The 279737-nt window shown below is 45.2% G+C and overlaps 4 protein-coding genes and 1 long non-coding RNA gene across 6 annotated transcripts; 3 read left to right on the top strand and 2 right to left on the bottom strand.

Annotated features, from left to right (window-relative positions):
• Window positions 1-51782: 51782 nt before the first annotated feature.
• Window positions 51783-57467, top strand: LOC135379056 (uncharacterized). The gene is made up of 5 exons (XM_064612311.1): window positions 51783-53615; window positions 55569-55730; window positions 56277-56380; window positions 56605-56786; window positions 57394-57467. The coding sequence occupies exons 1-5, from the start codon at window positions 51783-51785 to the stop codon at window positions 57465-57467; spliced, it is 2355 nt and encodes a 784-aa protein (XP_064468381.1).
• A 7240-nt stretch (window positions 57468-64707) lies between these two features.
• LOC135378480 (solute carrier family 22 member 13-like) lies at window positions 64708-105882 on the bottom strand. Its single transcript, XM_064611533.1, has 9 exons — window positions 105372-105882; window positions 103681-103784; window positions 103245-103399; window positions 100205-100373; window positions 96856-96988; window positions 85689-85810; window positions 73833-74047; window positions 65736-65917; window positions 64708-65158 (listed from the first exon to the last, which is right to left on the bottom strand). Exons 1-9 carry the CDS (start codon window positions 105699-105701, stop codon window positions 64895-64897), a joined length of 1674 nt encoding a protein of 557 aa, XP_064467603.1. The 5' UTR covers window positions 105702-105882; the 3' UTR covers window positions 64708-64894.
• On the top strand, window positions 81754-83304 carry LOC135378666 (putative nuclease HARBI1). The gene is made up of 2 exons (XM_064611747.1): window positions 81754-82347; window positions 82954-83304. The coding sequence occupies exons 1-2, from the start codon at window positions 81754-81756 to the stop codon at window positions 82957-82959; spliced, it is 600 nt and encodes a 199-aa protein (XP_064467817.1). The 3' UTR covers window positions 82960-83304.
• Window positions 88284-88768, top strand: LOC135366618 (uncharacterized). Its single transcript, XR_010414231.1, has 3 exons — window positions 88284-88391; window positions 88533-88627; window positions 88692-88768. It is a non-coding gene; the product is annotated as an uncharacterized LOC135366618 (long non-coding RNA).
• Window positions 105883-117691: 11809 nt separating the features above from the next.
• LOC135366605 (N-acetylated-alpha-linked acidic dipeptidase 2-like) lies at window positions 117692-262481 on the bottom strand. Of its 2 annotated transcripts, XM_064599397.1 has the most exons (19): window positions 262306-262481; window positions 259080-259167; window positions 257493-258968; window positions 250482-250848; window positions 242049-242205; window positions 229631-229753; window positions 228206-228521; window positions 198485-198584; window positions 184402-184485; window positions 181309-181391; window positions 175021-175226; window positions 167876-167939; window positions 167626-167690; window positions 133347-133435; window positions 133161-133242; window positions 129494-129752; window positions 119963-120044; window positions 119792-119881; window positions 117692-117964 (listed from the first exon to the last, which is right to left on the bottom strand). In XM_064599397.1, the coding sequence occupies exons 1-19, from the start codon at window positions 262345-262347 to the stop codon at window positions 117775-117777; spliced, it is 3963 nt and encodes a 1320-aa protein (XP_064455467.1). In that variant the 5' UTR covers window positions 262348-262481; the 3' UTR covers window positions 117692-117774. The 2 variants fall into 2 exon arrangements, with proteins under 2 accessions (XP_064455467.1, XP_064455459.1); XM_064599389.1 differs by having other exon boundaries at window positions 257493-259167.
• Between the last annotated feature and the right edge of the window lie 17256 nt (window positions 262482-279737).

The raw sequence follows: 279737 nt of genomic DNA, 5'->3' as shown, positions 1-279737 counted from the left end.
AGTTCGTTCATCTAGAGATGGCAGCACTTCCAGCAAATTTACCGCCGTTCAACAGATGGCGCTACCTGCGCCCCCAAATTTTAAATTTCGCGCCCATTTGACTTCGCTCTTGGTTTAAAAGAACTCCTCACGATCATGTTGTTTTCATTTTAGAAAAAGAAAAACAATGGCGAGCCAGTTCTATGTCAACTTACTGTCAAACGCCTCGAGTGATGTATTTCCTAGTAACACAATGAGCAAGTTCAGAGTTAAACTAGCTCAGCCAGTGCAATTAGATGGAAAGTGGGAGGTTGCTCTGGCAGAGGTGAATATCCCATTTGCAATTAATAATGTCACAGATATCGTTAATGGTATATCGGAGACTAGCCTCTTCGGTGGCGTAACCACGACAGAGCAAGTTAAGTTTCTTGCGGGAGAAACCATTATTGTACCTTTTCGTCAACTTCTAACGAAACACTTCAAAAACCAAGCCAAAATAATACGAGTCAGTGGTCATTATGAAATACAACTTCCACTAAATACTGGTCTGGAATTAAGTTCAACTCTCTCTGCTAAGCTTGGCCTTCCTGAAAAGATTATCGGTTCTTCGGAATTGGATGAAGGCCAGCCAGTAAAAGTATTGAAATATCAGGTGGACACTGAAGAGAAAGTCACCCTAATCACGTATCGTTCACGTACAACCAAATACGAAGTTCCGGAAGGGTATTATGAGTCAGGGAAGGACCTCGCCGATGCGATAAATCACGCATATCGAGCAAACTTACACCTACCAGAAGATGCTCGTCTCATATTTTACAATCCCTATAATGGAGTTTGTCAACTGGAACGTCGCAATGAGGGTTACGTTACATTTCACCCATATTTAGCTCTGATGCTTGGATTTGGAAAACGAACAACCTTCTCCAGTTTCACAGTTGCTCAGCGTGATGTCTGCCTCTTCCCAGCGCAAAATTACATTTTCGTTTACAGCGATATCATCGAAAGTGAAGCTGTAGGTGATATAACCGCACCCCTTCTTCGACTTCTCCCATTTAGACTGCAGAGTCGGAATGAGGTTATGTCCTACTCTTTCACAAATCTTTATTATAAATATGTGACTGTCAAGGAGCTGACTAGCATTCAAATCGAACTGGCAAACGAGATAGGTGATTTCATTCCCTTCATTGCTGGTTCTGGTCGTGTGGGAGTAACATTACATTTTCGAAAATGCATATAACTCAGACACCCTGTTGTATATCGCATTTCGGCAGCGGTAAACGAGATCAACCATTGCCACATTACTCAGCTCCTCTTTATCAAGTTGGATCTGGCTTTTTTTCTGAGTTGGTGCAGCGGTTTATACCTATACTGACTAAACAAGTAGCGCCCTATGTAGGTCGGAAACTTCTTGACACAGGACGTCACATAGCGGAGGAAGTGAAACAGGGAACAATGTTTGGAGAGGCACTAAGGAAAGGGGTTGGTCACACCATCCATTCAACTTGTGACGAGTTGCTGCATAGACTCAGAGGGAAGGGTAGGAAACGTAATAAAAGCAAGGGCAACAGAATTGATCGATCAGTAAAACCAACGAAGAAACGAAGAAAGGTTGACTTTTTCACCTGAGGAAAAAAGATGTCTACCATCGCCTTAGTACATAAAAATTCTTGCTTCTGCACAACGAATCAGTTGGACCTGTTTTCTGTTCCACCGACAAACTTTTCTCTGGAGAAGTCAGAATATGTGGAGTTTTTCCCCATTTCTGCACCTACTTCGAGCGGTGTGATTGAATATAATGTTCCAGGCCTCGGTGGCGGCTTCTTTGATCTCCAGTCGAGTTTCTTACACATTCAATGTAGAGTTGTGCGTAAAAATGGAGACGCAGCATTGACTACAACTGGCAGTACAGTGACAAATGACAACGTTATTCCTGTACAAGCATTTGCATCTTCTCTCTTTCATCATGTCCACATTTATCTTAATTCGACTCTGGTATCTAATTTCGAACATTATGCCTATCGTTCTTACTTGGACATTGTTACAAATGCAAACAATGTTACTCAAACTCACACCTTGTCTGCAATGCTTTACGAACCAGATCCAGTGGGAGAATCTGAAAATTTTGCTATCCCCAACGAAGCAAAAGGACTTTTCGCACGCTATAAACGCACCAAAGGATCTACTCTCTGTGATCTTTATTCTCCTATCTTTAGCGACATCTGTCAGCAAGAAAAATTTGTCCTTAATAACACCGATATTCGAGTGGTGTTGAGACAATGTACTGACGAATTTAGACTCCTCTCTGGTCCCAGCGAGACTGAAAAGCATACAATAGAGTTTTCTCGAATTGTGCTCTACCTCCGACGTGTGCAGGTTTCTCCAAGCGTACTCGTTGGCATTGAAAGAAGACTTCAAACGACACCCGCCACATACCTTCTTCGAGGTTTAGAGATTAAGTATAGGACAATCGCTCCAAACCAATCTCAGGTGATATTTGATGATCTCTATAGTGAACGAGTTCCTTCTAAGTTGACCGTATTGATGGTCAAGAGTGAAGCATATCAGGGTCATAGAGAACGGAACCCTTTTAAGCTTGAAAATTTTAAACTCAAAAGAGCAGTGCTCGACGTTGGCGGTCAACACTACACCGACGACTTCGACTTTCAACGAGACATCTATGCAAAGGGATACATGAATTTGCTTCACAAACTTAAGAGCAAGGATATACCTCTAGCTCCGGCTACATATGCAAAAGAGACATTTATGCTTTATTATCACCTCACACCGGATGTGGAACTGCAGTCACTAAGTCCAGTGCTTCAAGCTAATGTTCGTCTCACATTGACATTTGCTGCTAACCTTACAGAAGCTGTCACGGTGCTCTTTGTTTCCGAGACACCTCGTGTTCTGGAAATAAACAAAGACAGACGCGTTAAATTCGTATAAACGAATCAAAATGGAAGAATGGGAATTTTATGCAGCTTTTGCTCGGAACCATTGCACAAGGACATGCTTTCGTGGAACTTTCGCTCGCGATGAAATTGCATTGCAAAAAGCTTGACCGGGTCTTTATTTGGTGAATACAGCTCCATGATCTTCCCCGGGAGAACACTGGACTCTATTCCATATCTCTAACGATAGGAGCATTTCTTATTTCGATAGCTACGGAATGCGACCACTATACAAGGAGTTCTACAAATTCATACACCCAGCACCTTCATTTCACTACAACAGGAAACGACTTCAGGGATACGGCTCAGCCACATGTGGACTTTATTGTCTCTATGTAGGTAGTCTTCTCTGCTGTGGGTTTCTACTTGAAGAGTGTACTCGGAGGTTCTCACACACCAACTTTAAACTCAATGATAGGTTGATAGCAATACTTGTGCGTAAACAGATACCACGAAAAACAGATAACATGTCATGTTGTAGTGTACTCTAAAAGTGAATAAATTTGTTTTTGAAAAGAAAATATCCTTTATTTAGTCATCTTAGCAAGAGAAGTAGGATACATTACATCAGACAGCTCACAAAAATGGCGAAAGTATTATACAGTCACAATTTCATCATCACTTTGAAAACAAGAGAACTGAAACAAGCTGTTTTGCAAAGTACATACTCCACATTTTTTTTTGCAAACACTTTGAAAAAGTTTCATTATTTAAGGAAGTGACAACTCTCTCATTCACATAAAAAACTTAGGAAAAAAGGGGCACTGAATAAGTCAAATGAAGATATGTACAATCAACACTCCTTTAGTGTTAAACACTTGTTAGAAAAAAACACAAGAATAAAGAAAGGGTAACATCTATATTGATGGTAATTGGCTTTTCCATCATTTACCATCCTGTTGCTTCCATCTTTGTTTACACCTGTCCGATGCATACATATGATTAGGTGTGAAAACCAAAAGGGAACGTTTCAATTCCATCTGCACAAATGTAACGCTTTGTATCCAAAGGGTTGAGAGCAATCTTTGTCACTGAGACACTTTTGTTTACATTGTCTTTGCGCACGATCAGGTTCTGTTTAATAGAGTGTATTCTGCCATACTCAAGAGCGTCGGTGTACAGGGAATAAAGAAGCTTCTGTGCTTCAGAATGTTTCACACCTTTCGCACGGTTGTACTGCTTTTTGCTACTCAGTTCGAGAGCGTACAGTTTTCGTTTTAGACAACAGAAACCGAGAATGTGATCACAAGGCATCTCGTTTTTAAACATTCCCAGTACCATCTTATTTTTCGCGGAATATAACGGATGATCGGGGTCATAGCTAGAGTTATCCAGATGCTTGTCAGCTACTTCGAGAAGCGCTTTCTCTTCACTCAACTTTATGATGAAGGAATCTGTGTCCATATACAACAGTCTAGTATCTGGAGCTACACGAAGAAGGTGGTTGTGGTAAAAATCAAACATCTTCAGCTTGGACAGTTCCAGTATCGCGAATCCTAGGTACAGTGGCTGTCTCATGCGGAGCACAGATTGAGAGAATTGGAAGAGGATAACATGAGAGCTCAGCGGTCGGAACTCCTTTAGGTTTGGTTTGCGTAGGAGTCTGAGCACTTGTTCGTCGGTTACTGTGAGACGACAGTTTACAAACTTTCTAACCTGCATACACGAACGTCCGTACACGCTATTAATTGCAATCTTAGCTTGGGAGCTTTCGAAGGCATTCGTAGCTCGTTTTCGAAGATCGTGATTGAAGTCCACATAGGATCGGAGAAAGGGCTTTTGATTGAACTTTAGAACCCTGTGAACTTTGGTGAGACGCAAGCCCAAATGCATATACAACTGCAGATTGCGATAGTGTAGAAAATATCTCTCTTTGTCGAATAATGTCAACAGTAATTTTGCATCGGTAGCTTTCTCAGGAAGGTGAAACTTCTTCATCAATTCCTTTTGATACTCTGACAGCAGATCATAGGGAACTGACATTTTCTCGGGGGCAACTGGCAGATCTCTGTGACGTTGGTGGATTTCTTTGTCATATGCTAGATCTACCTCGAGGAAGTAACCCATAGGTGCGTCATCTGGGAGGTGTGTTATATCCAAGTTCGTGATTTCATCCTCTGTGAGCCACTCGAAACCTCCGTAAGGTAGTGGTTCTCTCATTACTGAACCGTAAAGCCCATTAACGTCTATGTAGTGGATCAAGCTACTTGGGCTTTTGGGGTCAAACTGCTCTGTTCCTGGTACATTTGCAGTCGCTTTCCTCAGCGAACACTGTGTAATACCTCCTCGTATGCCATTTTCAATCAGCAGGTACGCGTCAGGGTCGTGAATCAACTCTAGCTCTACCTTACTCATTTTTAGAGCGCAAGACATGCTTAATCCGGGCAGAGACACAAAGTGAAAAGGTTCGATCTTGTGAAAGTCAAGTGTCCACTTACGAAAGCCCTGAAACACGTCTGCTAAAAGCAGTGCATCTGTGAGTAAATATAGGTCTGAATACTCTCCCAGATTACGGAGTTGAAATTTTTCAAAGACCCTCTGTGCATGACAATAATCTTCTTCACTTACTTCTGTCCCATTCAAGTGTTGAAGAATAGATCCCGAGGAGGTAGAGAAAGCTCATTGTAGGCTTCGAAAGTGGTGACAAAATTGTAACAAAACACTCCTTTGCGAACAACTAGTTGAAAGTGTTCTTCGTTTGGAAAAAATTGACGAAGACAACGAAAGTTGTCTTCACCTTTCTCACGTAGATTTTTCACTAATGTTTCGAGACTTGCATTCAAGAAGTTTAAACTATCTAGGAATCGATAAGAGCCAACGTCTATAGCCTTGAATTTTTGGGAGCTACTGGCAATCACCTTTATGTCTACTTTCTTAAGCAAATGCAAGTGAGACAAAAGAAAACTCAAGTCATAGTTGGCATTGTGTGCAATGATTGGAATCTTAGGAGGCACTCTCAGTTTCAAGTTACAGGTGTTACACAAAGTTTGTCGAAATTTTCCACCTACATGGTCATGGTCACGAACTTTTTGCTTCTTTGCAAAAGATTCCTGGCAAACGTTGCAGTGACTTGCTGTGGCATGCTGCTGCTCGTTTTCTGCGGTCATTTCTAGAGGGGCAATTGTACGTATCCATTCCAAAATGTCGTCATGGAGTCCGTGCAGTAGCTCCATAAAGACAGTGACACAATTAGGTCCACGATACAGATGCTTTTGGAGGACATATGAGTCGGATGCGCGTATCACTAACAGACAAAATGAAGAGGGGATGTGATCTTCATACACATTTCCTGAATCCAGACACGGTCACAGCACACTTTCAAAGTCATACACACAGTAGAAGGGAACTTCTGACATGAGATGTTCCCCTGCAAATGCTAATGTCTCTCCCTTCTTTGGGTAAATGGTCTTGGCTACTTTCTGTTGCTTACACATACTTAAATGACACTTCAGACTTCCCTCTGAGCAGAAGCCCATTGTACATCTTTTACAATGAAATTGTCCACGTGGAACAAACAATCCATTAAAATTTGCGATGAGCACAAAATGAGAGTCAACTAGTAACAAGTCCACATGTTTCTGACGCTCCTCATCAACAACTTTGATGGGGTAAATGTAGTTTTCTTCCTTTTCGTACGCGTGCACATTAATGCTAATTTCATTACGTTTCTCAAATATCTCTACATCTTTTGGGAAAGCTACGGGAAATGTATCAGGAAATACATACTGTGTTATGTATGGTCTGTAGGAAGATGCCCTCCGCCTGTGATGCGAGGCAGGATGTAGTCCAGCAATCACGGAGAAGACAAAACACATGTTCTCTTCATCTTCATGTAGTCCGTAATCCACATTCAACAGGGAACGATACTTTCGTTTCAATTCACTCGGTAACTCAAATTGGGAACATCCAATTAGTTGAGGAGCCAAACGTCCAATGTTTAGAATACAAGCAAGAATGCGAAAGAGAAAAAAACCGGAGCCTTGAATTTCTAAGTTTTCTAATGTTTGTGCTATCTCACTACTCGTCTGTGCAATCGAAGGCAGTACATCTCCCTCTGACCAAACAGTTCTCACTTTAGAAGGTACAAAATGAATCTCAAGTCGTAACTCCTCATCGGGCGTATGTCGCCCAAGTTCTACTTTAAGAAATGTGAAGTAGCGCAGTGGGAATCCAAAGTGTCGCAATACATTAGCAAGATAGTGTTCATACTCATGAAAAAACGTTGTCACTTCATGCCCCGCCTCGTCTCTGTCATGTAGATGCAACTCGAAGCGTTTCGTGTAGTTCCGTAGTGTGCAGAGAGTCTCACAAAATGGTATGCAGGGTGTCTGGAGTTCGTGAACGTTTGCCAGATGAATTTGGAGTCCCTCTATTGATGCATAGTACTGACGTTCGTGTTGAGGACATAAGTGACAGGTCACCATGATGTGGAGAGAAGTGTCTCAGGATGGGAGCTGCCGATATGCCGATGTATCATCACTTTTTCTTCCCATGAGTGAATAGAATGTCGGGCGAAGCAACTCTCTTGCCATCTTTGAATCTCTCCTTTTTCTCAATTTTAAGATTTGGCAGTTGTCTCATCTCCTCTAGATCATCCTCTGTCAAACGCTTAAAGCGACTAGGAAGGTAGAACTTTACACGTTTGTCATTCTCCATCAACACTTCTACATAGACCGCTTCGCCGTACACCGTGTCAATCTTTCGCAAATCCAAGACCTCCAGCTTTTCATTCTTCGGTAGGGTACTCATTTTCTGAATATCTCCATCTCCAGGTTTCTTGAGTTTATCGAGCTTATCCAAAATAGATGTCATACCTTTCTCTTGTGGTGACTTCTCACTCTGGCTCACTTATTCTTTTCTACACACAGAGTGAAGCTGAAAATAAGAATAAATATAAGCACACTTTCCCACTGTAAAGATGGAACTTGCTGCGCGACAGAAATGCCGGGTTTCTTTTATATTTTTACCTCTATGTGCCCCCGCGGTTTCGGAGAACACGGCCGGACACTTTGAAGATGCCACCCTCGTTCCTAGCATGTACGGTGTCTAGATAGTGCTCCTAGAGTCTGGAGCGAAGACACGGGGGATCGGGTTACCGTGAGGGGTTCTTCCAATGGTTGTGTGTAGCAAACAGGAAGCTATAAATCTCAGAGCTCGGGGATGGTTTGGATAGGCGAGTTAACGTTTGGACGAGGTGTATTGTTTTTGTATTATTTTCGTCAAGCGTGTAACTTAAGTCGTGCAAAGGGAAGGGCAGCATTGGGGACTGGAAAACAACGCCATGAGCAGCAGGGTTGAAAGAAAGAGGGGGACTTGGCGAACGGGACTCCGAGGCGAACGGACGTCTCAGGACGAACGTCTTGACTGTGTCTTGTAAATATCATCGTATTAATCGTATTAATAAACCCGTCGTAAAGTGACTGAGACGTTGCCCGATTTCATCATCGAACGCAACAACTGGCTACGGCAAGCAGTGGGATCAGAAGAAAACATCGAACCAACAACTTCGCTCTCTCCTACGAAGTTTTACTGGCGCAGTCGGCAAGGATCCCCTGCTTGATCACAACGACCACCGATGATGCACATGGAACAAGGTACAGGCAAGTCATTCGTGAACACTGCCAAGGACAGCCGTAGGGGCGGCTGTGTGAGCAACGACTGCGAAGGACAGCGGCGTTGAAACCTCAACTGCGACGGACTGCAGCATTCTACACTGCCAAAGGCCAGCAACGACTGCGACGGACAGCGGCGTTGGAATCGTATCTGCGACGGACAGCGGCGTTGGAATCGTATCTGCGACGGACTGCAGTGAACACGACTGGACCGGCAACGCGCAGCATCGACGGCGACGGACAGCCGACGCGAAGAGGACCAAAAAGGGTGAAGCACCGTTGGAGCGGCGGCATCACCAGGGTCAACAGTGTGTATGCCACGGCGTAGACATTGAACTTTGAACTGGCGACTGGACGACGGTGTTGGGAGCGACGTTGGCACGACCATACACCAGGTAGGAGAGCGTTTACATACTCCAGAGTCCAGTGTAGTTAGGAGTACCTATAGGAGGAGGGATCTACGCATGCACACGCGCAGCGGTGTAGACTATTCGCTCTATAGCGGTGCGTTGGTAGCGGCTAGCATGGCGTCAAGTCAGGGAAATCAGCCGATGGACAGGCAGGAAACATATACTAGCAGTGTGCTGGCTGCGGATAGCGTGGCGTCGCGTGAGGGTATTCAGCCTGAGGAGAGGCAGGAGAGCATCGCTGTCGGCCGACCTGGGGTTGGCGACCTCTCACTTGAGCGACTGAGGCTAGAGATCGAACTAGAAAGGGAGCGTGCTAAAGTAGAAAAGGAGCGCGCTCAAGCAGAAAGAGAACGTGCCCGGCGCATAGAGCTGGAATTCTCACGGGCAAGCAGCGACGGGTCGTTCAGGAGCTCATCGCCTCCGGCGGTATCACGAGAAGATACCCTAGAGCGATACGCAAAAAAGCTACGGAGCGTTCTTTTGCCTTTGCCTCCCGACTTAGAGGTACCAGTGTGGTTTGACGGAATCGAGGGTGTTTTCCGATCGTACAACGTACCGGCAAATATAAAAAGCCACCTAATTCTTCCTTTGGTGACAAAGCGAGTGAAACACCTGTATTTCAAGCTGTCTACTGATGAGTTAGATAGCTATGAGGCAGTGAAGGAGGCCATACTGAAAGAACTCAGGCTAGCGCCCGGAGAGTACCGCAAACAGTTCTTAGCAGCAGTGAAGTTTAAAGAAGAAGGGTGGTCACACTTTGCCTCGCGTCTTAAGAGCTATCTTTTGTATTATGCGAAGTCGCGGGACGTAGACACCTTTGATGACCTTATAGAGTTGGTTGTAGCGGATCAGCTAAAAACCGTTATCAGTCCCGCGGCGTACGATTACGTTAAGATACAAGAAGGAAGCGGATGGGGAAAGGCGGCAGAAATTGCCGAGATGGTAAATGCTTTTGAGGAAGCGAGAGGAATTGGTGCTGCAACTAGAGCTCGAGCTCCACAGTCGCCGAACGCTGGACGACCGCAGCCACAAACGGAAGGAACCGCAAACGCGAGCGCAAGGGACGCGGCTAGAGAACCTCACAGAAGAGGACAAATCGGTCGGAGCCCAAACGACTTAAGATGTTTTATATGTGAAGGGCCGCATTACGCACGAAATTGCCCGCAGGGACAGACAGAGGGCAGGTGCGTTCAAGCTGCAGTAAACGTAGCCACCGTATCAGCAGCAACGGATCAGGCCGGGACTGCCACGGTCTGCGACACGTTGGACAATGGAACGCGGGAATACAGGGCCAACTGCACGACCGCGAACGGAGCAAAACACATATCCGCCTTGCAGATTGTGGAACTGCGCAGCGGAAGCACCCCCGTACAAGCTGTTGTAGATTCAGGAACTGAACTAACAGTGATGAGATCTAGCTTATTCCCAAATGAAAGTGCGGAAGCCATGGAAACTGTAACGCTGGTATCGGCATTCGGCCAAAAAGTCCAAGCAAAATCGGGGACGGTGCCGCTTAGTATGAGTGGGAAAGAAAATAACCACAAAGGCGCCGAAGGGTCATGTTGCGTACACTGCGCTTTTACGGAGGAGCTAGCTGAGGGTACAGATTGCCTTCTTGCGGGAGGAGCATGGGAACTCCTGACCTCGGGTGCGCTGACTAGCGTAGGAGGTAGACCAGCAAGAGAAGTCAATATGTCTAATGTCCCAGTGGCGGTGAAGGCCGCTGAGTCAGACGAGGCCGCCCAGAGAGCGACAGAGGCAAAACCGCGAACAACCACAGCCAGGGGGACGCACGCGAAACGTATGGGTCATAACTCAGAGGTGACAGACAGCGCGTCGTGCCGCGGGGAGAGAATACGGGGGCTCGTACTTCCGCAGGCCGCCTCCAAAAGACGGCCGGAGAAACTGACCACTGATAGTGGTACCGTGGTATCATGTCCTAAGACCATACTCGGACAGTCCAGTAAAAATATGTACGGAATGCCGCGGGGTCGACACGGTAGTATCGAAGTACTGCCGCGGTTCCCATACCGCCGTAGGAAGCGATGGAAAGCAAAACATGACACAACACCACCGTAGAGCACATATAGGGCAGGACCGCAGCGCAGACACACTATATGTACAGAGTAGTGTGATGCAGTGACTTTATCTAGGATTGTGGACCCTGGAGTGATGCTGACGGTCTCCTATGATCTGCCGCATTTTGTGTGTTTGTGTGTGATATATTTTTGAGTAGTTGTAAGGTCGGTCGCACCGCAAGTTGGTTTGACTGTGACAGCGCAAAACGCCCTGTCACATTCTTGTGGCGGGAGGTGTAAAGATGGAACTTGCTGCGCGACAGAAATGCCTCTTTGTATGCCTCTTTTATATTTTTACCTCTATGTGCCCCCGCGGTTTCGGAGAACACGGCCGGACACTTTGAAGATGCCACCCTCGTTCCTAGCATGTATGGTGTCTAGATAGTGCTCCTAGAGTATGGAGCGAAGACACGGGGGATCGGGTTACCGTGAGGGGTTCTTCCAATGGTTGTGTGTAGCAAACAGGAAGCTATAAATCTCAGAGCTCGGGGATGGTTTGGATAGGCGAGTTAACGTTTGGACGAGGTGTATTGTTTTTGTATTATTTTAGTCAAGCGTGTAACTTAAGTCGTGCAAAGGGAAGGGCAGCATTGGGGACTGGAAAACAACGCCATGAGCAGCAGGGTTGAAAGAAAGAGGGGGACTTGGCGAACGGGACTCCGAGGCGAACGGACGTCTCAGGACGAACGTCTTGACTGTGTCTTGTAAATATCATCGTATTAATCGTATTAATAAACCCGTCGTAAAGTGACTGAGACGTTGCCCGATTTCATCATCGAACGCAACAACTGGCTACGGCAAGCAGTGGGATCAGAAGAAAACATCGAACCAACAACTTCGCTCTCTCCTACGAAGTTTTACTCCCACATATCGGAGCGAAAGGAAAAAAGTGTAACGTACCCTTCCTCCTGTGAGGATCTGTGCGAAGAATCGTCATGGAGGGCAGTCTTATATAGCGCTTTGCGAACAGTGCATGCATAGACATGTTTGACTTTGTTGGTTACCTTCTCTGACGTAACCAATCACGTGCTCATCACATGTCTAGACAAGTTTGAACAGGAAAAAGTAAGAAAAAAAAACGTCTAGAACAGACTTGTTCCGAAAAAAAGATACAGTCACAGACTCATATTGCATGTTTGCACAAACTGAAAGTGCTAGAACTTGAGAATTCTACACTGACTTGCTGCACAAGATATACAGATATGAGTTTCTCAGCTCCCATATCCAACATTGACAAACTAAAGGAGTGCATAAAGGTTAAGTGTTGTTTGCCATTTATCATTTTCATAAAAAAACACACATGCTTGAAGAAAAAAGAGTAAAAGTCTTATGTAATGTGCTATTTATACCAGTCTTCATTTACTTGGAAGAGATGACTGAGGTTAGACCTTATACGTTTATCACTCCTGTCTCAATGACTATACCTGGACAAAGTCAAAGTGGAAAGACGACACTCGTTACACGTTTGATCAAGCATAGAGCCACTGTCTTCGATAAACCTTTCGATCGTATACTATACATATACTTGTACAAGCAACCTATTTTTGACGATTTTCCCGAGGTAACTTTCAGTCAAGATATTCCCACTAACCTGGAGGATGTTAGAAATTCTTTAATCATATTTGACGATTGCTTGGCTGACAAGAAAAGGCTAAAAGAAATCTGTAACTTCTATGTAGCTGGATGCCACCATCTCAACTGTTCGGCCATCTTCATTACTCAATATTTATTTGTTAATGATCCTCTGTATAGATGTATTCAGTTCAATAGCAGTGCTCTAATTCTATGTCGTTCTGCTCGAACTGTGGATCAATTACAAATACTTTCACGACAATTGTTTGGACGGAACAAAAGCGACTTATTGACAAGCATATATAAGGATGCTTGTAAGAAACCGTATTCATACATCGTAATTGACTTGTCTCAAAATTGTTCAGACCACTATCGAGTGTGGACGAACATATTTCCCGACGATCATCGCCAAATAGTATATAAAACATGGAACGTGTAAAGAAGAATATTCATTTTCTTCACTTGCTCGCAGAAACTACGTCACCCGAGCAACGTTATTATCTTTTGGAGCATGCTACAAAGGATCAGTTGAATACGGTCAGAGAAATTTGTATGAACCTTTGTGAAGGAAACGTCACAGTAACTCCGAGAGTAAGAAAGCAATTAAAACCTAACGCAGCATCAATTCGCATTTTGGCAAAACGAGACGCAACGGGGGTCAAGAAAGCTAAAAAGGTCTTGCAACAATCAGGTGGTTTTCTGCAGTTTCTATTACCACCTTTGTTGGGTCTCATCTCCTCATTGGGTGGAAGAGCGATTGCAAAAGCAATCGGAGTATAATCGATGCAGAAATACGAACTTGTACCTTACCGAGAAGATCACATCCCAAATATATTGAAGAAAGATGAACCGGATGACATTAAGGCAAAAGAGATAATTCAGTATCTTCACTCTTTGCTACATTCAAGTAGAGCTGCAAAACAACATACAAGCGAAACACTTCCTGGATCGCGAGAAGAAGGAACACAGACCGAGGAGGGGGAGAAAAGTGACACAATTGTTGGTTTTATGAGTAGTGGTTATAAGGTCAGAGCAAACCAACTTCTGCAACTTCTACAACCAACAATCTCCTGGAATGCGCAAACCTTCGAAGTAATCGTTGACGGTCAAACGTTGGAGAATAGTAATATAATCGATCTCGTTTATTATCTTGTCTCAAGAGTGAGAAATGTTCCAACTCCTCCTTACTTCGATCGCATCTTGCCGCTATTGGTCAAACTGAATCTACCAACACTTATTGTGCATCCAAATCGTTTAAAAAAACACAGAGTAACGGGAGCATCGAGCAGTCGAGCATCGCCTGTTACAAGTGAAGCAAGCACGCCTGAAGGTGCCACGCCAGCAATCACACGTGCTGCAAAGCGTGCCCGCCGAAACCTAACATGGACCCCATATTGAAGCCTGTGCAGGAGGAACAGAAAGACTATTTTCAAGATGAAACCATATTGTAGCACTTCCCTCCAAGGCATCATAAAAAGGTATTAGCAATACTCAAACTGATAACAACTGTTCTAGCTTACGACGAGTACGGAAGAGTTATATGTCATGGGAAGGTAGTGCCACACTCGTCCATTGTCGAATTGCTGAAGTATGAACTTCACAACAGACAACCTTCCTGGATGAGAGGAGACGTGTCAGCTACAATAAATGCCTATCTATCCCTTGACGCTCTTCGAGTTCGCAGCAGAAGAAAGCACTAATGGCCGCCTATTACGACCCAGAACATGCCGGCAGTTTTGGTGGAGTGCAGAGACTCGCTCAAGCCATCGGTGAAAAGAAGGGCAGAGTTGCTAAATATCTGGAGACAAGTGATGTTTACAGCTTACATAAGGAGTACAAGCGACCCAAGACCTTTCGGAAAATAATTGCACTCGGAAAGCAGGAAATGTTCCAAATCGACCTAAAGGACATGCAGTCTCTAAAAGGGCAAAATGATGGTTTTCGCTATTTGTTCTTCTGTATAGATGCTTTTTCCCGGCTCCTCGCTGTTGTACCCATTCGCAATAAAAAATCTCCTGAGATTCTTCGAGCACTTAAAGTTGCATTTAAGAGGATCGGTACTCCCCGGCTGATACATAGTGATCGAGGAACAGAGTTTACGAACAAGGTAGTGCGAGAGTTCTTGAAAAGAAAAGGCATAACGTTATATCATTCTATGTCTATTTATAAATATGCGATAGTTGAGAGATGTCAGCGAAGTATTGTGTCTACACTTTACCGTATCTTTACCTATCAGGGTCATAAACGTTATGTGAAGATTCTACCTCAAGTAATCAAAGCGTACAACAATCGAGTGCACAGGACTCTCTCTGCGAGACCTGTGGATGTAACCAAAGAAAACGAGCACATTTTCCGAGAAAGACTTTATCCCACCCCAACTGAACCCCCAAAGAAGCCAGTTTACAATCTTGGTAATCTCGTTAGAATTGCCAAATATAGACACCAGTTAACAAAGAGATATTTACAGTCATTTACGAAAGAGATTTTTTCGGTGAGAGCAATCAAAATAGGTTATCCTAATACATACCTACTGCGTGACCTTAACAATGAAGATATCATTGGTAGTTTCTACGAGAGTGAAATGGTAAGAGTGAGAGAAGTACCGAAAGTAGAAAAGATTATAAAAAGACGAGTTAGAAATGGAAAGCTCCAGTATTTAGTTAGATTCAGTGGAACTGCGGACAAGCAGTGGATAGCAGAAAATTACCTCGGTTGAAAAAAAAATGACCAGTACAGCATGGTCCGACGTTGAAACCCAGCCTGGCGATTCATGGTCCACAAACGACGAAACAGAGCAATCGGAAAAAGGAGAAGATGAATGCGGTAAATGGAATAGGAGGTCCCACATATTTCAACTCCATCTGCCATGTAATGAGAAACATACCTCTTGGAAGCAGCTATCAAATTGTGGGTTAACAACGGTCAAGAGGACGCCATTAGCGGAAGCTTTTCAAATTGTGACGAACATTGTGCTGTTTCGAGCTCTACCGAATAATCCTCCAAATCAAGTCATTTGGGAAACTGCAAAGGAAATGTATTCCATGCTTCATACAGACGATTCGTTTTTAACAAGTTCATCATTCGTTTTACTAACCGAATGGTCACGGCAAATGAGTGAGCTATTTGACTATTCGACTCGTTTCGATGCCATGCAACTTGCTACAAAGAGTCTGTGTTTTATCGACACTGCCATAAAGCATGGATTCCATTCAATTGCCAAGTACATAACTTTATTTACTCTGGACCTTTTGAAAAATCGACTTGTTTGTGAATAAGAAAAATGTATCGTCAATAAGAAATAAATTCATCCTCAATATTAAGACCTTCTCACTTCATCATAAAAGAGCGAAATGGATAGGGTGTGTTTTCTATTTTGTCTTCTGTGTCACATATTCTTTCTCGTCATAGTAACTTTTGAGTTAACGAAGTCATCATCTTCACTTCGACAAGGTAACTGTAGCAAAGAAGTTGAGCTGGAAGAATACGTTTATGCCCATACGTGTCCTCCTAATGCATCACTGCTGGCGTTACGACTTTGGGACAAGACTGGTCTTCCAACACGCTATGGAGTTACTCTCACACACAATGAAACACAACAGCTACAGATGTGCTTGAGATTGGTGAATGTCAGTCATAGCTTTTACGATCAGGAATGTGTAGAAGTATGTTGTTTGTGTGAGGATCGGGAGCTAAAAGTTCACCGCTGCCCACAAAAGGTATACACACTCGGTCGAACACATGGCCAACATCATTCTGGATATGGAATTACGCTGTCGAAGAGGGCTGTTATATTGTTGTTAAAGTATCTCAATAAAAAGATTTAATCGGAGAATCACTAGTTTATTTTATTTTGTTTTTAAGTGAGTAGAAATATGTACATAATAATTAAGCACTCTTTGAAGACATTACTATTTCGTTTCAACTTGTTTTTTTTTTGTTTTAGTTCTTAACATGTGTCGCTATCATTCCATGCTCGCCTCTCTTCGGAAAAGTGATGAAAAGCAGACGACGCTGGATCTCTTCCTTTGCGAAAGCAGATTTCGAAAGTGCTACCCACGCTCTACTTTGCAAAGGAAAAAAAAAAGGGTTAACGAAGAGTTTGCGGACCGTGAGTAACGAGGATGTTGACTGCAACGATGTAACACGAAGCCATATGCATGGAGCGATCACGTGGAAGGAAAAGATGTAACACGATGTCGAATGCGCAAAAGTTGTCAAGCGGAACGAAGTGAGATTAGGCTAGCGATGAGTTTGCGGAAGGAGGTGATTAGTGTCTATGACGTCTACAAGGCACGCTGTTGTCACGTGGAAGTTGTCAATAAAAGTATGGGAAAGAAAAAGTTGACATAAAGGTGGCTGAAACATTCAACAGAACTCCTAGCACAGCGTCGAATCCAGAGAGGGGGGGTCATGTGGTCTGCCTATCAAATCCGTATGTTTTCACCGTCACTGCGAGCCCCTCTCTGGTGAGACTGAGCTGGTGAGACTGAGCGGGTCAGACAGTTGATGTACGAGTGGACTCTGTCGTCTTCGAGCGTAATCATCTGAGGCTGCTGTATGCGAGTTCATTGTAACATTCACGGAAATGCAGTACGAACGGTTCATGATTGTCTCCGTCACTTCCCCATACCGTCTGGCTCACTGTAGAAACTTCAGCGACTCGTCGGCATCATGTGTAGAGCGACTTTGCTCCTCATCGGAGCGAGACAGCCTTTCTAAGACTCTCTCATGCAACGGGAAAGTTGTCCTACATCTTCATCAGTCAAGACTTGAGTGTGATGACCTCCTTTTGTCAGAAAAATCTCCGCAAAGAGACCAGTGATCTGTTGGACTTTCTGTTCGCTTTGGATATCACCAACACAAAATCAACATTGCCTCATCGTCGTCCTCACACGGTATGTGGATCGACTTAATTTAAATGTCGATTCGATGCTGTGTTAGGTTGACTGTGTCATGTAACGTCAATAGAAGGAATATTTATCCCTACAGTGAGACATGTGTGTAATTGTCTTACAATATGCCCGTTACTTACTTTGCATAACACAGTGAATTAGAGTATGAAAATCCAAATGTCAAGGAAGCTCAACTGTTTTGTAAACTAGAGTAGCACTATGCTTTGCTCATTCTTTGAAATGACTATAGACTTGAAAGATAACTGTGATCTAACTGTTATAATAAAAATAAGTCATGAAAAAGCGAACGAATTTGTTCTTTTTTTTATACTCGTTATTTTTTACTGTTTCGTTAGGGATGGAGAAAAATTTACAATAATGTTTTCTCCCACATTTTGCTTGCTCTCTCATGCTTACAGTAACGAGGAGGGGCTCTCCTCGTGTTATTGTTAATTGCAAATGGAATATTCATCTCAGTCAGAGCAACCTGCCACTTTCGATCTAATTGCACTGAGTGAGCGAGTTTCATTCTAAACTTGCTCCTTGTGTTACTAAGAAATACATCATTCGAGCCGTTTGACAGGAAACTGACGTAGAAGTGCTTCGTAATTTTTTTTTGAACGAAATCGCTCATTGTGTTACTAGGAAATACATCACTCGAGGCGTTTGACAGTAAGTTGACATAGAACTGGCTCGCCATTGTTTTTCTTTTTCTAAAATGAAAACAACATGATCGTGAGGAGTTCTTTTAAACCAAGAGCGAAGTCAAATGGGCGCGAAATTTAAAATTTGGGGGCGCAGGTAGCGCCATCTGTTGAACGGCGGTAAATTTGCTGGAAGTGCTGCCATCTCTAGATGAACGAACTCAACTCCCCATGACGCCACCTGGCGTAAAAGAAATCAAACAACCTCTCCACCCCACACAATTCTATCCTGATTAGCGACGAAAGTAAACATGAAGAGCCCGTGGCCCAGTGGCTTAAGACGCTCGTCTGACAACCTAAAGGACCCAAGTTCGATTCCTAGTGTGTTTCACCATGACGTCATTATTGTTACTTAATCTTATCATTGATATCATATCACTAAGATTAACTATGTGACGTCACTGATTAACTATCTTATCCACTGACCTCACTGATATGAGGGCGGAGCGGCTGCGGCCTGGAGTGACGTCATACGTCCTTGATGACGTCATTTCCTGTTTGACGTCATTTCCTGGCTGCAGGGTTAATCTATTCACTACTAGCCACACATATGGCTCAGAAGATTAGATAGATAATAGATGTCCAAGCATATATAATTGTGCTTCATGGTCGATGGGTATGCTAACGCATTGATTCCATGCAGCCTTTTTATTTATTTTTATAAATTTTACTTTTTTAATATAAATTTTATATTACTTATTATATACTTATTTTTTTTATAAATTTAATTCAAAACTCAAGTTACACGGCCCCTGTAAGACTGCCCTTTGCGAATGGTTTGGTAGCATGTCTCCAACTGTAAAGGTAACAGGCAGTCGAGATTGCTGCAGACAGGGTTGCAGCTTTGCTTATCATGTCCTACATGATAAATATTAAATACAAAGTGATTTGTACAATAATTCCCGAGTACGGAATTAATTCCGAGGCTGGCTAGTGATGTCACCCAGGACGACAAGTCACATAATTGCCTCTAACACTTTTACACCCCTTGGGCTGAGTTGTGAATTGAAACGGCACTCTACAGAAGAATAAGGTGCACCCACTAATTTGATTTCTAGGATCTATCCTATGCCCTAACTTTACACCATTTCTAATTGGTAATATGTGCTCTGGTGCTTCTTTTGCGTCTGGATAGTGTGCAACCACATGGCTTCTGGAGCTTTCATGTGCATGTTTTTGTGCTACGCTGCTCATTACAAATAAATTTTTTATAAATTTAATTCAAAACTCAAGTTACACGGCCCCTGTAAGACTGCCCTTTGCGAATGGTTTGGTAGCATGTCTCCAACTGTAAAGGTAACAGGCAGTCGAGATTGCTGCAGACAGGGTTGCAGCTTTGCTTATCATGTCCTACATGATAAATATTAAATACAAAGTGATTTGTACAATAATTCCCGAGTACGGAATTAATTCCGAGGCTGGCTAGTGATGTCACCCAGGACGACAAGTCACATAATTGCCTCTAACACTTTTACACCCCTTGGGCTGAGTTGTGAATTGAAACGGCACTCTACAGAAGAATAAGGTGCACCCACTAATTTGATTTCTAGGATCTATCCTATGCCCTAACTTTACACCATTTCTAATTGGTAATATGTGCTCTGGTGCTTCTTTTGCGTCTGGATAGTGTGCAACCACATGGCTTCTGGAGCTTTCATGTGCATGTTTTTGTGCTACGCTGCTCATTACAAACAATATCCAGATGTTAGACAAGAAATACAATAGTTGTAGCGTACCACACAACGTAGCGTGACATGGGAGTGTGTGAGTCAAAGAAAGCTTCTGGAAAATGCACAGGATCCCACAAAAAGTTTAAAATGTGACTTGTATTTCGTTTTAAGTTGCTCGTCGTTCCATACCATCGTCGACAGTGTTGCACATTGATAAATCGTAACTAAAACTTCTCCCATAGCAGTATGCGGTTTCTCAAATACATAGCACGATTTTTTCCTGCAAGAATAAAACGCTGTCGGCATTTCTTGCTAAAACGGCTGTCGAAACGTCAGTCTCTACAATGGGCAACTGCTGTAAAGGGACTAACGCAGACGCGACTTGATAAAAAGTGTACGTGCTCACAAAACACAAACGACGAATTCCAGTCACAACATCGCACAGAGGATGCTTCACGAATGAGTTCGCAACTGCTGCACTGCTTACTTATCGCGGAACTAGTGGAACCCGGCTGTCCGCCATCTTCAAGCACAGATACGTGTGTAGTGCGACGACAACAACGACACTACAATCCTCTCAAGCCACCCGCTATTTCCATGTCGCTTCGGCTTTACCTTCGGACGTGATATGCGACGTGGCTGACATTCTCTGCGTCCCTTTATCAGCAACGCCGTACGAAGACCTCAAGGGCGCGATCATCGCGAGGACAACACTTTCCGAGCGAAAACGACTCCAGCAGCTGTTGTCCGCCGAGGACCTTGGCGATAGGACTCCGTCTCAACTTTTGCGGCACATGCGGACCCTTCTCGGATCACGCGCTACCACGATGGACGAGCCTTTGCTGAAGGAGCTTTTTCTTCAGCGTCTCCCTTCTACCGTGCAAATGCTCTTGGCAACATCAACAACTCTACCGATCGCAGACTTGGCCGACCATGCTGACAGAATACTTTAGGTTGCGCCAGCGACGATTGCCACCGTTCAGCCTCCAGAATAACGTATCCCTTTCACTCCATCCCGTTCTCTCCAGGACGGTCTTGAAGAACTTACAGACGATGTACGGCACATGTCTTCGCTTCTCGCAGCTGAGCTGCCGCGACGACAGAATTCCAGAGATGATGATCCCGGGAGAGCTCGTTCGCGCCGACCACGATCACCCTCTTCCCGCACCGCTCGACGACCCCGTTCCCCTTCCCCGGATAACCCAACTGACTTTTGTTGGTATCACTGGTCTTTCAGCGCAGGAGCCAGAAAATGCAGACCTCCTTGCGCGTGGCCGGGAAACCGCCCAGGGGGTCGCTAACGGCGGCGTGCGGCACCCCTTCTCCTGTCAACGGCAGCCGCCTCCTGTATATCACAGACCCCATTTCTGCCGCCGCTATCTTGTCGACACCGGAGCGGAAGTCAGTCTAATCCCTGCAACTTGCGCCGACCGTTTGACAGAAGCCACTTGTCACCTCGCTGCCGCCAACGCTACTGGGATTCCAGTTTTCGGCGAACGGTCCTTGACACTTTCCTTGGGACTTCGCCGTACTGGATTTTCCGCACCGCCGCCATTACCCACAACATTTTGGGAGCGGATTTCCTACCCCACTTCCGCTTGCTCGTCTATCTGAAACGCAGAACACCGGTCGACTCTACGACGTAATTACGCACGCCTGCCCTGCGTTTGACGACACCTGAGACCGTACCCATTCCCATCATCTCATCACTCCAGTCCCCTTTCGCTGAAGTGATGCATGAATTCCCATCGCTCACGAAGCCACCAGACTGGACGAAGCTGGTGGGCCATGCTGTCGTTCACCATATTGAGACGAAGGGTGCCCCAGTTCACTTTCGACCATGCCGTCTCGCCCCTGAAAAACTGCGGATCGCAGGATGCGAATTTCAACATATGCTTGACATCGGCATCTCGCGTCCGTCAAACAGTGATTGGGCGACTCCGCTTCACATGGTCCCCCAAAAATCTGGTGATTGGCGGCCTTGTGGGGATTTTCGAGACACTACAATCCTCCCACGCCACGCGCTCTTGCCTCACGCAGGAATAAAACGTTCTTCTTTCGTCCACCGACAACGACGGTTCTAGTCTGTCCTTATTCTCCAGCGAGAAACCCACACGTGAAGCCACGAAACGCCGTAGCTGGAATCCACTGACAAGTACGAAGGCGCGTACACGTCACAATGCCTGTTCGGGTGCATCTACGTCATAAAGAAGGGTGCGCCCATGTGTGTTTCGGAATGAATTATCTATTTTTTTTACATGTACTTTACCGAACTGGGAGAATGAAGGTGCATTTTGGGGAGAGCTGGATGTGGGCTTTCAGAATATTACAACTGTTTCGACTATTTGGGATATTGGCATAGCTGACCTTTAAGGGATCCGAGAACGTCGGTGCGGATTTTATGAGTCGTATATAGGACCTATTACACCAGTATTATGAGTAATGTGTGTTTCGGTTGGTTGGGAAATTCACGCATTATTTTCCCACTATTTAGTTTGGATGTGATTCTACTTGTACGATAGCATTAGTGCGCTTTATAATTCCAGTTGCTGTGATCGTGGTGTGTGGAAGTACATGCTTTCAAACAGTAGTTGACAGCTTCGGTGAGTGTGTAACGTATTCTGTCTGTTTCAAGAGCCCATAAACATTAGAAGCGTCTTCATAGAAGTGTTGTATCATGGTTGTGTGGTACGTGTGCAAGATATGTTGTATGTTTTGGGGGCCGTTCTTTTATATGCATCGTCGTCTAGTGTTTGAGGACTTAGGACATTACTTAACAGAGTGTATTGTGTCTATTTCGAAGACATTGAACAATGTGGAGTTGTGCAATGTCTTGCGACGTGGGGGGGTTAATGTCATGGTTGTGGTCACACAGGGGAAAAGAAGAAGCTCGGGGGAAAACGTACATGTGGGTGTGACGCACGGTGCGCGGACAGAAGGGACTGGCGATTGGGTCCTGGAAGAGAACAACGACTTCTGGCTGACCATCGGAATCGTCTTGGAATTCTACCGCCTAGCTCTTGGTTCCAACTGCTATCTGGTCTTGGGTTCCTGGTTCTGTCTGCTTATCTGCCCCAACTGGTTCTTGCCTCTGGCTCTTGCTGGCGTTGCGCTGTCTGCACCAAGGGTTACTTCTGCTGGGTCTGCGTGCGAGGTTCTCCCAGTAGAAGCGACAGGCCCAGGGTCTCGACCTATGCTCACACTAAAGTTTCCTTACAACCTTGTTTGACTCTGTCTCATGCTAGCTTCTATCTGAACTACGCTCAGGGCTCTGGCGTCCACGTCCAGTGTAGGCACTGTGAACTGACCCGCTGTCACGTAGGTTGACTCACAGCATGCCTCATCACAATGACTATGGAGGTCTTACACAGTGGCTCGTACGATTAACAGCGGGCAATTCCTGAAGTGTCCTCACACGGTGAGATTGGAGTTTCCGTCCCGAGATTCCAACTCCGAAATAGAAGGTCATGCGAGACTTCGAGGACCCGAACGATGCCTCTAGTGCGGGATCATTGTCTTCTGGGTGATTTCAGGCAGAGTCAGGCACTCTGATCCGGTTGACCTCTCACATTTTTTTTCGTACCAATATATGTTGAAGCCTAGTGATTTGGCAGTACACTGGCGGTGTTAATAGCTTCATCTCATCATCTCTTCATCATATCATAATAAAGTTGCTGTTAATAGCTGAAAATACCGCATAGTTGTATATTTAAAAATATGCAACGGTCCTGTGTGTCTATTTTTGTGTGTTTATAGATGTGTATCGCATTTCAGGGAGTGTGTGAGCAGGTGTGTGAGCCAGTGTGGTTGCACCAGGTCACCATGGAGTGCAATGTGGTAACATTGCACATTTTTTTCAGGGTGTGTGTTCGATCACTCAATCGAACAAGTGGGTTCGATTGAGTGATTGTGGGTCTTTAACGTACATGGTAACGAACATGGTAGATCGTCTGACTCCGTTAAAGGGATTTGAGTTTGAGCAAGGAGCTTGGGCTGTATTCAATTTACAGCGCAAGTTGCGTATATATATATATCCCAACACAGGAGGGTGTTGGGATCTAATCGCAAACATGCCAGACATGTTTGCGATTAGATCCCAGCCTGGATCTCCCATGGATATCCCAAATATCTTCTAGGTTCTGTAGTGTAGTGATGTATACTGGGTGACCACTAATGCTCTGCTCTCATTTCCAAGGCAGAAGAAGATAGAAAATGGCAGGGATGCCCGGACAACAGCAACCAGCGCCCGACGTGCACGGGCATGAAAATCGCAAACAAAGCGGGGACAAAGTTGGCGAAAGCATTAGTTACACAACAAATCAGCTCACCACGACAGAAGCGCAGACCGATGCGACTGCTCCATCCGACAGCCTGACACAAACTGGACTGCGGAGCGACCGAGGACACGTCTGCACTCCGCGAGATCCAGCGAGGAAGTGACTGGGGTGCCGCGCCGCGCCGCTACGCATGCGCGCGCTCTTAGCGCCTTCTGCGGCGACCACCTGCGAGAGGCTAAGAGAGAAGAGCATTCCTGCGCCCTCCTCTTGCGTTGCTCATTGGTCGTGACGTCATCTCATTTTCCCAAGGCTACACCGTTTTGTTTTTCACACAGTTGGTCAACACAACTGGACAAGGTCAATCTGCAATGAAGCCATGGCATGATGTCATCATGCACCTGTGTGGCTCAAGGACGCGTACGCTCTAGACAGGGGACATATTATTTATTGAATCACTATCCCAAGATTATTTCCGTTATTATTCTATAACGATTGCATAGGAAACTATTGCGAATTCCAAAGTCTTACTAAATGAGACTTGCAAAAGAACAAAATATCCTAACACGTAACTCCATCAATGACTAATAAAAGGAATAGGCACTCAACAAATCAACACAGAGTACGGGAAACAAGGAGCGCAGAACGATGTGTCTACTCCATCCGACAGCCAGGCACATAACTGAATCTTAATGCTTTTTCTCCTCCATAAAGTCATGCATGTGTCCCTCTTGCGGTTGATTTCTGATCTGATTTAATCGCAAAATTATTAAGAATTGTTCTAGCCTCTATTCCCACTTAGGGCAGCACTATCGTCATCGTCAAGACAAGAATGTTTCTTGTCAAAAAAGAAAAAAAAATACAAAGCATCAACAAAGGAAAGCATGCATGTCGGGGCATGTCAGGACACGTCAGGACAAATCACACGACTGCTGGGCAACAGAGGAAAGCAAACACTGGAACAGAGTGAAAAGACACTCGCCATCATCGGACACGTACACTACATTCCCTCATGGTAAATCCGTTCGCCACAAAATCCACCACAATCGTCACACACCATTCACCAGTGACGAACCACACATCCACACCCCAGGCAGACAGAACCCCACCTAAGCTACGCTCTTACACTGACGGCCAACACAATTGCTAGGAGCAGAATTAATGCGTCCACACCTGCTAGTGTCCAAGAGAGAAGTGAATCCTTGCGCCCCCTGCAGGCCGTTCTCATTGGTCGTGCCGTCATCCTATTGTCTCAGAGCTACACTGTTTTTTTTTTCACTAATGCTCCTCTGGACAATGTCCACCTGAAACAATAGCGTCGCGGTATGACGTCATCATGCAGCTGCGTGGCTCAAGGACGCGTACGCTCTAGTCAGGGGACCTGATATTTATTGAATCACTATCCCAAGATTATTTCCTTTATTCTACTACAATGATTGCAAAGGGAACTATTGCAGAATAACACCATACATGGGAGGAGATTGTAGGAATTAAGCATTTCATTCCCAAAGTCTTACTGTACAGAAAAAAACAAAATAATGGATCAGCAAGACATGTCCATCCCATCCGAGAGGCTGGCAACTAACTGAATAATGACGCTTTGTTCCTGCTGAATAAAGCCATGCACCTGTCCCACTTGCGGTTGCTCTCTGAACTAAATGAATCGCAAAATTATTAAGAATAGCTCTACTCCCATTCAAGGCGGCACTATCGACATCGTCGACATCGTCAAGTCTCTTTTCAAAAAGAAAAAAACTACATGTAGAAGGAAAGCATGTCAGAACAGGTCTGAGCATGTCAGCGCATGTTTGTCAGGCACACAAAAGGGAAGAAAGTGAAAAGAAACACTTGAACAAAGCAGAAAACCAACATCAAACTATTTTATAAGCACACGCACTCCTCTTATTTAAAAAACAGTGCTCATCATAAATCCGTCCAGGACAATACACACCATTTCTCTATTGCTGCACCTTTTTCCAGTAACGGTCAATGCATTGCTACAGACTGCGTGACGTCATCACATCCTGTCTGATGAAGACAGCGGCAAAGACAAAGACTCCTATTATTTATTGAATCGCAAGAGTATTTCCTTTGTCCTATTCTTAACGATATTCATTCTTACATTAAAATTCAACAAAAAAGCACCATGCATATTAACGATTTTCACCCCAAAGGCTCATCATGGTCATTAGAATCACATCACCAGTAAACTTCCACTGCTCTTTTAATATAATAAATGAGGCCACTCAACATCATCACGAGGCTTATGTAATACATGACCCTTTCTATGCTCATACATTCGTTGTCTGATGCCACACCTGCGAGCAAAAAGGCGCGAAAGCCTGGGCGCAAAGTTCCATTCGCCCTCGACGGAGGACTAGACAGAACGCCGTTACGGGAACATGATGACATTCCCACCCTATTAATGATTATTACATTGCAGTTTAGAAAAACTACTACTACGCTCAACTATAATTTAGGAGCCTTATAATTCTATTTTCTATGGAAACTATAATTGCCTTGTTACTTGGATCGCTATTAATCAAGCGCGTCAATTTTTTTCTCTCTTCCCATTTCAGCCTTGCCATACAGTGAAGCAGTCGCACAACCAAAATAATTAATTTACAATGAGGGTGACGTGCTAGGAATTTCTGTCCTGCGCTCAGATGCAAGCATTTCTGCACGAATACCTATAACAGCTGATTTCCTCAACACACTATGCTCCTACTTACATGTAACAAAGAAGCAGAGAAACCGACTTCTCAGCTGTGCCATGCGACTTTCTTCTGCGTAAAATTGGTGAAAAAGGCAAAGGGCAGCAAAAATTGCGTGCACTTGTGCTTGACTGCAAAAACCGAAGCATACGCTAATAAACTAAGAAAAAGACACCCATTTCTGCTATCAGATAATTCTTGCATAACGCTACATACACAGTCGCATTGCCCTTGCGTAAAGAAAGCACAGGACAAGGGCACACAAATTCCTTTAAGCGAGCAGGTAAAAGGCTTAAGACCTCAGGAATAATAGCAGAGTCACCGGACATCGCCACGCGGATAACACAAGATAACAACAAGGCACTAGCGGCGGGTAAAATTGCAACACTGCTAAACAAGTTCAGACATGCCATGATGACGTCACAAATGAAGAAAAAAGCACGCACACTCAGACAGCGGGCTTAGGAATGCTCAAAGAGACGTGCTTTATAGGAATTTCTCCTCCACGCTCACATACCAGCATTTCTACACAAATACTTATAACTGCATAGAGCTTAATTCTTAGAGCTCATTCTTGCATAATGCCACATACACAGTCGCATTGCCCTTGCGTAAAGAAAGCACAGGACAGGGATACACAAATTTCCTTAAGTGAGCAGGAAAAAGGCTTAAGTCGAACCGCTCAGGAATAATCGGAGAATCACCGCTCATTGCTATACGCAACTACGCGACAACATGACAGCAACAAGATATTAGCGAAGCGTCAAATTTGCAGGGCACTACTGAACAAGTCCAGACATGCGACATCGCATACAAAATACTGCTCATCGGGGAAAAGGCCTAAGCCTGCGTCAGAAAATCATAGAGCATACACAACTTCATTTTTCTATTTCGCGTAAACTAAACGCGGTTTGCTTGGAAAACGACGCACATATTTTCTTAGGGAGCAGAGAAATATAGGAATTTCTACTCCGTGCTCAGATACCAGCATTTCTGCTCAAAAACCTGCAAGATTAAGCACTGCTTACTTCATCAAGATACCGAACACCCAACAAACTCAAACAAACACCCCCACTTCCACTGATAGAACACTATCCAGCTTTTTACCAGGAGGCTTTCTTCTGCGTAAAAGTAGAGAAAATAAGAAAAGAGCAGCGAAAAATTACACGCACTTTTGCTCGCATAGCTATAAGAGAAAAAAATAAAATAACGAGGCACACGCTAATAAACTGTGACAAAGACACCAATTTCTGCTATCAGATAATTATTGCATAATGCTAAATACTCATTTGCATTGTCCCTGCGTGAAGAAAGCACAGAAAAAGGACACACAATTTATCTTAGGCGAGCAAGGAAATTCACTTCTACTCGGACAGCTTAATACCATAAAGTCTGAATTTTTGCAAAGAAAACAAAGCTTGAACAGCGCTACGAACGTGGCAGATGCATACTAACAAACAAACAACAACAGGACCGGCGTCGTGCACCCATAAAATACCCTGTCCAAAAGAAAGGCTTCACCAGGTTCGCAAGGCAATTCCATTAAAAACGCTCGTCCTATCCTACAGATAGCAATGTAAACGCGACTACCCTTATTTTTTTAAACCACTATTTCACGCAATAGTACATAAATGTATCACTCGTGTCACACGAAAAGGCAAACACTTACTTGTCAAGTGGGGTCCCAGCGCGTGCGCGCGCGCACACACAGACACGCAGACACACTCACATTTTCACACTCACAAACACAAAGTCTTTTTTTCACAACCACATAAATCGATATTATTCCTCAGGTCAATGATTATCCGACCATCGTCAAAAGACGACACAGACAGGTATGCGTACGCAAAATATTAGGTCCTCGTTCCGGATGTAATAGGATATCGCCACTCGGCCGGCGCGAACCAAAAAAAAAAAAAGAAAAGAAAGGAATGCACGTTCGCTATACATCCTCGAAGAAAACGGTGCCGTGCTTCTACGCAGCGATCATTATACAGGAGTGAATTCACTTCGTTTTCCTTTTATTTCCTTGCACCCATATATTTTGCAAGAATATTATAGAGCAGAACGGGTAAATGTGATCATCATTCGCTACACCCTGTAGCTCTTATCAGTTTTAAGCCAAACCACTTAACATGTGTTCATAGGTCTTCACTAAATAGGTGAGCCGATAATGACTCATAATAAAATCAAATAAAATAATAATTCCAGCATCGCTGGCTGCAAGCTTGCGTACCCAACAGAGCAGTGCGCTCCCATCAACACGCCTTGGGCTGACCTTACACACCCGAAGCCTTCTCTGAATACATTCTGCTTTCGCCGTAATAAAATATTTATCGCGAGGGTACTACAATGTCAGCTCTGTTGCTGTTTAAGTGATAAAACAGTGCGCCCGAACGGCGCCCCACGCGAGCCGCGCGCGAGCCCGTTCCGCGGTGTGGACACGCGACGCGCGCGATTCCCCGTGCGAGCGCAACGCGGGCCCGTTCTCGCGGTTTGGACGCGCGACGCGCGCGATCTGTTAACCCGAGTGAGCGCACTGTTTTATCACTTAAACAGCAACAGAGCTGACATTGTAGTACCCTCGCGATAAATATTTTATTACGGCGACAGCAGAATGTATTCAGAGAAGGCTTCAGGTGTGTAAGGTCAGCCTAAGGCGTGTTGATGGGAGCGCACTGCTCTGTTGGGTACGCAAGCTTGCAGCCAGCGATGCTGGACTGATTATTTTATTTGATTTTATTATGAGTCATTATCGGCTCACCTATTTAGTGAAGACCTATGAACACATGTTAAGTGGTTTGGCTTAAAACTGATAAGAGCTACAGAGTGTAGCGAATGATGATCACATTTACCCGTTCTGCTCTATAATATTCTTGCAAAATATATGGGTGCAAGGAAATAAAAGGAAAACGAAGTGAATTCACTCCTGTATAATGCTCGCTGCGTAGAAGCACGGCACCGTTTTCTTCGAGGATGTATTGCGAACGTGCATTCCTTTCTTTCTTTTTTTGGTTCGCGCCGGCCGAGTGGCGATATCCTATTACATCCGGAACGAGAACCTATTGTTTTGCGTACGCATACATATCTGTGCCGTCTTTTGACGATGGTAGGATAATATTTGACCTGAGGAATAATATGGATTTATGTGGTTGTGAAAATAGACTACAATTCCCCTGCTCGCTTAAAGGGACTATGAAACGATTTTTTTCTTCGTTTCGTTCGAAAGAAGACATTTTTCTGAGTCTAGAACCGAAATTTTACTTTCGTCGCGCGAGCGGATTTCTCGGGAGCGAATTTAAACGGAGCGGCGAAGGGAGGACAGCTGGCGCCGCGCCGTGACGAGCTGCCGAGCGGAGACACAACGGGTAACTTGACGCGACCACGGCCGGCTCAGCAACACGTCATCGTGACGTGTGGCCGAGCCGAGGAATCCCGCCAGGAGCATGCGCCGTAGGATCCCGCGTATGCGTTCATCGGGAGTGGAAATCTCCATGACAGCAGCTTTCGCGCGATCGGCAGATTTCGGCAGTGGCGGCAGCCACAGCGCGAGCTCGCGGCATTACTTGCCATTGTGCAACACCGGTGACGTAACGGGGAACCGAAGAGCGGTCCGTACAGTTACACCATCGGCAGGGAAATATGCGCGGGAGAGGAGGAACGCGGAAGAGACATTTCCAGCGCGCGCTCCTCGCAGAGTGGAGCGATTTCGTCCGGAAAAATTTGTGGCATATTAGTTTCTCTGCGGGAAGAACAGTTTCCATCGAAAAAAAGTATGGGGGTTTGGGAAATTTTATAGTCCCTTTAAGATAAATTGTGTGTCCTTTTTCTGTGCTTTCTTCACGCAGGAACAATGCAAATGTGTATTTAGCATTATGCAATAATTATCTGATAGCAGAAATGGGTGTCTTTCTCACAGTTTATTAGCGCGTGCCTCGTTATTTTATTTTTTTCTCTTATAGCTATGCGAGCAAAAGTGCGTGTAATTTTTCGCTGCTCTTTTCTTATTTTCTCTACTTTTACGCAGAAGAAAGCCTCCTGATAAAAAGCTGGATAGTGTTCTATCAGTGGAAGTGGGGTTGTTTGTTTGATTTTGTTGGGTGTTCGATATCTTGATGAAGTAAGCAGTGCTTAATCTTGCAGGTTTTTGAGCAGAAATGCTGGTATCTGAGCACGGAGTAGAAATTCCTATATTTCTCTGCTCCCTAAGAAAATATGTGCGTCGTTTTCCAAGCAGACCGCGTTTAGTTTACGCGAAATAGAAAAATGAAGTTGTGTATGCTCTATGATTTTCTGTCGCAGGCTTAGGCCTTTTCCCCGATGAGCGGTATTATGTATTCGATGTCGCATGTCTGGACTTGCAAATTTTACCCTTCGCTAATATCTTGTTGCTGTCATGTTGTGCTAGCCGCGTATAGCGATGAGCGGTGATTCTCCGATTATTCCTGAGCGGTTCGACTTAAGCCTTTTCCCTGCTCACTTAAGGAAATTTGTGTATCCCTGTCCTGTGTTTTCTTTACACAAGGGCAGTGCGACTGTGTATGTGGCATTATGCAAGAATTATCAGGTGGCAGAAATGGGTGTATTTTTGTCAGTTTATTAGCGTGCGCTACGGTTTCTTGCAGTTACAGCTAGTGGGGCACAAATGCCGTGTAATTTTTCGTGGTTCTTTTCTTCTTTCACGGCTTTTACTCAGAATGTAGGTGAGAGGAAAAAGTCAGCATCCAGGTAGAGCAGGAGAAGGCCGCTCGGTAGAGGAGAGTTCATGAGAATGGAATTTGTTTGTTTGTTTTTTGTTATATGTTTTTGAGTGTCAGTATTCACTTTGCTTGATATGATGATGGAGTAAGCTGTATGCAGTTATAAGTATTTGTGTAGAAATGCTGGTATGTGAGCGTGGAGGAGAAATTCCTATAAAGCACGTCTCCTAGCGCATTCCTGAGTCCGCTGTCTGAGTGTGCGTGCTTTTTTCTTCATTTGTGACGTCATCATGGCATGTCTGAACTTGTTTAGCAGTGTTGCAATTTTACCCGCCGCTAGTGCCTTGTTGTTATCTTGTGTTATCCGCGTGGCGATGTCCGGTGACTCTGCTATTATTCCTGAGGTCTTAAGCCTTTTACCTGCTCGCTTAAAGGAATTTGTGTGCCCTTGTCCTGTGCTTTCTTTACGCAAGGGCAATGCGACTGTGTATGTAGCGTTATGCAAGAATTATCTGATAGCAGAAATGGGTGTCTTTTTCTTAGTTTATTAGCGTATGCTTCGGTTTTGGCAGTCAAGCACAAGTGCACGCAATTTTTGCTGCCCTTTCCCTTTTTCACAAACTTTACGCAGAAGAAAGTCGCATGGTACAGCTGAGAAGTGGGTTTCTCTGCTTCTTTGTTACATGTAATTAGGAGCATGGTGTGTTGAGGAAATCAGCTGTTATAGGTATCCGTGCAGAAATGCTTGCATCAGAGCGCAGGACAGAAATTCCTAGCACGCCACCCTCATTGTAAATTAATTATTTTGGTTGTGAGACTGTTTCACTACATGACAAGGCTGAAATGTGAAGAGAGAAAAAATTGGAGCGCTTGATTAATAGCGATCCAAGTAACAGGGCAATTATAGTTTCCATAGAAAGTAGAATTATAAGGCTCCTAAATCATAGTTGACCGTAGTAGTAGTTTTTCTAAACTGCAATGCAATAATCATTAATAGGGTGGGAATACCATCATGTTCCCGTAACGGCGTTCTGTCTAGTACTCCGTCGAGCGCGAATGGAACTTTGCCCCCAGGCTTTCGCACCTTTTTGCTCGCAGGTGTGGCCTCAAACAACGAATGTATGAGGATAGAAAGGGTCATGTATTACATAAGCCTGGTGATGATGTTGAGTGGTCTCACTTATTATTTTAAAAGAGCAGTGGAAGTTTACCGGTGATGTGATTCTAATGACCATGATGAGCCTTTGGGGTGAAAATCGTTAATATGCATGGTGCTTTTTTGTTGAATTTTAATGTAAGAATGAATATCATTAAGATTAGGACAAAGGAAATACTCTTGCGATTCAATAAATAATAGGAGTCTTTGTCTTTGCCGCTGTCTTCTTCAGACAGGATGTGATGACGTCACGCAGTCTGTAGCAATGCATTTACAGTTACTGAAAAAAGGTGTAGCAATAGAAAAATGGTGTGTATTGTCCTGGATGGATTTATGATGAGCACTGTTTTTGAATAAGAGGAGTGCGTGTGCTTAAAAATAGTTTGATGTTGGTTTTCTGCTTTGTTCAAGTGTTTCTTTTCACTTTTTCCCCCTTGTTGTCTGACAAACATGCGCTGACATGCTCAGACCTGTTCTGACATGCTTTCCTTCTACATGTAGTTTTTTCTTCTTGAAAAGAAACATTCTTGACGATGTCGATAGTGCTGTCTTGAATGGGAGTAGAGCTATTCTTAATAATTTTGCGATTCATTTAGTTCAGAGAGTAACCGCAACGGGGGCAGGTGCATGGCTTTATTCAGGAGGAACAAAGCGTCATTATTCAGTTAGCTGCCTGGCTCTCGGATGGGATGGACATGTCTTGCTGCACCATTATTTTGTTTTTTTCTATACAGTAAGACTTTGGGAATGAAATGCTTAATTCCTACAATCTCCTCTCATGTATGGTGTTTTTCTGCAATAGTTCCCTATGCAATCATTATAGTAGAATAAAGGAAATAATCTTGGGATAGTGATTCAATAAATGACAGGTCCCCTATCTATAGCGTACGCGGCCTTGAGCCACGCAGCTGCATGATGACGTCATACCGCGACACTATTGTTCCAGGTGGACATTGTCCAGAGGAGCATTGGTGAAAAAAAAAACAGTGTAGCTCTGAGGCAATAGGATGACGTCACGACCAATGAGAACGGCCTGCAGGGGCGCAAGGATTCACTTCTCTCTTGGACACTAGCAGGTGTGGACGCATTAATTCTGCTCCTAGCAATTGTGTTGGCCGTCAGTGTAAGAGCGTAGCTTAGGTGTGGTTCTGTCTTCCTCTGATTGGGTGTAGATGTGTGGTTCGTCACTGGTGAATGGTGTGTGACGATTGTGGTGGATTTTGTGGCGAACGGATTTACCATGAGGGAATGTAGTGTACGTGTCCGATGATGGTGATTGTCTTTTCACTCTGTTCAAGTGTTTGCTTTCCTCTGTTGCCCAGCAGTCGTGCGAATTGTCCTGACGTGTCCTGACATGCCCCGACATGCATGCTTTCCTTTGTTGACACTTTGTATTTTTCTTTTTTGACAAGGAACATTCTTGTCTTGACAATGACGATAGTGCAGCCCTGAATGGGAATAGTGCTAGAACAATTCTTAATAATTTTGCGATTAAATTAGATCAGAAATCAACCGCAAGAGGGACACATGCATGACTTTATAGAGGAGAAAAAGCATTAAGATTCAGTTCCGTGCCTGGCTGTCGGATGGAGTAGACGCATCGTTCTTCGCTCCTTTTTACGCGTACTCTGTGTTGCTTTGTTGAGTGCCTAGTCCTCTTCTTAGTCATTGATGGAGTTACGTGTTACAATATTTTGTTCTTTTGCAAGTCTCATTTAGTAAGACTTTGGAATTCGCAATAGTTTCTTATGCAACCGTTATAGAAGAATAAAGGAAATAATCTTGGGATAGTGATTCAATAAATAATAGGTCCCCTGTCTAGAGCGTACGCGACCTGGAGCCACGCAGGTGCATGATGACGTCATGCCATGGCTTCATTGCAGATTGACCTTGTCCAGTTCTGTCGACAGACTGTGTGAAAAAAAAAATTTTTAGCCTTGGGACAATGAGATGACGTCACGACCAATGAGCAACGCAAGAGGAGGGCGCAGGAATGCTCTTCTCTCTTAGCCTCTCCCAGGTGGTCGCCGCAGAGGGCGCTAAGAGCGCGCGCATGCGTAGCGGCCGTGGCGCGGCGCCCCAGTCACTTCCTCGCTGGATCTCGCGGAGTGCAGACGTGTCCTCGGTCGCTCCGCTCGGTCGCTCAGTTTGTGTCAGGCTGTCGGATAGAGCAGTCGCATCGGTCTGCGCTCCTGTTGTGGTGAGCTGATTTGTTGTGTAACTAATGCTTTCGCCAACTTTGTCCCCGCTTTGTTTGCGATTTTCATGCCCGTGCACGTCGGGCGCTGGTTGCTGTTGTCGGGGCATGCCCGCCATTTTCTCTCTTCTTCGGCCCTGGAATAGAGAGTTGCGCAGGCGTGTTTCGTAATAATTTTGTCGTGAGATTAGTTCAGAAAGTAACTGCTAGGGGGTGCGGCTGCGAGACTTTATACAGGAGAAAAAACCATTACAAGTCAGTTCTCTGCCTTGCTGTCGGATGGAGTAGTCGCAGTCGTTGTTGATTGCTATTGATGGTTAGCATACTCTTGCTTTCCCAGCCTCTGTATTACAAGTGTTTTTCTCTTCGCATGTCCAGAGCTGTCCTAACCTGCCCAGACATGTCATGATGACGTCACAGCTGACGTCACAGGATGTCCGGAACTTGTGGTCACAGCTGCTATGCTCTGCAACCTGCCTCTGTGCTCCGTCGCCCGGCGATGGTCAGCGGCCGTTCGGGACCGCTTTCTGCAAGATGGCGTCGTTGATCTTCAACTAAACTCCTTCTCTCCACTCTATCTCTATCTATTTTTGTCTTTTTTATGGACTGTCGTAGTGCACAACGCTCAGCTAGTCTGGACACGAGTTAGATGCTCCCCAATTAGTGTGGTGATTCCCTGGAGGGTGCTGATTAATGTGGGGGGTCCCAATTAGCTCTAATTGCTAATTAAATCGTGTTCAGGACAGTTGTGCGTTGTGCACTATGAGAGTTCATCCCATACTACTCATTCCATCCATGAAGATTCTGAGCAGTATTCCATCTTGTTCACTTTGTCCTTTTTGTTCAATCAAGTTTGCAAAAACTGTGGCACTTCACACAGACATTTCATCACCGGTCCAAGAGGAACATACTCGACTACTACTTGCTTTTTTGGTTCGAAAATTTTCGTTCTTCTGCAGCAACATATGGGAAGGTATTGGTTGCAAACTGTGCTCATTGGTAGTGTGTCTCTAGTCCACTAAAGATATCGGTCAAAAGTGAACAAGTCAGGAGCCTCTTCACCTCATCATTCCTTTGCGAATCAGGCCCAGTAAACCAGGGACGTCCCCTGAACATCCATGTGATATCCCGACTTGGAGGTTTGAACGTCCCAGAGAGCATGCATAAATCCCATAGACATCATCTGTACGTCCAGAGGACAAAAAATCTTCCCCTGTTGCACATTCCACGAACATCCCACAAACGTTCAGTAGACGTCCGTGGGATATTAACGGCTTTGGGATCGAGACGCCGCATGGATGTTTATTGGGAGCTTGAAGTTGCTTTTATCATCTGCAAATCTGTAAACTTACGCAGTTTTATTTCCTACTAATACAAATATAGCAGTTAAAAGATCACTTATATATAAACACATCTTTATCACATTCCGAATACAGCATGAGGCACGTATTTTGAATGGTTTTGCGAGGGTTGTGGGGGGGTCGGCACCATTAACGGACCCGTAAATATAGAGAGTGGCCACCACATAACTACTTTTTTCGTTCCCAGTTTCCCCTCTGTGCCCGTTTCTGGTATTTCCCATAACGGACACGGAGCGCGGCGGTTGACATAAAGCAAACAGAGAAATGGAAACGCTCACAGTCCAAAAGGCTTCGAAAGGTACTAGCATTCCCTTTCCAAGAGAAAACAAATACTATATATTGCTTGTCGTGCGAACTTCCGCGAATTCGAGGGTACTGCTCGCCTCCGAAACAAAACGGAAGGTGAGCTGTCTAAAAGAAATTCGATTATGCACAAAAACAACAGTGAATTAGTGAGGAGTTGCATGGTGTATAACTCTGCAACAAGGTAACGCCTGTATTTCTTAATCTCTTGGTCTGAGACACTCAGTATGTTCATCGAAAGTCAAATTTGAGAGTGCCACAGAATTCCGCATCTCTAGTTCCTTCGCAATGAATACTCAATGTAACATAGATGGTCAATTGGTAGAGCCCTGGACCGGTAATCCAGAAGATGTGGGTTCGATCCCTACAGCTAGCTAACCTTTTCAGTGACTCCAAACCTTTCATCGTAGACGGTCAGGTTTGGAAGGAGCGAAAGCTTGCAATCTTGTACAGAACCGCCCTTTGCTTCTGAGAAACGTCATTCAGCCCCTGTTTGGCACGTACTTTTTTGTTCGTGACGCGATCACCTCAGAATATCCAGAGACTATACAGATAATATTTTGAAAAGACTGACTGGACGTCCATGGAACTCCATGGAACATAGCTACGGTTGTGACATCTGCGACATAGTTTGGATCACATCACGAATATCCATGGGACGTACATCGAATGTATCGACGTCTTGGACGTCTGTGACACATTTTGGACGTCTCCAGGATATTCGTGGTTTACTGGGGGTAACTCTTGTGAAACCTGCTTTGCAAACGTTTGCACAATATTCTCCAACACTGACTGACAGTCACTGAATATTGCAGAGGCGACTGCATGGGGCGCTTTGCGCTTCTCCGAGGTCTTCAAGTAAAACTGGCAAAGTGCCTCCTAGTTTCAGAGACAAATTCCTTGAATGACATATGCTGATGATGACCTTGTTCCTTGCAGTGTGGATCGGACATGCATGCGGCATCGGCGGAGTCGTTGGATAGTTGCTCTTCTGTGCAGGTGGAACGATGTTTGCTGTCAGGGTCCTTCATCTGCGTGCCACCGATACAGGCGCTTGCGATACGATTCAAAACTGAGGTATTTTGTTTTTTTGCAACCGTTTATGCCACAAACAACGTGGAACTTCGAGTCGAACGAGTGATTTTGTACAATGTGGTTCACCACAGTTATCAGCCCGTCGGCAAAGAAGCAGCACTTGGGACAGTGCGTTACCGGCATCGTACAGAGGAGGGAGCAGAGAAGACACAATACAAAACACAGCTTACGTAGTGAACAGTCTGCTTAAAGGGTCTCTGACCAGAAGCTGGAGAGACTTTCCCGCAGTGGCTACCGGTAGAATACACAAAAGCAACTTCACGTACGAAAATGCATGTTTCAACACCTCATAGTTTTCGTAAACTCGAATTTTGAACATCGCAGTTCACGCCGACGCTGGCACACCTAGCGTCAAACCAAGAAAACGTACGCATATATAGAAAACACATCTGGTCATCCCACTGGGATGACATCAATCGCCCATGCAATCAGCGCGCAGAATGCCGTCACGTGATCGAGCACTACAACAGCAACTTTCAGCAAGAACCAACATTTTTACACCGATATACTGTTGTCACAATGTCTGAAAATAAAAAGTATGTATATACTTCGAAATCTGCGACCTGTTTTATAACTGCGATAATCCAATTAGCGACTTCCGTGGAAAAAGGAACTAGCTACGAGGCTACGAGCTACGACGACTTTCGGGATCCAGCGCGCTGTTTCACAGCGTTAGTGTAGTGTGTGTATTTCCAAGTGTTCTATAATTATATCTTTTGGAACAACGACCAATATATCGAGGTACACAGACTTCATTTCACATGCCTCGGTTGTGTCGTCAAAGCGAAATTTCTCGGCGGGCATTCAGTTCCGAACGATACTGCGCGTTCAACCGCAGCGGCAGGTATGGTTGGCAGCGGGTTTTGCCAATCGTATTTGAAGAACGCAGACTATGAGACGGACCCCCCCCCCCCCCCAGTTTGAGTACAAAGAACCTCCGCCTACAGCAGTCCGCAGCAGGGTGTCAGACCGAAACGTTTTTCGTTCCGGTTTTCGTTCCGGTTACATCATAAACGATCCGGTACCGGTTCTGCTCTGGAGCAAAAAAAATAACGGTTCATACCGGTTTTTAACCGGTTCCGCTTCTGCTGGGAATATTCATTCCCACAACAAAAAATCAATGTTACAAAATGTAAACCCGTTTATTCCGAATACATGGTATTTAATATTAATAGACAGCTGTGAAATTGGTAGCTCCTGGTTCCTGTAGGTTACTCTCTGTTCAAACGGGCTTTCTCCTTTCTTGAAGCGCATGCTACAAACGGACTTGTTTGTCGTGATGTCATACGTAAAGTACTTTCTTGCTGGGTTGCAGCGATCGCGTCCCATCCGAATGTCTGTTGCTACTCGCCAGTCAGCAAGCACCACCGCACGAGTACGACGCAAATCGAGGAACACCTTCACTCACAAACGCGCTCGACGGCTCCGTTTTATTTTCTTCGTGTCCCGTCCACAAAAGAGTTGCCACTTCGCACGGGCTTGCCCTCGCGTATACGTAAATGTATTCAACTTAGCTGCTCTCAAACAAGGGACGCGTTGCGCGACATTACCGATAAAGAAGCCGTTATGCAGCCCTCTTGGGTCGCTGTTGAGTTGAGGAGAGTTTGGGGAGATCAAATTAAAAAGAACACTACGGCACATTGCTAGAGAGTCACATGTACCTCTAAGTCTGTGTGCGTGCGCCAACGATAAACCATTACAAAGGGAGCCTAAGGGTCATAGTATACCGACATACATTCCACCGTAACCGTAACCCTCGTATAGTATCCATGACATGACTTCAGAGCACACGACGTCTGTTTCATTCGCCTATCCGTAGTCCAAACCGGCGAAGTTTTTTCTTGGACCGAAAACCGTTAAATATATTTTTCAGTTTCCCTCCTGAGCGAAAAAAAGTATACGGTTTCGATTCCGTTCCGGTTCGCACCAAAATAGCGGTTTTTTTTTGGTTTTCGGTTCCGGTTTTCGGTTCGCTCCGACACCCTGGTCCGCAGTGCTTTCCTTGAATCTATCTTCCAAGACTGTTGAATCTGGACGTGACGAGGTTAGTGTCTTCTGTATAATTTATACAGATTAGTGACTAGATAGTGATTACTCTGCTTGTGAGAATTGCGTTGTGGCATGCAGATGTTAGGAGACCATTTACGCAACAAAGAAAAATAAGGATGAAAGAAAATTGAAGTTTACGCACTAAATCAAAAGATATACTGTATAATTCCGCGTGTTGTTCAGAATGCAGCCATGCCATTGCAGTAAGCAACATCTAGAGTACGTAAAATGAAGCTCCGCATCCGCATCCGAAATTCCGTATCTAGGTGTAACATTTTAATTGTCACAGCAGTGGGCACCAATGTAGTTCATGACTTACTTGGACAAGATGTGGAACCAAATGTTGGAAATACAAGGCAGGGATCAGGCACAAGTTTTTTTTCTATTTGTTTTCCGTATAATATGCAGCATACTGCACATAGTAAAGAAGGGCTTTGGATTCTAAACCAACGCAGTTGAAATCCTTAGTTTACCCCAAGCTGTACTATTGTTGTCTAATCTGGGGAAACACCACAGAGGGCAACGACGATAAAATTGCAGTGTACAAAAAGAGAAAAAAAGGAAGAAAGCCTGGTGTACGACAACCATGTCTACAGGTGCAACGTGCTGGACTCTCGTTGCAAAGAGGCCCACGAAGGGTGCCACTACAATCGATCCATCCATCCAGCCCCTCAGCTCCTTCAAAGACATGCAAAATACAGTAGACAAAGTGTTCACTTGCAAATCAGATATTTATACAAAATTGCCTTCCAAATTCAGGATCTTTTAGCGCCATCCCAAAGACTTGCCATTACGGTATGAAATCCATCACTGTACCACCTTAGAAGGTTCCACTGCTACGGAACAACTACGGAAATCAGCAGAAACCGTTCCTTTTCCGAACAAATTTTTTTCAGCTGATTGGAAATGGCCTTCTGCATGTGCAAATGTTGCTCTGCGGTTATCATACTGAACAAGGAGCTATGCCTGTATAATAACAGTGACTAATGTTCTTCTGCCTATAAACCGATTCCTAGGGTACATCCGCACCCTTGGAAGTCACTGGAGAGGCATGTTAGCTTAGCTGAATTGGTAAGAGCCCTGGATCTGTAAAACAGAAGATGTGGGTTCAAGTCCTACTACTGTCTAACCTTTCCAGTGACTGCCTTCTTTTATCATTTATTTCTTACGCACTTGATGCTTTGTATGTATTTGTCCTTTCTATGTGTTCCAGTCTGAGAACATCAACTGCCATGTTCAAAAGAACTGGGATATGCCTCTGCAATCTGGAACCCATTCCAACATCTCTTATTCGACAAAGTAGAATTTGTACAGAACCGCACGGTTTGTTGCTCGTGATTATCATCCTGTTTCCAGCGTCTTAGGCAATAAAGGCCAACCCTTTCTTGCTATTTTGATTACCAAATCAGGTATCAGGCCTGTCATTCTTTCATAAGTTATATTACGGTCACCCTCCCTCCCCACCCCACTTACTGTCAATCCCCTCACAAGTTACTTCGAAGACTTGATGACCCCCACAAAGTACTTGTTCCACCTACACACACACACACACACACAAAAATCCTCTACTCTCCGCACCAGCTGATGGTGTCAAACTGGAATGACCTTCCTGCCCACATAGCATCAGAACAAAATATATCATCATTTATTTCCAAGTGCTATGATCATTTTCAGATCGAATGAATTTCTTTGTGGTGAGTGAACGAATTTTGTGTATTTTTGTGTACATCATTTTGGTATTTGTCTTTTTTGGATACAAACCTCCCCCCTTTATGTAAATCCCTTCACAAGGGTCTTTAAAGTAAACAAATGAAATGAAGAACTTCGTAATACTTCCATAGTTGGAGCTTTTAATGCATATTTTAAAACAGTGGCTGCAAAAATGTGTCAGACACCGTTACAAAGGCTGCCGTCTGTATCAGGTGAATCATGATTTTTCCCAGAAGCCCAATTACGCTGCATCACATATGCTATTTTGGAACAATCTTTGCAGACATATTATGAAGATATTATCTGAGTGCCATAATAAACTATATGAACCACATTTCATGTTACATCATCTTTGACTACAACGTGCCTATTTGAGCAGCCCAAGATACAAAGCTTGGTTCCTCAAGGTCTACATCTTACTCTAACTGGGGGCGCATTTGCACACAAAAGGAAGATTGAGGTTTTCGATAGTTAACTTGTGTAGTGAGCACTTCTGGAGGACTGAGAGCAGGAACCGGATGTCACACACAGGGTCACCTGCATAACAGTCTGATTTACTTCCACATGTGTCAACAGCTGAAATTGCAAGGGCACCCCCTGTAGGGGGTACTTCCACCTAGTATATTGGGTATTTAAAGCATGTAGTAGTTAGTATGGGAAATGCTTTGCGTATCCTGTTCAACGCGCAAACTGGTATAACGATTCTGTTGTTTTTTGCTGTTGTTTTTTTCAAGTTTGTGCAACACCCATCTCAGGTGGTGTATCTATTTCCTGTATGAGACACGCAAGCTTTGAACAAAGCTAAAGCTAGTAGGATGCCGAGTATTAATTCAGCTGCACTCTTTCTGAATAAGTGACGAACAATAACGAAAAGGTCAGAATAACTATTTTGTATTCAAACCAACCAGCATGATTGTGCATGAGACACGCTTCTCATTTGTGAATATGAGCGCTAGGTTCGTGCTGCTCTCAAAGTTCTTGTAGTGTCGAAGTGTGTCTGCTGCTCTAAGAGCAGCTCCTTGCAACATAAGCACTCGACTTGTTTCGGCATTATTATGCATGAACCACTCCGGCCACTTTACACGGCGCCGTCAAACACGAAATTTACACAAACTGTTCATGGGCTTCATTATGATGGATGCTGAAAGCTGATCTAACAGTCTGTCGTTGGAACTTCCTCTACATGCTGAAGTCGATTCGCGGCTCAACATTTCAAAAGCAAGGCCTCCAAACTGTGCTGCACGTCCCTCTCACCTGCGGAAAGGTAGCTCAAAAGCTGACTTGTCGACTCCGCTGTGCTCCACGTCCATATTGAAAGAGCCCAGCAATACGGAAGTTGCGGAAACCTCTCGAACTTCCGGTGTGGACTTTCCACCAATAAACGTCGCGGGCGTTTGACGTCATGCACATGGGAAAACCACTGCACAATAGCTAGAGTTTTGCGCTGATCGCAGGAGTTGAGGGCAGAAATCGAAACCGCTTTTCGGCTCCTTGTTTGGAATAGTTCGCGGCTCTGCAGAGACGAAACGTTTCAGTTGTAACTTGTTAGGATGTAGGTTCGTTATCCATACAAGCAAAGACATTGACCAGGTTCTGGTCAGAGACCCTTTAATTGCTTGCGCTGTGCGTAATATATCCGTATCCATGACCGATGCAAAAAGCAAGCACAGACATCACTTCCTCCTCGAAAAGCAGTCCCTTGAATGCACTAAATTCATCGTTCTGTTATAAGACTGCGGCACACAGACTATCATGGCGTTTCCCAGGATTCGCAATCCCGTACTCTGAATCGTCTGTTCGTGTTTACGTCGGAGAATAGTGATGTGTTGTTCACGAATGAACAGTTCAGAATGAACGAATCACGGGCACAAACTGAATGAACTCATTCACTATCGTCGATCGTCCTCGTTCACCAGTTCGCTTAGACGAGCCCGTTTTGAGGTTTCGCTGCGTTCGTTTGACCATTTCTCCACGCTCCTCCAATCGACGGTGTCGCGTGTCGCCATCTATGTTGGCAGCTGTAAAGCAGTGTTGAACGCATGTGCAGGAGTTAGCCAGGCCAAGGCGAAGTTCAGCGCGCATTGGCGAAGTCCGAATATGTGATGTGTTCGTTCATATCAGTTAATATTAGGGGCTCGTTCGAAAGATTCGTTCATGAATCATTGACGCACTAGGTCATGTGACCCTGATCATTACCCGTATCGCTAGTGTGCTATGGGGAACCTCTACCGTAACCATTGAGGAGGCAAATTCGAAGTATAGGCAGGCACCCGGGGCTGGGCTTAAGTTTTCTCACTGCTTATCATTATTAAACACTTGGGATGAATGTCCGCCATCCCACATACTAGCCAAAAAGGGCTCTTTCCGGTATACCTGACACGCAACTTGTAGTTATGGAGTGCAGATCGCCACCAGCGATACGGAGAGCGAGCCGAATATAAACCAAAAATCAGGAAACACATTTCTGATTCTGAACACTTCCACCCATACCACGTCCACCACATAGCTCAAGATTCCAAACGAGTCTAGCAAGAACAGCGCGATTCTACGCAGGGAGTCGCTGAGAACCGAAGAATCATAGAACCAGCGCGCCGTTTGAGCAACGATTGTGTTGCTCTTCGATTCAGCTTGCCAGTGAACGGTTCTCCTACTCCTTGGATTCAGTTGAGTTCTCTATCGTTCTTCGATCCCCGGCTTTGCGACTCGCTTCGGTTGCTTCGGTGATTGAGCTCTCCGATTCATCCCAGATCGTGGGGCTCGGCCAACCGCAAACCGGTAAGCTCTCTGTGTGGCCAATCGAGCTCGTGGCTTGTCATATTCAAGCTTCGGAGGAGTGCCGCCAGATGGCGCCAGCACCGGAGGGAATAGTTGGGTGTAGTGATGGGCGATAGTCGTCCAAAGGCTATCGACTGTACTATCGATGGTTGAGCCGACCACTCATTTGACTATCGATATTTTTCTTGGAAACTATCCATAGTTTTAACTATCGATAGTAACTTGCAAAAGTTGGACGCTGGGCGCGCAAGCGGCGAACATGGGCACACATCGTGATCGTTTTTGTAGTGTACGTAACTGCCATGATTCACGGGATTCATTCACACGATTCGAATGAGGTGAGATGAACAATGTATTTTCTACCAGTCTTTATAGAGATAAAGACAAACAGAAATGGTTTACTTGCCCTTTCCTTCTGTCGAAAAACGCGAAGACATGCCATCAGCCCTGCGCAGCCGCTATTCCGCTGAAGGTGTTCTCGGAACTGTAGGTTGCCAGTGACGTAATTTATAAGGCTCTCCAAACATGTAATTCGTGCTTCATGTACATCAGGTCAATACAGTGCTCAGGCAATACATTAGCCCGCCACATAAAGGCGCCACAGACTATGAAAACGAAACGAAATATGTCGGGTGATATATAGATATATCGAGCGTCTTTATTGAAGTCACGGATCAGACTTATGCACGTGGTGAAAAGGATTTTAAAAAATCGCACAATTGGAAATGAAGTCACATAAGAAGAATGTTTTTCATGCATCACACGTTCTTCCACTCTTCAAGAGACAAACCCCCCATCAGTCTCAGCTTTTGAACCCGCTTTGCGTTTAGTCGATTCCGCTGCACTGTCAGTGTGTTTCCCGCGTTTGAGAATACCCTCTCTGAAGGTGCTGATGTGCCCAAAATACAAAGGTACTTCTCCGACAACAAGTGAAGACTTGGGAAGTTGTCTCTATTTCTTTTCCAATATGCCAACGGGTCCTCCGTGCGTTCGATGACCGGGGTTTGTAGGTGCTGTCTGACGGGGACGAGGAGTCCCTCGAGAGTGTCCTCCTACGTCGTCACATTTTTGCTTACTAGGTTGTCATGGAAGGACCAGATGTCATTGGGAGTTGCAAGGTTTACTGGTAAAGGTCGCTGTGCGCGTTCACTCTCAACAGTCGGCATCTCCGCCTCTGCGTTCAATGCGCTGAGGGCTCTTGCATAAGCCAAACTGTTTTCAAAATGTAGTCTTTAAAAGCGAAGGTCGAGCAATGTGGCAATGGCTACGAGCCTGTTTGATTCCACATTCCCAAACCTCTTCTCGAAGCTTCTGATGAGGACGTCTTTTAGTTTCGAACAAGTGTCCGTTGTTACGACGCACCGCTCGATGGCGTTCTTTATGCACCGGAGGAGAGGAATCACCTTGCTTACGGTCACGTATGCCTCTGCCGAAATTTCTCTGGTCACAACTTCAAGGGGCTTGAGAAGCAAAACCATTTCACTGATTTCGTCAACCTTCTTTTTTGGAAGAATAGACGGTCCATTGAGGTTCATCAGTACTTGCACATTGTGCAATTCCATGTGTCGTACTATCATGTAATGTAATACGTAGAGTTCCATCTGGTACTCACTTCTTGCAGCGGTTTCAGAACATCCGAGTCCGCTACGCCGTTCTTCCTCTGTTCTGAGCGCAGCAGATCCATAGCCTTCACGCTTTGTTTGAGGAAAGTTACTACGGATTTCACTTCGATGATTAGAGATAACGCATTCGTGCACGCATGAAGTGATTTGCTTGCCATTAAATCCAATATATGCGCGAAACAGTGGAGGTGCTTTCCCTTCCCAAACAAATTATCCGCAGCTTTTACTATGTTTGCCGCTCCATCGGTGATGCAGGACACCACTTTGTCATTGGAAATGCCCCACTCACTCAGAATACTTTCAAGCACGCTCTTGATGTTATCTGCGGTGTGCGCCTCCGCCAGGCCTCTCACTGCAAGAGTCCTGCTCTCAAGCTTCCCTTCGAGAATGAAGTGGGCTGTCAGTCCAATGTAAGACCTTGTATTTAGGGTGTCAGTCCAGATGTCACGTGTCAGAGTGATATATTTAGCACTATCTAACTTTGTCTTCAAATACAGCATCACGGATTGGAATTTGCTGTCAAGTAGCTTGGTGATAGTCCGTCGTGAAGGCAGGCAGTAGCGCGGGTTCAATTCCCTCACAGAAGCCTTGAATCCTTCACCACTGACGGTGTCTAAGGGCATGCAGTCTCAAACAATCATGAATAATAGAGTGTCCGTGATACGCATTGTGGCCGGACCAGTGGAAGACATAGCACAAATCTGTTTGAAATACTCACTGATGCTTGGCTGTCGTTCAGGTGAGCTGGCAACAGGTGCTGCTACACTGTCCTCAATATTCAATGTGGATACAGCACAGGGCGCTGGACCGGACCGAGATGTAGATGCTCCAGCGTTTACACTTTCATCAATTGTCACCTCTGAAGCTTCCTGCGTCGTTGTCAGTGCTATGTAAAGGCGATGGTGAGTTCTCTTCAGGTGGTCCCATAGGTTAGATGTATTGCCAGCCAAGGAAAACTGCTTTAAGCATATTTTGCACTTTGCCTTCGTGCCACCCACTTTATCGAAATGAGTCCAAATTTCGCTTCGTCCACGCTTCTTGGAGGAAGGCATCTTATGGGTGCACCAACAAACGCACGGAAAGTTGTGGTGTAACCAGGTGACTCTCGCACGTCAAGTCAGTTCGATGCTCACTTTCACGTTTACTCTGTCACTCCTTTATTCGCAACCCGAAACTACAAAAAAAAAAACGGAAAAGAAGGAAAGAAAAAGAAAAAAGAAGCCCAGCCTCCCAGAGACTCACTCGGTAAGCTGATTATACACGTTTATTGCACTGCTTTCAGATTAAGCCTTTGCATACACTTGCCAACAAATGAAAAAATAAAGAAAGAAGCAAGACAAAGCCTGTTTCCCTTTCTATTGCACTGGTGTATTTAGGTTGGAAACAACACCAGACGGAGATTGATATCAAGCTGACTCACATGATATTACTGCACACGGGATAATGTATGGGGAAATGTCTTGGGGCTCGTGCTGCTATAACTTTTATTGATAGTGCTTTACCTATCTAAACACCGTCATCTTCTTTTTAGCGTATATAATGCGAGGCTGAAGAATCAACGCCCAACTTAAAGCCAAACTTTACAGGTACTGAAAATATCGCACACACTTAATAATAACACACTTAATCCATAACGAAACTCTGACATTGGGGGCACAAACTATACAGACACAAATGCCACAGATAAAACTTTTGTCCAGGACTTTTTTCGAATAAAGTTTTAGCTGTGGTTAAGATACGTGTCGTTTATGTGACTCTTCAATCTCAGGGGTTCGTTATGGATGTTCGCCGCCACCAGTTCGCCTGTTTCCTTACCGTTCAATATAATATATCTTTCTTATAGTGGAGCTCTTAGTCTGGGAACTAGCAGAAAATTTTCCGTGTTTCGCGCAATAAGAAACAAGGGCAATAAATGGGCAAAACGGAATACCGGAGCAAACAGGGCAAATATATTGATTCTTGTCCTAATCATTTCAATGTTTCCTTTTATGCTCTTGTAGTCAGGTATTTGTGGCACTCTCCAGCAGTTATGTTTCTATTTTCAACAGTGGTGACGTCTCAGACTTTTTCTCCACAGCCAGAAACTCGTAATTGGTAACTTTTTGAATGCGAAAAGTTGCAATCAATTATGGATAACATTTGTGAAGGAAGCAGCGCCGAGAAGGCTCGAACTGAAGTGGAAGCCGAAAGGGGTAACAGTGGCCTGTGTGAAAATATATCACTATATCACTCACAGATATACCCTGGGGTGACGGAGCCACGGGACGGAAAAAATATTGCCACGTATCATCTTTGAAGCGACCACACGGAACAATAAAGGCTGAGCCACATGTACGACGAAATGTGCGACCCGTCGTGCGACGCGTCGCAGCGCAAAGCATCCTGGGACTGATTCTGGAGAAGTAGGTCGTCGCCGCAGCGCTCTGCGACAAGTAGCAGCGCGACAAAACTGGTCAGATATCTCCGCTCCCGTCGGCGGGTTGTCGTGCGGATGTAGTGACGTTATGAGCGAAGCAGGCAATGATGCTGCCTCTCTGGTAGATGCGATGGATCCGAGAAAAAATGGCGGACAGTGTGTGTTCTGAATGCAAACAGTGGCTGATTTCGTCGTGTTGCGCCTTGAAAGACACGTGAAATAAGGAATGAATTGTTCTCGTTTACTGTGAGCACATTTCGTTATGTTACATAAAGTGTAAGCGAGTGTATCTCTGGCCGCGCTGTTCTAGCACCACCAGCAACACGGCGGTTCAGAGCGACATGTCGTAAGGATGTCGCCGCCCATGTGTCTGCTGATGCAGCACGCGACAACTCGTGACACGAAACTGTGCGACTCGTCGCACGATGTTTCGCTCTTAACAACGGACGGCGAGGCGTCGAGCGACGGGCTGGGATCCACGACACGCTGCGCTGATTACCAAGCGATCCTTCCAGAAGCATCTGCTCCTTGGCTCGCATCAATCTCTAGGACGGGCCGACGACCTTGGAGAAGCTTCGGTATTTCCTCCTCTCCACCGCCGCGTGTTTTCCACAATGTTCACCGCTGTGTATAAAAGCTTGTGAGCTCCCAGTCGGACCATTATTCATCTTAGTTCTGTTTACGAGCTATCGCTCTTGTGATAAGCAGCTAAGCAGCTGAATAAAGTGTTCGCCGATTATTCGCCGTCTCGCTCGTCTGTTTTCATTCGTGACAATATGACTTAGCAATAAAGCTATTTCAAACTGCATGTAAAGATGTTGAATTGGATACGGTTGTCTGCGGGAGCATTAGGCATGAGCGGTTTTGCAGCTTTGCCTCCCTGCTCTTACATGCTATCGATAGTATATTGCATGTGCGCGCGCTAACTGCAACAGCGGAGAGAGCTGGCACTTCTCGTAATTTACAACCTTGCTTTTCTGAGCAGTAAGCTTATCTTTTCTTTAAAGGAATAGCAATTCGGCCTACACCGAACTAACCTTTCCTCCTTTTTTTCAATAAACATATTCCCCTTTTAAAAGCGTATTTTTATTGCAGCAGAACAAATATCAACCTAAGTGCGATTTACGGAAGATGAAATATCCTATTGAACGGAAACATCCCCTTGAGTCTGAGGAGCAACGAGGAGGGAAAACTACACAGGACGGACACGGGACAAGAACCGACAACGACGTCTTGTCCCGTGTCCGTCCTGTGTAGTTTTCCCTCCTCGTTACTCCTCAGACTCAACGAGATGTTACCGTTCAATCGTATACACCAGCTCGCTTGTCTACTCTACTTATGCTCAATGAAATATCCCTTGCGCAAAAGTTGACACTTGAAGCAAAATTATTTCTTTGGTTTTGTCAATCCTCGTTATTATCGATAGTTCCACGACAGTCTTTGGAACTGTCGAAACTACGCAATTTGGGACTTAATGGTTACAGACTTTTAAAAACCTCCATAATGGCCTGGAAGTGCGCTGAGCAACAACAATAGTTGATGCACGCTTGAATGGCGCGTGGCTCAAACTATAGTTTAAAAGTGCAATCTATGCGTGTTGCATACAAACTATTTACATCGATGTCGAGCGAAAAAAAGTATCAATAATGTGCAGGACTAAAGCGCATCAGTCGACTTGCACTGATATGTCCCAAATTTTAAGGGATTATTTTTCTATCCTAAGTGTCAAATTCTGAGTAAAAAAATATCGACAATTTGCGAGGGAAGCGCAATGGTGAATTGCATTTGTAAATTTCGGATTTTCAGGGTCTCTTGTTTAAAAACGATCTCCTTTATTCATCTTAAATTTATGGCGAGAAAACTAAGGTTTACGGGAGAGCAACAGCAAAATACAGCGCGGTTGGATCGGTTTAGACTGGCTTGGCTTGCGTGCGAGCGCGATGACGTTTTAACTGCAGCGCCACCTATATTTGACAACGGTCGCGAAACTATCGATAGTCCAAAAACTATCGCGATAGTATCGAAATCAATATTCACTCGATAGTTCAACAATCGATAGTCAAATACTATCGATAGTATCGAATGATTCGATAGTATCGCCCATCACTAGTTGGGTGGGTCTTGATTCATTCGACCGCAAGGAACGGAGGAAACACTACCTCGAGCGGGAACCACGGCGGTAAATTCTCTCGATCGTGGCCGGCTTTCGATTCTTACTAACAGGTCACAGTGAGTCTCGCTGTTTCCGGTAGACTAAGTTCATTCTTTTCGAAAGAAAAATGCTGCACCGGTCCTTCACCAATACTTAAATACATGCGAGGTCTATGACGAAAAGAAAGCGAGAGTGTACCCTACCATGAAGGGCACCAAAAAGGAACTATGAACGAGATTTTGCGTGACCAAAGGAAGGCATACCGAGAAGTGGAAGCAAGCGGAAAGCGGACAGAAGAAAATGCGAACTACGAGAGGATTACAGTGCGCAGAACGAATTGTTTCTTTACTACATGACAGTGAGAGAGGGTGCCATAAACATGTGTTCGCTTGTCGCAACATTCGACCAATATCAGCGGCATGTGACTGTCAGATTTAGCGCGGTATTGCGTAGAACGAATACGTCATGGAATACACTCGATCGCCCTTTAGTTCTGAGGCTCGTTCGAGGCTCGTGCAAAGAGACCCGTGCGGAAACTTGAAGACCTCGGTTTACAGAAAACCGTGCGACACAGGTCAGGTCCTGCATTATGGTTCGGGGCACCCTCTTGAACACAAGCGATCGGTTGTTCGTTCCCTGCTTTCACGTGCCATGAAGATCCCTTCAGATCATCAGACAAGACATGAAGAAATAACAAAGGCCAAAGCGGATCTACGAAGAAGGGCATACCCCGAGCAATTTATCTGTGATACATACCACCGAATGATGAATACACGCCCGGAACAGGCGGAAAGTAGTCAAGAAAGACCCATGTACGTTACCATCCCCTACCTGAAGGGTGTGTCAGAACCAATTAGACGGGTGCTCTCCCAGGTGAATATTAAAACTGCATTTAAGCCCACGACAACACTGAGGAACGTACTAAGCCACCCCAAGGACAGAACACCACCGGAAGAAGAACGAGGCGTTGTATACAAGGTATCTTGTCAAGATTGCCCTGCCGTGTACATCGGAGAAACAGGAAGGAAGACACGAACAAGAATGAAGGAACACAAGAAAGATATCGAGAAATCAGCAACAAACCCAACAGAACTGTGTGAACACGCGCGCAAAACAGGACACGTGTTAGACCTTGACAACCCATGCATTCTGGCGAAAAAGAACAAATGGGGGGTGAGGAGACAGCTGGAGTCATGGCACATAAAGAAAACAAAAGAAGCTATCAATCGACAACCAGGCCCCCTCCCAGAATGCTACGCTCCTCTTCTACGTAAATACCCGGTGACGACCAGGACAGCGTCATTCTGATGATGGGACCCGAATGGGACCCGAAACGTTAACTGTATTTTGTTATGTTTGTTGAAAGCCGGTGCGGTTCAAACTAGTAAAGATGTCTACTCCCGGCAATTGGACTATATTCAGATACATTCGAGATACGTACGGGGACGCTGCCCTGGCCGCTGCTCGTCGATACCTTAACCTAGCGACCAAAGTGATCAGATTCCAGTGCCATCTTCGCTTCAATCAAGTGTGTCTGAACCAGCATGTGGCCCCTCCTGCTCTCCGTTGCAAACCTCTGGTGGACACAGCATACGGACGACGCCTGGCCAAATCTTACGAAAGGAATTGCCTGAGGGCCCGCACTCAAGAAAACAAAGAAATCATCTTCAAGACGAGGAAACAACTTCACGCCGCTGAAAGGAACATTCAATGGTTTTTGGATATAAACGACTTCAGCAGGATCATCATCGCACGTAAGGAAGCGGAGCTACTTGAACACAAACGGCGATCAGCAGCACACCAGCACAAGCTTAGTGTGCTTTGCCCGAAATATTCCGGGCTGGACGACAGTACAACTGTGATCAACCTCTCTTCCAAACGACTGGACGACGACCACACCTCCGTGCTAACTAAAGGTATGAACTACGCCATCATTCCCCGAAGCATACCTGTTAGCGAGATTCTGTCGGAAGTAGAAGACAGACTGCGGCAAGTCAAAGATAAAACAGCAGCCATAGCGGCGAGGAACAAAGTAATCGGAATACTACAGAACGCAAACCTTCCGCCTAAAAACATCACAAAAGCTGAACAGAATGCTCTAAAAGACCTTCGCAACGACGATACAATTGTTATTTTGCCCGCCGATAAAGGCAAAGCGACTGTGGTACTGAATCGTGACGATTACGACAACAAGATGGAGTCCATCCTTCAAGACCGCTCCCATTTCAGCGAACTATCGGGTGACCCAACAGCTGCATCTGAGAGAAAGAGTGTTGCCGCGCTCAGGAAACTCAGAACTAAGAAACTAATTACGGACAGTCTGTACTGGAAACTTTTCACCTCCGACGGAGCGACACCGAAGATATATGGCCTACCGAAAGTTCACAAGAACAATTGTCCTCTGCGCCCCATTGTGTCCTTCATAGGTGCACCGTCCTATAACGTGTCTAAATTCCTGGCTGAACTGTTGGCACCTTTAATGTACAAGAACGACCGGTCGGTGAAGAACTCTGCGGAATTTTGTGAGCTCATCCGTGACATCCGCATAGACGATGGCGACGTCATGATGTCTTTTGATGTCATCTCCCTGTTTACAAACGTGCCCATTGACGTAGCTCTGTCCGTAGTTCGAACGAAGCTGAGAGCTGACGCTGACTTAGAAGACCGCACTGATATTTCAGTTGAAGACATTTTAGAACTTTTAAAGTTATGCCTCGGACAAACCTTCTTCCAATTCAAGAATAGGTTCTTTAAACAAACCGACGGATGCCCCATGGGCAGCCCAATTTCAACGACCATTGCCAACTTAGTCATGGAGTTTGTTGAAGACAAGGCCTTAGAGGACGCAGGACAATTCATCACCTTTTACAGACGTTATGTTGACGACACATTTGTGATTATTAAGAAGAATTTCACCAACACATTCTTTGACAAGCTGAACAGCATTCATCCTAACATCCAGTTCACGTGCGAGGAGGAGAAAGAGAAAAAGATCGCCTTTTTGGATGTCCTCGTGCAAAGAGACCCTTGCGGAAACTTGAAGACCCCGGTTTACAGAAAACCGTGCGACACAGGTCAGGTCCTGCATTATGGTTCGGGGCACCCTCTTGAACACAAGCGATCGGTTGTTCGTTCCCTGCTTTCACGTGCCATGAAGATCCCTTCAGATCATCAGACAAGACATGAAGAAATAACAAAGGCCAAAGCGGATCTACGAAGAAGGGCATACCCCGAGCAATTTATCTGTGATACATACCACCGAATGATGAATACACGCCCGGAACAGGCGGAAAGTAGTCAAGAAAGACCCATGTACGTTACCATCCCCTACCTGAAGGGTGTGTCAGAACCAATTAGACGGGTGCTCTCCCAGGTGAATATTAAAACTGCATTTAAGCCCACGACAACACTGAGGAACGTACTAAGCCACCCCAAGGACAGAACACCACCGGAAGAAGAACGAGGCGTTGTATACAAGGTATTTTGTCAAGATTGCCCTGCCGTGTACATCGGAGAAACAGGAAGGAAGACACGAACAAGAATGAAGGAACACAAGAATGATATCGAGAAATCAGCAACAAACCCAACAGAACTGTGTGAACACGCGCGCAAAACAGGACACGTGTTAGACCTTGACAACCCATGCATTCTGGCGAAAAAGAACAAATGGGGGGTGAGGAGACAGCTGGAGTCATGGCACATAAAGAAAACAAAAGAAGCTATCAATCGACAACCAGGCCCCCTCCCAGAATGCTACGCTCCTCTTCTACGTAAATACCCGGTGACGACCAGGACAGCGTCATTCTGATGATGGGACCCGAATGGGACCCGAAACGTTAACTGTATTTTGTTATGTTTGTTGAAAGCCGGTGCGGTTCAAACTAGTAAAAAAAACATTTCCATCCGATCTCGGTGGCGACCGACTTCCTTTTTGCGGATCCCGGACAATGCTCACCGGACATTTTTTATGTGTCATTCTTGGTGGCACTACAGTCACTATATAATATATAGTACTGTATAGTATACTTATATAGTGACTGTAGGTGGCACAGTATAACAGAAAAATGTTTGTCGCAGGAGAACATACTTTGTTCTGGCTATGGGGGATGAGCAGTGGGAAACATCAGATTTCTACGTCACCTTTTCAGTCATGTGCATGACTGAAGCTGAAGTGAAGTAAAATAATTAATACATGATCACATTGGCATGACTGGAGCATAGGAGGATGGTAGGACACACATGATAGTGTGTGTGTGTGGGGGGGGGCATATGTTTATTTCCAACAAAAAAAAAACGGCTGAACGGGATTGTGGGATATGTCTGTAAAGGCGGAGCATGAATGTAATAATCGACGGCATTTATTGATCGTTCATTTACTTCCAAAAATAGCTTTTCGCTGCAAAACAGTCTGAATTAACTCGTGAGAATTTCGTGTGCCTCACAAGTGCAAAAGTGTATAAAAATAATGCATGTCAGTGCTGCTTTTACGAAATGCTTTGAGCGTAATATCGGGCTCCGTGCACAGTAAACTAATCCAGCCAATGCTTTAACCCTGACTTTGCGAAATCCAGTGTCCGCGCACATGAACCCAGTGTTCGTTTTGTGAAAATTTTGAGGCCGCGAAATTAGTTTCTGGTATACGACCAAGGATTTTGCTTTCTTTGCCATGTACGTTAGAGCGCCTGCCGTCATCCAAACAGATGTCTTCCGCATCTCGTGCAAATTTAGAACACGTCATAATAATTTTGCGCTTGAAATTGACGGTGCAGTGCGCTCTATATCGGAAGTTGTGATTGCGCGAAAATACACAGAAATAGCGGAATATGCTCGCGGATGGATTGATTGTAGTGGCACCCGGGAATCTGTACTTGCCTACGCATTTTGCATGAGATAAGGTATCGCAGGGTACATAGGAGCCATTCCCCCCTTCGGAGTAATTCCCGGAACAACAATTAAGTGACCACATTTCTCCAAGGCACTAAGGCGGAGCTGAATGGGGTTTGAGGTCATGCTTTGAAAGACAAAAGACCCACACACCACCTCCCCTGTTTCCGTATCCCTTTTGTCAAGGTTAGAACACGTGCAAACTGGTGGTCGATCAGTCCTGCGTTTGAAAGAGGGCCTGTGAAGCAGGGAGTAATCTGTTTCCGTCTAGACCAACGTTGATTTCGTGCAGTCGTGTATGCCAACGGAGCCGGCGATGAAGTTGTTGGTATGTTACGGCGGACGGAAGGCGTTAGTATCCGGCGACAGCATCGCCACCGTCGAAAACGCAACTGGTCCTGCAGCTGCGGTACTAAGTATACCAGAAGAGGAATTAAAGCGCAAGCACTTGATGGTGAGTAACAGCTTGCACTTTTTTATTCAAGAGTGCCGAACATGTCGTTTCCTTGACGGAATTTGTTGAAGTGGGTTTGAGTGAACAGACTATACCTATGCTGCCTCTAACAACTCAAAGTGTCACTCTTTTTTATTTTCTTCTTCTCTTTACGTTTTTGTTCATTCAACGACTGCGTCGATTTAGCATATGATGGAAACCGTGTCACGGATATATGTGTCACACGGGTTTTTCCTTTGCGCATATCACGCCGTTGATAGATGCTGAAACTTCAAGATCTGCTTGTTGTATTTTGTAAATGTTTATCAGCTGTTAACTTGCTCAGCTTCGCAGAACAAGAACGTTTTTTTTTTATGTGGCATGCCTGAAGGTACTCGTAGGGCAACGCAAATGTGTCTTTCAGGCCGCGTGTAAGTTCTGGTCAACTCGCCATTGATGCTGTACTGCATGACACTGTTCTATGGCAAACCTTCATGATGTATTATGGTCTTAGTGATAGATCCCCTTACGTTATCATCATTGTCCATTTCTTGTTCTTCCTTTCAGGTCTACGACGGTGACTTCGACACCTACGTGGAGACTGCGCTGACGGCCCCCGTCAAGCATAAGGACATAATCTTATTCGAAGACGGAGAGTCAGAAGGCATAATGTGGGTTGACAGTTTTGCAGAAAACTTAGTGGTCGGTAGAGCATGTCTTTCCCCTCATCTGCGGCATTTGGACGCCGTAAACGCAAACCAATTAATAAGCATTTGCCTATTCCTAAAATATCTCCTAATCACATGGCTATAAGTGATTTTTGAGGACCACAATTTCCGCCATTCGTAGACATCAGTGTCGAGGAGTCCCATATACCATACAATTCTTTTTACAGGGTGCAAGACATTGTGAACCTTGCTGCTGTGCCGAGAACGTCAAAACCTCGTACAGAGGAGTACGTGTTCCCACCCGTCCCTGTTGAAGGAAGGCAATTGCCAATCATCAACGGGGAAACATATTCGAGGCCCGTTCAAGGGTCGTATCCTGGCTCTCTTTCGACCTGTATAACTACACAAGGTTAGTACCAGTAGCAATAGTGTTACAGAGCAGGGGAAACAGGACTCATTCCAATGGTGGGCACGAGATTTCTTTTAATAGGCGGGGAGGGGGCATTGTCTTATGGCGACATGACTCTCCATCCAATTACTGACCAAAGGGACTTCAGGTGCGTTCGATGCAAATGTTGTGTAATGTATTTGTTCAATTACTGTCGCTAAGAGTAGCATACTTAGTTTTACTTTCACGCCGTAACAGTCATATATTGACACAGAATGCGTCGTCAGGAACGGCGAAAGCGAAGTACACTGTCTCTTCTCAGTCTATCGTTCTTAAAACAATTTCTCTCTCTCTCTCTTTTTTTTTTTTGGCAGGTTTCCAGAGAAGCTCTACGAAACGGTGACCAGGGGACTTGTAAATCGGTTCCCGTGTCTCTCGGACACAATTGGCTCCAGAAATGTGAGTGTCTATTCAGGATTTTTTCGGGATTTCTGGTTAGTCGCCAGACAGCAAAAGAGATAGTGCTGAATATATAGCGTGAATCCACAGATCCATGCCCTATTCCTGATGGTTGTCCTCAGGCTTTTTGGTAAGCTATTACTTCATGCTGCACGTACATTCTGTTCAGGGATTGTGGAAGCCCGCACTACGCTCGAAAGCAAAATACGAACGCTTGAAAATGAGACGCTCGGGAGACGGTAACATCTCATTAGAGCCGAAGTCTCATTGCGGCCAAAAATCCTTTAATCCCCAAGTGTCTCGTTACGGCCAAATCTCATTACGGCCGAATGCAGTCTCATTTCGGCCGCAGATTTTTCGTCACGGCCAAAAAGAAAAAAAGAAGCATCCACCATATTAGCAATCGCTGTGTTTTATGCTTCCCAAAGTGTGTCCGAGGCGGTGTGCCCCCACGGCTTGTGTCACACACAATGGTTCATTCAGACAATATTGCGACGGTGTTTCATGCATCCCTCGTGAAAAATGTTTTTATTGTCATACTATGTCACACGATATTTGTATGTGTTACGTCATTTTCTCTTAGTATTCGAGCAACATCCTAGTCGTTGGTTCTGTGAGCAGACTGTGTGTGTGTGTTCTGAAAAGTTACTCCACAAGGGAGCCCACTGGGAGCTCCAGGAGCCACATGACCTATGATCATGATCTTTTCCCCCACTGGCTGCCTCCTACAATTTACGTCCACCTGAAATTAAAAGAAAGTACATAAGGCGCTGAACAAAACGACATATGCTCTTGTTTGATGATGACCATAAGACATATGCGGTCAAACAGACTTTTTTGTTTCATATGTTTAAACGATATTCAAGAATTATGGACAACAATGACAATTACGTCATAATGATGCAGCTGCATAGCCAAGAATATTTTTCAGGAGGTGCTATAGGAGGCTTTACATGGGGTGGAGGAGTCCCCCTCGTCAGTGCTTTATCCAGACCCCCCTACACCCCCCAAATGTTCAGTGACACCTCCCTAACATTGTTGCCTGTGCACCCCCTGTAGGGGGTGCCCTTGCGATTTCAGCTTCAGACACGTCTGTAATGATATCTTAAGCTGTAATGACGTAACTATAATGATGACCCCCCCCCCCCCACAATCTTTTCCAACACCCTTCTCGTGCTTGGGATTCTGGATAAACCACTGTCCCTCGTTCATTTTCCTGGGGCACTACATTAGTGCTTATGCCACTGCACTGACGTCACAATGTTATAAGCGTGTGTCACTCTGGGCATTCTGAATTCCTCTGAGCTACAATATGTAAATTCAGAATCAGTATATCCGAAGGGTAAGCATCAGACGTTACCTGCTGAAACGCGTGTGCGCAAAACACTTCCGCCGTGGTGGGCGACATCGTTAGTGTAATCATGCACGCAGGACAATTGCAGGCACATGGAGTAGTGGCAGCAACCTGAAAACGATGCATTTTCTCGTTATATATGAGTAATCAAAAATATACCTTCCCACATGTTTCGTTTTGTCGTTTGTAAGAAGCGCTGGTAAGGGAACAGCACTTGGTTGGTCACATGCAAGCCACAACGCGAGAGGTGCCGATATTCCGATTACGCGATCAAAAATTAAAAGTCTAGAACCATGCACACTTCCCCATGCAACTACTTCCCCAGCATCGTGAGACACTACACCCATGTATTCACGTACAGTGTAACGTGAAACGATATGCAGGAATGAAAAAGATGCCAACATACCTGTAATCCAGTGTCTCATAAGTTTGCTCCGTTTCTGGCAGCGACCATGAAGTGCAATGCACGATTTACAAGTTTCGTTTCGGCATGCTCGTTGCACATTGCTGCACATTTCGCAAGCGTCACGCAATCCCACGTGACGTCTTTTTGATCAGTGAAAATAACTCGCGTCATGGACATGTATGTTCATCTCAGCGCTAATCACGTTTTGCATGCTATAGAAGGAGAGGGGATCAATACTCTTCCTTTCGTGTTTTGATATCTTATTATTTTGCTACTCTCACGCTCTCACTTCGGATGGTGTCTAGCAACGTTGGGTATCTCGGTTCTTGTGTTAGCGAGCAGTTGTAGTTTACGACGTGTTTGTATCTATCGATTTGTAGTGCTGTAACGTGCAAATTAGCGGACTTAAGCGGCTCTTTATTTTCCGCCGTTGTCTTTCGAGCAGTGCGTGTTGTTCCGGTGAAGATTGAGTTGAATGAATCGTCACAGTCCCATCGTATATCGCGCAGTGTTGACGAATGCCGAGAACCAAGAATTCTGGTCAGTGACAGAATAGCGTAAATGCAGGCAAGCTGGAGGATAAATTCCATGATAGGCAAGCCTGAGCGATGGGCAAGACACGTAAACAGCCTTCGTGTCTGTGTTTGTTTACGTGTCTTGCCCATCGCTCAGGCTTGCCTATCATGGAATTGTGGTGAGTGATGCTTTCGTAGACTGTCTGGCTTAGCAGTGTGCTATCCACACATAGTTGCACTCTCATACGAGTAATTTGACTGAATCAAAACAGCCTAAGTGCCTGTAATAGATGTAGCTCGGTATGTGTTAGTAGATTTGCACCGTTTGTAGTTCGTTGCGCGTTTAGGAACAACAAATTCATTTTAAGTTAAGACACCGATAATGCCGCACCGTACAGCAGCATTTATCATTGTGAGCCATGTTTCATTTGTTAAAATTTGTCGACACATTTGTTCAAAAATAAAAGCACAAGTCGGCATACTTCAATTGATCTCCTCGAATTACTTACCGCGAACATATCTGCAAATGTTGCGCAGGCTTTTGCATCGTACTAAGCGCAAAAGCATACCTAATTAGAATAAATATTTCAAGAGGAAGACATTTAAGTACATTGTTATTCATAGCTATTTTCCATTCCAGTCATGGTATGTGGCTACGCGAAGGATTCCGAAAAAGAAAAACAACAACAACATGGCTAATAGGATGTTGCTGCCCAGCGAGTCTTGGCTGAAGTGGTGAGCTGTTAAGCTTAACAATGTATAATACGCTTCTGTTGTGAAGTGAAAAATTGTGTAGTAGTGCACGAGTGTTAATTCTTGCACTACTTTTATAAGAAGAAACGAGAAAAGAAAAGTCATGCATGGATTATTTCATGAATTGTAATGTATCACTGTTTCATATTCACATGTTTCCATTAAGTGAATGAAGTAATGCAACTAAATTCATCTCATGGTCATGCATTGTGTTTACCTGGAAGTCACATTTTGAAGGCTTGTCATTTTTTTGTCTAGATGAAGATTTATGTTAGCCTTGTATGAAATAACGGACACATATCAGCATGTATGCAGCTTGTCCACATTAAGACCAGCCATGTAGAGCCAAATGCCTGTTTTATATATATATATATATATATATTCTAGCCTATTCACGGTTGCTCTTTGCTTCTTTCAGGTCTACTCATTCCAGAAGCAAGAATTGTACCATTGTAAAGCGAATGGAAATAAACTGACGTCGACTGAGATAGGTGTTCCTTCTTGGCCAGTCACTGTAGGATGACTCCAAAAAACGTCACAACAAAGCCGATGTTCATCTAGCTCTCCACAAGTAGCTAACTCCACATAGTAGCCTGCTGCTTCACAGTAACAGTTTGGGGTGTACACATTACACAATATGCTGCATTGTGCTGTGGTATGATAACATACTGATTGTCTCACAATATGTGTATATGATAAGGGCCCTAAGGGCACACTGCATGGCTTATACCCTCTGGAATGTATATCCATACCTGGCTGCAACATTGCATGTCAATGCGCGTTACAATACACATTTTGACTTTTGGCCGTTATGAGACGTCTTCGGCCGTAATGAGACTACCTTCGGCCGTAATGAGACACTTGGGGATTAAAGAATTATCCGCCATATTGAGACTTTCGGCCGTATTGAGACATCGGCCTATTGAGACATCGGCCTATTGAGACATCGGCCTATTGAGACATCGGCCGTATGAGATACAATCCGGGGGACACAGTGCTTATAGCGGAAGCGACGAGGCCGCCTAATCCGGGGGATAAAACGCAAGCGGGAAATGACTGTGAAGACGCTGCCAAGCGGACGTGCAGAGTAAGCAACATGAGCAGGACAAAATGTTTATATTACAAATGCAGTGACTTTGCAGTCTACTGTAGTACATCCTCACGGTTGTGGTTTTACTGTGTTGTTGTATTTCAGGTTCCCGTAACCGCTATGCCAGCTGGTGAGACGGACGGTACTGTGGAACAGCACCTTGAACTAATGAAAGGAGAGATGCAAAGAGAGAACCTGAGCTCGCTGCTAATAGAAAGCAGCATGAGCTAAACCCTGGCACACCGACGTGCGTGGATGGTGACCCAATATCCATCGTTCAAGGAAGAGCTGGAAATATATCCAGCGTTCCAACATCCCAAGCAGGTACTTGTCCTGGTCTTATAACCGGTATTTTAACTCCATTTTACACGAATTTTCACTCGTAGGAGTGAAACTTACGGCTTCTTGTGTTTCTCACATTAAAAGAAAATCTATAACAGCCCGCAACATCCATGTCTGTTATTATTATTATTTTTTTTTTCAGATCAGGACCGAATTTAACACGCTCACAGGCATAAATATTGACGCCGCTTTTGACAGAGTCTTGCGTGTGTTATATTGCCGCCCACACATATCATAGCGACAAACTGGCACACAATGTACATTGCGCGTCATTAATATTGAGATCAACAGTGTCCCAGCAAGAGTGGACATTTCTCGCTGTAATTGTAGAAAACTGCATGAATGTGGTGGCAAATATCTCACCGAAAGGGCATAAACTGTTCCTCACTATAGGTAGAAGCGTACCACTTGTAAGGTAGAAAGTTTCCCATCATGGTGGTGTGAAGATTGAGCTCCTTGAGTAGAATTGCTGTTTCAACTGAGTAGAAAATTCTCACCGTCTCGGGGCAGAACACTTCTACCAAGGGCAGGGCGTCCCCTCGCTAAAGGTGTAGCGCTTTTCACCCAGCTGGCAGTAACTTTCTGCTTTGGGGGGTATGCGTACCTCCGACATAAGGCAGGAAGCAAATGCCCGCAGAGGGAGAATATTCAACTGTGGAGGAGTTGAACCGCCGTCCCACTATGGGGTTGAACCGTTCTACCCATGGGGTAGAAGTGCTTCTACCCCTTACTTTCTACCCAAAAGGGTTCAAAATTTACGACAACGCGCTTCTACCCGAAAAGGCTGAAAAGGTTCGTGACGGGCGCAGCGAGGGCGGACAGCGCAGTTTCGTCCCTTTGTTGCTTCATGTTACATTTGAGACAGTCAAGTTCTTCTTTATAAGGTTTATTACGAAGTTCAGATATCAATACACAAAGACAGTAGACACGCTCCGTAGGTCGGCATGGAACGTTGGTCATACGCGCAAAACACAACTTGAAAGCATGTATAGTCCTTGATTAATGACAAACAGAAAAAGGGACAAAGTTTAACACTGGAAGGCTACTTTCCTCCATACACTCTGCGAAGTTTTTGCCGTGTGCACTTCACGAACGCCATTCCCGCCATTCATCTTGCTTTCCCGCACATGTGAGGACTATATTCCAGGAACGCGCTTTCTGTTTTTTTTCTTTTTTGTACGAAACTTTGCGATGCCTTGCGCCGCCAGATGAAGTATCTGAATACTACGCAGCTTCGCATTTCTAATTATCTTATTTGCCGTACATCTCATGTTGTGCAGTGTGGCAATGTGCTTAACTACGCCACCGACACCGTCGCATCCACTCATCCCGTGTCCCGTTGCAGCAAACACCCACTTTGCTACTAGGTAGCTTTTGCTTCGTAGTTCTTACCACCTGCAGTGCTTACCACCATAGTCCGCACAGAACGCACGATATCTGCTATGAGCTCTGTTCATTGTACGCCCTTACAAAGGAGCACTGAGGTTTTTGTGTTCTCACACACAGCAGGCATAGGATGTGCGGAAGACAACAGCAGCGAGGGAAAGTGACGCCTTCTCTTCTTCTGTAGATCGCCTCTCCAATAACTAATTGGGAAAACGGATTACGTTTCACGGCTTTATGTCACATTATCTCAGCCGCCGTGCAGAAAATGCGCAGATTCATAAATCGCACCTTTTGTGTGACCTTCATCAAATTACGGCGCCATAAAAGGCTACCACGGCTTCGACACCGCGCCATACATGTTGTTGTGACGGGGTTACTTTTGAGCGTCCGCCACGGAACCTCGGCCACTCCACTATGCTATGAGAACTTGTCATGAACAACACGTGTGAGGAATAGTGTGGAACGTCCCGAGTGGGCGAATATGGAAAATACGCTTCCGAAGTGGCGCGTTTTTGCCTTACCACCTCTTACTAAATGCAGGTCAGGACGCATGCCCGAGACTTTCCAACAACTTGTTTTATGTCAACGGAAAGACCGTTTAAAGACGAACACAACGATGTCACTCACGTGAACCTTCTGGTATTTGCAGAAGAGCAGTTACGCGCCGAAAAGAGCGATTTTTTGCAAATGAGGCGACTTTGCGATTTTTTATATAGACACCTGCAAAACCTAGAATGTCAAAAATAGAGCAAGGAGTACATGAGCACATAGCAATAAGTGTGGGGAAAATTCACTGCATAGGCTTAATGGTTGCGAAGGTACAAGGCCTGAAAATTGTGAGGGAGCTAACTGCTTCAAATGGCCATTCTTAAAGATTATTTTTAAAAAAGCAACTATAAGATCCTCTAGCTATTTCCTCCGCCAATGCGCTGCCTGCTTCAATATATATCGAACTGAAAATAATCTGAGAGTTGAAACGGACTACCCTGCTTGACCCTGCCTGAAATCACCCTTCTCTCCTGCGGAAAATCACCACTGGAGATTCAATGCACAAGATTATTGTTAATCGAAGTAGACGAATAAAAATTGGCCAAAATCACCATCTCACGTCGTCAGGAGCCTCTCTTCTTTCATACCTCGGTTTATGAATCCCTCGTTTTGTGAACGATTTTCCAACGTTCATAAATCGAAGATTGACTGGTACTTTCTTTTTGTAACCGTCGGTTTTAAGATTGAAATAGAATAAAATAAAACTCGCAGTGTGTGATGGAGTGAGACTCGTCTATGCACTAGAGAAGATTAACGCCTCTTAGGTTGCTTCATTAAACCTAGAATCAGCAATAATGTGCCATGATTTAGTATCACACACGTAGCATCCCATTAAAAAAAATGTAGCAGAAAGTGCATAACTACTGAGTGACTCTGCACGCTGTACTAAGGTCGCGGGGTTTTCGCGACACAAGGAAAGGCATAAAGTTTGGTAACTTGCACTGTAGGTCTGAATATGGCGCAATCGTACGTTACGGTGCGCGACACCATGTAAAGTGACGTCATTCTCAGCTCAATCATGTACTATGTCAACCACTTGCAACAGCTGAAGCTCTGGTTCTACAATGCGCGGAAATTAAGCGGTATACTCTGATCTAACACAAATGTTTATTGTGCCCGGGACAAATAATATCTGTTATTGAATAAATGATGTTCATTGATGATGTTATGTTGATGTTCTTCAGTGTTCATAGGCGATTGCTCATTATCCAGAAAGCAATCACCGTGTGGGCTGAGGCTGAACGTGAACTCCGTTCCTCTGGTCAGTATTTCATATCATACACGTCGTTGCACAATAGGATCGTGGTGGCCCGTCAACATAGACATGGTGTGCTCTTCCTTGCCCATCTGTTCGCGAGTTTCTTTCGTTGGTATACAGGGACAGAAACAGAAGCCCCTGTCTTTCCCTAAGTTTTCCCCATCGGTGATTGTTTGCGGCAAAGGTAGACCGACAGTCTCGGGAAGGAACGGGAGCATCATAGCCGTAATGAGAGCCAATATGCCACACACAAGCACAGGGAGATACTGGTCCCATTCAACCTGAAAAAAAGAAAAAGAAACAAGAGGAAAAAAAAGAGGCTGTTGGTCACTGGAACAAGAAAAATTTCCCCAGATTGTGTTCTGAACTCCCCCAACTTAAGGAGATGAGGGCGTTGTCGCAGTTACATGGGTTAGCCTGCATGCTGTGTTCTACAGGGATCGTAATTGGTCTCCCTATCGCATTGGAGGATATCGAAGTAAATTACGTTATTGCTTTTGAATCCAACAGAAATGTCAGCGCCGACCACGTTACTGGAGACCTCGCCAAGCGGTAGAGGCTCAACGTACACGATAACCACCCTTCCGGCGTGTCATGTGGGGCCCTCAGGGCATGTACATACATAAATGCAGATAACAGCAAAGCGAATAAATTGACGCGAGGTATTACACCGCTCCGTTCCCGGGCCATGGTCAGATAATAACGGGTGGCATCACGCGAGCTTCTGTACTTTTTTTTCTTTTTGGGAATAGAACGGGCAGTGAAGGAAACGTTAAGGAATCAGGGACGAAAAATGTATTCGTAGAAAAAAGAGAAATGTCACAGCAGCTCTATCGCCGGATTATTGCTGAGACATACCGTAGCAGCGACGGGTGTCCCCAGGACGCTCCCGATGTCGCTCATGAGGTGTTGTAGAAGAACGGCTCTAGCACGGATAACAGTCGGGAATATTTCTGCTCCGATCTGGCAGGTGATGTTGAAGCCTCCGCTGAAGCAAGTCATGAACGTCACTGCCATCACCAGTGTCCAAGCATCAGAGTCTACAGTTCAGAAAACACCTATGTTGGTCATTCTTGGTCAAAACAGTCATTCTTTTTATCAACCATTAGTAATTGCTCACTGAGCGTAGAGACATAGTTGTGATGGCGGACGTGGTGTGCCATGTTTAAATTACGCAAGCATTGCACAGTGTGTTATCGCTCCCAGATTGGTGTTGCATGTTCTTCTACTTTAAGCCACTTTACTTGTTCGCTTACTATGACTGGGTTGTTTTTATCTAGTGTAATCTCAACACACCATAGTCGGGAGCACTATAGCACTTCGGGAGCCGAAGTTGATCATGTTCTGCAGATAAAAGTTCATCCGATTCGATGAAACGATAGCCTCAACGATATGAAAAAAGCGGATACTTGAGGTACTCGGTATATCATTAGGTCTTGACGAAGGTCTTGACGAAACGAAGCGCGCAGACGGACGCTGAACTTTCAACTGTGAGGCTTATTGAAGAATTGGGTCAACACACATGCTGCGATTTCTGAAGCAACTTTGTTCGAGTGACAGTTGCACGTAAGTGAAGTTGCAGAGAGTAGGCTTCTTTCACACGGTGAGCAACTCGCCGCATCGTATTGTTGAACTGACTCGTGAGACGGCGAAAAAAACTCTCATCATCATCATCATCTAATCGAATCGTACGACAGCGAGAACTCGAAACAGGGTTGACAGTTTGCAATGGCGTAACCAAGAACACATTCTCGTGAGATATTTGACATGAGCCGGCGGGGGAGCTTCCATCCTGCTAGCTCATCTTCATTACCTGAGCCGGCCGCCAAGTAGAATTTACGTATCGGATGTGACGCCACGGCATCCAGCGATTGCCATTGGTTCGAAGGAGGAGCTAAGTGATGGACGGGTTGACCCTGAAGGTTGCGAGAAGAATCGCTCGTGGGGCTATCTGTGCTGCAACGCTAGCTACCAGATTGCCAAACCCGTGCGCATGGCGTGCAGTGTTGTACCCGCTACCAAAACTAAGTAACGAAATACTGCTACCTGGTACCCCACAGAAAAGTAGCGCAACACCAGCGTCGCTAGAAATTTGAAAACGTAACGCGGTGCCGCTGCCAAATAAAAGCACCCTTCTCTATGCAACGCCCTACCGTAAGGCATCACGCTGCGTAATCTGTCTAAAAGCGGTGCAATATTGAAGTTCCCTCATATGCAGTTAAAAGTATAGCACTACACAGCCAGTATACAGGGTGTTATATTGATCCCTTACCGATCTTTTTATGTATACATGGTGTTTGCCCTAACGTGTCCAGAAATAATAGTTAAAGCCAGCAATCAAAGAAACTTTTCAGCTACTTGACTAAGAAACAGGTGCTACCAGTGAAGCAGTACCTTCTTCTTACTCAAGTAGCAGAAAAGTACCACTGGCTTTTGTTTTATCGCTCGCTTTAAATATAATTTCTGGACACGTTAGAGCAAACACTCTGTATAACAGAGCTATGAGAGAACAGCGTAAATGTCGTTTTTGCAGTTTAGTTATTACGGCCAGGCGAACATCCTCTCTAAAAAAGTATACAAGTACAAGATGACTAATTACCTAAAATTTACTAATCATCTATTTAATTAGACGATCTGGAACAAAAGTGAGATAGCAGAATGAGAGACAATCCTAGCTGAATTCCCTTCTGTCTTTTAAATTCCAGAAAAGAGCGCGTGCCGCGAAATATCCAGCGCTTAATTTCGGTATGCAAATGAGCCGAAATCCCCAAAAGGGCCTCTCTGGGTCGCATCACCTTTGCCCAGGGAGGCTTATCCGGGCCGGAGAGCGGTTTATCTGGCCAGTACATCGGAACCTACTGCAATCACCTCCATGATTCAAAATCACGTGGCCTTCTGACGTGATATGAGCGCTGTGCTCCCTGCGTTCTCGGTCGCCGCGGTTTCGATTTCGGCTCGTTTGCAAACCAAAATCCGAGGATGAATATTTTAACACGCATGCGTGTTTACGGATTCTTAAACATGAAATGTCTTTCAACGAGGATCATCTCTTGTTCTGCTCCCCGAAACACGCAAGTAAGTAAGTAAGTTAATGAATTTTATGTAATTAGAAATCCTGTAGTTGCATACTTTCTTCGAGGGGATGTCCGCATGGCCGTAGACCTCAATTACAAAAACGACATTTATGCTCTTATCATAAGTTTGTTATGGCAAAAATCTGTAAAGCATACAAATAAACATCCTGTATGCTATTTCACATTCACCTTGACCTTGATATGATGCGCATTTAGGACATAATTTAATGCACATAGAGGATGTCTGCATGAGATAATTTTCCCGTCACAATGTTTAACATAAGACGATTTTTCTTCAGCGGCAGTGATTTTGTCTGAGATATCTGCGGATCCCAATTTCAAACTGTTCTATCTGCTTCCTGTCAACAGATTGATCAGTGTTTCTTGTGACCAAGCGGCGCAACTGCCATCATAAGCAAACACTCATCCAGTCATGAAGAAGTGGCTACCAGGAGGTGAAAAGATCAAATGAATGTCTGCTCTCGTCAGGACCACCTTTGTGCTGTTGGCATACTGCACCAAAGCTTAGGTCTCACAGGAATTAAGAGTCAATGTTGTTGCCTACGCCCTGCTTCCCTTGTTCCAGCCACACGACGGCTTCTCTTACAAAGCGTTTGGCTATACGAATAATCTGCGTTTGATACCCCTGTGAGATTATCTCTGCAAAGAAACATTTAGAGGAGGAAGAATCGTATAGCTTTTCCCTGAACATGACAACCGTATGATAGGTCATTAAACACAGAGGTGGACAAATTTATTACTAGGCTTGCGTCTGGATCTTTAAGACATACACACTCCCAATTGGTAAAATCCTTAAAAGCACGAGTAGACTGTTTTAAATACTCATTTTTTCCACAAACCATAGACAAATGGAATTCACTGCCTTCTGTTGTAGTTGAATGCCACATTGTCACTGAATTTTTGAGTGCTTTGTCACAGTGTGACATGCTGTAAATACTTGTATATATCATTTGTCTTTATGATTATTTTCTCTCCTGTTCAGGTCTCATAGGGGACTGACAGTATGTATCAATACATAAATAATAAACGCTGCCAACAATCAAGTGCTTTAAGGTTAATCACCTGTGCGTCGCCACCAAGCAAGTCTGCAAACAGCATTGGTAAGCGGGTTGACATTGGACTCCCGAATAATATTATTATTTATTCATTTTGTGTGGCTCATATACCCACATTGTAACGTACGTAACGTTATAAAATAACTAGACCGCGTTCGGCAACCTGTGTAAGCTTAGGTAATTCTATCTCGCCCAATATACTCCACCTAAGGCACTACACCTTCAAGCAAAGTCGGCGGTACGTTTGGAGTGCAATGAATCACTATAGCGATATCTAATTGCGTTTCCGGTTTATTTTCGTGTTCCCGTTCCAAAAGACACGACGCTGCTCCCAACAGAGCTTAAAAACTTTTAACTGTTAATTAAAACAGTTTTAAATGTGCTATCACCACGATCACACTAGTTTTGAAATAGATTGTAGCCCAAAATTATCACACTAGCTTTGTAGCCAAAATTATGCAGTATGTTATACATACTTGTGTGTGCTTCGCAAACGTGAGGTAAAAGTTAGAAAATGCACAGAACAGCACAAATTGTATTCCTAACTATTCAATTCCGCTTAGCTTATGAAATTGAGGAAGATCGCCACATCGGTCTGTCTGATTAACAACTAATTAAAGTGAATAAAGACCATCATCGTTATGTCACTTTTTATATTACGCACGTTGTCCATATTATGTGAAGTAGCTGTAGAGGAGAAAGAGTCCGCGCTACCAGTCTTTGTAGCGGAAATGCTTTTCCCGTTACCAATTTTACAAGTAGCGCGATCGTTACCCCGCTACTGAAAAATGTAGCGAATACTCCTATTGAAAAACTCTGCAGAAAATCTCACAAAATATCTCTTGCGTTATTCTAAGGGATTTTATGTGTGATAATTGGACATTCTCACAGAATTTCTTACAGAGTTTCTCACAAAGCAATCTCTCAGAATTCCCCCTCCCCCAACACAGTTTATTACAGAAATCTTACAGGATTTCCGTTAGACATCTTACCAGGAGAAACGAGGAGAATAAGAGCCACAGAATCCAGCACGTGTGCTTTCCATTCTTTATTGAGATCACTTAAGAAGCTTTCAATACGAAACACAGATGGACCAAGCCATCGCTAGATATCACACAAATAATAAACCAAGGAACTTGATTCAGTTGTTATGTACTTTTGAAATGGTATCCGTGCGTCATCCACGCACACTGCCGTAAAAGCGTTCAATGCATTGTACACATACTTGAAATCTCAAATGCGACAACAACAAAAATTTCTTCATGTGACTATGCCAAGTTCATGTTTTGCACATTGGGAACGCGTTGGCTTTCTTGCGTAAAAGCACCAACCAACTTCCTCGAGACGAGAATGGTAACCCATCGCATCCAATGCGCTAATTCGCGCTGCTTGCAGCTTCTTACGAGTTTAACCTAGAAGAAAAAGCATTTCAAAAGGCACGGTTACAACAACATGTGTGTGTGTGTGCGTGAGAGATAGGCATAGAAATATGTAACATACCGTTTACCCAAAGCACAGTTGCTATAACGATCTCACAGCATTCTACCTTCCGACCCACAGAATACCTGCAAACAGGGGTAAAGACTCATAAAGAATGGGAATACACAGCACCGACGATTATATACGACACGCACACATGCTACATACCTCAAATGCGACGAAAATCCTGAATGCCAGGCGGTATTTGCTTCAGATGCGTAGCTGCGTCCATGCGCTTCCTCGTTTCAAACCAGACTAACTAGCTTGCTGGCGGTTGGAACAAAACGCCTCCAGTAATGTACGATGGAATGGGTTATAAAATTGATAGTTCCACTAGGAACGACAAAACGGAGCGACCATGACACTTCTACCTAACAGGGAATATTCACAAACATACGAAATCGCACGAACTACTTTCCAACACAGACGACATATCACTCTCTCCGGCCCGTCATTTCTTGCTTCATGTTCATCCGACATGGAAATGTGAGAAAGTCAGTCCTGTATGAATTGTTTTCTCATAGAAATCACAAGGCCAAAGTTTTCCCGCAGGATATTTTCTCATTGATGTGCCTGTGAGAATATGTATACGAATCTGTATCCTCTGTAGGAAATTCTGAGAGATGAAGTCGGCTTCTGTAAGAAATTCTGAGAGAATGCTATGTTTCTATGAGATTTTCTGTAGTGTTTTTCAACCGGGACGGTACATACAGGCACATAGCGGCACATAGCAGCGACAGACAACGACAGACGGCACATAGCGGCGCTAGTAGTAGCGCCGCTATGTGCAACACTGATTGCGTGCACTAAATTTGCATCGTGTGAACAGACGCTTGATGTGTCTAAAACGTTCGTGGGCGTCCTTCTTTTGTCTGTTTTCCTCTCGCACATTACGAGCTGAACCATACGGTATTTTCGTCCAAGTTTTGCACATGGATGTCTCGTAATTAGTCGACTGCAATGTGAATACATTTGGTGCTCCCATACGTGTACCGACAGAAGCACGCTAGACGTGTGTACTCACGATACGGCTTGCAGATAAGAGATGCCAAAGCCTTAATTTATATTTGGATTCAACGCTTATCGACGTTTGCTTGATTTAACGTTAGACTAGGGGGATCACATGGAGCTGTATCAATGAGTGTCTTTTACATTTCATTCAACCGTCATTTGCATAGGTGCTACTCGCTAACAACCCAGAAATTGTTCACGGATCTAGTCACTGAGGGCAAAACGGTCTATCATCAAGGTTTCCTGCTGCAAATCCCAGAATAGGAAAGAGAAATGGGAAAATAGGTATAGGAAAGCCTTCGTACGACTAATTTCCTATTAAACTTCACACGACGAAAGGGCTCCAGCAGTCAATAGTACCGTATTTTCCGGTGAATAACGCGCGTGTTATACAGTAAAAAAGTGCTCTGAAGAGGTCCTGCGCGTTATCTAACGGTGCGCGTTGTACACGGAAATATTTTCCTACAGAGTTCCTTTTCTGGTCGGTGACGTGCAAATTCTAGCCGCTTCCAGGGTGTGCAGGTGCGTTTCTCCCAAATCTCTTAGGGTCAGTGGACAAAACCGGAGAAAGGGCGCTGGACTTCATAAAAATTAATGGTGCAGCTTAGGGATGCTATTGAGCAGTCAGTATTCCTGAATTCATTTCAGAAGGCTTGAGTAATTGAGAAGGGGCGCGAAACTAAATTTGTTTCAAATAAAGCATATTCATATATTATACACCGCCTTGGTTTATTGTGTATAGTAGTGGCGGTACAGAAGCTTGTAGCAACATTGCGGTGCCCGTTATAAAAGGAACTTTTTTTTTTTCAAATTCGGTCCGTTTTTAGGGGTGCGCGTTATATCGCTGCGGTGCGGTGGGGTTTTATCGCTTTTAGATGCGCGTTATACACGAGTGCGCCTTATACACAGGAAAATACGGTATTTATGACTGTCGGTAAACCTTAATAATAACTCGGGGCTTTTCTTAGCAAAAGAACAGGACGTCCGCTCGTGTTGGCTACTTCGATCCTTATTGTGAAGAGGCTCATTATTTCATTCCCCACATCACCACCAGCAATGGGGTAGAGTATCAGCTGTGGTGATGAAACTCCTCATCCATCATCTTAAAAGAAAGCTGTTTACTTTGAGACAACCGTGATCATGAGCGGCGCCACTGTGGTTGGATGGATTAGTATCTCAATTTTGCCCACCTGAGGGTTGTTTAACGTGCTCCGAAATCTCGACACGCCCCACATATACGGAAGACAGCGTGTCTGAGCAACTTCTACCAAGTTTCCGCCGTCCTCGGCAGGGTTTGAACCCGGGACCTTGAGATCAGTAGGCAGACACGCTACAAAGTGCGCCACCGCGGCCGGCCCGGTAAACCGTAGGTACTCCTGTTTTCAGAGTAATTTTCTTCGTCCTGTAGATCGACTTCTGTTCCGCTTCCCTTAAGCTTCCGGTTTTGTAATGTATTGTGTAAGTGTTGTAGCTTTCAACGTACCACCTTTTTCTGCAAATATTTGTAATGCTGTAGAAAATACACGCTACAGAAATGCAAATTTCATTTTTCTCCACTTCAAGAAGCTTGCTACAAAATGTTTTATGGGTACGGAGATTTTAGTCCTTTACATTGAATTTTAATCGGCCCAGGTCAAATGGTCCGTGTTCTATGTTCTTATGACCTTGCACACTTCTCCTCCATTTGAATTAAATGACCCAGGCATGAATTTGCGAAATCATATCTGGTTGCGTCGTGATTACAATGCGCAAGTCATTCGTAGCCTTGAGGCTAAATATTACAGCTCTCATGGTAATATATATATTCCATGTGCTAATATTGCTGAGGCCCTATCGCTCGTGCTATAGCATCACTGGATATAGAAGTAACGGGAAAAGTATTCCAGGCAGCATAAAGTTTGCCATCGCGACTTCGGCAGTTCAGTAGAACAAGCGAGAATCCGAACATTAGGCTCGTTTATGAACTCGACAAGAGCGGTTTGTGTTGGGTTGTTGGATTTGACTCGCTCACGTAAACGTTGTCGAGTTATGTAGATCCCGCGTCACGTTGAGTCGAGTCGGGTCAACCCTACAGCAGGGGGTAGGTCGCCTCGCTCAACTCTCTAGGCGCCGCAACGATCCCCTCCCGTTGGAGCCACTTGATCCAAACAGCGTCGGGTAGGTTTCGACTCAGCCCGCTAGTGAAGTCGACGCGCTCCAGTCGGGTTCATGCGAACGAGGTTAATATCGCTTTCTATATGTGCACTGGGAGTATAGCGCAGTCAATGCTTAGCAGCAACAATCACGTTATCTTGTTGTTTAAAATCAAGTCATACCTGTTTTCACGATAACCATTATGATGCTGACGACACCGCCAATTAACATGAACATGAAGTTCGGCCACCGTCTACCCAGGCGATCGAGCACCAATATGCAAATGATGTTCATGGGAAGCTCGAAAGCGGACGTCACAGAATATGTGGCATAGACGTCGAGGCCCAAGCGACCCAAGTGCAGGGAGCCCACGTAGTAACACATAGTCATCATGCACCTGTGGGAATAAAATGTTTGTGGGAAACAAAACAATATGTGACAACTTCCGAATATCGCGGTTACCAAGGAGCTGGCAGAGCCGCTGTTCTCTCTATAAGTCAGTCGTCACTTGAAACGTTATCAGATGCACAAAACTGAAAGGGGAAGAGATACAATGTAACCGAAGATTTGAGATTGGCCGAGCTGGGCCATTCCAGCCGAAACCAGCCAGAGGTGTAGCTAGACCCTCTTAGATTTTGCTTAAGAAAAAGAAGTACGCATTCCCTTAGCTGTGTGTATGTAGGATATAAACTTTTTTTCTCAAGATTTTGTTTTCTTGAGCATTGGTGGCGCCTCGAACTTGGACCAAACATGGAAAGGTGTTGTCCGTTCCGCGGGTCTTTCTGTGCGTCTTTCCGCGCGTGTTTAGAACGGAGCGCGTCTTGAGCCACGTTTACGACTAATTTTTGGCAAGTTAGCATTCGCGCAGGATCTCGAGATTATATATGATCATAAACTACTGTATGGAGATTAGGTTCACGTAAAAATATGAAGCTGATCTGTATTCATTGTTTAACCAAGCACCGCGAATATCAACAATTCTCAAAAAATGACAGTTGTCATAGTATTTTAACATACCTGAGGTCGTCTAAGAAGGGAAACAAATCGTGGCATTTGTAAAGCAAATCGTCTCCTCTAACATATTGAAAATCTACAGGTCTATTTTGCCTTAAACCAGATTTTTTTTTTTTTCTGCTCACCATACTCCGCTGCAGTTCATTCGTTAGTTGAGGTCGTGTAGGAAGTAAAAAGTGATGCCTTTGTGACCCTCTTCTATAAAAAGAGACCCCCTCCTTTACCATTTTGAAAATCTACAGACGTATCTGTTCTTATGCGCGAAACAAAAAAAAAAAAAGAAAGATTCGTCAGCGTAATTGCATCCCGTTTGTCAGGTACCGTTATCGCTCCTTGGACGAATGTCGCCTTCTGCTGTTTACAGTCAACACTCACAATCGCTGCATTGTAACAGATTCGTCGTCATTTCTGATCGCTTTCACATACGTGAAGTCGTCTGACAAAATCACACCATTTCAAGAACAGACCATCTCCCATAACATATTAAAAATCTGCCGTCAGCGTCTTTGCATCCAGTCTGTGATGTACCATTACGTCACTTTTGTTTCACTGTTTGCTGTGGATCTTGCTGCGCCAGCTGACCATAGCTATTGACTCAGAGCACGGCCGAACGCGACGTAACAATCTTTGGAAACCATTTGTTGTGGTCTCGCGTTCACTTCTCCCACAACAGAAAGTAAAAAAAAAGTAAAAACAAAACGTAGCTGTACGCGCACTGTAGTTGTTTCACTGGAAGTAGACATTTTTGGTGCATATACCAGAACAGAAGATATAGGCTCAAAGCAACAATACCTCCTGGGGCCCTGGATGCAGCATGTCTCATTGTGCTTGACGTTCAGTAATATCTTCTTTTTTTTATTGAGTGTTAGTGCCGCGAAGCAAATGTGGCAATGAGAGGCGTACAGACGTGGACAGATGGAGAGACGACAGCAGGAAGGAGTGGGAGACAGAGAGATTAGTATGCGTCCTGGGCCGACTTCAGGGGGAACTGTGCCGACATTCGTCTGGAAAGTCTTCGAAAAACCGAGGGAAAACCTCAGACAGCACAGCCGGCGGTAGGATTCGAACCCACCACCTCCCAGTCTTCAGCACAACCTTGGCTACCACCAACGAGCGGACGCCTTAGCCCACTCGGTCATGCCGCTGGTAGTAATATCTTCTTCAACCGTAAGTCTTCGGCGGTAACCCACAACGCATGCACTCTCTTCTGGCTTTCTTTCTTTCTTTTTTTTTCACCAATGGAAAGGAATAGCTGTGATGGTGTCCGAATATCTGCATTCAATGGGGGCGCTGCAAGCTAGCCCTACAGCTGCCGACGTTAAACTGTGCTGCCAACACCGTCACATTGCCCCTTACCACGGGATGAGCCAAAAAGCGCTACGAGCATGCCCAGGTAATGCTTATGGAAGAAAATGTTAGAAACTGTATATCATGAGATAAACTGATGTTCTGAGGCTGGAACAACATAGAGGGGACAGATACACACAAAGCCTCAAATTGCCTAAGAAATCAACGATGAAAGATGAAAGTCACTGAAAAGGTTAGCCAGCTGTAGGGATCGAACCCACATCTTCTGGATTGCCGGTCCAGGGCTCTACCAATTGAGCTATGCTAACACGCCTCTCCAGCGACTTTCGGGGTGCGTCTTTCATCACTGTATATCATGTTTTCCTATTGCGACGCGCCATCAGAGAAGTAGTGCAGTTATCGAACATTGTTCAATGAACAAGTGACGAATGATGTGTACCGTAACATTGTTATGACTCATGAGTCAGGCAACCAGAGACGACGACGAAGCTGCCACGAAGAGCCGTCTGTGAGTACTCGCGGTAGAACTAACAGTAGAAGGCGAACTTCCTTCAAAGGATGATAATGGTACCGTACAGATGGGATATGAATGCGCTGACTTTTCTTTTCTCGCTTAAGAAAAAATACACATGTAGACTTCCGAAATGTTATGAGAAATGGTGTCTTCCACAAAGGCACATTTATTTTACTTCCCAGAAGACTTCAACTAACGAATTAACTGCAGCGGAGTACGATGACGAAAAAAATATCTCGTTTAAGAAAAAATACATCTGTAGCTTTTCAATGTGTTATAGAAGAGAATCTGTCCTACAAATGGCACGACATCTTTCACTTCCAAAACGAGCTCAGGTACGTGAAAATACCTCCTGCGAAAAAAAATCTTAAAAGTGTCATCTTTTACGAATGGTCGATATTCTCGATTGCTTAGATAAGCAATGGACACAGGTCTGCTTCAAATTTTTGCGTGAAGCGAATATCCATAGAGTAGTTGATGAGGATGAATAATCTCGGGCTCCTGAGAGAATGCAACTTGCCAAAAGTGTATGGTAAACGTGGCCCAAAACGCGCTTTGTACTTGAGCTCTTACGCCGTCACCGGATTTATTCTCGTTCCATATACTCTTTGGGAAGCTAGATGGAGCCTTCCCGTCAATCACCAGACAAAGAAAGCGCAGAAATGCCGTCACTATGTGTCAGAAGGACGCGCGGAACGGACAACACCTTTTCATGTTTGGTCCAAGTTCGAGGCGCCACCAATGCTCAAGAAATCAAAATCTTAAGGGAAAAAAAGTTTGTATCCTACATACACACCCATAAGGGAATGCATACAATTTTTTTCAGCGAAATCTAGGAGGGTTGAGCTACACTCCTGGCTGGTCTCGGCTGGAATGTGCCAGCTTCTACTGAAAGTGTCTTGCATGCGATCTGTGTTGCCCCTTCAATCGATACACTCATATAGTGCCTTTTATGGTAACTCCTCTTCCAACAAGGGTCTCCCGAATACCTCGAGTTCGTAGAATTTACGAGGTTTTTTTGAAGCACACTGGCTGGGCTTTGCACCATGCGGACGCAAGGCATTCTGGGGATCCTGCTTGTTCACTGGTGGCGCTCTCAATATGAGAGCAGCATTCTGTACCGCGCACAAGCCAAGGGTAATAGCTGGGAAGTGTGGAGGACACCCGACCTCTAGACACTTAGCCATGTGCTGCTGAGACAGGAATATGTTGTGCTTTACAGCGTAAAGCATTATGCTGACAGAAATAACATACCGGTGAATGTGGACAGCCAGTGCTAAGTGTATAGTGCTAACACACACCAAGCGTCATGGAGCAGTTGGTCGTACCGGCGCAACCTACATCTCCATTTTCTTTTATTTTTATGTTTATCTCCATCCATCCATCCTGGAGGTAGACAGCAGACATGAAGACATGCTGTTTACCCGCGACGATGCTTAGAAAGGCTGTGATATTTTAATAATGACGTGCTGGTATTAGTGACCTCCAGCAGCACCGCTTGGGACAAAAGTTTAAGGAATACGGCACTCGTGTATCTATGTAGAGCGTTTCCGTGGTAGTGAATGGGAATGGACAATATTAAACGACCATAGAAAGGGCATTCAAGCTGTATGAGAACCGTTCGTATTTCGTTAAATTGTTTATGAAAAGCATGCACGAAACATATTTCGAATCAAAAAAGTCTCACTACATTGCAATTTAATTGTAAAAAGCGCTGCCGCGGCGGGAGGTTTCCGGACTCCACCACTCCAGGACGGATCTCCAGGCCACTCCTCCAGTCATGTGAAGTCACACGGGCGATGCGCTTCATTCGCTGCGAAAAATTAGTCTGCTCTGGACAGAGCGACGTGCTATACTTAAAAAAAAATTTTAAAATTGGGCAGTTCGGTTTTCTGGAATCATTATTAAAAGTGTTCAAACCCCCAGTGCTTGTGTTTGTGTCTGTCTTTTTAGCTCCCCGGCACTGAAGTTTTAACGCTTTAATCATGGTGCTATACTTGTTCGCTGCTATTCATTCTAGTGTATCAAACAGGAAAATAAATGTTTTGAAAATGGTATCTGTTCACCGATGACGCGTTACGGTAGTTCTTTTATCATGATTGCGTGCGTCTACGAGCAGAGAGTACGTAACATATGTACGTCGGCATCGGCGTCTCATATGTGGCGGTGTTCCATGTGGCGCTTTGCGGTTTGATGCGCGTCTCGTTTTTGTTCTATTTAATAAAGACAGAGCCTGCATGATTGCCCGTGCACGTCTGTTACACAAGTGTGTGCTTCATTGAGGAGGCCTACAGTGATGCCGTGCGGAGTTCCAGGCTGCACAAATGAAAACAAAAAGGACGCGCGGCTTTCACATACATCAGGTACCAGCAATTGAGCCTGCAAGAAGTAGGAGGTGTTCCTCTACATGAGTCCCGACCGGCGATGATGGTATGCCACGGAGAGGCGATGACAGTGGCCTATCTCCATGGCCGCGCCGGTGCTCCAGGCGCGTGGCCATCTTCGTCGTTGTCCACGGGTCGCTACAGTGCTCCCCCCTCAGACGCGGAGCGGCGACAAGAGCGGAGAGAGCAAGAGCGACCGTGGATGACGCGCACTACGGGACACCCGTTGCGAGAACTGTCGATGAGCGGGGCCGATGAGGGGCGAAGTCGTTGAGCGTCGGACTCGTGGCCTGGGGTGCCGCAACCGGCACGGGAGCGAAAGCTCGTAGGGTCCCAGGAAGTGAGGCTGCGTTAGCCGTGTTGACTGCAGAGAAGCGTGCCATGGAGTGGGCTGCCGCGGCTGCCGAAACCGGCAGGCGAGCACGTTGCTCTGGTGTCGCGGCCGGCAGCGAATGAGCGTCGAGATGCAGAAATGAAGTGGCGGGTCGTGAGTGTGCCGGGGCCGTGGACAGCGCAGGTCGGTCCCTGGAAGTCGTGAAGCCATGATCGGTGGGCGGATGCGATGATCAGTGAGCGGTCGGGTCGTTGCGGGTTGGTCGAATCGGTAGCGGATCGTTTGCATGGACAGAAGCGGTCGGGCGAGAGGTGAACGGCTTTATGGTGCGGGCGAGTAATGGCGGTGGCTTCCAGGTATAGCCTGTTTTGGTAGTGCTCGTTGATGGTGTCAAAAATTTGGGATGGTGAAGGGCCGAATTGCGCCGAACTTGATGTTCATCGTTCGGGTCACCAAATGTAGAGGAGGTGTTGTTCCTCTACATGAGTCCCGACCGGCGATGATGGTATGCCACGGAGAGGCGATGACAGTGGCCTATCTCCATGGCCGCGCCGGTAGAACTGAAGTCGGTGCTCCAGGCGCGTGGCCATCTTCGTCGTTGTCCACGGGCCGCTATAGTGGTTTGCCTTGATTCAAAGTCAGGATGTTCAACCTGGCACTGAAATCCGAATATGCAGTCTACATTTCAATGAGACTGATTACGAGTCACCACCGAGCGTCGTGAAATTCGTCTGCGCCGACATCTGAATCTATCTGAAACGATGTATTGCTCCGTCGCTAAATTTACCTGACGCGAGCGAGCAGTGCAAACGGCAAAGCAAGCCATGGAAGTTGGCTAACCTCACTTAACCCCCACGAAGAAGAAGAAGAAGAAAGAATAAGCACCTGCACCACAACCCGAGCTGCTGAGCAGAAGCGTCTGTCAGAAGAAACTACCACAAACGCAGCAGACGACGCTCCGCCACCTCCGCCGTGTCCGCCGTGTCGATGACCGATCCCTGCTAACGTCGCTCCGCGATCCCTCGTCTGAGTGGATGGGGGAGGATCGTCACATCGTGACGCGCGTTCTCTGGCTTGTCACGTGGCCTCCACAGAAAAGCGGAGAGTTTCATGCGAGCGGGGGAATCAAACGTCTGCCGTGATCGTAATATGTTCGCCAGGAGAGTAGTTAGGGTGGAAAAACATAATACATTCGTGACACATTTTTAATGCGGTCACAGAGAGAACTTTTTTCTACCCACTTTCAATGCTTCATTAAAAGCAGGTGTCTCCGATGCATGACACTTGTATTTTCTTTCATGCGCTCCTGTTCGCTGCAAAGGGGTCACACCAACGAGCAAATACGCAAGTGCTGTGTTCCCTAACTTTTTGTCGCAAGGCGTACTAAGAAGACAGTTCCTACATCATAACGGCAGCACTATACCAGTCAGCATACATGACCTTGGGCATTGTTGGCTCTGTCTGTGTGTGTGAGAGAGAGAGAGAGAGAGAGATCGCTCATGCCATTTTGTGACCTTAATATTCGAAATGCGCGGTTTTTCTTTCAAGTCGTTCCAGGACTCAAGATGCATATCCGAGCGACATGTTAACCCAGCGGCCGCTGTACTAAACAAAGTACAGCCACTGTATTTATTTTTTGCTTGTAACATTTTTGTAATGCCGAGTGGTCGATCTGCATACTCATCTTCAAAGGAACCGTCCGCATTTCCCCTGTCCCCCACTATATCCAGCCATTTACTCCGCAAGACAGAGGATGTCGCCCGATTGTGCGGGCGATTATATTTTCCGTAATATCACGCTGTATTCTGAACCTAATCAAGTTTCGCTTTTGGTATATTTAGTATAATAGCTTGACATACCAGAGAATAATTTCGGTGACAACGCACGTTGACTGATGAATGTACCAAGCTATGGAACACTGCTGTACCAGATTCAATAGGACGGGCGCATGTGGATATATATATATGACAATTCTCTTTTTTGTGTGTGTGTGTGTGGGGGGGGAGGACGTGACCCAGACTTTTCCTGATGTCGCAAGCTGTTCTATAGTTCCTGCAGAGACCTAGAAAATATTTTAAGGAGAGGCACCAAAAGATTTTGCGTCTTGCTGACAGTGATCCAATTGGGGCGCACAAGGACGGATGCACATGTTGCACCAGTTTATGAGCTTGCCCAAGAGAAACTCTCGGCTGAATTATATTTCCTGCAGATAGGTATTCATCAATCTGCGGTGGAATATTGTTATTATTTTTTCTTTTTTACTGCCACCCATGTGCCATCTAGAATGCTATGTGGTGGAAAGAGGTCACACGATGCGTTTCACACCTGCTTTGGGCCCGGATCTTAACTTGTCGCCACAACACATGTTAAGTAAACGCTTAGGGGCGAATTTTTGAACTCTACTTTCCTTTCCTGTTCCCCTTTCCTTTCGAAAGGCGGCCTGTCGCTAATTTTGAGCCAGTTCTTTCGTTACGGCAAAGGACGGCCGATCGATAGGTGGGTAGGATGCTACCTTTCGCTGTCAACTTCGTCGTTGTCGCTCTTTCAAGATGGCGGCTTCTCACCAGTCATTCGTAGAGTGCCTGGTCTTTGTCGAGTTTGCTTTCCGAGCTAGTGACATATTATGCCGCCGAGATGACGACTGGAATGTTTCTCCGAACCGCCGTCAGTTGCTGGATCGGGAAAACCCTATGGAGCTTTATTCGGACGTAGAGTTTCTGCAGCGATTCCGGTTCACGAAGAACGTCGTGCTCTCCATACTGAGCCAGTTGACCCTCCCAGACGTTACGGACAACAGAGGTCACCCCCTGCCTCCAATGCTGAAACTGCTGGTGACTCTTCGGTTTCACGGTGCTGGGGCATTTCAGACCGTTATCAGTGATCTCGTCAAAATATCGCAGCCAGCTACATGTAATGCAATTTGGGCAGTGACGAGGAGCATCGCTTCGGAGCTTTACCCAAAATACGTGAAATTCCCTTCTGCGTCCGAAGCACCGTCAGTTATGGCTCGATTTCACTCCATCGCCGGATTTCAACGGGTGACAGGCTGTATTGACTGCACTCACGTACCCATAAACAGCCCTGGAAGAAGTGACGCTCAGGTTTACAGAAATAGGAAAGGCGTGTTCTCCATCAACGTGCAGGTATGGTATGCATAAGACTACGTACCACAACGTCCACAGTTTTGATAGGTGCTATCTTCCTACCTACACAGGCAATCACTGGCCCGGAACTTCAGTTTTCCGCCATCGTTGCCAGCTGGCCGGGTTCAGTTCATGATAGCCGCATATTTTAAAACAGCAGAGCACGAGTTCTGTATGAGGAAGGCAGGATTCCTGGCATTTTGCTCGGGGATCAAGGATACCCGTGTTCGCCGTTTCTGTTGACGCCACTCAGCAATCCCAGAACTCCGCCAGACAGGAGATATAGATATTCACAGATTTTTACCATATCATTCCTTCCTCGTGCCCCTTTACTGTCTGACGGTTACCTGCCATTCAGTCCGAAACAGTAGTCGTTCCTCTCGCCATTCCTCTCGCAGCGACGAAAGGATGGCCTACCGTTAGGTTGCTGGGGAGCCACCTTTCGCCTTCACTTACGCTCGAATTACCAGGCTCGTACAAAGACCATATGGCAAATAGAAAAGAACAGAAAAACAGGCGGACCTGTTGCCAGTAAAGCGCACTATTGTAGTATGTGCGCAACCTGTATTTCGAAGCGAACTAATCTTTTTTATCCACCCTCTGTAGGTATAACACGAGTCACATAAAAACACGCAACTCCGTGGAAAGAGCGTTCGGAGTTTGGAACAGGAGGTTCCCGTGTCTCCCGTATGAAGTTGCAAAACAAGATAGGAGAGATCTGCTGCTATCGTCTGCGCTTGCGCAGCGCTCCACAACGTCGCCTGCGCGCTGAATGACCCATGCCCGGATGATGGAACAGATGCATCGGAAGACGACTTCGGTGTTCCTGCTAATCGCGGCGATAGCCTCTTGGGAGCGCAGATACGACGTACACTTATACAGACCGATTTTTCTGGTGTACGCCAGAGCAATCTGGATATTGCTTGATCACACCATGCTGACATAAAACTTTATTTTTGAACAGTTCATTTTATTTTGACTTTTTCACGTCTCATGAGCCGAATCACCACGGGCCAACTGCTGTTCGAGTTTTTTCTGTTTCAATTGTAGCACTTTGAGTTTTTCCATTTCGCATTTGACTTGCAGTCTATGCAAAATGCGCATGTTACGCATTTTCGTCTCATGCTCTTCTTGCATCAGTTTCATTTTCAAGACATGCTCCTTTTCCTTTCGTGTGCTGTCCTCTTGCATGGCCTGCTTTCGAGCCTCCAATTCTGCAGATAGAGCAGACTCAAGAACAGCGTTTCTGCCTCTATAAAGTCTCACTCTCCGCCCAGTCGACGTACTCTGAATAGCGCCTGTTGGCAGTACGACGTTGCTAGATACGCAGTTTGATTGCGCAGGAGTCTGCGACGTCGAGGTGTCGGCAGGAGGCTCCTCATGGTGCTCATCAGCGAGATCATTCTGAGAAGCACGCTGCTCTTGACCGTCACAACAGAACTCCTCAATAGATTCACTGTTGGCGTACGTCTCCTGCGGGTGCCCTGCATACATGTGCGTGGTTAGTTAATGGGTGCGAGTGCTCCAACGATGAAACGGAAATAAAAGTAGAAAATTCTGGGAAGCAATGTGGCTGTGAGGACAGGACCGAGTATTTGCCATGTTCAATATCTCCTTCGTCGCGACGTGCTTGCACCATGGGGAGCTGAAGGTCATCTACTTCAGCAGACTGGCGGTCCCCATCGTAAGGGTTATGCACCCTTGTTGCAATATAGGGGACCAAAGACTGTACTTGTTCCAAAAGCGGGTCCATCGGTGAGGGAGGGCCACCACCAAACAAAAAAGAACCGAAAAGTTGGATGAATGGCAGGTCCCAATCGCGAAAAAAGCGTACACAGCTCACCAGTTGACATAGTTTTTCTGACGCCCTCTGCCGTCTTCTTCTTCCACTTGGTCTTTAAATTGTCCCAGGCTTTCCGAAGCTGCCTTGAATTTCTGCGGACAACACCGGGCATGCTGTTGAACTGGGACGTAAGCCTTTCCCAGGTATCCTGCTTTGCCTTCGTTGACACACTATCTGTCTTCTTGTTTTCAAGTACTCCCTTGTACCTCCCAATCGACTCCATTAAGATAGCCGTCTCATCGGCCGACATGTACGGTGCCCGTTTAGACATATTGGCAACGAAAACCACGTGTTACCGAAAAGTATCCAAGGGCGGGGAAGGAAGACACGCAAAGCTTTTTCTTTCTCTTCGGCTAAGAACACGTGACATAGTTCAGAGGTTATTCTGCTGAGAATACAGTAGCACATATTTAAAGGGACGAAGAAGTAGAAGAAGATAGAAAGCGTAAGGCACATTCAAAAATTGCCACTAAGGTACTAGAGAAGGCTTCCTTCCTGGGAGAGTCTCTTTCGGGCTACCTACGGAAAGGAAAGGAATGCAAAGAAGGAAAGGAGTGTTCAAAAATTCGGGGGTTAGGCCTGTGCCAACCAAATCGGCTTTGGATCGCGCGAACTGTAAGTACAACGATAACGATCGCTTTGTGAAACTTCAACATTGGAACCCTCGATAGCACAAAGCGTGAACTGTTACGTCTTGTACTGTGAAGTAGCTGAACTGTCGTCTGAGTGAGGGTGGCCAAATTTTTGAATGTAGTAAACGGGGCACAAGATCAATTGCATACTGATTCCGACACTGCTCAACATCCACAAAACGGGACATATTGCTTTACTGCGGCAAAACCGGCGGGACGGCGAGGACCCATCTTCTCAAACTGAACGTCTGGTCACACGAGTCTCAATGTATCCGCTTTACACAAAACGTTGCTCTGTTGAGAGCACTATGGTAAAACGGTTACAGTGGCATTGGAACAGTTCATAAAATCGTCTCAAGGGTGCTATGCTCCTGTATACAGGGGCATAGCACCCTTGAGACAGAAATAGAGGAGAAGGAAATACAAAACTTTGTCCCTTATTTTCTCGTGTATAGCCCATGCTAGACTTAGCGAGTTCATCAAGTTAATTTCATTACTTATTATAAATAATCATCTGCTTCAATTATACTACTGTAGAGGAAAACCAGGAGGTCTCAATTCACAACAACGAATACTGCAGCGAGCTCGTCTGCTGCACCATGACAGAAGCGAAAACGGAATATCTTCCTGTGTCCTTGCGGAGCTTCGTTCTAGACAGGGCTCATACGCAGGACAAACCGCGTCCACTGTTACCCCTACCAATGAAGTAACTGGAAACTATGATACGAGTATTTCACGTAGTGGTGAATCTCTTATTCATTCCTGGCCACGAAAGTATTAGTTCTGTAACACCCTAAGCCTGCAGGATATACATGACGAGTTTCCGCACACAGAGTATAGCACTCAGAAATGAATAAACAGCATACCATATGGGCAAAATTAGGAGGGTGTTGCGACGAATCCTTGGTGTCTCAACCAGTGCGAGAGTTGTCCTCCAAAATCCCTTTGTATCTCTCGCACAGCTGATTTCCGAATCGTCCTCACCTTTCTGCAAAGAGGTATAAAATTATTCATGCAAGTATTTCCTGCGCACTTTAGTTTGCATACCATTTGTTATGATACTGATAAGCCGATTTTTTTTTGTTCAATTAGAAATGGTGTTAAAAACGGGAACGTGTGCTTTATACGCCCATGACCGATTGCGACCGATTGCGGGTTATTGTCGCTGCAGTAAGCAAAAGAATAATTTGGTAATAAACCATGAGACATGTACGTGTATGTATTGGCATACAGTGCTGCCTGTAACGGACAAATCTACATGTCAACTTTGTAAATAAACCTCCGAACATGGATGTAACCTCAATAGGATTTGTTCCGGTGCAACATCGAGTTCTGAGAGACCAGGTTGCAACCGTTGATACTAAATGGAAGAACGGTTATTTCTTTAAGTTGGTAACCGTGAAAGCGTATGTCTCTATAAGGTCTGTATACAGGGTGTCCGCTACAGCTAAGCACGAACATATTTTTTAAAATATATATATCACTTTTTCCGAGATGGAGTCAATTGCATTATAGCATAAGCTGAAGGGCACTCCTTAGGAGGGCATTAGGAAATTCCTAAGGCAATGTCTTAATTAACTTCCAATAATTAACTTTTTAATTGTAAAAGCTACGAAGTTGGAACAATGAGAACATCTGGTTCCTCTGGTCACCTGATACCGGAGCCGTTTTCAGAACAAAAATCCGTTCGATAGATTGTCCGCGAAAACTTCGTGAAGGAAACTTTTTGCGGATGATCTATCGAACAGATTCTGAAAACGGCTCCGGTATCAAGTGACCGACGGGACCAGATGTTCTCATTGGGACAACCTCGTAGCTTTGATACTTAAAAAGTTGATTATTGAAAGTTAATTATGACATTGCCATAGGAGTTTGTTAGTGCCTTTCTAAGGAGAGCCCTCAGCATATGCTATATTGCAACTGATTTCATCTCGGAAAAAATGATATATATATATATATATATTTAACAAACATGTTCGCATTTAGAGGGGGGCACCCTGAATATCTCTTTATGATGTCAGGTGAGTGGTTTCAGGGACTGCTGCATCATCCCAGACGGTTCCGAAATTATCCCTTACAAAAATGCCAAATGAGTACCTATAGAGAGTCAAATGTATTTTTATTGAGTCTATAGAAACTCAATAGAAAATCAGCTCCTAATGAGTTTCCTCCATAGAAAGTCAAAAGAATTTCTAATGATTTTCCTAATTGTATTTCTAATGAGCAATATCAAAAGATTCTCTATTGACTTGCAACTGAAATGCAAAGGAGTTATGGTCATGCGTTCCGTCGCCTATACATAGTCTGACTGGTCTGACTCCATACTTGTCGATTACGCTATTTCTTTGCGATCCCACGAATAGATATACGCATGTGAAAACTAACGTTCCTACTGAGGAAAATTTCCATAAACACCGAGTGACAGATAAAAACTGACAACTTAAGTTTTTTGTGAGCGCCTGTTTTTGCTTTTTTTATTTGTCTGTCGTCATAATTTTGAGCAATAAACAATTGGATTCATGTAGCCAAATGTGCCATCCACAAGACAACACTTGCTGGGCAGTTGTTGTCATGTCTCGATTATCCGGACACCTCGGGAGTCTCTCTTTTCGTCCGGATAACGAATTTCCGGATAACTGGACCACGCAAATTTCTGGGTTGCACATCATGCCTGCTATTAGCAAGCGTCATTGACAGTGTCAAAAGTTGAAAGACAAGGTCAATGTGCACTGCTTAGGGAAAGGAAAGGGGAAAAGGAACGGGGGGCTCTCCTTGTTGTGCATAATAATACACTGCAATGAACTGCGATAATAAAATCAAAAAAGTTTTCAAACAGTTAATTATAGAGTAAAAAGTACGTAAAGAAACGTTATCGGAACTGAAAATATAAAATTTTTTAACTATATATTAATTATTGTGGAGGCATACGAAACCCGTCCCGATTTGACGGCTTCATATGCGTGGATGAATCAGTCCTCTCTGGCGCCATCTTTGGTTTGGTGGTGAGCTCGGTGGGCTCGCAGTTTGCACGTGAGAAAACTGTTTACTTCGGACGCGTGCCGTCTCTCAGGATGCGTTGTTTGAGATGGATTGCGAAGCAGAAGTGGAAGATTTTCCCGGTAAGGGCTATAGCGGATCCCAGAGTAGGGGCAAGTCTCGGATCAGAATCGAAAAAACCAAGATGGCATCGAAAGCCAGCGCTGCCGTTTCCTCGTTGTGTGCTGGAGCGAAGAAGAACCTGCGATTGCGGACCAAATTTCGGTGAGCTTATGTATGTGTGAATGAATTTCGTGTCTTCTCGATACCGGTATGGGGGCGCTCTAATAAAAATAATCTCTCTTCCCAGTGTTACAACGTTGAAGACGACGAATACGTTGTGGGAACTGGGGTGAGCCGTAACACGCTGGCAAGCAGTACCTGCTCGAAAGGAAGAGGACACAAGCTGCAGTGTACGCCGCGACTTTTTGTTGGTGTGTGCGAGTGTGGTGTCTATGTTGACATCAACGAAGGAACTTCTCTGACGCTATTCGTTAGAACAGGACGAGGCGCACAGCACAGCAGCTAGCCCGGTGAGTGGTTTATTAATTAGCAGGTGTCGACTCATAATGGTCACACAGTCTAACTTCGTCCTTAATCGTATGCTTTCAAACTGGTGCAATGAGATCTGCCTTTTAACTCTGCAACCTTAAACGTTTTTCTCTATGTAACAGGTCTGTTGTTTTTTTGCCTGGACGTGCGGCGTGTGTGCAAAAAAAGGAAAACCAGGAGCTGAAGTGTCAACTGGACACCTCGCAGAACACAATCGGTATGTGTTGTACATGCAGCATACAACTGCAGCAACATGTAGTGCTTTTGAATTTTCCTCACAGGTGCAGCCGGGATTGTCAACAGATTGCGGAGCTCTCCTGCCTAAAGTTCAGGAGCAGGAATTTTCATTTCGTGTGACAAGGTACATTACACCCATTAATATGCTGAGTCATAGCCTGTTCTCTAAATGTAGGTATTATAGAAGTTATCAGGTGTGGGATTGCAATTTTGTAATTTAGCTATGTGATATGCGTAAGTTATACTGTGCTGTTTCGCTGTTGAAGATATTTCTGATGAAACCGGTACACAGTATACGTTCGGTGCCATACAGTAATTCGTGACTGCCTGTGCACATGGTAGTCATGTACTAAGGTCATGTACTGAGAATGTAACTTCGGTCAAATCGTTGCGTTCTTCAAAACCCTGCATACATCAGAACCGCTCCACTTCAGGGGGTTGCTTATAAACAGCGTGTTTAATTTTATGCAATAGTACAAATGCAGTTTTTGCAGGTGTAAGCAAATATTTTGTGCAAGGTAGTATAGACGTGGAAGCAAATCTTTTGTGTGAGATAGTATAGAACCGCCAGACAGCTACCTAATTAAAACGCATTAATTAAATTTACTTAACTACATTAATAAATTAAATTGGGGCTTTTTCGGCTGTACCGAGATCACCAGAATGTGAGGCAATTCTTGTTCATAGCGCCACGTCACGTAAATTTTTTATGGTACGATTTTTCTTTTACAATGCCGAAAGCAAGGCAAAACTGTGGTAGAAGTGCAGGCACTACACTACCAGTTCTTTTTGAGAGCCAACTGCTTTCACTAAAATTTGCGCCAGATTGGTGTAACAGCTGACTGTGGTCCAGATACGTAGCAATGCCATGGGGAGTCAAACTGCAATCAGCTCGATCAAGTAGTCATTCAAAATTTCGGCAAATTTCATCACAACACAAGACCATTTCATATACGTGGTGGTTGTACTTCCATCTTGTGTACGTGTTCGACTGAGCCCAAGTACATTATTTTCAGAATTTCTGAAAAATTGGGTTAGTTTAAACAAGGACTTTAGTCAAACTTTTATGCTATTACGAATTCGCCGACAAAGTTTGAATGAAAAAATATTGATGAATTTTCATTTCACATCTAGTAGTTTGGTATATATATGTCTCTCTAAATAGGCAGTCTGCTTGGACGTAGAGTCCACCTGAGAACACTGCATCAATGCTCTCATCGTAGCTTTTAGATAAACCGCTGTACAGAAGGAAAATAATGCTGTTTTTGAATGTTTTGTACCATCCGTATTTGTGTCTCCATTTTAAAATGCATGCAGTATGCAGATCTCTCTTTTTTATTTTTGTTTCCTATAGCACTTAGAGTGGATGTTTATCATGTCTAGAACGTCATGTCTAGACTTGAGATAATATTTGTGAATATAGGTTGCAATTGTTGTCATTTTTATGTATGTACATGCGCTTTGTCTTTTCAGGAGATACACGTGGAAGATACCCTTTTGCATCAGATACTCAACTGAAGAGGAGCCACTCCTCGTTGCTCTCAATGGAGCCAAAAGTAGTATAAATAAAAAGCGTGTTCCTCATGTGCCTGTTTTATGTGCTTGCATGCAACATTTATTGCGCTAAAAGCACACGACACACGTCTAAAGGATAAAGAAAAGCGATAGAAACTCTCTCATTAGTACCTCATTAGAGCTTCTATAGAATTACGGTGCCCAATATATTCCGTAAGAACTTCGTAGGGACACGCCAGGATCTCATAAGGATTTCTATAGACTCTCTAGAGAGTATTTAATGTGCCTATAGAGTCAATACAATATAGTTTCTTTAGAAAATCATTTCACATTTTTGTAAGGGATACAGTGCCGTTGATTCCTCGTTCACCAGCGACAATAACACCGAAAAACCGACGCGAATTCGTGGAGTACTTTCTGTGCAATCTGATGTAATGCTTGGCAAGAGCAGATCACAGATGTTGAGAGTATGCCTGAATTCCCTCTCTGGAAATCGGCGAAAACGTCACTCGTACAAGGCCAATACGTGATCGGCCGGAGGGCCTTTGGCGACAAGCCTGCGGGTCAGAAGGCAGTTGCAGGTCGCGGAGAGTATTTGAGCGGTCTGTGGAACGTCACCTCTGGATTAGCGTCGGACGTGTTCGTACTGCCAGGAGCGTAACACTGTGTTCCACGCGACATGAATGGTCGCGTCAGAACTCACACTGGTAAGCGGAAGTCGGTGTATTTACCGAGGCCTTTTCACTTTGTATATTCCGGTGCGAACGCGAGGCAGACGACCTTGGAGACGATGCGCGCGTTAGGTGGCTGCTCAGGAACGAGAGTACTTGCCACTCCGACCGTTAAGTTGTGACGCTCGTACTCTGACTTTCTTACGCGAGCGCACTCTTCACGCTCCTGCATTTGCGGGGTGGACGGAAAAGGGGGTCATGCTCCGTTACGTGACACCTTCCGTCCTCTCCGGGAAAGCGAAGAAAGAGAACGCAGGACGTGGGACGGCAGCAAAGCAGAGAGAGAGAGAGTGGAAAAACGAGAAAGGGCGAAACGGCAGCACAGCGAGCGTGTTCAAGCCGTTCAAGCGCTGTTTAATAGCTGCTGCAGGAGCACGAAACTCGGAGCAGGAGTAAGAGAGCAGTTACTTGATACGTCTGATCTAAAGCGCTGCGCTTCTATTCATGTGCCTGGCTTACGTCATAATGAAGTTACTGTCGCTGCAGCTGCAGAGGGAGTGCGAATCTTTAAACACCGTTCTTTAGTTAGCTGTTTTCGGAAGAGAAACGTTGCCGAACATTACCGTATCGGTCTGGTATACACACTTTTTCCGATGCGATAGTCCCTTTAAGCAAAGTAGGAGGAAGCAGACGCGTGAACTGAAAGCTGCGTTTCCTCTGCCGAATACAACGGAATAGCCTACGCATATCTGTGACCGAATACCTCGTGGTGAAACATCTGAGGGAGGTTACCGAAAAAAAAGCTGGTACTGAAACATCATGACACAGGGGCTCAGAGAAAATAAATACACGCACTCGGACCATCAAACACTGCAAGAATTATTTGTTTTGGCCGTGGTCAATGTTCTATATCCGGACACGTAGGTGAGCGTGACCGTCCGCATTTCTTCCAACGTCAACTTCTCTTTATTTCCTCTTCGTCTTTCCTACACAACATCTTTTACCCCCTTGGAAAAAAAAAGTACAACTGTAATAGCCCCAAACAACAATAAAAGAACTGATTGTCCCGCGTGCTAGAAGTGTCCTATTGAAAATCGAGCACGAAATCCTTCAGCGACGCCGGCGACTTCTTGACGCGACGGGAACGGCGCACTGGCACGTTTTGATTCGGTGCACCCATATCCGGTTGCGGATGGCACTGTCGACTCGTGGTTACAGCGTCGGAGTGCTGTTCCTCTCCATCTGTGGTAATCTCCGGTTCAGGTTCCACATCCAGTTCCGGAGGTCTCTGACTCGTAGTTGCAGCGTCGAATTGCTGCTCCTCCTCTCTGTCGGGTATACGCTGTGGTACATGTTGTGGATGTTGAACTGGTTCCGCCGACTTAAAGGCTCCCAGAGGAGGCCAGAGACTGCGACCAATGCTAGGACAATCTTCTCGGTCGTGACTGTATGCGCTCGGAGTGACGAATACCAGTTTGGAACAGTTCCAGACGCGATTATCTTGTAGCAAGAAGGAGTTTTTTCCACATTGCTTCTTAACTCGGAGAGGTCTCGAGTAGGAGGGTATTCCTTTACTTCTGGCCTTTAGCCGGATCCGTACAAGATCTCCTGTCTTGAACGTCGGTACTTTAGCGTTACGCCGCGCATCTGTGTACTTCTTCAATTTCCTTTGGCTCTGTTGCACTGCCTGCCGAAGATGAATGTCTGAGCTGCCAGGACCGAATGCTCTACCGCCTTGAGCGTGATTTAACCCTACCACGTGAAGTGCAGTACGTGGAGATCTTCCGTGCAATAGAAGTGCTGGAGCACAACCTGTTGTGGCGTGGGGTGTTGTTCGGAAGATCGACAGATACTCCACAACAGTCTGACGGATAGGTTTCCTCTCCAAGAGGGCTAACTGAATGTAATCTTTCAGCACCCTATTAAATCGTTCGATAAGTCCATTGGCCTGTGGGTAGTAGACGGACGAAAAACAATGTCTAATGTTACGTTCTTGAAGAAATTTGGTGAAAACTACTGACGTGAACTGAGGTCCCGTATCTGAGACCAATTCATCAGGAAATCCTTCGCTGCTGAAGACACTGTTCAGGAAGTCGATGACTACTTGTGCAGTGATACTCGAAGAAAATCGCACTTCGGGCCAGCGACTGTAATAGTCCATTAACGTTATTACGAATCTTGCATTCTGTGGTGCTGCTTCAATTGGCCCCACGATGTCAATTGCAAGTTTTTGCCAAGGCTTTTCGGGCCACGGAACCGGTTGTAGCGGTGCTGGCAGGGGTTTTGCAGACTTGTCTGCCGCCTGACAAATAGTACACGTTCGTACGAAATCTTCGACTTGTCTGTCCATGCCCTGCCACCAGAAAAGCTCACGTAAGCGTTGTTTTGTACGAACTATTCCGGGATGAGACTGATGAGCCGCGGAAATTTCTCCTGCATCAAGCATACCGGAACGACTACCCGGTCTCCCCGGAAAATGATATCCTCGACGATAGAGAGCTCGTCGCGAATTTGGAAAAATGACATCAGTTCTGCTGGCAGTTCCTTCTTTGGTGGCCATGAAGTGAGTATGAACTGCTTCACTTGCTGGAGCAGTGCATCTTCCTTCGTGGCATCTTGCATGTCTTGTTTGTTCAAAGTAGCGCTTACCAGGGACACAACTTCCTCCTCAAAGCTGGTCTCCTCCGATGACGGTAAGGGTAGGCGGGAAAGCGCATCAGCTACCACATTTTCAGACCCCTTCGTGTACTCCACTGTGAAGTTATATGCTAGAAGACGTGCAGTCCACCGGGCAATGCGCACTGGTCGACCTCTACAGCCGTGGTGCGAAAACAACGGAATCAGCGCTTGGTGATCAGTTCTGAGGGTGAAATGCCGACCCCAGAGATATATGTGCCACCTCTCGCAGCTCCACACATAGGCTAAAGCCTCTCGCTCCCCTGCGGAATATTTACTTTCAGCGGTTGATAAAGCTCGGGATGCGAAGGCGACCGTCCTGATTCCTTCTGACCCCACTTGCTGCAGTACAGCGCCGAGACCTTTATCGGACGCGTCCGTTGTAACGATAACATCCAGCTGTGGATCAAAGGGTTGCAGTAGTTCCGCTTCTGTCAGCAGCTTCTTAAGTGTGTTGAAGGCGAGATGCTCTTCCTCGCTCCAAGCGTATGTCTGTCCTTTTTTTAGCAGTCTTCGAAGAGGTTCTACCACGTGCGCAACGCGTGGCACAAACCGAGCATAGTATCCTGCTAAACCCAAGAACGATCTCAGAGTTTTTGCATCCTGAGGTACTGGAGCACTGGCGATAGCATCAATCTTCGACTGTAACGGTGCTATGCCTTCACTTGAAACTTTGTGTCCCAGGAACGTAATTTCGGTAGCATCGAAACAGCATTTGCGGTTTAAAGTCAGTCCTGCCTCTGAGATGCGATTCAGTACAGCACGTAAATTATTGCGATGCTGGCTCTCTGTTTTCCCGAAGACAACGATATCGTCAAGGTAGACGAGTACCCCTGTACACCCTTTAAGAATACTCGTCATCATCCTTTGAAACACCGATGGTGCCGATGCTAACCCAAAATATACTCTCTTGAAGCGGAAGAGGCCTTCATGGGTAATGAAGGTAGCTAAGCAACGACTTTCTGGGCTCAGCTTCACTTGGTGATACGCCGAAGTTAAATCCAATTTGGAAAAGTGTCGAGCTCCGGCCAATGAGTTTAACAACTCTTCGACGCACGGAAGCGGATGAGCATCAGCTACGATTGCTTCATTAGGTGCTCTGAGATCCACACACAGCCGAATAGTGCCATTAGGTTTCTGAACTACGACGATTGGTGAGATCCACATTGAGGCGTCGACCCGTTCGATGATATCTTTCTTTTCCAACTCTTGCAGCTCGTCCGATACCTTGCTTTTCAAGCTTAACAGCAGACGACGAAGTTTGGCTGCCACAGGTTTAACATCGGGCTTAACCTGCACTTTGTGTACGAAGCCCTTTGCGAGACCTAGGCGACCACTGAATAAGTGGCCAAACTCATTCCTCAAGGTTCTGGAAGTATGTCGGCATCTTTGTAAATACTTGCGCACTTTAAAGCTCTTCCCTGAATAGAAATGTCCAACTTCCGAATTGCATCTCTTCCTAGCAGGGTCGTCCCTCTTGGTACAACGTGAAAGAGGACCGTATCTTCCTTTCCTTGATACTGTATGGCTGTACGGAAACATCCTCGAACATCGATCCTCTTGTCATTGTAGTCCACGAGTGACACAGTAGGCTTCTTTAGTGCGTACTTGTGTTTGAATCTTGTGTCGTAGAGAGTTCCTGCCATTAATGATGCTGCAGAACCCGTGTCAACCAAGGCATGTAGCACTTCACCTTCAATGGTGACATCCGCAAAAATCGGATTTTCTCGCATCTCAGCGAGGTGCACTGGTCGTACCGTGAGAATTTCGTCTTCCTCGACCAATTTCTCGTAGGGCCTGCTACGGCAGACATTCTTGAAATGCCCGAGTTTTCCGCACCGCTGACACTTTTGACCCAGTGCCTTGCATCTCTTGTCATTCGCCAAATGCTGAGACGATCCACATCTATAGCAAGCAGGTGTCTGTTTCGACTGTCTGTTGCCAGAAGATGGCTGCGGTTGTGACGACTTGTGCGGTAGTCTGCGTTTGGGTTTCCCGTCGATTCGTTGCACGTCCGCTGTATCAGTGGCCTCTACTGAAGCTCTGGATTCATATGGTCGTACAAATTCATTAGTTGCTGAAGTGGCGGCTTCTATGGTCGTCGCCAAGTTAACTGCCTTCTCCAGTGTGAACGCTTGGCCTTCAACTAGCAAGCGTTCCCTAAGTTGCTGCATTCTTGTTCCTTCTAAGAGTTGCTGCTTAATTGCTTCTTCTTCGAACTGTCCGAAGTTGCACTGCGAAGCCAACGAACGCAGCTCGCCGACGAAGGATTTGGTAGTCTCACCCGGTTGCTGCATGCGACCGCGAAATCGGTGTCTTTGAAGTGGCACGTTCACTTGTGCTCCAAAACGCTTGTCCAGATGGCTCAATGCCTCTGTGAAGATGTCAGTCGTGACACTAGTAGTTGACGTTGGAGCCGTAGTCACTGTAGTTGAGGACTGCGCATTTGAAGGCTCTAACGAATGAAAAGTCCCCTGACCTTCCGCTCCCAAGCAGTGTAGTAGAATGGCTCTTTTCCTGGCCAGCGAGTAGCCATCTCCATCAATAGCCTCTAAGAACGTCAGGAACGATTGTTTCCATTGCTCCCACGGAGTTGATGGCTCCCCTGGTGTTGGTAGGAAGGTTGAGGGAGGCAAGAATCCGGCGAAATTCATGTCGGCATGCACGTAAACTGCTTTTAAAATTTTACCATTGTCGCCATAATGTTCTATATCCGGACACGTAGGTGAGCGTGACCGTCCGCATTCCTTCAATTATTGGTCACTCCGTAAGGAAAGTGTCAAGAATTTGTCAGCTAGCACTTTTTCTCCTAGCCTCGGTACAGCCGTGCAGCGGGTTGACCAACCGTATCCGGTGTCGTCTCATCCGCACCGCGGGGGCAGCATTGGCCCTGATTGGCCCGCACGCAGAAGTTAACATGGGTTAGCAGACGCCGGAACCTGAAAACGAGCAACCGCGTTTTTCCTAACGTGATCCAACCGAGTCTCTGCGCTATAGTTTCTGGGCACGGATGTTCGGGTGGCCTGTCGCGGGCGCTCGGCTAGCAATTTCGGAGCGCTCGGCCATGTTGCCGCGATTCTCCGTAAGTATATTGACGGTCATGAGATCAATTGTCTGTACAGGAATATTTGTACAGGATGACTTCCTGAAGCCGACATTCATATATGCAGTCATACTACGTTGTGTAAAATGGTTGCTGGATTTTGAGACGTTTCTGATTATCTGCCCGGACGGAGGGCTGCGAGCAAGTGGCCAATCAAGCGCGCGCAATAGGACTTGGACAAGAGAATTCCCTTCTGGAGCGTGCTCCTTATGTGACTAAGCAATAGAAGGTAGGGTAACGTACCTGGCATAAGAACGATTCCATTTGATCTTCAGTGACGACATTTCCGTTTATCTTCGCTATCCTGAGGAGGATAACTGTAGCCTCCTTTTTCTTACCAACAGATAAGAGCCACGAAGATGACTCCGGTGCCCACCTGTAATCATATGCATTTACATAAGTGACGAGATAACAGCTTCCTCGGTACTCACGTTGCACAAGAGGACGAGTGTCGCACATGTTCCAAGAACAATCGAAATTTGCACCGCACGTTGGATGACCTAACGGGCCACGACTAAACTGCAAAAATTGTTCCTGCCGTAATGGAAGCTGCCATTGATCGGGAGCGCCGAAGAATATTAGCGACGGAGGCAAATGAGACTGCAGTCGGCCACAGCGAGCCATTATTTATTTATTTATTTAAATACCCTCACGGTGTTAGCGTTACAGAGGGGAGTAGTGGTTGAAGTAAACGGGTTACACAAAGCAGAAAAAGCCGAATACAAAGTATAAAAATTACATAATTAATTACATAACATAATTAAATAATTACAGAATAACAATGTTGATTACAATGTTACATAATCAATAATAACACTTTTGGACTAAGCGACAGGCGAGATTGATGTCAGTGAACCGGGGAGGTGGGTCCAGTCGATCGGTACGACAGATAAACGAGGTGATCAGCGCTATTTGATATGTATGTAGCTGGAAATATGAAGCCAGATCGCAAGCTATCGTTATGATAATATATTTTGTGGAAGAGGCACAGACGGAAAATGTTTCGTCGCAAAGCTAGGTTAGTGAGTTGCAAGTTATGTTTCATAGAAGCTGGCTGCGGGTTGGTATTGCCGAAGAGGAAGCGGGCAGCCCTGTTCTGAATGGTTTCAATGGCATGAACAAGAACTGCTGAACTCGGGTCCCAGACCGAGACTGCATACTCAAGCTTCGTGCGAACAATGTACGTGTACAGGGCTAGTTTGAGATGCTGAGGTGCCTGGTGAAAGGTGTGTCTAACATATCCCGAAGTACGGTTAGCGTTGGTGATAATATGCTCAATATGTGTTTTCCCAGACAATTCTGATGAGATAAAAACTCCTAGGTATTTATAGCAAAGAACCGTATGTAGCGTAGTGTTATCAAGAGTCTTTGACTGGCAATATCATCGGGTTCGTGTTGTTCTCATGTGTTTACATTTGTCAATATAGAGCTCCATGCCCCAGGTGTGGCACCATGTTAGTACGTTATTAAGATCAGACTGAAGGAGCTGGACATCAGACTCCTGTAAGATTTCTCTGTATAGAGCACAGTGATTGGCGAATAAGCAAATAGACGATGAAGGAATACAATGCGGCAAGTCGTTAATGTAGATTGGAGAAAGGGAGAGGACCAAGCACGGAGCCCTGATGCACAACTGATAAAACCGGGACAAGGTCAGAATCAATGTCGTTAACAGTTATGTACTGACTACGATCAGAAAGGAAACAATGCATCTATGATAGTACGTTCGTGTCAATACTAAGTGCACTGAGTTTATGGAGGAGGAGACGATGAGATATCTTATCAAATGCCTTCGCGAAGTCAAGAAATATGTAGTCGGTCCGTGACCTCTTGTCAAGAGCAAGGCTCAAGTGACGTACGAATAATACCATTTGAGTTTCGCAGGAGAATGATTTCCGAAATCCATGCTGACTGTGCTGGGAATATATGACGTGCTCAAGAACCTTGCATGAGATTCTGGTAAGAGATATTGGACGATAGTTAGCTGGAGAAGGTTTGTCGCCGGATTTGTGTAGGGGAACGAGCTTTCCGGTTTTCCAATCGCTCGGTAGACAACCCTCTTCTAATGGCTGTTTGAAAATCATAGATAAGATTAATGAAGAGCAACAAGAAGTAATTTTTTTTTAGAAACTTCGAGTTGACAACGTCTGCACCGGAACTTGACGATACTTTTAACGATTGTATGACTTTTTTTACTCCGAAGGGGTCAACGGTAATGGGTTCCAGAACAACGTAATTTTTTTAAAAAATAGTGGGGTATGTTGGCTATTGCAGTGCGAGAAAATACATCGGAAAACGCATTATCGGAAAACGCACCTCGGCACACTCAGGAGGAGGAATGTGTTCCTCAGATGAGGCGGTTAGTGTTATGCAGGAGTTGCACTTCTGATGGCTATTCACTGTATTCCAGAAATGTTTCTGATTATTTGTAATCATGTATTAGCTTCCTTGATGACATCTTTGTACTAGGAAGCAGCTGCATGGTAGGTATCTACTCTATTTGATTGCACATTGGGATGATTTAGCCGCTCTGAAAAGTCGCTTATTCTTGTTACATAGTCGTTGAATACGTCTGTTGTACCACGGAAGCTTTGAGTTAGGATGTATGTACGCCAGGGGAATGTATTTGTCGATGAGTTCCAGCACTTTAACTTTGAATAGTGACCAGTTATGTTCAACACAACGAGAAATGAAATCCGTGAGAAATGTGCCGAAAAACACACTGCGGTCATCGTTATAATACCTGTGAAATTAGCTCTGTTGTAATTCCTGATCGGCTTGTTCTATGTCACGCGCCTCTGTATTGGAATGTATGTTATAAATAAATGAATGACAGAATGATCGCTAATCCCGTCTATGCAAGATAAATTAACGACAAGTTCAGGTGCAGTTGTCAAAACAAGGTCAATGATATTTCCACTTGTGGATGTTATTCTTATCGGGTAGTGTACAAGTTGATAGAGATTGAAATCGTGACACATATTTGCAAAAGCGTTAAATTGAACATGCGATTGGGCTGCCTCAGACATGACATCACGCCAGTTAATACTCAGGTGGTTAAAGTCTCCCCCTAACGCTATGGGACATCCGGAAAATCTATTCACGAGAACATTTAATGCGTCATGCAACTCATTCACAAAGCTCGAGGTCGAAGATGGAGGACGATAACACACTCCAATGGAATACGTTTGAAGTTATAGCTGACATTACACTCCACCAGCGAGGCAATTTCGACTTGTGCGAATGTGAAAGTGACCTAAAAAGATGATGGGGTTCATCCAGTGCGGAGGGGGGACTCGGCATCATGGAGAACCCAGATCCCGTCAGATAACCGCAGGTGCAGCGGCGGTGGCAGGCGGCGCGCAGCGCCGTCGCCGTGTCGTTCGAAGCGAACGATTTTGGCCGCGTGTACAGTTTCTTTCACTAAAACCCCGCCAAGTAGCAAGTAAGCAAGTACCATGTTTTCATGTAAAACACTATGGCCTGAACACTGCTGACCCGCCCCCAATTCTTCTTCGAGTAGCACACACATCATACTTTTTTCTTTCCAATCGAAAGCTAATTATACACCTGATAACTGTGTGAAACTTACCAGAAAACAAATAGCAACACAGCTTCCACTGCAGCTGTGGTGATGAAGAGTCCCCGCCAACTGGATATATAGCTGGCGTACCACGGGTACGCAGTGCCTGCAAGCGTCCAGTTCAATCCCCAGATGAATCCTACCAGTGTCCGCTTCGATGCGATGGTGTACTCCATGACTGCAGACAGTACGACCAATGGTAAACCAACACACCAAGAAGCAATGAGACGACATTTAGGTTGGCTCCAAGCCCTGTTTGATTCGGAAGTTGCCCATTAGGAGTTTTCGCTCAAAATAATTTTGCTGTGCGGTGGCCGGCGAACAAATCAAATTAAAACAAAAAAACAGAAAAGAAAGGACAGACGGAAATAGCCGATAGATATATGTGACGTCGTGAAGACCCCGTTCCTTTCTTCCTGTCTGTCTGTCTTCACGAATGAAAGAGAGGACTCCGACTTAACGTAACAAGTAACAACTTTAAGCAGACGTTTCGCCTGTTATAAGACGGGCATCATCAGTGCAAGACCAGTCGCTACTTAAGGAGATGACAGTATTGTTCGGGAAGGGGGCCACGGTTTTTGTTACAATGTAAGGGATCAGCACGTATGTGCCACGATTCCAGGAGCTTCCTCGGTCCCCATCTTTGCTCGCGTGCCAAGTTCACCGCGTTATCGTAGTCGAAACAATGCCCTGTGTTCCAAGAATCCCAAGCAGCACAATTTACTGAAAGTCGAGTGCAATAGAGGTGGACGATATGTGTCTTATCAATGTTCTTTAGTTTTACGAGCGTGTTCAAGGCCTTCCACCTACCCGTCCACCCCTATGGCACTCGACTTTCAGTACATTGTGCTGCTTGGGATGCTCGCTGAGTTCAGTCTTAAGCCGTGTGGCATGTGTGGCGTTCCGGACGTCGCTTGCCTGTCTCGCCAATATAACACGTGTCACAGTCTAGACAGTGTAGCTTATACACCACGCCAGACTGGTCTTCTGGGGCGACAATGTCCTTTGGCTTGGAGATGAGGCTGCGCAGTTTAACGTGCGGTCGGAAGGTCGTCCAGATTTCCAATGGAAGTAGTGCCCGGCGGATAGATTCTGAAACGCCTTTGACGTATGGAATTGTGACCCGGGTCAGGCCGGAGCGGGAGCATCCATACGTGTGTCTACAGAAAGCCCTGCGATACGGACACTTTCCTAAGTTTTGACTCACATCACCCCACGGAACATAAGCGAAGTGTGGTGCGAACTTTATTGCATCGTTCAGAGGAATTGTCATCTTGCAGCGAGCTACGGGCATGTGAAGATGCGACGATCACCGCTTCCCTGGACAAGCGAGGCTACCCACACAGGTTTATTGAGGACACCCGGAAACGTATGCAGCTACGTAAACCGCAAGATGAGGATTTAATTCCGCTCCCGCATGACCCGGGTCACAATTCCATACGTCAAAGGCGTTTCAGAATCTATCCGCCGGGCACTACTTCCATTGGAAATCTGGACGACCTTCCGACCGCACGTTGAACTGCGCAGCCTCATCTCCAAGTCAAAGGACATTGTCGCCCCAGAAGACCAGTCTGGCGTGGTGTATAAGCTACAATGTCTAGACTGTGACACGTGTTATATTGGCGAGACAGGCCGAAAAAGAAGGACCCGCATAAAAGAACACAAGAGCGACATCCGGAACGCCACACATGCCACACGGCTTAAGACTGAACTCAGCGAGCATTCTTGGAACACAGGGCATGGTTTCGACTACGATAACGCGGTGACCCTGGCACGCGAGCAAAGATGGGGACCGGGGAAGCTCCTGGAATCGTGGCACATACGCGCTGATCCCTTGCATTGTAACAAAAACCGTGGCCCCCTTCCCGAACAATACTGTCATCTCCTTAAGTAGCGACTCGTTGTTGGCTCTCCCGCTCAGTCTTGCACTGATGATGCCCGTCGTATGACAGGCGAAACGTCTGCTTAAAGTTGTTATTTGTTACGCTAAGTCGGAGTCCTCTCTTTCTTTCGTTATGTCATCTCCCGGCTTTTGGAGTATTTTCGCTGTCTGTCTTCTCAGCTCACGCGCTGCATTTACCCGCTTCAGGTGCCACGAGTCATATATAACACCCTGCCACAGGGTTAAGCGACGTTCAGGGCGCACCTTTACCCCTCCCTCGTTCCTCGATTCACTCTTACCAAGACTGGATGATTTTTGGAAAGTTTGCGAAGTTTGTGCGGGTTGCAGGTGACCGCGATTCGACGATGACATCAGTGGAAGTGTCGTCTTGGATAGTGGGCATGTGAAACATGGGGGCGATCGGGGGCATCAGATTTACGATTTATTGACCCCCCCCCCCCCAAATATCTAGCGACATGCCCGTCCAACTTTTTGCTGTGCCCCCACCTCTCCCCTCCGCCATGCTTGCGAGACTGGATAGGCCACTGTGCGCATTAGGCTACGTGGCCTAGGTTCTGTCAGCCCTGTGTGACGTTGTGGGCTTTTGTGGATGCTTTTTGCCACAGGCCCGGGAAGAACTGTAGTCAAGTTCTACAGACCTATTCAATGCACTGCTCAGTGGGTTCGTGATCAACTACTCCACAAAGCATTCTCAGAAAGACAAAAGGAGCACCAGTAGCATTCCTCTCAGTATCCGCCCAACCTGTCACTCATAGGGTGAGTTCCTATAGAAGTTGGCTTTCGCATCTTTGTACCTCAGTTATTAAAAAAAACATAAAAGAAACCATATAGTAAAAATACTGCATTTTAGTATTTTTGCTTTCCTCAGTAGAACGGGGAGGATAGTGGGTTTTAGCAATGGTTAGACGTATTTCTCTTCATGTACCTTACCTCTACTCCTCTCTACTGATGAGGGAAGGAAGAGAGACAACCAACTTTAGCAGAATTAATAATAATAGTAATAATAATTGGGGGTTTACGTCGTCAGACAACTGAGGTCGTTAGCAGAATTTCTTCTATTTCCCCGAATGAATGGCGATGGCAGCAACACACAAAAGGATAGAAAGAGACGTTTCCATACACAGCAGGTGGAAAGGAAATACTCACCTAGTATAAAACAAGAGGTGGACGCTGTGTATGTACCAGCACCAGAGAAGAAACGAAAGACTGAGAAAGCGGTGTGATCAGTAAACAGTACGCTTCCCAGATTACTCAGTATGGTCATCAGCAGCAATCCACAAACTGTCTTCTTTCTTCCGAACCTAAAAGCGGAGCGTAAATCATGTTTCACAAATGCTTGTCTCACATTAGCATTTTTTGCGCAGACTTAATTTCGCTGCAGTAGCGAATGAGATGCGAATAGAGCTATCCGATCAGCGATGGGCATTTACTGCAAACCCTGCAAGGTTCAATGTTAGAGGCGTATCAAGCAGATGCGAGATGTTATCGCTCAAAGACACACAGCATTGCGCCTCGTTCACGTTGTAGTAGGAGATTAAAATATTTCTCATTACTTGTTCTAAGCCAAGATGCGATTACTCACCTGTCAGCTAAGAATCCTGATATGAGAAATCCTACGATCGAACCGACCCAGTGGCAAGTATGAATGATGTACAACTGATTGCTCTCCCCGCACAACCAAGCTTTCTGCGCGGAAGCAAGGATGCAGTCACTACGAATTACACATGTTATACACAAATATACCTTTTGCTGAAACAGAATCTCAAAGGAAATTAAAACAATCAAAACAATCATATCGTCAAAGTGGGTGCCTTCCGTACTGCATAACTGGCCCTTAGAATAACAAACACCAGGTGTCTCCCAGCCGTGGATAAAAATTTGGTACTTACCTTTCCTTGGACGGCCCCTAGAACAATAAACTCCATCGAGCAATCAAGATGAGTTACCGTCTTTTTTGCAGTAACAATATATACATTATAACAGTATAAATAGATGGTTTCATCTCTGATATTTGCATGAAGCAAAAGATTATCCGCCACAGTTTCTTGCGAATTGTAGTAGCGAATGATAATCCCACGAGAGAACACCTGCATATTATGTTCTGCACTGGTGAAATCCGTCCTACAAAACGAAATACATGCAGGCGAGTTGGTGGAAGAACTCCATACTGAACAGCATCAGCTATGGGGACGACGCTTTCATGTGCTTCGCATGCTTTGCCCATTATAGTTAAGGCTTCTTTAGTGGGGAGCTCAGCCGGTACTATATCCGGAAGTACAGAGGTCATCGGTCAACAAATGTGTTCTCTCTCGAATCGCGACACCCGAGCATCAAGTCACAGTTTTCGAGCACAGTTTTCGAGTGGAGATTCCGCAAATTATGATTTTTGTTACTCTTTTTCCTTTTCTTTTTCTCAGGAGCCTCCGGGAGGCGAATGTAGCCGGGATGCTATAGCTTTACTATAACAATGTTGCATTCTTATGTGTCTAATGGAAATTTTAGAGCATTTCACCGTGACGAGAAGCTTGCTGAGAATCTTTCGTTCCGCTGGGAGAAATTTATGCATTTTGGAGTCTTTTTAACGTTCGCATAGCGTTGCGACAGGGTGGAATTACGATACCGGTGAGGGGCCAGTCGCAGGAAAAATTAACTGATTTTTTTCCTTGCGGAACGGAAGAATCCCAGCTTATTTGTATGTCATACAGAAAGCAAAGCCCATCACCCTCCGAATTCTAGCATGGGGAGTGTCTCAATTTCTCTCCATGTATTGCACTAACCGTGTGGCACGTATTCACGCGCGTAGAGAAATAAAATATCCCCATCACGGACGATCGACAACCACGTTGACGTTTTTTTATGGAAGCGGATGTTTGAGGAGATCTAGGCCTTGTGTGAACTCTATGTATGATGTTGTAAGCCCTCACACTCAAACTTTCGCAAAGCTTCATAGTATTTATAATTATATTACTCTCTATATATTTTGAGATTTTTCGAAATCATTAACTGTGTTGTCTGTCTTTTTTATTTTTGTTTCTGTAGCTGTCCCGGAGACAACAGAGACTACATATATGGTTCGATATCTGTTCTTTAGGCCCCGATGTTAGGTCTTATGATATCGATAGGCAATTGGTCAGGATGAAGAAATATTTATTCACTATAGTAAATCGTTTCCTAAACAACAGACGTGGAATAGTTTGCATTAGCGAAACACATGTCGTGCAGTATATATCGTCAGCTGTCTGCATAAAATATAGGATAATATGTACCACTTACCTCCATGGTAGCCGTGAGAAATATACTGTCGTCGTAGATCCAACCAGAATCGCACGTGGATTCTTTGTCTACGATGACTGTAACATTCTCACTGTCCTTGGACTGTTCCAGAAACTGGCAGGCTCCGGGTTTCATGGTGGATTCGTTGAACGTCTTCCATTCGCTCTGGTTGTTGATACACCATTGGTTGTCAGGCGTTAGCAGCGCAAACAAGTGTCCGAAGTAGCTCAACGTTTCATGCCACGTTTGCAGAATGATGATAGCAGTCAACAAGGTTTTGTTGAAAAGTCCGAAGCCGACAAACTTCTCCAGAGCGTGACAGAAAGCCATTTCTTCGCAGACGTCGACAACGATGAGTTCTAGTTACCAGATAACTATTCGCCGTATTTAGCTTAGAAGTGTTCTCTTTTCGGTGAGACAATGTATTGCATTTACACATTAGGTACGGGTACTGGAACAGCGACCCCAACTTTGAGAGACACCACAGCGTATGAGGGACACAGTCAGTAAGATATCACTCAGTCAAGACGTTTATCATACCTTCTTGCGCTATCGCTGGCTGCGGATGATAAACGTACTCGAAGTTAAGTGTCGGAGGATACCCAGAAGGGACTAATCAGGTTTGTCCACCACGATTCTTTTTTGTAAACGTTGTGTTGCTGGACGAAGCTAATGCCCTTGTCTACACGCGCATCCATTTCAGTCATCGTTGCGATATCGGGATGCGTTATCCTTATATCGCGATGACAAGCTACGCGTTGTGCTTTGTGGTCGCTAGGGGGTTTTAAGGTACAACCACGAACAGAGAGCGACTAGTGTGCTATCGAGTATACAGAGGGCTCCATGAAAGCTCAGAATCATAGTGCCGCTGGGTTTGCAGTCACGGGCTACTCAAACTACATTGCAGACGAAGAAGTTGCAACCTGCGCACATCTTGTCGAAGATTGCACACTGTAAGGACTGTAGTCACGAAGTCAATTGATATGCAGTGCTGGACAAAACTACCGAACACGCTCTCGCACCCCCCTTCGTCAGAGTGACACGCTAGCAGCGAATAGTACCATACGGACATACAGATATGTGCCTAGGTAACACAGTCAACCGTTTCCAAGTCCGTACGGTATACTATTCGCTGTTAGCGTGTCACTCTGAGGAAGGAATACGCCGGAGCGTGTTCCGTAAACTTTTGTCCAGCACTGCACCATGGAAGAACTGGGGACATCGCAGAACTGATACCTAGGACTGGTTCTTTCCCTGCATGTCTTTCTTTTTTAGTCTGCGCCTGCATGTGGCTTCGGAAAAATACGTGGCCTATAAAACGCTTATTCATTGCATGGACAAGCCCAACCAAAATGTGCCACCGTTGCCCCAACCGAAGCACGCGTAACGTGAGAAGTGCGGAACCGAAACTCTTTCAAGCGCATGCATTTTCGCCGCTGCTGTTGCCATAGTGAAGCGTCATCTGCCATCCTGGACACGGTGGTTAGATGACACCGTTTCAGGGAGACACATGCGTGCTCTCGAACACACCGGTCACATATGTTTTGCATGGAACCCAAGCAGCACGCCAATATTGGTCCAATATTGGACCCATATGGGCTGCCAAGATTGCCAATATTGGTCCAATATGGGCTACCAATATTGGACCAACATGAGGAGTGCAACCAGGCTCCATATTGCATCAATATGGGCTGCCCATATTAGCAAACCCATTTTGCGCCAATATTGCCGTATTTCTGTGATAATGCCAACGGGGAGTCCGTGTAATAATAAAGCATCATCCGGTTTAATATCCACGAACTCATCGATCCACGTTGCATACAATTACAAAAACTATTCGCCCCAAAAACGAAGAACAGGTGCTACGCCCGTCTTGCTGAAGGACACAGGCGGTCCCACGGAACTACCAATGCCAAACATCCCTCAGAAGCCTTCATTTGGATCGCAATAGTCTATGAACCAAAATTTTCCAACCCGCTCAGAGTACAAAGCAGCGAAACACTTTCGTGACAGTGACGGACATGCGGCTCAGCAACTCACACTGCTTCCAGTAACTTGAAAACACCTAACTTTACAGAAGAGCCATCCCTTTCTATCAAACATTGTGTTTTTTACTTAACCTGCCGCAATTCCGTTATCATTAGAGGAACCAGCGACATTTTAGCCCGTATGAAACGTCCGATCCGAATGTTGCGCATGCGCATTATTTGTGGGACGCGTGATTTCGCTCAAACGACCACGCTCGCTCTCAGTCGGTTCGACCGATTGGCATTGGCATCGCGGAGCAAGATGGCAGCTGCTTCCAGAAAGTGGAAACTTGAGTTGTCGAGTTCCAGTGAATGTTACAATGTGATTGCCACGTATGTTGACTGTTTCGAACATTGTGCATCATCTGCGGGAAGTTGTCGGAGGTAACGACGTACTGAATAGGGTATTTCACACGCTACAACGTCCAATCCTGCCGTGCTGTTTGGGCATTTGTGGAACACGGGTACGTACCATTTTCTACATTTTCAGTCAATATGTGGTGTACACGGGTGATATGGGGCCAATATTGCAAGAATTTTCCCCATATTGTCTCAAATTGGGCAATATAGGGCCAATATTGCCCAGTTTCAGCCAATATCGGGGAAGTCTTGGCGAAACGGGTCCCATATTGGACCCGTATCGCCAATGACCAGCCAATATGGGCCATATATTGTGTGCTGCTTGGGAATATGGGGAATACCAGAGCTTATGGTATTAGCACATCAATCACGATAACATGAAACAAAGACATTCAGTGCAACAATAAAGGCTACGTGACAGCGCTGACAATGCGCTTTCTTATTTGGCCTACGGAAGCAGACGTCAGAAGCCTCGACAATGTGTAGTGCGATGTCAGATGAGATGCGAGGCCTCGACAAAAATGGGAATTTGATCCAAAACACGGTTTCTACCTGTCTTTCCACGGCGTAAGAAAAATGAAAAGAATCCCCCCTCAAAAAAAGAAGAAAAAACAATAAAAAGAAAAGAAAAATACAAGGTTGAGCAAAGTATAATGCATCAAGGAGGCCAAACCGTTTGTTAGTTGATCTAGTGAACTACAGCACTTCCATTTCTTCTATTTTATCATGGCTTAGTTTATTCAACCCTGTATTTTGAATTTTTGAGTGACAAAATAAAAGACCAGCCAAAATGCACAGTTTTTAACCACCCTCGTGCAACTGTCTCCGCTCTCGAGTAACATGAAGAACGAGGAACGGAGAAACGTGAAAAGGCATCTAGGCACGGACGGCTGTATTTTTAGCCGAAGACAGAAGAAAAGAACAATGTAAGAAACCGTGACTCTTGCATTCAGACCTCTGTGAGGGGTCCCTACAATAACACCTATGATTCGTGTGTGCGTTTTGCGTGTCCCCGCCCAGTGCTCTAGCTCTAAAAGTCGATCACATCGTCGTCGTTGCCCCTCATGGGTGTCACCCAACTGGAATATTTCAAGTAAACAGATTTCTCTCTCTCCTTGAACCTCCATCAGTGAGGAGGCGCAGCGAGAGCTATGCTCTATCGGTGGTCGTCAAGCACGCGAACGTGCGAGGAAGGCGAGCTGTCAGGACGCTGACGCTTCGAAAATTAGGGGGAGGGGGAGTTATTGGGAGGCTCTTTGAACGCACTACAACAAACCGTTGAATTCCCTATGTCAGGCTCTGTGGCAGGGAAGAAAACTACAGTATTCAGGTAACACTTGTTAACCATGTTGTTCCATGTGTCATGTGGCAAACTAATGGACCTGGAAGCGTTATTATCACGGGCAGACCCATGTCACAATCTTCACGTTATAGCGTAAGGGTAAGTAAATTTCGCCTCGGTAAAATTAACTGCTGAACACAGGCTGCGTTTGTCTGGACTCGCACTTGTTCATGAAATTTTATCTTCCAGTATAACGCAAGACCAGAATTTAATCTCGGCACTCGTTACTCAAAAGTTTATTCGCTATCATCGACCATTCTGCGCAGACTTTGTACAAAACGTTCAGTCGTTATACCTTCCAACGAGTGTTTTGAAACCTATAGCCAGTCATGAACAATCTTACTTTATCCATCAGGGGCATATCAAATAATCTTCGTATATCTCCCTAGAAACTTGATACTAAGCTAACTACATCGGTATATCGAATTTGAACTATTTTCGTTGTACTTGGCTTTGGTACCTAGCACCGGCGCCTCTGCGAACAATGACGACAGCAATTGTAACTAACGTTCTCGCACCGATAGATTCAACGCAGTGGAATCTATATATAATAATAATATATAACAATATAATATAATATGCAATGCACGCAATCCATCGCATTCCACTGCGTGGAATCTATCGATATCTATCAACACAACTTCATTCATGAGTTGCACCAGCTTAGCGCATGCAAAACACGCAGCAGCTCGTGTGTACAGTGTCTTTTCTCTCTCTCTTTTGCAACCAGACACCCCATCGTATTACTTGTGGTGTGCACTACACACAACTACAATGTGCACATACTATAGTCACTCCTATCATCTCTGGGCCAGCGGACGTTCTTGGCCCTCTGTTGCTCAACCCTCGAATGGGTTGTACCCTGTTACCCATTCTTAATAATAAATCTTTTGAAATCCATGCTAAGAAATCCACCTTTCAGATTCCAATCCTTTGAAATCCAAGCTGTAAAAAAAAAAAATCTCAATGGGTCTATGCAGTCCAGTGTCAAGCTTGGTTTTACGTGAGAAAATCAGTGTTTAAGAAGGTCACACTTCAGAATAACGAGTCTTTATGCAATTCTGTGTCGTATTCAGCATGTATCTCTCAATTATTCATTAATTTAATTAAGTTACAGGCGTAAATAACTACGTGTATGAATACTAGGAAAACAACGCTTCAGCGGTTCGGCCGTTCGACTACCATTGGGGACGAGGCTATTTGAGAAAATGGAGTAACGACGGAGCCCTATGGTGTTGCGGGATGTGCTGCATAAAAAGGATAATCATTGCAAGCTCTAATAAAGCATACGTTTCTTCTGCCGATTTCGTCAGGTATTTTTCAGACGTGTAATGACTTGGTGTACTAACACGCGCGTCATTGATGCAGTCGTAGCTGTTTTGGACAGGAAATCGGGTAGCGAAAAATGTCCAGGATGAGCAACATATAAAACGTACCGCAAAACTGCTGTGTCGACCATTTGTCACGACGGTAATCACGTAAACATCATGTAAACGGCTCTTGCGTTCCTCGGCCTCAGCCTACGAAGAACCACTAATGTTATGTTTGATAAGAGCCGTGAAAAGTGGTTCAGCAAGGTAAGACTTTGCCGGGAACACCGTCACATGGGGGAGGTGTTTAATTAAATTACAGTGAAAGATAGCAAAGGACTGTTACTGATCATGTAGACAGCAGATCTCGTTCACCAACACATCAATGAATTGTATAAATAGTCTTCCTGTCAATGGACAACTGACATTTTCCTCCCGTCTATACTGGGCAATCTTAAACCAGAGCTTGGTTTTTGGATGCCAGAAAACACTTCTCGCCAAGATGGTGCACTGTGACTCATGGACTGTGACTCAATGGGGCATTTACAGCTCAGTGTCATTACCACCTCAGGCAAGTTGACTCTCTCAGATACTGTCGCAGCAGTGCTGTAGAAGACCCAGAGTATATTATGTGTCATTGCCCATACTACCAAGCTTTCCAAACTGCCATTTTCGGATCTCTCAATTATCTGAACTCCTGCCCCTCTCTCTAAAATTGCTTGGCCTATGGCTAAATCAAGCCCACGAATGCCTGCTCTCAAAGCTCTTTTGGCAATTTTGGCCTCCATGGGACATTATTTCCTCCCTCACACCACAAGCAGCTATGGGGTAGAGTATCCCCCATCCAATGAAACTTCCTGTCCATCTCAAAATAAAGTTGGACAACATCTGCAACTTCTGCGAGGTGGTTTAAACCACTCTTATAACTACAGGCTATATAAACGAAATACAGAAACCGACACTGAAGATTTTTGTTTAAGTAATACAAATTTAATTTACATTTACATTATTTAATTTGTACAAGCTTTCGCGTGGAGGTCCTAGTTTCCTCAGGTAGGACCTGTATTTTGTTTATGTGATCTACAGGACTTGACTCCCCTCTTCGTATACACTTCAACTACATGTTATGTGTAACCTAGGAATGCTTGTATGTGGGTGGAGTGGCTAGTTTGCCACAGTACCACAAATAGGAACACAAATGGCTGATAAATCTGCTACAGAATCTGGGCCAAGACAATGAGCACTTGGAATCATCACAGTTTTTAGTACCATGCAGAGGAAGATAGAGTAGAGTACCCTCAAACTTTGTACTCCTATTTCTGAATTACTTGTAATTATGCTGCAGCTACAATGGCAGCAGTTCAAATGCTACTCACAATTGCCAAAACTTCATGCTAGCACTCAATTCTTTTTACAAACTTTGGTTTGCGATGTCGTGAATGTTTCGGTGACTTCCATAGGCCCGGTTTCACCAACTCTGGTTAATTGAACCAATATCAAGGGTTGCCAATTCTTGAACTTAACAGACACTTCTTTTTTTTTCCATCGGTGATGTGGTGAATATTTCAATAATAACTCCTTTAGTGAAGCAGATAGTTTAATGACCGTTTATATTGGTTCAGATGCTGAAAAGGTTGGTGAAACTGGGTCATTATGTTGCCTTTGTGTTCTGGTGCTGTGCAATGGTTTTTCGAGGGATTCAAACAGGGTTAATAATAATAAAAATTCTTGGCATACCTACCTACATACATGTCCCGGACAGCACGTAAGAAACTCAACGAATATAAATATCATCACGACACTGGAAGACAGACTGATACCGAAACAAATCCGAAGGGGAAGGGCTGGGTTCCACGAATGGGCACTTGTTCACTGCCTCTTCTTGAAAGAAAAGTAGGACCGAAAGTCGCGTGCTCTCTCAGAGACCACCGTAATCCCCTCAAGACCGTGCCTTTTAGACGCGAACTCGTCCCCCTAGCTTTGAGCGTAGCTCAACTGTACCCAGTTGGTGGCTCTGTTGAACAGTGTGATGTCACTTGTTTTTATGATGAACAGTATGATGTCATTTGTATCGTTTCCAAGGCACTTTGTACAAGGATTTTGTGTGCCAGCAGTTTATTGTCTGCGAAAGGTAGTTTTCGTGTCCACTTCAAGAAGACAATTTTTTAAGAGGCTTAGAGGATGCGTAACTACTGTGTGATTTCCACTAAATGTCAGAAGAGAGGTGCACACCCTCAGCTCAATTAATTGTAGGATCAAAATTACATGGGAATATATTGGGGTTTGTCTTGTTCACAAAAGATATCATTGCACAATCTGCAAAGTTCATCGGTAGTTGCCATGGTATACATCAATCATAAACACTGCAAACCACTCACTAAGCATAGTCAGTCCGCGGTACGCAAAGTGAAAAGCGTCATTGCCCATTGTGAACATGGCCACGCAACAGTGCTTGCGGTTTCGCATTTCTCACTTGTTTCTTTCATCCCTTTGCTATGAGATGACTAATGCTTTGCCAATTCAACACCAGCATACTTTGTAACAACTACTTGGAACTTTGGAACAACTTTGCAAAGCATATGTACTCGTATGCACTTCCTTTAATCGCTTCAGGAGTATTTCTCCCGTAACATATCTCAGCAGATGCAGCATGTCATGTAGGTAACACAATTTTGGCACAGCATTTTCTTGGTATGTCCAACAAGCAGATATATCAAATCTTTGTGCCAAAATGGTGTGCCACGTGTCTGCGTAAAGACGAGTCGCTTAGATGGAATAGGTATAGCATCTTGATGTTGAATGCAAGAAGTTAATGTTTGACAACATATATGTCATGGGTTAAGTAGAGCAGCATATCATACACATCAGAAGAATGCCAACACTTCAGTGCTTTACCTTTACCTGTTATTCCAATGTTTACTCTCCCTTCTATTGGAATTATGTATTTCAGAATCATTTTTGTATTACTGAATTTTAATTTGGGAATCCTTTCACGTGTCTTGTGATAGATAGGTTAGCAATCTAAGCAATGTTTATGTGCCTCTCACAACCTGCATCTTTATGCAAAAATACTCGAAAAGCCGGGAGATGACGTAACTAGACAAAAAAGTAGAGAACTCCGACTTAACAAAATAACAAGGTTTACTCAGACGTTTGATCCGTCATGCGACGAACATCATCAGTGCCAAACTGAATGAGAGATTGCACAACCGGTCGCTATTTAAGGAGATGGGAGTATTGTTCGGGGAAGGGCCACGGTTTTTGTTACAAACCGAGGGGTCACCGCGACTCTAGAAGATTCCTGTGTCCCCATCTTTGTTCTCTCTTATGTTAGGTTAGAGTTCTCTACTTTTTTGTCTGCATTTTTATGTCTGAGGCTGTTTTTGTGACAAGAGGGCAAGGGTGCCGGCAACATGGCACATGTTCACAAAAATGCAGAACCAGAGACACACACACACACACAAATATAACATAACACAGTCCCAATCTTTTTGTCGTGTCCTTTTTGCTGTGTCGTCTGTTCTACATTTGTTTTTTGTTGTTGTTTTGTTTTTTTCGTGTGTAGTTTCTGGATTTTAAGCACAAGAGCAGTTGCTGTAGAGGATGCTGAGAACATGTGAAGCATACATTTTCTCATTCTCACATTATGCTGTAAGCAGTGTGAAATACAACTCAAAAGGAGTTTAATGAGAGACAACTTGTCACCAAGAGTAGTGTGGGAACATTGCAAAGGAAAAATAATTATAAACCATAATGGATTCCTATCCTATTTAATGGTACAGTATCAGATGAAACTTATTCAAATAATATTAAAGAAGTAACCGTGCAAATTATCAGTCAAACAGTGAAGCTGGCTGCAGTACACTACAGTGTGTCACATGTAACAATATGAGTGTTTCCAAAACTGACACATAAACCTTAGGGAGGCCGCAATAGTCAAAGCGGGGTTACACCACTTGACGAAAAGAAAAAGCAGATGAAGTGACCGCAATATGCGACAAAACCATGGAAACTATCTCGCTACAACTGCAATATATTTAAGTTATTTTTAAAGAAATAGAAGTTCAGTTCAGCGGACAAACACTCGGGAACCGAGCTAACGTGCTTTCCGTCCCCCCCCCCCCCCAGGTCCGTCGCATTATTTCTCACTGTGTCATGACGAACCCCTTAACCTACAGCATACGTCACTTGCGCACAGTAGTATAACATTTATATTATTGTATATGTGTGTATATGTGTCGCACACACAACCATCCCGAAAACTATGCAGTTCAACAGTTCAACAGAGGAGCAATTTTAGGTGCAGCGAGGATGCTTGCTTGCTCATTTGTCATTATTTGGGCCTGTAATGCACATCAGGGTTCAGAAAGGAGGCTGCTAAATGCCGATGGCCGGCACAAGAAAAATGTGTTTGCAATGTTTTTTGTCCCGTTGCGGTTCAAGCGAATAGACCTTTTTTGTGCTTCCTTCCTCTCTCTGTTGTTTTCTTCTTTCTTTGTCGTTTTTTACTGTTGTCTGTTCGTTCCGGTGCCCTAGCTTGGAAAGCTGCTCCTGTTTAGTTTCGGTATCAATCGGAATGTGGGGGCAGGGGGAACAGTCCACCGCTCCTCGAGTTTTCACGGTGCTGGCTCTGCCCCCCCCCCCCACACACACACACGAATTTTCGCTCCGAGGACCTCTTTGTATATGCCGTACTTCTCAATCTCTAACTCCATGTCCCGCAGTGCTCTCCTTCAGGTTAGGTTAGGTTAGGTTAGCTTGGGTTAGGTTAGGTTAGGGCTCGCTCCCCCTTGTTGACTTCCGAGTTAGTGCGAGCGAGGTATATCCATAATGGAAAACCTGAAACGGTGCACTACAAACAAGTGTCACCTCTGTGGATAATAATTTGAAGCATACAGATGAAGGATTCATCTCATATCTAAACCGATTGCCAGCGATTCTGCGCTTTCTGTTTCTCGAAAGAAAGAAAAACAGCTTGATAAAAAAAAATACATCTTAGTGAATTATGGAAATTAGAATGCCAAAATACCTTGCAGATAAGGTTTTCCTCCAGTCGCATACGTGCATGTGCGAAACTAATGTACACGTAGTCGTGGTGTCCGCCCATTTGGTCGAACGGCGTTTGGTCGAAGGCGTTTGATCGAACGCTGCTTGGTCGAAAGCGGTTTGATCGACGCCGTTTGTTTGAAAGACGTTTGTTTGAAAGACGTTTGTTCGAAGGGAATTCAAAGCTGCATGCACTGTGTTGTCCGCACCACTTTTTCTGTAACTTTTGACCCGAGCATACGGAGCAGGCAATCAGTGTTCACTGCTTTTTTTATTTCTTCTTTTTTTTTTGCTTTTTTGCTTTTTGCAGCTGAAGAGGGGAGACCACTGGTTAGTTGCAGACGTTTGTCATTTACGAATCAGTAGGACACATATTGAAGAAAGCTGCCCCAGGTTGAGAGCAGCCGATAGTTTATCCTTGTTCTGGGCACCCTCCTTATTGCTGGCGACATGTTTAAAGGGAACGGTCTGAAACGGGATAGTCATATGTGCAAAGCCACTCGAAGTCTGTGGGTGCTAAGAACGAAATTTCGCCATGGTACAACGATAGATATTAAATTAACAGCATGTAAAACCTTAGTTCGACGAGTATGCATCTGCAACCTGGAATCACTGCACATGCCCGCTATCCGAAGAAATAGAGAAAGTACAAAGGTCTGCTGCCCTGCTTATCTTGTCTGGGTTTCGAAGGACTTCTTCGGTTACATGTCTGTTGATATCTGACAACCACAATTTGCACTGTATATCCACGCGAATAAAAAAGATGCAAAAATTTCTGTGAGAAAATTTCATGGTTTTAAGACCTTGAAAATGGCATTCTTAGGTTCCAGGGTATTCAAAGGCCAGTGAAAACAAAGTGCTTGAAGTATTATGTCTAGATACTCTTGCAGCTTTTGCATGGCAAATTGATGTCTAGGAAGGTGTGCGAATCATTGTGTATGTTCCTGAAATTAGAATCTTGTTTCGTTACACTTTGAGATTACCGCATGCTGGTTACAAAAAATTAGGGCACCTCCGCTGACTCAAGTTATTCATCCGAGAGAAAATAGTTTTTTCTTGCATACAAATAAACAATTTCTTCACATTCATATGCAGCTTATTTGCAGAAATGCATTTCGAGAGTCTGTCCAGAAGCTGTTCATTGCATTTATCAGAACGTAGGCTCACAAGGAAAACTACAGGCAGGTTTCGATTTCAGGATTCTACGGTTCTGAGGCTGGAACACACACAAACACGTACAGACGGACAAACACAACACATCCACACGGTGTCGGAATCAGGCTTTTTCGTCGATCGTCACTTTTCAACTCTACGATTTCACAACCAAGGCAGCCCTGCAGAAGAATGGCGATGTTCGCGACAATGTTCATAATATAGCAGGTGTCCACCATAACTGGAACCAACACCGGGAACTCATTTGGTGACACGACAGGAATTCAGAGTTCGACATACTCAAATTTGGCAGGCGAGCAGCAGAAAAAAGCATTAACTGCATCTGAACAGAATTCTGATAGCCTGCGTATAATACAGTAAACGATTCGTCCAGACTCTCGTTCTCAGCCCACCGCAAAAAAGCCTCACCCTGCGGGGGAACTATTTTGAGACGCAGGAGCCAAAAGCCTTCGCTGCTCTGAGGCTGTCGTGCCTGTCGACCAATCAGAGACGATTTATTTTGAAAGTTTGAATCTGAAGGGTTTGTATCGCAAAAGTTTATTCTTACGGCTTTATCTTTACACCGTGGATTTTTTCGTGATTTATTTCGAGGAGTTTATTCTCGAAGTTTATTTTGCGAAGTGTAAACCAGAGTGATCTCCTCGAATGACTCAAATAGTTCATTAACTTATAATTATAAAAGCTACCAGGTCGTCCCAATGGGAACATCTGGTCCCTTGGGTCACTTGATACCGTTACCGTGTTCAGAAGAGAAATCCGTTTGATAGATCGCCCGCAAAAAATTCGTAAAAGAACACTTTTTTTTATTGCGCATTTTTTGGAGACGCGTCTTTCCTTCACACCTAATGTGAGTGGGCGAAACAGCAATAAATTAAAACATCTCCGGTGTAATCTCAGCAGCAGCTGTAACATTATGTATGTCCACTGGCTTTCTGTGCTCCCAAAATCTGGTTCGGACCCCTCGGGTCCAATTACCGCCCATGAGTACCTCCTTCTACAGATGTCAGCAATCTCTTTGTGTACCAACGTGCATGCATCACGCAAGATAGATGGAGCGACATGTCAGTTTGAAACAGATGCACATTTTTTATTGCTAGCAGAGGTGGTTTCCAGCGCGTCTCAAAAAGCTTGATTACGCAGATGGTTCAGTAAGGACGGTTGACGCTCACGAATTCTGCGGCTTGATCGAGCGCGTAGGCGATCTGAGTCATGTGCATGTTGATGCTCTCTGAGAAATCCGTTGTGGAGTCTTCCTGTCGGGAAAGCCACTCTTCGAGGACAGGAAAAAACATCATTCTTCGTGGGTCATCGCTGGACCAGCCAAACATGATATTCCTGAAGGCAAGAGGAGGACATTGCACGATCATCGGAACCACTCGTGCTTAGAGCTGAGAGCCGGAGCTCTCCCACCCATGATGGCGGCAGTATTTCTCAATGTAAGTCTACAGCCGACGGGGACCACCGGTGACTTCGCGGAGACACTAACTGCAACTGCTTGCCCTCCAAATAATGGGAAAAGAAAAACGTCCCACGTGGAGTGTTTATTGGCCTTGAACGCGTTCAGTCATCGTTCGTTATACTGTTGTTTGTTTGACGATTTGACGATATGACGTTTTAAGGATTTTCTTTTGGGATCTTGAGACCAAGCTCTGCAAACATTCTCACACGGATCGGGAATTCCTTGTGAATATCGTTTTAAATGCGTACAAATCTCTTGTGGTGGATTTCCAGTGCAATGTCCCGTACCACAGCGCGATTGCGAAATCCACAGCACAAGTTCTTTTATCCCACGCGCGGGTCACATATCACACAGAGCTCTCACTGTTCCACCCCCAATCTCAATCCACGCGGCGCCTTCATGTTTAGTATGAATACTTTAGTATGCTATGCTATGCTCTTGGTAGATAACGGATGTAGTAGTTCCCCTGCATATGGCGGAGAGCTCTGAAATCGAGGCCTGCGCGTAGGGTCGCGCGCCACGTGTTACGTGGTACACAGTAATATTTCGCACGTTCTTTTTCACGATAGAATAAGTCCACGAGAGGCGCACGCTGCAGCAGACATTTGCGGTGGGTGTTAATGGACACGCTCCCCAACTTTCCAATTCGCATGTCGGCCCTAGGACGACTAATTAGAAAGTCGGCTACTTAATTGTGCCTAATTCATCATCCACCATGACAAATACAGGCGAATAGGACACGCGACTCCTCACAATATTCTGCTGTTTTCATTCGCATATGACGCAACTTGTTTTAGTAGTCTAAAGTGCACGTTGACTTGGAGACCCTGTAGTGCTGTCTAGAAGGTTTTCATAAGCTCCAAAAAAGCTGCTGTGACTAAGCCTGACAATCTATATTGCGACCGCGGTAGCGCCTCCTTCAGTTTGAGGAACACAGAGCAACAACGAAGTGAACGGAAAAACAGCGACTGTTTCTTCGTCCATTTTGTCCTTGTTGATAAACCCCTCAAACTGAAGCACATGCTACCGTCCTCGTAATTACACCAGCTAGCTTGCATGTTGTTAGGTAATCTATTTATGTAGACCGCTATACACACTAGAGGAGAAAAATTCCAGATGTGTGTGTTGAAATGTATTCAGCACAGTACATGATTCTGTAAGAAGAATGACGGACAAGCCACGAATCTCATGAGTGCGTATCTCACGTTGGCTTCGTGCTTACATGTTTGACGCGCTAGCGACGTTTTTGCACTCGCCATGCTCGGACCTGTTTCGCAGTGATCTACAGTCATGGAGGAAGAAAACACAGGAATGGCGGCTTCTAAAAGATATGTGTGGGACGCCTCTTACGGTCGCTCAAGTCAAACTCGTCATTACTTCCTGCCACCAGCACATGATTTTCCTTTCAGTTTCGGTTTGCATCAATTTGTTACGTGCATCGGTTTTGTGCGTAATTTGTAGTCACGTTTTATACGCCATTCTTCTATGACCAACGGACAACACCAGATTCAACCGGGTCTATGCCCGGATTACTTTTCATCCCTGGAGGACGCCATTATGATTGGATCACGTGTGCGATCACGCGGTAGACAGGACTATCCCACAGGACGAGTTGGCTATGCCTGCTCTTCATAGAAAACGAGCGGCAGCTCTTGTGCTGCCTTCCTCCATGTGTACGATGCAGCATATTCAGACCAGCTTACCTTGACATTCCAGATTCTCCGGGCATGTCCCGCACAAAAATGCGCTCAACGTGCATAATTTTGTCGTTCAGTTGGCGTGTCATGATTGGGCTGGAAGAGCACGAACATTGTCAAGCATCTGGTTCGAGAACAAATAAAGCCATTGAAAAACGCGGTCAGACCAAGACTTACTCATCGCTTTGTCGTGTGCTAATATGCTTCCAGAAATCGTCGATTTTTTTGCCGAAGTTGACGATTGCCGCACGGACAAGTTCTGTAAGAGATGGTTGCATTGGAATACTTCGTTCTGTGACGAATGCGGAGTGTTCATCCACCAACACGCAATACGAAGACTATTGGGAAACGCTATCATCAGGTGTGTCCGAACAGAGCGTGAACAACCGCCAGTGGTCCCGCTTTAAAAGCGTTCTGACACCGTGCTACAAATTACGCGCTGGATAAACGTGAAAGACTGTTATATGAATCGTTGTGCACATACACTCAAAGTCTTGCAGAAAAGAGGGTGGTAGACGCGTTGAAAAGCATGACCATTAATACAGAAGCTCGTGTGGCTCCGACATCACAGCAATGAAACTCCCCATTCATCATCTCAAAGTAAAGTTGTTGTTGTTTGACTTCACAGCAGGCATCGACGCCAATGACGGACCTGAAGACGAGAGGACGTGCTTTCGAGAACCAATGAGAACGGCAGGGGCTCCTCTGACGCCTGAAGTTGACGCGTATCTTTGCTCCAGGCTCTCTATCTCACCAATTAGTGCGATAACCCCTTTACGTTAGTCACGCGCCCACCAGTTCTCGCCTTCCGAGGGTGTACTGCATCAATACATATTTCGTGGTGCAAAACATCCACATTCGTGGTTATGCCGTCGAACTAAAGGCATTCTCATGTTCTCACTTACTTACTCTTACCCGAATTTAACTACAGCGTGCGCGCTTTTCGAGCAGTCGGCTCGCAATGCCGTGGAAAATGTCGCGTAGAAGACCTTACGAATAATTGACGGCTTAATTGCAAAAGTATGTTGCGTTTGAGGTCATAGACTCGCAGCAGAATGTAGAGCTATCCCTTCTCTACGCTGTGATGCCTTTCTTGCTCGCCAGTCTTCTACAGAATAGTGGAATTGTAAAGAACTGTACGGAACCCCTACGCCATAGTGGAGAGAGGCATCCGAGGTGAATCCGACGTGGACGCCAAGGTCTGGCCATTGCTAAATGAACAATTAAGATATTTTCGACTCGGCTGTGCGTGTACACTGGGATTTCTCACTGCTGATGTCTTAGGGAAGAAATTTCAAAGCACTGTAGCGCTTGCTGACAGGAAACAAAATATTCAATTCGCCGTGTAAGAAACTTCAACGCCACTCGACGACAGGCCATTTTCTCAGATTATTTTTTTGTTTCTCCGTCTACAACGGTAGTCATATGCAAAGTTGCTACGACAACGATTGTGCAATTCTCATTGGTTTGTGCAACGTTGTGCAAGTCTCAGTTGGTGTCAAGCTACAACATAGGGTGGTTCCATATGTTTCCGGCCCGAGGTAGAAAATGCGCGAATTTGAAAATGTGTTTAAGGACGCGTGGCGCCATCTGTTGGAGGGCCGGAGCACCACCCTCAACCCTCTCCATGCTTTTGCCGGTTGGAGAGCGGCATTTCAAACAGCCAGGGTGCGCTCTTCAGTTAAAATGGAAAAAATCAAGTACCGCGCTGTGACAAAATTCTTGACAAAAGAGGGACTTTCGCCTAGAGAAATTAAAGCGCGACTGGACAACGTGTACAAGGAAGCCTCTCCGTCGTACACAACGGTAAAAGACTGGGCTAAGCAGTTTCGACTGGGGCGAGAGTCCATTGAAGATGATCCACGCGACGGTCGTCCAGTGGAAGTGGTGACACAAGAAGATTTGTCTCTTGTCGAGGAGGAAATGCTGAGCGACAGGCGTCTGAAGGTGAAGGAAACTCAGAAAGGCTGGGGCTTTCCAAAAACAACCGTTTTTCGCATCATCAGCGAGGGCCTTCACATGAAAAAGGTCAGTGCGAGATGGGGGCCACGACTTCTCTCGTCAGTTCAAAAGCAACAGCGCGTCGTCTGTGCCAAAGAGTTTTTGGAGGTCTGTCAAGAGAACGAAGAATAAATATTGAAGTCAATTGTCACAGGGTATGGGACTATGGTGCTCTACTATGATCCCCTTTCGAAAAAGGAGTCGATGGAATGGCGCAAACCAGGTGAAGCACCCCAAGAAAAGCCAAGGTCACACAATCCACAAAAAAGATCATGGCAACAATATTTTGAGATTGTCACGGGATCCTCCTCATCGACTCCAAAGAGAGGAACACCACAGTGAATGCGACTTATTATGCTTCACTCCTGCACCGACTGCGAGACGCCATCAAGTAAAAGAGGCGCGGCAGGTTGAGTCGAGGTGTCCGGTTGCTCCAGGTCAATGCCCCTGTTCACACGGCTTCTGTTGCCAAGGCTGCACTGAAGGAGTGCGGCTTCGAAGAAATCCACCACCCACCCTATAGTCCAGACTTGACACCGAGTGACTACTTCCTGTTCTCAAACTTGAAGAGTGATCTCAGAGGACGGAGATTTCCAAACGATAGTGAGGTGCAAGAGGCAGTTTTCCAGCATTTTGCGGACAAAACTTCGGACTATTTTTTCGAGGGTATAAGAATGCTGGTTGAAAGGTGTCAAAAGTGCATCGAAGTTAAGGGTGACTATGTCGAAAAGTGATACACTTGTTTCGTCTCTATGACTATTAAAAGTTGGTCGGGCCGGAAACTTATAGAACCACCCTCGTATATACGTTTTTCGAAGCTTTGTGATAATCTTCCAACTACCTTGTATAGGTTGAGATGGAATCTCCTAGTTCGTGTAACAATATTTTATTTGCCCCTTATGATGATGTGCGGGAGCAACAAATTTAGGGGCTTCCCCAACAAGTGCTTGAGGAGTCTGACAGCTGTTAGTTATGATGAGCTATAATTTGCCATTGCTCTCAAACATGTGGCGCATCTTCTTGAACCGTTGGGCTAAACGTTAACATTTTGTACGCACACAAACAGAACAAACGTTCACCACTTCATGAACCATCCACCATTAAAGGGACACTAAAATGCAAAAAAGTTCTCTTCGCGATGTGAAATATTCCGTCCTCGTGACAGCAATGAAAAGGGAACGAGATTCACCCGCCGCACCGTCTGTAATTAAAACGTGATTAAAGGTGCCAATTTGGAGGCTCCTTTTAAAGTCCTTCCTCCGAATCGGCGCGAAACGTCACGGGTACGTCACCCCCAGCGCATACAATTGTCATAAGAAGTATATTGCCGGAAATGCTTCTTCCCGAATTTCCTTGTTCAATCAACGCGGTACGAGGGGAGCTCCGACTTGGCTGTGACGCGGAGGGATACACCACGCCGGAACGTGAATCATACGAATATTCTGTAGTAGCGGAAGCTTTCACTAATACCAGCGAGCGGTCACTGCGAGAGCTTCGCGGCCGCGCCCAGTGTGTCGCCACGGTAGTATCGATTGGGGCGCCATCACTTCGCAAGAGGACTTGCTCACGAAAACACACCCCGACTTAATAGTTATACTTCTACAAAAACTGAACAAAAAGCGAGCCTACGTTTCTTTGAGTAAACTCGTGCTCTTCGATTTAGAATGTGTGTGTCACGTGGTCCCATTCCCTCAACCGCCAACAAGAAATACGAAACTTTGGGCGCGAGCTTTGAACCGTTGACCGTTGGAGTGGCAGCAGCGGAAGGTGGAAGATGGTGCGTTAGTGTGCGCTTTGTATCAACCTGTATTTTTGAAAGTACGCAACCGTAGAAATATTGTGACAACGATAACGACGACTCATGTCACGCGCATTCTCATTCTGTCCATTAAATCATTGCCATTAGTGATGGGCAATCCAGTTCACTTTGGTGAACTCGTTCGTACAGTTCAGTTTGGTTCACTGCACCGTTCAAAAGATTCGTTCTTTCGTTCATCTTTCTGTGACGTCATAACATCATGTGACCGATCTCAACGGCAAACCGGCATCTACTTATGTGCAGGGTTGTAGACACTAACTGAGTAAGAGTTCTGTTTTGTGGGCGAGTGTGCTCCATGATGGTGTTCGTACAACACATTACCGCGTTAAATCTGACAGTCACCTGCCGGCCATATTGGTCATATGTTGCGATAAGCGAATGCATGTTTACGGGACCGTCTTTCGCTGTCATGTAGAAAATAAACAATTCATTCTGCCGCACTGTAATTCTCTCGTAGTTTACATTTTCTTCAGTCTACTTTCCGCTTGCTTCCGCCTCTCGGCAGGGCTTTCTTTGGTCACGCAAATTCACTTTCATAGTTACTTTTTGGTCCCCTTCACAGTAGGTCCATTCTTTTCGCCTGCACCCCGGCCCTGAACTAGTTCAAGCAGTTCAACCCTCTCACATTCTTTTCGCCATGGACCTCTCACGTATTTAAGAACTGGTGATGGACCGGTGCAGCACTTTTCTTTCGAAAAAAATGAACTTAGTCTACGGGAAACACCGAGACTCACTGCGACCTGTTAGTAAGAATCGAAAGCCACCCACGATCGAGCTTATACTTCCCGCTCGAGGTAGTGTAGTCAGTGTAGTGTTTCCGCCGTTCACGGCGGTCGAATGAATCAACACTCAACTATTCCGGTGCGGGCGCCATCTGTCGGCATTCCTCTGAAGCTTGGATATGACAGGCCACGAGCTCGATTGGCCACACTGAGAGCTTACCAGTTTGTGATTGGCCAAGCCCCACGATCTGGGATGAATCGGAGAGCACTGAAGGCGCGTCGCAAAGCCGGGGATCGAAGAACGATAGAGAACTCAACTGAATCGAAGGAATAGGAGAACGAGGAGAACCGTTCACTCGCGAGCTGAATCGAAGAGCAACGGAATCGTTTGCTCTCAAACGGCGCACTGGTTCATGGGTTCTTCGGTTCTCCGCGAATCGCTGCGTACAATTGCGTTGTTCTTGCTGGTCTCCTTTGGAATCTTAGCGTCGGTTCACTACGGCGCGTTGATATAGAGCTCTGTGGCGGACGTCGTGTGGGAAGAAGTATTCAGAATCAAAAATGTATTTTCTGATTTTTTGTTTATGATCGGCTCGCTCTACGTATCGCTGGTCAGGTATACCGGAAAAGGCCCTTTCTGGCTAGTATGTGAGATGGCGGACATGTTTTTCATGTACGTATTTAGTAATGATCAGTACTTAGAAATCTTAAACCAGTCCCCTGGTGCCTGCCTACTTCGAATTTGGCGCCTCAGTGGCTACGGTAGAGCCTCCGCAGAGAAAACTAGTAATGATCAGGGTCAAATGACCCACTGGTGTCAATGATTCGCGAACGAATCTTTCGAACGAGTCCCTAATGTTCACTGATTTGAACGAACACATGAGATAATCGGGCCACGCGCGCTGAGCTTTGCCTGGCTAACTACTGCTCATGCGTTCAACACTGCTTTACAGCGGCGAACATAGATGGCGACACGCACACCATCGACTGGAGGAGAGTGGAGAAACGAGAAACTGTGAAGCGAACGCAGGGGGGCGAAACCTGACAAAACGGGGACGTCTAAGTGAACTGGTGAACGAGTACGATCGACAATAGTGAATGAGTTCATTCAGTTTGTGCCCGGGATTCGTTCATTCCGAACTGTTCATTCGCGAACGATACATCATTGCCATCGCCACGCTGTGCTGCCCGTATCATTTGGTGGAGGTGCTAGCTTGCTTCCCCTCAAACACCCTCCACAAGACCATCTACGGAGCATCACCGGTGACCCCCTTCGTGTACAATTGCTGCGCCTCTGGCCCCAACGCTGCTGTGATGGTCGTCGACGCCCCAGCCCGCCCGATGATCAGACCGACGACCACCCCCGACCAGACAACCAGCCCGACCAGACGATCCCCAGCCCCGTAGATGACCGGTGTCCAGGACAGCAGCATGGCAAGGCAAGCATGGCAAGGCATGGCAAGCGGACCGGAGGCACAGGGCTACTACTGCGGGCAGCACAGAGTCACCTCATCTTTCGTCCACTGACATCCACATTTACCTCCACGACCTAACATCTTCGCTCATCAACATTGACCATCGTGCCCAGTAGGTCACGACTTCGGGGGGCGGGGGGGTATTGTGACGACGATAACGACGACTCATGTCACGCGCATTCTCATTCTGTCCATTAAATCATTGCCATGGCTACGCTGTGCTGCCCGTATCAATATGATGCGTTATGATGAATGTGCCTGGGTGGGTGCGTGGACTGTTGTGCGATTGTGTATTGCACAGCACAGATGTTATAGATACCAGTTCCGGATACACGGATATACGCCAAGCAAAAGCGCCCTGGCAAGAATGAGAATACTCGTATCTCTGCGAAGGTAGTTAGAACGCGTAGAAACCGGAATTGCAGTATCCAGATTTGATCGATTATTTTCAGGTCTTTCGAGGTGCAGAACACCGAAATTGCTTTCCTGGAAGCGTTATGTACGTACGGAAGTCCACACTGACATGCCAAGGAACCTGGCAAATATATAAAGACCGCCAGAAAGCCATGCTTCATGATACTGGAAAGCAAGTCACAAAGCATGCCTCTTCCAGAAGAGGCTTGTTGCGAAGAAACCCTGTTTGTTAGCTATGTAATTATACTTTTTTGCAACGCTTGTGCAACGATTTCGAAAAAGGTGGTGACATCATATTTGCATATTTATGAATAAGCTTGATGAATACAGCATTTCCGTCCCAATATCTGTGTTTGTCACTTTCTGACGTCCGCCTTGTAAACCAGTAGCATAATTAATCAAAGGGACAGAGCCGCAGCTGACCGCTCAGCCATGTTGGATAAGCATGAAAAACAGCGTCCTCAGACGAATGCGATACCCGCCGCCCTATCCAAAATCATAGCGAAAGCGCATGCGCAGAATTGGTCTTGCAACCACTGGGGTAGTATTTTGGCGCTGCTGCTGCCCGAAAAACGTCCCCACTGGAGTCTGTGAGAATGTCCCCCCGTTGCTAATACCGCCGTACAGGGTAACAGGAACTGAATCTGCGCATCTATGTGATTAAACACACAAACTGAACCCGTGGATGCAATAAGGGGATATATCGACTTACCCCTTTTTAGTATTTTTGTTGCTATGACACCTATATACCAGTATGTAACTGCCAAAGAAAATTTGGGACCGTATTGCTACCCGACTGCTGATTGATTACTGATTGCTACCGACCCGCTACATGAGGGTAATTTATTATTTTTTAATTCCGTGTTAGCGCCGCGAAGTACCTGGCACCTGGCTATCAGCGGTGTACAGATGGAAACAGGACAGCAGGAAGGAGTGGGGGGACAGGGTATTAGTATGCGTCCTGGGCCGACTTCAGGGTGAAAGTCTTCGGAAAACCCTGGTAAAACCTCAGACAGCACAGCCGGTAGGATTCGAACCCACCACCTCCCAGTCTTCAGCACGACCTTGGCTATCACCAACGAGCAGGACGCCTTAACCCGCTCGGCCATGCCAGTAGTCCACAGGAGGGTAAGAAACGGGAAATTCATGCGTCTCAATGGGATACACAGTCAGATCATGCCACTTTTCTGAACACGCATACAAATGGTGTAGCTTAAATTTTGCTACGATATACAAATGCCTCGACTCGCCTTCCACTCGAAAAAGACTGTCTTTCAACGTCACGTGACCGTGTGAGCAGTGCTATTGAGCATTGTAATCGGAAAACACGTGCACTATGGTAATGAGTCGTATTGTGCTGATCACCTTAGGACATTATTTTTCAAGAGTGTGCTCGTGTAGCACCACAATCAGCACGGTCATGGACCTCCACTTCACACGGGTCACTTTATCCTACCTGGCATCGCCATTGCTCAGCCACCAAGATCTGACTCGTTAGAGGGTTTTTTTTTCTTGTACCAAAACCCTATACATGCGATGTTATATTGGACAAAGGCTTGGACAAGGGGAAAAGTTACATTCCTGGTTTTTGTTCAGCTTCTACTACATCACACACCCCAAAACGATGCTAACAGGACATACATGTAAAGTAGGCACATATGTGTGTGTCCACGGGTGTCCACGCTAAGTGTGAACAGATTTTTCAAAAATATATCAATCACTTTTTCCGAGATGAAATCAATTGCAATATAGCATATGCTGAAGGGCACTCCCTAGGGAGGCATTAACAGACTCCTAAGGCAATGTCTTCATTAACTTTCAATAATTAACTTTTTAAGTATATAAGCTACGAAGTTGCTCCAATGAGAACATCTGATCTCTTCGGTCACCAGATACCAAAACCGTTTTCAGAACAAAAATCCGTTCGGTAGATCGTCCGCAAAAAATTCGTGAAGGAACGCCATTTTTTCTTTATTTGGTTTATTGCGCATCTTCAAAGAAGCGGCTTTCCTTTACCCCCAGTGTGAGAGAGTGCAAGAGCACAGTGCCGCCTCATGCGTCGAAGATTAGCTTTAACTTGCGGAAACAAAACAAAAACACAAATCTATCGGGTGACTCTATCGCGACTGCCCTTATCTTGGGCTGCATTTTCTGTTTTCTTTTAATCTTTTTCCAGGACGCAAGAGGCGATAGTGTGCTCTTTCATCCTCTCGTATTGGGGGCGAAGGGAAGACGCGTCTCTAGAGATGCGCAATGAATAAAATAAAGAAAAAAAATCGCGTTCCTTCACGAATTTTGTGCGGACGATCTATCGAACGGATTTTTGTTCTGGAAACGGCTTTGGTATCTGGTATCTGGTATTTGGTATCGGTCAATTATATAAATATATATTATTATAAAGCATTATAAATCAGATGTTCTCATTGGAGCAACTTCGTAGCTTTTATAATTAAAAAGTTAATTATTGAAAGTTAATTAAGACATTGCCTTAGGGGTCTGTTAATGCCCCCCTAGGGAGTGCCCTTCAGCATATGCTATATTGCAATTGATTTCATCTCGGAAAAAGTGATTGATATATCTTTAAAGAATCTGTTCACACTTAGCGTGGACACCCTGTATATGTCCTACATTATGTATTTGAGTTATTCGAGGAAACCCAGCTGTGGTTACTTTACCAATATTATTTTGAAGTTTTCTCATTTTTGGTTTTCTCGACTTGTCCCTTTATTGCATCCACGGGTTCAGTTATAGCCAACGCTCGAAAAACGAAACTTTACGAAACGGAGGCTACATAGTCAACTCGAGAAGCCTTACCAACTGCGAGCTAGGCAGTACGGAAGACAATGCAGTTGCGTGTGCAACAAATCTAGAGCAGCACTGGAACGGTTAGAATAGCGTCGTCATGTCCATCTGTTGTATTGTACGTTCCACAATTCTATTCCAGACAAAAAATACTGTTTCCTATGAAACAGTTCATGAAAAAAAATGCATATACATTCTTTGACGTGAACCTCCTCATTATACACACTCACAATCAGCGCGCATCGCGAAATAGCCCGCACTTGTTATTCCTCCAGCGTCACATTTGAGCGTATTCGAAATAATGAGCATTGAGTACAGGAAACACCTGCTTCCAGTAGTCTATGGGACCCCAAAACACCAACCTCTTTGCAGCCGCTTTAACTGTGCTTTCGTAAACATATTTACCCACAAAGGGGTACTGCGGAACCACATACAAAGTTCACTGAACATATGAACTCGGTTGACGTGCACCTACCGGTGTCAATGTGAAACCTATTCAAGGTGTCCGCGTGTCTCTGTCGGATGTCCTCAAAGGTTGTGTGGATGACGCTTCGAAGCCGTTTAATGTCGTACGGGAGGATGTCCGCATCTGCCCACATTCTCAGAATGACGGCTATCAGCTGAGTACACATCTTCTGCACCTTGAAGCCTGGGTCAGTGAAGTGGTCCACCATGTCGAACGTGTCGTAGCCCGTTCCATAGGCTGGGTAGTAAAGCTCCCCGGTATAATTGTTCTGCAATAGTCAGACCGTTGCTCTGAGTACACACATCGTGGAACAAAACAAACTTGTCAACAGTAAAACCGCTACTGGGAAAGAAAACACACAATTGTTGCCAAAGTTCACACGGTACTAGTACGCGTGGCAGAGCTTTGGAAAACACTGTAGATTTCCTATGGAACCAAACAGGATAGGTACGTGTGCTCTGAGACGGAAACTGAGAGACTGATTTTATTGCCTTTGTCGTCGTCTTCTCGTACACGGACGCTTCCTTTCCTACAACTACTTTTACTTTGTAATGCGTTACGATTGCTGATTAAAGTGTTGTACAATAATGCTTTACATTCCTACAGTACACTTTCCCAGATGTCTCTAACGAACTGCTACGTGGTGTTTCGACCGCGTACTCGAACGCAACGCGACCAGTGATGCCAGTTCGTTATGCGTTACCTTTGACAGTATTTTTTAAGTAATATTTAAGTTCATGCAAAATAGCTACTCATGAATGATAAAAGGAATTGGTATTCAAGGACTCCCATTTGGACTCTGGTCTCCTCCTCGATGAACTGGTCGGTGATAATGGTGGCTGGGAAAAAACAGTTTCGGAATTTTCATGGCTTGTACTAGACACAATTTTTAACTGCTGGCTCTAGACAGTTCTTGAATTTGGAGTAAAGCAATGGGTAAGGACATTACGTGTTAGGCGGTCACAATTAAAAAATATACATTACTCATTACTACACCCACAAAATGTAATGCATTAACGTTACTCATTACCGAGAAAGAATGCGTTAGCGGAAATGCATTGCAAAAGCGCGCTCTGTTTGAAGTGGCTACATCACCTTCCTGAAAATCTACGCGTATTTCAGAGCTTCCTGTATGCTATCGTTTTTGTTTCGTGGTTCCGATCCACTAATATTCTCTAGAGATCCACTGTGTGAGTGGAGCTGTTCCTTTCAGCTACATCGCGGGTACAATTGCATGTAGGGCTACGTCAGTGGTATTAAGCCTGGTTCTCACTTGCGGGAAAGGGATCGCGGATCCCCCACTGCCACTCGCGAAGCGAGAAGCGCCACCTGCTTTTCAACTGTGCCCGCCCGCGTGTTCTCGTCAGCGAACGTGAATGCATGAGATACTGAGGATCTCTGGCTTTGGCTTTAGAGCCCATCCCAGCTATGTCAAAGGTTCACAGCTACTGTGGGCATCATCTACTGTGGGGATCATGGAGTCAATTCAGCGAATTATTTATCATTTTCACGTTTAATACCAGTTTGACTGGTAATGAGGCGCGTCACTGTGATTGAAACACAGGTGAGGTCACGTTCCTTTACAGGTTCTTAGATTGTGTTTGTGGTGAGGAGGTTACTACATCCGTCTTTGTTTTGCAGTTTTATCGTTCAAATTGGCCGCTGGACGTCCGAACGCTGGAAAAGATATGCTTTCAATGGCAAGAGACGTCATGGTGCTAATGTGCCAGAACTTGCAGTCCTTCTGTAGGTACTTTGACTTTCCCGATTGGCATTTTTTTTTTTTTGCATGTGGTGGTCGATACTGGGCACTTGGCGTGGATATGTCGCGGCTTGGATTCGAATGTGGGTGTATGTACTATTTCACTCTTTGTACCTGTCTCTTGTCTATATGGCCAATACATGTGTGTAACGGTTTACATTCGTTGTGAACTGTTGTTGTATTATTTTTTTTGTTGTGAAATGTATCCCCATCGAAGGAGTATATTTACTACAACCCAGAAGAAGTACATACTTACTCGTTCTAGAAGTGAAAAAAAAAAAAAAAAACTCGTCTGGAGGGGTTCGCTACGGGACAAGCCGTTTACCCCTTTTCTGAAGTTAATGTCTACCTTTTGGATAACAGTGTAGCTATTGGTTTGGCAATCCATGAAACATTGCGCTGCATCTAAGTGGAAGAGTTTCATCCAGTCGCAGACGGATTAATCACTTCGTTGTGGAACGTCGATGAGCGAGGATGTCGATTGCGAGTGTGAAGCAACAGACGCTCTGCAAAACCCAGCGCCCTCTTCTAACGCGCACGGAAACCTCCGGAATTGCGCCATGTTTGAGGCTCCCTACCCGACCCGAGTCGTATACACGACTCACTTGCGGCTGTTCTATCGCGTGTCCTGCCTCACACATGTGCTGCTCCACTTGTTATTAACGTGGTGAGACGAAGGGTTCAAAACAGAATGCAAGCAAGGTAAGAGTGATTCTGTGTTCCTTATTGCATTGAAAGCATTGAAGCGCTGTCCTTTCGATTTTGGAGGAGATTATTACGTTAACCTAGTGCAACGCTGCCCATCCCATGACATATTTAGACAGCCCAGTACAGCCCATTTAAGCACATCTGTACAAAATAAAAGTTTAGTACGATTGCGGTGAGTATTGATGGCCAATTATCCTAAAGTTATCTATATATCCTACCACAGGCTGTTTTGCCTGAGGTTTTCCCTGGCCTTTCCGTATACTTTCCAGACGACTGTCGGCACAGTTCCCCATGAAGTCGGTCCCGGATGCATACTAATCACCCTGTCCCCCACTCCTTCCTGATCCCCTCTCTCCATCTGTTCACATCTGTACGCCGCTCCTAGCTACAGTTGCTTCGCGGCGCTAATACGGAGTAAAAAAACTACCTATAGTTTGCCTACACTAGCTTTGTCCTATCGACAGTTGTGCTTCATTACTACGCGTTCCTTTGGTAGTTTTCTGTCTGGCTTCTTCTTCTCCTTGAATGTGAAGAATGATAGCACCAGAAATTTATAGGGAATTCACCTTCCATTTGGCACGTTTGGGACAAAATCAGTCCCTTGAAGTGCCGTAAATACATCTTTGCTGAGTTGCGAACTTAGCTTTCCTCTTAATGGCTAGTAGTCATTTCTCTTTGAGGGAAGCTGTGGAAGCTGACCGCAAGTCGAGCATGAAGTGTCCTCACACTAAACGATTGGAACAGTCAGAATGCAAAGTCTGGGGGCATATCTGAGGCGGACCATCGGTCTGGAAAACTGTCACATGAAATGCAGTATAACTTAACGTAACAGTTGCGCGGGAGATACTCAGATAACGAAAACTGATATTCACCAAGCTGAGGGAAATCACATTTCATACCAGCGCGTAACGGTGAGTATCACAGCGGGCTTCGTAGCAACAACTGCGGCCGTATTAAGCTTTGTTTTGTACCAAATGCTTCTGCTGCATCAGGTGCATTAACTAGTTCTCAAATAGCTGCTTTGACGGATGTTTTCGGAACATGATCGGAGCGCAAGCAGCAGGTTTAATCATGCGAGAGTACTATTTTCTGACTCGGAAGCGTTATACGCACGCCTAAGCCAATCAAGGACGCCTTAAGATTTGCGGGCGAGGTTAACCTGGAAGAGTTGACCGGTCCCTATGTATAGCGGAACAGGAGCCTCACCCCGAAACTAACGTCCAATGAGGGAATGCCAGCGATGTTAACCAACGGTCGATGGCCCCCATTTCCACGTAGGTCAGGTAGCCTGCAAGTATTAGGTTAGGCCATTATAAAAACAATTCATTCAGTTACCCACATTACACCACGGTAAAGGTTCAAAGTGAGTGTTCCCGTAGATGTGACACGTACTGTGGTCTGCCTTTTGAACCCCTCGTGGTTCTCTTGTCAGCTTTCCAGACGTCGTAGTAGCTCATATTTGAGGAACTGTAGTGGGGTACCTGCGAAATAAACCAACTGCCTCAGGACACCAAAGAGTTGAACACAGTAACAAAAAATTACGCGGTTATTGTTATTAGACTGCGCGGTCAATCAGCGAACCGTACAAGGGTTAGGGCAAAAACGAAAGGATGTAACACCCAATTTCACGTATTTTGGTTTTATACATGCAAGAGCTACAACAGAGGTGTGGAGATTGTATGCATGTGCGTGTGTGTATGTGTGTGTCGTAATCGTCGCTGTCGATCGGGCGTTTCAGTTGTCCTGAGAAGAGTGACACTCGAAATGACTGTGATCGGACGCTGGTACACGGCCACATTGAATTACCATTAGGGAGTTTTAGCTGGCCGCTTCTGCTCCTCCGATGACTTTCCGACTCAGCTTTCCGCAAAGCGCGCATGTGTAAACTGAGTCGGATATCTCTATCGTCTACGAAAAATATCGGAATCCCACTCATTCCGAATTTATCGGACTTCTTTCGTGCGAGCTTTCGTGCTCCAACTCAGCTGGAGCATGCGCAGAGCGTTCCCTTACATACAAGATGGCTGACAACAACAGAAACAATATCGTTCGTTCGCCACTGCGAACGATTTTGGTATGCAACTTCCAGAAATCATGGCTCGGCGACAACCACGGGTACAATAGCAGTTGTTCTGAACAAAGGACAGCGGACTGTTGACGAGGCGTAGTGTGCGTACTTCACACCTTGTGTGACTTCCTCCGTCTGGACGCCTAAGCCTAAGAGCCTAAGTGAAGATGTGCATCGTTTCGCAGACATTTTTTTTTACCAAAAGCTGTTGCCGGAGCATAAATGCGCAGCGAAACATTTAGGAACATTACGTCTTCCACAGCCATTGATACAAATGCTTGGAACACGCGTTTCATGCGCATAATGTAACTGGAACCTAACTTATGATACGAGTAAACGAAGTTAAGATTTGGGCGTACAGATGGTTTCCCGCTTGATTTTCCGTATCGGTGGGGTAGTTCTCGGTGACTCTTTGTCTGCAAACTAAAACTGCGGACAAGCGCTATACGAATCATTCCCACCCACTCGTGAGTCGTATGTGTTTTTCGGAGATCGTATCGATCGGCGTGTTATCGTAGTCAGAACTAAAACTCCCTATTGACTGGAACTCTTCTATTGACTCGACTAGATGGGGGTTCGTAAAACGCCATCAAAGATGTCAAGCGTCCTCGAAAACTGCTGCTGACAGCCTCAAGCAAGCGCTAAACAAACGCACACAATAAACCAGCGAGAAGCGCTACGAAGTCATGAAGCTTCAGAATATTAGTGTGACTTTGGGAGCGCGTCAGCGCAAAAAGTAACGATTGCGTTCGGTCCAGTATCGGATACAACACATACGTGGAATTTCAGAGAAACGCTACCCCAAGCAGAACAATGTACTGCAATAGCCTCCTCGTTCCATGGATACCCATTTGCGTACTTTCGAAAAAGCTGAAGAAACAACGTTTAGGTAAAATTTCTGGCTACACAGCGGGCAGTACCCGATCAGGTACGGAATGGTTTGGGTGTACCCTGTTACCCACTCTTAACTTTTGAAATCCACGCTAAGAAATCCACCCTTCAAATTCCAATCCTTTCAAATTCAAGCTGTCAAAATAAATCACAACGGGTCTATGCAGTCCAGTGTTAACCATGGTTTTACGTGAGAAAATCAGTGTCACACTCCAGAATAACGAGTCTTTGTGCAATTCTGTGTCGTATTCAGCATGTATCTCTCAATTATTCATTAATTTAATTAAGTTACTAGGCGTAAGTAACTACGCGTATGAATACTAAGAAAACAACGCTTCAGCAGTTCGGCCGTTCGGCTACCATTGGGGACGAGGCTATTTGAGAAAATGGAGTAACAACGGAGCCGTATGGTATTGCGGGATGTGCTGCATAAAAAGGATAATCACTGCAAGCTCTAATAAAGCACATGTTTCTTCTGCCGTGTCACACGCACAGGTGTGAAGTCTAGACCCCGATGAGGCCGAATGATCCCGGATGACGTTGGGTTGGAAAGCTAGTCACCCGATCAAAGAATAGGCAGTCACACACTCGTTCCGTTAACATCATTTATATGTGGCACTTTGACATGAGATAATACTGATACAAAATTAGGACCACTCAATAGCAACGTGGCGTTGCGAAACATAAACAGAACAAAGGCATTTAACTTGCGGCTGATGGGGTGTCCAGTCTTGAGGTGCTGGTGGTAGACGAGAGTCCTTTGTCGCGGTGAAGTGATGAACGGATGACCGTGTCGGAGATTGTCCGCACAACACCAACGATGGATCCGGAGTTGAAGATGAAATCGGACGCAGTCGCGCACAGGTTAGAAGAGACACTTCATCAGCCCAACACTGATGTACAGTCCCGAGGCGCCCGATACGCCACTGAGGTGTGCGACTTGTCCTGGAGATGGCCCGATACCAACTGACTTGGTGTCGGCGTTCATGTTCCGAACCCTCGCACAGGTAATTTCATGTCGGCGACACCAAAAAAGGTCTCCACTTATTAACACTATTGGCTGAGGAGGGGGAGGCTTTGTTAGGCGCACGGGACTGGCGACGACCAGACGCCGGAACGGCAAAACATCGTTCGGTGTTTCCGCCGGTAACCCTGTGCCGCTCCCCTCTCAAGGTTTTACCTTATGGCACTGCCGATATTCTCGAATTACAAGTGTCATGAACTCGAGACGGGCCGCGAAAGCAACAGCGCGGACAATGCATGGAATGTGACGCGGTGGCTGCTCACGGACCGTGACAATTTCCCCCCACTTAAGACGTGTTTCGGGTACGAAACACGTTGGCAAACAAAACAGTCTCGGGTCCTTTGAGCAAACCACCGCGCACACGAACGTTCATGAGACATCGGTAATATCGAAATACAACAATAATGAACTGATCTATAGTAATTCATCCTGATCACAGGCCCACACTTAGTAAATCCCAAAAACCGTTAGGCGCATACCATATTCCCAAACAGGGATTCCCTTTTGTTTTATACATAGCACAGCTATAGTTAAATGAACACGAAAAATACAGAAGCATGCAAACACACACAAGGCGCTTCTCTGGTGAGGGGAATAAAATCGGGGATACACTATCCCAGCTTACTAAAACGCAAAACAAACACAAACTTTGTGGGTTGAACAGGTATAAGCACATACATACACAAAATCAAATGCTAATGTTCTCTGCTGGATACAGAGAAATCAGGTCAAATGCGACTCAGATAATCAGCGCCCACGTTTTCGCTACCTCGAATGTATTCAACGGTAAAATCATATTCTTGGAGTATGAGACTCCACCTCAGCACCCTCTGATTGAGGTGCTTGCTGCTGTTCAAGTACTGTAATGGCCGATGGTCGGTCTGTACAATGAAGGGTACCCCCATAAGGAAAGGTTTAAACTTTGTTGTCCCCCAAACTAGGGCCAACCCTTCTTTCTCCACTGTTGCGTATGAGGTCTCCGCCGCCGTTAGTTTACGGCTAGCAAACGAGACGGGGTGAAGCCTCCCATCATGCTCTTGTAGCAGTACAGCCCCCAAACTCGTGTCCGAGGCGTCTGTCCTCAACGTGAAGGGGCGTTGTAGGTCGGGCAGGCGCAAGACAGGAGGGCTGGACAGTGCTGTCTTGAGTGCTTGGAACGCCTGTTCCAGATCCTCGGTCCAGGTCACATTGTTTGGCGCTCCCTTCTTGATGACGTCAGTGAGGGGCTTTGCGATGGCGGCATATCACGGAATGAATTCCCTGTAATAGCCGGATAAACCAAGAAACGAACGGACCTGCCGCTTTGTCTTCGGTCGTGCCGCTTGCTGCACCTTCTCCAACGTCTTTACAAGCGGAGTCTTAGTTCCCTCGCCGACTTCATGTCCCAAGAAGGATATCCTGTTGCAGCCTAGTTCGCATTTCTTCGGTCGTGCTGTCAGACCTGCCTCCTGTAGACGTTGGAATACGTTTTCGAGCGACTTTGGGTGTTCTTCCCAGGTTTCCGAGGCAATTAGAACATCGTCATAGTAGTGTACCACGTCGGGCACTCCTGCGAAGACCTTTCTCATTAATTGGGTGAAGACGGCTGGAGCAATTTTGATCCCGAACGGCATATAGCGGAACTGATAGAGTCCCGTTGGGGTGGAAAACGCAGTCTTCGGTTTCGATTCGTCATCCAAGGGCACCTGCCACTAGCCCTTGGACAAGTCGAGCCTGGAAAACACTCGCTTATTTGCGATAGAAGCGAATATTTCATCGGCGTTTGGAATTGGCTCGGAATTGGAAACGAGAGCATTGTTTATTCGGCGGAAGTCAATGCACAGCCGGTTGGTTTGGTCCGCCTTCTTGACTATCACTAAAGGAGAGTTGTATGCGGACTCTGAGGGCTCGATCACTCCCATTTGCAACATACGCTCCACCTCTTCGCCCACCGCTTGGGGAGTTTGTTGGACGTGTCGGTTCTGTGTCCGGTAAGGCGGCCTTACCGGACACAGAACCGACACGTCCAACAAACTCCCCAAAGCAGTCGCCGAACACTTTAATGTTCCTGGTCACAATTTTGACAACATTAAACTATATATTCTAGAAACCGGGTTTAGATCCACACGTGACAGACGTGATAGGGAGTCTTATCTCATATACAAGTTCAACGCTCTTCACCCGTCCGGTATCAACAAATCACAAGGCACCCTAGAAACACTTCACAAATAAAATATGCTTTTCCCATCTACCTCCATTATCATCTGTTATGTTCTGCATGGCCACTGCTTTCTGCTCTCTTTATTGCATGCCACAACTTTGTATTACAAATATATATTTAAAAAAAAATTTGCTCGTTCTGGAATTTTTCCTACGTAACCACTAACCTCCTTATCTTTCGCTATGCTTGCGAATTCTTGCCTGTTGTCCCGTTTCGTCCACATGTTCGTGAACCTTCCATTTTTCTGCAACCCGTCTGTAGCCTAGATCACTACGTTCACATAATCCCCTCCACACTCTAACAAAGCAGCCATTCACTCCCGCCGTAAAAACCCGTACGGACCTTTCTTCCCTCCGGGCTGTTGACCCACAATTCGCATGAACCTTTAAACACGTCACACCTAACCCTTTAAATACCATGCCAATGATGAGGACGGTGCCCAGAAGAAGAACAGTCTCTGTTCGAAATATCGGCGGCTTCTGTCCTGAGGCAACTCCCTTCCTATAAACAGAACAAAGGCATTTAACTTGCGGCTGACGGGGTGTCCAGTCTTGAGGTGCTGGTGGTAGACGAGAGTCCTTTGTCGCGGTGAAGTGATGAACAGATGACCGTGTCGGAGATTGTCCGCACAACACCAACGATGGATCCGTAGTTGAAGATCAAATCGGACGCAGTCGCGCACAGGTTAGAAGAGACACTTCATCAGCCCAACACTGATGTACAGTCCCGAGGCGCCCGATACGCCACTGAGGTGTGCGACTTGTCCTGGAGATGGCCCGATACCAACTGAGTTGGTGTCGGCGTTCATGTTCCGAACCCTCGCACAGGTAATTTCATGTCGGCGACACCAAAAAGGTCTCCACTTATTAACAGTATTGGCTGAGGAGGGGGAGGCTTTGTTAGGCGCACGGGACTGGCGACGACCAGACGCCGGAACGGCAAAACATCGTTCGGTGTTTCCGCCGGTAACCCTGTGCCGCTCCCCTCTCAAGGTTTTACCTTATGGCACTGCCGATATTCTCGAATTACAAGTGTCATGAACTCGAGACGGGCCGCGAATGCAACAGCGCGGACAATGCATGGAATGTGACGCGGTGGCTGCTCACGAACCGTGACATGCCGAGTTCGTCAGGTATTTTTTTTTTTTCAGGCGTGTAACGACTTGGTGTGCTAACACGCGCGTGCAACTCATGAAGGAATTCATGGGTGAAGTGACATTGATGCAGTCGTACACTCTAAATCGTTTTACACCTTAAAGGGTGTAAATCAAAATGTTCATGGCGCACACCTTTTAAGGTGCATTTTAACACCCTCGTGGCAATTGGGGTGTAAAGTTTGTAACGCCGAATAAAACTGCTGGGTTCGTGGCAATATGCTGGTAACCGTGTATTCACAATTACCAGCATATTGCGTATAATCACATTGAGGTCCATAGATGTATGAATATCAAGGTGATTAAATATGTGTGTAAACATGCACAGCCGACATACAGAAAATCATGTATGGCGTGGCAGCTGTGTATGGCAATGAAGCATGGCAGCTGTATATAGGTTTTCGTGAAGCTCTAGACCTTCTCATGAGCAGGCACCTCCCCCATATGCATGTTCATTACTTAGAACGTTGCATTTATTCGTTTCTTCAAGGCTTTGCAGTGTTGTACCCACAAATATCTAACCCCGGTAAAATGATTACATTGTTCATTATCCGCGACTCATCAGCATGTTTGGTCCTCTCCTAGCTGTATTGTGTATGCGTTTCGAAGGGAAACACCAGCATTTTAAGATGTTGCTAGAAAAACTCGACATTTTAAGAACATAACCCTTTCATTAGCAAGAAGACATCAATTTTATCAAATGTATGTGTGGTCGCAGCCCTTCATCAGAAATGCCACATCTACTGATGGTTCCAAGGAGATAATACTTCAACATGCCCCAGAAGCAATTCAGAGTTATATTCATGACCGTGATATTCACGCACAATCTATTGTCTATGTAAAAAGTGCAGATGATAATGATAACACATTTGCTGTTGGCTGTGTTGTTGCCAAAAAATCTTCCGAGGATGACTTCCCCGTGTTCGTTGAGATTACAGGCATATATGATATTAACTCTCATACCATTTTTCTGATACAAACATTAACTACAGTTGAGTATGAGCACTATGATGTATTTGTTCTGTCTTGCAATGAGGAGCAACGTGTTTTAAGAAATTTAGGCACTATTTCAACAGATCTTCTAAATCTGTAGATGGTAGACGTGTTGTAAATCCACGCCATGAACTTTTGTAATGTAACTTCCCGTTCCCGGTTGTTGTATACATCTCCTTTTGTTCACGTGAACGAAAATAAACATACCCCTTCCTACACCCAGGCGACACACTTATCACAATATTTCACCTGAGGGTGTAGTACACCATTGTTACACCCTCAGGAACTTCCAAAACAAAGTTGTAGGGTGTGAAAGGGGTGTGATCTTTGTTAATACACCTGTTTTACACCTTTAAAGGTGTGAAACGATTTAGAGTGTAGCTGTTCTGGACAGGAAATCGGGTAGCAAAAAATGTCCAGGATGAGCAACATTTAAAACGTACCGCAAAACTGTTGTGTCGACCATTTGTCACGACGGTAATCACGTAAACTTCATGTAAACGTCTCTTGCTTTCCTCGGCCTCAGCCTACGAAGAACCGCTAATAATATGTTTTATAAGAGCCGCGAAAAGTGGTTCTGTGCCGGGAACACAGTCACATGAGGGAGATGTTTAATTAAATCACAGTGAAAGATAGCAAAGGACTGTTACTGGTCATGTAGACAGCAGATCTCGTTCACCAACACATCAATGAATTGTATAAATAGTCTTCCTGTCAATGGACAACTGACATTTTCCTCCCGTCTATACTGAGCAATGTTGACCCAGAGCTTGGTTTCTGGATGCCACAAAACACTTCTCGCCAAGATGGTTCACTGTGACTCATGGACTGCGACTCAATGAGGCATTTACAGCTCAGTGTCATTACCACCTGAGGCAAGTTGACTCTCTCAGATACTGTCACTGCAGTACTGTAGAAGACCCAGAGTATATTTTTTGTCATTGTCACACTACCGAGATTTCCAAACTGCCATTTTCAGATCTCTCAATAATCTGAACTCCTGCCCCTCTCTCTAAAATTGCTTGGCCTATGGCTAAATCGAGCCCACGAATGCCTGGTCTCAAAGCTCTTTTGGCAATTTTGGACTCCATGGGACATGATTTCCTCCCTCACACCACAAGCAGCTATGGGGTAGAGTATCGCCCCAGGCAATGAAACTCCCTGTCCATCTCAAAATAAAGTTGATGAACGGCATCTGCAACTTCTGCGAGGTGGCTTAAACCACTCTTACAACTACATGTTATATAAACAAGATACAGAAACCGACACTGAAGATTTTTGTTTAAAGTAGCACAGAAGTCATTTTTAACACCCAGTTTTCTACCTATAAAACTGTTAAGTAGGCCAGTAAGATGCACCATGCGAAGTAATTTACACCACAGAGTCATAATTATCGCAGAAATTGAATTTAAAATACGCCGCAAAAAGCGAGCGTGCGCAACGGTGGTGAAGAGCTGTACCAGCCTGTGATCCGCCTGGAACCTCACGCTGACGCTATAAGGAGAACGCTCGTTGATTGGCCTATAGAAATGTTGTCTGCTACTCCGCTGTTGTCTGCTACTCGGCTATTCGGGGTTCTGATAAAGCCTTTCTCCTTGCTCGGTAATGCTTCGGCCGCTCCTTCTATCCCCAATTCTCCGGGAGCTGGCAAAACAGGTTTACGGTGGCAAAGGGACAAGGCGCTGACCCCCACTGACCGGCGAACCAGAACGAGTTCTCCTTATCGGTGACATGGCAATACCTCCTCATCCTCGTTATAGCTGGAGTGGCTAGTTAAGGGTGAACGCGCGGAGCTATGTTTATGTGAGTTTTTTTTTTCTGGAAACAAATTGCACAGATCAAAACCTTTCGCGCTATTCGGTATAATGACACACACACTTTCATCAGATGTCTTAATCTGATTTTTTTTTTTTTTGATGGCCCTTTGTACTCCTTTAAAGGGACTATGAAATTTCCCGAACCACCATACTTTTTTCGCTGGAAACTGTTCTTCCCGCAGAGAAACTAATATGCCACAAATTTTTCCGGACGAAATCGCTCCACTCTGCGAGGAGCGCGCGCTGGAAATGTCTCTTCCGCGTTCATCCTCTCCCGCGCATATTTCCCTGTCCATGGTGTAACTGTACGGACCGCACTTCGGTTCCCCGTTACGTCACCGGTGTTGCACAATGGCAAGTAATGCAGCGAGCTCGCGCTGTGGCTGCCGCCACTGCCGCCGTCCAATCGCACATACAAGGTCACAAGGTCTCTGGTCGCGTCTGAGGGTTGAACTTGAAGCATTACGTTTTCTTGGTTGGAGGCGTTCGGATAACACGCTATAATGAACAAATTTTTACATGTGAATCGTTTACTACAGTTGAACTGGCAAGTATGACATGGGAGCAGTACTTTGTTCATCGAATGTATTCGTCGTCTCATCTGCGGCCGTTCACAACAAGGAACTGACGCACCTCCGTGGCTTTGAGAGTTTTGCTGACGAGTTACGTGGGCCTCTAGCGATTCACCGCAACATGTATTGGTTGTACAGCCGTCACCAATGGAAAGTGTCTGGTGGTTGCTTGGCGTTGCAGTTATATTTACGTCAGTTGCAGTCATGTATACATGTTAGCAATCTGACAACACAGTAAGTGCGTTGTGAAGTGAGACTGTGATATTTGGAAGATGCCCCCTTTGTTGCTCGATTTGTTTGCACGAATCATCGTAAAAGACTGGGTGACCTAATGGTTTAATGTTTTGTTTTACTTTGTTTCAACTCATTACATTTACATCATTATTGCTATTATTCAAAGGAGCTTCGCGCCTTTAGGCGATTTTGATTTACTCCGCATTTATTGTTCTACAGGTGGCAGATTATGTTTCATGCAAGAATTTATTTATGAGCACGTCACGTATTCTGTATTCAATGTTGAACACGTCGTAAATCTGAACATTTAGCGTTGCCAACCACCATGCCTACAAAAACTCAGCTGTAGCGTATTCTGTAAGAGTATTCTGACATCGTATTGACTTCTGATAAGTGTTTGTCGTTTAACAAATTTATTGTTCAACCAGGTTTCCAATACTGTGTAATACATCCATAACCCTAAGACTCGGGGACACAATCTCACGACACCAGTTCGCCTGCTTTGTTGCTCTCTTTTATTATTGTGTTACGTAAGCTTGAAGTCAACAGTTGTGTAACTGGAAAAAAGCAAAAAAAAACCCAGTACTGACGTAGCGTGTCCAGTATTTTGCAATTAGAAAAACGACAAGTAATTGGTACTCTTTCAAGTTAACTGCTTGTTGGTCTTCTGGCGGAAATCTGCTTTCTTTGTGAAAGAGCTGTTCCATTTGCCACCGGGACAGAGTCCTCGCTATGCAGGCTCCTCCTATGGTGCGAACAATATACAGAGCCCGAATGGTAGACAAGACACTGCATTAAAGAGGAATCAGGAAAGAGGGTGCACAGCATTTGTCTGCTCTGATAGTGGGTTACAATGATCATGCTGTCTCATCTAAGTGGTTTCAGGCTCCGCTGAGCAAGTCACCTGTGAACATGAAAACAGGTCAATGAAGCGAAAAGAACGGATAAGTATGTTCAACATATCACATAAATATTCTGTTGAAATATAGTTTCTAAGATCATGCTAAGCGAAGTGTACTTTTATCAACAGTGCACCACCTGAGTTTAGGGACTAGATTCGGTAACTTCTACTTTCTTTTTTTTTTTACTCTCTCTGTGCCGTAAGCGGCGGCAAGGTTCAGAGTCACGCAGCCCATTCACACAATCCTGAAATCTATGACAGTATTTGAACCACACGGACTGAGATACCTTTGTCAGCTCTAATAACGAAAGATACTCACACCTTTGCGCCGTTTAGGTGGATGTTCTTTCCGAGGTGTGGACAGGTATTGTGATGGTGCTACACCTTGTTTCAGACGACACTAAGCTCGTTATCCAGTACGTTGAAGAGGTTCAGCGTACGCTTCGTAAATTCGATCATGCAAATGTCCGCTACAAGCACGAGCAGCTAGTTGATGGCACCGCATCGTCTTTCCATTCCGGCGGTCCGATTGCTTTGTGGCGTCAAAAGCTGTCCGTCTCGTCACTGATAAGCATAAAACATTGGGTACCAGGCGAATATTGACGTAAATTGGGGCAACCAACTATCCAACATCGTCTCGGCATGTCGACGAAAACCACAGGATGCGACGATCGCGCGAAAGCTGCCGTCATGGAGATTTCCACTTCCGATGAACTCATACGCACGATCGTACGGCGCATGCTCCTGGCGGGATACCTCGGCTCGGCAACGCCAAGGGGATGAAACTCGCGAGTTCACTTGCGGACTAAAGTGAGGCGCTGCGAGCTTTTTGCGTCATCAAACGTCATGAAACGTCAGAATTTTTACGTCGAAGCGCGAGTTCTCAACCGTCACGAGCCCATTGGCTCCTGAGGCCGCTCCCCCGGTATGCGAGCGCTCATTGGTTGGTTTGAAATTATGAACTTTCCTTGGCGCGCTCAAGCCGGCGATCGTGTCGGCAGTGCCGGAGCAACTCCAGCAACTCGCCGCAAAGTTTCGAAATGTGTTGGGTGCAGCAGGGACGCAAGCAAAGCATCTACGCCGGTACCGCTTTGGATGGTTTTTAGTGTCCTTCCCTAACATGTTGTCGATACCGACTCTGAAAAACTCGGTGCCTCATGGATACTTCTGCAAGTCAATTGAGTGGTAGATAAGTGGAAGGCAGGTGTGCTTCGCTTGCTTGGTGCGACAACGATTCAAGGAGGGCGAATACTGTGTTTTTCCGCTACGCACTCGATGACAGGTAAGTCAGTTCCTATTCTATTTTGCCGCTTAGCATAACATAGCGCCGCACCTGTGGCAGGTAGAATTTTTGGTTTTCACACTTCTGATCCCTATCTTTCTTGTTCAGGTATAAGCACTCAACTCATATCTGCTTCAGAATAGCACCTGCATGGATACAGTAGAATGGATATGACACGATGACACTCAGAGTGGTTGGATCATCATCTTTCGGCGTAGCAGCTTCACAATTTCCTTTGTGACGGATCAACCAGGCGCCTACACAAGCAGCAATATGGACACGTTCTCTGTCATGCCGGACCTCTGAATGTGTGTGCCTGTGCAGCCAATATACTGTTGTTCTACTGTGAAATCTTCCACGTGAGACATCAGCTATCAGTGAATGCAAAGTTGCTTCGGCATTTCATTCGAACTTCAGAAACAATGTTCACATCATGTTCGTGTTGTGCACAACTACAGCAGACTTCATATTTGTGCTTTGGAAATACCTATCCCGGAAAATAAAGCATTTGGGTAACAGAGACAGCCAACGCTTCCACATTTTGTTATTTATTTCACTCGACGCGAACGGAGATCCACAACCACCCAGAACTGCCCCGAACCGCCAAAGCGGGGGAGAGGGAGAGAACAGATGGGAAAGGGAAAGCCGCGCCAGCGTCATAGGTCACCCAGGGAGACAAAAAAAAGCAAAGCAAAAAGCTACTCAACCGACGTCCAACGATTGGCCAACGCTTGAGGTCACGTGAGTTTTTCCCAACAATAGAATTATACTACACGTTCATTCCCCTGGCAACGCGTCACGATTACGTGTTGCTGAGCCGGCCGTGGTCGCGTCAAGCTGCCCGCTGTGTCTCCGCTCGGCATCTCCCCGCGGCGCGGCGCCAGCTGTCCTCCCTTCGCCGCTCCGTTTAAATTCGCTCCCGAGAAATCCGCTCGCGCGACGAAGGTAAAATTTCGGTTCTAGATTCAGAAAAATGTCCTGTTTCGAACAAAACGAAGAAAAAAATCGTTTCATAGTCCCTTTAAGTTTAATTTGTACAACCTTTCGCGTGGAGCTCCACGCCTCCTCAGGTCCTACCTGAGGAAGCGTGGTCCTCCACGCGAAAGCTTGAAATAGGAACACAAATGGCTGATAAATCTGCTGCAGAATCTGGGCCAAGACGATGAGCACTTGGAATCATCACAGTTTTTAGTACCATGCAGAGGAAAATAGAGTAGAGTACCCTCAAATGTTGTACTACCTTTTCTGAATTACTTGTAATTATGCTGCAGCTACATAGGTAGCAGTTAAAATGCTACTCACAATTGCCAAAACTTCATGCTAGCACTCAATTCTTTTTACAAACTTTGGTTTGTGATGTGACGAATGTTTCGGTGACTTCCATAGGCCCGGTTTTACCAACCGAACCAATACCAAGGGTTGCCAATTCTTGAACTTAACAGACACTTCTTTTTTTTCATCGGTGATGTGGTGAATATTTCAGTAATAATGGCTCATTTAATGAAGCAGATAGTTTAATGACCGTTCATCTTAGTTCAGATGCGGAAAGGTTGGTGAAACTGGGTCAATATGTAGCCTATGTGTCCTGGTGCTGTGCAATGGTTTTTCTAGTGATTCAAACTACAAAAAAGGTTAATAAAAAATTATTGGCATACCTACCTACATACGTGTCCTGGACAGCACGTAAGAAGCTCAACAGAATATAAATGTCATCATGACGTTGGTAGACAGACTGATACTGAAACAAATCGCAAGGGGAGGGCCTGGTTCCACGAATGGGCGCTTGTTCACTGCCTCTTCTTGAAAGAAAAGTAGGACCGAAAGTCGCGTGCTCTCTCAGAGACCACCGTAATTCCTTCAAGACCGTGCCTTTTAGACGCGAACTCGTCCCCCCTGGCTTTGAGCGTAGCTCAACTGTACCAATTGGTGGCTCTGTTGAACAGTATGATGTCATTTGTTTTTATGATGAACAGTATGATGTCATTTGTACCGTTTCCAAGGCACTTTGTACAAGAGTTTTGTATGCCAGCAGTATACTGTCTGCGAAAGGTTGTTTTCGTGTCCACTTCAGAAAGAAAATTTTTTTAAGAGGCTTAGAGGATGCGTAACTACTGTGTGATTTCCACTAAACATCAGAAGAGAGGTGCACACCTAAATACCTGAAACCCTCAACTCAATTAATTGTAGGATCAAAATTACATGGGAATATATTGGGGTTTGTCTTGTTCAAAAAATATATCATTGCACAATCTGCAAAGTTCTTTGGCAGTTGCCATGGCCTACATCAATCAAACACCGCAAACCACTCATTGAGCATAGTCAGTCCGCGGTACGCAAAGTGAAAACGGTCATTGCCCATTGTGAACATGACCATGCAACAGTGCTTGCGTCTTTGCATTCCTCACTAGTTTCTCTCACTTTTCTTTCATCACTTTGTTATGAGATGACTAATGCTTTGCCAATTCAACACAAGCATACTTTGTAACAACTACTTGGAACTTTGGAACAACCTTGCAAAGCATATGTACTCGTATGCACTTCCTTTAATCGCTCCATGAGTATTTCTCCCGTAACATATCTCAGCAGATGCAGCATGTCATGTAGGTAACACAATTTTGGCACAGTATTTGCTTGATATGTCCAACAAGTAGAGATATCAAATCTTTGTGCCAAAATGGTGTGCCACGTGTCCGTGTAAAGACGAGTCACTTAGATGGAATATGTATAGCATCTTGATGTTGAATGCAAGAAGTTAATGTTTGACAACATATACAGGGTGTCCACGCTAAGTGTGAACAGATTTTTTAAAAATTTATCAATCACTTTTTCCGAGATGAAATCAATTGCAATATAGCATATGCTGAAGGGCACTCCCTAGGGGGGCATTAACAGACTCCTAAGGCAATGTCTTCATTAACTTTCAATAATTGACTTTTTAATTATATAAGCTACGAAGTTGCTCCAATGAGAACATCTGATCTCTTCGGTCACCAGATACCAAAACCGTTTTCAGAACAAAAATCCGTTCGGTAGATCGTCCGCAAAAAATTCGTGAAGGAACGCTATTTTTTTCTTTATTTGGTTTATTGCGCATCTTCAAAGAAGCGGATTTCCTTTACCCCCAGTGTGAGAGAGTGAAAGAGCACAGTGGCGCCTCATGCGTCGAAGATTAGCTTTAACTTCCGGAAACAAAAGAAAAACACAAATCTATCGGGTGACTCTATCGCGACTGCCCTTATCTTGGGCTGCATTTTCTGTTTTCTTTTAATCTTTTTCCAGGACGCAAGAGGCGATAGTGTGCTCTTTCATCCTCTGGTATTGGGGGCGAAGGAAAGACGCGTCTCTAGAGATGCGCAATGAATAAAATAAAGAGAAAAATGGCGTTCCTTCACGAATTTTTTGCGGACGATCTATCGAACGGATTTTTGTTCTGAAAACGGCTTTGGTATCTGGTGACCGAAGAGATCAGGTGTTCTTATTGGAGCAACTTCGTAGCTTTTATAATTCAAAAGTTAGTTATTGAAAGTTAATTAAGACATTGCCTTAGGAGCCCGTTAATGCCCCCCTAGGGAGTACCCTTCAGCATATGCTATATTGCAATTGATTTCATCTCCGAAAAAGTGATTGATATATTTTTAAAAAATCTGTTCACACTTAGCGTGGACACCCTGTATGTCATGGGTTAAATAGAGCAGTATAGCATACACCCATCAGAAGAATGCCAACACTTTAAGAATGCGAACACATCTTTACCTGTTATTCCAATGTTTACTCTCCCTTCTATTGGAATTATGTATTTCAGAATCATTTTTGTATTATTGAATTTTCATTTGGCAATCCTTTCACATGTCTTGTGATAGACAGGTTAGCAATGTAAGCAGTGTTTGTGCCTCTCACAACCTGCATCTTTATGCAAAAATACTCCAAAAGCCGGGAGACGACATAACTAGACAAAAGAGAACTCCGACTTAACAACAAAATAACAAGGTCATTCCCAGAAATCCGGGACACGGTTTCTTAAAGTTGGCTTGACCGGCGTACTCGCTGCCCTCCATTGAAGCAATGCACTCCACCTGGTTTTGTTAGAATATCTGTTGACACTGAGCTTTAGAAAGAAAAGGCCACACATGGGTGTTGCTTTGAGAGGCTCATCGATGGTGTACTAGTGGAATGGAAGCGCAAGAGCGTCGCAGTTTTGTTCCTGGAGGACTTATTTGCGCCGTGTTGGCTGCATGGCAGAATGTACTAGTGTGCTATTGTTGTTGTACTTGGCTAAGACAGTGGGTTCTCCAGAAAATGCGCATGTAGGACATGAAAGTTGAATTTGTCTTGTACGCTTTGCAACTTTGTGCGCTGTTGTGGGACGCTGCAATTTTGTTCCCACGACAAAAGTAGTAGTGACAAGCTCGGTGTGGCTTGCGAAGCGTCTGTACTTTCATTCCTGCAGGGAGCAGGTACGGGTAGCGTTGGCTCAGTGGTAAAGATGTTGGTCACTGCTTTCAGGGGCCGTGGTTCGATCCGCGGTCTGAGAGTAACGGCAGGGCGAGAGCGTCAGAGTTTTGGCTTAATAATGCCGTACTGGACCTATGCCACACTGCATGGCGTTCAGTTTCATTTAGTTGCCCTAATGCTGTGCGATCGCCTGTGTAGTTAATATGTGAACAGCAGATGACTTCCCCTTGCACTCCTTCTTACTTCACCGCTACAGGAATCCCCGTTTTGCACAATACCACGCGCGTTTGTTGTAATGTGTCAATCACTGTAGCGGTGTCATATCGTTTGTTGTAATATTGTCAATCATTTAAAATAAGTTTCGGACTTCTGGCATAAACGCCCTTTCTTGACTGTAAACTCCAGGTCGATGTGACAACGGAATCAATTATGCGGGTCAACTTTGACGCGCTCTAATGGTAAGGGTATTTAAGATGAACAAATTACCACGCGTGTTTGTTGTAGCGTTGATACATGATACATTTACCATAAATTTCGGACTTGTAACCAATGCAAACATCTCAGGGAAAAGAGCTGTAACTTAAACGTCGTTGTCCCTATCCTTGTTCCTGTCAAGGTAGAACTCATCAAAATTTCATGGATAGAGGTCGACCTGACACGGAATCGTTGTGCGGGTACACTTTAACGCTCTCTAATGGCGAAACTAATTGAAATGCACAGAGCGCCACGCGTGTTTGTTGTAGTGTAGATGCCTGTCAAGCATTTACCATCAATTTCAAACATGTGGCTTAAACGTCCTTTGCTCCCTATCAAGGCGGAACTCATCAAAGTTTCATTGATATAGGCAGGGATCGGAACCGGTATTTTTTTCGGTCCGGTTCGGGTTCGGATTCAGGCATATTGGTTCGGTTCGGGTTTAGCTCCGCTGAACCGAAATTAACAGCTTGAACCGGTTCAGGTATATCGGTTCGGTTCGGGTTCAGCTCAGGGAGAACCCCCCCACCCCCGCACATACACAGACAAAAAAAAAATCTGTCAGCGGTCGGGGCATTTACAGGGATTGGAACAGTTACTTTTCTCGGCCTCGGTTTAACCGATCCACGGGCAGTAATTTTGCTACATGCAAGCAAGCTTACGCTCACCGTACACGATTGTAAGAGAAAGGTGTGAGATAACCGTTTCAGGTGAGCAAAAAAAAGGTCGGTCAGTAGTACAATTAATTCACCTCTGAACCGATTCCCGAACCGGTAACCGTATCAATTTTTTTCGGTTCAGTTCCGGTTCGGCTCAGGACAAGCAAAAAAATTGTTCGGGTTCGGTTCGGTTCGGTTTCGTTAGAAAATAACGTTTTTTCCGGTTTTCGGTTCGGGTTCAGTTCCGGTTCCGATCCCTGGATATAGGTCGAGCCGAGACGGAATCGTCACGCGGGTACACTTTAACGCGCTATAATGGGGAAACTAATTGAAATGCACAAAGTGCCACGCGTGTTTGTTGTAGTGTAGATGGTTGTCCATCATTTACCATAAATTTCAAACATGTGGCTTAAACGTCCTTCGTTCCCTGTCAAGGCGGAACTCACCAAATTTTCATGGATAGAGGTCGACCTGACACGGAATCGTCGTGCGGGTACACTTTAACGCTCTCTAATGGCGAAACTAGTTCAAATGCACAGAGCCCCACGCGTGTTTGTAGTAGTGTAGATGCCTGTCAATCATTTACCATCAATTTCAAACATGTGGCTTAAACGTCCTTTGTTCCCTATCAAGGCGGAACTCATCAAATTTTCATTGATAGAGGTCGACCTGACACGGAATCATCACGCGGGTACACTTTAACGCGCTAAAATGGGGAAATTAATTGAAATGCACAAAGTGCCACGCGTGTTTGTTGTAGTGTAGATGCTTGTCCATCATTTACCATAAATTTCAAACATGTAGCTTAAACGTCCTTCGTTCCCTGTCAAGGCGGAACTCATCAAATTTTCATTGATAGAGGTCGGCCTGACACGGAATCGTCACGCGGGTACACTTTAACGCGCTATAATGGGGAAACTAATTGAAATGCACAAAGTGCCACGCGTGTTTGTTGTAGTGTAGATGCTTGTCCATCATATACCATAAATTTGAAACATGTGGCTTAAACGTCCTTCGTTCCCAGTCAATGCGGAACTCATCAAATTTTCATGGATAGAGGTCGACCTGACACGGAATCGTCACGCCAATACATTTTAACACTTTATAATGGCAAAACTAATTGAAATGCAGAAAGCACCACGGCGGGTTTGTTGTAGTGTACAAGCTTGTCCATCATTCACCATCAATTTCAAAGATGTGGCTTAAACGCCCTTTGTTCCCTGTGAAGGCGGAACTCATCAAATTTCCGTTGATAGAGGTCGACCTGGCACGGAATCGTCGTGCGGTTACACTTTAACGCGCTATAATGGCGAAACTAATTGAAATGCACAAAGTGCCACGCGTGTTTGTTGTAGTGTATATGCTTGTCAATCATTTACCATCAATTTCAAACATGTGGCTTAAACGTCCTTTGTTCCCTGTCAAGGCGGAACTCATCAAATTTTCATTCATCGAGATCGATGTGACGACGGAGTCCTGGTGAAAGCCAACTTGGACGCGCTCTAATGGTGAAACTAAATAGGATACACAAAGTTACAAGCACGTTTTTTTGTAATGTAGATTTTGTAATGTAATGTATATGGAACTTGTGACTTAAACGTCCTTTGTTCCCTATAAAGACACAACTCACCAAATTTTCATTCGAGGTCAATATGACGACGGAACCAATTATGCAGGTCAGCTTTGACGCGCTCTAATGGTAATTGGAATTAAAGTGAAGAAATTCCTACGCATGCTTTTCGCAGTGTAGATGTATTTCAATGATTTAACAAATTCTCTAACTCGCCAAATTTTTCGTTCTCATGCAGCATTGTGCAAGGCCGTAACCTCCTTACGGGTTAACACGTTCTAATAGCAAAATAATGAATATGTTAAAAATACCATGCGTGTTTATTGTCATATACATGGTGTCCCCGCTAAATGTGACCTTATTTTTTGAAAGTATATTTATCACTTTTTCCGAGATGAAATCTATTGCAATATATCATATGCTGAAGGACGCTCTCTAGGTAGGCATTAGGAGACTCCTAAGGCAATGTCTTAATTAAGTTTCAATAATTAACTTTTTAATTATGAATGCTTCGGTCACCAAATACCAAAGCCGTTTTCAGAACAAAAATTCCTTCGATAGATCGTTCGCAGAAAAAAAAAAAAAACGTGAAGGACCACCATTTCTTTCTTTATTTTATTTATTACAGTCGCGTCTTTCCTTCGCCCCCAACACGAGAGAATAAAAGATCACACTATCGCCTCTTGCGTCCGTGAAAAAGATTATAAAAAAACGGAAAATGCAGCTCAAGATAAGGGCAGCTCCGATAGAGTCACCTGATACATTTGTTTTTGTTTTCTTTCCGCAAGTTAAAGCCAATCTTCGACGCATGAGTCGGCACTGTGCTCTTTCACTCTCTCGCATCGAGGGTCAACGAAAGACGCTTTTTGCAAGATGCACAATGAACAAAATAAAGAAAAAAAAGTGTTCACGAATTTTTTTCATACGATATATCGAACAGACTTTTGTTCTGAAAACGGCTTTGGTATCTGGTGACCGAAGAGATCAGATTTTCTCATTGGAACAACTTCGTAGCTTTTACAATTAAAAAGTTACTTATTGAAAGAATTAAGACATTGCCTTAGGAGTCTGCTAAATGCCCTCCTGGGGAATGCCCTTCAGCATACGCTATATTGCAATTGATTTCATCTCGGAAAAAGTGATAGATATATTTAAAAAAACATATGGTCACATTTAGCTGGGATACCCTGCATACAGGGTACGTGAAATAAGACTGAATGAATTTGATGAAATTCGCGAATGACTTTCTTTTTCGCAAAAGTCGTTCAATATATCTATTCCGGACGCGACCAATTCAAAGGTGGTGGCGTATAAAGAAATAGCGCAGTCGTTAACTAACGTTCCCGATTAATCATTATAATTAGTGAAAATACGTTGACTGCGTAATTGCAAAGATGTAGAGCATAACGCTGAGGGGCCTACCATGCAAGAACCGAAATCACAGAGCCTTTTTGCGCTCTAGTAAAAAAATGTGCGAACATACACAATAATTGAACACTACGCGGGTTTTGCGGCAATTTCTCCTCTCCCTGTCTCGGTGTCACCACTTCTCAACTGACAACAGGTTGTTCCTGAAATCATGGAACAGCCCGCTTTGTCCCTGGAGTGAGGGAAATAGCGATGTTGTTTCTCAGTCCACATTATCATAAAACGTGCCGTACTTGATTTTCTTTCCGTCGTTATCTCGTTTGTTCTGCACAACACAGTTCGCGATGTGATGTGATAAACGTCACGCAATAAAACTACAAATGCATTACTGTAAAAACCTCGCAGATAACAAAAACACAATCACCCATTCCGCTGCTCAATAAATGTCTACGTTGTATCAGATTTCAACAAGAGAAAAACAACCAGGACGCTAGGAAGCGGGGAGCCCCATGTTTTAAGAAACAGCGTGACGTCAGTATCGTCAAACGGTGACAGTGAGGGTGATAGGAAAGAGCGGCTGCCCGAACTCGCGCAACTCTCGACGATAGTGCATTTTCGCTCATTTTTTAGGGGCTCAGAGAAGTGTTACTGTTTCGATTCCTGCTGACTAGACTTCTCAGGGTTGTGCTCTCCAAATTTGGAATTGCGCGCTCAGCTTGTTTTCAGGAATTATGAAGATTCATTACAAAATAGTTAACGGCCGCACGAATTACATTGATCAGACACATGCCGTCCACAACTATTGCACTCGAGTACATTGTGCTGCTTGGGCATCTCTCTTCCTTTTGTCTTTGATTCCAGCGCCTATTTGAGCAACACCTCCAGGATATGGAAAAGGCCTGTGCCTTGCGTCACACTGGAAGGCCTGCTGTTACTTTTGTGGATGCTGCCATGAAGTAACTGAAAGAACGAACGAGAAGAAAGCTCGAAGCAGGTCGCAGTCCTCCATATAGGTGACGTAAGCGTGCATGCCCGACATTATTTAGGAAGTGTGGGTTTTCCAATCACTTTTTTGTGCCGAACGTGACCCTGCTTTCACCTCTAGATGTTCTGAAAATAACGAGTCTTCCGCTTGTTTATTTCTTATTTTTTATTTCTCTAAGGGAGGGAGTTGATAACCGACAAGCATTCTTGATGGTGCCGGGAAGAGACTAAGACGCAAAGTTTGGAATTAAACATTGAAATGTCCTCATGATAAGGCCAAGAACAAACTGAAGCGTACGAACAGTGATCATGGTGTAACAAGGTGCAAGTACAAAAGTGAGGTGCGGTTACTGAAGTGCGGTTACTGAATTCCCTTTCTTAACTTATAGAGCATAATTTCTTTTCAGCATAATGTAGGATAATTTCTGGGGTTTTCCTCAGACGCTGTCACACATACGCCGGCACATTTCTCTCAGAAGTCGCCCCAGGACACACATTGGTCATCGTCGAAGGCATCCCCTTTCCCCACAGAGAGAACAAAAAATGGACCAGGGCTAGTCTTACAAGTGACAATCACACCGTTCCACACGCTACGAGCAGCAGCCCACAATTCTGAGCAGCAGCACAGCGAAGAAAAGTTTGGCAAAGCTTATCAGAGCTGATTCATCACGTTTTCATTCTGCGCTGGGCAATTGCTGCTGATAGCCGGGCTCCGCGCGCGATATCTGATGTACAAATTCCCTTCCTCGTCTGCCCACGTCTCTTTCCATCTTCCTTCCTCCTCGCCGCATACTTCTCTTTCAAGTTGGCTTTCTTACACGTTCTTCTGCTATCAGGCAGAACCTGAATCAGAGGAGGTGTCCCTGGATTCTGGTCATGTTACTCAGATGTTTTGTCCGTCATGCAACAGACATCATCAGTGCCAAACTGCATTGCACAACCGGTCGCTTTTAAGGAGATGGGAGTACTTTTCGTTGAGGGGCCACAGTTTTGGTTACAAACCGAGGGGTCACCATGTATGTGCCAAGACTCTAGAAGCTTCCTGTGTCCCCATCTTTGTTCTCGAGCCAAGGTCACCGCGTTGTCCCGTTGTCGAAACAATGTCCCGTGTCCCAACAATGCTCAGTAGGCTCAGTCTTAAACCGTGTAGCGCGCGTCGCGCTCTTTATGTCCCGCTTATGTTCTTTGAAACGAGTGTTCCTTTTCCTGCCTGTCTCACCAATGTAGCACGTGTCACAGTCTTTGCATTGTACTTTGTAGTCTGCTCCAGGCTGGTCTTCTGGGGGGACGGGGCCCTTCAGTTTCGATATCAGACATCGAAGTTTCTTATGTTTGTTATGTTAAGTCTTGTTATGTTAAGTTGGAGTTCTCTACTTGTTTGTATGCATTTTTATGTCTGAGGCTGTTTTTGTGACAAGAGGGCAAGGGTGCCGGCAACATGGCACATGTTCACAAAAATGCAGAACCAGAGACACACACACACACACAAATTTATAGCATAACACAGTCCCAATCATTTTGCCGTGTCCTTTTTGCTGTTCTACATTTGTTTCTGTTTTGTTTTTTCGTGTGTATTTTCTGGATTTTAACCCAAGAGCAGTTGCTGTAGAGGATGCTGACAACATGTAAAGCATACATTTTCTCATTCTCACATTATGCTGTAAGCAGTGTGAAATACAACTCAAAAGGAATTTAATGAGAGACAACCTGTCACCAAGATTAGTGTGGGAACATTGCAAAGCAAAAATAATTCTAAACCATAATGGACTCCTATCCTATTTAATGGTACAGTATCAGATGAAAGTTATTCAAATAATATTAAAGAAGTAACTGTGCAAATTATCAGTCAAACAGTGAAGCTGGCTGCAGTACACGACAATGTGTCACATGTAACAATATCAGTGTTTCCAAAACTGACACAAACCTTAGGGAGGCCGCAATAGTCAAAGCGGGGGTTACACCACTTGGCGAAAAGAAAAAGCAGATGAAGTGAACGCAATATGCGACAAAACCAAGGAAACTTATCTCCTACAATTGCAATATATTGAAGTTATTTTTAAAGAAGTAGAAGTTCAGTTCAGCGCACAAACACTCGGGATCCGAGCTAACGTGCTTTCCGTCTCCCCCCCCCCCCCCCCAGGTCCGTCGCATTATTTCTCACTGTGTCATGACGGACCCCCTAACCTACAGCATACGTCACTTGCGCACAGTAGTATAACATTTATATTATTGTATATGTGTCAGGGCGCACACAGGCACAGAAGAGGAAAGATATCAGCTGTCGCACACACAGCCATCTCGAAAACTATGCCAATCTTCGCTGATGCACCCACGAATCCACAGGAAGACCGCCGAGGCTTTCCCACTCGGATGAAGTACCTGTACATTGAACTGTAAACAGTTTGGTGTACACTCCAGAAAACGAGAACAGCTGACTGCCGATTTCATGGGCGGGGCCATGCGAGCCGACAAGGACAGTTCAACAGAGGAGTAATTTTAGGTGAACGCGAATATGGCGCTGGTGGTGCAACGCAACAATTTGCACTTTAAACGACGTAAAACACCAAAAAGTGAGCAGCGAGGATGCTTGCTTGCTTGCTCATTTGTCATTATTTGGGCCTGTAATCCACATCAGGGTTCAGAAAGGCTACTAAATGCCGATGGCCGGCACAAGAAAAACGTGTTTGCAATGGTTTTTGTCCCGTTGCGGTTCAAGCGAATATACCTTTTTTGCTGCGTCCTTCCTCTCTTCTTTTTTTTCTTTATCGTTTTTTTTCCGGTTCGTTCCTGAGCCCTAGCTTGGAAAGCTGCTCCTGTTTAGTTTCGGTATAAATCAGAATGTGGGGGCATTGTATATGCCGCACTTCTCAGTACTCCATGTCCTGCAGTGTTCTCCTTCAGGTTAGGTTAGGTTGGGTTGGGTTGGGTTAGGTTAGGTTAGGGCTCGCTCCCCCTTGCCGTGATGGACTTCCGAGTTAGTGCGAGCGAGGTATCTCCGTAATGGAAAACCTGAAACGCTGCACTACAAACAAATGTCACCTCTGTGGATAATAATTTGAAGCATACAGATGAAGGATTCATTTCATATCTAAAACGATTGCCAGCAATTCTGCTCTTTCTGTTTATCGAAACAAAGAAAAACAGCTTGATAAAAAAATAGATCTTAGTGCATTATGGAAATTAGAATGCCAAAATACCTTGCAGATAAGGTTTTCCTCCTCTCCCATACGCGTCAGTGCGAAACTAATGTACACGTAGTCCTAGTTATTTTATTTTAAAAAATCGATATAAAAATGGCTACGACCATGAAGTATGCCTTTGTGGCACGTTCCCGTTTATTCTATGTGTGTGTGTGTTTCAGCTTTGACATTTTTTTATAAAAAAGTCACGAGAGCACGTCATTTTCACAGTTGAGTTCTACGGGCACGTATGTTTTCGCTAGCAACTATATTATCTTGGTTCGGAAACCGTATGTTTGTGGAACCTAGACAGACGAAAAAGGAATCACAAAACACGAATATACTTCAAGTACTCTTCTCCTTAGGGAAGCGAGAGATTTATTGACTCTACGTTGCACTAGTGTCAGCGCGCTGAGCGGTTGAGCTGGAATTGGAATTAGAATTGGAAATGAATCAAAAATAATAAGAAATAATAATGAAAAGAAAAAGAACGAAAAAGCGTTATCTGAGCTGATGGAGGTCGGTTCACTCTGGAAATTGTTGCACCGACGACTAGCGCCACGTTCGAACTTACCTAAAATTGCTTCTGTTGAACTGTCCTTCTCGGCTCGCATGGCCGCTCCCATGAAATCAGCAATCAGCTGTTCTCATTTTGTGGAGTGTGTACTTAATACGAGTGGGAGAGCTTCGGCAGTGTTCCTGTGGATTCGTGGGTGTATCAACAAAGATGGATATAGCTTTCGGGATGGCTGTGTGTGTGACAGCCGTTGTCTTTCTCCGTCCCGTCTGTGCGCGCTCAGCAAGCTTGAAATCTGCCCTGATACATATACAGTAATATATACCTTCAATATACCCTGATACATATACGGTCAATAAATTGGGACTTGCTCCACTGCAATCTTTCCCGGAGTTCACAAGAGACACTGTTTGTGGATTTGTGCCTTACATTTAATCTCTCGCATGTCGTTCCACATCCTACCCGAATAACTCATGCCACACAATCAACCCTTGACTTGGTTTTAACCTCCCATCCTGAGCACATCACTTCTTTGCATGCCACTGATGGTCTCAGTGACAACAAAGCCATTTTCTTCGATATCTCTTCAAGTCGTCCAAATGTTCGTAAATTCATCAATAAAACCATATACGACTACGCTCGAGCTAACTTCAAAGCCATCAACGGGAGTCTTGAAGCTCTGTATGAAAATTCCTTTCATGGCACCTCGCCTCACTCCATTGAGGATAACTGGTCCCTCTTTCGTGACAACATAAATTGCCTTACCGAGTACCATGTTCCAAAGATAAGAATGAAATCTTATGATCACAATCCTTGGTTCACGAAAAGTCTCAAAATCTTGCTAGCCAAAAAAAAAAAAAGTTTTTATTCAGGAAGGCAAAGCGTCTTGGCGACGACGTACCATGGGCTAAATTTCACCAATGTGAACGGCAATACAGGCGCTCGATCAAGGAAGTCAAACATAAGTTCTTTACCATCGACCTCCCGTCTCTCCCCCCATGACGAATAAACCAAAACAATTTTGGAAAATTTTATCTCCGCCAAAATCCCACCTTATCAGTCTGACACCAACGGCGATACTATCGCTGACAACGACTGCGCCAACGCTTTCGCTTCTTTTTTTTCATCCGTTTTCAACACCGATAAAGGCACACCCAAACTCCATTATCAGTAATCGCCTCCTCACCTATGGTCCCTATTCATATAAGCACTCATGGCATTTGTAAAATCATTGAGTCACTTAAGCTGTCGTCAAGTGCTGGTCCGTACTCTATTAACCCGAAGGTTCTATACAACACGAGATCTATTTCCAGCCAGATTCTATGTTGCATATTTACTCAGTCACTCCAAGATTCTGCTTTACCGTAGGACTGGAAGACGGCGAAGATTGTCCCTATTCACAAATCAGGCAGCTGCCACATCGTTAATAACTACCGCCCCATTTCACTCACTAATATGGCATGTAAAATTCTCGAAGACATAATCTTCTCCAACGTACATGTGGGGCCCTCCCCAAAAGTATCTCTGCGACGCCATAGAAGCCATCCAGAATCGGGCTGCCCGTTTCATTTCCACCGACAACTAATTCAATACCTCTGTAACCGCAAAATCGAATCTTATACCCCTGTCACACGGGCATTTCGATCCTTCTCGAATCCGATCTGCATCGAACTTCCCGAGCACGCTCGAGTTTTGACGCTGCTACACGGCCACTTTCAATGCGCATTGAATCGTTGACGGTGTCGAGAATATAGGCAAATGAATAAACGGAACTCATTAATTTCGCGTTTCCTATATAACAGCGATATTAGTGGTTTTATCGTATACCGATGTAAGCATCATTTGTAGCTTCGCGCGCATGTCCGTCTTAAGTTATGACAGTTCACCGGGGTCGGGGATGCAAATGGCGGCCGTCGAGCCGTCTTGAAATTCTCAATCCTGTCATGGGAACTGTCTTGAGTGAAGCAGGATCAAAGTTCGATCCTGCTTGGAAGCGGCTGTGTAGCACCATCCGATCTGCATTGGGTTCAAGCAGGTTCGGTCGAGCAGGATCCAAAATGCCCGTGTGACAGGGGTATTAATGTCGACTCACTCGACCGTCGTCGCAGTCTTGCCAAGTTAGCCCTCTTCCATAGGTTCTTTTTCATCTTGCACCGCACCAATCGCCCATCACCCGTTCGAGTGTCATTTTTCCTCGCATCGGCCACACTAATAAGGTCACACGCTTTCATTGTAATACCAATGCATTATCCAGATCATTCTTTTGTTCAACTGCCATGGAATGGAACAACCTCCCATCATCTCTCGCAACTATTATCGACCATACAGTATTTTGTAACACCCTCTCCCGTTCACTCCACCCACAAGACCACCACGCTTGTATGTCAGTTGGTATGAAATTTTTCTCCTCTCCCTTATCATATTTGTTAATTATCTTACTTATGTGAACGAACTCCCTGTTTCATGCTTTAATACTTGTTTACATTATTTTTTATACATATAAGTTTGTACTGGTCGTCGTTTCTTTATTCTCCTGTTACTTACTGCTAATTGTGTTGTTCTTTTTTTGCTTGCTTGTTTGTTTCACTCAAGTTGCTGTAAATGTATCTGTACGCACCAGTTCCCACCCCCCATGTAATGTCCTCCGGACACTTGGGGTTCTCGAAATAAATAACTAAATAAATATGAATGTTATACTAGTGCGCGCAAGAGCGTCTCATGTAGGTCCAGGGTCTCGTCATGATACAGTGACGAATACTGCGACACACTTCATTGAAAGCATTGCTGCGAGTTAGCTTGTTTCCCGACTGATTGTGTGCTGAACTGAACTTGCATTTTTATAAAACAACTTCAATATAATGCAGTCGTAGAGAGATAGTTTCCTTGGTTTTGTAGCATATTGCCCTCACTTCATCTGCTTTCTCTTGGGGGCCCGTTTGGGCTATCGCGGCCTCAATGGGGGTCCTGACACACGGTTTGGGAAACACTGAGGCATACTGTATATTGTCCTCTCTCTTTTATACTGTATATTGTTACATGTTGTAGTGTACTGAAGCCAGCTTCACTGTTGTATTGTTTCTTCGCATGGTTACTTCTTCAACGTTACTTGAATGAAGAATGCGGAGAGGAAATGTATGACTTGCATGTTCTGGATGTTCTCTAATTGCTGACCCCTGCTGTTGGGCTAACATCCAGCAACTACACAAAAAGATTAACAAATGCAGAACAGGAGACAGAAACACGGACACAATGACATGATTGAGATCATGATATGCTGTCAATTTTTTTCTGTGTCTCTGGTTCTACATCTTATGAACATGTGCCACATTGCCAGCACTCTTTCCCTCTAGCTAGGAAGAGAGCCTCTCAGTAATAAAAATGCAGGTTGTCAAATGCACGTAAACAGTGCTTACATTTTTTGAGGTCTTCGCTCATCTAATGTTTATGGCAGAAAATGATCCTCTAGTTCACATGACATACTGAATATGAGTGTGCTCCACAGCCACAAACTACATTGTAAATTAGCACTGCAGTATGTTTACCGGCACACATGAAATTACCCTTCACAAGTGCATCGTGCAAGCTCATTGATTCTGATGCTAATTGCTCATGAAATAACATGGGGTGGGGTGAAAGACACTGGAATCACATGTTGCGTCACTAGCAGTGCCGTACTCACTCAGCAGTGACATCACAAGCAGTGATTTTTCACTGAAGCCTGCAACTCAATGATGCAATTCACATCTTGATTGCAGAAAAAGTAAGCACATGTTTGTGACACTGAAAAAATGGCTAGGAAGCAAGCGAGCTGGTGAAGATGATGCATAATATAAAAAACCCCGAGACTAGGGAACACGAAGGGACAGACACAAACACGAAGTCTCAATTGTTGTCTCTCAGTTGAGACTTCGTGTTTGTGTCTGTCCCTTCGTGTTCCCTAGTCTCGGGGTTTTTTACATTATGCAACATGTTTGTTATTACTTGATGTACAGTTGAAACTTGTTAATGTGATGTGACGGCATTCTCGTGGATTTTGGCAATAAAACCATTTTAGGATAAAAAAACACCTGTCAAGGTATAAGCTATATGAAAACTAGTAAATTGAGTGAGGCATTATAAATTGCCTTTTTTTCCTTTATATTTTCAAGGCTGACATACATCAGCTTGTGTAACTGTCGATCTGGGCTATTCCAGCCAAAACCAGCCAGAGATGTAGCTTGACTCTCTTAAATATCACTGAAAAAAATTGTGTGCATTTTTTAGATGATGCATATATCGAATGTAAATCATCATTTGGTTTGTTGAACAATGGGAGCGCATTAAACTGTGCCGAAATATGAAGTTGTACCTTACGAGCTTCCTTCTGACATCCACATGTACATCATTTGTGCGCTTTCCTTGCCAGGTGTTAGAGGGGAAGCACGGGCCTGCTATCCCAAAGGGCATGTAGAACGAGTATAAATCTGGTGACGTAGTGAGAACAGAAGAACGGAGCACATTTTGGGTAAAGTTTACGATAAATATCCGGCAAATTAGCATTCTTGAAGGAGCCCCAGATTATATATGCTTGTAACTGATTGCTTGTGATTAGCTTCACATAAAAATATCAAGCTGATCTATATTCATTATTTAACCAAGTGTTTGAGAATATCAAGCACTTGCAAAAAAGTATTTTTTTTAGATAGTATATTCACATATAGGTCGTCTAAAAGAAATCTTCCCTTATTTGTATAACTAGTCCTCTCCTGTTAGATATTGAAAATCGACAGGTTTATATTTCTTTAAAAAAAACAAAAAATTCGTCACCATAATGTGCAGCAGCTTGTTCGTCAGTTGAGGCCATCTAGGAAGCAAAAAAAAAAAGATGCCTTTGTGGCTGTCACCTGCGAAAATCGACAGTCTGCTTTTCCATTTTGAGAACCTAGAGGTGTATTTGTTCTTACGCAAGAAAAATGTTTCGTCAGCTCATTCATATCACATCTGTATGACGCTATAGCACACTTTGAACAAATTTTGCATTCAACTGTTCTGCCCAGTTCTACAGATTAGTTGCAGTCGCTGCTTCATAACAGCTTTGTCAACATTTATGATTGTTTTCACATACCTGAAGTCATCTGGAAAGTGAACAAATCTCATCATTTCAAGGGCATACCCTCTCCTATAGCATGTTCAGAATCTGCTGGCATGTGTTTTCTGTAGATCTTATAGGATTAGCTGAGCATATTGGCTCAGATCATGTCAGAATGAGATGTAACAGCTTTTGGAAACAATTCATTATGATCTCGTGTGCCCTTCAACCACAACAGAAAAAAAAGCCCACAGTCTTTCTTTCAGTGGGAATAGGTGTTTTTGCTGCATTAACAGAAGGTGGGTCAAAGTAATAGTACCTCCTTGTGGCCTGGGTGGAGCATGCCTCACTGTGCTTTATGTCCAGTAATTTCTTCTCCAACCGTATCTCTTTGGCAGTGAGCCACAACATATGCAGTCTTCAAGCTTTCTTTCACCAGGAAGAACAGCTTACAGCTCTGCAGGCATCAGAATATCTGCACGCAATAGGGGGCTGCAATCTAGCCCTATAGGTGGCAACGTTTTAAATGGTACTGCGAACACAGTCATAGTACCCTTTATCACGGCACAAATCAATTATGCCAAAGTCATGCTTGTGGAGGCAAAGCCATGCTTGTCAAAGCCAAAGAGGCAAAGTGATGCTTATGGGGGGTTTTATTACGCCCTGCTGCTCAGTGTATGGCTTCTGTTTTTAGCTGGAACAAACCAATAAAGAAATATCTGAGGAAAGAAATATGCCACCTTCAGTTGCCATCAACCAAGCAAACAAAGTCAATAATGGTGGTTGTTATTCACTCTGCTATGTGATTGTGTTCATGTTAATTCACCTGTTTGGTACTGTGGGACCAGCTAGCTTCCTTGTAGTGTAACATATATGTGACCGCATGGAGGACAAAAAGGAGGAATTAGCTAGGCTGGCGTAGGAGCTCTCACACTGGCATAGCTGGTCAAAAAGAAAATGTGGGCCATACATCACATAAAACATAAATACCAGTATATTTTCAGCAACCACTGGTTAATTTCTAGTAGGTGTGGTGCATATAGCATGTCCATGGACTGATTTTTTTATTCTTAGAGAAATCATATTTTTACAGTTATAAGGGATGACAACATGTTCTACATCCGAAGTGGATGCAATTATTAGAAATAGAAGGTCGGTGCAAATGCAACGTCGGTTTCCCTACTTGCCGCTATAGTTTTCAAAAGTTTACTCGTGACCATTTAGTGCGAGGACATGGCCCCGAAATAATGGTTGTGTGAGAGTAAGTCCCGGAGCGTTCTTTTTGCCTTTTCACGTGAGGAAGAAACAACGCTGCAGAACTGCAAGCAGCTCATTTAATGTAATGTCGTGCAGGATCTAAGTTTTACAGCGATTTCATATTTCAGCACAATATTTATAAGCTGTAAAAATAGGTGCAAGGGTACCATACAATGAAGTAGATGGTAACGTAAATTTTAGACCTCTTCTTGGCCTGGGTGCTTGGCATAAAGAGTGCTCTGTTAATAAACGTACTTGGGGATTTCTGCATGTGAAGATCATAGGAGAGAAAAGAAGGCAAACAAATACAACAGAGGGTGCCATTCGTTTCTCACACTTATGATTTCAGTTACTCATTGCGCTTGATTTTCGTCAGTTCCCACATCTGACAACCAGAATTTGCACTGTATATCCACGCGAATAAAAAAGATGCAAAAATTTCTGTGAGAAAATTCATGGTTTTTAAGACCTTGAAAATGGCATTCTTAGGTTCCAGGGTATTCAAAGACCAGTGAAAACAAAGTGCTTGAAGTATTATATCTAGATACATCTCTTGCAGCTTTTGCATGGCAAATCGATGTCTAGGAAGGTGTGCGAATCAATGTGGATGTTCCTGAAATTAGAATCTTATTTCGTTACACTTCGAGATTACCGTATGCTGGTTACAAAAAATTAGGGCACCTCCGCTGACTCAAGTTATTCATCCGAGAGAAAATAGTTTTTTCTTGCATACAAATAAACAATTTCTTCACATTCATATGCAGCTTATTTGCAAAAATGCATTTCGAGAGTCTGTCCAGAACCTGTTCCATGCATTTATCAGAACATAGGCTCACAAGGAAAACCACAGGTAGGTTTGGATTTCACGATTCTACGGTTCTGAGGCTGGAACACACAAACACATATAGACGGACAAACACAACACATCCACACGGTATCGGAATCAGGCTTTTTCGTCGATCGTCACTTTTCAACTCTACGATTTCACAACCAAGGCAGCCCTGCAGGAGAATGGCGATGTTCGCGACAATGTTCATAATATAGCAGGTGTCCACCATTGCTGGAACCAACACCGGGAACTCATTTGGTGACACGACACGAATTCAGAGTTCGACACACTCAAATTTGACAGCCGAGCAGCAGAACAAAGCACTAACTGCAGTGTCAACAGAATCCTGATAGCCGGCAGAGAATACAGTTAACGATTTGACCAGACTCGGTACTTTCGTTCCCAGCCCGCCGCAAAAAGCCTCACCCTGCGCGGAACTATTTTGAGACGTGGGAGCGAAAAGCCTTCACTACTCTGAGGCTCTCGTCCCTGTCGACCAATCAGAGACGATTTATTTTGAAAGTTTGAATCTGAAGCGTTTGTATCGCAAAAGTTGATTTTTACGGCTTTATCTTTACACCGTGGATTTTTTCGTGGCTTATTTCGAGGAGTTTATTCTCGAAGTTTATTTTGCGAAGTGTAAACCAGAGTGATCCCATTGGTTTCCACGTCTGCCAAAGGAGGGAGCCATCGCAGCCGCGTTTAAAGATGGCGAAGTCACGTGGAGCGGGCATGGGCCGGCGAACAAGTGAATTTCGACTTCTGCTTCTCTCTTAGGGCCAAAATGTGCATTTCTGAGTAACTGTGAACTTAGTGAACCCGACTGACTGTGTTAATTACCTCAGAAGTCTCATGCGACCCTTACCTTCTGTCTGGCAACCGGCTTTTGCTTTCTGTACTCAATCGGGTACTTTGGGTCACTTGTCCGTTGTTATGCAGATGTGCATTTTTCGGTGCTCGTGATTTTAACATTTTCAGGGAATTTTTTACGACGGAATTCATCTCCAGCGATATGTATGACTCTGGACACAAAAACTTCGTATGTTCATGTGCTGTTGTTGGCCTGTTTGCTGACTGAAGACAAGATTTGATGACAATACCAGCGACCTTGAATCAGAGGAACGAGATAAATAGTCCAAGGCACAGGATGCAGCACAGCTGCAATCTGAAGCACAATTTGCTGAAAAAGATATGACCCAGAAGCAATCACAAGTTCGTAAAAACGAACGATGCGCTTGCACGGTAACGAACTTGGTGGTCCCCCAAGAGCACGCACATATTTGTCTCGATCGCTGTCAGTTCCCCTGGTCAATGAACCCATGACAAGATATAGGATCTTCGAAGTAAGAAACGTACTCCACTTTGTAAGCATCCTTGGTCTCTCAGATGAACAAATAGAGAACAAGCTGTGCCATACTGAGCCTGTTTTAGATTCGTTTCGGTCAGACTATTTGAAGGTTCTAAGAACCCACAAATTATGGTGGGACAAGTAACTCATTTCGTGTAGAGGACAGTGCCCCGCTCGACAATATTTCCTAACCAAACCGGACCCGGTGAAGCTCAATAATTTCATTCGCGCTACATCACAAAGCTTTGTGCTAGAGGAGGTTTATACGGGCAAGAACACTGGATGGAGAATCAAAAAAGAGAACGAACTGTTTGGGGCCATTGTCAAACTCCTTCAAGGGAAAACCAGGGTTTGCTGCGTCAATTGCGACGTGTTTATGTGCCCTCTAAATCGCAGTCGTGTTCTCGACCTTCATAACCTCCATGACCTGTAGTACCCAATCGTGTACCACACAGTTCTTCCTCGAAATTTGATACATCGATTTGTAAGTGTTTTCATCTAGTTGTATTCGATACTTTGAGCAAGAATAAAGTGATTTCATCGAAAATGTTTCTGTATTTTTTTTTCTTCTCACGTCTGAGGAGGATTAGGGTGGACGGGTAGGTGGGAAGCCTTGAACAGACCCGTGAAACTAAAGAACGTGGATAAGACATACACCGTCCACCCCTATTGCACTCGACTTTCGGTACATTGTGCTACTTGGGACATGCTATATTAACAAATTCAAGATCGGCAGTGGAAGAACCCAGAACCCATGAACTGCTCATATGGTGTTGCTCACATGCTCACATTGCAGAGATATGTTCGGGCAACGTGCTTAGAAGGGCTTACCACTTTCGTAGCTTCTTCAAATGCCGTTGCCACCGTGGGTGAACCAGACACCATGAATTTCCCGCCTGAAACCGGGGATTGATTGATTATGTGTTTAATGGCACAAAGGCAACAAAGGCCATAGAGCGCCGGGGATATACAGTACTCCTTTACTAGCGCGCACTGTTACGGTGTCTTCTGGCCAGCAAAGGTTCCCAATGATGATAGAACGAAAACGAGAACCAAGGTAACGCTGGCAGGATAGGCTTACCTGCAGAGCATATATCGGAGTTCACGTACAGGACTGTTCTGGATATTAGCGATTCCCGCATTCCCTGAAAAATAGAGAACATATACGGGAATACACATTTGCTAGTAAACTCGTCAAGTAAAAATACGTCGAGAAGGAAGAACTGGAACAAATATTGCATGGCATAAGCTACGCTTATTGCTTGTGTCCTCAACGTTATGATCATGAACGGAACATCCCATGCAAACTAGCGCTCTATGAGCTACTCTTGTACTGCCTATTTATTTTAAATATTTAAAACAAGATCTTACGAGCACCAGTGATGACTTTCAGTACTTCAAAAGTTGTACAGTAACTTTATAGTATCTTGTACAGCAACTTTTGCGAGTAACTTGGTGTCTTGCGAATACTTGCAAGGGTCAGCATTCAAATCAAATGCCATTTTCAGTAACTTTAACTCATTTTCCGAGTCACTTTGAAGATACTTCTCGGTGCGTGACATGACACGGAGGTCAAGCGAAAGATTCTCTTTTGTCTGTGCAATGCGCTTTGTGTCGTACACACAAAATTTAGAGAATACCCGACTCTTACACGACTTACACTGTCGTCCAGGAGTGTAACTTTAGTCTGCGGGGATATGGGGTAAATTTATGTACCTGTATTTTACTGAAGTCAGCTCGTTATTGGTTTGTCTTTCGTTACTGGTCAAGAGTGCCCATTGAACGATCAGGTCTTTTGCCAGACGTCATCCTGGGTGTGCGCACGCTGAGATGAATTATGCAGAAATACGTGAGGACGCTGTTACTTGGACTGACTGAGGACGGCTAAGTAAGACGCTCATATTTTGGCGGTCACTCGCAATCCGCTATCTCAGAGAAGCCCAGGTAGTCAACGGGCAACAACTTACATATCCAGCATGGTATCCCAGCGTCATAGTACTGCTATACGACCGCAGCTCGCGCATCATGGCCATGGCCATATCAAATTAGTGTCACAGTAGCTGTGCTACTGTGCTGCAGCACAGTAGTGCAGGTCCCCATGGGAACCTGTCATTGCCACCTGGAGCATGGGACAAGTTGCAAACCTTGACCGCATCGTGTTACGAAAACGGAGGGCAAGTGGTCATTGTGTGATGATTCCCCTCACCAGCGAAGGATTAGGACGCCTGTTAAGAGTATTTCCACTGTCTTGTTAAATGTCTTTCCATAGAAAACTGCGATGGGAGCTGACCTTGAGAAACTTGTGCCCTGCTTGTCAGGGTGATGCATAGCCAAGAGGAGACTCCCGTTAAGAGAGAAACAGAGACCGAACCGAACCCCAGTTTGGTAAATTCAAGGATGAACCGCGACCTGGAAAGGGGAACGTGGGCAGTTGCTCTCTCGACGCCACTGATGTAGAGCTGCTCCGGGGCTTTTGGAAATAAGTTACTGGTTCCTGGTCATGCTCACCGGGATACTACGGCTTCCTACATGGAGACGACTGCAACGACATCGGTTACCTTCGAAGCAGCGAAAATGTCCAGATATGGGTAAGCCTATCTGGATAGCCATCAGCCATTTCTGAGGCAGCACAGCCGCTATGAAAGACGCCCGCCGACGAAGAAACGTCATCATACAGAACAACCTACGTGAGAGGTTCTGCAAGCTACGGTGTACCATATGGAACGATATCTAAGTGAGAGGGTTTACAAGCTACTGTTTACAACATAGAACAATATCCAAGTGAGAGGTTCTGCATCTACTACTGGCAACGGCAACGGCAGTGCTCCTAAACATGGACATCGGGGCTGTGGCGAAGGTATGGGACTTTGCTTTGCACACTTTGGGTCAGACATATGGCGAAAAACGGAGAGGCTGTCGCGCCGGAACAGCAAAATGGTGCACATAGAGGGGATGATAGTTTTGATGAAAGGATGCAAGAGAAAATGCTGGAATTAGAATGCTTAAAGCTACAGATCAAGCTAGAACAGCTCAAGCTGGCACGAGTGCAGCAAGCTGAGTGTGACGTAACGTCCAGAACACGTGTGCAGGGACAAAGAAGCGCGATAGGTGAATACGCCAGGGAACTGAGAGCCATGTTACCGCCAATGCAAGACTCCGATCCCGTCATACCAGCCTTGTTCAAAAACGTAGATGTAGCGTTTGAAACTCTACCCGTCCGGGGAGATCTCAGAGGCACACTTACTCTGCCATTCTTGAATGAAGAAATGAGGGCATTCACTGTTAGCCAGTGTGAGGAAATGATTATTTCATACAAAAATGTGAAGGAAGATATTCTAAGAAAAATGACAATGACGCCTAATGAGTGCAAACGTCTTTTCTACACGGTACGAAAAGAAGAGAGTCATAGATCCAGTTCAGTGCAAGGCTGGAAACGCTCTTTACTTACTACGTTAATAGGCGGAAAGTAGAAAGCTTCGATGATATAAAGCAATTGATCATAACCGATAAACTAACGGAAGTCATGCCGGACGACATAAGGGGCTATGTAATCCAAAACGATGTGAAAGAGTCGCTAAGGCCAAAGGAAGTAGCGCACAAAAAGCCCTCACAAAACTGAGAGGTATAGGTGGGAGTCTCAGAATGCACGTTATAATTTCGATGAACGAAAGGGAAGTGACAGACCGAGGTTTGAAGGACCTCTGCGGAACACACGTTACCAGCGAGAGGAGAGAAGAAATTAGTTACCGAGACATACCACAGTAGAAAATGGGAAGAACACGACCCCATAGCTAGTAGGGCGAAGTTTCTTATGGATTGAGCGATGAAAGGAAGCTAGAAAAGCAAGACGAGGCTAAGGCAGTCAAAGTTGCGATTAGAATCGCTACGTTGAATGCACGTGTTGATTTTGGCGCAGATATAACCGTACTTGGAAGCAGTAAATTGTCATCTGATGTTGATGACGAGAGCAAACGAAATATTAAACTGAAAGGAACGTGTTTGCCGAGTACAATGATCGACCTATACCTTTTCTTAGCAAAAAGTTGACACCATCAGAAATGAAGTGGTCAACGATCAGACACGAGGCCTGGTCCGTTGTCTGTGCTATATGGCTGTTGGAGACCTGGCTATTTGATACGCAAGTCCGGATAATCACCGACCACAGTCCGCTGGTTTATCTCTCATTCACTCCTTTGTCTAGTGCTCGATTAACTCGCTGGCCGTTTGCACTGCAAAAGTACAACCTTGCATTTGAGCATATAAAAGGGACACAGAATGTATGTACAGATGCCTTATGCCTTGTGTAATTATAGGCGTACATTCTTTCATATTCGATTATCTTTTGTGTGTGCACTAATAACCTTGTAGCCTAATTGTAAAATGTTGTGTAGTATCGTTTGTTACAAGTATGTTTTTTGTATAGGTTATTTGTGAATTACCAAGTGGTATATGTTTGTCAGAGTGGACGGCATAACGGCGCACATTTCAGCGCATGGTCCACTTCGTTGTCAATGAGCGCAGAGCTCGAGTAACGGTGTAGCTATCATGCGTGGCTATTTCGGGGTGTGCTGGACAGTGTCTCATCTAGGCTTCGTTGCAGTGTGCGTGTGTGCAGTAGACAGTTTTTCGTTTCTTTGGGAAACGTTTTACAGGCAACAAGTGTCGTCAAGCATTCTTGGGGTGAGGCGGTGATGTGTAAAAGTAGAGTATGTCCGAGGGTAAAAAACAAGAGAGTAAGACTTTCCGCCTCTGTATCTTTACACTCCCTAAGAATATCATTGACGCCCTTTGTTGTGTAACGGGAAATTTGGCAGAATAAAGTCAGTATCGGAAGTGTAAGGCAGGGTGATCAGGGTAAAGACGAGCAGAGAAGTACAGAAATGGAGTAACAGTCATAGCTACACTCCATTTGTCCTCTTTTGTTTCTTAGAGTGAGTGATATTCGGGGCATGCAAGCCCCATCTTGGGAAGAGGTAGCCTGTTTGGGAGCATGGATGAGGCAGTGTGTCATCCTGAAGGGCATATATGCTGGTAAACCATTGAGACTCTTATCAGGCAAGATAGAAGACCCGAGAGAGATCATGTAAAATATTAATAACCCTGTATGAAGCTAAAGCAATGAGAAGGAGAAAAACGAGAGGCAAGCCTGTCGTTTCTGTTCTGCAGCCGATTGCGAGTCAGAAGACCGCATTCTGTGGCGGGCAGCCTTCATAACCTACTCCAGTGACGGCGGTCAGCCCACTGCTTCCTTAATTTAGCCGGGAGCACGTAGCCGGCTAAATAATCCAATTGAATTCAGTTTGCTTAATGTTTCTGACTGTTTCAAAACGAAACATTCCGGTTACATGTAAATAGAGCACCCACTATCCCGATCGCACCTTCAGTTCAACTGCGTTTTTTGTCCGGTCACCTGTTTCACTGGAGTAAATGTGTGGAACCGGTTGAGGCGAATTACATGTCGTACAGGCAGTACATTTTTGCTCTATATAACTGATATACAGGGTTCGCCAAGATAAACTTCGGGGTTTGTAACGATATAAAACAAATAAGAACAGTGTCGGAAAGCTAAAGTAGGTGTTAGCGGATGTATTATGCCCCAAAATTGTATGTCGATACTGCCATTTGGTCCGTTCCTCTGCGGATAAATCGTGAAAATTAGAAAACCGCCGCTGCCTAGTTGGCTATTCCTGTGTTTCAGCTCCTTTCCGTCAGATGGCGAAACGGTTGAACGCGGCGTTGCAGACGACATCGAAATCTGAACAAGTGGAACTGAATGCAGAATCGTACTCTGCAACGCCGCGTTCGACCGTTTCGCCATCTGACGGAAAGAAGCTGAAACACGGGTATAGCCGTTTAGGACGCGGCGATTTTTTAATTTTCACGATTTATCCACAGAGAAACGGACAAAGCGGCATTGTCGACATAACCTTTTGGGGCATAATACGTCTTCTAACATCTACTTTGGCTTTCCGACACTGTTCTAATTTGTTTTATCTTCGTTACAAACCCCGAAGTTTATCTTGGCGAACCCTGTATTATTTATTTATATTATTTATTTATTACATGTTTTCGTCGCGAAATTTCGCGTGTGGGCTCGCTGTGACGTCAATATCTTGAAAGTAACGAGTGACTTCTATGTATTTCATACTGAAATAGTTTTCAAGAGTGCGTATTTATAGTATGGGTAGTACTGTATTTATAGTATAGTATATATATATTATATATATATAGATACTCATGGAACGATGCGACAGCACCAGAGGACACGTGTTTCGCCGTGTTTGCGGCTCGTCAGCTCTGAGTAGCTGCGCATCGTTCCGAATTGGCAAACCAGGGGTCGCTCAGCGAGCGGTATACACCTGGGAGGGTGACTGAGCACTCCTCAATGCCACAGTGCAAGCCAGTGAATTATAATTGGGGAAAAGCCATTAAAGAAACAAGTAAATGACACTAGACGTGTTTGAAATTCAAAGTTACAGATTAAAATGGCTTCTACAGCTGCACGCGGGGAACAGATACTCATGGAACGATGCGACAGCACCAGAGGACACGTGTTTCGCCGTGTTTGCGGCTCGTCAGCTCTGGGTAGCTGCGCATCGTTCCGAATTGGCAAACCAGGGGTATATAGTATAGTATAGTATAGTATAGTATAGTACAGTATAGTATGGGTATTTTTGCCCAGTGGTCAGTAACTTAACTTAAATATTTTTTTCTGAGTATATTGGGGGAGGGGGGTGCAAGCCTGCTTCGAACCACAGCAAAGGTCTTTGATGCGTAGCGATTTTTGCTCTGCCTTAAATACCGCAACGTTGCCTTAAGTAGCCTAGTGGTACCTTAACCCTAAACATTGCCGTACCTTAGGGGTTAACCCTGAACATTCGCCGTAGTGCGTAAGTTGCTTCTGGAGGCATACTGACATGTAAATGCCGCTTCAATAAAAGTGCTGAAGAAGGGATAAGCTGGCCTGCCCCCTTATTCCACATTGAGGTTCGGTTACAGCTTCCCTGCGATTACTCCTCGTTTTGCTCCCCAGCCCTGGATGTAAACCTCAACCTTTCCACGAACCTACGTGCATTAAGTCCCTAAAGAGAGTAATGGTGGTGGCAATGCATCTAGTCTGAAAAAGGACTCGATTTTTTTCCTACAGTGTAAACGTGTGACTATCCATCTTTATATTACCAAATGTACGTCCGTGGTACCATCCATTCTTATCTCTGGTTCTCTGGTGTGCAACTAAACATACAGGGCGCTTCACCTAAAGTGATAAAAAATTCTAACTGGCGACCTACTCGCCGGAGGATTGTGGGACTTTCGGCAATCACCTTCTTAGAACTTTTGACGCCATCTAGGAAGGCTTTGGTAAATTTTTAATTTGGAAAATTTCTTTTAATTTAACTTTGAAAATTGCCAAGTGAACCTCACTTTTTTTACAGAAACATGAAATCCTTCTCGGATAGCCACAGACCCAACAAAAACTATGCACAGTATCGCAACAGAAATACTCTAAAAAATTTGTACAAATTCCGCTTCAGCCCTGCTTGCTTGGTTGTCGCAAAGAGCGCACGGGGAGATGAGGAAGTCTTCCCGCCTCTTGTATTACCTTTTTTTTTCCCCTCTTTTATCTTGATGCTGGTGACAACCGTCTTACCACAAAGAAGGCAAAACAAATGAAGGCGGGGAGACTTCCTCCTCTATAGGCACATTTCCTGCGTGCTCCTTTGCGAAAATCAAACATGCGGGGCCAAAGCGTAATTTTTACTAATTTTTCGACTATGTCTGTTGCGATACTGTACATAGTTTTTGTTGGGTCTGCAGTTATCCGCGGAGGACTTCATATTTCCGTAGAAAAAGTGAGGTTCGCTTGGCAATTTTCAAAGTGCAATTGAAAAATAAATTTCCCGCAATTAAAAATTGTCGAAAGTCTTCCTGAATGGTGGCAAAAGTTTCCAGATGGTAATTGCCGGACGTTCCACAATCCTCCGCTGAGTACGTCGTCGTCGTTTATCACTTTAGGTGAAACGCCCTTTATATCACGTACATAGTATAAAGATTCTCTCGGGCGGGTCTTGGGCATATGCTTGACATTTTACTAACCCTGAACAGCCAAGAGAGTACGACAAAACTATAAATATTTCTTTACGCCAGCTCGCTTGCCTCTTGTCTGGACGCTAATCGGCAAATATGATATGTTCACTTTCTTCCGGATCTGTGCTGTGTTCTACTAACCTCTGTATATTCTGTGGCCCCAATATGTCCAAATTCATGTGCATCCCAGGCAGCGAACAGTATAGTTCTCCTGGGTCTCCATTTCTTCTCGTGCACCAGATTTCCCATGACATTGGATACTTCTAAAGCTTGTGCTGTAGCGGTTCCTGGGCTTACCGCTCCCGCACTCCATGCATCGATAGGAACTCCCAGGACAACGTAGCGATCTGCAATCAATATAGTGCAGATCGACGTGATGAGAATACACCAGAAATTTTATATTCGGTTTTTTGAAATGAGAGTGCTGCGTGTGAGGAGGTGTCAGCAATGGGCCATCTAGTCTAGTTAGTTAGAGGCCGGTAATTGCAAAGTGTGGTCACTGAAATAACTTTCAACTTTAACTTTCAATAACGTTAAACTTAACCATAACTTTCATCTCCGCGGTATCCTTTCTACGAGTTTGTACTGATCGATGTACAAATCGATCGATCGATCGTCGAATAAATTGCGATAGCGTTGCAGCAGATGAAGTACGACGACTCCATTTCGGAAGTGAAAGAAGCACACTCTCGGGAGTTTTAGCAGATAGGCTGCAGTCTATAAGCACGATAAAGGAAGCTGTCAAATCTAAGATCAGCAACGCGATGTCAGTCACATCAAAGGAATCGGGGTCCCAATGCTGAACTGAACATATCGTTCGTTATCGTTCCCAGGCTGCACAAGATGTCGGGCCGATGTCGAGAACAGGTTGGGGACGTCGGCTGGACATATTCCCAGCATTACTAACTTTTGACCGATATACGACAGGACATGCCAATGTCGGATCGATGTTGACCGAAAAAAGCTACACTCGGTCGACAATGCCAACTTCCAACGGTTATCTCACAGAAGTTGGCAATGTCGGCTTGATGATGATAGAAACGAGCGATACGATGATTCCAGCTTGCCACTGAGATCCCACAGAAGTTGGCAATGCTGGCTTGATGGTGACCGAAACAGGCCATATCACGCTGACAATGCCAACTGGTGGCAGACATCCTACAGAAGCTCGCATATCGAAACAGAACATGTCGAAACGTGACATCAGCCCAACTCCGGGGGATATATCAAAGCCGATGTCAACTTCCAGCGGTTATCTCACAGAAGTTGGCAATGTCGGCTTGATGATGATAGAAACGAGCGATACGATGATTCCAGCTTGCCACTGACATCCCACAGAAGTTGGCAATGCTGGCTTGATGGCGACCGAAACAGGCCATATCACGCTGACAATGCCAACTGGTGGCAGACATCCTACAGAAGCTCGCATATCGAAACAGAACATGTCGAAACGTGACATCAGCCCAACTCCGGGGGATATATCAAAGCCGATGTTGGACCGATGTCAATGCCGAAGGAAATTTCTATTAATGGAGAGGTGCACAATGTTAAATAAACCTATTGGGTGTCTGAACTACGCTGTAACTCGGCGGCATCCGCGGTATCGGATAACATTGACGACAAGAGGAAGTTTCAGCAGATCGCGAGCGCTGTACGAAAACCGTAAAGGCCGATACAATAAAGGAGGCTGTCAAACCAAAGATCCACAACATGATGTTAGCGACTTGAAGGCGATCAGGTGTACGGTTTATCATGTTTTAGGAACCGCTATCGTAAAAACCTTCCGCCGGCCTCGGTCGCTCTGTCGGTGATGTGTTGGTTTGCTGATCTCAATATAGCGTGTGCAAACCCGAGGATGATAGCAATAGTAGCGGCAGAAATACGGTAGCACCATTATTGTTATCAAAGGCCTTCCACTTTGCTAAATTCCCGCACGCCTAGAGTCACTAAATAAGCTACGCTTCAGAGTATAGACACTGAGTTCTAAGAGCGCCATCTAAGAGCGTGCGCCATCTTGTTTGCGCGCCACGCTACCCACGCGCACGCGCACTTTAGGGCACGAAGCCATCTATTGTGCGCGGGTGAAATGTTCCTTTCGTTTACAAGCAGTAGTTGACGGCCTTGAGCTCACCTTGAGATCTTCGAGACGCTTTGGTGGACAATACATAAATTATCGCACAACAATCACACACGCTTCTCTATCCCACAGCGAGCATTACGTTAGCTGTCTTTGATCCTCAACTGGGCATGGTGCCGGTGTGGTGCGGAAACAAGATGGCGCTCCTGCTCTCTCTTGGACCTCAGTGTCGATATTCTGAAGCGAAACTTATTTAGTGATTCTACGCCCGCCGACAGCCGAGGCGCGCGATAATAAATAGAGGAGGGGGAGATTGCGCATCACGAGAGTGAAAGGCCCTCTCTCCACTTACGCGACGCTTCACGGGGGCCCAAAACTGCATTAAAGAAATGCTATCCAATTTAAAATATTTGAGAACAGTGTTTGTCGCTTCGATATATCGATACAGGTTTCCAAATCGAATGCAGGTAACACTGTCACTCGTTTGAGTGCGAACTTTCGCAGTTTCTCAACAGCGCGCATTGTGGTCTCATTCACGTGTTCCTTCATATCGTTGTTTAGGGTTGAAATCGATATTGATCCTGTGATGGCATTACGCGAAAAGAAAACCCGAAATGTTCTGCTGCAGTCTATTGCGAATAGGTTTGTTTTTGTACCTTTATCATTCGATGCCAGCAATATTCCCTTCGGTAATTAAATGAACACAGTTAAAGCTAGCTTTAGTGAATTGTTTTTGCAGAAGCCGTTCACGGACGGTATCGCGGGAAACCAATCAGAATAGGGAGTCACTCAGAATGGAATCCTCTGGTTGGACGGCGGCAAAACCGTTCGCGAACCGTTCGAGTGAAAACAATTCCCTAAAACTCCCTAATAGCTTCACTGATTCGGTTGAGCGCTCCCTCAACCCATTTCCTCCCTGTCCTACACTGTAGAAACACAAGTTCAAAGGGAAAGCTTTAGCATCGATCCCGCGGGTTTTAGAAAATAAAAATGATCTAACCTGGGCTTGCCTAACCTCAGGCAGGGTGGATGCACAGTCTATATTATCCCTCTCCACATGTTGAATGTTGAATACATATTCACATGGCCTAACCTAACTTCAGTCAAAGCGGATGCACAGTCAACATCATCTCTCTCGACGTGTTGAATACGTATTCACATGGCCTACCCTAACCTCAGTCACGGCAGATGCACAGCCTACATAAACTCTCTCGACTTGCTGAATACGTACTCACCTGGCCTAACCTAACCTAAATCTCGGCGGATGCACAGTCCATATCAGCCCTCTGCACATGTTGAATACGTGTTCACCTGGCCTAACTTAACGTTAGTCACAGCTGCTGCGCAGTCTACATCAACTCTCTCGACGCGACGAATACGTATCGACCTGGCTTAACCTAGCCTAAATCACGGCGGATGCACAGTCCACATCAACTCTCTGGACGTGTTGGATACGCATTCACCTGGCCTAACCTAACGTTAGTCACGGCAGGTGCACAGACTACATAAACACTCTTGACATGTTGAATCACCTGAATGAATTCACCTGGCCTAACCTAACCTCAGCCATAGCAGATGCACAGTCCACATCAACTCTCTCGGCATGATGAATACGTATTCACTTGGCCTACCCTAATCTCGGTCACGGCACATGCAACCTGCATCTACTCTCCAGACATGTTGAGTACGTATTCACCTGACCTAACCTAACCTCAGTCACGGCGGCTGCGCAGTCTACATCAACTCTCTCGACGTGATGAATACGTATTGACCTGGCTTAACCTAGCCTAAATCACGGCGGATGCACAGTCCACATCAACTCTCTGGACACGCTGAATACGTATTCACATGGCCTAACCTAACGTTACTCACGGCAGGTGCACAGCCTACATAAACACTCTTGACATTTTGGATACATGTTCACCTGGCCTAACCTAGCCTCAGTCACGGTGGATGCACAGCCTACATCAACTGTGTCAGCATGTTGAATACGTGTTCACCTGACCTGACGTAACCAAAGTCACGGCGGATGCACAGTCTACATCAACTATCTCGTCATGTTGAATACGTATTCGACTGGCCTAACCTAACCTCAGTCATGGAGGATGCAGTCTACATCACTTGTCTTGACATGTTGAATACGTATTGACCTGGCATAACCTAAACTTAGTCACGGCTGATGCATAGTCTCTGTCAACTCTCCACATGTTGAATACATACTCACATGGCCTCACCTAACCTCAGTTACGGCAGATGCAACAGTCTACATTAACTCTCTCAACATATTGAGTAGGTATTCACATGGCCTAGCCTAACTTCAGTCACGGCGGAGGCAGTCTACATCAACCCTATCGCCATGTTCAGTACATATTCACATGGCCTAACTTAATCTCAGTTCCGGCGGTTGCACACTCCACATCAACTCTCTGACAGATGCATATTCTTCGTGAACTCAGTCTGAGTCGTGCATGATGTACAAAATGGGGCCTCTTTCATTGTGACTTAACATGCAACGCACAACATGAAAAGACTGCACTTTTCCCCTCATTAATGCATTGTCCTCAGTTGCGGAAAATTAATTCCCTCACCTGACGTATCAGCCTCCATTTCGAAGCTTCGTATTTTGCATACCGTGTCCAAGAGCTGCGTACACCTCCTACTTTTTACAAGCCGCAAAAAAGAAAGCGAGGCATCATTCTAGATCAGTGTTTCTCAATCGGGGTTCCGTCAGCCTTGCCCTGGTGTTCCGCGAACGGGATTCCGTTCAGCCACTCAACCCCGCTGTTTTTCTGCAGCACGCTTTTCTTTTTCTCTTGTGTTTCGAAAGCACTACAAGCACCTCGAGAGTCAGAGCTACTTTGGAGAAACTTCGGAGCGACTCTCCTGGCTACGCGGATTTGGCAAGCATCAGTGGTAACCCACAATGCGTTATCAGCGGGGAAATATTGGAAAAGTTGAATGAATCCAGCAAACCTCAAGCGACATCATGCGACGGTCATGGGATCCCTCGAATAACATAAGTTGAGAAGCACTATTCTAGATGATGGCTGGCTCAGGGCAGTATTGTGTAGCAAAATTATCTTTTAAAAGGAGTTAAAAAGGCAACCTCGATTATTGAATATGGTGTTTCGTAAAATAATGCTAATGACGGGTCTCACGCGGAGCTACAGGCGTAATTCGTGCGGCTGATATGTTCCTCCTTGATGAAACAACGGTATCTCACCATGTCTTTCGGTGTGTGCCAGAAAACAAATATATTATAAAAGCAACAAGTGTAACACGAAAACACGGAGATAATATGAATAGAATGAGTGGTTCATTACTAAACTATATGTGGATGACACAACTTGCGCAGAAATTTTCTATAAAAATAACCCCTTGATCCGCTAATTTCTGCATCCGTCGTGAAAAATTTCCGACAGTTCATATCCGACATGCTATGCCACGATTTATAGTGGACTCGCGTAGTTCTGCAGAAATATAAACTCTGTTACGATATATATTTTTCTACATTTTTCTTCTTTGTACAGTTTGTGAGGCACAACAGGTAAACGTGTGTTGTTACGCTGAATGTGATGCGCTCCTGGGCTGCGCTTTTTTTTGGTTTCGGCTGATTTGCATACCGAAATTCAACTATTTCACGGCACGCGCTCTTTTTAAAAAATAGAATGCCTTTGAATGGGTATTGTCACCCGTACTGCTGTCTCGCTTTTCCCGAAATTCCCTAGCTAAATATTTAATTAATGAATTTTAGGTGGTTAGTTATCTGGTAGTTACATACTCTCTTCTAGAGGATGTTCGCCTGGCCGTATAACTCAAAAAGCACATCTATGTAGCTGTCATAGCTTTTTTTAGAAAACACATGTAAAGGATAAATAAACGCCCAGTATATGCTACTCGCATACATTTTTAGGTAAAAATATCTGCATCACTAAAAAATGAGTCACTCTGTACACAAAAATGCAAGAATGAAAGTGAACAGACAGATACGGTCCAGGTGACTGAATTCCACCAGGCAAAGCTATGTTCAAGGGAACGATAAGATGTGTCAATAAATACGCCCAACGTATTTGTTTAGCTTTTTTAGTTACACATTGCTATTTCAACCTCGTAGTCACCTGCATCATTTAGCTTGCAGGTATTGTGTCCTGTGTGTGTGAGGCGCTGGGAGAGCCTCTTACCATGCTTACACGAGAACTGCATTCTCTGGTCTGGACCAAAGGGTGCTTCAGGACGTGGAAGCATCAAAATTCCCTATCGGGATGGAAAGCGTAAAAAGGGCAACCTCTTCTCCCCGTGTGCATGGGTTGGCTCTTGTGTAATTATCCCCATATCAATTGAATGATTATCACCTGGTTCGGTAGCTCCCCTGATGTAGCCCAACACGTTTTCGACGTTCATCAGCTGCAGCTTGTTGTTGATGTGTACACGAACTCTGTAATTAATTGATAATTTTCATTTTAGCTAAAAAATTCAACGCGTATTCGAGAGTATCGTAAACATTGACAGTCCTCATTATAGGAAGGCTTTATCTACGGCTGTGTTTCCCAAACTTCTCCTCGTGTCAGACACCCCCAAAACACTGAAAATCCATTCGAGGACCCCCGTCAAGTACGAGTTATGGTGACATAAATAAGGGACGTGAAGAAAGAAAAGGAAAACAAACACACAAACAAGGCCCCACCATGCAGGAAACGAGAAGGTAGTATATTTCGGTTCGGTAGTACATTTCGTGTTCCGACTTAGATTCGCGCGTCCCCCTTAGAGACGACGTCACCACCACTCGCCTAGACGTTCTTCGGGCTGTCTTCGATCGTCGCGGATCCCCACGAACTCTCTTGGGGACCCCCGGTTCTACGTTATTCTGCTACTGATACTTCAATATACGACTCGCTACATAGATATGCAACTTCTTTTTTCCAAAACTATCCCAAATTCCCTCTTTAATGGTGCTCTTAATGCGTAATGCATTCTACAGATAGGGAGTGATGCTAAACAAATCGTGTTTGCCATATCATATACGTTTCTTTTTCTGTTCCTTTTTAACCAGGCACATTTTTGTAGTTATGGTTCTAATGGGGGTGCTGTCGCGTGGAGTCTGCAATGCACTAACAACAGGTCGTGATGTGGTACTGGAGCTTCGAAAGAAAGCTCTCTGTGATCACCATCTAGAGCTAAAAGGGTTACCACGACGCACGCTAACATACAGGGTTCGCCAAGATAAACTTCGGGGTTTGGAACGAAGATAAAACAAATAAGAGCAGTGTCGGAAAGCTAAAGGAGACGTTAGAGGACGTATTATGCCCCTAAATTTTATGTCCATAATGCCGCCTAGTCTGTTATTCTGCGGATAAATTGTGAAAATTAAAAAACCGCCGCTGCCTAGTGGGATATACCTGTGTTCCAGCTACTTTCCTCAGATAGCGGCACGGTCGAATGCGGCGTTGCAGAGAACTAGTCTGCATTCAGTTCCACATGTTCGATGTCGTCTGCAGCACTGCGCTCGACCGCTCCGCCATCTGACGGAAAGGAGCTGAAACAGAAAGTGTGGCCGGTAAAATTATGAAACGGCCACGAAAGTATATAGAAGTTGACGAGAGAGAGAAAGCGAAGTAGAATGAGAATGAGAAGTAGAAAAATGACGCGGAAACAGATCTTAGGGAAGTTACAAACAGTTTATTACATGGGGAGACGTTAAAAAGCAAAATGGCCAGGGGATCGACGTTTCGACACTGTCGAAACGTCTACCCCTTGGCCATTTTTGTTTGCGCAAACACGGCGAAACACGTGTCCTCTGGCGCTGTCGCATCGTTCCATGAGTATCTGCTTCTCTGCGTGCAGCCATAGAAGCCATCTTAATATGTAATTTTGAATTTCAAACACGTCTAGTGTCATTTACTTGTTTCTTTAATGGCTTTTTCCTCTCATTATATATATATACAAAGGGAGGACGAAACAGCTGTACTCGGCTGGGAATGCACGGTCAAACTGTAAACATGTGATCAACGTGCAGCTACAGAGCTTCGGCTATTTACCCTTTGCATATGTACTTGCTAGCTTGCACTGCTGCCTCCACAGGTGACGCCGTCACCGTGGAACATTGACGTCTCGCCGAGACGCACTGTTCGTGCCGACCCAAGACCGTGTCACTTCCCTACGCCGGGCTGACGAGTCCCAAATAGGACGAAACAGCTGTACTCGGCTGGGAGTGCACGGTCAAACTGTAAACATGTGCTCAACGTGCAGCTACAGAGCTTCGGCTCTTTTCCCTTTGTATATGTACTTGCTAGCTTGCACTGCGGCCTCCACGGGTGGCGCCGTCACCGTGGAACATTGACGTCTCGCCGAGACGCACTGTTAGCGCCGACCCAAGACCGTGTCACTTCCCGACGCCGGCCCGACGAGTCCCAAGTAGGACGAAACAGCTGTACTCGGCTGGGAGTGCACGGTCAAACTGTAAACATATGCTCAACGTGCAGCTACAGAGCTTCGGCTATATTCCCTTTGTATATATAACAGATAGCGCTATCAACAAACATCCGGGGCCATTACCGGAATGCTACGCCCCCTGGACACTGCAAGGGACACGGCAGGCGCGAGCACATCATTCTGATGATGCAATCTGGATGGATACCGATACGGGCACGTCATTTTTTAAAGTTTTTACTTGTGTATACTGGCATACTTCTTGTGCGCGCCTCTCAAAATCGTGAGGATTGCAATGATGTCCCTTGCCTATAATAAATTATGTTGGGTGAGAGAACTATGGCTCTGAAAGATGTAATAACAACGTAATAACATGTAATAACAGCGACACGTAGAACCGTAAAGATTGCAATAATGTCAATTGCCTATAATAACTGTAAAGCTCGCAGGGAAGCAGGGATACGCTAAATGAGGGAGTACACTGGCCCGGCGAAATAGACACCGATAATTTATGTTGGGTGAGAGAACTATCGCACTGAAAGATGTAATAACAACGTAATAACATGTAATAACAGCAACACGTGCGACCGTGAGGATTGTAACGATGTCCATTGCCTATCGTTGCAATCCTCACGGTTATTATATAATAGCTGTAAAGCTCGCAGGGAAGCAGGGACACGCTAAATGAGGGGGTACACTGGCTCGCAGAAATAGACACCTATAATTTATGTTGAGTGAGAGATTCTATCGCTCTGAAAGACGTAATAACAGCGTTTGGCGAGGGTCTAGCAGGAAGCGCGTCTGAAACAGTGTAAGCAGAATGCAACCCCTTGAAGAGGTGCTTTGCGTAAAGTACGCTATTCTGAAGAACGTTTCGAGATCTCCCTTGTATCGTGTGTGAAATAGGCACCTGCAACGTGTAACGCACATATCAAGCAAAATTAAAATTTACGGCGTTCTTATCGGCCTACGAGGGTTATAAATTAGAAGAGAGGAGAAATTACCTCCAAGCCACTTACATAGTGTCTGTAGAGTCTCCCAAGTTGCACGTTACGTCGAGTTTAGCAGTCCATCCCTGGGGACAAGGTTGACCTTGCATCATCCTACACAGTGACATGACTGCAATGAGTTCTATCCATCACATGTCTCGAAACATGGTATACATGAATATGAGTTCGTGCACACTAGCCAGAGGACGGCATGAAGCTTTACTTGCATGATTTGTATGTAGTGCTGTATGTTGTGCTCCGTTAAGTGCTGAAAACAGTATTCTGCACATCACATTTATTTCTGATAACGTTTTACAGTTGCTCTCCGTCTCGTCGCTGGGACGCAATAACGAACACTGATGTGGATTGGGGCATTCAGCCATCCAACATCGTCTCTGCATGTCGGCGAAAAGCACACCAACGCAGGTACAGTTGACCACAAAGAGATGATGATACAACCAAGGAAACCGCTACACCAAACAAAGGAATTGATTGAACTACGAGATTCAGGATCGCTGAAAGCTTAGAGGTTCCGGAACCCTGCTGGAAATAGTCAATTTCAAAATGGCCCAGAAATCTCATTCGGTTTAAGTAGATATACAAAATTCTCATTTAAAGTGACCAAAATTTTCCATTCCGAATGGACAATTTTGGATAAATACCATATTGAAAACAACGGGAATTTAGTGGGTTCGAATAAGAAATCACTGTAAATATCAATGGGGATGAAGTGGAACCATCACACCCATTGGAAGCCAATATAGTTCCCAATGACCCAATGTGCCGCGGCAAAGATTTTCCGATTAAAGTCACCAGTCAGCCAAATACTCATTGTCGATACACCTTTGAAATGTGCAGTAACATTCGATCCAGCTGCATCAAATGAGCAGAAAGCATGTTTGTGCTGTAAAAAGAGGTAACACATGCTACTTCTGCGTGAACATTTATTCTTACACACATAACAATACAGTAAATATGAGAATACATATTGCAAGTGGCAGATACAAAGGTGAAAGTTATTTCAGATGTTTTGTGTAAGTGTGAATCTTTACCAATCAGTTGAAAATCGCTGACAAGACATCCCAGTAAACCACAACAGTAAAGACATCCAGAGGATGGTTCAGCTGGGACGTTTAGTATGTCCAGTGGATATCCAGATATATCCAGATCCCGTTGAAAAGACGTACTATAGACGATCGAATGCTGGTCCAGATCACGTTGCTGGTACGTTGCAGTGATATCCCAGCTGGATGTTTCTATATATGGATATCCATCGGACGTTATATATGACCACAGCTGTATACTGTACATGCCATGCATTATGATAGAGGAAATGTTTTTCATTTCACCTGAGCAGCAGCACAACTTTCACAATGTTTCAATCTCCTGGTCGAAGCGAGGTAATAGTAATTCAACACAGCACATTTTTAGTCACAATTCTTTTAATACAGTGAAGAACAAATGCTTCCAACACAAATCTCACTGCAATCGCTTGTAACGCAGTATACACAACTTTGTACTTTGGTACTTTCAGTTCACATAGTATCACACGTGTTAAAATTTACAGACGGGACACAGTTGTGTGAAGTCGTGAAACTCAAGGGCATCTTGCCAATTTCTTCGAAATATGACTTGGGCGTACCGAGAAGGGGAGGTGGCAAGTGTGAGCCATGCCCCCTCCTGGAGCTTCAATGCCACTTGTGAAAATTGCGCGCTCTTTATTCGTCCGTCGTCAGACTTGTTCTGAGATGTATCATGATAATATCACCATCTTAACGCCCGCAGCGTCCGACTTAAGCAAAAGAGGTGGAGGGGTTGCACGCTTTGCCCCCCCACCCCCACCCCACCCCCACCGCGTGGAAAAAATCCTGGGAACCTGTAATACCGAACGGTATTTCGACCGGTGATTGGCCAGACACCTCAAAAACTGTGTGGATCTTCAGATATAGGCAAGTCCCGTTAACGGCCAGGCCCCTTTTAATGCTCGGCTCTGGAATAGGGCACGAAACAATGAGCGACTCAGTGCATACAGTAATACACGCTCAATTGAATTGGAGTCGCAGCATGCCACAGCGGCACTTTTGGTTTTCTGAGAAGCTACGTTAGTTTCAATCGATCGGCAAACACTAATAATTATCGGCACATGTTCTAATTGTTCCTGTCTTTACTGCTTTGTGAACCCAGGCTTTCATCGACAAAAAAGACAGGGGGCGCGGACAAGCTGGTGCATACTGAAGGCTAGGACCAGAGACACGGGGACGACAAAATTTCTCTTACACAGCAACGGTTTAATAACAACCAACCGCTTATATCCCCAAGAACCTCCGAAGGGGGGCATGGGGAACGAGCGAGGGGTTACTAACACAATTTCCACTCGTGGCTATCTCCACCGGCTCCAACAACAAACGCTTCCATTTGTTGCTTTCCGTACGTAAAACTGGGGTCGGATTCACAAACGCCATCGTAAATTACGCTAAGATGCGTTAAGACGTCGTAGCCTGCGACGCGCACGAGAAGAACCAGCCAAAGGGTGCGAGACTATGTTTTCGCTATGGTAACGATGACGAAAATTTGTAATCGCACCAATACGAGTCGTCCCGTTAGAAGAAGACGAAGTTGTTCGTCCCCAAATGTTTTGTTAATGCACGTGCTCTCTGTCTTTCGGTAGCCATAATGGACGCCATGCAATCACAGGCGAAACGCGTTCGATCGCACAGCAAATATATTCCCAGTATGTCTCGGGGAGGGGGTGGGTGAGGGTGTTTTGTAAGCGGTGTGTGGCACCCAGTTTTGAAGCTTTTATGGCTTCTTTTGCCTTTCTTGCAGACAATTTGGAGGGGTGTTGGGGGTGTCTTAGCGGGGTGTAGGGGATGCTTCAAAAATCCCTGCGACCCGATTTTACGGAGCACAAAGTTGAAGCATTTGTTGAAGATTACCAAGCAAAAAAGTGCCTCAATGTCACTTCGGGGATGGTCTCGAAGGTTCTGTAGCAAAGTGCAATGTGTTGGCGCGATTACGGAGTCTGTTTGCCGTCTCCAAATCCACCGCTGCCAAATAACGCCGCCATCTGCCTTCGTAAGACTGCTCGGGAGCTATCGCAGGATTCCGCCGTAAGCTACGAAGATTTTGCGATGCGCGCCCTTCGTGAATCTACACTTCGTCGTAACTTTCCGGTACGACGGAGATACGACAGATTCCGTCGCACGAGCTCTTTGTGAATCCGACCCCTGAAGTGTCACTGGATACGGGTTGACAGCCATTGCATTCCCTAATGTGGGCTACAAGTTCACTAGACACAAAACTCTTCTGGGTACTACGGCTGTGCTCTTGACCATCGACTTTTATCTAGTATGATGTGTTTCTCCTCGAAGCTGTCACCCACCCGCGTAGCAGCACGATACAAGAAGAGAGAGGCGTCCAAACGTGCGGTATACGCAGCACGCCGTCGAAGCTTCCCTCGTGGTTCAGGTTCAGGTTCCATTGATTCCTTTTGAAACAGGCATGTGTCCTCAGTATAGAGCACCACAAGCGAGAAACTAGACAGAGTTCTGAAAAGCAGGTTGAACGATCGGGTAGTTTGGGAGATGTCCCTAGTACTCGAATTCGCTGGACTTCATATTTTGATCACTTTAGGTATAGATTCGGAGATTCCGAAAAGTCGTGCAAGGGCAACATGTTATTTTAAAGGAGCATGGAAGTGACCCTTAACATGACTCGAAATCCTGCTTCATTTGTGAAGCTGCCCACAAGGAGTCACCATGCAAAATATTTCCGATCTGCGTCGTAATATCACTGCGCAATACACTTTACAAAAGACAGTCGGAGAACGGCAGCCGCGGGAGAGAGACACGAGCCCCACGTGACGTAGAAGCTGCTCGGCGCCTTTTTTCTTTGTTTTTTCATCTCGGCTCGCGCGCCGCTTATACATGTTTCAGCCGTGCCGTTGGACGTCACTGGTCACGTGCCGTAGCCCGTGATACGTCACGCCGTCTTCGGCTTCGCTTCGGCGCTCTTCGGATGTGGAGAGCGTTCTTTAAAGCTGTGTGGAACGGAGCCTTGCGCGTGCTCTCTGGGTTACTTGCGCTCATCGTTCTTTCGCAGGAGCTCATTTTACTTGTTGTAGAAGACGTTGCACCAAAAAACTAAAAATATTTTTGGGGTCACTTCCATGCTCCTTTAAGTGATATTAAGACCCTGAGCAGTTGATGGCGCGCGGGGGCGATCAGTCTATCCGAAGGACCGCGTTTTGCGTGAAATTAAAGCACGAAGTCAGATGACTGCATTTCGAGAAGCGGGACGATTCAAAACCGTGCACAGCGGTCCACAACGGCAGCCTGTGCTCAGCCACGAGCTGTGCCGTCAATCGACGGAGCGCCTATCATCTTTTCAAACTGCTCCGTACACCTTTCAAATACAAGAAAGAAAGAAAAAAAGGAACGACCTGTGTACCGAAACTTAGTGGATGTGCCTAAACCAAGAAAAGCGGCGACTGCACACGCGTGCTTCATTACGTAGAGTGATATGCGCAGAGAGTTTCTGCACTATCCGAGATGCCGGAAGCATACGTTCAAATAAATATTCTGTTGTTGCCGGTCATGCGGCAAAGGCGAACCCGACATCCACATTTTTGGATCCGCGAAGTCCTCAGGTTTCGTGATCAAGAAGGCAACGGGTCTAACCTGGTTCCAAGACTAGGAACAGGGATACGCAGGACTTCATGCAGTGGGCATCATGTCGGCTCTTGTAGTTTGAAAGCCTCAATAAAAAGGAAATTGGTTGCTGGTTGCAGGCTCCTTCGCATCAGCCCGTTATTGTTCGAAGGTTTCTTGGAACTTTTGCGGCCTGAAACATCGCCGAGACACACGAGATGGAAGAAAGCGATACCGCTTGAAACGCGCCTCGCATTGGCAGTATAGGGTAACCCAGACAACACATCTAACACGCGTTACGGGATATCGACAAGCTGAAGATTATTAGAGGAGATCGAAATATTAGGGAGTGTTAGTGGATGAAGACATGGGCATGCTTTGGTTTCATTCGCAGTCATCAATCTCTGCTTCAAGACGGTCATTTTGGAGCGTACTCATAAGTCACAGCTCCCTCATTGGCGATAATCGTCGTACACGCTCTGCAACCATCACATCAAAGCGGCAATTGTTCTCCTGTGCAGATTTCCATTCGTTCAGAGAATACCTGTTCTTCCGGATGCAATCTACTATGCCATCCCAATTGCGCTTCCTCCTAGGAATAGACAGGGCGACCAGCAGTTTGAGTGTCAGCGCTGAGTATGTAGTTGGTCCAGAAGACAAATTATGATTACCAGAACTGCCGCGGAAATAACGCTAGCTTTCTTCTAAATATATGATTCAAAATATAGGGTGTAACGTACAATAGCATTATTTTTTGTGTACTCACCATAGAAATCTTAGGCAGTACGCTGGAAGGAAACCTCCGAAACAGGGACGTACTGCGAGGGGAGCGACACATTGAATCAGCCAGCTTCCCCTCAGCAGCGCTCTGCTTCGCCGCTAAGCTTAGCGGATAGCATAACGTATGTATATAGCAAACTAATTAGAAAACAAGGCTTGACTCAAAGTTGAAACACGTAAAAGGTACACACACAAAGCGTCCATGTACACCACCCCACACTGCCACCGCCGCTGGCTGCCGACCAGCCTTGGCTACGAGCCTGGGTAGGAGCGGAAAGTGACAAAATTCGTAGCCAACGGAAGCGGCGGAGCAAGCGTTGCCAACAGTTTTTGGAGCTGGGCCCGTTTTAAGGGTAAAAAAACGCGCGACGTTCCGACGCGAGAAGAGCTGATTGCAAACCTGACACGCACGCAGACAGGTGTGCACTGCATTGTGGTGTGTGAATCGTAATGTCGTCATACTGGTCTGCCCTGCGTACGTGGTGACGGCGCCTCCAGTACAATGTAATAAGATATAAAGTACACAGTAAGACAACTTTCAAAATGCTTGGCACAGAAAGATGTTATCAGGTTCAGAGTAAGACAATATTCAAAATTCTAGGCACAGAAAGATTTTATTCATGTTCTTCATGAAGTAAAAATGAAATGTTTCTACAGTGAAGTGTAGCGGAGGTGGTGATTCCCTACACCTCTGATTACAAAAACTCCCATGTCTTGGACAGTTTGCTTTCCTACGAATTCTGTAAGCTATAAGTAATGTTTACCTCTCATATATGGATACAGTCCTTCGACAGCCAGCAACCAACAGTCAAATCTGTGTCCGTCACCATTTACGAAATGTTGCTTGTCTTGTTATGAATGAATGGCTAAACCGGGGAAGTTGATGACTCCTCCGTGAACACAGTAAGTGGGCAATGACTGAAAAATAGCAAGAGCTGCACGCAAAATTCAGAGGTTCTGCATAACAAGTGGCAGGGCCTAAGCATGATGGAGTCTCAGTTACAGTTTACAAGTACCTTGTGGACGCGTCGCCTCCTTCCTCAGATTGGAATGAAGGATGCACCATTATTTGTCTGTGTAAAAAAGATTGGTGTGATCCCAGCGCCACATGTTACAGGCTCTTTGCGAGGTTTGGGAATAAACGGTATGTAAGGAACCCCACAACTGGTAGTTCATAAGCCATTGCATACAGCGCATACTAACATCGAGCGTTCAACACAAGATGGGCTCCAGTCTTTGTGTGTCGCAAACCCTGTGAGGAAATGTTGTGTATTAGTACCTATCGACCACCAGCTCGCCACGTTAGAATGCTATCGACTTTTGGATTAAAAGCCCTTTTGGGGTGCTTGACATCAGCCGGCAGGGCTCCACTTCTCTTGGTACGATAAATATTTTTGCAGTATTTCGCTTTCACCGTTGTGAATTTTCGGGCAACAATAGTCCTAGAAGGGCACGAGGAATGTTTGACTTGAGTTGAGGCATCGGGAATGATTGTGTCAAATGCAGTAGTCAGTGAACATATAGATCTTAACTACGATTATGTAGCGCAAACAGTGATGAAATGCAGGCTTACCTGTTACTCCCAATTCCTGCCCAATTTCGGTCCATCAGTTTTCCTTCATAATGGTGTGCTTGCCAAGTGGAGACGATTTACCATAAAAAAAAGAAACCGGTGCGGACGAACAAATTCGATTAATTGACATTGTGGTCGCCGGTTACAATGGTGTCGCCATGGCATGCCGCGAAATGCGGAAACAAAAGGATCATGTACTCTCTACACCATATGTGTAGTAAACCTCTTTACTTTTCGAAGGTGAGTCGTTACTTGTGGATGCTTGCCTTTGAGAAGGAATGCACTGTATGTAGCGCTCAATGTGTGGGTAGTTCAAAAGGAGTATTGCGTAAGACAACAGTAACACTCATTCGGGCTGAGTGAACCTTCAGTCAGACATCAGTGCGCCGCGCCGTATCCCTATCTGAACCGAGAGCGACGATCATCATCCTCACGCTCATGCTCCTCATATGTTCAACCGCAATCGAACCCCTCAGGCTGAGGGACCCACCACAAACTACACAACACCAGTTCCAAACACAGCTGAACGAAGACACAACAATATGTGCTCCGGGCACTGGAGAAGGAGAAACGAAAGTGTCTGAAATTCTGCCTTGTCGTTTGTACGTTTGTCAGTATCAGGGTATTGGTCATGGATGTCCGTCACCGCCAGCTCGCCTGCTTGCTTGCCATCTTGTCTTGTTAATCATCACTTGTTTCTTCCTGTTTGGAGCCACTCAATTTACCTCCACAGCACCAACAGCGTCTCGCATGTACTAAGCATTGTGCCAACTTACGTTTCTCGTTTCACCCTATATGGACGGACCTATGTGAGCACAGCAACGTAAGACCTGAAAACTGCGACATCGTGGGCGCACATCAACCACGAGATAGGCGATACTTTTAATTCGCTGCCACACTCTGAATCCTGTGACGGACATGTGCCAGTTAAAAAAGTTCCCTCGGAAAGTGCAGCCGGTACACAGCCGTAACCGTCTGGAAGCAGCCGTAACAGTTATCAAATAGCAAGCACAGCGATCCTCACCGCTAAATTTCAGCAGGTACAAAGCCGTCACGTTGGTATGAAACGGCTTTGTGCCCGCTGAATAATATGTGTGCCTCCTGAACCATAGGTGGGGAGTAACGCGTTACAAAGTAGTGCGTTACCGGTAACGCGTTACATTCGAGTAGTGAAATATGGTAACGCATTACATTTGGGAGAAAAGTAATGAGTAACGTAACGTCATTACATTTTTAACAACTAACGCGTAACGGCGTTATGCGTTACTGCGTCTTCGGGAACTTGGAAGCTTGAGCGAGGACCGTGCCTGCAGAATCCGGGAAAATCCCCGATTTTTTCTATTAATCTTCAACAATGACAAGAAGGTCACATCGACACCCACGAAGAACGCAAAAGAAGGGTTGTTGACCTACCCTGGTTGAGGTGTCACCTTTGTTTACCACCTCTGTTTTTCACTCCCTCTGGTATTCTTCGGACGAATGGTGCAAAAGCGGCAGAAAAATAGCCTCTACCCTCTGAACAAGTAACAAAGTACCAAGGAATTGGCTGTTTGGATTTGTACTGTATGAGATAAAAGGTCACCGTCTCTATCAACCTTGACAAGGACCACTCAGTGGTCATTAGGCGTCCTCTCAGCCCAACGGGCGAAGCTCACCGATGAAAATTTTGAACATCAACTAGTTCTGCGTTGCAATAAATCGTACATGTAAGTTGTGTTCACGCGTGACCCTTGTTTGTGCCCAACATTGCTTGTATTGATTTGCGGAATGCACTTATGTGACTCAACCAAAAATGGTACATATTATAAGGACAACTAGTGAAGTAATGCAAAAGTAACGGCATTACTTATCAGAAGTAACGGCGTTAGTAACGCGTTACCTACTACCGCAACAGTAACGAATAACGTAACGCGTTACTTTTCGAAAAAGTAGTGAGTAACGGTAGTGCACTACAAAATAAAAGTAACTTCCCCACCTATGTCCTGAACCTTGTACTCGTGTGCCTGTTGAATAATGCGTGTGCCGGCTGAATATGCGTGCCTTCGTTGGAGCGTACTACGTTGTTCCGCGCTCCGCCGGTGGGGAGTGACACGGCACAACGTATTCTCCCGCAGTACGTTCCTTCCCGCTTCCCGCTTTCTTGACGCTGTCTGCGTTGCAACCTCGCCTTTGAGAAGGATGACACCTTGCTTTTTAAGTACAGGTCTCATGTTTGCTTAAGGTAAGCCAACCTAGCTGTGATGCATCGTAAGACGCCTGCGTTTTACTCGTGTTTACAATCGAAGTACATTCTGTTGCAGTCACCGCTTAGGGGTGGGCGCCTGTACGGGCGCTTTGCCTGCACAGAACGATGGGGCGCCAGCGAGGCAGAGGAGAGAAAGACATGAGGAAGAGACTGGAGGAAGAGGGAGAGAATGTAAGATGGCGGCATGACGTGTAACGCGTGTGTGACGGTGTTCGAGGCTTTTTCTGTGTTTAAACAGTTTACAGGCGTGTATCATATAATAATGTATCCCGGACGTCAATAAATTCATCCGGTGAGCGTTACAGTGCGAAAGTAGCAGTTTATCCGAGCAGTCACCGCTTAGGGGTGGGCGCCTGTACGGGCGCTTTGCCTGCACAGAACGATGGGGCGCCAGCGAGGCGGCGGAGAGAAAGACATGAGGAAGAGACTGGAGGAAGAGGGAGAGAATGTAAGATGGCAGCATGACGTGTAACGCGTGTGTGACGGTGTTCGAGGCTTTTTCTGTGTTTAAACAGTTTACAGGCGTGTATCATGTAATAATGTATCCCGGACGTCAATAAATTCATCCGGTGAGCGTTACAGTTGCAACTCCTACAGCGCTTGCGTCAGTAGCCAAAATGAATGGTTTGCTGAAATCAGGCAACCTTAGTGCAGGAGCACGAGCCATCTCCTCTTTCAGCTTAGTGAATGCGTCCTCCATTTCTTCACTCCATTCCCATTTTTTCTTGCGTGAAGTTGGGGCTGTTTTGTTGCAGACCGATGACACTGGGTTCGAACACCCACTGGAGTTTATGAGCGCCACTCTGACGGAGGCACAGCAGAGGTATACAGTCATGGAAAGAGAGTGCCTTGCGGTTGTGAGTGCCGTGGACAAGTTCCGGCAATATCTGCTTGGACGGCAGTTTACCGTCCGTACGGACTGTAGTGCATTAGTTTGGCTACAGGACAACAAATGCAAATCGGCACGCCTGGCCCGGTGGGCACTCACCTTACAGGAGTACGACTACACTATGGAGAAGATCAGGGGAAGTGACAACTGCTGTGCGGACGCTTTGTCGCGCCACCCTACAGGTGACCTAGTCTCACCTTTGGTTGACAACGGTGAAGAGAACCGCAGCGAGTGGGACTCGGAAATGGAAAGCTCCAACGAAGCCATCCTCAGAGTGAGCTCCCTTGATGTCAGTGCCGAATGGGCTTTGGATCAGGAAAATAGCCCTTGGATCGCGGAATACCGCCAGCAACATTCTGAACAATGTCAGAGGCTCGGGACCCTCTGGTATCAGTCGATAGAAAACGATGGTGGTAGCCATATGCGCCTGATGGTCCCAGAAGTACGAATACGCGAAGTCCTACGCGAATGCCGTGATGCTGAAACCGCGGGACACGGCGGTGTCAAACGCACGTACCACCGGGTATACGAAGAGTTCACCTGGCCTGGATTGCGGGGCATGGTGAGAGATTATGTGGCATCCTGTGTAATATGCCAAACAACAAAAGCAACAAACACCAAGCCTGCTGGCGTAATGGCTATCCGAGAACCTCATGGGCCGAACTATCGACTAAGTGTGGACCTCATGGGACCATACCCGTTGACAGCGGGAAGAAAAAGATGGATTCTCACGATTCAGGACACTTTCACGAAGTTTTTGTGGGCTACCGCATTGTCGGAAGCTACCGTGGAAAAGTTTGTAGAGCGACTAAGTTATCTTTTCTACGAGATAGGGGCTCCAAGGATCATTATCACAGACAACGGCCCACAGTTTCGGGCAAAGAAATTTGGAGAGCTCCTAGAGCTATGGGGAATAGAGCTTCAGCATTCCCCTGCATACAGCCCACACTGCAATCCCGTGGAGCGAGCAAACCGCAACGTGAAGTCATATTTGATGGCGTACCTAGAAGAAAAGCACAAAGACTGGGACACGAAGTTGCCGGCACTCTGTTACGCTATCAACACTTCGCTGAACGAGTCAGTTGGGTATACAGCCATGGAACTTCAGTACGGACGGCGCGTCAGAACGCCCTTGGCCTCACGGTTACAAAGTGAAGATACTTCAGAGGTGCCAGCTGTTGAGGAACAACTTCAGCACTTCCGACTCCGTTGGAAAAGGGCGAGTGAAAATCAGAACCAAGCAAGTACTCGCCAAAAGAAGAACTATAACAAGTCACGACAGGAGGTAACATACGAACCTGGGGAATTAGTCTGGATACAGACGATGACTCTGTCAGATGCTAGAGAGGGCATTGTTGGAAAGTTTGCACCAAGGTGGAGAGGACCTGCCCAGGTCATTGAACAACGTGGACACAACCTCTATGAAGTGGCTGAGCGTGACGGCAAGCAGTCAGTTCAACATATCAGCCGCCTGAAACGCGCAACGCTGCGAACAGCAGAGGTTGAAGAGGAAGTTGGACATTCCTTGTAGTTCTTCATGTCGCGCTGACAAGTGTGCCCAGGTGTGATTGCTGAGCAACTTTTGAGTGTTTGTGTTTATTTGGCGGACCACGGAACGCTTTCGGAACCGTGTCCCGCTTTGGGGTGGGCGAATGTAGCGAAAGTAGCAGTTTATCCGAGCAGTCACCGCTTAGGGGTGGGCGCCTGTACGGGCGCTTTGCCTGCACAGAACGATGGGGCGCCAGCGAGGCGGCGGAGAGAAAGACATGAGGAAGAGACTGGAGGAAGAGGGAGAGAATGTAAGATGGCGGCATGACGTGTAACGCGTGTGTGACGGTGTTCGAGGCTTTTTCTGTGTTTAAACAGTTTACAGGCGTGTATCATATAATAATGTATCCCGGACGTCAATAAATTCATCCGGTGAGCGTTACACTGTTGCAGACGGTGGACGCATTGCAAATGGCGGCAGGAGAGGATCGGCTGCATCGGCGAAGCGATGATGTACATTACAAGCGAGGTTAATTGTATTCTTTCGTTATAGGTGACCGTGGGACTATATCGATTGCGAGGAGGTGAGTTACAAAATTGAGTACTATTCCAGCATTAACGTTGGAACAATACCAGCGTGATATTCACTTCGGTTCCTTTACAGGTTGTTTCCTGTCTCAACGGTCACACATACGCGTGAAAGATTGCAACTGCTTCTCACATGGAATTTGTGTCTGTTGCCACTTGTTGGACAATTGTTCCTCGGCCATTTCGTTTGAGGAACCCTCGTGTTCGTCGCTAAGGGTCTTCATTGAGCTTTCAGTGCCAGCCTCTTCGAAGTTTCGAGGATCGTGTGTTCGGCGTTTGGAGGACTGCCTGGTGCATCGGATCATTGGATGGGTTGTGTGTCCGTGCAACGTGTGCTCTATATGTGTGCGTTGGGATTAGTGAACCGTGTATGCTTTCCATTTGGCAAACGATGATGTACTGGATGCAATTTAAAGGTATGTGCAAGACAATAAAATTTGGTATTTCATGTTCGATGTGCTTGGAGCATTTTCTTCCTTGCTTTTTCTTTTTTTTGCGAAGCGTGGAGGTAATTTTTCTGTTAGGGAACTCGAGAGGCGCAATGTGTTCGCGTATTAGTGAGTACAAGTAACTCGTCGATACGTCCGGTACACTGTGCTCCTGGCGTCAGCAGGGATGTCGTACCAGTTGTTTCAGGGGGCACATGGCACCTGCAGCTTTCGCAGGCACCGCGTGCCCCTTGAAGTCATGTGGCACATTTTTGTAAAAAATGTGCCAGTTGATCAGACGGCACCTATCCGTCACTGGGTTTAGAGTGCACTGAACAGTTATGTAATCGACATTCATGCACAAAGCGAATAACAAAAGCGGTTGCAACGCATACTGATGTATTTGAAGCACTAGAATTCCGCAGCGCCTGTCCCAGAGTAATTAAATTCCATTTCGAAGGAGAAGACGCACAACGGCCCCGTTCCGCTCAGTGACATCTATCGGCACAATAGAAAAGCTCCAGCATTAATTCGACCGGCTTAGAGGCGTCATTCGTACACACCTCTCTCTTCTTTCACCGTGCTTAGCAACATCGTTTATATAGACTACATGATTTCTGACACCACCTGTCGCTGTCTGGGTTTTTCGATGACTTCTATATTTCAATTGTTCATGTTATTCGACACAAGGGTACTTAATTTGAGTTCGTCTCTATTAGTTCCAACCCTAGAACAGTTACTTTTCACCTTATTTCAGTTTGTCGCGCATGAAAGGAATTGAGTATCTGCATAGTGTTAGTCTATTTTGTCGGCTTAATTTGCTATAGCATGTGCAACCCACCACAGTAGCCTTTGCAACTCCATATGGCATGCTCACTATAAGTCATCTTTTCATGCTATTATCCATCCGAAAATCCGTACTGTAAATCCTACCAAATATTCCTATATGAGGTGAGTAAGAAGCATCATGCAATTTTGTAGCAGTCAAGTACGGTGGCATTTCAGACTTCCGGTCACAATGCTCACAAAGTGACTTATATGAGCTTATGGCGCCGTCTACGGTGCAGGCCGTCACCGATCATAGCAGGCATGCGCATTCTGAATTTTGTTAATTAAGAAAAGTTCTAATGGCATGGACGTCACAGGTGGCTTTTTGCATAATAATATCCCGTCCTAGAAACAGGAATGCTCCTGAGCCAGAAGCGTCGTCAATTATCAAGCAAGGTTTTCCTCATATGACGTCCTAAATCTCTCACATATCAGTCCATATCTCGTAGGAGGCTTTCCACCGCACTGATACCTGTTCAGAAATGCAGTTTTCGCCTATAATTTTGGCAAATGCATCTTTAGTGCGTCGCTCCATATAACTGAATGACTATAACGTTATCACACTGCATCATTGATTGCATATGCAACCATAGCAGCGCCTCTGTTCCACACAACTGACGAAACGTGTTGAACGTGTGACATTACCCCATAAGTTTAGCCGCAGCTGCTGAACTGATGGGCTGTGATAAAGCAACCGGCAGGTTCATGTCGCTTACCGGGGGTCTCGGAAGGCTCGTGTACCTTTCTGTAAAGGAAGAAATTTCTTAATGAAACTGTCAACACGGGCATGTTTTTTTTTTTTTTTACATTACTCACAGGTTGATACATGCAAAACAGTGAAGGAACATACAAACGGGATAGAATAATGTCATTAGCAGAGTATGGTCAGTACCATGGCCAGTGTCTTGGTTACTGGTCATGTGATATCACCATCAGACACAGAAGGACGTCGTGGCGTCTGCAAGTGCTAACGAGAGACGCGCTCTACATCAGGCGTCGGGAAACCCCCCAAAAAGCTTTCACGCTGTTAAGAATCGCGGGTTGAAAATTCTATTCCAGCAATTATCTCGTTTTCTAGTACATTCTCAATGAGAAGTGACTAAATATACACAGACTAAATATGGTGCAGCATTCATTTAACGGTGATTGTTACAAGCGTGACTCTTTCCCACGATGTGCCTGTGAATGGAATGAATTGATAGTTGTGTCCGAGAGGGCACGCCACTTTATCCCACCGTTCAAAAATCTTAGATCTCCAAATCCACACTACCAAAATCACAAAACTGCAAAAACAAAGCTTATGTCTGCTAGGTTTCGGGATGACCGTGTACATATTAGGTTCGCGATGTTCATCGAAGTTCTTTTAGCAAATGAAATGCACATTTTAACGACGGTTACTCTTAGCAGCGCGGACCCACTGGAGCATCACAGAACGAAGCGACGTTGGTTAGTTTATGATTACGAGAGACCTGTACAGGGTGTTTATTTTTAATTTTTATTAGCTGCACGACATATTTAAAAAAAAACAAAGACAGAAAGAATTAGGACTGTGCCGATTTGGGATTTTGAACGTCTAGTATTTTGAGCATGTGGATTCTTAACTGTGGGATATCGAGACACACCCAAACGTGTTGTGTTTAACAAGGGCGTCAAGTGACTCAAGCTTAGTCTATATTTGACTATAGTAACTATAGCCGTTACTGAATAATATTTTATTTGTGCTAACCTGTAGATTAAGCTGTAATTTTAACTAACATGTAACTGTAATTGTAACTTAATTACGTCTTACGTAATTACGTATGTTACTCGGAACGACCGCCTCAAAACTCAGAACAGTTCAAAGTTCAGAACAGTAATGTGCGTGCTTTATCCGAATATGGTTCCGTTATTCGGACCCTCACGCGCAGGAGAACATTACCATGCTCCGGAAAATTCTGTGGCAGGCGCCACGTTTGATTGAAATAACTATAGGTTTGGTGATCACTTGAACGTATTGCAAGGGAGATCGTGGTTAAGTTCCCATAATTTTCGGTTTACAGGTTCAAAATAAAATTTGAAGATTATGTTATAGACCTTACACTTCTAAATATATTTTCTCCTGTCAAAAACGACGTTTATAGTGCTCCATACCTTAAAAAGACGGTATTATTTTACTTCGTGTTATAAATCCACTTCGCTCAGTGGCTCAGAGAGCAAAATATGAGTGCCGTTAGTGAACATTACCCTCTTCCTCAAAGTTTCGAATGAAGCCTCAAAACTTCATAGGTTTGAATATTCCAAGAGCCATGTATGTCTCCAGCGTACGCACACGTCTCCAGTGTTCTACGTTTCTACAGTGCATCCACTTTTCCGGTGTGCTTTCCTGATCATGTTGGAAGACATCAGCAGCAGTGGTGAGGACCATCAAAGGAGCGCAATGTTGCCGGACAGATTGCGCACATCATATTATCAAAACTCCAACTTAATTTTATTATACTTCCACGTCAGATAAACAAAAAAAGTAGAATACGGTATGAGGCACGTTAATTGCGATGACATAAACTCGGTAAGTTTGTGAAGACGCATGCGAGATTCACTACGTAGTGGCATTACATACTGCTAAATAATTCACTACGTAGGGGCGATATCTCCCTATTGAAAATTTGTACCTGGGGTTACCCCAGAGCCCGAGGTCTTAAGGTATTATTAAGGTAAGGTCTGTGATGAGGTATTAAGGTAAGGTGAGGTGAGGTCTGAGGTAAGGTATTATGGATCGTTTTGGAGTAACCGTAAGACTGACTGGGGTTACCTCAGCTGAACTTCAGCATTGCTGGGGTAACCTCAATACTTTCTGAGGTTACCTCGAACGTTTCCCTTTTTTTTCTTAATTGTTGATAATCACCCAAGCTGTCGTACACAATATAATATAATTTTAAATCGAGTGTTCGTAAGGCGAGGGTCATTTCCTGTGCACTCATGAGTATTGGACGGCGTTGTCACCTCCTTAGGTAAAAATTAAATCATTGTGCAATGCTCAATATTGTTATTCGCATCCGACATTGGCACGTTACGAAGTTCAACGTACTGTGACACAAAATTGAAACAGAGCAAACAGCCATGTGCCTCGTATTTGTGACACGGAATGATGTTACGATACGGACGTATGCAACACCAAAGCTGGGGTAACTACTTTATAATGGGCTACCATTAATCATTACAGCTTTGGAAAGTAATGTATTACCATTGTCGTTACCTTGATCAAGTAATGACATTCCTTTGGCAATACGTTCTCCCAAAAGTCTCTACCGCAGTCGTCCGATGCGATTGAAGCGCGCATTATAAAGATACGTGAGAGCGGTCATACTGATTAGGGTTTGTATGAAACCGCTATGTATGACTGATTGCGTCGAGAGATGACAGTAACATGAATCGCTTGAATGAGCAATCATAAATAAGATTAATTGCAGCGTAGGAGAAGTTGGTGCTCAGAGAGTCCCCTTCTTGGTGACCAAACTGCGCACCTGACATAAGCAAAACCCTTAGCCATAACTTTGACAGTGTGTTTGACCGACACATTCTAGATAACGGAAAAGGCCTCTGCAATCATTCAAAAACTGGTCGGGCTGCCTACATTAGGGAACTTGAGGAACTCGTAAGCGCGCTCCGATTCCGACTCCGTGTCGCTGTCAGTCAATCAGACATCAGCAACGTCATGTCAGCCACCCCAAAGGAATCAGGGATTGGCTTATCATGTTTTCGGATACGTTATGGTGAAACTTCTACGTTTTCCTAAAACTCCCTATTTTCATCGTGTCATCATTTTTCTTATTTGATGACGTCACATCTATCCATCACCAACACCCCCAGTAGGGCCAGGCGCGTGACGCCAGTAGAAAGAGTGCAGACCCAAGCAGCACAATGTACTGAAACTCGAGTGCAATATAGGGGTGGACGGGAAGGTTGGAAGCCTTGAACAGACTCCTGGAACTAAAGAACATTGATAAGATACAAGGGGTGTTCAAGTCAAATGGCGACTTTGTCTCCTGAGTGTACAAATGGCTCGCGCTACTTCTTTTTCGTCATTTTCACACGCGACAGGCCTCCGCGTTCACCACGTGGTGGTCCAACGTTTGTGCAAAACAAAAGACACGTGCTGGACAAGATGGCCGACAACGAGGTGAGCGTGCACATCGAACAGCAAATTGTCATGAAGCTTCTCGTGAATGAAGGCGTAAAGTCATCTGAAATTCACAGAAGACTTCAGGCTCAGTATGGCCAAGATACACTTAGCTGCAGCAAAGCCTTTGAGTGGTGCAAACAGTTCCGAGACGACCGTACATCAGTGCAGGACGATCCCGGCCGGGGCGGCTCAGAGCCCAGAGTTCCTGAAAACATCCAACTTGTGGAGCGCCTGATCCTAAAGGACCGAAGGATAACATGTCTCGAACTGACTCGAAAGACGGACGTTTCTCCGGGAACGTTGAACACTATCATTCATGAACAGTTTCGGAAAGTTAGTGCCCGTTGGGTCCCGAGGCAGCTCTCAGTGTTTGACCAGCAGAAAAGACTGGAAATCTCCCAAGAGCTATGGTACCGTTTCGACACTGAAGGACAGCCGTTCCTTGATCGGATCATCACGTGCGATGAAACGTGGGTGCATCATTTCACTCCTGAGTCTAAACGCACATCAAAACAGTGGATGCATCCGGGCTCCCCAGCTCCCAAGAAGTTCCGAAGCACCCCGTCTGCGGGTAAGGTCATTGCCACGTTTTTTTGGGACAAGGGTTGTTCATGTCGATTTTCTGCCCAGTTGTACCACCATCAATAGTGCATATTACCAGTGATGGGCAGTAACTACTCATGAGGTAGTTTAACTACAACTACTAACTACTTCCCTTAAAAGTAATTGGAATTACTAATTAACTACATCTTGCAAAAAGTAATTAAACTATATTTGTAACTACTACAAAGTAGTTTCAATTACTTTTCCAACTACTTTGTGGAAAATGGCTGTAAGAACAATAAAGGTGTCACTAATAAGTAATAATAGACAGCAATATCGGTTGAAGTAATAATTTAATTCGATGTACATTCGTAATGCGTTCACACCATCCTGGTGCCCCTGAGTCCCAAAGCGCTCACCTGTCTGCGGTCATAAATTGGTACAGAGCAGATACAAAACTCTTCTAGTGCTCCAGTGAGCTTCAAATTTTTCCAGAAGGCAATTCAACAAAACAAAGGAAAATATTTTCAGGCCTTCCTGTTCCTTTGGGCAAGTTGACTAACGAGGTGTTAACATAGTGAACTATTAAGAAAAATTGGCTGTTCAGCCCAAAGTCGCATTACAGTTTAAGCGAAGCCATCACCTTTGTAATGCCACATTACTATTCATCTGACATAACACTAGTCCAGTGCTCTAACTGAACTGGCATCGGTGACTCTGCACACAGCTTCCAAATTATATCACAAAAGCACCAATGCCTTGTGCTGGCTGTGCTTACGCTTGAATCAGATTCTTAGCGGACGAAGCCAGTGATCTCAGCACCACCATCATCGCTAATACTTGGATTGGATTGCCTCCGGCCGCGACCAAGCGGGTGCCTCGGGCTAAGGCGTCTGCTACGGCTTCGCGCGATCACCACGAGGTCGCGGGCGCGGCTTCGTAGTTAAACTACAGTAGTTAACTACAAAAAATGTAATTTAACTACCAACCTGCAACTACATATGACAGAGTAGTTATAATTACCAAGTAACTACTCGAAAAGTAATTTAACTAGTAATTCAACTACATGTAATTGAACTACTGCCCATCACTGCATATTACTGCCAGGTTCTCAGGGATGTGCATAAGGCGCTGAAGCAAAGCGGCCGGGCCTCATCACCAAAGGAGTCCTCCTCCTACAGGACAATGCACGCCCGCATATCGCGCGTCTCACGACACGCACCTTACAGGAACTTGGCTGGGAGTTGCTGCCACATCCCCCTTACAGGCCAGACATCGCCCCCAACGATTTCAATCTCTTCGGGCCACTGAAGGCGTTACTTGGGGGCTGCCACTTCAGCTGAGACGACGAGGTGAAGAATGTGGTCCGATCATGGCTGCTACGCGCCGGTAAGGAGTTCTACGCTGCTGGCATTCAAGCCCTCGTGAAACACTGGGACAAGTGCATTAGCGTAGCTGGAGATTACGTTGAAAAATAAAACTAATTTCTCGCCTGTAAGTTCATTTTACTTTTGCGAAAAATCGAAAGTCCCGGTTTGACTTGAACACCCCTCGTACATACCGCCCACCCCTATTGCACTCAACTTTCAGTACATTGTGCTGCTCGGGGAGGTCTTTTCCGGTATCTAGAAGGTGTCGGTTTTGACATGAGCCGGAAGATAAGTTTAGAGCTCTAGGACGTGCTTAAAGGTCAGCTCCGGACGAAACTCACTGTCACAGACTACAGCAAAAACTAGCAGCAAAAAGGTTGATGCCTATAGAATGTACTTGCAAAATAGTTTGGCCGAATACCCTGTATTTACTGCGAAATCTGTTTTTCTTGTTTGTTTGTTTGCCGTCTGATCTTCCGCTTGAACAGCTGACCTCATGCTCAGCTTTCGCTTTGGCTCTTCTTGGCCTGTTTACTGGCTCGCAGTTTCGCAGTCGCCAGCAACCATCACTCGTCAGGCTGAAAGCGAATTCTAGAGTCGCCTGTATGTACGGGCACCATTCACTGCGTCTTAGTTTGATCATCTTTTTACTCCGGCTAGTCAGTACACACAACCTCGTCTAAGTTGTCACTTTGTGAGAGATGCAACGTGAGTGAATTGGGAGAATGCCGTGCTCCTCGCTGTACGAGCAGGCACGCTAATAACAAAGATGTTTCGTACCAAGTTCCCAGTTGATTTTGTGCGTGATTGAGTGGTACGAAACCAGTGGCTGAGTGCTCTGAACTTATCCAGGCAACTGTCGTGTGTGCTCGAAGCATTTTGCATTAGAATATTACGAGGTCGTTCACCTGACGGCCGGTTTGGACTGTAAAAGTCGCTGAAAAGGGATGCGGCACCTGCCTCGTTCGACGACAACAAAGAGGATAGCAGCGAACGACCGACCGAAGTTGCGGGTAAGTGTCCGCGCAAACTTACACTGTGGCTTGCACACAATGTGAACATGTCAACGACAAATATGGGGCTCTAAGCCCTATATTCCGTGGTTGTATGTAAAACTGCGCAGTTTCTCAGAGAAGCTGGTTGAGAAATTAATTGAATTTGGAGAAGTCTGAGCTTGGGTGCAGGGAAGACAAAACAGTCACAGCAGCTGAATCAGCAACAACTTAGGAGTTCCTGTTTTGAGACACTCTGTGTCTGTCCGGACTTCTGTGTGATCACACTCAGCCTTTTCCCAACCATGGAACTACCCCATATCCTGCATACATGGTAGGATATTGTTGTTCATTTTTAAAAGACATGCTGTATCTCTGAGTGCTGTGTATTCAAGTTGTAATGTAAAGTTATTACGTGCCAAAATTCCATTGTGTCCTTCTACACTAATGAAGTTGACTCCAGCAACCGCAGGCCTTCTGAAAGTGCTCGAGTACCTTGACCAACAAGGGATGACGGTCAGCATGCTCATCACAGATTGGCAGAAATAGGTGAAGTCATCAGAAAGACTTATCTGTGAATCATCGTTTCGACTCATGGCACCTTGCAATAGGGCCACATTTGCTTTGTAGCACAGCGTTATAACATGTATGCTGTCCGTTGGTCAACAACATATTTCCTATTAGAAGGGGTACAGTTGGGGGCAAGCTATGCTGTTAACATTGTTGATCACATTTTGTAGCTTAAATATGTAGATGCTTTTTGCAGATTTCCTAACAATATTACCCTTAACAGGTATAATTTTAATTTCTGCTTCTCCTTGCTGAGGCACCAGGAAAAAGGTACATACAGCGGCGCTGGTGAAGCAACGTCTGGTGCTACAATAATGGTGCCACAGTATCGTGAACATGCACATGTGTGCTACTAGCAATGATAATGTAAACCTGGTTCTGGTAAAATTGCTCATGATACTCTGGCATATCATGGATATTTGAATCATAACGTTGATTCACATATTCATGAGCATCAAGGTCACCATGCAAAGTGTGCACATCAAGACACTGGGAAGCAGCTTTGGCCCCATGAAGGTGATTTACAGTATTTCAAGCTAGCAGCGATTACTAAACAATCGTCCTGCGTTCCTTACTTACAGGAACTGGCACATTCGAAGTGTTGCAGGGGATAGTGGATGTACTTCCCCTTCTGAAATACATCCCGCCATTGTGTGCCCTAAAACGTTTTGGCCTTATCATGAGGACATTTCAATTATTAATTCAAAATTTTGTGTGTTACAGTCTCTTCCCGCCACCACACCCTAAAACTTGCCTTGTCTCAGTGGTGTTTCTCGGTCATGTATCTAAGATATCAAAACACCACTTCCACCTTATCTCTGTGCCACATATTTTATCTACACATGAGCAATGTATGTGAGAATGCTACTGAAACAGAGAACTGCATTGCTTCTTTACTGCACAAGCCGGTTCTGTCTGTTTTAGGAATTCTAATAATGCTAATTTTCATGTCACGGTGTATCCAGGAGCTTACTGGCGCTCTGCTCGTGGACGGCGGCTGTTCATGAGCCCCCGAACAGAAGCAAGAGACTACACAAGCTCACCGCAAGAGTTACAGTGAATGAGTCACTACAACGCTGACAACTCTGCAAGGCATGAAATGCAAGTGGACAACAGAAGGGCTTCAGTGAACGTGTACAAGCAGTCTCATACCTAGGATTTTTAGTTTTTGGCGTTTCATTCGCCATTAATCGGTGGCTTCTGTAGAAGCGTAGGGGATGGGGAAACAAACACAAGATTTCCACGCACAAAGTAAATGGTACTCCCGCTTCCTTAGCCATTTTTACTACATGAAGTGTCAGGGGAAAATTAAAGGGCGCTTTCATAGATGTGGTTTGTTACATTATGGGTGCATCATGCAGTGCGCTCCATAATGCTGATCAATCTTCCTTTTTTGTATGTGTCATACTTCGCGAGATAAAAGCTCTCGAACAGATGCCCGGCTAAAGCGCGGATGTCAAAGACCTCAGAGATACAGCCAATTTCACTGATAGCCCTAAGGGCTGTGACATCACAGCTGCTTGCGTTTTGCTATTCAAGGTGCCCATTTTCCACACACTATTTCCACCTTGGTTTGTAAAACACACGTTGTACAAGAAGCTTTTATGTTCATTGTGGGATGATGGTGTCGCAACCCCTTTCACTGGTTTGTGGGGAATGACCTCATTCTGCACGTAAGATTTACCACAGAACACCTCAACTGCACCTGTACTGTGTCCATCTTGCAGTATACTTGTTTACTCGTTGCGAGGGATTATGCGGGGAAGTCAGGTAGTTTTTTGGATCTCTCTATTCAATGAAATTATGGTTTATTCAATGTTACGTGTAGAATTACACATGGTACACATCATCTCCATTAGCATCTGCGGAATGTGTGGAGATGTGGAGAACTCGGCTCCTGAAACCAGCATGCAGATCCAGATGTAATGCTGGTGTAGATGACGTATGGAAGCAACTCATCATCTTCATTTCTTTCTTTTTTTTTTTTTAGTGGTTGATTAATGTGCTGGCGCATGGCTGAATTATAGTAATAAACCAGCCGAAATAACGCGCGCAGATATCCCTGCTAATTACACTTGCACGATGCCCTTGTACTGCGCAGTGTAGTTTTTTTCCCTTCCTTTCTTTTTGTGCTACTCTCATAAGCCACGCATGCCCTCATGTAAGTATCTTACTTGTTCTTGTATTTAGTGCTTGCTCCCACGACAGTGTAAAATTTCGGCAAATACGTTCATCGCGAATCTGCACTAAGGTTGCCATTCACGCCTAATTCTAAAGTACGTGCCTGCAGATTGTGCATACGATAACATGGCGTTGCTAAACACAAGTCGTTCACCCGGTTACAATACCAAGAAGTGTGATTACTGTTCCTGTAATGTTAAACGCCAGGTATTCGAGAGAGAGAAAGATACGCGCAAGCAGCACGTGATGCGACAATGGTGAGCCGTAATGGCAAGAGAGTGAAATCTTCAATTAACCAATGAATTGACTTACTTTATCAAAGATACATACAATGCGAATAAAATAGCTTTAGTATGTAGACGTAGCACAGTTCGGTTGACGTTCATTGCGTTCTTAGCCAGTTTGTCGCTGGCCGGAACGCGACAGCATAACTGCACGAATCCTAACTGTATGAACTGTATGAAGTGGTATGAACAGCGTGTTTTAGCATTGGCAGATCATCCCACAAATAAAAGACGGTTCGATCAAGAAGCCTACGTCGATCGAGCAGACCCTCCCTGCCACCATCGCCTGTCTACATTCCCGTTATGGTCCGTAGAGAGGGAGGCAAGTCTTGAAGAACACTGATATCACTTACATCAGCGGTATAGACCGCGCGAACAGCTGCCATCATAAAAATGGCGGCCCCAATGTCTGTTTCGAAGTGGTTAATTTACCATTATTTAAAATATGGGGATGTTTTGTGGAAATGAAGAGTGGTTGCAGACACAGTTCGATATGGGCTTCCAGAATATTGTTACAGTTTCAAGAAGGCAAGGTATTCCCGGAGCTGACCTTTAAAGCACCGTCCCAAGCAGCACAATGTACTGAAAGTCGAGTGCAATGGGGGTGGACGGGTAGGTGTGAGGCCTTGAACAGACCCGTGAAACTAAAGGACATTGATAAGACACATACCGTCCACCCCTATTGCACATGAGACAACTGATGTTCTGAGGCTGAAATACATATAGAAAGGACAAATACATACAAAGCCTCAAACGCCAAAGAAATTAATGATGAAAGATGGAAGTCACTGGAAAGGTTAGCCAGCTGTAGGACACCTTCTAGGACATCCTCTTGATTATCGGTCTAGGGCTCTATGGCCTACCTTCTACGGCCAACCACCTACGGCTCTACCTTCGAAAGGGGGATGAGTGAAAGAGTGACTGGTTTGTCCCTTCCGATGACGCGACCTTGGAAGCCGCTAGGGATGTGTATTAGCTTAACTCAATTGGTAGAGCCCTAGACCGGTAATCCAGAAGATGGGGGTTCGTGTCCTACAGCTGGCTAACCCTTTGAGTGACTTCCATCTTTCATCACCCCTATTGCACTCGACTTTCAGGACATTGTGCTGCTTGGGGAAAGGAAGCTCCTTGATTAGGAGCACTTCTGTGCAAACAGTCCCAGCTGGTCAGTGACGAAGGAGCGACTATCTTGGGGATTTTCTTTCCCAGTGCCATGCACAATTCTTGTTACAAGACAATACCTGGATTTCAACCAAAGCAATGAGTACAGTTGTGATGTATTACACGGCCTGGAATGGATATCACATTACTCCTCTACAAAACTCAATGCATTAGCATAACTCAATCCCAAAATTCGCGGTTCCCCTCCCCCCCGCCGGCGCGCTCCGCCACTATGCTCAAGCGATATGCGGGCTTACAAGGATGTGTATTCAATAGGAAATGGCGTTTATGCCAATTAACAGCAAACAGAATAAAAATTTTAAGATGTCATCGTCTAATACAGAAGAACACCATGCAAAGAAGCCGTGGAGACACGAAAGGCGCTAGCATAATATAAACCTAGTCCACCTTGGCCAAATGAATTTTAATGCATTGCGCCTATGGGGATTCCGTCGATTTTAGCACAGGGCCCATGTTTACATTGCAGTCAAATTCTGGAAATGTCATCGCCTATTTTTAGTCATTACGTCCTCCAGGCCACATACCAACCACGGCATGATGTGTGAGTGTTAATCCTGATGCACCCAGGGCCTTCAAAGTTGCGACTCAGACAGGGTTCCCCTCCTAGGCGCTCGACGGACGAAGCCCCAGTATTATCGTAATACGCATGCGCTGAGACTGTACGGCCTGTCTGAAGGAGTTCGAAAGGCGGACGGTCATTTTTTCCGGATCCCCAACAGAATAGACAATTTTGTGTTGAGTGAGTAATATACAAATTATACCTTTTTGTATTTTATATCGCTTTTATATTAAACTTGATAAAATTGTCCATTTCGAGTGCGGTTTGGAAGTGATTTCGTCAAACGCGACCTTTCAGGATGCAACAGGGGAACAAGATACCGGGCTCAAGCCCCATGATCTTACTTTCACATATACATATTACAAAATCACCTTAGGACATCTTTAATATTGTTGTTATATCAAATGATATTAAGCCCCGAAGTTGGTGAAATTGGCCATTTGGTCATTTCGAGTGCCGTTTTCCAAGCGGTTTTGTCAAACGCGACCTCTCAGGGTGCAACAGGGGAACGAGGTACGCGGTTCAAACCCCGTGATCTTACTTTCAAATATATATGCATATTACAAAACCACCTTAGGACATCTTTAATATTATTGTTATATCAAATGATTAAGCCCCGAATTTTAATAAATGGGCCATTTCGAGTGCCGTTTTCGAAGCGGTTTTGTCAAACGCGAACTCTCAGGGTGGAACAGGGGAACAAGATACGGGGTTCAAACCCTGTGATCTTATTTTCACATATACATATTACAAAATCAGCTTAGGACATCTCTAATATTATTGTTATATAAAATGATATTAAATCCAGAAATTGATGAAATTGGCCACGTGGCCACTTCGAGTGCCGTTTTGGAAGCGATTTTGTCAAACTCGACCTCTCAGGGTGCAACAGGGGAACAAGGTACGAGGTTCAAACCCCGTGATCTTACTTTCAGATATACACATTAGAAAATCAGTTTTGGACATCTTTAATATTGTTGTTATATAAAATGATATTAAGTCCGGAAGTTGATGAAATTGGCCATTTCGGCATTTCAAGTATCATTTTGGAAGCGATTTTGTAGAACGCAACCTCTCAAGGTGCAAAAGGGGAAATTCGTACGGGGCTCAAACTCCGAAATCTGGATTTTATGTATAGATTTTGTAAAACCAGGTAAAGACATTTGTGATATTAGTTCTCCCACTAGTACCCTCTAGTTCTCCAGTGGGTTCCACCCCATTGTGGTGTCGTGGGAAATGAGCAGGCCTACAGCGCCGCAGAAGCTGCACACTCGTATCGGAAACGGACCAGTATTGTTCTGCTGAGAGGAGACCGCCGTTCCATTCTGCGACGCGTGTGACACCCCTGGCTTGCCGCCAATGGACAACCGACATTCTCCCCCCCATCTATGTTGAGCAGAGTTGATCCAACGCTCGCTTTCCGCATGGCACGTAACACCTCTCGTCAAGATGCTGCAGAAATCCACCGAATGCGATTCGATGTGGCCTTTACAGCTCAGTGGCGTTACTGCTTGAGACAAGTTGACTCTCCCACTTGCTGCCACTGTGGTGCTCTTGAGGATCTGGAGCACATTCTTCTTCATTGCCCCCACTACTAACCTTCCCGAACCGCACTCTCCGAGTCCCTTTGTCAGCTGGACTCTCGCCCCTTCTCCCTATCGAAATTGCTTGGTCCCTGACCCAATCCAGCCCAGCAACTATCTGCGCTCAAAGCCTTTTTGACATTTCTGGACACGATCGGACTTCGATCGTTATTGTGAAGGGGCTCCTTATTTTATTCCCCACATCCCCACCAGCAATGTGGTAGAGTATCGCCACTAGCGATGAACCTCCCCACTCTCCACCTCAAAATAAAATTGTCGTTGTTTTTGATATTTTTTAAATGAGCTCATATTAAGCCCCAAAACTGATAGAATTTTCTTTCTTTTTTTCTTTTTTTGTCTTCGTTTGGGAAGCAGTTTCTTCAAACGCGACCTCTCCATGCACAGGGGATACAGGTACGCCCTGGCACCACGATTAAATGTGCTTTGCACGTTTTAAAGGGCTCGATCTGCTGCCGAACGTTGCCATAGCCTCTGTTACAATCCCAGTACAAGCCGTTCATAGTATCTTTTTGGCACCATGATACAAGTCATTTGAGTCATTGTAAAGGGCCCTGCTGCCGCCTTTTCCAAATTTTGCGATGGTTTCGGATGCAATCACAGGAGATGGGCATAACATAAGCCGTCGCGTCTTTATATGTGTGTAAAATGTCTGACACCATGATTAAAGGGGTTTTTCTCCGTTTTAAAGGGCTCTGCTGCAGTCTTTTATGGATTTTACGGTCGCGGCCGTTATAATTCCAGTAGAATGGCAATAGCATAAGCCGTTGTAAATACGTATATGACTTTGGAAGTATGATACAAGGGGTATCGACCGCTTTAAAGGGCTCTGCAACGCATTTTCCGTATTTTGCGGTACCCTCTGTCACAATTCCAGTAGAAGGGCATAGAACAAGCCATTGATGACATATCTTTGGCAGCATGATACAAGGCGTCTCGCCCGTTTTGAAGGGCTATGCTGCATCCTTTTCCGATATTCAGGCGGTGGCCTGTGTTATAACTTCAGCAGAATAGCATTGCACAAGCCACTGATAACTTACTTTCTTTCGCTCCGTGATACAGTGAGTGTCGCCCGTTTTAAAAGGCCTTGCTGCCGCCGTATCCGAATTTTGTGGTCCCCTCTTGCGCAATGCGGGCAGAAAGGCCGCATACGCCGTCAAGAATATGCCTTTGGTACCATGATACAAGGGGTTTCGTACGTTTTAAAGGACTCTGCTGGTGCACCAAGTAGAGGGACCCTTAGACTTTTGGAGCCTTTTGAATAGAGAAATCTAACGTTTCACGGACCTCCCGCCGTAATCTGGACGGGAGGTCCGACGTCTGTATTACACTTCCCACAACTCAACAGGTCCCCGTCAGCCCTGCCAAACGACAATGGATGGAGAGCCCATCCTCTGGTGATGCCGACAATCCACAGGCCGTGAATGTTCCCGATAACACCATGGACACTTCGGTACCGGCAGCTCCTCAGCAGACAGATGAGATGAACGATGGCAACCTTGCCACTTCTCTTCATGACCCGTTCACCACTGCCACCTACAGGAAGAACCGAGCCGGCGGTATTCCCATACTGTTTCGACCGGCAACTAGTGACTACTCCTTCTGGAAGGTCAACCCTAATGTAGTCGCCAACGAAATATGCCTGCTAGCCCAACAACACGTTATACACCAGAGTTTCCACCGAGATGGATCTCTCTTCGTCTCCGTCCAGTCTGAAGCGGCTGCCCGCAATCTTTTGTCAGCTCAGTGTTTAGCTGGAATCCCTGGATCCCCTACAGTACCTCAATCGCGTACCTTAGGAATACTCCAATGGCGATCTCGTTTATTGCCTGAAAGGCGCAGGGGTTATATCGGCCAGGTGACAAGTTCAGCACTCCATGGCACAAGATGGCGGAGATGTGTTCACCCCGTTACCCAGCGTCATCCTAACTTTTCAATCGACAATCCCTCTTGCACACCGAATTGCCCTCGGGTTTCGGCAACCCTTCATCGTTCAAGAGTACATAGAAGGCCCCATATATAACTGTGCTATAACTGTGAACGCTTTGGCCACCTTGCTCGAAATTGCGGAGGTGCTACTAGGTGTGGCGTATGCGCTGGGCCTCACCGCCGATCTGACTGCAACAATAAGAGAGAGCCAGATTGTACCAACTGTAAATCCGGCCATCCTGCATCCTTCTCTTTATGTCCCGTGAAGACCGCCGCCACAAAAAGACATCAAGACCGGATATTACGCCTTCCTTCTGGCGCTTAGAGGGGCGGCAATGCAACCGTCACGCCTCGTACGGATGTCTCTACTTTCCAACACTCTCACCCCGGTCTTCACATGGCGAACGGAAGTTGCAGAACGCCACCGCGACGATACCCATCAGCACTAGCCACCCGACACACCCGGGTCCCTCAAAGCAGATTACACGCACTTATGCCGGTGTAACAGACCCATCAGTCATGAGACGACAGTTAGCACCACCAACCACCGATGCTGTTCCCTCTGTGACACTCTTCTCTGCTGTACTCACGGCAGTCAAAGCAATTGTCTCTGCCTTTACTGGTGCGTCGCAACTGTCCGAGGTTCAAGCGCTTTTGGCATATTGGAGGCATAATATTCTCTCCGCATGATAGAAGTGTATAGAAAGGCCATCGCGATGCATTGGAATCCTTGCAGCCTACGTAACGAGCTCCCAGATTTCAAATCTCATCCTCACCAGTACAACTTTCCTTTCATAGCTCTATGCGAACATGGCATGGATGCAGCACATCGCCGTTTCTGGTTATACAATCTATCGATCTCATCACTCCTCTGAGAGCAGAGCAGCGTTATACATTAGTAATGACCTCGTTGCTGCTCCCAATAGTGTCAGTTTGTCATCGATCTTATGATTATCTCTCCTGTAAGATCCGCCTTGGGCACATGCTATTAACCGTTGTCAGTATCTATCTACGCCCTGCGGTACAGGTTCCGTGGATTGACCTCCGCCGCTTATTCAGTTCACTGGAATCTCAAGCTGTTGTACTGGGTGACTTCAATGCTGACTTCTTGGGTGCTTGCTTCAATAGGTGACGGACTGGGAAGGAGATTGTTAGAAGCAATGGAGACTGCTCACATGTGCCTCCTAAACAACCGTCAGCCAACTTATATGCGACCACCACGTCACTCGATGTCCTGGATCTTTCCTGGTGCTCAGCAGACATAATTCGCTGCATGTCGTGCGCTACCGATGTCGACACCCGAGGTAGTGACCACTTTTCCATCTATATTTCGCACGAAAGACTGCCTCGGTCACCCACTACTGGACTGATCCCTTTCACGAACTGGGCACTCTTTCGTGCTGGCCTCCGAACATCTGTGCACACCGGCATGTCCTGATAGACCCTCTGGCAAGGCATTCGTTCCGCCATGCAGGACGCGGTAGTCATGACTAAACGGCTCACAGGTCTCGTCGGTCATTCTCGAGCAATTAACCACCTCAGAGCATTACGTCGCCGAGCCGAGGGAACGGCTTGCTGAACTGGGCAACTTCCTGACATTGTGGCATACCGCCGGATGAAAGCTAAAGTAACACGAGAACTTAAGAAAGAGGACCGGAACCGTCGGCGTAAGTTTTTTCAACACCTTTCACCATTTGACCCCCCCCCCCCCCAAGATCCGGAGGACAATTCGAGCTCTGAAGGAAGCGCCCCCACAAAAGAATCCTCTCGCCGCATTGGCTATCGTTTAGGGTGTAGACGAAACCACGCTAGCGACAGATTTCTCCGTCGTCCTAACGACACCAGCGGCTGCCTCAACGTCTGCAGTACACAACAGTTTCTTCCAGAGCCAGCAGATAGAAATCCACCAAGACTGGCCCCGTCCACCGGAGGTTATGGACCGCGACTTTACTCTAATTGAGCTGAAGACTGCGTTTAAACTTGTGAATGTGCGATCGTCCCCAGGACCAGATAAAATCACTTACGGCGCACTGCGAAACCTTGACGAGCCGTCACTCCAAGCGCTCCTTCATGTTTATAATACGTCTTGGCGACACGAATCCGTACCATCTACTTGGAAGGAGGCTTTAGTTGTTCCAATCCTGAAACCAGGCAAACCCCCAAATGCCCTATCCTCCTTTCGCCACGTGAGCCTGACAAGCTGTATGGGAAACCTGATGGAGAGAATGGTTTTGCATCGCCTCGACTCGTGGAACGAAAAACAAGGTGCGTTCCCTCAGGTAGTGGCTGGATTTCGCTGTCACCGAAGTTCTATGGATCCCGTTCTCGATCTGGTCTCTACAGTCCAACACGCTCGTGCTCATCGGCGGATCATTCTATCGGTCCTCCTGGACATTAAGCGCGCCTAAGATACCGACTCGCACACCTGTGTGCTCCACGGGTTGCGGTCTTTTGGAGCCTCTTGTCGACTTTTCAGCTGGCTTCACGATTTCCTTAAGGGCCTTTACCTTACCTTAAGTACCTACCTTACCTATCTATATTACCTTAAGGAGGAGGGTTGTTTTTTTTCTGTTGCTTATACCTGTTCTGTATCTTTACAGTTTTTGCAGCTGTTATCGACTGCTATCGTCTACATTATCTCTGTCTACGAAATATCACAAACCAGAAGGCGTGTTTTTCCCGCATTGCAGAAGCCCTCCCAACCCTTGCGATCTTCAAGAAGTCGTCATATCTGGCAGCTACCAGGACACTACATAAGGAACATAACATGCGTGTGAACGTCTCACTCGTGCAGCAGCAGTGACAGTAGCTGGACGTTGTTTTCTTCTGTTGCTCATACCTGTTCTGTATCTTTACAGGTGAGAGTACATTTGTTATAAGAATGTATATACTGCTGTTCCTGCTGCTGTCGAGTATAGTTTTTAGTGATATGGTTTCACGCTTTCTCCATCTGTTCCGTGTTCCGTGTATTACCCGTTGAGGTCATCCTGATTGAAGCTATAAAATGGATAAAAATGCAAAACTTATCGAAGAACTGAAACGAGAATTTCAAATTCACTTCAAAGAAGTTAAGGAGAGTTTTGAGCGTGAGGTTCGGAAAGAACTTCGGGACGGAAAGAAGGGCATGCATTTCATGAACGAAACCTTTGAAGAGTAACGTGAAAAGATGGATGCTGTGCTCGACGAAAACCGCTCATTAAAAAATGAGAACGAACAACTACGAAGGTTGTACGCTGAAAATAAGTCAGAACTAAAACAGAACGTGGTCAGAATGACAGAGCTTGAACAATACTCGAGGAACTCCAATGTAGAGATAAAGGGCATAACCCCGACAGAAATGCGGGACTTGCCAACACTTCTCGAGAAAATTGGCACGTCCATCAATGAGCCTATAACGACAGATGATGTTGAGATATGTCATCCCGCCCCTATACCCAATACAGAACATAATTGTTCAGTTTAAATCCTGCCAAAAGCGAAATGCTGCCCTCGAAAAAGCACGACAAAAGAGAGTGACGTATGTGGATATTGGACTGCCTGGTAACTTTCCTATATTTGTCAATGAACATCTCTGCCCATCTCTAAAACGTCTTCTTGGTTTAGCAATTTCTTTACGGAAGGGTGAAACAATACACCAGGCATGGACAAGAAATGGAAAAGTGTATGCGAAAGCTACCGAAAATGCACTACCACTTCTTGTTCATCACATAGATGACCTTGGGTCTTTCCGTTAATTGCGCCTCAAATTCATTATGTTTGATCTATGAGTGCATGAGTATGCAGAATTCCAATTTTTGCAGAGTGATTTTTCACGCAATTGGTGTACACATAGCAGATGTCTCAGTGTTTTTCATCTAAACTGTCGATCTGCGGTAATTAAGCAGGATGATCTGTCGATATTATTTGATGACTTGAACTTTACATTTGATGTTATCATGCTATGTGAAACATGGTACAATGAAAGCTCTCCTATGTTTGAGATGAGTGGTTATGATCACTTCTTTGTAAATAGATCGGATAGACGAGGAAGCGGCATTTCAATGCAGCTTTCCTACGCATTAGGCAAATTTACAATTGTGTCGCATCTCACCGCTATTACCACTGATTATGAATTGTTGACTGTTACAAATATGAAAATGATGTTCAGTGTTATGTACCGTCCGCCACATGGTAAAATTCCTCCATTTATGACAATTCTCGAGCAGTTTTTATTTTATGCTGAGGAAAATGAATATAAAATATTCCTGGGAGGGGATTTGAATATTGACCTTGGTTTTGCATCTTCTGTGCATGATCAGTTTGATCGGCTCCTTCTTTCATTTAACGTTTCAAATAACATTATTGTTCCCACACGGATTACCACAAATTCAGCGACTCTTCTAGATGTTATACTAACACATACAGTCACCAAAGGGAACGTAGCAGGCACAATATCGACGGGCATTAGTGATCACTTGCTAGTGTTCGTTCTGTGTACGCAAACACTTAATAAGAGAACAAAAACAGAAAGCATAATCTCGCAACCCACTACGGAACAATCACTCGAGTCATTTCGACGTGAACTTACTTCGGAAGATTGGACATCGGTATTTAATGAAAGTGATACAAATTGTTGTTATGGCTTGTTTATCAACAAGTTTGTAAACATATTTAAAAACACTTTCCGTTCGTTAAGAAATGTTTTTCTAAGAAAACTAGGAAACCGTGGGTAACATCAACACTTCGCAAATTGATAAAAGAGAAAAATCAAATGTTTGTAGCCTTCCTGAAAACACGGCATAGTGAACAAATGGAAGAATTCAGAAGATTTCGAAATAAGGTGACATCCGCCTTAAGAAAGGCTAAAACTGAGTATTATTCAAAATCTTTTGACGAAGGTTGCAAAAGAAGCGATGAAATGTGGAAAAATTTAAATGACATCTTAAATAGAGAACCTCGTCAAAGACCAGTTGGTAGCATCGAAAAAAAAAAGGCATTGTAATTTCCGATAAGGAGTTGGCAACAAAGTTTAACGATTTCTTTGTGAATATAGCCCCTGAACTCCCAAAACCTGGTGCTAAAGATTTTTTGAGAAAACATGTTAACGACACGATTTTCTTGTATCCGACATATGTCTACGAAATAATTAGCAATTATCTGTTGTTTAATAATACGAAAAGTTGCGATATCTCTGGACTTCAAATGACACCTAATAAGTATGTCATCGACATAATCGCCCCTGCTCTTGCTCACATTTATAACTTGTCATTAAAAACGGGCGTCTTTCCGACTGAACTCAAAAATGCCAAAGTGTCGGTATTACACAAAAAAGGTGACAAAAATGACTTTTCTAACTACCGACCCATTTCCGTTTTGCCTATTTTTTCTAAAGGTCTTGAAAAAATTATTTGCACTCGCCTTAAAAAATTTTTAAGTAAATACAAAGTTATCATTAATGAACAGTTTGGCTTTCAAAAAAATAAGTCTACTGAAACGGCATTACTGAAACAAAGAGATACTATTGCAAAATCTTGAGGAAAAGCGACTAACATTAGGGTCTTCATAGATTTCCGGAAGGCATTCGATTGCATAAACCATACCATATTAATTGATAACTTGGAGTGGTATGGAATTGGGGGCACTGCATCCAAGCTTCCAACATCTTACCTGTCGTCCAGAAAGCAAGCCGTAATTCTTAACAATATTTCATCGGACCTCGGACATGTAAAATCAGGAGTGCCTCAAGGTAGCATATTACGACCTCTACTCTTTAACATTTATATAAATGATATTGTTAATGTGTCCACTGCAGTAAACGGGTCTGTCAAATTAGATTTTATAAATATGCCGACGACACCACACTTCTTTTTTCCGCATTTTCGATAACGGAAATACAAAGGTTTGCAAACTACATAAAGAAAAAACTGCAGGTATGGTTGGGGAGGGGGGGAGGGACTGTAACTCTGTAAACACAGATAAAACCAAAATGATGTTGTTTCGACCAAGGAACAAGACTGTTCTCACAGAAATTAATATCTATTTCGCGAATGGAAAGCTCGAATTAGTACCCTCATTTAAAAGCCTATGCATTGTTTTCTCAGAGTGTCTAAACTGGAATATACATATTAGGGATGTTGGGGACATTAGGGACGATAATTCTTGCCGGAAAAGGTAAAATTACAAGTGTACAATGCATTGTTTGTCTCGAAATATAGTTACTGCTTTCTTGTATGGGGCACGACTACACTTGGTAATATAAATGTTATCCCGTTTGTAAACGAGAGCACTTAGGATTATTGCTGGAACTCGCCGTTCCTCACAGATTCCAGGTTTATTTAGATACCATAACAATATCCCTATACAGAAGTTCCTCCATTAGAGACTTGCATTGACGTACTGGGTGAGCACTCAACAAGACAACACAGCGTTTTTGCAACTTGGTAACATTTAAAAACGCCCCTCACCCTATCAATTTCGTGCCGAACAGTTTTATACACGGCGATGTCGAACAAATTATGGCAAACAATCATTGCAATATCTGCTACCTACTGTTCTTAATAAATACATTAGTATGTTTTCCGATTATCTGGTAATGTCTAAAAATAGGCTAATTTCCTTTTTCCTAGATATGGAATAGTGTACTGGTTTTTTGTTGTTTTTTTGTTGGTGCCTTTGTTCTTGATATGTATAACATTCTGTTTGTTCGCATGTGACTGCTGCTATGCGTTGTGTAATGGGAGCGGAATCTCTGTCAAGCCTAATGGCTTTTTATCCCGACTTCCATCCACAAAGGAGAAATAAACTGAAACTGAAACTTACCGAACTGTCGCTGTCCGCACATCCCACGGCCAAAGCCCCAAGCACCCTGTTCATCAAGGCGTACCCCAAGGAAGCATTCTCAGTCCTACACTTTTTAATGTGGTAATGAGACGACTAAAATCGGTATTTCCACGCAAGGTAGCATTATCCATGTATGCCGATGACGTTGCCCTTTGGACAGTAGGCAAGTCACGACCAGCCCTTCAGCGCCATTTACAACAAGCCTTAAACAACGTTCATCTCTACCTTACGCGACTTGGAATGGACCTTTCGCCCGAAAAGTGCGTCGAGCTCCCTTTCGCCCACAAGGCTATAAGTAATTTCCCCCTTTGGGTTGGTGCATGGAAGCTTGAGTCTGTGCGTTCCCATCGCTTTCTTGGTGTGGTCCTGGACTCCCAGCTGCGCTGGGCTCGCCACATTAAGCACCTTGAAACCAAAGTGCAGCGATGGCTTCCTGCCATTCAACATCTTTCTAGCTTCGGCTCGGGCTGTGATCAACGCTCCCTCTTAGCCGTTCACGCGGCTTTGGTGAGCGCAACTGTGCTTTACAGCCTTCCAGTCTTGCATAGGGTTTCTACAACATCAAATACCTTTCGGACTCTGTTGCCCCGAAGCCTTCGTCGCTGCCTTGGCGTTCCAAGAATGGCTGAAACACGGCTAGCTGAAACCTAGCTGTAGCTAGAGAACTCCCGGTGGATGTCCTCCGTGAGCGGGAAACGGCTCGACACTTCCTACGTTTGCGTGCGCACGTTCCCCGTCACCCACTCCTCAGGAAAATTCGATACCGTCCTGAAAATGATTTCCATCGCAGAGGCAGGCCACGCTCTCACCGGCTTCACGCCTAGGACTGTCACACCGCCGAACGCCCCCTGGTCTATGCCTGTGCCACCCACCTTCGCACGTCTTCCTGACCTCCAGGTCCGCAGAGCTCAGGTTCCCCCTCAAGTCCTTCGAGCCCATTTTTATGCTCTCGCAGACGCGAAGTTTTCCACCTCTACCGCCGCTTACACCGATGGCGCATCTCGAAATGGAAAGTCTGCGACAGCATTTGTCATACCCGACGAAGGCGTACTTCAAGGACGTTGCCTTTGGCATTCTACATCATCCACAGCTGCAGAACTCTACGCCATACTTTCCTTTTTGCAGCACATCGGTCCTCCCCCCCCCCCCCCGCCCCACGGAATTGGGTTGTCTTTACTGACTCAGCATCTGCGCTGCAAGCAATTGAACATTCTGGCATACGAGGCTCCTCCGCACCGTTGGTAACGGATGTGTTAACCGCTTACAAACTTGTCTACGAAGCAGGACATCGGCTCGCTCTCCAACGGGTTCCCCCCATTGCGGTGTCGAAAGCAATGAACTGGCGGACAGCGCCGCCGACGCAGTTCACTCGTCTCGGACACGGACGCGTATTGCACTGGTGAGAGGCGATCGGCGCTCCATGCTTCGAAGCCTTGTGACTCGACATACTACGCCACGCCATGCTAAGCAGAGTTGACCCACCGCTCGCTTTCCACATGCAAGCACATATCTCTCGTCAAGACGCCGCATTATTTCATCAAATGCGCCTCGACGTGGCCTTCACAGTACAGTGGCGCTACCGCTGTGACAAGCTAACTCTCCCCACTGCAGTCACTGCGGTACTGTTGAGGATCTAGAGCACATTCTTGCTTTACACTGCCTTACTGCCTTACTTGCCATACACTACCCACACTACCACCCTTCCCGCTCCGTACTCCGCCTCCCTCAACGAGCTAGACTCCCGCCCCCTCTACCTCACAAAATTGCTTGGCCCCTGGCCGCACCCACCTCACCAACGCTCTGCCCTCAAGGCTCTCTACGCCTTTTTCGACTCCACAGGACTTCGATCCTCATTGTAACGGGACCCATTACTTCATTCCCCGCTTCTCCTCCAGCACTGGGGTAGAGTATCGCCCCCTGGGATGGAACTCCCCACCCATCATCCTGAAATAAAGTTGTTGTTGTTGTTGCTGCTGCCTTTTCCGAATTTTGTGGTCGCTTCTGTTGCAATCCCAGTGGAAGGGCAATATAAGCCGCATGCAATATGAGCTTCTCAAAATCCTTCCAATCTCGTGACACCCCCTCATTGGACATGACAGCCTATACATGTAATCGTATTGTGCACGTCCAAATCAATCATTTTCGTTGTTTTTTTTAACCGCGTTTTGCGGCGTGCACGAGTATGTGTATGTTGTCGCGCCCGGAATCAGCGGGGGGGGGGGCGAGTTTTCGTATCGAGCCCCCCCCCCCCCCCATACCTTGGAGGTCTGGCTACGCCACTGACTAGGGAACACGAAGTCTCAAAGACAGCTGTGTTTGACACTTCGTGTTGTGTCTGTCCTTTTTGTAACCCTACACTCTTAGAAATAAACTTCACCGCATAGCACGCTCCTAGCCAACCATAATCTCGAACGATCTCGTTATGTTCCCTGAGTTGTTGAAAACGGGAGGCGTACGCCTTTTTTGTGACAATTATGAACAGCATAAGTGTCACAAAAAAGGCGTACGCCTCCCGTTTTCAACAAATCAAGGAAGGTAACCAGATCATTCGAGACGATGGTTGGCTAGGAGCGTGCTATGCGGTGAAGTTCATTTTTAAGAGTGTAGTCTCGGGGTTTTACATTATGCATCATCTTCACCAGCTCGCTTGCTTCCTAGCCATTTTTTTCATTGCGTTATTGTTGTTTCGTTTCAAGCTGATCTAAACTCACTGATTGCTTTGAAATTATTTTTGGAGTACCTTACATTTTCCAAGCATAACTATACAATTGAATACAACAGACATCTGTCGATGTCTGTACGCCGCTCATAGCCACAGTTACTTCGCGGCGCTAACTCGCAATAAAAAAAACTGAATGCAACAAGATCCGTACAGTGAATCCGATGCACCCTACATTTGTAGTTGTATAAGGGACGAATGTCCCCCTCGGTAGAAATGCTTTCACCCGCTGGATCACGTCACGGAAATGTTTCCTTTCCTGGCGGGGGGCGGCAGACGTGCATTGTCATTCAGAGATGCGATAACACACCACCGAACGCGCTTCAAAATGAACCCCCAGAAAACAGCTCATTTTCATCTTATTTTGGTTTCGTCACTGATTTTCCTTTCCACACTTCAGCCAATCAAATGTTCCTACCAGCGGAAGGCAAGGTCTGACATGGGACTTAGACTCTGCAACATCTGTTGTAATTGTCCGTTCTTGTGTTGTTGCAAATTGCCGTGTGACCTATCCACCTGCGACTATACCTACAAGTATGGGTAAACAATATTGTAAATACACTAAAATAAAATTCGCTCAGTGTTCTCTACTTCTTCACCGCCTCGTGTGTCGGTGACCTTCTGTATTCCACTGCTGGGATTTGGGAATACACACACCTTCGATTCTGAATGTATTTAGTTCTGCACCAAAATCTCTGGTCCAACGAAGCCGCGTTTGATCAAATTATTGCCACTCGCAGACGCCACCACTCGCATCGCCACCGCACTCGCAGACGCCAAATTGTCCATATCTTCCATTTCATTTAGTAATAACTCTGCATATAAACGTGATATCGAAGATGCCATCATTTAATCACGTAGTCCGTAAGAAATACTCTTGTGAAACTCAACTTGCCAGCTTCACTCATTACCTACAAACTGGCCTGGATAAGGGGGTGGCGACAGACGCTATCTTTCTCGACCTCAAAAAGGCGTTCGATAAGGTATCTCACACAGGTCTTCTTTATAAATTATCTCGTTTAAACCTTCCCCCATCTCTCTTAACCTGGATCGGACAGTTCCTACCCCACCGTAAACAAGCCGCGATAGTTAACGGTACCTTATCATCCAAGGTTCTGTTTCGTCACGTCGGTCGTCCCTCAGGGCACCGTTCTCGGCCCGTTATTATTTCTCATATACATTAACGACCTCCCCACCAACATCACTTCAAAAGTTCGGCTTTTCGCAGATCACTGTGTGGTGTATCGAGCAATATCGAGTATATCAGACCAGATCATATTACAACGCGATCTTAACTTAATTGGTGAATGGTGCAGAGTCTGGCAAATTGAACTTAGCTTGCCGACGTGCGTATTTGTTCGTTTCACCCGTTCCCCACAACCTGTAACTGTCATTCTCTCAATCATTTTCTCTTCCCTTCCGCATTATGCAAGTACCTGGGCCTTACCTTTGCATCTAACCTTTCATGGAAGGACCATATCCTAGCCATCTGTAAGAGGGCCAATTGCTCGCTTGCTTTCCTTCGGCGCAACATAAGACAAGCGCCCACAAACAATGCAATGCAATTACATATAACACTCTTGTCCGACCTCAGTTGGAGTACGCAGCCTCGATATGGGATCCCCATCAGACATATTTGGAAACACTTCTTGAACCAGTCCAGAACCGGTGTGTCCGTTTCATCTTATCGGACTATTCCATTCAATCAAGTCTGTCTTTAATGAAACTTAATCTTAAGGAGGAAGTACCTTCGGATCTGCCTATTCCGTAAGTTCTTCTACACTACATCCCTGAGTCAGGTGTACATCATTCGGGCCCGGTATATTTCTCATCGCACCGATCACAGTCAGAAAGTACCACGAACCATTTCTCGCACAGAGTCCTTCCGACACTCTTTCATACCACTCGCCGAAACCGAGTGGAATTCACTCACACAGAACATTGTTGACATCACACATCCCGTAACCTTCCGCAGGCATTTACTTTCCTATTTGTTTCGTTATAATTTGTCACACAATTTTCCTTGCTAGTCTATTGTGGCCAGTGTTATCGTTATTGCTTTCACTTACTATTATTATTATTATTTGTTCTCCTTCTAAAGTAATAGTGCAAAGGCTGTTGTTAGGTTTTGCTGTATCGTTTTCCCATGTAATGACCCCTAGTGGTCCCCTGGGTTTTGGAATAATAAAATAAAATAGTCGGTATATCCATGCTTAATAGCTATGAGTCCGCGACCGATACATGCTTCCCTTGCTACAGCCTGCGAAGTAGCGTTTGGTCAAATCGTTCATTTTCAAGCGACCAAAGAACAAACAGAAGACAGAATCACACACAAGTCGATCTGATGTTGTTGGTCGCTTGTGGATTTACACCAACCAGCCCGATCTACTTCAGACATTCTGCCAAATCGTCGCCCAAGTGGCACTCACTGGCGCCAAATTGTCAGTTTCCTCTATTTTAGCTCGTAATAACTCTTGATGCCAACTTGATACTGACGGTATCATCATAAAATTACCTAGTCTGTGTATCGTCTGCGGACCGTAGCTGCTCTCCTCGCTGCACCCTTAGAACTCGCATTTAGTCAATTTGCCGTCCAGAAGACTATCACAGGCGCCAACCTGCCAATTTCATCCGGCACTCTCCGGATATCTGGAAAGTCTCATGCTCGTGACCCCACAGTTATACATCCCGTCTTATTCTTTATCTTACGCGAGAGCTCCCGGGCGTGTTATCATTGTTGTTATCAGGTCGGGGCGCGAAAATAGAATTGTTTGCCTCAGATATGTCCTCCTCTCCCTGCCCAAATCTGTTCCTCCTCACGTACTCACGCACACCCCTGTAAACTTATCTTCCTTGCGTAGTCATCTACTATGAGGTCAAACCGGGTTTCTGAGGGGGTGCCCTGGAATGCTGCTCTTGCATGCCGAGATGCAGGGTAAATCATGTATTATAATACTTTGTAATGTATTTGTATACTTTGTGTATTGTAATACTTTTATAATATTTGTGTTATGATGTTTGCATACTTTGTACGTATTATAATGCGTTTATAATATTTTGTATTATAATATTGAAGGGTGGAAAATCCAGCAAAGCGGTAAGGAAATGTACCTCTAATGTAAAGTACCTCAGGACGAGAGCCGTGCGGCTCTCGTCCTGGGGTACCCCCTTCATATTTATATTGTTAGTGTTATTGCAGTATTTCATTAGTATTACGTACAGAATACCCAAGAATTTGTATTACTATTATTAGTGTATTACTTCGTAAGGAAGTAATACCTCTTGGCCATCATACTGACTACTGTCCCTGACTGACTCAGCTCCTGTATGCACTTTGTAAGAAAGGCAACCTGTGCCTTCACACCTTATCCATACCATTGCACATACAGGGTGTCCCAGAAAACGTGTCATTGAATTATAATAAAAAAACTACACCACCTAGAGTCATGCGGTCAATGGCATTTGTTCTTACTAGGTTTTTGCCACCTCCTCATGTGAATGTCCTGTAACGTAAGTTTAATTATGTACATTTTTGCGAGCTTAAGTCGAAAACTTGCCTAGTAAAGATCACTTTTTTACCCCAGCACTGTGAAGAGCGTGTCTAATTTAGTGAAATTCGTGATAATTCACAGTGATATTCACGAGCTATCCCATCGGAAAAAATAGCCGAATATCATGCTTTTCGGAGCACCGGACCATAGCGCGCGATGACTTTTTGAGCGCAATCGCTCTCTGTGCGATGAAAGGAGGTTCCGAAGCCAGCCCACAGAGTGACAGTAGAAGAAGTAAGTTCCTAAAATTGGGAGAGGGAAAGCATTATCCCAGCGAAAGTCGTACCTGATAAGCCGTGCCTGTTTTATCTCTTTCTGCGATGTCGGGGAGGGCTGGGTTTCCAACCTCCTTTCGTCGGACTGACAAAGATTGCGCTGAAAAATTCATCGTGCGCTATTCTGTGCGACCTCCGTAGAGCATGATGTTCGGCTATTTTTTTCCGATGGGATAGCTCTTGAATATCCCTGTCAATTCTCATTAATTTCACTAAATTACACACGCTCTTTACATTGGTGGGGTAAAAAAGTGACCTTTACTAGGCAAATTTTCTACTTAAGCTTGCAAAAATTTACATAATTAAACTTACGTTACACGACATTCATATGAGGAGGTGGCAAAAACCTAGTAAGAACAAATGCCATTGACCGCATGACTCTAGGTGGTGTAGTTTTTTTATTATAATTCAATGACACGTTTCCTGGGACACCCTGTATGTACTGTTCCATATTTTTTCTCTGCATTTGTCTCTGTTAAACTGGGTGATTAACAATTCACAAGGCATATGGTTGAGGCCATCTTTGGGTCTGAAGAAGGCTAAGGCCCTTGTCACATCAACCTCAGGTTGATACACTTACAAGTTAGGCCAATTCTTGCCCGCATGATCAAAAATGGAATTTTCTTCATTTATTTCTTTGTGTGTGTGTGTGTGTGTGTGTGTGTGGTGGTTCTTATTGAAATCTCTACTTTTAAGCTTTAACAGCAGCTTGTGTTCACCTGCTATCACAAACCAGGTGCTTAGATGGAGATGGATGCAAATGGAGGAGTCAAATTGTGTGTGACCGTCTATTGTGCAACAGCTCAAGAAACGTACGTGCTGAAATAAATGCTGCGTGTGGTTTGGTGGTTTCTAAGGGCACGTTCGAAGGGAATATGTATTACCGCATTACCAATGCATTTTAATACAGAATTAGTATGACGTACTATAATATGCTGTCTCGTCCACAGTTATGCATTATTATTTTTAGAATACAAAAATAGGTCACAGCCCTCCTCTGCTGCGGTCTGATGTTTCCTATCCCTGCGTTGCATCGCAACACCGTCAATGCATTGTATCATGATCAAAGAGTGATATTAAACGGTAGTAGCAACTTATTTATTTACACATGGTAACAAGACATTCGTGCACGAGACTGCACTTCTTTAGGTTACAAAAATATGAACATGGTACAGGAACATATATACAGTTGACGAAGGAGTTCTTGTATGAGGGGGTAACAAGGTGTGGAAAGGATGTAAATATAGGTAAAAATGAACAGAACATAAATACAAACGAAGGGGTATCAGAAGCGCAACATAACGCGAGTCCAAAGGCTTTTACACGGGAAACGAGAACGCATGTAGGTGACGTTCCAGGAATTAAGGGTAAAAAGGTGGGTTATGGCGACGGAATGAGGACACAGGTGCGGAGTACAAAGTGCAGTCTCGTGCACGAAAGTCTTGTTACCATGTGTAAATAAATAAGTTGCTCCTACCGTTTAATATCACTCTTTGATCTACTCACCACCGGCAACTTGACATCGCCTATTTTTCTGTCATTGTATCATGCTAAGACTTGGAACATCTTGAACGCTCCTCACATGCTTAGCGAATCATAAAGCGGCGTGTAATATTGTATTGCCATACTCACGTCTTGAGGAATAGCCACGTGTGCTCGGATCTCCAACATGAGTGTCTGAACGCATGTTGGCTCGCCGTAGCGCAGAAGGAGGCATCCACCAGTTATTCGGATATACGGGTTTGCCGCTGTCCGGCGCCACGTCGGCAGGATCCAGGAAGAAGACCACGGCCACTAGGTTCTCATGTTCGGCGTACCGCATGGCTGTGCCTGGACTCACAAGTGGGGAATACCGGCAAAGGCAAATCTTCCCCAACAGTGAAATCTTCATCTCCTCTAGTTTCTTGAAGTCCCCCTTGAGACAGTAGTTGCAGTAGAATATTTTCGCCTGCAGCCGTGCGAAATTACATGTATAATTTGAATTTGAGTGAAGTGACATAACAGTGGGTGAATTACTGTGAATAAGGCGCATTTTCTTCTAATCGCGCATGGCGGCTATGGCATGACGTTGCCAGACCTTTGCTGCGTCGCATTTTTACTGGTTAGCCCACAAATGTTGCATACTCGCGACGTCAGTACCCCGGTGGTATTATCTTTACCATGCATTCTTCGAGATAAAGAAAAAATAGGGGATAACTTGGCACATATACAGTACCAAACGCTTGACGAACGGTTGCTTTTCTAGGTTTCGCTTGTTCTTTATACGCTACTCTTGTTCATTTGCACCCAAAAATAGCACATGCTCTTCGACGACGCGCTTACTGCAGGGATGATAGATGTTTCCTCTCTCTCGCAATTTCTTCTTTTTTTTTCTGGTGTAGCTGCAAAATATACTTCCTCTATAGGTGCCATATGCTTGAGACTGAGACAACGGTTGTGTTGCCTCAATATCAAGGGTATGACACCTAGAGGAAATTTACACCAGCTGACTTCCATTCTTTTGCTTTCAGCGTGCAACATATATGACGTTGGAAACATGACCCTGAGCTTGAGGAAAGGACGAAGGACAAAACACTAAAACGAACATCACAAGACAAGTACGAAGGGAGTTGCCTCAGCCGCTGCGGCTCCTGTCTTGAGGCAACTCGCTTCGTACTTCTCCACCGGTTCGCTGGATTTCTACCCGTCTACGATCGCAAAACAAGGCTTGCCTTGTGCTGTTTCGTACTTGTGTTTTGTCCTCTTTCCATCCCCCAAGCTCAGGGACATGTTACCAACGTCAAGTATACACCAGCTCGCTTGCAGTTTACTGCATGTTCAATCAGTGCAACATAAATGGGCGACAAGAAAATGAAAAAAATCACAAGCGGTGCAAAAATTATGCTCATGACATCGCCCTTGCCTCGTGCAGAAAATGTCAGGCTCAAACCAACTGGACACGTTTTCTACTTACATCCTCGTTCGTTTCTACATCTGACGGTGCAGCGAAGGCGACGGAAACTAGCGCTCGAACCAGAGCCTGAAGCACAAAATGCGCTAGAGGAAATTTGGACTCACCGATACCGTACCATTGGGTGCGTATGCATTGAAAGGAATGCTGAAGGCGTCCGCGGTTCCTGGAATTTCCTTTTCGCGCGACGATAACGGATGCCATTTATTGGCACTTTTCCTGACCCCAACCTAGGATAGCAAAAAACGAGTTACTGCAGGTCATAAACAATAAAATATAGTCAACTCTCTGCGTTAATCGTGTTAGACGGTACCTCGAAATATTATGTAAGCTCGTCATCAAGTGCGCATGGAACCCATTACAGCGCCACTACGCACTCGATCTCGTCTGTTCAGAAGCGTAACAAATTTACGTTATTGCAATCGACGCGCCTCACACTGCATTCTTCAAAAACATGGTTTCTGTTTGTGACGTGGAGGTCACATAAAATTAATTAGTAGTTTTCAGAAGTATTGAGTCATGGGGTGCACACTCTGCCGCGTACTTTGCATGTACTTTGTTGTAAATGTTGTTAGACGCGGGGCAGGGATGCCCCGCGTCTAACAACATTTCGCCTGAAAGGTCGATATCCATCACCTCACCGCAGCAACTGGCATAAGGGCCAATTCTCACTTGGCGACGCCCGACGCGACGTCCTGAGGCAGCGTTCACACGGGACAACTTTTTCCAGGAACTATGAGCAATTTTCAAGTTGCCGGCAGGCGGCTGATACCGGCAACCTCCACCAACTTGAGTTGCTCGTAATCGCTCCCAAACCGAAAACTTCACAAGCTGAAGGCGCACCGGCCACTCAACGAGGGGAGCATTGCCACGTCAACTCCGATGGCGTGGTGGATTTCGTTCGAGGATTCATGAGTTCAAATCCTGCTGTGGGTTCACGGCTTCAAACCGAGTCGCTGCATGCGAGCACGGACTCGAAATTGCTCAACGGAGGCGCGTTCCCGCTGCCCCGTCAGAGCGCACGATTTTCAGGTGTCCACCACAGTGGTGTTCCCTGTATTCCGTCCTCCAAAGCAGACGAAAAATCAGGAGGCATGGCCTTTCCATCTGACTTTACTGGTCGCCAGTATATCGTTCTCGGCAGCTCTAGCTGACGTCGTGAAAGCAGCTCGGCATGGCAGTGTTTTTTTTCTTTCTTTTTTTTGCTCGATGTCTCTCCTCTCCCAATGCGAGGATAACGCGTCTATTTCCGCCGCCCGCTCACGACGTCGCCTCGGGTGTGGCCAAGTCACAATGGACCCTAAGGGCGGCGCAAATAGACGTGCATTTCCACCACCCCGTCAGAGCGCACGATTGTCATGTTCCCACCACATTGCCATTCCGTCGTCCAAAGCCATGTCCTAAGCACACGAAAAATCAGCAGGCGTGGCCTTTCTGTGTCGCCTTATTGGTCGCCACTATATCGTTCTCCGCAGCTCTCGCCCACGTCGTGAGTGAAGTTCGGCATGACAAATTTTTTGGCTCTTCGCGGCGGGCTTCGCCAAGTGAGAGCGGGTTAAGAGCGGGCCCTATGGCAGTTTTTCAACGTGGGGCGGAGACGCCCGCTGTTGCTGGGAGACTGATGCCACAGTTGACAGTGACGTTCAGTGTTCTCGGAGAATACGGAAGAACAGTCCCTGCTCAAAATATCGGCGGCTCTTTCCTGAAGCAATTTGCTTCATACCAATTTTCGAGGTTATTTCGAGATTTCGGAGCAGCATATAATGCTCACCAACCATATCTATATTTCGCGTAGTTGACTAGACTTGCGTAGACTTTGAGCGAAGTTGATTTCTAATATGAAATAAAACAAATTTGCATTCGTAATGGAACTTTAAAGAACAGTAGGCTGTCAGTGCGACTCGGATCAACACCATTCGATTTCCGGTCAAGGATGTTACAAGCTACAATGTTCATATGTGATAGAGAGCATTCATTGGTTGGTGTGGGTCAAGGACAAAACTGAATATGGTCCCGTTATGCGGGTTATGCTTCAACGGCACAACGCACTGCAGAGAGAAGGCCACAGGGAACCCACGTCGGAGCTCACGTGTGGTGAAATGTACCTTGAATCTCTTCTGGCTCCGTTACTCGGTAAGTAAACAGCGAGCGGTAGTGGCACGCAAAATTTCGAACGATAGGAGCGTTGAGAACGAGTGCGGTTTGTCATCCAGCCATTGGACAGAGTACAACAACAACAACTTTACTGAGAGATGATGAATTGAAAGAGAGGACAGTGTACAAATTCAAATTCAAGAAATGTATTTCATGTTTGTAGTTGTGACATTGTTGTCCGAGTTATTCAGTTCTTAATTCCAGACCGAGATGGTGTAGTGTGGCTCCTGTGAGGCTTCACGTGGAATACATCTGCTGCACAGCTGGTGCATTCCACGCCAAGTGATCTAGCGATGATGCTCCATCATCGCCGATGGTAAAAAAAAATAAAGAAATCAGAGTTCATTGTGGTGGTAGGCCTATACTAAATCCCAAATATTAGCCTCAAACACCGCAGCGTTCCGGCGCGAAAGTGCTCTGAAGTTTGCACTGCGAGTTAAAACCATCTCCCCTACGGAAGCGTGTCGTGAGCTTTCTACTGCACCGGAGAAGCTGAAAAATTAAACGTGTGTCCTAGAAGGACCATGCCACTTACTAATCGAGTCTCAATAGCCTGCTCCAAAGTTTACTATTGAGGGAATTCTGGGAAACACTTAAAAAATTGCCGACTTTGATATTTCTTACAAGAAAAGTTTCCACCTCTAAGAAAACCAAATTTTGCAGGTCTAAAGTCCATTCAGACTACCTTATAATAAAACATTGTGAACTTTCCTCTCAGCGATGTAGCGTAGTATAAAAAACCCGTAAAATCACGGAAATCATTGGAAAGTGCATATTTCAGAGAAAACAGTTTCAAGGGCGACAACAGGCTAGAAAGACGTGCTTCACATAGAGCTCCGCAAAAACGCCTTATTCTTGCGTGGATAAAGAAATAGCAAAGTACCCTTTGTTACACACTTTGTTTTTTTTTTTTTTCGCGGCATACTGACGACGTATGTATAGGCTTCGCAGCGCGGTCACAGAGTATGAATGCAAACAACTCAGGGAAAAGAGGTGCTGACGCCAGGTTTGCATTCGTTAATTTCTGGGCGTTTGAGGCTTACTTGTCTGTGTCGTTCCTAATTGTTGGTCTGCCTCGGCCAAATCTCGTTGTTTACAGAGTATGAGCGCACCTTGCTCCGGTTTACCTCGAAAAACGTAGTATAAAGAACTAATTATTGCAACAGAAATGCCGGAGACTGTTCTCTAAGCGAATTCAGCAAGTATTAAAAATTTGATTTGCCGATTGACCGAAAGAAGTGACAGGGCGCTGACAAGCTGGTCGCCTTTTTCGACTGTCAATTTCTCAAGTCTCAATATCGGGATCGCAGAGCTCCCAAGCACACTTCAAGTTGGCTTCACGCTTCCATTTTCCTCTTTCGGCCCTTGCCAGTGGCGGATCCAGGGAGGGGTGAGCGCCACCCCCAAAACGTCAGTTTATACATTGGACTTCCCTCTCTCCTGTCCTCCACTAAGCGCTTCGACAAAGAAACAGCCCCCCTCCCCCCTCCCCGATCTACCCCTCGCCCTTGCCGTCATACGAATATGAAGCGAAATGATGGCTAGCTAAATGATAGCACCGGTGGGATTCGAACCCACTACATTCAATTCAAGTATGCAAGTGCCCGTTGTGAGGCATAAGTCGTGTGACCTTTACCTTTGACCTGGTGTTTAATGGCCACATCCACTACATCGAGACTTGCACTTGCAACTTGCACTCCGTCTTGGGTTTCTTCTTCCTTCAAGTCTCAGTACTTTTTTTTAAATCTACGTCAGCTATAATGGTGCCCGAATGAGCGAATTCTTCGTAACAGGAGAATTATATGTTTCCGGCAGTTTTAAAACACCATCGTTTGAACTCGACTGATTTGAACATTTGTAATCCGCTCTTCCTGGCTTGGTAAACCGCTTCCTTTTTATCGTGGTTGTCATTTTGTCCTTTTCATCGTGTTTCAACCGGTTCAAAATAGCGGAAAGCGCAATAATTTTCCGCTATTTTGAACTTGTTGAAACACGTCGATCAAATTTAGGCTGTACCAGTACAGCAACTAATATCCACAGGGGTAGGTGATGAATCGCTTCCCTTCATTTGCCGTAGCTTGCTTTACTATAACCTTTACCCAGGAAACAACGAATTAGAGTTACATTCCATTATTGGGATTCTCTGTCCTTCCGGGTTGTTCACGATCGGCACTCGTGTGAAAGCGATTGTTGCACCTTTTACAGCGTTGTGACATTTTTTACAACATCCTATGGGAAGGGTTCCTGGTGACTGTACTGATGGACGGTTGGAGAGGGTCGCAAAAAGCTAGCCTACAGCTGCAATTCAACAACGAAATTTTGACGCTTCATGATCTGTACGGTACAAGTGACTATTTGAGAAACATAACAGCGGCATGAGCAATCAAAAATGAAAGGGAGGCTACGGTCCCCCTTCGGCATACAGAAATGCCCTCACAGTGCCTTGCACGAGCACCTATCATTCTTTTGCTGCGGTCTCCTGTTGTCAGGTTTCTGCGAAGCTGACGTCATTCTCACTAAAAACAACGATATTCCCTGAAGAAAAGGGACTGTTCTTGCTGTAGTGAATTCAGCATAATGTGCATAATTCCTCCTTGGCGTTATTAATATAACGACCTCTTCAGCCTTGTTTCAGCGAGATTTTTCTCGCACGTATTGTAACCCAACTTCACGTTCTATTTAGCACACAAATATGACAAAATAGTTGATGGCCAAATGACAACCACAACAAAAAAAAAAAAAAGAGAGAGAGAGAGCTGTTTTACAAACCAGGGTGAGCAGATAACCGATGACGAAATGCAAGGTGTGCAAGGTTGAGACATACTTATAGGCAATGAAACTTTATAGTCGTATAGTGGCAAGGACGAAAAGAGACAACAGCCGTCAGGTGAACTTGGGACCTCCTGCAGCTCCTACATTGAGACGCTGGAAAAATGTCAGTAGCATATCACCCTTAATGTTGACTTGATTCGCTTAGAGAACAGTCTCCAGCATTCCTTATGCAATAATCTGTTTTAAACTACGTTTTTCTAGGTGACCAGGAGCCAGGTGCGCTCGTATTCGGTGAGCACGCTGCGAATCCTACGTCGCAAGTATGCCGGTGAAAAAAAAATAATGACAATAATTTCTTCAGTTTAACAAAAATACGTTTATTCTAACCTCTTATCCACGAATAAATGATGTATTCTTCTACAGTTCTATGTGGAGCACGTCTTTTACGTTGTTACCGCTGTTGAAAATTTTCCCACTGAGATATGCACTTTTCAAAAAATTCCGTGATTTTGCGAGTTTTCTACTACACCTAAATCGCTAAGAAAAGAGTTCCGGTTCGTCTTTATTAGAAGGTACTCCTCATTGACTTTATACTTGCAAATTTTAATTATGTGAGATTTTGTAGTTAGTTTTATAAACAGAATTCCCCAAATCCTAAACTTTGGCCCGCACTACGGACATTCGGTCAGTAGGTGGCATGGTTCTTCTACAAAACACGTTTCAATTTGGAGCTTCTTCGGTGCAGTAGAACGCTCACGGCACGCTTCCAGTGAGGGTTTGGTTTTGCTCGCAGCGCAGATCCGTGTACGCCAAAGGGAGTCTGGCACTTAATGGGACCTGCCTATACCTGAGCCTCTACCCACTTTTTGGGGTATCTAGCCAATCACTGGTCGAAATACAGTTGTTTATTACTACATCCATCCAGTACTTAGACCTCACCCTTATTTACTGGGTGCCACCATTTTGGAGAAACTCGATTGATTTGGATTGAAATGGATACCACTGGTGACAGACCAAAACGACGGATTTTGCGCCCACTTTTATCAGCGCCATCTGCACTTTAGAGCCCTCTAGTGTCTGAACGGCGGTGGTTTTTGAGGCAAATATTTGGGGTCGTATGCGAATTGGGGAACGAATATTTGATACTGAATTCGTTACAATCGGCGATGGTCGAGCAGGCTCGCTGGATCCATAGCTGGGCGAACTCACTCATGAGGGCCCTCATGAGTGCCCCTCACCCTCACCTCACGCCTTTGAGGTGAGGGTGAGTGAGGGCAAGCCTGCGATCAGGCCAACCGTGAGCAGAGGTGGGCACCCTCACGAGGACGTGCGAGGGTGACGGTCTCCTCACCCTCACCTCACGATATTTGAGGTGAGGTGAGGACCAATTTTTCTTGATGTTTGAGGTGAGGTGAGGTGAGACAAATTTTCAAAAAGTTTTTGAGGTGAGGTGAGGAAAATCTTTAAAAAATTTGAGGTGAGGTGAGGAAATTTTCAATTTTTTTAGGTGAGGTGAAAACTATGGGAAAATTTTTTGAGGGGAGGCGAGGAAAAATTTATGAATGCGCACTTTATGAAAAATTTTCCCGCGCGAACACGGGATATCTTTCTTCTTTCCGCAGCTTCTGTCTCTCATCTGGGCGGGGACTGCCCTCCTCTCTCGCCGCTGATCTGACGCCCGACTTTGCGCGTCATTCGCATGCCCGCAACTGAACCTAAATTTCCGCGCAACTTTTACGGGTATAACAATCGTTCCACGGAGCGTTTTCTATGATTGACTAGGCCAAATGCTCCAGCAAGAAGAAGAAGAAAAAAGAACAACGTTACATTGACTAAGCAATTTCATGAGTTCAATTTCGAAAATGTATTTCAATGGCAAATTGATGAAACTATTTCTATTTGGTGACAAACTAAATGTCCAGAAGCAAGATGTTTACCCCATATTTTTCCGTTAAGCCGTTTCCTTATAATGGTCAAATGACAAGTTTCGTGCCGCACCCTGTATGCACTCACGCTTGAGGTATATGCTTTACATTGGCAGTCACTCAAAGCCAACACGCATCGAATACACAAATAGCTTTAAAAAATTTAGGTGAGGTGATGTGAGGAAAATTTCGAAAAAAAATTGAGCTGGGGTGAGATGAGGAAACTTTCGAAACAAATTTTTAAGGTGAGGTGAGGTGAGAAAAATTTTTCAATAAAAATTAAAGTGAGGTGAGGAAAAATTTTCAAAAAAATTTTGATGTGAGGTGAGGTGAGGAAAATTTCGAAAAACATTTTTGAGGTGAGGTGAGGAAAAATTTTCAATAAAAAATTGACTTGAAGTGAGGTGAGGAAAAATTTTCAAAAAATTGAGGTGAGGTGAGGAAAATTTTCCTCCCAGAAAATTGAGCTGAGGGCGAGGCTAGTGAGGACAAACGCCCACCTCTGTCCGTGAGTGCATTCATGAGGTTCTTACCCTCATGAGGTATCCTGTGAGTGCACTCATGAGGTCTTACCCTCACGAAGTCTCCTGTGACTGCACTCATGAGGTTTTGCCCCTCATGAGACCTCCTGTGAGTGCACTCATGAGGGATGCACTCATGAGGGGAGCACTCATGAGGGGCGCCAGCTCTGTGTGAGTGAAGTCACTGGTGAGGCCTGAGGGGTGTGAGGTCAGTATGAGTGCATTCAGAAATGAGGTTAAATGACGCTTACGAAACGTGGGCAAATTATGAAGGCACTACTGATATGGTTCCAGCGATCCAGCTACCGGCAGGGTGCACTTTAAAGGGCTGGTGTTTCCGTTTTTAGCAATTTCGTCTACGTCGAGCTGGGAACACAGCCAAGCGTCCTGAGCTGACAGATTAGTTGGTGATATGGTTCCAGCGACCCAACTACACCCAGTGTGCACTTTAAAGGGCTGGTGTGCCCGTTTTTAGCAATTTCGTCTACGTCGCGCTGGGAACACAGCCAAGCGTCCTGCGCTGATGGATTACTTGGTGATATAGTTCCAGCGACAGAACTACACGCAGTATGCACTGTAAAGGGCTGGTGCACCTGTTTTTACCAATTTCGTCTACGTCGCGCTTGGAAGACAGCAAAGCGTCCTGAGCTGACTGATTACTTGGTGATAGGGTTCCAGCGACACAACTACACGCAGTGTGCACTTTAAAGGGCTGGTGTGCCCGTTTTTAGCAATTTCGTCTATGTCGCGCTGGGAACAGAGCAAAGCGTCCTGAGCTGACTGATTTACTTGATGATATGGTTCCATCGACCCAACTACACGCAATGTGCACTTTAAAGGGCTGGTGTGCCCCGTTTTTAGCAATTTCGTCTATGTCGCGCTGGGAACAGAGCAAAGCGTCCTCAGTTGACTGATTACTTGGTGATATGGTTCCAGCGACCATAGCTGGCCGAACTCACTCATGAGGGCCCTCATGAGTGCCCCTCACCCTCACCTCACGCCTTTGAGGTGAGGGTGAGTGAGGGCAAGCCCGCGATCAGGCCATCCGTGAGTGCACTCATGAGGTTCTTACCCTCATGAGGTCTCCCTGTGAGTGCACTCATGAGGTTTTGCCCCTCATGAGACCTCCTGTGAGTGCACTCATGAGGTCTGAGGGGCTAAGGTCTGTGTGAGTGAAGTCACTGGTGAGGCCTGAGGGGTGTGAGGTCAGTATGAGTGCATTCAGAAATGAGGTCAAATGACGCTTACGAGACGTGGGCAAATCATGAAGGCACTAGTTATATGGTTCCAGCGATCCAGCTACCGACAGGGTGCACTTCAAAGGGCTGGTGTTCCCGTTTTTAGCAATTTCGTCTACGTCGCGCTGAGAACACAGCCAAGCGTCCTGAGCTCACGGATTAGTTGGTGATATGGTTCCAGCGACCCAACTACACGCAGTGTGCACTTTAAAGGGCTGGTGCACCCATTTTTAGCAATTTCGTCTATGTCGCGCTGGGAACACAGCCAAGAGTCCTGAGCTGACGGCTTAGTTGGTGATGTCGTTCCAGCGACCCAACTACACGCAGTGTGCACTTTAAAGGGCTGGTGCACCCGTTTTTAGCAATTTCGTCTAAGTCGCGCTGGGAACACAGCCAAGCGTCCTGAGCTGACGGATTATTTGGTGATGTGGTTCCAGCGACCCAACTACACGCAGTGTGCACTTTAAAGGGCTGGTGCACCCGTTTTTAGCAATTTCGTCTACATCGCGCTGGGAACACAGCCAAGCGTCCTGAGCTGACGGATTAGTTGGTGATGTGGTTCCAGCGACCCAACTACACGCAGTGTGCACTTTAAAGGGCTGGTGCACCCGTTTTTAGCAATTTCGTCTACGTCGCGATGGGAACAGAGCCAAGCGTCCTGAGCGGAGGGATTAGTTGGTGATGTGGTTCCAGCGACCCAGCTACACGCAGTGTGCACTTTAAAGGGCTGATGTGCCCGTTTTTAGCAATTTCGTCTATGCCGCGCTGGGAACAGTGCAAAGCGTCCTTAGCTGACTGATCACTTGGTGATATGGTTCCATCGTCCCACCTACGCGCAGTGTGCACTTTAAATGGCTGGTGTGCCCGTTTTTAGCAACTTCGTCTATGTCGCGCCGGGAACAGAGCCAAGCGCCCTGATCCGACGGATTAGTTGGTGATGTGGTTCCAGCGACCCAACTACACGCAGTGTGCACTTTAAAGGGCTGGTGCGCCCGTTTTTAGCAATTTAGTCTATGTCGCGCTGGGAACACAGCAAACCGCCTTGGCTAACTGATTACTTGGTGACATGGTTCCGGCCACCCAACTACCGGCAGGGTGCACTTTAAAGGGCTGGTGTGCCCGCTTTTAACAATTTGGTCTACGTCGCGCTGGGAACACTGCATATCGTCCTGAGCTGACTGATTACTTGGAGATATGGTTCCATCGACCAATATACAGGCAGGGTGCACTTTAAAGGTCTGATGTGCACTTTTTTACATTTAGTCTGTGTTCTCAGCGAGACGTAGACGAAATTGCAAAAAACCGGCACACCAGCCCTTCAAAGTGCACCCTGCCGGTAGTTGGGTCACTGGAACCATATCATCAAGTAATCAGTCAGCTCAGGACGCTTTGCTGTGTTCCCAGCACGACGTAGACGAAATTGCTAAATACGTGCACACCAACCCTTTAAATTGCACACAGCCGGTAGTTGTGTCGCTGGAACCATATCATCAATGCCTTCAGAATTTAATTTGCGCACGTCTGGTATGCGTCATTTGACCCCATTTCTGAATGCCCTCATACTGACCTCACACACCTCATGCCTCACAAGTGACTTCACTTGTAGAGGAGGTGGTCTTCCTCTACATGAGTCCTGACCGGCGATGATGGAATGTCCCAGCGGGCAAATGGTCGTGGCCTCACGCTAGGACGGTGCCGGTAGAACTGCCGTGCTAGCGCCGTAGCGCGTGGCAGCAGAGGCACGTCTTCGTCATCACACACGGGCCGCCACATCACTCCCCCCCTCAGACGCGGAGCGGTGTAGAGCTAGCAGTTGGGGTCTGCGTCGATACATGAAGAGGAGGAAGACGGGCGACACGTAGTACAGGGACGACTTGTTCAGAAATCGCAGTAGCAGCAGAGTGGTTGGTGCGGGCAAGCGCTGACCGGGCGGGTTCCAGGGGCGGTGTGAGGGCAGGTATGCCGAAGTAATTCAGAGAGGGGCGACAGAACCGCGACCGGTTCGTGAGCGCTGGGCTCGTAGTGTTGTCGCCAAGGAGACTGCGGGGAGGACCATCGTGAAGCACGGGGAGACCGGGAGTAAAACTCACTGTGGCCTCCGTGCGTGTCCCCGGTGGAACGTTGGTCCCAGAGCCTCTTGACCGCATGTGGACGAGCTGCCAGTGTCTTGTATGGAAGCCTGGTGGGAAGGCGAGGCGGGCAGGGTTCTTGGACCGCAAGCGTAGCAGATGCGGGTGGGGCGGTCGACAGCGGCGTACCGCGACCGGTACAGGAGCGTGATGCTCGGGAAGGTGCCGCTGGTGGAAGCCCGAGGAGTGCCATCACGAAGCGTGTGGCGACGTGACGTGGAGTGTGGGACCATTGCGACGTGAGCTGGGTAGATGGGTACAACGACGGTGTTTCGCGGCCGTGCGTTGCGATGAGTGGGGCCGCGTTGAGTTGACGTCGTCGCCTAGCGGTTCCTCGGTAGAACGTTGCACCGTACCTTCGGAGGTGGGCTTGCACTAATTTGGGATGGTGCTTGGCCGAATTATGCCGAACATGGTGTTCGTTGTTCGGTTCACCAAATGTAGAGGAGGTGGTCTTCCTCTACATGAGTCCTGACCGGCGATGATGGAATGTCCCAGCGGGCAAATGGTCGCGGCCTCACGCTAGGACGGTGCCGGTAGAACTGCCGTGCTAGCGCCGTAGCGCGTGGCAGCAGAGGCACGTCTTCGTCATCACACACGGGCCGCCACACACTCACAGAGACCTGGCGCCCCTCAGACCTCATGAGATCACTCACAGGAGAACTTATGAGGGTAAGACTGATTGGTGAGGGCTTTCGTTTGTGAGTGCCGTGAGGGCGAGTGAGGGCATGTGCCCGTGAGGGCCGTGAGGGTGAGGGCAAGTGAGAGCATGTGCCCATGAGGGCGAGTGAGGGCCTGTGCTCGTGAGGGCGGTGAGGGTGAGGGCGAGTGAGGGCATGTGGCCGTGAGGGCCGTGAGGGTGAGTGCGAGTGAGGTTTCACCAAAATGCCCACCTATGGCTGGATCACTTGGCGTGGAATGCACGACCTGGCAAACTGCTCCGTTCCCCCGCGCAGTGTATTAGTGCAAATATCCTGGAGGGGATATCAAGTTATTGGAACTAGCTTAACGCGCAAAGATGGGCAAGTTGGTAAGACGACATGTCGATAAGCGAGCAAAAAGACACGAACAACACAGGACGAGCTCGTCCTGTGCTGTTCGTCTTTTTGCTTCCTCATCGACACATTCGGACTACCGCTGCCAAAATCAGCAGCACTCTTTTTAGTTAGTGCAACTGCTACGGGGACGAGGAGAAGTAACCTGAATCTTACCGCACATTAAAAAATGCAGGAGGTAGAAGAACCATGCAAAAAAAAGTTAAAATAAAAAAAAGCGGACACGAGACTAGCGATCCCTACCTAGAAAGTTTGAAATGGACTACCGGATCCCTAAACGTGTATATGTGATCGATACGGTAATGCAGGAAGGAAAAAAATGCCGACCTACAGCCTGGGCACACAGAGGGACGAGCGACACACAACACAAGAATCGTGGCATCGTACCTAGAATCGCGGCACATACGAAGAGAGCCTGCCGCTTGCACCGCAAACCGTGGCCGTGGCCCACTTCCTGACGTGTACAAAGACGACTGTTTTTCGGTAAACTCATTCCCTTCCTGGGCTGCACTGGTGATGTCTCCCGTATTGGAGATGAAACTTCTGCTTAAATTGGTGTATATGTCGGTGTTGGTGTTGGTGTAAGTCGGAATTATTTTTTCGTTCCTGCATTATGATTCCCAGTTTTTGGATCTCCGACTCGTAAATGTTCGGCAAACGACTTGCTTTCTCAAAACCTCTATGTTCGTGGTCGCAGAGAGAGCATCAGGAATCGAGCGAGCGGTAATTACCCTGTTTGGCCGTTCATCACTGGGCAGCGAAAGGAAAACCGAAAAGCGTTCCATAAGGCTGTCGTCCAAATGTTGGCTCTTGAAAATTGCCAAGACATATTGGGAAGCTGCGGCACCGGCTGCTGTCCCCGCTAAGTGAGCATTCTTCGACAGTTCTCTGCAAAGCAACACTGTGGGTCAAAGACAAAAGTGCAGACGGCTGAAATGCTACTTTGACTTTACATTTCATAACCAAGAATACCTTCAGGTCATGGGCTGTATCTAAGCATTTCGAAACGTTAGGCGTAAAAAGCGTTAGGAACACAAATTCATAAAGTATCACTGGTGCTCCTTTAATTGAAGTCCTAGTATACAATTTTCGTGCATATTGGTAGTGAACGCGGAACATCTTCACGTTATCCCCAAATGCGCATAATAGAGGACGTGTTTTTATCCACACAATGTTGTCCTCCTGGCGTGGGTTGGCCATGAAATGCAGGATCAAGTGGTTCTTTGTTTGCAAGGGCGGTGACGCGCCGGCAGAAAGGGTATTCTGTTTTATTTGTAATTTGGTCGGGTCAGTCTCTTGAGGTGGTGGAATATAAATGTCAATATCGTGCTTATAGGCAAGGTTAGCGCACTCTTCTCTGAAACCATATCGATGAAACATTATGCAAGGAATGAGAATCATGCGTGGTGTGTGCGTTCGTAAGGCGAATATAGGGAATGCAGGGTCGGAAGGACATACGACATAAATCCGGTCGTTCGGCGTTTCGACACTCTCCATTTTGCCTTTCGTCAAAGACAACTCCTAAACATCGTTTCCTCTGGCGAAACACGGTACGTTACGATGCGAGAAGACAGCTGCATGACAGCCGCATCCGCCATACAGAGAACCTGTACACGCAGAGTGAACCACACGGTGATGTAAATATGGGACTCTGCGTGAAAGAGGTGCCAGTGTTTTCATGGTATGTTGACGCTTCAAGGAGAAAGAAACACGGCTGGTTGCCGTGCTTCTTTTCCATTAGCCACTGCGCATTCGCGATTTCTGCGCTCTGCGTAAAATTCAGGGTCCTTGGGAAACGCTCCTATACAGCGTTTTCCCGTGCACGCCGCCATATTGAAAGCCCAACGCCGTCGAGCCGGGGGAGTATACGTTGAAAACTGTTTACTCCCCAAGCAAGACAGAAAGCGCACGTGTCGTGTGCTTCCTCCCTGGTATCGTTTTCCAGCTTTCTGGCTTGAGTGGTAAACAGAGGCCGAAAATGCGCTGGGTGTGAGGCTGGCTGGGAAACGGCCCATACGAACGGAAAATCGGTCCTTGCGTTCTCTTTTTTTTTTTAGTGCAAGATACACAGCGTTTTAAGCTGTGAAATACGCAATATGAGGGTCATCCTTCAAGCCGTACCCGTGCTACATCAACAAATAGGCCAGAGGCACACACATTCACATTCACATTAATGTCACAACAGATAATCTAGCAAGGTCCTCTGGGAATTGTAAGCCGATGACAGTACTAAGTCGCAGATATATACCCTCACAAGGCTGAACGTGTAGGGGCAGATGTGAAGAGGGTATTGTAGCTCTTTCCCGCTTCTGCTCAAGAGATCCATCGAGTCAAGAAATCCAACCGGTAACGTGACAGGCGAGTCAAGAGATCCACCCAGTCATAGCCTCATACTGGTCAGAACCCCGACAAAAAAGAAAGTATCCCTTGCCATGTTCATTGCAGAACGATTGCGCTGTACGTAGTATTAAGTTAGGAAGTAATATGCCCGGCAACAGTGAAGACTTTTCGGTGTTTTCTGTCTTCTTAGCTTACACACACACAAAAAACTAAGCGAGAAAATCTTGAGGTTGTGCTGTGGGTTACGGCGGAAAGTCCCCTTTATTTTTATTGGCCTTCACCAGTGATGGGCAAAGTACCTCAAAATTATACTTAAAGTAAAGTATCAAGTACCTGGCATCATTAGTACTTCAAGTACTGTACAAAGTACTGAATTCCAAATGTACTTCAAGTAAAGTACAATGTACTAGGCAAAGTACCTCAAGTACTCATCAAGTACATAGCCAATTTAATCTGTATGACTTTGCGTTTCACTGTTTAGTATCTGTGTCTTGCTTTTTGGCAAAACTTTATAGAGAGTATTCTTGACAAATGGTTTGTAGCCATAAAGTCCTAGGTTAAGTACTAACCCGTGAATATAAACTTAATCAGATGTTATACTTTGCTGTTACATGTAGAGAGGTTAACAGTGAGCTGTGCTGTGATTATGCAAAATAGTATTATACCCGGACTGATCCAAGATCACCCGCCTATTATAGTGTGGTGTTCCGGTACTAATCTTTTATAACACGCTAGGAAATTTCAAAGGAAAAAAGTACAAGCCAACAGATCGAGATTATATATTTCTGCGCATTCCTTGCTGCTTTTTGAAATACAACATGTTGAGAAAAAGAATATGAAGAAAGTAAAAAGGATGAAGCACAGTGTAAGCCTTCATTTATATATGATTGTGATCTGCAGCAATGTAATTCATGTGACCAATTAAAAAATGTAAAAATGAAAGCATGTGTGTCTTTCAGAGTGTTCATCATGTAATGCAATCACACATATAATGTGATATAAAATAATTATTAACTGCCAATGAAGGAAAAACATAGAACCCTCCATTGGGAGAACTGAAATGACAACGGAGCAAGTCATTGTGCTGCCGGTTGCAGTGTCATAATGTGTGCGTGTCTTTGCATTCCATTCGTTTTACATAATCGCGTCATAAGCGTCGATACTTTTTCGACATTTCAAGCCTCTCAACAACAGATTTGCTTCAACAAATATGCTATTTAAAAGCACAAAGCACTCTTGGTACTGCATCCCACTAAAAGCGCTAAAATGACGGCAAGAAGACGAAAACTCAGAGATAGCCCTATCTGTGTGTTTTCGTCTTCTTGTTGTCATTTTAGCGCAATTAGTAGGGTGCATCTTTGATACTCTATTGTGAGTTTTTCTCTGGAGACTAATTTTTGGTACTTGATTGGAAAGTACTCGGAAAAAGTACTTGAAGTACGGTACTAAGTACATGATTTAAAATGTACTTAAAATAAAGTACAAGTACACAGAAATGTACTTAAAGTACTACTTGAGTACTTGTACTGCCCATCACTGGCCCCCACCCTTATCAGGTTATTATATTATTTTATTGACAGATGACACTTGCGTGAAAATACTGTCTGGCTGTGCTTTCCAGTCAACATTGACCTCTAACGTTCATTGACCTCAACTCCAAAATGCAGGGTATACTGCTGGACTCAGAGTTGTCTTTGTACTTTTGTGTTGATTGGCCTCAGCCGTCCCGACGTTATGCTAGAACTGAAGCTTGTTACCAATAATAATGGGCCCAGCCGAAAAGTGCCTTGTCTTTGTCCCTTTGTGGACGGCGGGAAAAATTAAGGGAAAACTTGATAGAGGGGAAAAAAGAAAATGCAGACGTTCGGGCATATGAAGCTATCTTTCGTACCTTGAGAGAGTTCATGATCAGACTGTTCGGCCATGTAGATCGTCTGTCCACAACAGCGACATGGCTCTTCGACTACGCGCCTGCTGTGATACGAGTCGTAATCAACGTGTTTGAAACAGCAGCCGGCCCACCAACGTGAGTGTACATAGCCCACGCTAACTCTAGAAATAATCTCTAACACAAAGCGCTGTCAAAAAAAGAAAAAAAAAAGGAGAGCCCTGGAGGGGCCCGCAATCATCCCCAGGACAATCCCACGGACCTCGTCGTGCTCCGGTTTTCGGGTGAGCAGGAGTCCATGCACTGCTCTAGTTGCTATCCTTTCAAGAAGGTAACTTGTGTGTCATCTGTGTTTCCTTATTTGATTTGAGGAGGAGGAAAAGCATGAACAAGGAAAACGGAAAAGGAAAACTTTATGCGCTGAACTATTTCACGTAGACGTGGGAAATTTTCGAAATGACCTCAAAGTGCCCTCATGCCGAGTAGACTGTTGGACTGCGTAAGGAGAGTCACCCTTCTTTGAAAAGATGGCTAAGAAGCAAGCGAGCTGGTGAGGTTGCTACATAATGTAAAACCCCGAGACTACACAAAGGAACAGACACAACACAAAGTCTAAAAAATGTGAGACTTCGTGTTGTGTCTGTCCCTTCGTATACCCTAGTCTCGGGTTTTACATCATGCACCCCTCTCTGTCGCCAGGGGGTTGGTAACTCACGATGCCAAGGCAGTCCCGACACAAAAGGAAACCAACTTCGCCAACTATACATCAAGGAACGACGTTTCTTGCTGAGCTCTTGGCACACTGGAACCCCCAAAAGGGGAGTGTTTTAGATAAATGTGCTCGAAATACCGCCATGTTATGTTTTTCGGGTCTTCAGGAAGCATAGCTAGCATGCACACAGCGGCGCAAAGCTTACAGGCTAAGGTTTTCATATCGAAAAGTGGTGCCTTTGCGTTGCTCGGTTGTAGCGCCAGTAAATCGAAATAGAGTTTTACAGCTTTTTTTTCCTGCACAATTTTTACAATGAAAAGCTTTGAGAGCATAGTCGTTTCTGCAGTAACGTTGTACGGCCAGACGGACATCCTCTCGAAGATAGTATATGTTACTACAAGGTGACTGATTAGCTGAACATAATTCTTTAATTCGGATATTTCGGGCAAAAGCGCGATGACACAATATAGTCCTAGTCCTAACTGAAAGCCACTGTGTTTTCGAGAAATCCTGCGTTGAAATGTCTATCGCGGAATTTTGCTATGTCAGCACCCTGTACGAGGAAATAGAGAAATCAAAATAGCACATTGTAAACATACTCTGCCGGTAAAGGTAAAAGGTCATTGTCGTAAAACAAAGCTGTATGTATGTTCATTTTTTCGCCCGTTTACATATGGCACGCTGACACTGATGCTTGCCGGCCGCGCGAGGTTTGGGGGGGCAGGTTTGGGGCCTCATGCTGTTTTCGAAAAGTAGCTTGCGAACGCAAAAACTAAAGCGCATTTAGGGTTCCGGACATGCGCAGTGAGGACGACGTAACTTCTTTGGGGTACCAGAGCCTTTGGGTCTCATCTGTTCTAAAGCTCTTAAGGCTCTGTTTGCATAAATACGGAAGAAACGCGCCGTCTCCACTTATTGACTTCAGTCCCCCCCCCCTTCCCCCCGGTATGAAAATGGTGGTTGTTGAGCTTTTGTTTCCAGTCAACAGAAACAACAGATTTTCTTAGGACTTCTTGTAAACTTTGTGCTGACATCATATCTTTACTTCCTGTTGACTTATGGCCGTTTACTTTCTGTAGACCACTCCCAACAAAAACGCAATATATTTTTCTATTGAATTTACACAGACTCTTTGCATAATACACTGAACAGAGACAACTGATTTCCTTCACGCTTTTTGTTAGTTTTGTATTGACATCATATACTTACTTTCTATCGACTATGGCCTTTAACTTTCTGTATACCACTCACAACACAAAGGCAATGTTTTTGTATTGAATTTACACATACATTTTGCACAAGTCGCGCGGGTCCACTGTACAGATTTTCTGAAGCCCTTCTGTTGACTGACTACTGACGTTGCAGGCATTCTTCACGGACACTGCTATGTTAGCTGCTTGAAGCATTACGCGGAATTTCGAAACAAATGAGAGCAGCAGTATGGGAGAAAGTAAAAAATTCAGGAACAAATCCTTCGCATTCTGGCTATCATTCACACACGTGTAGGATCATCGAGGACAGTCCTCAGTGTCATTCGCAATAGCTTAATTTGCCAGTGCTTTCCGGACGTCCACCTCTGAACACGTAGCATGTGGAGCTATAGAAAGGCATATGCAGCACTGACATTTCCGTCCTAAGCGATACAAATACTATTTGCTATACTGCTTGTCTTGCGAACTTCCGCAAATTCGAGAGTCCTGCTTATCTAGGAGTCAGAATGAAGGGTGAGGTGTCTCAGATTATTTGGATTATCCATACAACCAACACTGAAGTTACGAATTGCTTGGAGTATTAACTTGCCATCAAGATAACATTGTGTTTCTAACACAATCATGATTATCAAGTAAAATTGTTGCTGCTGTTGTTGTTTGTTGTCGTAAAGTTGTTGCTGGTGTTGCGCTGTGAGATGGCCATTTGCATCAATCTCAACCTGGATGGGAAATTACGCGTTAATGTGCAAGTTTGCAGTTAGAAACAGACGTTATCTTGATGGTGAGTCGATACTTCAAGGAATTCCCCACTTCAGTGTTGTATGTATGCGTAGCATCTCACCCTTCCTTCTGACTCAGAGGCAAGCTCGACTCTCGAATTTGCGGAAGCTCGGAAGACAAGCTCGAGTACAGCTTTTTTAAAAGAAGTATGTCTTTCTACATGCTAAGTACTCAGAGATGAACATAATGTAAAGCTTTGGTAAATTAGGATATTGCGAAAAGCGCTGAGGGTTATCCTCGATGATCCCCACAATTATGGGCACTTGTTGCTTTTCAACACAGGTTAAATAACCCATCAATACACTTTCACACAACAGGAACTCTACAGAATTCCAAAGGTGGCCAACTTTCAACATCGCCATTAATATGTGAATAGCTCTGGCAATACAAAATGTAGTTTTTCTCAACAGGAAATTTATAGGCTATATTGATACACTTCAACGGAATTTCCGTAGCAGTTTTCATCAAGGCAGAGTAAATTCTACGGAGAGACGAAAAAGAAAAATCCTATCGATTTTCTTTCGAACAGATATCTATAGAAAGTTCGCGCCAAATAGCCAAAGGAAAGTCGACGAATAGAATTACACCTGTTCAAAGAAGATCTGTATGTACAGTTTTTATGCAGGCGATACCTTACCTCGTATTTTGCCTATTGATGTTCTGTAGTTTGGCACAACAGGCTTTCATATAACAAGGCACGTATTTTGATTTTCTATTTCAGGCTTTTCAGGTCTTTTGAACGTGAAGAACAAGGAAATCCAAATAAAGTTATTTCTTCTTGTCGACCTATTTGGACAGTTTGAAAAGCTGAAATTCAAAGGGCGCCTATAGCATTTTGTTTTACAATAACCGACAGGAAATCAAAGTGTGAACAAATGAAAAACAGGCCAAAGGATATTAAAAAAAATTCAATAAACCGGCAAAATTCATTTTCATAAGGGACGTGTGCAGCTAAGATCTCGCTTTTTGTAACGCACTCGTGCCACAAAGTTGTTTTGCTCTCTTGAGAATAAACAGTACTTGTGCAACACTTAATCAAACAGGTTAAACTTCCTTATTTGTTTCATGTTCTTCCATTTTTCATGTTGCAAAATGTGGGCGAAGTTCAAAAGAACAACATGTTGCCTTTCTGTTGTGAGTGGTCTACAGGAAGTTAAACGCCATAAGTCAACACATAATGCCAGCACAAAGTTCACAGAAAGTCTCAAGAAAATCTGCTGTTTCTGTTGACTGTAAACAAAAAACCAATAACCATTCTTGTAAGGGATATGCAAACAATAGGTGTAAATTCATAAGAAAAATATACTGCCTCTGTTGTGAGTGGTCTACGGAAACTTACCGGCTCAAGGTCACCAGAGAGTAAACATATGATGTCAGCACTAAGTATAATGAAAATCTGTTGTTTCTGTTGGTCCTGGTCTGTTGACGGTGAACAAAAAAAGCAACAGCAAGGGCGAACCATAGCTTTGCTGCATAATCGCACAGGAAGTTAAGATAATTTCAACAGGACCTCCTGTATAATCCGTCTACAGAAAGTACATATAATATTGTAGTTCACAAGTTTTGTACACGCTGTCAACGGAAGTTCCGTCACAGAAAGTACATATAATGTATCCCACAGGTAGTGCACACATAGTCAACAGAAATTCGTGTCGACTTGATCAAGAAGAAGTACAAGACAGCGGACTGCATTGTAGGAAATAAGGAGTACATAATAAGTCTGCAGAAAGGAAATATTCATTTTCATAAGGGCCGATCACACCAAATCAGCCACCACTGATCTTACACGCGTGTATGATACGATATATGATATTGCCACGAATCATCATCGCGAAACTTCCAGGGCAGGCACGAAGCGGTACATCTCATCCCGGCGCATACTGAAGAAGCAAGAAGCTTCCTGACACATCGCCTGCTCTCTGGCAAACGCACGTGCTGTTTCTAGACTTTTCGGCGCGACGCTTAAATGCTTGTGCGCTCCAAGCTGGAGCATTCATTCTTTGGACTCAGTTGTGTTAAGAGAGCTATCACTCTTGTGTTTTGCTACCAAGTAGTCTAATAAACCGTTCGCTGTTTATTCGACGTCTCGCCGACCCATTTCGCTTCGTGACAATATGATGTATATATGACACGCGTCTATGGAACTCATGTAACCTGGCTCTATAAGCTGCGCCGACACTGTAACTGGCGTTTCAAGACGACGAAGTTGATTAAGACACTATATGACACTTACTTAAGGTACGACCTGATGTTCTTTTCGCTTGGCCACTTGATCAGTTCCTTCTCGATGTTGTCGTTCACTTTGTAACGCTGCTTTGTCAACTTGTGGAGCAGCTCGAGACCCCGCTCTTCTCCTTCATTAAGACGGGTTTGGGTAAAGGCAACAACTACCAGGACGGCCAGTAGGATGACAGCCAACGTCACAATGAACACCCAAAGCACCATCCATTCCAGCAGCATAAGCCGCGACTTGCGGTGCTTACGAAGGGTATCCAAAGTAGCTGGACTAAGCGTAGTCTTAGGACTCATTTGCCCGGAACCAGGTGCCAAGGGCGCTCTTTCTGGCGACCGCTGAACAGGAGTTCCACCCCGAGGCTGATCTGCGGAAGGTGGAATGAGACATGGTCAGTTGGCATTCCGAATATGCATGCAAATATTTGAAATCCACAGCCCTTTTACTCGCTATTAAGGGTGTGCGGCAATAGGGAATTGAGCGTACCAGCTACGACTAACGGCGCTGCTTGCAATAAAATACCGTTATGGCTGTAACTCACATTCCAGGAATTTCCCTGAGGAACAGGGATGAACGGAAATGAAGCAAGACTATCTGTCACGAGAAGCCCTACGAATGGCAATGCTAAGTTTAGTGGTAAGAGCGGCTTTAGCGCTTCATGCGCAAGGCGACAGTGCCTCGTATGCGCCGGCAGGCTGTACGTCCACTACCCACATGCGGTACTGGTCAGAGGAAACAGCCTTATGGATAACCGATCGCATACGGCCGACTCCTTACAGAGAGATCCCGAAAAAGAAGAAAAAAATCTACTAGGCTGTGCCACCTTCCGTACTCGCGGCTGAATTACAGCGCCAGCTGTGTAGCAACGCGTTCTCGGCGCACTTTAATTCTTTCTCTGTGTTTGAAAGTTCTTACCACATAATATGTTAATATTACAAAAGCAGTACAACTCGAAAGCTGTTCAGATGTTTAGGAATGCAGGAGTTCGTAGTGCAAGTACACAAGGCCACCGCTGTGCGCTTCTTCCGTGACTCACCGCGCCGCGTTATCTGACTCGCAGCACACGCACGTTATCAGATGCTCCGATGTTACCCAATGCAACGTTATCCTTCACTGTGTTTAGTCTTTCTAGTCCGTCGTCGTTACATCTTCAGTTATGTACAGTACTGAATAAAAGTTCGCGGAACACGCTCCGGGTCATTCCTTCCTCATGAGTTTCATGCACTAGCAGGAAGTATGACCGTACGGACTTAGACATGTGCCTAGATAACCCAGTCACGTGTTTGCAAGTCAGTTCGGTGCCATTAGCTGCTAGCTTGTAACTCTGAGGGAGCCGGAGCGCGTTCCGTAAACTTTTGCCCAGCACTGTACCAACCGGCCCCTTTTGTAGCTCATTTACGTTATCCGATGCTTCACTAGGCATAGTATACAGCTGTCGGAGCGCGTCTCAGAATATGGCGAACCGCAGCGACGCGCAGTTTTTGCGGAGGGGAGTTTTGCAATCTGTGCTTTTACGAAAGCGGCAGTTTTATGCCAAGGATTTATCTTCGTCACTGTATCCTTATGCGTATAAGCACTGATTTGTCATTAGGTCACGAGACGTATTGTGCTCTGGCAATAAACTCCCGGGTTGTAAGATGTAAACCACAGTGCGCAATACCTGCCAGTCTGGGACGCTTTGTACAGCTCGCATCAGAGTTCACTTGAACGCCATTTCGGCCTGCGGATCCTGCTGGTGCCTAGTAGATATAACGGCGGAGAGAGTTGTGGTAATCTATTTGCAGATATAGGGGTGACCCACGCTATGAAGACATTGTTCTCTGCTGTGCACTGCCAGGGTGGCTTATTTCCCGCTTCGCAGGCTGGAGCGGTGTTCAACTTAACTTTGACGCGAGCCGTACGTGCTGCAAGTCACAGGAGAGTTCGGAAGAAAACTAGACAGGGATGCGACTTCCGTTCGTCTTGTGACTGTGTGATCAGGTGCTGAATGCCTCTAAAATCGTGCAGTGCGTGGTCAAGGCGAAGGAGAGGCGAATTTCCACTCAGCGGCAAGGGCTTGCACGTTGCTCATGCGCGTCCGGGCAAATTTTCCCCACGTGGGTTATCAGTCGAATGGTGCACTTTCCGAGGTATCCGTGATGGTCCAAGATCCTGCCTTGGGGCAATGTAAATTTAATTGCAATAAATATATGTTATCCTTGTTATTACTTGTGACATCTTGTCAGACTGTCGTCGATAAAGCCTGGAATTTGATAGGAAAAGGCCGAATACGTTACTTAAATGTCCTCCTTTCCACGCTGCCGCTTTGCCATCATTGTTTTCACTGCACGATACGACCAAAACTTTTTTTTTTTTTTTTTCAATCACGCGGTGTTTGAGGAATTAAGAGCGGATACGATTTCCGACGGCCCCATGCATTCTCTATGGGAGAAACAATGCGACTTTTCGCAGCTAATACTGAACCGATTTGTACAAAAATGGCCTTGTTCGATAGGTTTTCGAAGTTCAAACAATTCGCATTGAAGATATTGAAACATTTCTTTTCCAAAAGTTTTTAAAAACCTTACGAAAACTGCAAAAAGGTTGTAACTTAGGGCTCTGACTTTTGGAAGTCCGTAGGTCCTTTACTGTAGGACATATGTGACATGTAATTATTTTCGCGGATTTTTTAAAAATATTTTTATGCCAGTGTCGTGTCTGTCAGTGCCTCCAGTTCACAATATTGAAAAAAACTGAAAGTGTGTACTCCTCTGGGAACCGCGCCGTTGTGCCATCGTACAGTAGCCCCGCATTGCAGGCCACAGGAGGACTAAGTACCATTCCGACGAATGCAGTCACTGTTCTGGCACCCTATCCCAGAAGGAGTTTCCCCGGCAGAGGAAACGTAAAATTGTGATCGTGAAACCTCTGCGGCGACATCCGCGGTGGGTTGGTGCAGCAAAATAATGGGAAGTTAATAATAATAATTGGGTGTTTACGTCGCGAGACAACTGTAAAAAAAAAAATACTGGGAAGGCCTTGACAAGGGCTAAGAGGGAGAATAGGAGGCATAGACCACGAAAATTGTAAAACACGTAAAAAGGGATGGTAGACTAGGGGAATGCGAGGAACAGTGAGACGAACAATGTTGTCTCTTTTTGTGTGTGTGTGTATTTTTGTACAGGAAACTTGCATTTGAAACTCCACTGGCTCCACTCCACTCCAAACTCCACTTATTGTTTCATGCTGGTCACACAATATAAACACTATTTCTTAAGAGATACTCGGACAAATTGCAAAAATATAGATAGCTAACTCTTGCTACTGTGTATAGAATTCATACTCCATTCACACAAGAAGAAGAAAAAAAAAGAAGAAAACTGCGTCTTCCAATTTCAACATATCGGGAGAGCCAATGATGGCACTCTGTCGGCCCTGTTTCATCATCATGTGTTTCATCAGCTATCCGCAACTACGCGTGTCTATATTTGGCCGCGCAGGCGCCTACGAGACCATTTTTTTCTGCCCACATAACGAGGGACAATTTTTTTCCGGGCGCATACTTTCAGAGACCATTTTTTTCCCGGACAAGTTTTTCTGGGGCCAACGAGGAAGACAACCACTACAACTTTACTGGCGCAGTCGACAGAACCCCTGCTCTGCGAAGAAGACCAACGACCAGCAGCAACATGGAACAACTTCGAGGCAAGTCAGTCGGAGCATTGTCGGCTGCAGCCGTTGGAGCGGCTGTCACCAGAAAGCAGTGCTAGCTAAGCCCAGAAGCAGCTCCGCGACGGACATCGGAAGCTAACTGCAACGGACTGCAGTAAAGGTGTCCCTGCCAGCGACGAGTAGCAAGGACAACCGTGAGACCCAAGCAGCGGTGACGCGACGTTGTAGTGGCAGCATCACCGGCGTCAACTGTGTTCCTGGATTGTAGGAAGGAACCTCAACGCATCCTCCGGAAGCAAGATACACGAGGTAGGTATTTCTTTGCTTACATCCCGTGTGCGCTATGGTCGAGGCTAGTAACGACCGTAGAAACAGGGAGATGCGGAGTATCGAGGAGCTAGAAGTAGATGCGGCGCTTACGGACGCCATTGAGTATTAGCGCCGCGTTCTCAGTTTCGGCGCACCAGTCGCCAATAAGTGGGGGGTTTTGGATATGAAACTCCAGCTGGCGTAACTTAGGGCCTACAATGCTCGCGTGTCTCAGTATAACGAGCGACGTGAACAGGTCAGTGTATGTTCAAACGAAAAGTTTGTGGACATCAGGAACATGCCGAGCAGATTGAGAGTGTCCCTTCCAAAAATGTTAGAAGATGAATCATCAGTAGGCCAGTGGTTAGGAGACGTAGAGAGGACGTTTGTCGATGTAGGCCTTCCTGCCCTGTGGAGGACCGGATTTTTGTACCTGATTTTAAATACACGGGTCGAGCAGCTGTTTGCGGGACTCTCAACAGACAAGGGAAGCGACTTTCAGGCATTCACACCAGCTGTAGTAAAGCGGTCGGTGAACACTGATCTGGCTGTCGTTAGACAAGCCGACGGCGGAACAGTAGTCAAAAAGAACCAGAGGCAGGAACTCTACCTTCAGTTACGTTGTACTGTACTGTGTCGTAGCCCATATTTACGTTGACGTATGTATTCTGACTTGAGTTACATAGCGGTGTATACAGTGAATAATGGCAGTTGTTTTGTTTGTGTGAGGATTCCGTCAGAATCTTTTGACCGGTTACTAGAAGTGTCTTCCTTTAAAGTCAGTCATACTACAGTAAATATGGTGTCATTTGTCAAATTGTGAAAGTCTCCTGCCAGTTTCCCAGGTTGTGTGTGCCTAGGAATTTCGAGTTTTCGTTTTAGACCATTTCGGTATTGCGTGAGTTTCCTCTCATCGCAAGTTGTTTTGACTGTGACACTACAAAATGCCCTGTCACATTCTTGTAGAGGAAGCTGTAACCGTTGAACTTGCGATCTGACGAAAATGCTTGCTTTATCTCGGTCGTGTTTCTACGCAACCTTAGGTTATTGCCATAGGGTCCCGCCGACGCAACTCCGAGCGGCTGATGTATTAGCTTATATCTGGCTGCCCAATGTATGGCGTTCTCAGAAGACGACCGATAAAGTGGGTCGGCCGAAGCTTTTGTATAGCAGTCGTCCTTCTTATCGTTAGTTGCATCCGTAAGTGTTTATATTACAAGAGCTGGAATTTGCGGGAAAACTTACCCTGGAAGGTTGGATAAAGCTTACAGCGAAGAGACTGAAAGTAAGAGTGTATTCGAATTGGTTTGCTTTGTGTTATATCCTAAGACGGAGATTGATTCCGAGAAGGCGAGCCTTGAGACAGTGTTGTATGTGGATGTTTTATCACGTGTGGTGTATTTCTTTTTTCGATTTCGTGTTAGCGCCGCGAAGCAACTGTGGCTATGAGCGGCGTACAGACGATGACAGAGGGAGAGAGAACAGCAGGAAGGAGTGGGGTACAGGGGGGTTAGTGTGCGTCCTGGGCCGACTTCATGGGGAACTGTGCCGACATTCGTCTGGAAAGTCTTCGGAAAACCCATGGAAAACGTCAGACAGCATAGCCGGTGACAGGATTCGAACCCGTGTCACCTCCCAGTCTCGGCGTGGGAAGCGATCATCTTAACCACTATGCCACGGGAGCTGGTGTGTGGTGTATTTCCGAGAACTGTGAATTTCGCTACAGCGCTTTTAAAAGCCGCGTGTGAACGATTGGGGTAGACTTGGCTGCCGGACTCCGTAGCGGGCGGACCGGCCAGGCTGTCTCGTCGAGTTGTAAGTTTGTTCCTGTAAATATTGTCGTTGTGTAAATAAATAAGTTATTTTTTGTGTATCTCGGGTGTCTTTTTCCTGGGTTACCGAGCAAGCAGAGGGAAACAGCAACCACAACTTTACTTTCGCTTTGCACACGCCACAAGCCGGAAGGCGAGCCGTGATGTCACTGGGTGGCCCCAACCTAGGCTTCACCTCTCAGAGCAATAGGGCTCCTCCTCTCTTTCCTTCCTCCATGAGTGCGCGCATCGCTCCGGTGGAGGAGCACGCTGTCCATAGAACAGCGTCTTTCAATGGAGCACTGCGAGCCCTTCCATATATGTGTCTAGTTGTTGGCTGCTGTGGGCTCCAGATCGGCTCGCGACAAGCGTTTTCGTACACAGCCAATATCCAGATTAGCACCAGTAATGGGGTTGAGTATCGCACCTGGCGATGAAATTCCCCGGTCGCAATCGGAATCTAAAGTTGTTGTTCTTGTATACAGCCAATAACCGTAGCTGGCAATGTCGTCTAAACACATCAGGCTACACTTCCAAGATTATGCCGCTTTGGATACTATCGCGCTTCAGGGCACTTCTATAAACTGGATTGCGAACCCATAAAAAAAATGTTTTGAGTGGCCACTTCTCGATTACTGCTTGCTTAACGACGCAGTTTCGAGCAATCCGAATGTCACTTCACTGCGTCTTTAATTGCAGCGATACAACATATGCAGCGAATAAAAAAGTATGATCAAATGAATGGCACAAAATTGATGTACACTTTTCTTACTCCACGCTACGTATCTGGTGCTTCTAAACACCACACATGACCGTACATGTACTGAGAAAGTGCACACACGCTCAACTGGGACATCTACAATTACTCATTTCCGCGGCTCCTCCACGCGCTCAGTTGCGTTGAAATTTCGAGAAATAACGCGAGTGCTTGACTGCTCAGATTGGATTGTCACCCCGTAGAACGCATTCCTCAGACTTGCCGCTTCTACACCGAACCCCCTGGTGCCAAAAAATGATATATACCATTTTTTTTAGTGAAAGTGAAGTTTAGTGAAATATGTCCACGGACATTAAAAAACGTCATATTAACCATATCATTGCCGTAATGTAGATTCAGTAAGCGAAATATTTTTGCGATGCGTAGCGTTCCCGCGCTTGAACGCGGTGTCTGTGTAGGTATCCATCCCCCTTTTTACCTCTGTAGCCACCTGTGAACAAAAAGACATGCTGCTCTACTCACTCATACGCCATGGCATCTGTCCAGGCAGTGGAGCCCGAGTGCGTACACTTCCTTGGACTGGTGTTCTTGTGACAAATCCAGTAGGCGTCCGCGGTTGCGCGAAACTTCCCCTCGGTGCACCGCCGACGGATACCTGCGATGGAGTCCCACGTCCGAATCCCGCTCTTGTCGCCACGGAAGATCCAGAGATTGAGGGTCCGAGTGAAGACGTACCGAACATTGATTGACTGGGGACACCGGGACCTCGGATTGGCAAATGCCCGACTTGGCGAGTCATGTATTGCATAGAAGGTGACGCTTGTCCGGAAGGTACTCTGCTTGGACTGCGCGGTGGTGGTAAACCAGGAGGCAGGCTAACTGGTGCTAAGATTGTCCCACTTTGTGGAAACTGCTGACGCATTTGTGCTGACGGACTCACTGGAGTCAGCAACGTTCCGCTTGACGTTCTTAGTGGATGACCAGGAAGTGTGCCTGATGGGCTGTAAGGGGCTAAGATTGTTCCACTAGGCGAACGAAATAGTTGACTCGGTGGAATCTGCTGAGGTGGGGTTATCGGTGGTAATATACCTCTTCCACTTGGAGTTCGGTACGGTGGAGCCCCGCGGAAAGGTGGAGGACCCATCGGTCGCATCATTACTCCCATTGGTGGACGTCCGAAATGCCGACCTGGAGCAGGGTACGGCCGTAATGCACGCGTGGGTCCTACTATTCCACTTGGTGCCCGCACAAATTGCTGGCCGGGACTCACTGGATGTAACATTCTACCGCTAGGCGTTCGATAGGGTGGTTGGACAAAGTAACGTGCGGAAGGACTCCTTGGTGGCAGTGCAGGACGCACATATGGTTGTCCTGGATATTGTTGACCTGGAATGTAAGGAGCCAACATAACTCCGCTAGGCGTCCGCATTAGACGCTGCCCCGGGAACTGAGGGCCTGGAATCATGGCTCCGTAAAGTGTCCCGCTTGGAGTACGAAGTACCTGTCCACCTGGATATTCTTCAGCAGGAGTCATTCGTCCCAAAACGGTTCCACTTGGAGTTTGCATCAACTGTTGTCCTGGGTATTGACGGTCCGACCTCACCGGTGTTAGTAATGCTCCGCTTGTCGTTCGACGCAGTTGCACGTAAATTGATACCTCGTCATTGTCGCCTACTGTAACTGATGTTCGTATATCTGTAGGCGCTTGCGACACTAGGGGATACTGTTCCTGACTTGGTGTCATTGGCCCTATCAACGTCCCACTTGCAGTGCGTTGCATGGCGTAAGGATGCGCGCCTGTAGTCAGTGTCCGCACACTTGGAGTCTCGTGTCCGGTCGGTGTCGAGGCTCGTAATACTGTTCCGCTTGCCGTCCGTTGCACTTGTGACGGATCGCCTAATTTATGCTGCCAGGCGAATCCTTGCTCTTCGAAAGCGCCATGAACCCGTGGTACATTTTGTGCTCTGGGACCTTGTTGTCCGCCCTCGTTAGACGTTGCTGCGTATTCATCAGAAGGGGGTCGGTAGATTACTTCTTGAGCCTTTCGGCGCCAACGCGCCTCACTCGAAGGGCTGCGTTGTACTCGAATATCCGTCGAAAATGAGTTACCCTCTCGCCCGTCTGCAGAAGCTGACCTTGGTCTCGAAGGACTGGTCACCCGCAGCTGGTAGGTGGTTGCCTCGATTCTCTGGCCCGGCTTAGAATCCAGAACAAAAGAAGCAAAAAGAAAGCATAAGAGACTGAATTAGTTGAGGAAGATCACGAGAACTAATAATGAAAGCGCACCGTACGAAAGCTAAGTGCAGCTGTCTCCGTGGTATTGTTTGCATGTATTGAAAAATGCATACAATGTGAGGTTATACAGGGAAAAAGTGATGCACTATCACGGTCTGAAGCAGATGATACAAGGCATAAGCGTAAAGCAAAGTTCCTGAGCAGAAGCACTTCGTTGAACTGCACAGAAACGGTACGTGACTACGTGAAATACACACTATAAAGTGCCGGGGAAGAAAGCATGAAGTAAGCTCAACATCTTCGCATTGTAAGCATGGAGAGTAGCGTTGCTGACAGCGTACTAATATCTACCACGCTTCTTTTTGAAGGACCAATCTAAGACCGAGGAAAAAAAAGTTTCTGGTCGTCATGGAATATCCGATCAGTAAATAACATTTTCACGCAATTAATATGAGCGTAGCCGAAAAAAATCGCGCGCAGCAGTCGATTGATTCTCACGAGTGCGCAGAGCTCTCTCTTACTCTTGTGGAACACACAGGAGAAATGACGGGCAGCTGCGTCACGATGGGACGTTGTACGTTGCATCCACTTTTGGCCTCACAGGTGACCTCAACTGAGATCTTACACCGACAACTTTTCAAAGTTGATGGCGGACGCTTTACGCGCGCGTTGTTCTGTCGAGAGACGCATGCGCATCAGAAACAGCTGTTTCATTTCTTCCTTTTTTTTTTCTTTACGGAGCACGGCGTTGGAAACATTGGTCATCTGATGCACGGCAAGAATACGCAGTGCGACGAAATCGGGAACTCGCGTGTGGATTGAGGTCAGCACTGCTCCAGAAAGGAATGGGGACGTGCAGGTGCAGTGTGAGTGGAAGTTGCGATCATTGAACCATTTCAATAAGTTGCATACAGAAAGAACTCACTTTGTATTGTTTTCGAAGAACGAATACGAGGAGAGCGGCGTCATGTTGCACCGCTTCGCGAACAGCGCGAAACCGCCCTCGTATCGCCTCGTTTGAAACGCTGGCACTCTCCGTTAGTTGGAGATGTATACAGGGTGTACCAAAAAACGTGTAATTGAGTTCTAATAAAAAACTAAGCCACCTAAAATCATGCGGTCAACGACCCACATGGTGATAGTAGAAAAAGTGTCAGTTCCTAAAATTGGGGGAGGGAAGGTATGGTCCCGACCGAAGCCGAAAGGGATAAGGTATGTCTGTCTTATCTCTTTCTACCATGCCGGTGTGGGCTGGGTTTCCAACCTCCTTTCGTCGGACTGACAATGATTTCGTTGAAAAATTCGTGGCGCGCCATCCTCTTCGAGCTCCCTAGAACATGATTTTCGGCTATTTTTTCCGATACGACAGCTCCTCAATATTCCTGTCAATTATCATTAATTTCGGCAAATTCGGCACGCTATTCACATTGACGGGGTAAAAAAGTTACCTTTACTTGGCAAATTTCCGAGTTAATTTCGCAAAAATTTACATAATTAAACTTAGGTTACATGACATGCACATCAGGAGGTGGCAAAAACAAACAAGAACAAATGCCGTTGACCGCATAATTCTATGTTGCGTAGTCTTTTTATAAAAATTCAATGACAGGTTTTGTGGGACACCCTGTACAATAAACAAAAACAATGACTATAAAACACACGACTGCATTACCATTATGAGCGTAATGTTTTATTGTTCGTTTTCGCCTCTGTTTTATGCCTCAAACCGACAAAACATAGTAAATCGCTGTCAACAAGGAGCATCAAGGGCAAAGCTCCCGCCATTGGATACTTGTGAGGTAACTAGACAACAAAGTAGAGGACTCCGACTTAACATACTTTCTACTACTACGTTCTCTACTTTTTTGTCTAGTTATGTCGTCTCCCTGCTTATGGAGTATTTTTGCACTTGTGAGGTAGTTGGTGCAATCATCTGGAGTACCTTGTGGAGTAGTAATGGTCAACTCTACATAGGTAGTATGTGGAACCACCACTTGGCCAAGATACTGGGTTGGGGCACGTCCGTAAGCTCAAAAGAATGGGTTACTGGCGCCACGTGTTGGTCAAAATTTATGGTCACGATTGTATAATCGGAGTCCTACACGCGTCCAACTATTTGGCAGCTGCTTGGAGAACGTGGGACATGCAAGGTCACAACTAGTCTACTGTACTGCAAGAAAGCTATCGGACTGTCAAGTCGCTGCCCAAAGCGGGCCTTTGATTGTGAAAAGTTGCTTCTACTTGTGGTACTGCTCCGCAGCCGTAATCATTCACAATGGCTCCAGTAGACAAGGTACAGCCGTGAATTCGAACCGCTTTCGAACTACGAGAAACGAACCAGCAACCCAACGGGATCCTTAACTTCTCCAGAAGAGGTCAGTGTTGGCGACATCTGAACATCATAACGCTCGTTCTCCAAAAATAACCGTGCGTGCATGAGTTGTAGTGGAAAGTCCGTGCTCACGCGCACATGATCATCAGAACTCTCCAGAAATGAATATCACCAAGTGGGCCATTTTTATATCGGGTACGCAACAACAACATAACAGAGATATGTGCACTGCAAAAGCATAATAAAAGGCAACGCTCTGTTAGGCATCACAGTACAGCATAACTCCTTGAATGCCACTAGCATTCAGAATGATTGCATATTGTTCTGTTCCCTGTTTTTCCTAGGGCAATGGATGTAGGCCTCCCGTTTTCATCAATCTGGAGGAAGAACAATACTATTCTGAGTGCCTGTTGGGCATGAGCGTCGTTTGTGTTGAGGTTCCGTTTTAACAGTGTGTCGTGTACGGGATGTGTCTTTGACGTTACAGGCACGACTGTTACTTCGGTGTGGCTTCTAAACTTTGGCGCAAAGTTGGCGGTGGTGCATTCATGTCGAGTTCTACTACTTGTATTAGCTAAGCACTGGCAATATCAATTCTGCGAACATCTCGGCCGCCTCCGGACATTCAATATGCAACATTCCATGTGATACTGCCGATTTTCTCCATTCACGTGGTGTACTCGCAATAGGTGCACACACCCTACCGAAACAGCCCTACCCATCTCCGCATTGCGGCAGATCGGATGATCAGTATCATGCTGTCCTTACCCGCAACTTTGAGTAATCGGCACTGGACGGTGGTATCGCCATAACTGCTTCCAGTCGTGCTGACGGCAGCCGCAGATTCACAACCCTCGCCTTGAATCTGGAATCGCAGCCACAAAATTAGACGAAGGATGACACCTCTCGCGCTTTGCTACTTCTTCCTCTGCCTCCGGGCATGTGTACTTTGCATGTGACCATGACGATGGTGTTCTGTTCCGAACGACTCGTGATGAAAAGGAGTTAGTTACAGTGACTCAGCAGTTGGTGACCACTCTTAAACGAACTATGAAATGTATGAAACGACCCGTCAAATGTTAGCTGCAAACCGCTGCTCTATTCCCGATGAAATCAAAGTGATCGTTCTACAACTACGCACCGTTGAAACCTCAGCTTCCCCAGCTCTGAAACCCTACGGCTCGAAAAACAACACATCTGTATACCTCATTACCACGTAGTATTACGCCAGGCGTCATAGCTTATACAGATGAGTTGATGAGGAACCCGGGCTCCAATTGCTGGTTAAAGTTTCGAAGTCGTACTCGTTCGCGCCCTCTGTAAGGTCGACAACGGCGAGCTCTTTCAGCACTATATCACCACCATCACCATCACTTGGCGATCACTGCGTACAACGTCCCGGTGGTGCCGGTTAACAGTAGTACTTTTCTAAAGACAAAAGTGTGGCGGGCTTATTGATCTGTTAAAGGGACTCTGACCAGAGGTTCGACAAATCTTTCGCTTGCATCTACTACGAAGGTATAATATGCCTCCAAGCCACACGCAAAATATTTTGGCTGTATGGCGGCAGGAAAGTTTGCCAAACGGGCAACTGAAAACCGGCTTGGCTTTTCCTCCTCAACTTGCGCAATCGGCGCCGAAATCTAGCCGCTATGTAGTGGATTTGCGCTAATTTTCGTGTGCGTGACGCGACCATGATGCTCATGTTCTTTGGGCGTTCGGACCGGAAGTTCTGTTGCTAGTAACCTAGTAAGAGTGGCATCCGAAAAGCGATCTTCAAAGTTGACGTCGAAGTAAGGAATGCGGACACTTCGAGCCCAGAACTTTTCTCTCACCTTTCTCCAGTCGAGAATGGAATGCCGCGTGTTGCACAGTCCGGGAGCCTTCCTTCTGAAACGTCGCCGATACCGCGAAGGCGAGCCGAAGCGAACACCGGGCACAGATAAAGCAAACAGCATCAGTCGCCTGTCTTCGACAGACTGATAAGGGATGTGCTTCTTAGCGCACATTATGATCGTACATGTAAACGTTCTCTGTAAAGTTCGTGTCCTCATATTTAATGCTCACTTGTTGTTTAAGGTGCCCGTGCGGCTCGTGTATCATAATGCCCAAGGAGATCGACTGCTTCTGCTCCAAGTAGCTCGAAAGCACTGCAGTACACTCTGAATAATAATAATAATAATTTGGAGTTTACGTCGCGAGACAACTGAGATCATGAGCGACGCCACAGCGGTCGGTCTGTGGATTGCTTTTGCCCACCTGAGGGTTCTTTAACGTGCGATGAAAGCTCATCACATGGCACCCCGTGTTTAACGTCCCTCGCGGAAGACGGCGTGTCTAAGCAACTTGTACCCTGCCACCAAGTTGCTGGCGTCCTCGGCCGAGTTCGAACCCGCGATCTCGGGATCAGAAGGCGAACACGCTACCGACTGAGCCACCGAGGCCGGTGCAGTACACTCTTAAAACTGAACTTCACCACATAGCTCGCTCCTAGCCAACCATCGTCCCGAATGACAACGTTCTCGCCCCTGATTTGTTGAAAACGGGAGGCACAAAATGGTCTTCTGCCTCCCTTTTTCAACAAATCTAGGGCGAGAACGTTGTCATTCGGGATGATGGTTGGCCAGGAGCGTGCTATGTGGTGAAGTTCATTTTTAAGAGTGTACGAGTGCATTGCAACCGAGAAAGATTCCCAACTTCTATGCCTGAATACGACTGTCCTGAAAGTGGCATATTTTGAACTCCGTGGGCAGCGCGAACCCATGTTCACAAGTAAGTGACATGTACACTTGTCGAATTTGGGCTCTCAAAGGTGGTTTGTTCCTGCATCGAAGTCGCTAAAAACTTCAGTACAGGGAGCACATAAAAAAGACGACACAATACACAACTCTGAACTGGGGAAGAGCACTAGAGGCAGCTAAACTTCTGTAATTGTCGGTGTGCTGTGTCTTGAGTCACTTTTTTGTGTATTGCCCTGCGTTTAGGTTTTTAGCGATACTGAGTGTTCTTGCTTCTACAATTCAGTGAAAAGTAAAAATGTTGGTTTCTAAAAGAATACAGCATGTGTAGTTTAATATACAGGGTGTGTGCAGATAAACTTCAGTGGGTCTCAGGTACATGAGGAAATGCCACTGCACACACCTATTTGCCTAAACTATATTTTATGTATATCTGTGTAGACGATACAGATACCCTGCGTATCGCCAATTTCCAAGGTGAGTTTGGCACAAGCTTTGGTGCAAACAAGAGGATGGTCATTCCAGCTTGTGCAGTGAACAGGATCTGGCAAGCCTTCCCCAGCGAAACTGCCGGCTTCAAGTAGAAATGATCCTAACCGGGGGAACCCCTTCGCACAGCTTGTCTATCGCATTTACAATAATTCAGCAGAGTTCGAGGTAACTCGTTACTGTAACAAAGTTCCTTTTTTTTTGGTAACTTAATTGTAACTTAACTCGGCACTTTTGCGCCGTGGTAGTTTTAAGAGGAACTCGTTTCTTTTTTAAGGTAACTTTGCCAAAGTAACTGAAGTTCCAAGTCACTTCGCTTTTCAGTCACGTCCACATATTTTCTTGCTTTTTCTCTTCAGTTCCTTCATGACATTGTTTGTCATAAAACGTTATATTCAATCAATGACAGTATTTTATTCAGGAAGTAAGAACCGCTGCCATTGAAATGAAGCTGAACCACTGTGCCCCCACAGGCTGTAAGATGCGAAGCGTTCAAATATCAGAGAAACGTCATCATGACGTTCGTAGACAGACTGAAACCGGAACAAATCGGAAGGAGAGGGCTGGGTTCCACGAACGGGCACTTGTTCACTGCCTCCCATTGAAAGAAAAGTAGGACTGAAGGTCCCCTCCCTTTCAGGGACCATCGTAACCCCCTCAAGACCGCGGCTTTCGGGCGCGACCTTGTTCACCTCTAGCTTCGAGGGTAGTTCTACTCTACCAAATTTGTGGTGCTGTCGGACACTATGACGCCATTTGTTTACAAACAGGGAGAGGTATATTGCTGAACATAAACGAAAACGATCTAAGCGTGTTGCACTCCTCCGCAGGCAACTCAAGGTCTAACTCAACTGCTCACGCGCGCTGCACCTGCGCGATGGTATTTTGTGTCCGAAGTAACTTGGAAGTAAGTCGTTCTTTTTTTTAAGTAACTCAGTAAATGTGAGTTACATTTCAGGCTGAAGAACTTCGTTATTAACTTAGTTATATTTTTCACACGGTAACTTAACTCGTAACGAGTTCTTTTTGACGGGTAACTTCACAACCTATGAAATTCAGCACCTGTACTTAGGACGATTTATAGCTATGCATGATAATGCATTGCTATGAATTGAATATGTTGTGTTGAAACACAACGCTAATGTCCTTTTTAATGGGTCTTGCGGAGCGATGGATGAACTGTCGTTTTGTGACATTGTGTACCGTTGCTACCAATGAACAACATCTTGAGCAAGACTAATGAACAAATGAAAAGCAGAGTCTGTCTTCCAAATATGTATATTCCTTGTAATTTCTGTATTTGTTAAGTGACCCATGTTGATGTCCCCCGATATGCAATGCCCGCAAGGGCCTTTGAGGCATATTCATCAATACATAAATAAATACCAAAACCAGAAAAAGATATAACATCAATTTATTACGCATGTTGCAAGCTTTCACACAGAGTCTTGCCGAAGAATCCCAGGCTCTAGGCAACTACTTGTAACTTCGTGATAAATACATGTTCCATGTGTACTTCTGCTTTTTCAGAGCATCAGCGGCTGCCTCAACGTGTGCAGTACACCACAGTTTCGTCCAGAGCCTGCAGACAGAAATCCACGAAGACTGGCCCCGTCCACCGGCGGTTATGGACCGCGACTTTACTCTCATTGAGCTGCAGACTGCGTTGAAACTTGCGAATGTGTGATCGTCCCGCGATGCGATGTGTGGCTCCTTATTACGTGCACTAAATGCTGTATTCAGTATGTCGGAGAAACCTCGAACACCATGAGGGAAAGGTTTTACGGCCATAAGTCCGATATTGTTAATAACCATACTACACCCGTTTCTACACATCTTAACCTCCCTGGGCACGCTTTGGGTGCATACTTTGGGTTATCCTCGAATAGGGTTATAACAGTGACATGAAACGCAAAAATCGCGAATCCTTTTTAATCGCAAAATTCCAGTCTCTGAAGCCGGACGGTTTGAATATCCACGCAGGCCCACTACAATTATTTAACCCGTAAATATCGTTCCTCGCATAAAATAAAATAATGATAAACACGCACACACGCAAACTGTAAAACAACTCAACATTTTTCTTTCCATATTCTCTTCGTTTGACTCTCTCCTGAGACCACCTCTGTCTACACGTTCTCACGGTCCACTGGTCACCTTTGTACTCCGCACCTGTGTCCTCATTCCGTCGCCGTAACCCCCTTTTTATCCTTAACTCCTGGAACATCACCTACATGCGTTCTCGTTTCCTGTGTAAGCCTTTGGACTCGCGTTATCTTGCGCTTCTGATACCCCTTCGTTTTTATTTATGTACTCTTCATTTTTACCTGTATTTGCATCCTTTCCATCACCCTGTTACCCTGTCATATCAAAACTCCCTCGTCAACTGTATATATGTTCCTGTACCATGTTCATATTTTTGTAACCTGAAGAAGTGCAGTCTCGTGCACGAAAAGTCTTGTTACCATGTGTAAATAAATAAGTTGCTCCTACCGTTTAATATCACTCTTTCATCTACACCTGCAACTTGACATCGCCTATTTTTCTGCCTTCGTATTTTCTTAATTTCTGTACAAAAACGTGAGGTTCGCATGGCAGTTTTCGAAGTTCAATTGAAAAAAATAAATTTACCGCAGTTAAAAGTTGTTCAAAGCCTTCCTCAATGATGACAAAAGCTTCCAGAAGGTAAATGCCGGAAGTACGTCACCAGGTATAATTTTTTATCACCTTAGGTGAAACACCCTGTGTTCTTGTTGCGTGTGTTGGTTGTACAGGGTATTGTACACTCTAAAAAATATAACTCCTTCTTGGGTGTAATTTGACGATACCCTAACTGACTCCCATTTTGGTGTATATAAACACCCTCTGGCAAAACTACACCCCTCAGAAAGGGTGTTCTCTGAACACCTCTTCTGGTGTAATCTAGCGGTACCCTAACGGACTCCCTTTTTGGTGTATGTCTACACCCCCATGCAAGACAACACCCTTCAGTAAGGGCATAACACCCTTCAGTAAGGGTGTTATGCCGAGGGCAATAGAAACACAACGGTTAAAATAACAGGCATATTATTTATTTGGATTACCTATAATACCCTGCATGCACTGCAATAATGCAATAAGAATTACATAGTCACCGCACAATACAAAACATAAAAGTGTCCACCAGCTTGTCGACCAAGATGAAGGAATTACGGTGAAGCCAAGAGAAGTCCTGCCTCTGTAGTGATAGAAAAAAAAAAGAACTGTGAAATGCGTGAATCAAATTAAGGGCGAACCACAAATTACATGATACTAGAGAAGAATTATGAGTATACACAAACACAGCCCTCGCCAACACGCAAGCAGATCAAGGTAGAAAGTAAGGCAATCGATAAATGATTATGATGATTGAATTTTATTGGCGCAAAAGCAACTCAAGCTATAATACGCCAAATCCATGGCAATATTGTGAGTAGCTAAAAATCAGACGATTATACTAATATAACGTAGAAATTAAGAAGCACATAATCATAGTGTAGTTAAAAGACCAATGTCCCTACAAAGCTGCAATCGGTAAAGGGTCGGGTGTACCCTGTTACCCACTTTTAATAATGAAACTTTTGCATTCCACGCTAAGAAATCCAACCTATTGGGGACGAGGCTATTAGAGAAAATGGAGTAACGACGGGGCTGTATGGTGTTGCGTGATGTGCTGCATGAAAAGGATAATCACTGCAAGCTCTAATAAAGCATATGTTTCTTCTGCCGATTTCGTCAGGTCTTTTTCAGACGTGTAACGACTTGGTGTGCTAACACGCACGTGTAACTTATGAAGGAATTCATTGGTGAAGTGACATTGATGCAGTCGTAGCTGTTTTGGACAGGCAATCTGGTAGCGAAAAATGTCCACGGTAGGAAAACGTACCGCAAAACTGCTGTGTCGACCATTTGTCACGACGGTAATCACGTACATCACGGTAAACATCGTGGAAACGTCTCTTGCTTTCCTCGGCCTCGGCCTACGAAGAACCGCTAATGTTATGTTTGATAAGCGCCGCGAAAAGTGGTTTAGCAAGGTAAAACTGTGCCGGGAACGCCGTCACATGAGGGATGTGTTTAATTCAATCACAGTGAAAGATAGCAAAGGAATGTTACTGGTCATGTAGAAAGCAGATCTCGTTCACCAACATATCAATGGATTGTTTAAATAGTGTTCCTGTCAATGGACAACTGACGTTTTCGTCCCGTCTATACTGAGAAATGTTGGCCCAGAGCTTGGTTTCTGGATGCCACAAAACACTTCTCGCCAATGTGGTGCACTGTGACTCAATGGGGCATTTACTGCTCAGTGTCATTACCACATGAGGCAAGTTGGCTCTCTCAGGTGCTGTCACTGCAGTGCTGTAGAAGATCCAGAGTATATTCTTTGTCATTGCCCACACTACTGAGCTTTCCAAACTGCCATTTTGAGATCTCAATAATCTGAACTCCTGCCCCTCTCTCTAAAATTTCAAACTGGACAGCTTAACGTTAGAAAGTTAAGTGTACGTTAGAAAATGACATTATTGAAGTTAGGAATGTCAAAACCGAAGTGGACAAGATAGTCGACACTACAAGAATGCTGCAGGAGCAAGTACTGAAATTACAGATTCAGAATGACGATTTAGAAAACAGATTGCGTAGATGTAACCTGTTGTTTCATGGAATTGAGGATTCTTCCTCCGAGACATGGAGTGATACGGAATGTAAAATAATTGATCTCTGTGATAAGAAGCTCGGTATTCCAATTGAACCTGTAGACATCCAGAGAGCACACAGGTTAGGTCCCTACCGAAGTGGAAAAATAAGACCCGTTATTGTCAACTTTGCCCACTACAAAGTAAAAGATAAGGTACTTTCTTCCAGTTTCAAGCTGAAACATTCAGATATGTATATTAATGAAGATTATTCACAAGGCATCCGCCTGGAAAGGCGCAAACTCCGTGAACATGCTGTTGCTAGTGGTATGCCATTCAAGATAAGATATAACAAGCTGTTCCTCGGTGGTAAAGTACTGAGATTTGACAGAGCAGCCCAAGCTATTAAGGAAATATCTGCTCAGACTTATGATAATAACGAACGGGTGCAATCTGCTTGTGATAGGGGCAGGAATGACTGATACGCACCTTTTTTGTCTGGCGTTTCTCCCCTAAAAGAGTACTGTATGATTAGCATGAATGTCCGTAGCATTGTGAACAAAGTCACCCCATTTGAACACTTGCTGCTTACATACAATCCATATGTAGTAGCTTTAACGGAAACCTGGTTGCACCCAGGTATAAGCGATGTAGATATTATACCGCCTAATTATAGAATAATAAGGCATGATCGGCCTGAGTCGCGTGGTGGCGGCGTGGCTCTTGTTTTTAAGAGTACAGTATCATGTACATTGCTTCCTGAACCGTTTCCTTCTGAGACGTTATGGTGTAAGGTCATTTTTGCAGCGACACCTGTTATTGTGGGTGTTGTGTACAGACCACCTAAAAGCGACACGCGTTTTTTACTAGACGTGCAGGAATATATGTCGACCCATGTTAAGAGCAATCATAAATTGATAGTTGTCGGGGACTTTAATTTAGCTTCCATTGACTGGAAAACCATGGAAGCATTTGGCTCGGACAAAGATTCTGCAAATATATTATTACATGTAGCATTTCAACATAACCTAGTTCAGAAAATTGAGCAGCCTACCAGGCTTGGAGTGACTACTTCATTACTGGACTTGGCAATGGTGTCTTCAGCAATGCAGAATGTTGAAGCTAATGTATGTTCTGGCCTATCCGACCACGAAATGATTATACTGACTTACTTCGATAAGAAAGGCATTGCTAAGAAACCTGTCATAAAAAACGTTAAAAACTTTAAAGCGGCCAAAGACAACTGCGTATTGCTACACATGGAAGAGGTGTTTCAGGAAATACTAGGTGAATTCGATATCATGAGTGTTGATGATGTATGGCTCAAATTCAAAAACTGTGTACACTTTTGTCTACGAGAATACATCCCAAGTAAAAGGAAGGTAATTCGGAAGAAGAACCCATGGATAACAAGAGAGATTATCCACTTGAAGAGGCGCGCCCGACGCCTTCGTCGTACTGGCGACAGAGGGATGTTCATAGAAGTAAAAGCATTATTGAGGTCGAAACTTTATGAGGCAAAAGAAAGGTATTGCAGCTTTACTTTAGAGGAATTCATGAAATCTAATCCGAAGAAATTTTGGGATTTTTTCAAGGAATCAACTGATCCCATTGATAAGATATACTGGAAAGATAAGCTGATATCTAATCCCAAGGAGGCTGCAAATGCTTTCAACGAGTATTTTGAGTCTGTGTTCACACCAAACAGTGGAGATTTAACCGTATCATTGCCACGCGACATAGACGATGTCTTGCGTATTGATAAAGAAGGAATTTTAAATTTGATTTGAAGGATGGATGTTAAAAAATCACCAGGGCCTGACCAAATTCCTAACGAGTTTCTACGAAGGTACGCCGACATGGTTTCCCAATTCCTTACTGTAGTGTTCAAAAAATCTCTTGCTGATTGTCAAGTACCATGTGATTGGAAGCGCGCCAGAGTGATTCCTGTTTATAAATCTGGCATCAAGCATGACATAAAAAATTACAGGCCCATATCCTTAACCAGCCAATCCTGTAAACTTCTGGAGCATGTGGTGGCAAGGTGCATAGAAGATTACCTTAACAGTATTGGTTACTTTTTTGTTAATCAGCACGGGTTTCGCAGGGGACTATCTACCACAACCCAGCTTGTTGAGGCAGTGCATGACTTTGCCAGCGCCTTAGACAAGGGACTACAAGTTGATGTCGTCTGTCTGGATTTTCGCAGAGCTTTTGATAAGATACCACACCAACAACTGATAGAAAAGTTGATTAGCACAGGATTAAACGCGACGTTAATACATTGGGTTGCACCATATTTATCACATAGAACGCAGCAGGTAGATCTACAGGGAAGCCAATCTGATTACGTCAATGTGTCCTCGGGGGTTCCTCAAGGGTCCGTCTTAGGCCCATTATTATTCTTAGTATATATAAATGACATTAGTTCTAGTATTGATAGCCCAGTAACTATAAGATTGTTTGCCGACGATTGCTTAATATACTGCGCAATAAAAAATACTGATGATCAGATTTTGCTTGCTCGCTGTTTAAATAACGTAACTGAATGGTGCAACCGATGGGGTATGTATATAAATTGTCAGAAAACTGTTTTTTGTCATATAACGAATAAGAAATGCTCAGCGGAGTATAATTATTCCATACAGGGCTGTACGTTAAGGCGGGTTTACTCGTTTAAATACCTAGGTGTGACTATAGCGGCTGATTTGAAATGGGATATTCATGTTAAACAAATTTGCTCCAAAGCACAAAGCAGACTATGGTTGCTAAAGCGCAAGCTGGGCCTTAGTACTAGTAATGTCAAACTAACTGCATATAAGACTATGGTTCGCCCGATACTTGAATATGCTGGTGCTGTGTGGCATCCGTACACCGCAAAATTAACAAATCGAATTGAGAGAGTTCAGAGAATGGCTGCACGCTTTATCACTTCGAACTACACGAGATTAGATTCTGTGACTGGCATGGTAAACATGTTGGGTTTAGAAAGCTTAGATGAAAGACGAAGGATGGCTCGAGCAAAATTTTTCTTTTTGCTCTACCGCAACCAGCTGGGTTCTGATAACACTAGGATTTACATACAACCCTTCTTATCTCGCCCTCTACGCTCAAATCACTGCAATGCCATGAAACCCTTTGATGTAAGGACGGATATCTTTAAATACTCTTTTTTCCCGCACATGATATCAGTATGGAATGCGTTGCCTGAAAATGCCGTACGTGCAGAAAATCTAAGCATGTTCTTTAACCAGATGGGATGTCCTCCGTAACACATCTATAGGTTCCTTTTGTTATATTTCCTTGCCGTATTGTACTTAGTGCTCTGCTGTTATTCTGATATCTCTTTTCCCACTTCATTGTATTTACTGCTCTTTTATCTATTCATCTTCTTTTAATGGCAGCACTGTTATTGTTGTACACCTTGCATGGGACAAGATGTCCCCCCCTGTAACGGTCTGTAAAGACCAACAGTATTTGAAAATAAATAAATAAATAAATAAATAAAATTTCTTGGCCTATATAGCTAAATCGAGCCCACGAATGCCTGCTCTCGAAGCTCTTTTGGCAATTTTGGACTCCATGGGACATTATTTCCTTCCTCACACCACAAGCAGCTATGGGGTAGAGTACCGCCCCAGGCAATGAAACTCTGTCCATCTCAAAATAAAGTTGATGAACAGCATCTGCAACTTCTGTGAGGTGGTTTCAACCACTCTTATAACTACATGATACAGACAAAATACAGAAACCGACACTTCCTCAGGTAGGACCTAAGGAAGCGTGGACCTCCATGCGAAACCTTGTACAAATTAAACTTAAACAAAAATCTTCAGTGTCGGTTTCTGTATTTTGTTTATGCGATCTACAGGACTTGACTCCCCTCTTCGTATATCAACCACATGTATGTGTAACCTAGGAATGCTGGTATGTGGGTGGAGTGACTAGTTTGCCACAGAACCACAAATAGGAACACAAATGGCTGATAAATCTGCTACAGAATGTGGGCCAAGATGATGAGCACTTGGAATCATCACAGTTTTCAATACCATGCAGAGTAGTAGAGTAGAGTAGAGTACCCTCAAATTTTGTACTACTTTTTCTGAATTACTTGTAATTATGCAGCAGCTACATAGGCAGCAGTTAAAATGCTACTCAGAATTGCCGAAACTTCATGCTAACACTCAATTCTTTTTACAAACTTTGGTTTGTGATGTGATGAATGTTTCAGTGACTTCCATAGGCCTGGTTTCACCAACTCTGGTTAACTGAACCAATATCAAGGCCAATCCTCAAACAGACACTTAACAGACACTTCTTTTTTTCCATCGGTGATGTGGTGAAGCAGATAGTTTAATGACCGTTCATCTTAGTTCAGATGCTGAAAAGGTTGGTGAAACTGGGTCATAATGTAGCCTTTGTGTTCTGGTGCTGCGCAATGGTTTTTCGAGGGATTCGAACTACAAAAAAAGGTTAGTAATAAAAAAAATTCTTGGCATACCTACCTACCTACATATATGTCCTGGACAGCATGTAAGAAACTCAACAGAATATAAATGTCATCATGACATTGGTAGACAGACTGATACCGAAACAAATCGGAAGGGGAGGGCTGGGTTCCACGAATGGGCACTTGTTCACTGCCTCCTCTTGAAAGAAAAGTAGGACTGAAAGTCGCGTGCTCTGTCAAAGACCACCATAATCCCCTCAAGACCGTGCCTTTTTGATGCAAACTCGTCTCCCCTAGCTTTGAGCGTAGCTCAAATGTACCAAATTGGTGGCACTGTTGAACAGTATGATGTCATTTGTTTTTATGATGGACAGTATGATGTCATTTGTACCGTTTCTAAGGCACTTTGTACAAGGGTATTGTATGCCAGCAGTGTACTGTCTGCGAAAGGTAGTTTCCGTGTCCACTTCAAGAACACAATTTTTTTAAGAGGCTTAGAGGATGCGTAACTAATGTGTGATTCCCACTAAATATCAGAAGAGAGGTGCACACTTAAATACCTGAAACCCTCAACTCAATTAATTGTAGGATCAAAATTACGTGGGAATATATTGAGGTTTGTCTCGTTCACAAAAGACATCATTGCACACTCTGCAAAGTGCATCGGTAGTTGCCATGGCCTACATCAATCATAGATACTGCAAACCACTCATTGAGCATAGTCAGTCCGCGGTACGCAAAGTGAAAAGCGTCATTGCCCATTGTGAACATGGCCATGCAACAGTGCTTGCGGCTTCGCATTTCTCACTAGTTTCTTTCATCACTTTGTTATGAGATGACTAATGCTTTGCCAATTCAACACTTGGAACTTTGGAACAGCTTTGCAAGGCATATGTACTCGTATGCACTTCCTTTAATCGCTTCAGGAGTATTTCTTCCGTAACATATCTCAGCAAAGCAGTATGTCATGTAGGTAACACAATTTTGGCACAGTATTTGCTTGATATGTCCAACAAGCAGAGATATCAAATCTTTGTGCCAAAATGGTGTGCCACGTGTCCGTGTAAAGACGAGTCGCTTAGATGGAATAGGTACAGCATCTTGATGTTGAATGCAAGAAGTTAATGTTTGACAACATATATGTCATGGGTTAAATAGAGCAGTATATCATACACATCAGAAGAATGCCAACACTTCAGTGCTTTGCCTTTACCTGTTATTCCAATGTTTACTCTCCCTTCTATTGGAATTATGTATTTCAGAATCATTTTTGTATTACTGAATTTTAATTTGGCAATCCTTTCACATGTCTTGTGATAGACAGGTTAGCAATGTAAGCAGTGTTTACGTGCCTCTCACAACCTGCATCTTTATGCAAAAGTACTCCAAAAGCCGGGAGACGACATAACTAGACAAAAAAGTAGAGAACTCCAACTTAACATAACAAAATAACAAGGTTTACTCAGACGTTTCATCCGTCATGCGACGGACATCATCAGTGCCAAACTGAATGAGCGATTGCACAACCGGTCATTATTTAAGGAGATGGGAGTATTGTTCGGGGAAGGGCCACGGTTTTTCTTAAAAACCGAGGGGTCACTGCGTATGTTCCGAGACTCTAGAAGCTTCCTGTCTCCCCATCTTTGTTCTCTCTTGTTATGTTAAGTTGGAGTTCTCTACTTTTTTGTCTGCATTTTTATGTCTGAGGGTGTTTTTGTGACAAGAGGGCACGGGTGCCGGCAACATGGCACATGTTCACAAAAATGCAGAACCAGAGACACACACACACACACACACACAAAGTATAGCATAACACAGTCCCAATCATTTTGTCGTGTCCTTTTTGATGTGTCGTCTGTTCTACAGTTTTTTTGTTTTTTTTTTCGTGTGTAGTTTCTGGATTTTAAGCCCAGGAGCAGTTGCTGTAGAGGATGCTGAGAACATGTGAAGCATAGATTTTCTCATTCTCACATTATACTGTAAGCAGCGTGAAATACAACCCAAAAGGAATTTAATGAGAGACAACTTGTCATCAAGATCAGTGTGGGAACATTGCAAAGGAAAAATAATTCTGAACCATAATGGATTTCTATCCTATTTAATGGTACAGTAGCAGATGAAAGTAATCCAAATAATATTAAAGAAGTAACCGTGCAAATTATCAGACAAACAGTGAAGCTTGCTGCAGTACACTACAATGTGTCACATGTAACAATATCAGTGTTTCGAAAACTGACACATAAACCTTAGGGAGGCCGCAATAGTCAAAGCGGGGGTTACACCAGTTGGCGAAAAGAAAAAGCAGATGAAATGAACGCAATATGCGACAAAACCAAGGAAACTATCACGCTACAACTGCAATATATTGAAGTTGTTTTTAAAAAATAGAAGTTAGTTCAGCGCACAGATATCAGCTGTCGAACACACAGCCATCCCGAAAACTATGCCCATCTTCGTTGATGCACCCATGAATCCACAGGAAGACCGCCGAGGCTTTCCCACTCGGATTAAGTATCTGTACCTTGAACTGTGAACAGTTTGGTGTACACTCCAGAAAACGAGAACAGCTGATTGCCGATTTCATGGGCGCGGCCATGCCATGCGAGCCGACAAGGACAGTTCAACAGACGAGCAATTTGAACGCGAATGTGGCGCTAGTGGTAGGCGCAACAATTTGCACTTCATACGACGTAAAGTGACCAAAAATTAAGCAGCGAGGATGCGTGCTTGCTCATTTGTGATTATTTGGGCCTGTAATCCACATCACGGTTCAGAAAAGCTGCTAAAAATGCCGATGACTGGCACAAGAAAAACGAGTTTGCAATGTTTTTTGACCCGTTGCGGTTCAAGCGAATATATCTTTTTTGTGCTTCCTTCCTCTTTTTTTCTCTCTTGTTTTTTCTTTTTCTTTTATTGTTTTTTACTGTTGTCGGTTCGTTCCGGAGCCCTAGCTTGGAAAGCTGCTCCTGTTTAGTTTCGGCATAAATCGGAATGTGGGGGCAGGGGGGAACAGTCCACCGCTCCTCGAGTTTTCACAGTGCTGGCTCTTACCCCACCCCCCACCCCCACCCCCGAATTTTCCCTCCGAGGACCTCTTTGAAAATGCCGTACTTCTCAATCTCTAACTCCATGTCCAGCAGTGCTCTCCTTCGGGTTAGGTTAGGTTAGGTTGGGTTAGCTAGGTTAGGTTAGGGCTCGCTCCCCCTTGGGGACTTCCGAGTTAGTGCGAGCGAAGTATCTCAATAATGGAAAATCTGAAACGGTGCACTAAAAACAAATGTCACCTCTGGGGATAATAATTTGAAGGATATAGATGAAGGATTCATCTCATATCTAAACCGATTGCCAGCAATTCTGCTCTTTCTGTTTCTCGAATAAAGAAAAAGAGCTTCACACACACACACACACAAATACATCTTAGTGAATTATGCAAATTAGAATGCCAAAATACCTTGCAGATAAGGTTTTCCTCCACTCACGTACGCGTACGTGCGAAACTAATGTACACATAGTCCTAGTTGTTTTATTTTAAAAAATCTCCATTAAAATGGCTACGACCACGGAGTATGCGTTTGTGGCACCCCGTTTATTTTGTGTGTGTGTGTGTTTCAGCTTGGGGGGACAAACTTAGTCACGATAGCACGTTATTTTCACAGTTGAGTTCTACGGGCGCGTATCTTTTCCAAGAGAGACTATAATGACTAATAAGGATGACTAATCAATTAAATTTATTAATTAACTCTAATAAGGACGTCTTGAACAAAAGCCAGATACCGATATGAGACTGTCCTAGTTAAAATCCACGTTTAAAAATTTTGAAACGCGTACATGTATTAAAATATCAATCCCTGAATTTTGACATGCAAATGACCAAAACCGAAACTGTGGCAACCACGTTTGGGGTGGTGGTCTTCACGGTACGGGATCTGTATGGGGTACTTCTGTAAGTCAACTGAGCTCGCAACTATATTGTCTTGGCTCAGATTACGTATGTTTCTGGAACGTAGAGAGGGAAAAAAGGAATCACACAACAGGAATGTACTTCAAGTACTCTTCTCCTTAGGGAAGCGAAAGATTTATTGACTCTACGTTGCACTAGTGTCAGCGCGCTGAGCAGTTGAGTTGGAATTGGAATTGGAATTAGAATTGGAAATGAATCAAAAAGAATGATAAATATTACTAGAAAGAAAAAGAATGAAAAAAGCGTTATCTGAGCTGATCGAACTCGGTTCACTCTGGAAATTGTTGCACCGACGACTGGCGCCACGTTCAAACTTACCTAAAATTGCTCCTCTGTTGAACGGTCCTTCTCGGCTCGCATGGCCGCTCGCATGGCCGCGCCCATAAAAGCAGCAATCAGCTGTTCTCGTTTTGTGGAGTGTGCACTAAACTGTTTGTAGTTCAAGCTACAGGTACTTAATACGAGTGGGAGAGCTTCGGCAGTCTTCCTGTGGATTCGTGGGTGCATCAACAAAGATGGGCATAGCCTTCGGGATGTCTGTGTGTGTGACAGCCGGTGTCTTTCTCCGTCTGTTACGTCGCGAGACAACTGAGATCACCGTCTGTGCGCGCTCAGGAAGCTTGAAATCTGCCCTGATACATATACAGTAATGTACACCTTCAATATACGCTGATACATATACGGTCAATAAATTGGGACTTGCTCCACGGCAATCACTGTTTGTGGATTTATGCCTTACATTTAATCTATCGCATGTCGTTCCACATCCTACCCGAATAACTCATGCCACGCAGTCAACCCTTGACTTGGTTTTAACCTTCCATCCTGAGCACATCACTTCTTTGCATGTCACTGATGGTCTCACTGACCACAAGGCCATTTTCTAAGATATCTCTTCAAGTAGTCCAAAATGTTCATAATCAACGATAAAACCATATACGACTATGCTCGAGCTAACTTCCAAGCCATCAACGAGGGTCTTGAAGCTCTGTATGAGAATTCATTTCATGGCACCTTGCCTCACTCCATTGAGGATAACTGGTCCCTCTTTCGTGACAACATAAACTACCTTACAATGTTCCAAAGATAAGAGTGAAATCTAATGATCACAATCCTTGGTTCACGAAAAGTCTTAAAATCTTGCTAACCAAGAAAAAGCGCTTATTCAGGAAAGCAAAGCGTCTTGGCGACAATGTATCATGGGCTAAATTTCACTACTGTGAATGGGAATACAGGCGCTCGATCAAGGAAGTGAAACATAAGTTCTTTACCATCGACCTCCTGTCTCTCTTGACGAATAAACCAAAACAATTTTGGAAAATCTTATCTCCACCAAAATCCCACCGTATCAGTCTAACTGACACCCGCCGACAGCGACTGCGCCAACGCTTTCGCTTCCTTGTTTTCATCCGTTTTCAACACCGATAACGGGTACACCCAAACTCCATTATCAGTAATCGCCTTGTCACCTATGGTCCCCATTCATATCAGCACTCATGGCATTTGTAAAATCACTGAGTCACTTAAGCTGTCGTCGAGTGCTGGTCCGGACTCTATTAACCCGTAGGTTCTATACAACACGAGATCTATTTCCAGCAAGATTCTATGTTGCATATTTACTCAGTCAGTCCAAGATACTGCCATACCGCAGGACTGGAAGATGGCGAAGATTGTCCCGATTCACAAATCAGGCAGCTGCCACATCGTTAATAACTACCGCCCCATTTCACTCACATCTATAGTATGTAAAATTCTCGAACGCATACTCCAACGTAGTTAAGTACCTTGAAGAAAAATGCTTCTTCAATCACTTGCAGCACAGGTTTCGAAACCTCTTTTCATGTGAAACTCAAGTAGTCAGTTTTGTTCACGACACCTTTCTCCACGCGACCATAATCATCAGACTG

This window comes from Ornithodoros turicata, chromosome 1, assembly GCF_037126465.1.
Source record: "Ornithodoros turicata isolate Travis chromosome 1, ASM3712646v1, whole genome shotgun sequence".
NCBI lineage: Eukaryota > Metazoa > Arthropoda > Arachnida > Ixodida > Argasidae > Ornithodoros > Ornithodoros turicata.
The sequence above is the reverse complement of the archived record's forward strand: the minus strand, read 5'-3'. Positions and strand labels throughout refer to the sequence as shown.

Coding starts and splice junctions, on each gene's coding strand:
- LOC135379056 (XM_064612311.1), top strand. CDS start 51,783: ATGTCTACTCCCGGCAATTGGACTATATTCAGATACATTCGAGATACG. Junction 53,616..55,568: donor AAGCGGATCTACGAAGAAGG/GCATACCCCGAG, acceptor GATTTCGTGCAG/TCGTGTATGCCAACGGAGCC. Junction 56,381..56,604: donor GGAGAGTCAGAAGGCATAAT/GTGGGTTGACAG, acceptor TTCTTTTTACAG/GGTGCAAGACATTGTGAACC.
- LOC135378480 (XM_064611533.1), bottom strand. CDS start 105,701: ATGGCTTTCTGTCACGCTCTGGAGAAGTTTGTCGGCTTCGGACTTTTC. Junction 96,989..100,204: donor GTGTTGCTATTTGTTTTCTG/GTAAGTTTCACA, acceptor ATATGATTACAG/GTGGGCACCGGAGTCATCTT. Junction 65,159..65,735: donor GGACACCCGTCGCTGCTACG/GTATGTCTCAGC, acceptor TCTTTTTTTCAG/GTTGAATGGGACCAGTATCT.
- LOC135366605 (XM_064599389.1), bottom strand. CDS start 262,347: ATGGCGATACCACCGTCCAGTGCCGATTACTCAAAGTTGCGG. Junction 228,522..229,630: donor CACCCAATGGTACGGTATCG/GTGAGTCCAAAT, acceptor GCACGGCTGCAG/GCGAAAATATTCTACTGCAA. Junction 181,392..184,401: donor GGAGACTCTACAGACACTAT/GTAAGTGGCTTG, acceptor AATTAATTACAG/AGTTCGTGTACACATCAACA.
- LOC135378666 (XM_064611747.1), top strand. CDS start 81,754: ATGGCGGCTTCTCACCAGTCATTCGTAGAGTGCCTGGTCTTTGTCGAG.